Source organism: Bos grunniens, chromosome 16 (genome assembly GCF_055505025.1).
Source record: "Bos grunniens cultivar Pamir isolate PY7600 chromosome 16, Bosgru_T2T1.0, whole genome shotgun sequence".
Classification (NCBI taxonomy): domain Eukaryota; kingdom Metazoa; phylum Chordata; class Mammalia; order Artiodactyla; family Bovidae; genus Bos; species Bos grunniens.
Genome location: NC_141180.1, coordinates 14,696,325 through 14,909,466, shown reverse-complemented (window position 1 = coordinate 14,909,466; position 213,142 = coordinate 14,696,325). Strand labels below are relative to the sequence as shown.

The 213,142-nt window shown below is 38.0% G+C and overlaps 4 protein-coding genes and 1 long non-coding RNA gene across 75 annotated transcripts; 2 read left to right on the top strand and 3 right to left on the bottom strand.

Annotated features, from left to right (window-relative positions):
* Positions 1-5,012: 5,012 nt before the first annotated feature.
* TRMT1L (tRNA methyltransferase 1L) lies at positions 5,013-39,661 on the bottom strand. 19 transcript variants are annotated; one of them, XR_015143136.1, is made up of 17 exons: positions 39,170-39,661; positions 37,648-37,788; positions 34,784-34,894; positions 33,026-33,139; positions 29,594-29,658; positions 27,592-27,721; positions 26,078-26,201; positions 25,516-25,595; positions 20,975-21,224; positions 20,363-20,575; positions 18,702-18,892; positions 18,525-18,586; positions 11,443-11,521; positions 9,362-9,522; positions 8,665-8,727; positions 6,314-6,440; positions 5,013-6,216 (listed from the first exon to the last, which is right to left on the bottom strand). XR_015143136.1 is itself a non-coding variant. In XM_086343381.1 (16 exons), the coding sequence occupies exons 1-16, from the start codon at positions 39,420-39,422 to the stop codon at positions 5,964-5,966; spliced, it is 2,355 nt and encodes a 784-aa protein (XP_086199507.1). In that variant the 5' UTR covers positions 39,423-39,661; the 3' UTR covers positions 5,013-5,963. The 19 variants fall into 19 exon arrangements, 16 of the variants coding, with proteins under 16 accessions (XP_086199507.1, XP_086199519.1, XP_086199515.1 ...); XR_015143139.1 differs by lacking the exon at positions 37,648-37,788; XM_086343381.1 differs by lacking the exon at positions 18,525-18,586.
* Positions 39,662-39,744: 83 nt separating this feature from the next.
* On the top strand, positions 39,745-147,465 carry SWT1 (SWT1 RNA endoribonuclease homolog). Of its 48 annotated transcripts, none has more exons than XR_015143131.1 (20): positions 39,768-40,099; positions 47,210-47,293; positions 49,319-49,402; positions 56,473-56,531; positions 59,094-59,829; positions 63,723-63,782; positions 65,147-65,291; positions 66,205-66,306; positions 66,689-66,844; positions 75,535-75,628; positions 80,839-80,899; positions 83,270-83,415; positions 84,895-85,058; positions 86,201-86,339; positions 91,908-92,056; positions 95,620-95,807; positions 110,060-110,191; positions 135,829-135,895; positions 140,692-140,756; positions 146,477-147,465. XR_015143131.1 is itself a non-coding variant. In XM_086343356.1 (20 exons), the coding sequence occupies exons 3-20, from the start codon at positions 47,219-47,221 to the stop codon at positions 146,604-146,606; spliced, it is 2,676 nt and encodes an 891-aa protein (XP_086199482.1). In that variant the 5' UTR covers positions 39,965-40,099; positions 40,484-40,829; positions 47,210-47,218; the 3' UTR covers positions 146,607-147,465. The 48 variants fall into 48 exon arrangements, 28 of the variants coding, with proteins under 28 accessions (XP_086199486.1, XP_086199485.1, XP_086199483.1 ...); XR_015143116.1 differs by lacking the exon at positions 80,839-80,899 and adding an exon at positions 125,393-125,529 and having other exon boundaries at positions 66,689-66,877; XR_015143114.1 differs by lacking the exon at positions 80,839-80,899 and adding an exon at positions 112,119-112,232 and having other exon boundaries at positions 66,689-66,877.
* Positions 147,466-152,280: 4,815 nt separating this feature from the next.
* On the bottom strand, positions 152,281-173,403 carry IVNS1ABP (influenza virus NS1A binding protein). 5 transcript variants are annotated; one of them, XM_086343398.1, is made up of 15 exons: positions 173,105-173,403; positions 165,911-166,133; positions 164,819-164,947; positions 164,428-164,597; positions 164,227-164,302; positions 162,706-162,879; positions 162,256-162,381; positions 160,788-160,895; positions 156,590-156,719; positions 156,136-156,360; positions 155,569-155,690; positions 155,348-155,474; positions 155,121-155,252; positions 154,823-154,996; positions 152,281-153,690 (listed from the first exon to the last, which is right to left on the bottom strand). In XM_086343398.1, exons 3-15 carry the CDS (start codon positions 164,927-164,929, stop codon positions 153,437-153,439), a joined length of 1,929 nt encoding a protein of 642 aa, XP_086199524.1. In that variant the 5' UTR covers positions 164,930-164,947; positions 165,911-166,133; positions 173,105-173,403; the 3' UTR covers positions 152,281-153,436. The 5 variants fall into 5 exon arrangements, with proteins under 5 accessions (XP_086199524.1, XP_086199525.1, XP_086199526.1 ...); XM_086343399.1 differs by lacking the exon at positions 173,105-173,403 and adding an exon at positions 170,197-170,373; XM_086343400.1 differs by lacking the exon at positions 164,428-164,597.
* Positions 172,279-179,265, top strand: LOC147356203 (uncharacterized). 2 transcript variants are annotated; one of them, XM_086343405.1, is made up of 3 exons: positions 172,279-173,638; positions 175,085-175,172; positions 175,933-179,265. In XM_086343405.1, the coding sequence occupies exon 1, from the start codon at positions 172,733-172,735 to the stop codon at positions 173,117-173,119; it is 387 nt and encodes a 128-aa protein (XP_086199531.1). In that variant the 5' UTR covers positions 172,279-172,732; the 3' UTR covers positions 173,120-173,638; positions 175,085-175,172; positions 175,933-179,265. The 2 variants fall into 2 exon arrangements, 1 of the variants encoding a protein (XP_086199531.1); XR_015143141.1 differs by having other exon boundaries at positions 173,628-174,355.
* On the bottom strand, positions 174,012-174,952 carry LOC147356204 (uncharacterized). The gene is made up of 2 exons (XR_015143142.1): positions 174,816-174,952; positions 174,012-174,267 (listed from the first exon to the last, which is right to left on the bottom strand). It is a non-coding gene; the product is annotated as an uncharacterized LOC147356204 (long non-coding RNA).
* Positions 179,266-213,142: the final 33,877 nt, after the last annotated feature.

Below are 213,142 nucleotides of genomic sequence, written 5' to 3'. Positions count from 1 at the left end.
AAACTGCATGTTGAAGTGTTGAAGGCATAGCCCAATAGTTTCAAAGAGCACTTCTTCAAGATTGGGAGAGTTAACTGTTTAAAGGCATTAAAGAACATTGCTGTCCAATCATTAGCTGACCTCTAAGCTAACAAAATGGAGAAAGAAATGGCAACCCACTCCAGTTTTCTTGCCTGGAGAATTTCACGAACAGAGGAGCCTGGCAGGCTTTTGTCCTTGGGGTCGCAGAGTTGGACACAACTGAGCAAATATCATTCACATTTAAGCTAGCAAAACAGAATATAATGGTCACACACAGCAAAAAAATGCAGACTTTACAGAGTCAGTCCAAGAAGTTCTAACGCAGCAAAACCTGAGGAGGGGAAGGGATTCCTTGTTCAGCGTTGGCATGTTATATTATTTTAAATGTTTAGTTCTCAACAAAAATTTACAAGACTTGGAAAGAAAGTGTCTGGGACAAAGCCCAGGTGTTGAAGTTTTTAAGTAAAATTTTGTTAGCCTTTAAAAGCTTGTTCAGAGAACTAGAAGAAACCATGTCTTAAAAGCTAAATTTGAGAATAATCTTTCTCCAAATAGAGAATAACAATAAAGATAAATTATGATAAAAGAAGCAAATAGAAATCCTGATTGGAAAACTGTAACAGGTGAAATAAATTGAGTAGGGTCCCTCAAAAGCAGATTTGAACTGCTAGAAATATTCAACAAATTTGAACAGAGGTATTACTTGAGAGTAGCCTAATCAGAAAAAAAGGAATAGAAACATAGTATTGTAAATCAGCTATATTGTAATATGAAATAAATTTAAAGGAATAAAGGGGGAAAACTACAGAGATCTCTGGGACACTATCAAGTATAATAACATAATGGAGGTCCTAGAAGGAGAGAAGGGGTTACAGTATATTTGGAGAAATAATTGCCCCAAACTTCAGAATTTACAGAAAAGAATATGCACATCTGAGAAGCCTAACTACTGCTAAATAAGACTGGGTTTGAGAAACAGCAAGATAAAAGTGATCACATATGAGGACTCTCTAATAAGATTAACAGCTTGCTTCTCATAGGAAAGTCATGGAGGCCCAGAGGCTTTGCAAGAAAAAGTCAACCTAGAATTCTATATGCAGCAAAATTACTCCTCAAAAATGAAAGAAATTAAGATGGTCACACATAAAAACAGAGCAAATTTGTCAGTAGCAGACCTGCCTACCCTATAGGAAATACTGAAGAATCCTTCAGGAAGAAATGAAAGGACGTTAGATAGTAAGTTGAATCCACATAAATAGTAGCACTGGTAAAGTTAACTGCGTAATGAAACATGAAGCACGGTAGGGACTTTTCGATTGTCCAGTGGCTAAGACTCCATGTTCCCAATGCAGGGGGCCCAGGTTTGATCACTACTCAAGGTTGATTTCCCTTAAGATTGACTGGTTTGAGCTCCTTGCTGTCCAAGGGACTCTCAAGAGCCTTCTCCAGCACCACAGTTTGAAAACATTAATTCTTCCGTCTCTGCCTGCCTTATGGCCCAGCTCTCACATCCATACATGACTGCTGGAAAGACCTCATAGCCTTGACTATACAGATCTTTGTCGGCAAAGTGATGTCTTTGTTTTGTAACACACGGTCTACGTTTGTCATAGCTTTTCTGCCAAGAGGCAATCTTCTAATTTCATGGCTTCAGTCACCATCTGCGATGATTTTAGAGCCTAAGAGGAAATCTGTCACTGCTTTCTTTCCCTTCTATTTGCAATGAAGTGATGGGACTGGATGCCATGATGTTAGTTTTTTTTAATATTGAGTATTAAGCCAGCTTTTTCACTCTCCTCCTTCACCCACCCTTATTAAGAGGCTGTTTAGTTCCTCTTTGCTTTCTGCCGTTACAGTAAAATCCCCATTCATGGATCACTGCCTTGTCATGGTGAAATTATAGCTATTGATGTTTATATTTACAAAGCACATCTTAAAAACCTAATCTTCTACCTTGAAAATCTATTGCCATTAATTTCTGATAGGTGTGTACTTACTGCCGTTTTATTACTTGTTTTGGGCTTATTTTGTGGTTCTTCCCTGTCCCTTTTGTTTCTTCCATTGTGGTTTGACAGTTTTCCTTTGTGGTGTATTTGTGGTCCATCCTTGTTTTTGTGTATCTATTGTAGGTGTTTGGTTACCGTGGGGTTCCACGGTTCTGTATTGATTTGTTTTAAACAGATAGTCCTTTAGGTTCAAACACATTCTGAAAGGATCTATGTTTTTACTACCTTTTCCTCTACTTGGTATTTCTTGTTATATTTTACATCTTCGTGTTTATTCCTTTACTAAAGTGAACGTCACTCAGTCATGTCCGACTCTTTGTGACCCCATGGACTGTAGCCTGCCAGGCTCTTTTGTCCATGGAATTCTCCAGGCCAGTGTACTGGAGTGGGTAGCCTCTCCCTTCTCTAGGGGATCTTCCTAACCCAGGCACTGAACCCGGGTCTCCCACATTGCAGGTGGATTTTTTACCATCTGAGCCACTAGGGAAGCCACCCAAAATCTTTGCCTTCCCACACCAGGAGTCAAACCCAGGCCACCTGGGTGAAAACCAGGAATCCTAACCATTAGACCATATGGAAGAGGACAATTCCCTTAGTAATTACAGTTATAATTGATTTATAAATTTTTTGTCTTTTAACCTTTGTACTAGCATATTTGAGTGGTTGATACTTGGCTTTTACTACATATTTGCCTTTACTAGTGGGATTGTCCTTTCCTATAGTTTCTTGTTAGGTCCTTTTCTTTTCCTCTTACAGAAGAACCTTTAACATTTTCTTCTAGGGTTGGCTTGGTATTGAGGAACACTTTCCATTTTTGCTTATCTGAGTTCTTTATCTTGCCTTCAATTCTAAATGATAATCTTGCTGGGTAGAGTATCCTAGGTTGCATGTTTTTCCCTTTCATCACTTTGAGCCATAAGTTCATTAAATACATTTTTGACCCCCATCTCTCTTCTGGGACCCCTATAATGTGAATGTTGATACACGTTACCCCAGAGATCACTAGAAGTGTGATCTTAACATTAAAAACATTTTTCTCTTTGTTGTGTGACTGGGTAATTTCCATTGTTCTGTCTTCCAGGTTACTTATGTGTTCTGTGTCACCCAGTGTGCTGGTCATTCTTTCTAGTGCTTGTTATTTCAGTTATTGTGTTCAGTTTTGACTGGTTCTCTTTTATATTTTCTAGTTCCTTTAAAACTTTATCACTGTATTCATCTAGTCCTTTTCCTAGTTCAGGTAGCATTCTCATTACTAATGCTTTGAATTCTTTTACCTGGTAAATATTTCATTAGTTCCCCCACCCTAACCATTTTCTCTTGCTCTTTGAACTGAAATTCCTCTGTCATCTTATTTGGCTTATTTTTCTCTGTCCCTATGCAATCAGGTGAAACAGTTCTCTCTGGCATCCTTGAAGGAGTCCTTGAGTGGGAGTATCCTGTGTAGTCTGCGTGTTCTTTGGTGGGAGAGCTGGATCGGACATGAACACGGGTCACACCTTTCTTCAGAGGAGCGAGCTGGCAGCTGTCACTCGGTGGGAGGCGGGGTTGGAGGTGGAGGTGCTGGAGGCGGTGTGATGCAGGGCTTCCCCTCCTCTCAGTTGCCCGCAGGGTTGGGGTCAGGTCTCATGCTGCTGGAGCAGAAGCCCCGAGGGTCAGGTCCAGGCTGGCTCAGGTAGCTTTCAGTGTGTGCTCTTGTTCCTCCCAGCACTCAGCTTCACACCAGCGGGGAGCAGTGCTGGGGCAAGAGGTGCACGGTGGGTATTAGGCGAAGGCTGAGGTGACCTTCCTGACTGTCTCTGCTGTGCCATCACTGGAAACGGCTGCTCCCCACCTTGCTAAGACAGCACGTAGGGTTTGAGCTGCCTTTAGCATCTCATAGCCAACTGAGCTTTTTCCACGCTTGTGGCAACCCTTGCTTCACGGTGAATCTGCAGTGCAAGGCCCGCAGTGCTGGAGCATCTGCTCAGCTCAGGCTGGGGGCAGTGGGGGGTACACGAGAGCGGTCATGGGCAATGTCAGCAGTCTGTGAGGTTTCCATTTCAATCGCCCTTTCCACCCAGCTGTGAGGCCATGTGAGTATCCAAGTGCTCGTCATGAGTGGAGTACAGCCTTCCCAGAGCCCTCCTGTTAGTCTCACTGGTCTTCCAACCCACCAAGGGCCTCATCTTCCCTTTGTTGGACCCCAGGCTGAGGTACCCAATGTGTGGCTTGAACCACTCGCCCTCCAGGGAGGGTAGTCTCCCTTTTCCTCCAAGTTCCCTCCCAGGGTCACAGGTCCCTACCTGATTGCCTGTTTTTCCTTACCTGTTTCTGTGTGGACCTTTTATACAGCCTTGGTTGTACATCTGACAGGTTCTAGTTAGTTTTCAGTGAGAATTGTTCAACATGTAGATGTATTTTTTATATGTTTGTAGGGGGAGGTGGGTTCTATATCCTCCTATTCCTTCACCTTATTTCCTCTCCCCGTACACATGTATTTTAAATAATCAGATGGTCCAAGTGCTGGTTTGTCTCATGGATTTATAGAAACTTTTCTTAACTATACAAAAAAATAACAACTTTTATTTCTTTTCGTGTTCGTGAATTAACTGGCAAGAATAATAAAGGTTTTCTTTTAATGGTCATAGAAACTAAACATGTACTTCATCTATTCCTTTATTTTACTAAAATGCCATTAATTGGAGATAAGAAAAAGCATCCTGCTAAGATTATGCTGTAATAACACAAAGAATTTTTCTTTTATTTCTTCTAAATTAATACTCTTAGGTTGATGCAGCCCCAACTCCCTGAATTTCTGTGTATGTCATGGGAGTGGTTTTTTTTACATGATATATTAAACCTTTCAGTCATTTCTCTTCCTCCATTTCCCAAGCTTAATACTTGTAAAAAAAAGTTAGTTTTTCTAAGAAACACTTAGGTAAATGTGCATTAAATCCTTGAAACAAAAATCTAAATTTTTGGTATATGTTTTCATAGAAACTCATATTCGGATGAAGCAAGAACCATATTTATTAATGGAAACAAGATTTTTTTTTTTCAACTAATTTTTGTAGTCATGTTAGCCTGGGCTACTTGTGCAAAAAATTAGCACATACACAAACCAAAAAAACAAGCAAAACAAACAAACAAAAAACACCCCAAAAAGCAAGAAAATCCTCACTTCATAAATTCATAAGGTGACAAGTTTTACTCCTGAGAGGTAGCATAACCAAGCAAATGAATATTGTACGTGCATTAACTGAGGCACTTGAGATCACCCAGTTTGTTTAATTCATAACAAAATCTCTCCTCATGCTTGTAAACAATTATATTAGAACAGTAGTCTCAATTTATTTTAACAAAATCTTAAAGTGTAATCATCTGGACTTTAAACTTACAAGAAAATGTATTTCTATCTCTGATAAGTATTTAGTTGGAGAAATAAGATTTCTTGAAATTGGGAATATATTTTATCTTGTATTTGTGAAATAATACATTAGTAATCAGAAAGGACACTATTCCCCCTATTTAGGGTCACTTTAATAAAAGGATTCTGGATTCATCTTACACATTACAAACAGAAAAGATAAATATCGTGAATCACTTTAAGTAGAGCTGAGATTAAGTAATGTGTTATTTTCATAACATATAAAATTCCAAACAGTCTGCATGTGAAAATTTTCTGAGTTATTAAACAGTAGGGTGATCTCAGTCACAAACTTGGCTTCATATGAAATGTTTTCATTCAAATTTTAAGCTTTCTTTAAAATAAGAAAAACTTGGAAAGCATAGCTCCCAAACCAGCTAAATTAGAAACTGCTAATTTTCTGAATGAAAAGAGCACTGTTTTTTATTTTTACACAACTGAATTGAAAGAATAGAAAAAGCACTACAGTTGTTACAGAGAATAATAATTGTGGCCATCAACACAGACATCTGAGAAACTTTCCTTTACATTTACCATCTTCTGCAACCACCTGCTTCTGCTTTGTCATTCACTGACATTTCAACCCTGTCGGCTACTGTGTCTTCAGATGCTGGTTGGACATGGCCCTCTGACTGTCCTCCGGTGTAAGTAGGGGTGCTGTACTTCAAAAGGATGGATTTAAACTGCATTAGAGGTGCATCTGTACGAACTCCCATTGGGTCAAAATGAGTTCGGCTTACTCGAAAGCCTGCTTGAGAAAGATAGCACAAAAACTTTTTTAACCTGCAACAAGGAAAGGCAAAAATGAGGTTCTTGTTTTAACTCATAATGTCATTAAAATAGTAAATATATACACTTTGTCATTCACTGTCTGTCTTACTTTGGCATATTCATTCCTTTAATGCTGTGTCTGTGGATGTTGTAATAAAAGGGAGGATGTTCAGTATTGACATCAGTCTTTTGCCTCTTGACTAAATTTGCAGTTGTTTCATTACTTTTTCTCTTTCCTGAAACGTACAGATATTAACACAGAAAGTTAGCATTCTCTTAAAAATCACAAGCCAGATACTTGAATAACTACATACTATCTCTTCAAGTCTAAATTCTTTGACACAACCTTTTGACCTATATATCCAATCTTAATTCTTACAATAACATAGCTTTTATTGTAATATTTATATTTTCACTATCCTTTACTCATGTAATTTTACTGTTTAACTGTTTGCTGAATCAGAACTTCTTTCTACCTTCTTCAGTTGTAAGCCTCAAGCCTACCTCCATCTTCTGTAGAAAGCCATTTTTGAAATCTGGGCCAGTCATTCCACAGATTTCACTACTCTCAACACTACTCTGAGTTTGATTAAGTTCTGTCATTATATGTTTTCTTGTTTCATGTATTTAGGTCTTTATAATGTGTATAAATCCTTCCCAAATTATATTCTAAGTTCCTGGAGAATAAGGTCCTTTATTTCTATAGTTGTATTCTCTACTGAATGCCAATAGAATTGACCCTTGTGAACAATGCGGTTTTAAATTGTGTGGGTCTACTTCAACATGGATATTTTTCAACAGGGAGAAACTACAGTAACACATGGTCCACAGTTTGTTGAATCTGTGGATGAAGGACTGACTTTAAGTTACACATGGATTAATCCCAGGGCTGTTCAAGAGTCAACTGTGTTTGATATACAGTAGTCTTCATTGAACACAAAACGAACACAAAGTCAGTCTCAGCGGCTTGCATATAGGAATTTATGAGTACACTGTATGATCTCATTGCCTACTTTTTACCACAGTACTTAGCCTTTACATTTTCAGTGAAAGGAAGCTAACAAGTTTCTAGCAGTTATCCCTTGAAAAATCACAAAAGGAAGACAACTGAGATATTCAAGTTATCATATGGAGATTTTTTTCTGAATGTTCAACATGGATGTTATTATGGCCAAATTTAAAATTTTCATGAACATTCACTTAAGCAAAAATATTCAGAAGACAAATTTGATGCATGAAAATGAATGATAAACTGCATTCAAAGATAAATATTGTTGAAGTATTGACTCATGGCTTCCCCCATTAAATCAGATAATTAAAACCTGATTATACTGTCACATTAAATCTAAGAAGGCACATGTACCCCAAGAGTTAGGAAAGGCTGAGACTAAAAATCCAATACCTTCCAATTACTATCATCAGCAGTATATAGATTTCTTTTGCCTGATATTTTCTATCATGTAAGATTTTATATGTTGTTATACTAGTTTAGAACAATCATAATTTTAGAGCTATAAAAGAATCCATAGAGATTAGTCTAACTCCCTTAATTTATACATGAGAAAGGCTCAGAGATTTTAAATATCTTCAAAACTTATGTTTTTACCTTATTCTAAAAAGGTTTTATGACAACTCTTAAAGGTGGGGGACCTGGCTAAGGTTATGTAACAAATGACACAAAGAAGTAGGGTGATACTTGTAAATTTAATGTATTTTACAGGATACTGGAATGCCTTTCTCTTCCCTCCAACAGAGAAATTAAGGAGAATAAATCATTTTTAAGTGATTTGAATCCTAACAAATTGGTTGAAGATGCTAAATGAACATGACTTGGGAACAGTATGTAGTTATTAAACCATAAGCTATTAGCAGGAGTTGAAATTTTCTTCTCTTTGAAAATCAACACTAAAATGCTCAGCAACTAATACAAAATTACAGCTTGTAAGTATAGTCCTTGGTTCTTTCAATCTCAGCACTGTTTTTGCCTGTATACAAAACAGATTTAGAATCTAACATTGCCTTCTAAAAACCTTAGACATTAAGCACCACCATTACAAATCTTAACATCCTTTGATATGAATTTACAATGCCTAATACAAGTATATTTTAAAGTATATACCCACCTCAAATTATAAGAAAGGCTATGTAATAAAATTCTTATGGCCAGAGTATAGGGTCTTCTGGTTAATCAGTGACATTTCTTTTAACATCTTGTATAGCTCTTGCAAGGGGATCACCATATACCAGAGATGTGAACAAAATACATATTGATAGAAGTTTTGAACTATGCAAATGCCAGATAAATAAGGTCTACTGTAATTTGGTTGCTGGTATAATAAGATGAAAATGAATTTGAAGTAGGCTACCAAAGCAATCTCTTCTCTTCCAGTTACCCTGCTGCTACGTGCTCTTACACAGATGCGTTCATACACAGATGCGTTCATACACACGCACACGTACCTTGTGCGCTGTGACTATCTGTTGTGGTATCGTCTGTAGTTTTAATAAATACACCGCATTCTTCTAAAATTAGAACAAATGGAAACAAAATATTTTACAGGGTGATATTAAGCAACAATTTGAAGTTTACATAAAAGCTTACTAAATCTATGCACTGCTTTTATGAATATATGATTCTGTGACCAAAACAGGTTCCAAGAATTCATTTTTTGACACTCTATGATACCTAACAGGCCCACCCTTCTATCAGTAGCTAGATAAAACTACACAAGCCTATTTATACTAAAGAGAAAACAAAGTAGAAAAAACTTAACTTTTCTGAGTGGTAAGTGTAAACCTAGCTTACATGGCTCAACGGATATTACAAAATTTTTGGCCACACTATTCTCAGAATGACCTAAAGTTTCTCTTTCCAGAAAGCAAATACAGGGTGATAAAATCAGAACAGACTTTTAGTTCTTTCAATCTACTAAAGTTTAAAAAATACATCTATAAAACAAAATCATCATTCCTTTCAGGCCCCTAATATAAACTTGAAGAAAACAATGCAATTAAAAAAAAAAGCTAACTGGATTACTGATGAGACTCATTACAGAGAATTTACTTAAAGCATACTACTTATATTGCTTTTAATTATAACATTAAAGATGTATTTTTGATAAACAATTTGTAACCTAGTAAATTAGTGTTAAGTCACCTTGCTTGTTGAGATTTGAAGGTGCATGAACTGAAAACTGAGGAGTACACTCTGACTCAAAGATTAATGTCTTTATTAGGGTCTGAATGTCATCTAAACCATGGTGAAGAGATTCAGACAGCATTCTTTTGAGGAATCCAGTATTGAAAAGGGAACTTGACCTGAAAAAAAGAATATAGAATTAGATTCAAGAAGTGTTTTCTTTAATAAAATAAGTCTTCGTAATTAAACAATGACTAAGTAATTTGCCTACTTTATCATGTCAATTCTCTAAGCTAGTGGGATTAGTAAAGGAAATTTCATTCACAATAGGTCAATTTATTGAGCCCTCATAAGGTGTATAGTCCTGTCGTACATAGAGGTGTAAGATAGAGTGAAGTATAAAATTCACTGTTTACCCTATGAAAGCCTATAAATGTAGACAGAATCTAGACTGGGACACACAGTAATGCAGAGGTTTTCACAATGCATATTCCTATCAGTAACAGTAATCCTTAGTTCCAGGGCATACGTGGCGGGGCAGGGTGACATCCATAAGAATTACATGTGCTGGTAGTGATGCAGTTAAAAAGTGGCCCAGGGCTCAGTTTCCCATTTAATTTGAGCCACAAGTATAATGGACAGAATATGAATTCCAGGTCAGACAAACCTTTCCACCACTTACTAGCTATGTAATCTTGAGTAACTATTGTTTTGAGTCTCACATTCCTTATCATAATATGGAAAATAAAACTTCTCACAGACTTACAGGAATTAAATGAGATAATACACCTACAATCCCTAGTACAAGGTATATCCTCAAGAAACAGTAGCTATTACTAGGGTAAGCAAATATATATGAAAGGATATGTGATTTTAAGTGTCAAACAAGTGACCAGTGTAAGATTTTACTAAAAGACAATTCAAAGATTATTTTGGATTTAAGCACTGAGGAGTGACACTTCAAAAAGGATGCAGAATTTGAACTAGAGGAAGGGAAGGGAGAAGAGACTAAATGAGCGTAAAGACATGAACAATGGCTTTAAGTGAGAAAACCTTAAGTTACTGTTTAGAACTCAGTCTTGGAGGTAAAAAAAAAAATGAGTTCTGGTTCTGTTCTGTGTGTGCGACTAACTAAATCCTGAGGGATCAGTTTTATCCAACACTTAAAATACACTGTGCCATCATTTTCTCATCTGGTAAAATGAGGGAGGAGTTGGGCTAGGAGATCTTTCTGGATCTAGCAACCTGTTACTCTGAACTTCCCCAGTTCCAAGAGTGGGTAGGGTCAACATACTGCAGGTGATTGAGAGAACTAGAAGGTAAGGCTGGCCAGGTCATTCTTAATCTAAAAGTATTTACTTGAAGATAAAATAATGGGCATCAGCACAAATATGTTTACCATTAAGTTAATTTTTAGACTTAGTAATGACTAAACCTTGGCCTTATAAAGTAATGAGGCTGGAGTTTGCCATGATTGTTATTACAATGCTATTAGCAATCTCAAATTTCTCCAAGAATCTCTAGTAACAAATAGCTTATGGGAAGGATTGTGAGTAAAAGCAATTCAACTTTCAAACATGAAAAACATAACTAGTTACCAAGGATGCAAAAAGCACCCACATACATTAAATATTTGCAGCTCTGTCACATATAAACAGCTTTACCTAATACAAAAGCAGACATTCACTTTAACATGCCCTTCTTCCTTAAAATTAATTCCTCAAAGAACTTTTACATTAGTTGACTGGTCTATAAAAAGTTATAGTGATCACTTTAAAATCATACCCTAGTTCTATAATTATCAGCTGAAAAAAGCCTCATCCTTACTACGCATGAATGAATTATTTAGTTTGCAGATCAGCTTGGCTTCTCTTTAATCCGACTGCATCTTAACTCTGTCACAAACTTTTAAGAATAATGGTATAGAAAAATGTGAAAAGAAAACACCTCAGGTTCATAAGGGAAAAGAATTATAATTATTTACCTATATTTTTTTAAAAATTGAAACTAAATTTGTCTTCTACCACAGTAATCAAAAGTCAGCAATCAGATCAATACATGCATAAACTCTGAATACATTACTATGCTTAGGCACATACCATAGAGGTCCAAGTTCTATTGCTGTCTTTCCAGGCATGCTTCCATGACAATTACAGGGTAGCTGTCTATATGGGTTTTCTGTGAAAAGGTAATAAAAAGAAATCAAAGGAGAAATAACAATGTAAACAGTAGTAATTGTTATATAAGTAATAATTTGCAGCTACAATACACTGAGGATCTACTATGTGCCAGGTATTGTGCATTTATATGCATTAAAAAAAATTTAATCCTTAAAACTCTCTGAAGCAGGTATTAAGATCTCAGTTATGTAGATCAGATGATTAAAGCTTAAAAAAGATAGAAATCCATGTCAAAATTAGAGGCATGGTTTTAAGTCACTATACTACCTGAAATAATTTCAGCAGGAGAAAGTCTTATAAATTCTACAAGCTATCCATATTTTAAAATCAACTGATTGGGGTATAATTTACATGCAGTAAAATGTATACATTTTATGTGAAAAGGTTGATGAGCTTTAATAAATGTACATACCCATATAACCAACATCCATCAAAATAAAGGCATTTCCCATAAGTTAACTCTTCTGTAATTGGGAAGAGAAAATGAATTACTCTATTCCCTAGGCTTGATGCATATTCAGTCCCAGACATGTAGGCTAGAAGAAACTAATTCAGTTTAAAGAGCAATGAGGGCCCTGATGTAATCAGAATATGACTGGGGAGATACAAGACCTAGTCTTAGTTTCCAAAATGGCATGATATTCTACCATGGACTTTCCTGTTCACTTAAGACTCAGAATGAAGTGAAGTGAAGTGAAGTCGCTCAGTCGTGTCCGACTCTTTGCGACCGCATGGACTGTAGCCTACCAGGCTCCTCATCCATGGGATTTTCCAGGTAAGAGTACTGGAGTGGGTTGCCATTTCCTATAGTCATTTTAAATCAGATTTTCTCCAACTGAGTTCCCCCAGGCCATTTCTGGGTTGATCATTCACTTTCTTGGAATGGCCTGATCTGATCAATGGGCCCTAGATATATCCAGAACTCAGGATTACGGTAGTAGGGACATGGGTCTATAGCTTCTTGCTATCTGATATCACTGTCATTTAATGCAGTTAAGTGGCATAATTCACAGTTGTATATATACTTAACGGCCTCCTTCATTGTTTGTTCCTAGGTCTACCTTTCAGCCTTAAAAGGTGTGGTTATCATTGACGTTAGCTTTGTTGAGAATGATGCTGCTCAAATGCTGTACAAATATATTCAAGACATCTTCCCTGAAACCATTAAATAATTAAATTACATGTACTACAGGCAGAATTACCCAAAGTAAGGTGATTTATATTTATGGTTCTGTCAGTTGTACCAACTTACCGCAGGCAGCACACAAATATTTGTCAGTTTGTTTCCTGATGTATTTTGCAAAATGATCCCATCATATAAACCTGTGTCTTTTTTGAAGACCCTTGCCTAAGATTTCTTAGTGCCTGATGAGCATCAGCATCTTCAGGGATCAGGGTTATCATTTCAAGTTACGAAGTAGAAAAAAATGAAGGTATGAAGAAAGAACTACTATATCTATGTCATTGGTAAATAGGCCACGAAGGTAATTCCAGATGAGGAATTCAAACTATTTAGAGACTTTAAATGAAATGGACTGAACACATACTTTAATCTCTTCTGTTTCTTAAAGCATTATTAAGATGAGAACAAAGGAATAAAATTCAAACCCCAAAGATAAATAAAATGTGAGAAGAGATAACAAGATGATGAGAAATGTCAATAAAATTTTAGAAGTGGGAAGCAGATACACAAAGGGGTAACTGATTTAGCAGGTCAGAGAAAGCTAAAGCCCGAGCCTGAAACGGGTAGACAGGCTACCAATAAACAGCAAGCCCACTGGCATTGTGGGGCCTGAAAAGGCTTGAGAATGAAAGTACTGACTTTGAAGATGGAAATAGGGTAGTAATGTGGGGGGAAAAAAAAAAGACTTCATTTAAACATTTTAAGACTTGTAGATCTTCTCTAAGATCAACAGTTAGGCTTCTGTGTCTTCTCCATCCAAAAGAGGAAGTTAATCTTGGGTGAGGCTGAACCACAGGGGATCTGGAACCAGGGGTGTTAGTCACAGTTAAGAGTGAGGAGGCATATGAAAAGAAAGGGACTAAGTAAAAGTCTGTACAAATGCTAAGACCTGCCAGTCTCCTTCCCCAACATGGTTCCTAGAAAGCTGATAAAAGACTGCAAGATTCCTCTGCATAAGTATTTACCAATCCAGGAGAAAAAACACACATACAGATTGGCTGACTGTCTTTTGGGAGTTCTTGTAATGAAAAGGCAGACTGCCTTCTCATTACAGTAAAATCTTATCAGTTTATAAGCCCTGCCCCAAGAACTCCAATATAACTGTCAGCATGGAAAACTAAGACTACTAGACATTTGAGATACACTATGACAAGAACAGAATTGCAAACCAGAAATAATTAGGAAAGAATAACTAACAAAATAATAGCAACAATACAAAAATAAGCAAAATGAAAAACCTATCCTCCCCTAAATATAAAATATACCCAACTACAGTCAATAGTATCATAGAGGTAAGATTAGATTTCACATCTCTGAGACAAGAATAGGATACTATTAAAAAGGGAACAATAAAAATATGAAATAACTCTTGGAAATGAACGAAGTATGACAAATTTAAGCAGGAAAGTTGGAAAAATAAAACTCAAGGAAATTTATAAAGAAGAACTAAATGCTAAGAAATAAATAGAGATGTAAAAAAAATTAGAGGGTTAATCCAGCAGATCCATCATATAACTAAAATGAGTTCTAGGAAGACAGAACAGAAATAATTTGAGAGAAAAAAATTATCAAAGAGAAAATAGAAAAAATTTATCAAAACTGAAAAACTCAGGTTTAAGGGCTCACAGACTGCAGCACAATGAATTAAAAAAGATGAATTCATAAACATCCTGAAGTTATTTTAGAATAGTGGGTTAAGAAGAGAGATTTTAAGAGCACTCAGAGAAAAAAACACAAAGGACTATTCCTAAGAACAGCAGCAAACTTGTCAATATTGAAGGTTAAAAGACAAAGGAATAACATCTTAAACATTCTGAGGAAAAACAACTTCTAACCTAGACTTCTATATTTACCCCTGCAATCCTTCTAAGGAAATCCTAAGGGAAAAAGTGTAGCTTCAAAAGGAGAAAGTGAAGAAGGAAAGGTCAAAATACATAAGATTTAAGATATAGGAAGTACATCACAAGGAGAAAGCCAAAGAAAATTTCCATTATGAGTCTAAAAGGAAGACCCAGGGCAACAGCTTTTGGCAGACTTAGAAACAAACAACCCAAACCAGAGGAGGAGGACTGTCTCCAGCGGAATTAAATGAAACCCAAAGGTTGTTTTTAACAAAAATCACAGAAGCACTAAACTGTATTATGGATTTTGAAAAGTATATACACACCCAAAAGGTGACAAATATATAGTAATGATTAATTCGAGTAATTGAAGAGGTGTATAAAAAAGTTATTACAGCACTGTAACTGGTTCCTCTCTGTGGAGCAGCCTTCTAAGAAAGGCAGCAATGATCCCTGTATCCTGGTGTTCATACCCTTCTCTAATCTCCACCTCTTGAAGGCGAGATCACTGGATCTGTAGACTCATATCTAGTGACTAGAATATAGCAATATTCTCTTTTTCTCTCTCCCTTTCTCTCTCTGGTTCTTTCTGATGAAGTGAGCTGCTATTCTGTGAAGAAGACTACTTGACAATGAACTGAGAACACCTCTTAGCAGCCAACAAGTGCTCAGGTCTTCAGTCTAACAACCTACATCCAGGTCATAACCATGTGAATGAGCTTGTAAACAGGTCCTTCCCCAGTCAGGCCTTGATGACTGCAGCCCCAGCCAATACCTTGACGGCCGCCTTGTGAGCGACCCTTAGCTAGTGGACCCAGCTGAGCTATGCCCGGATTCTTGACTCAAGAGAAACTGAGATGATAATGTCTTAAGCCACCAAGTTTTGAGGTAATTTGTTACACACAGATAGATAACTAATACAACTTGTAAACAAAGTTTTTATATTTATAAAAATATGAACACGGAATACTGATTAAGCCAACACTGGAGAGGAGAAGTACATGCATGTGACTGAGCTGGTCTGAGATTCTGAATAGTTGTCTTCATGAAAGGAAGTTATAGGCAATATAACTTAGAAATAGGGAAGACATCAAACATTAGAGACTTTAAACATTAGAAGAAACAGCTGTAAGATTTTTATTAATAGTTGGTTACTTTAGGGAGTGGGGCAGATATCATTACTAATAAGTTGCAGAACTATTTGATTTTTTAAATTATATACTACATATTGATAAAAAGTTCTAAGTGATCTGACTTTTTGGAAAGAAACACTCATTTATACTCCGTAAGTCCTATATGATTACAACAATGCAGAAAACAATTCATATTGCTTAATAGTAATTCATTAAGTCAAAAATCCTTTAAAATGTTAGATTAAAAAAACATTCTAGTGACAGATTCCATAAAATATCAGTTATATGTGGAATCTAAAACACGGCACAAATGAACCTATCTACAAAACAAGCAGACTCACGGACACTGAGCCCTGTGGCAGGAGAGGGGTGGATGGGAGTCTGGGTTAGGACACATAAACTACTGCATTTAGAATGGATGGAAAACAAGGTCCTACTGCTTAGCACAAGGAACTATATCAAGTCTCCCGGGATAAACCACAATGGAAAAGAAGATGAAAAAGAGTGTATATACATGTATAACTGAGCCACTTTGCTGTACAACAGAAATTAACACAACAGTGTAAATCAAACATTCTTCAATTTTTAAAACAATTCAAAAAAAACCCACGGTAGTAACAATCCAAAATTATAAAGCGACATGAAGGACTCCTGAAAGAGAAGGAAAGATGTTAAGTTTTTACAGATTCAGGATCAAATGTGAGCAGAGTGTATTTGAGTTTAATTACTCAATGATATTGTAAAACACTTATGGTGAGAAATGAAAGGATAAAAATCTCCATTTAAGAACTGGTTCATAATTTTAAAGGTAGGAATACACCATCAGTAACACGGGTACGAGGTAAAAAGAAACACTGAGGTGTTTTTTTTTTCTAATTGAGGTGAAACTCACATTAGTGATATCCTTTTAAACACTGAAGATGTGTATTATTTCTTACATAAAAGAAAATTAAATTAGGAAAAAATAGAAAAGAAACCACAGGGCACTATACCATTTATCTAGGAGGACCAAAACTTTCCCAAGTTTCATCAAAGATATTTATGAAATTTATATTTTAAAAAGCCAAGTGGATTCTATAACCTTTCTGACTCTGTCGCATTTAAACCAAGATCAGGATGGTGGACTGGGCATTTAGAGTTGGCTTCTCTTATTCCAAATCTTTAGAAATGACAGAAAAATTTATTTTTGTGAATAATTCCTAAATACTGCTAGAAAATAAGAAGAGAAGTCATCATACGTCCCAATCATTCAGTACTTGCTGAAAGCTTGTAAGCTGAGAGAGAGCACTACTGGAAGAAAACCATCCTGGAGGGAGTAGGTATTAAAGGCAGAAATAGCCTAGGGGCTACATGAACCTAAAAAGCAAAGACGAATGCTACTAGAGTAGCTCTAGGACAACTGTTAGAGGGACTGGTTAGAAAACTGTACTTGAAAAAGCTGATTACTCCTTTAATCCATGATTAGCAGGTTACAGAAGGTATCTGTATCCAGTTTGAAGTGATAAAGGTTTAGGTTGGAGAAGCAAAATAGTGCCCCAAATTTGATTAAAAAAAAAAAAAAAATTACCTCTGGGCCTAAGAAGCTCTGAATTCCAAGGAGGATGAACACAAAGAGACTCACTCAGACATATTATAACCAAACTGCTGAAAGCTGCAAAAAGAATCTTGAAAGCACCAAGTATCAAGTACAAGGGAACAACAATACAACTAACTTTTAATCAGAAATAATAGAAGCCAAAAGGCACTGTAATGATACAGTCAAAGTGCTGATTGGTACTTTGACTGATAAATGATAGGTATCTCAGCTTCATGCACAAATCCGAAGGCACCAGAGAGAACTCAAACAAAGGAATATGACAGCATGCCCTCCATTCCTACTATCGATTAACGCTAACAGAAGTACCTGGACAGAAGAAAAGCATGGTGGGTTCTGAGGAAGCGTCAAAACCACATCTCCTTAATTCAATGTGGTCAAGATAAACTACCAACTGGTTTATTTATTTATCTTTCATTAAGCAAAAAAAGGATCCAGTGTCAGAACACTCTGAAAATAGAGCTCTGAGAAGTGACTGCCTTAACAGATATTAAACAACACTAAAAGGAGTAGAAGTGAATGAATGCATGAACATCCAACCACTGGAACAGAATAGAAATTCTAAAAACAAATTCAAATCTATGTGGGATTTTAGTATAAGGTAAATATGGTATTCTCAAATAAGTGGACAAGAGGTGACCTAGTCAATAAAACAACCTTCTCTGAATAATTTAGGATTGCAAAGCTTTTCCCAACTACAGACAAAATGCAGAGTACATTAAGCGTCTGAATAACTTTACAACAGAAACAATGAAGAATGTCTGCATGAAAGAATAAAAGATGCAAACACAAGTGACAAAATGAGAAAAAATATCTACAACTATCGTATCATACCCCGAGGGTTAAATTCTACTATATAAAGAGTTCTTAAAAATCCACATTTCAAAAGTGCTAGGAAGCTAACAGAAAACAACGGGCAACTGTTTCTATGTCCCAGAAAAGCAAATTAGAAACAGCCTGATGAGGGCACATGCCACATCTTTTTCCTATTCCCCAGGCCTGGCATATAGTAGAGGCTCAATAAATATTTACTGGATGAGTTTTACAACTGATGGGTTCTATATTCAGTCAGAAACATGACCATTATTTTTATAAAATTAATGATTTGAAACATCCCAAACAAAGAAGTAATCTGACTTAATGTTCCTAAAATTAGTGACAGTGGAAACTAAGTTATTTCTAGGCGTTTTGACAGGAGGCATGGCTAGAGAGCATAAATTATAATGAGTAAATGACTTTAATGAACTCACACGAATGTCTTGTCTGTTGATGAAAGGAAATCCAGTATAGGAAATAAAGTTAGCACTGTAATCTTTAAAATCAAAGGACAACAATATGTATAAATTAGGGATGTGATAAATGCTTATTTATTGGAGGCTTACACATAAATTCAACACAATATTCAGTCAAAAGAAACTTGCATTTACCTTCTACCATATTACCATCCTTCTGAAAAATTCTCTCTTCACACCACTGACAATGGATTAGGTACTGAATCTTCTTGGCTGTCTCATCTGCAGAAGTTGGCCCCCTCAAAACTCTCACAACAACCAACACAAAATGTTCCAGAGCCACTGCAAATAGTACTTCTATGCCTTTGTTACATCGGGCTGCAGCTCTGGAAAAAAATTTTTTAAGTTGTTTTGAGAGCTTATCATTTTCCTTTGCTTGGCATTATATTGACCTTATATTAACTTGGACAGTACATATACTATGGAAGGGTTATGGGAAAATAAGAAAAATTTAACTCTTTGTAGCAGTGGTTTTAAAAGATATATAAAAAAGTGGCTATAAAAGATACATACTATACACTATAACTTTTACACAAACTGAAACACAGGGAATTATAGGGTGCTTGGCAGGCTTTTGGTAATTACACATGTTCCTTTATGATATCTTCTCAATATTCTTTGGTTTCTAATGTCACTTTGTTTCTTGTCATCACAACCATCTTTCTTTCTAAAATTTTTACCTACTTTTTTCTATAAAAGCTTCTTCCAAACAATATATGCTTACTGAGTACTAAATACATGCAGGGAAGTATGCTAGCTGCTGACCAGCTGGTAAAAAATGAATAAGCAAAGTCCTTGCCAGTATTACGTTTATATACTTTTGTATTAAATTCTACTTGATACACCATGTATGTACTCAGTTTTCCCTCTTCAGTTGTACACTAACTTAGTCTGTATGTACTGCTTTGAATTTGCTGTTACATTATAAACATTTTAAAGTATGTACAGAGGAGGCCGCTGGTAGCTGTTCCCAGAGCCTAGGAACCTGGTCTTAGGGGGCGCCTAGGGAGGCGAATATAAAAAAATAAAAAAATAAAAAATAAAGTATGTACAGTAGGTCCTTGGCATGTACCAAGTGAACATCAGAGGTTTTAGTTATTTAGGAATAATCCTGAAGGTCTATGAAGTCTAATAATCTGTATTTTTGCTGAGGTAAGGATTTCAGTCTAAATGCTGTGAAACTGGTGCTGGCGTTAGTGACAGCGCCGGCTGTAATGATCTGTAATCTTAATATTCATTGACATTGTATTATTACTATTCTTCGAGCATAACTTTATGCATAAAATGGGTGCTCAAAGTCTTCCTTTCTTCAATTGTTTAGAAAGTCTAATGAGAAACAGAACTTTTTGTTTTTACAGGTGAGATCATTTCACAGAATCAAATTTATAAGCCATCATTTTTTTCAAACTATATAAATAAAGAAGATAAGATGAAATGGACATTAAATAATGATCATTTCTAAATCTAAGATCAATTTTTGCTTTCCCTTTTTGTGGTGCTACCATCCTATATCTACTCTGTTTGTTGAAACAAAATGATTTGAAGTTAACTTTCATTTTTTCTTTCTTACTACTTTATTTAAATAACATTTTAAAGTGGAGAGCAAACTATTTTAGGCACAAGCTTTTAAATAAAATTCTAACATACAACATAAGATTTCCAAAAAAATCAAGATCACATATACAAAATACAGAATCTGTATTTTGTGCATATTTTGAAGAATGAAATAAGCACTTCTTGCAATATTATTTCTTTCTATCATATACTCAGACATACAAAGGTTGGCCATTTGGTACCTTGCCACTGCAGCTACAACAATTCTTGCAGCTAGCTCCTTGTAATATTCAGTTCGGACAATATTACAGCCGTAGTGACGCCGGGCAACGTGTTGTGCCTTGGCATATAAAGAACTGATATCTGTAGAAGTCACTGACACTATGCCAAGGTTTCTTATATTTCTGAATGCTGAATCAAGATAGTTCACAGATGTTCCAAAAGGATCTAGGTGTCTAAAATCAGAAAGAATATGGACATATTTAAAATCATATTAGTAATCAAAATCATACCATTGCCATATTTCTAATGATAAAGTTCCATGGATTCAAAAGTACTTCATAAATCTATTTTAAAAACATTAACTATGTTTTTAAAGTAAGCAATAAAAGGATCTTATGATATCTTAAACACGTGAAAATAAAACCTGCTTAGAGAAAAGTTATCATGCCCAGGCATATTACTTCAAATGCTAGAAAATGCTCCTATGGCATTCCTTAAGCCGATGCCAAAATATTGTATTAATTTAAATAAACAATGACAAACTACCTTAATTTTTAACGGCCCCCTCTCTACCCCACCTCCCTTCAAATCCAAGTCAGTTTAGAAAGTGACAGAAAAAATTTTTCACTTACATGAAATCAAAAGATCTCAAATGCATTAGTACATTGGCATCCATTTTGGTCACCTTAATATTACCAAGGTTTTCCTCTCCTTCTTCCAGAATATCTTCCCTTTCTTCCTTTTCCTTACTGTCCACAACCACTTTCAATTTGTTTAAATGGCAGTTCTCCTGAATCAACGTCACAGAGTTTTCATTCAAATCATTAATTGTAACCTTGACTGCATTTCCAAGATGTTTTGCCCATTGTAATCCCATTATCCCTTAGGAGAAATTGGAAGAAAAATGGGTTTTTAAATTATAAAGAATAAAAACTGTAATAAAAATAAAGAATATAATTTTGTAAGTAACAGAAATAAATGTTTCAAAATCTTAGTATTTTCAAAAGTAATTCTTATTCTACTTTCTCACTGAAATGCCTCTTAAGAAGATTTACCACAAGAAAATGTATCCTGCAGATTTCCATTAATAATTCTTAAAAAACTGTTCTATAATCCATGTTCAAATAAAATACCTATGTATATTCTTTATTTGGGGTTTAATAGGATATTTTTTTCCTTTCTTCTTACAACGGAATACTTTTTTTTCAAACAAAATCTTACAGAGAAATCCAATATACAATATGAGTAAGAGTGGGGTTTCTCTACTTGAAAAGAAGTTGAGAAGCTGGAATTCATCCTGCTGAAGCTTACTCTAATACATGAAAATAAGAAAACTTTCGTGGATGAATGCTTTTCAAATACTGCACCACAGCATCACTGTGAGTGAAAAACAACTCTGTATGTGTAAGCAAATGATCAAGAGGAATTGAGACCAAGAGGGCCCTCTCACAGGTTTTCTATCCCTGTTGGATTTGAGTCATAAGGGACATTCACTGCAAAATGGGAGATGGTGACACCAGCCTAGCCAATACGAAGTAGAAAACCCCCAATTTACTGGAAGTACTGACCATATGCATACATGTGACTCATTAATGTAAAAAATTAACACCTACTATGTGCCATTTACATTTATTTTCCTATTCTTAAGATAAGCTTGTGAAATAAGTTCTAATATCTATATTTTAGAGATGGGGAAACAAGCAAAATGACTGCTACGAGCTTTATTTAAGTTTACAAAGGCAGATAAAAAGAAAAGGTCTTCCTAAACAATAATTTTAATGTTTCAGGTAAAAAAAAGAGGAGTAGTTCATTGCAGTATTATTTATAAGAGCCAAGACATGGACACAACTGAAGTATCCATCGATGGATGAATGAATAAAGAACATGTGGTATACATATACCCAACAGAATACTATTCGGCCATAAACAGAAGGCAGTCCTGCCATTTCAGACAACACAGACGGACCTTGAAAGTACTACACTAAGTAATATAAGTCAGAGAAAGACAAATACCATATGATTTAAATCAAACATGGAATCTAAAAAAAACACCCAAACGACAGAAATGGAGATCATATTTGAGGCTGCCAGAGGAGGAGACTGGAGGCGTGGGAGAATTGAGTGAATGTGGTCAAAGGGGACAAACTTGCAGTTATAACAGAAAGATGTTCTGGGGATAAAATGTACAGCAGGGAAATTACAGTTAACAATACTATTTATTTGAAACTGACTAAGCGAGCAGATCTCATCAGAAAGGGGAAAAAAAATCTATAACCATGTGAAGAGATGGATTTAAACTTTTTTGATCATTTTACAATACATGCATATAGCTAATCATTATATTGTATACCTAAAGCATATACAATGTTATATATGTTGACTATATCTCAACAAAACTAGAGGGGGGAAAAAAGAAAATGACTCCACTGTTAAGAGACATATATAGTATCCAGTGTAGGTATGCTGCTGCATGCTAAGTCACTTCAGTCATGTCTGACTCCATGAGACTCTGTGGACTGTAGCCCACTAGGCTCCTCTGTCCATGGGATTTTCCAGGCAAGAATACTGGAGTGGGTTCAAATCTCTCCTCCAAGGGATCTTCCTGACCCAGGAATTGAACCCACGTCTCTTATGTCTCTTGCACTGGCAGGTGTGTTCTTTACCACTAAAGCCACCTGGGATAGACATTTAATAAACATTATTGAATGTAAAACACAAGGGTGGGGGAAGACTGTGTGAGGGAAAATGGTGGGAAATAAATCTGAAAAAGTAGACTGTGATCAGACTATGAAGGATATTAAATTGCAATCTGAGAAGCTGAACTCTAGGCAATTAAGATGCATGACTTTTTTGACTGAAAAATAACATGATCAATTCAGTGTTTGAGAGCAAAAGCTGTTTAGCAACAGCATGCAAGACAGATATAATAGCTAAAAATCACTCTATTGGCAGATATGGAATGAAAAAGAGTATGAGTCACGATACAAATGAAAACTTAGAACCGTTCCATAGTTGAGTGTGGGGATAGTGGTGGGAAAAGGAGTAATAAAAAAATGATTCATATTTAAAATCTGACTGGCTCAGAGGATATGATCACCTTAGAATCATTACTTCATCACTTTTACCCTTTCTACACTGAGACATTACTAATGATGATGATAGTAGTAGTAGTAATAATATAATAATGATGATACTGAATACTTTTATAGCATTTGCTATATACCAGATACTGTTCTAATTTCTTTACATGTATTAATTTCCTTAATCTTTACATTATTTTAAGGTAGGTACCTTCTTTTGGATAGATAAAGCAAATTAAAGCATAATTCCCTGGGGTTAGACCGCTGGCATGTTATAAAGCTGGGGTTTGAATGCAGTCAGTCTGACTCCACAGTCCATGCTTCCAGCCACTACTTCTCTCTGAGGTGAGGAACTTACGCCGAACTAGGTCGTGCTTTCATTCTATTGGTACAAACTTCCCAAGAATACACTCCTATAACTTTTATAGGATAGGGTACAAGTGGCTTTTCAGAAATTTTCTACATTTTCCAATCTTTTCTATACTGTTATGTCCTTTTGGGAAAAATGTTCTCAGTCTTTAAAATTTCACCATAATATCTCATTGCCTAATACGTAGGCAATGTTTACTGCAACACAGACACACACACACACACACACACACACACACAAATCAACCAAACACCAAGTGCTTACTGACTGCTGCAAACAAGTATTCTTGCAAAAAAAAAAAAAAAAAATCCTGTCTGAATATGACCAAACCTGAACATCCAACTACCAATATACAGAAATAGAGGAATATCTTATATGAACCATGATGATACAATCAGCAAAAATCTAGGCTGTGGGAAACTCTACAGGACAAATGACCTCTTATATCAACAAATTATCACACATACACACAAAATGATGAAAAGAAATACAGATTAAAAAGGGACTTGAGACCTATCAAACAACTGAAATATATAGTTTTTGGATTCTGACTTAAATTTTTTAAAAATTTGAAATAATTAGGTCTATCTAAACATTTGATGACATTAAAGAATTATTCTTAATTTTTTAGGTGTGATATGGTATATGGGTTTTAATTTTGAAAAGTCCTTATCTTTTACAGGCTTGCCTCACAGCTCAGTTGGTAAACAATCCACCTACAATGCAGGAGACCCCAGTTTGATTCCTGGGTCGGGAAGATCCACTGGAGAAGGGATAGGTTACCCACTCCAGTATTCTTGGGCTTCCCTTATGGCTCAGCTGGTAAAGAATCTGCCCACAATGCAGGAGACCTGGGTTCTACCCCTGGGTTGGGAAGATCCCATGGAGAAGGGTAAGGCTACCCACTCCATTATTCTGGCCTGGAGAATTCCATGGACTCAGTCCATGGGGTCGCAAAGAGTTGAACATAACTGAGCAACTTTCACTTCACTATGCTTTACAGATCCCATGGAAATATTTACAGATGAAATGACATATCTGTTATTTGCTTCAAAATAAAGGAGACAGAGTACAGGGCAATGAGTTATAAAGGAAAGTGCACAGGAATACAGATAGAAGACTGAGTGATGGATATAAAGGAATTCACTTATTATACACTCTAGTTTTGTATATATTTGAAAATTTTCCACAATAAAAAATTTGCCTTGCATTTTTTTAATATAAAAATACTTTGCTTGATGTGATATCCATATACATTTCCTAAGAAAAGATACTGTACAGGAAGTTCAGCAAGCATGCACAAACTTCCAATTATAAGATAAATAAGTACTAGGGATGAAACGTACAACATGATGATTAAATATAGGTAATAGTTGTATAGAGGAAAGTTAAGAGGATAAATTCTAAGAGTTCTCATCACAAGGAGAAACTTTTTTTTCTTCTTACTTATCTATAAGAGATGATGGATGTTAGCTGAACCTATTGTATATGTAAATCAAACCATCATGCTCTACATCTTAATTAAACTTGTACACCCATACAGTAATGTATGCCAATTCTTTCTCAATAAAACTGGGGAAAAAAATCTCTTAAGGTTCACATGATATAAACAAACCCTTAGTTCTCAAAGTGGCTAAACAACAACAAGGAAAAAATAAAGGGAAAGAAAAGATACTGTACAGATTTGATAAAGTGAGGTTCCAAAAAAAGCTTCATCACTTACCAGTTGCTCCAAAGGCATCTAGACATTCCAAAGGTTTTCGCTCCTTAGCCAGAGCAGCCAGTGTACAGAATATCAGCTGCCTAGAAGAAGGAAAATAATCTGAAATAATTTTACTGTACCATGGTTTCATCATTGTGGATTTTAAGAACAGTGAGAAAGTGTTCCTATTTACTGTGCAAACTACTTTGAAAAGAGACCTAATAACATATTCCTTACTTAATAGTAGAAGAACTAAAAACCTGTGAAATTAAACTATTAGTCAAATTGTGTTCTATTAACAAGTATTTACTATGAACAATGATTTTATAAATAAAACTTGGCACAGGCCCATCAGTCTGTTCCTTTAATTTTATATAAAGTTAGACCTACTTTACTCCGAGAAAAAAATTGGTTTGGCAGAAAAATAAAACAATCGTTCTGAGAAAATGCAAAATAAATGATTTTCATTCCATACCTACTTTTCAATTTCAATATATTAGAACAAGAAGATTAAGAGAAGGTACATTTGTAACGAATTGAAGCATCTGAAGCATTCCATAACTCTTTTTTAAATTTATCTTACCGATTCAGTTTCATTTTGGGATTAAAATAAGAATCTGTTTTCTGAGGTACAGTATAGTTAGGACAAACTTGTACATCTGTGTCTGCCTCTTTCAAAATTTCTTTAGGTGGTTTAGCAGCAGAAGCTAAAATTAAAAAAAAAAAGATTTCCAGTGAAATAGAAAATAATTATAAATATCAAGAACATAAAAAATAACCTTCCTTTATAATAGTTTCACGTTAATGAAATCAGTTGAGTAGATGTCAAAAAAAAAAATCACCCAAAATTGATCTACATAGCCCTGTCTATGGAAAAGAGCAGCATTCCATTAAGTATTTGGTGAATTAAAGTTTATCAGCTTAAAATCTTAACTGTCTAGCACATCAATGTATCTGTACACCTAATTAAGGACAGTTACCCTAAGACTGTGCCAAATCCTAAAATAACCTTTACTCATCAAACACTATATTGTGTTTATAGAGGCTGGTTGCTAAACACATATTTTATTATGGTTTAAATGTTAGAAAATTAACCTGTGTGGTAACATTCCATTAGCTAGCATGGATGACTAAGAGTCACTCTATTTCCTGAACATGCTTGACTTCAGAATATTTTTGTGATTTTAAATCACAAATTATATTCCAACAGCTGTAAGCTAATGTATAAAACAATTATTCTACTTTTAATATACATTAGAATCATTCTCCTATAAACTCAAATGAAATATTGATATATTTGTGTGAATATATTTTAATTATTTAAGAAAGGAGAAAGAATAATATGTGGAGGGGAATAACTGAGATTATTTATGTTTGGATTTCTTGATCAAATTACAATCAGAATGTTAACTGAGAACCATATTTCTCTTTCTACAATGCCACATAAAAGTAATCTTTCCTACTGTTATGTTATATATCTTTCTGTACTCACCTAAGTGTCAAGTCACATATCTCACAAGATAAGCCTTTCTCAAACCAGGTTCTGTGAGAAAATTAAGCCCTTCAAATAATTATTTCACTACTTTTTTCAATACTTAAAAGAAAGGTCCAGAGTACCATTCTAGATGTATTCATTACATATAATGGATGCCTTAGGGCAGAAGGGCTTAATTCTTGAGAAGGAACAACCTCACTATTAATAAGCTACTAATAACTTGATCTCACTCAGGACTATAAATAATCTTTATATATCACTCTGCCTCCTTTTTCCAGTGTTTTTCAACAACAAGTCTAAGATAGTTACTGGTACAGGAGCCATCAGTAATAAAATCCTATTATCTTTCATTAGGATATCTACATTTACTGGGCATCAGCTGCTTTTTTCTACTCATGTATTAAATACATCTGTTAAATTGAGACCAGTTTATACTGTTGGGAGTCTCACAGAAAAAAAAAACAAAACACTGGATGGATTAGCAGTTAACTAAATGATTTGGTTAAGTCACAGTATTCTATCTGTCTGATGTCTAAAAATAATAATTAGACCACTGTTTAAGGATCTACTTATTAACATGTTAATGAGATTGCTCAACTCACCAGCAATATACCTGGATTTAGTCTCTCCTTTGTTCACATGGCGCCTGACATGTCCTAGCATATCTGTCCTTCTGGTGATTGTTGCTGAACAAATGATACAATGATAATGGGCGCCCATTTTACTGGATATCTATCAAACAGAGTATTTAATTTAAATACATAAAAAACTTACTAAGACAATGAAATAAAAGTTTATTTAAGGTTGTGAATTTAAGTATGTTAGAAGATAGTATTCATTTTGCCATGTGACTCTGAAAGGATCTTTATTTCCTTACCTATATTTACATCTGCTTTTTAATGTTACAATAGGTCACAAGTTTGTTAGTTTTTTCCCATTCATTCTAATCAACAAATAACTACTCTTATCTTCTATAAGCAACACTTATAAATGGTACGATATAGCAGCAGTGTGTTGGCAGACATATAACTGGCTCTCCGGGAAAATACGGCCCTCATTTGTAGTGTCTGCAGGTCTGTGATCTAAACACTCTACCATAGCCAATGTCAAGCTCCACATGTGACATTTCAAGCTACCCATGTGACATCACTGAATGTGAATTAGGGAAGAGATGTGCAGTATCACAGCAGAGAACACTGCCACCATGCAGACACAGTACATACATATAAATGACACACGAGCACAGATATAAAATAACTGGGAAGTAGTGAGTTGTTGAGTATTCATTACTTTTGTTTTTAATATAATTTATTTACTTTTAAGTTCACATTTTTAAATTTTTGATGATGGCCACATTTAACAACCGGCTCTCCAGATTTCTGGAAATCTGAGCTAGTGCTGCTGCTGCTGTTGCTGCTGCTGCTAAGTCGCTTCAGTCGTGTCCGACTCTGTGGGACCCCATAGGCTCCTCCGTCCCTGGGATTCTCCAGGCAAGAACACTGGAGTGGGTTGCCATTTCCTTCTCCAATGCATGAAAGTGAAAAGTGAAAGTGAAGTCGCTCAGTCGTGTCCGACTCTTAGCGACCCCATGGACTGCAGCCTACCAGGCTCCTCCGTCCATGGGATTCTCCAGGCAAGAGTACTGGAGTGGGGTGCCATTGCCTTCTCTGGAGCTAGTGCTAGCACACTCCTAAGTGTTAAAGACATAATAAAAAGTCTATTTTTTCAAGCAAAAAGTTCTCACTTTTTAGTTTCTTATTTAGTTAAGAACAAGAAGACTTCCAATAGCTCTTCCCTGCTTATGATGCCTTCTTACTCTTTACTCGCGATCACAGGGCAAGGACAGAACAGTCAAGAACATTCCACAATTTATGGCATTGTGATTATCATACTCAAAATATCTTAGATAGGGTTAATGGGCCAAGCATTATCCTGACAAAGTATACTTAAGAATGTTTTTCTCCCCCAATACTTTACTTTTTTTGTGTGGCCTAAAAGGAAAATTTACTAATAATGATTTATTAAGCTAATATGCATTCAGGATAGTGTCACTATAAAATATTTTATAATTTGTATTCCCCAAAGGTTAAATGTATCCTAATACAAACACATGTACTTTTTAAAGTTACTGAGGTTTCAGTAGTGTCTTCATTCTGTCCTTTGACAAATTAAGAGGAAGAGCATAGGGAGGATGAGTATGAATCAACACGTATTAAGACCCTTGCTAAACCACAGAAATTAAAAGTTATTATTCTATGACCAAAATTTATTTGGAAAGAAAAGTGCTTTCTACTTAAATTCTCCATTTCAAAATTAGTATGTGGGTTAATTTTCCTTTCGAACATATGATAGCAGGTGATCTGACTGAAATTAAAAACTATAAAATGAAAAGTTCAATACAGCAACAATTTTCATACATTTCTTATTTTTCCTACTATGGTAATCTGAAAGCCCTTGAAAACAAAATCTTAAAGTAAATCTCATTGCTGAATATACACATTTTAGTCTTAAAACAAGTAAAAGTCTAAAAGCAAGTAGTCTAAAAGCAAGTACTTCCTTTAGAGATAGCTAAATCTAAAAACAACAAATCTAACATGTGATTACCTGTTCTCCAATAATGTTTGGTTTCACCGGTCGACAAGGTAAGTGACAGATGCACATCCGGTAACCTAGAAGGAAGAACTGCTGCTTGTCTTATCACTGCTCGTCAAAAGTTCAATTATTATTAAAATTACTACCAAATTTATAAGAATAATGGGGATTATTCTTATATCTGTAGTGTCATAATTTATCTGAATGAGACTAACTTAGTTTTATGCATTTGTTATATATGACACGGTATAAAAACATACACAAGAGATCTAGGTTCAGAATCTGGTTGTTCCAAAAACATCTGTTATTTTGCATTAGTCATGTAGCTTCTTTGGGACTCAGTTTTCTCATCTACTTTTTGCCATCTTGACTTTTTCTCAACTTCATCTTCTTGCCTTATGCTGCATTTACTATTACACAGCCTCTTCTTCATCAATGATATGGCACTTAGTTCTCTTTGCGTACTTCCTACTTAATCTTTACAGATCCTCTTCCCTCTCTCATACTCTAAAATGTAGATTTTCTGTATGATGGATCTGCTACATAAATTTTTTCTCACTTCCTGACTAACTTGAATGCCTTTCATGATTGCGACTATCTCCCCTATGAGAAGGAATTCCAAATTATAGTTCTATTATCAATTCATTCCTGAGGGCCAGATCTCTACTTCCAATCGCCTACTCAAGACATGTGAGTGATTATTTCAAAACCTATTGTCAAGGACTTCCCTGCTGATGCAAAGGATAAGAATCTGCCTGCGAAGGCAAGGGAAACGGGTTCAATCCCTGGCCCAGTAAGATTTCACATGCTGCGGAGCAACTAAGTCTGTGCACTACAATTCTTAGCCTGAGCTCTAGAGCCCAGGTGCCGCAACTCCTGAAGCCCATGCTTCTAGACCCTGGGCTCCACAACGAGAGACGGCACGGAACGGCACCAAGAAGCCCACACGTTGCAAAAAAGAGTGGCCCTGAGCACAGCAATGAAGACCCAGTGTAACCAAAAAACATTAAAAAACAAAACAAAACCTACTGTCAAGGACTAAACTTTTCACTTGACTCTTGAACCAGGTTTCTTTTTTTACTTTTTTAATGAATAATAAAGCCTTCCAGTTACTCCTAACTCAAAAACTGTAAACTTATCTCTAACTTCCTTCTTCTCATACTTCTAGTTCAGTTCACTTTACATCCAATCATTTTTCTTAGCTGTGTATCCTGAAGTGTCTTAGGACCCAGACCTTGGACCATTTCCTTTGTACCTATATGTACTCTTAAGGTCGTTTCATCCAGACTTTCAGCTTTAAATACCATCTGTATTCTGACAACTCCCAAATATGTATCTCTAGCCCAAACCTTTGCAGATTTATGTGCCCTCCAGGCTCCCTCCACTAGATGAATCTCAACATCCGTATGGCTAAATCTGAAGACATGTTCTTCTTTCTCACGTCTAATGCAGTCTTCTCCAGTTAGGTAAGGCATTCTTATTTTGTCCTTCATCTCATTTCTATTCCTTCAGCAGATCTTATTCAACATATTTGCCAACTACTTTGAAGCCTGTTCACAAAGACAAAAGCTATCATATTCCCCATCTACCAGATCACCATCATGTGAAAGAACGCAACAGCCTAAAGAACATGACAGTAAAGAATACCATGAACCATCAAACAGAAGGGAATAACCTGGAGGCGAGAGACCAGAGATTAAACAATGGCTTATATAAAGCAATTACTTCATTACCTTTGTAATTAAAATGAGATCGTTTTTGTTAAGAAGTCAATATGGTTTACTACACATTCTCATAAATAATTAAACATAAGATACTATGGCTTCTGAATTAGTCTCTAATTCACTTTTTCTCTAAGTAACTAGTGACAACCTTTTACCAATACTATAAGAAAATAGTTCTGCCTTCTTTTTGGAGTGTCTTATAATGACTGTTTCATTTAGTCTGGTTGAAACTCCAGATAACCACATTTCACAGTCAGTGTACTTGCATAATCATATACAAATTTAAGTATGTACATGTTTAGGGTTTTTTGGGGGGAGGGGAGTATTTTTGTTTTTATCATATATATTGCTATTTTCGGGCTTCCCTAGTGGCTCAGACGGTAAAGCATCTGTCTGCAATGCAGGAGACCCGGGTTCGAGCCCTAGGTTGGGAAGATCCCCTGGAGAAGGAAGTGGCAGCCCACTCCAGTATTCTTGCCTGGAGAATCCCATGGACCGTGGAGCCTGGTAGGCTACCATCCATGGGGTCGTAAACAGTCGGACACGACTGAGCGGCTTCACTTTCACTACTATTTTCATAGTTTACCATGAAAATCCTTCCAAGCAAGCTAATATAGATCTAATACACTCTTCTCAATGGCTGCATAATATTTCATGGTCCGTATGTACCATAATTTATTCAATCATCTTTGATTTTTAGTTCCAAGTTTTTGTTTCTAAGCACATGATGCAATGAACATTCTTGTACATCTTTGTCTATTGCTTCCTTTACTCTTAGCAGAGGGAGTGCCTGGAGGAAAAATATTTTAAATTTTTTAAATGTTGCCAAATTTCTTTCTAAAAAAAGGCTGTAATATATCATCCATTGGAGAAGGAAATGGCAACCCACTCCAGTATTCTTGCCTGGGAAATCCCATGGACTGAGGAGCCTGGCGGGCTACAGTCCATGGGGTCACAAAGAGTCGGACATGCCTGAGTAACTAAACACATATAATCCATAATTCACTACCTCAGAATCTAACAATAACTCTCCCTAGGAAGTCTTTTAACTTGGTAAAATCGTGCTTTTTGTCCTTCAACTTCATTCTTCATTTGAATCCTCTTGTTAAACTTACTCCCTCAAATTGTGCCGTTTTGGTCACTGTTGTAACTTTTTTTTCCCCTCATTTCCATTTATCAAGAGTAGAGAAAGGCTCTGAGTTTGAATATTTATCTTATATCTCACGACTGTTCCAAAAACTCTCATTAACTCTGTTCATTTTTAAGTCAGCAGCAGGGAAAAAAAGAGATGTTATCTTCTCTTTTCCAATATTCATACCAATTATTTTCTTGTTTTATTTTTATTATACCTTCAAAACTATTACTGGAGTTAATATTAATCGTAGTTAATTAAAAACTGTAGTTGTTCTAATAAAAAAAGGAAAAGTAAAACTTATGAAAACATGGTTCATTAAGTAATGTGGGCCTTCAGGGCCAAGCCAAGTACCCAACACAGAACAGATACTTAATAGTTTGTCAAACTAAACTACTGGTGTCATAAATATCTACTGCCTAGAGAACTATGTGGTCCTTTATTAATAAATACATTAAAAGAGGAGCATTATATCCTTCATAATTTTAAACTGAAGATACTTGATTATGTTGTCAGTAAAATTCCAAAACTAGTACAAAATCGTGAATTTCATTTACATCACTTTTTAGTAAGTACAAAAATACAAACCTTCAAATTCGACGGAGACTTTCCAGTGTAAATTCTGAAGGTGACGATGAAGCTTGTGACTATTACAAGCTCTGAATTTCTCCTTGGGGCACAATGGACAAGCCTGTTTGTTTCCTGTTAATGAAAAAAGAACCAATAAAGCAGAGAATATACCAGCTCTTCATGCTTAAATTTGCCTACAAAAGAAGTTAACAGGGGACCCTTTCTCATCCTTGCCTCTCAAAACACACACACACACACACATTCCTCAGATAACATCTTTCTTAATATTTATTAAGGTGAAGTCATTCTTGCCTCAGCAGGTACTTAACAATAATTGTTTTAGGACACTGTCAGTGACTGATTTTTATCCTAAAACTCTCCTCTCTGTGGCGAGCTGATATCCCTGTTACCACTGGGTATGGAGAAGATGAGGAAATGATAAACTACATGATATCCCCCCAGGCAAAATGCCTTCCAGAAAGAATGTCGTTCTGCACTTTGGGCAGGGGAAAAGGCAGGAGTTGTCACACTTACAGAGGGATAGGAGCTAGACAGACAAAAGTATCAGCTCTGGTATTCTACTCTAGCAGCAACAAAAACAGTTAACATGTGGAATTAAAAAAATGAAAGAAGGAAGGGGCAGATTGGATGCAATACTCTGTATCCTATTACAGTGGCTTTGGGCTTCCCTGGTGGCTTAGATGGTGAAGAATCCACCTGCAATGTGGGAGTTGTGGGTTTGATCCCTGGGTCGGGAAGATTCCCTGGAGGAGGGCCTGGCAACCCATTTCAATATTCTTGCCTGAAGAATCCCCTGGACAGAGGAGCCTGGCAGGCTCCAGTCCATGGGGTCACAAAAGGTCAGACATGACTGACTAAGCACACGGCACACATCCTACTACTGAATTTGTTAAATTCTTCCTTCTTCATTAACATATTATTAAAAAGATTATGGATCATCAAAACAGAAGTTTGATTTAATTAGAAATGTAATGTATCTTAATAATAACTTTAATAGTACTAAAAATAAATCTCAAATCCAGGTTTAAATCAATAAAATATACAGAAACAGTAACTCAATTTTTAAAAAATTTATTTGACTATACCAGGGTGTTTTTGTTTTGATCATCCTGTGTGGCATGTGGGATCTTAGTTCCCTGACCAGGAATCCAACCCATGCCTCCCTGCATTAGAAACACAAAGTCTTAGCCACTGGACCACCAGGTAAGTCCCAATAACTCAATTTTTAATCCAGCAAATATCTTTCACATATAGCACATAGCAAGTATAAGACAATTTTTAAAATATACTCTCTACTTCAAAAAACCATGAGGAGATCTTGAGGATGGAATCCAAGCACTAAGGATGATAAAGTAGAACGACAGGAGCTCAGGGCACTAACAACACTGTGAAACTCTGTACCAGCTCTACTTTGCCAGTCTTGAGATTTCTTTCTTGTGACAGAATAAAAGCCTCCATACGATTTTTTGGATTTCTGTTACTCATAGTAAAACGTTCATTCCTAACAAAGCCCTTATATATCCATGACACTGTAATTTCCTTGAGGGGTTGTGAAATAACTTACCTCACAGTGCCCTTACATATAGAAGGGTACCATTTCCTAAGTTAAAAAACATTATCTTACTTCTGCCCTAGCTTGGAGGAAATAAACAAGTTCATGCTTACCAAAATTTTCATGAGTAGAAAGATGACAAATCATTAGAAACTGACCAAAAAAAACAAAAAAAAACAGAAACCCTCCAAAGATGGAAATACCTGCATCAAGATTATCTGAGTTCAGTGAATTGGCAGAGTCACAATCCCCTTCAGTTACGAAAGCTAACTTCTCTAAATCAGCAAGCTGCCTTTGAATTGAGATGTGTCTCTCTGAAAGGAAAGTTTAAGAGTTAGGAAATTATGCTTTAACAATATGTATTCCATCTTCAATTTCATTTTATCACGTCACACAGAATTTTACACTTTCATTTCCTATAGCACAGTGCCTTAGTACCTAGGCAGAAAACTCAGTTTGTAAATGACAAGTGTGTCTCAGAAGTCAAAGAGTTGCCACTGCATAACCTCACAGCTTTCAAATTTTATCTTATTATTCAATATAGTTTTACAGAAAATGTTTCTAGTCTGTATAAAACACTGAAGCCAGGTTTCCTGTTTTCAAAGAACTTTCAATCGGGTGAGAGATAAACATGTTAATTACTAACTGTAACACCAGGCAAGATGAATGAAGACTTAAGGGTAAAGGTAATATGATGTGGGTTTACAGAGGAATAACTCATTCCAACAACTGCCTCTAAGAAGCCTTCACTGAAGTGGTGTTTGACCAAGACTTAAGGTATAAACAGGTTTTCAGTAAGTAGAGATTTGGTGTCTGGCCTTATAAACTGAAATAACCTTGTAACTGAAATAAACAAAGGCATGTGGTGTAAAAATATATAGCCACTTCCCCACCACTCCTGGCTGGAAAGTAGTACGTTTGGGGGATAGAGCTGGTAGAAAGATAATGCAGCCAAAAATGTAGTACAGATCATGGGAGGCATAAATTTTATATGTTAGTTTGAACTATACTCTTTAGGTAATGTTAAATCTTTTCAGATTTTTGAGTAAATAAATGATATGATTTGAATGCATTTCAGAATCTGTAGTTGTAGTACCAAAGATCAATAATTGAGGTGAGAAATTAGTAATGGAAAGGTACTAGAAAACAGAAGGTAAAGAAAAGCAGCAGAGGACTTGGGATGTGAAAGGGTGAAGATTAAAGAACAATTGAGATTTTGATACAAGTACTATTAACCAATAAAAAGGAAGAGGAAAACAGTTTTGGCAGAAAGGAAGAGGAAGGAGAATGGGAATTCAGTTTTTACACAGTGTGTTTGATTACTGCTGGAATTAGGTACGCAAGTCCAGTAGGCAGTTGAATTGTAGTGGAAGGTCAGGAGGGATGCTGAATAGATACAACTCATAAATACGCATGTTAGGTGAAACTAAGAGCATCAGTAAGAAAGCCTAGGGGGAAATGTTTTGAAACTGAGGATAAAAAAGCCAAAACTCAGTCCCAATAACACATTTTCAGGTTATTCAAATATTACACATTCTTCAAATTACATATTTGTAAATTTTGGAATAAATGAATAAATCATTCCAAAATATATTTAACATATTCTTGATTAGTAGCATGTGGAATGCATTCCCCAATGCCGCTTAATCCACCACTGATTAACAAAAATGGATACAATTTTGAAGTGAGGTGTGGAGGGATAGGAGACGTTGAGGAAAAGGAATCAAGAGGGTAGCTTCAAAAAGAAAAAATGGTATAGAGAATCAAGATAATGCAGAAGCCAGGAAAGAAGGGACTGTAAAAGAGTAGTGCTTAACAGTAAATATCACAAATAGTTGTAGAGATCAAGAAAAGACTACTGGATTTAGTATTTAGTAAGTTTCTGGAGACCTTTAAGAAGGTTCAGTGAGGCGTTTTTAGAGTACAAATAGAACTGGAAAGAGAAATGAAGTACAGAAAATCAGCATAGATTACTTTTTTCAAGAAATCTGCTAGTATTTAAAAAAAAAAAGAGAGATGGGATTTTAACTTGCTTCTTTAAGGATGGAGAGACCTGAATATTGTAGCCCTATGGAAAGAAATGTTAACAAAGTAGAATTCTAAAAAAAACAAAAAAACAAAAAAAACAAAGTAGAATTCTGAATATATGACTCAGAGATGGTAACTGATAGGAAAAGATTTCCAATGAGTTAGGAGTCAATGCGATAAACCACAAGGCTTAATATTACATAATTAGATTATATAATTTCTCCACACTGCTGTCTTCCTGCCTATTCTCTCCAAGCTTCACTCCCAGTTGCTTTGTTTCTCTTCTATATAATCTACATTCTTGTTTGTCTCATCTACAAATAAGCAGTAAGAAGCCAAGGGCTATGTTAAATGCCTAGTGCAGTAACCTGCACACAGCAGGCACTGGTTTAAAAAAAAAAAAAATCATTAGTCTTTTTGGGTGCAGTAGCACACTGAGTCAAAATTTTGGAATTCAATTCAGCCCTATCAGACATTCCTGTTAAAATTTATTAAAATATATTTTACCTAATTCCAAAATGAGAAACACAAACAGCAACAAATGCTATTGGTTAATTTCTTATATCAGGTATTGTTCAAATGACTTACAATGAGGCACTTTCTATAAACAGATAAACTGTTTTCCCATTTGATGAAAACTTTTAATTACTGGCCCAGACAGTAAGATTCAGGCAATGAATCTGTACATTCATTACATATGTACAAACCAACCTATTTAATTTGAAATCACTGGCTTCCATACTTCAAAGATCTGTGTGTGTCAAACAAGATACATAGTACTACTAACGACGTGTTTATTGCAATCATTCTAACTACTAAGTAGTACAGAGTAAGTGAAAGGGGCCCAGTAAGTTAGAAAACTGAAAATCCTGTAGTCCACTACTGAAGAAAACTCTAAAGATCTGTCTAAAGATTCATGAAAACGCCTAAGCACATCTCTAAAGTCCCTTTCTGGTTCAAGACAGTAGATACCAATCTGTACTTAAAATCACTCGATCTTTTTGTAACTCGCTAATAATCTAGAAGTCAATAGGCAAACCTCTTATTAAATCAGATGATTCCAAGATGCTAGGCGGTTCTTTTAAAACTTCTTTTTCTTCCTCAATTTTCAATTCTACTTCAGATATGCCATCTTCATCTTGCCTATATGAGACTGATTTCAAAGGGCTAACTAGACCATCTAAAAATAATTTTTAAAATGTGATTAATATGTTTCTAATGCATTTCCAATTTCTTAATCACTATTTGTTCCAGAAATGCATTTTCAGGTTTTTCAAACATCACACATTCTTTAAATACTCATAAATTCTGGAATATCTGAATAAATCTTCCCAAACTATGTTTAACATATTCATGATGGTAGGGAGATGGAGAAAGCATACATCCCCTAAAGCTGCTCAAGCACATAAAAAGACCATATCTAGAGGTGAGTTTTAGGAGGATATCTTACTCTGGAGTTTATCTGCTCTTCCCCCATTGCAGTTTCGGAAGAAACAATTGGCCTTATTTAGCACTTAACTAGCTTTGATCTTCCGGGATGAGGAGAGGCCCACCTGAGGCATTCTGACCTTGGTCTTTTCTGTGATCCACCCTACTCCTTAGCAATCTGTATGTTGTTTAAAAATTGCAGAAATAATTCTATTAGATTATAACTACTGAAATGTGTTTTTTTTTTACACATTAACCTCAAAACTGGCTTAGAAGTAGGAAAGACAACAAATTAAGATTTTTGTTGTTGTTATGATTCAGAAAAAGCATAAAGGTCAATCTGGGGACAAAATTTTTAAAGAAAAGTTTCTCAGAGCTTACGTTTAAAAATGTTCAGACGATTCTTGATAAAGTGTTACTTATCAATCTTTTAAATTCTTTTATGGCCTAATAAACCATCACTTATAAAACATGCAAGCACAATTAATACAGGCTATTAATTTTCGACAGCCGACTTGGAGAAACGTACAAAACTCAATGCGTATTTACGTCTGAGGGAAAACATCTATAATTTAGTCACTCTATCTTAAACTACTCGTCAGCCCCAAATTCTTTTTGGAGGCAAGCTGCTAAAGAAAAAATGAGAAAAACCCCATCTCGTGTCTATTTCTAGACATAAAACCTAATTGACAGCAACGGTTTCTAAATCTTGGCAGTTAGCACCTACTACAGTAAACTCGGTTACTCTATCATATTTTAAAGGACACAGGGAAATATGGCAGACAGGGCTGAGAGGGAAACTACCAAATGAGGTGTAACTTCTAATTTCTGTACCAGAAAAAGACCTCCTTTAAAGAAGACGTCCACGATCCCATTATTTCCTTCCACCTGCAGCACCACTGGCCTCCACAGATCCTTCCCTGTGAGATCCCCGAGGTTTGTGGAGATGCCGTCCCCCACCCTGTACCCGTTTTTACCGCTATACGGGTCCCTCGTTCCTCCCCCCATTTCGCTAAAACTGCCTTTTCCCCCGTAAAAACCATTCCAGTGAAGAAGGGCCTCCCCTACTCCCCAGCAAGGCGCACTTTCTTGCTTCTCCTGCGGCAGAAAGATCTGGGCCTCCCTGCACTTACTGCTTTCAGCCTCATCAGGGGCAGAGGCTAGGGACGGGGACAGGGCCGAAGCCTGGGCCAGGGCAGGGGCTGGGACTGGAGCCGAGGCCGGAGTCGGAGCCGAGGCCGGGGCCGGGGTCGAGGCCGAGACCGGAGCCGAATCCGGGGCCGGCGCTGGGACCCGAGCCGAGTCCGGGGTCGGGGTCGGGACCGGGACCTGGACCACCTCCTCCTTCTCCTGGGGCAGCAGCTCCTCCTCCGCCATATTCTCCATAGTTACCGCCTCCTTGCCAGGCCCGCCCGGGGACCAGCAGGGGCTCACTGCGGAGTGAGAGAAATGGCGTGAAAGCCCAGAGGGCCGGATCCGAGAAGTGGGGAAGCAAATGGGGAGGGCGAGATGCGTGCAACAGACAAAAGATGAAGAATCAGTGACCAAATCCAGTCAGCAGAAAAATTAAAAGCCACAGGCAGCAATTCGCGGTCCCGTCCGCTTCCTTTTCCCCGAGGCGTTACGACGACAGCCCCGCCTGCGCAGGAGCATGCTGGGGGATGGCGTCCAATGAGGTCAGAGAGTTCCGTTTCCACCGTGCGTCTCCGTTCTAGCCGTCAACCACCGAACGCAATCAAAACTACAATACCCAGAGTGCACCGCGCCGCTCGGGGCGGAGCGGGGCGGGGGGGTGGTGCCAAGGGCTTGGAGGAAGTAAATGCAAAGCTAAACAAACGTTCCTGGAACATCCCATGGACAGAGGAGCCTGGTAGGCTACAGTCCATGGGGTCGCAAAGAGTCGGACACGACTGAGCGCCTTCACTTCACTTCAAACAAATGCTCCGGAGCGTTCGAGCGCCAGCTACCTTCCGAGCGCAGAACTACATTTCCCAGCGGGCGTCGCGCTCGGGGTCCCTTTCTCAGGGTTTGGGCGTCCCAAATCGCAACCGGCGCGGCCTCTGGTAAGTAACGTAGGGAAGCCGAGGGGTTAGTTGACGTTTCGGTGGGTACTCTCCATGCCTCACTCCGGGACCGAAAGGGGGCAGCCGGCGGGACGGACGGAGGATTCGGGGGCCTCTCGAGCCTGGGCGGGGCGACTCTGTGGGCGGACCCGGGGTTGAGCCTGCTCTGTGAAGGGTGTGGTTCTGGCCCGGCTCTGCCTTCCGGGCAGCCTCTCGCCACGGGTTGGGTGCAGTGTGTTTCTAACCGAGTCCGCGGGATTAGGCGGTTTCTGGGCCGCTTGTCAGTTAGGTGGACTTCCAGATGGCGGTCTGCTCTTCAGATCACACCATGATCTGAACACTCTTTTCCTTTTAATTTTGTTTTAACCTACGTATTCCCAATAGCAGCGCCGCGCTGTGGCTGTAAGATTCCTGTGGATGGTGAATTGCTGGGGCCCAGGAGTGGGGAGAAGAGCCTATGCTTACATTTAGGCTTTTAATATCCAAGGCTCCTGAATGTGTGGAGCTTCAGGGCACTTGACTGATGCGATTCAGATTCCTCAAGGCGTCTGTTAAGTTTCCAGGCCTCCGTACTTCTCTTTACTCTCCGAGCCTGCTTGAGTTTAAGGCGCGCTCCTTCAAGGCCACTGCGGGAGTCAAGAGGAATGCCTTGTTTTCTGACTGCTCTGCCTACACTGGTCCGAATTTTACAGGAAGCAGGAAGGGAGAGGGAGTCTTCTTTTAGTCTCAGGTATTCGCACTTCCCGTTCGGTTTTCCTAGTTAATAAAAGTGATACTTAATAGTTTTCTTCTTGGTCTGTTTATTTTCTATTTGTTTTCAGTACCCAGGGGAGAGCGAGTGTGCTTTTTTTGGCATTTCGAAACTCAAAACAGGAATGTGGTCCTCCCTCCCAGAACTTAGAAAGTATATGTGGAGGGGTTTCCCCCTCCTCTCCTCCCCAGTTAAACAATTTATCCCATGGAAGTTTTTGTGAATTGTGATTCTAAAGCCCTCTTAGTGGCCCCATCCACAAGTTTTAACTAGTATTCCTGGATGTATATACTGCCTCACTGGTCTTAACAGTTAATTAAAAATGAGAAAATAACATTATAGTTTGCAGGCATGAGTAGTGGATATTTATGCATCATCTAGGAACCAGTGATGTTTTAATTTGTGAAAGAATGGATGGTTAATTGAAAGCTTGATTTAGGATGTCAATTTCATTAATACCAGTTGAAAACCAGAAGATGAAAAGGGCTAGATTTTTAGTCTGTGTATTCTGTGGAATTTTAATCAGAATTCCCAAGCATGGTCCCTGCTCTTGAGCCATCCTAAAGAAGGCATCTTCAAAGTTTGAAAAATTATATTGAGTATATTACTCATCTATTGCTGCGTAAGTTCTTCAAAACTTTATGGCTTAAGACAACCAAATACACTTCTTACCCCACAGTAGATATGAGTCAGGAATTCAGAAATGGCTTTCTGGGTGTATCTGCCTTAGGGTCTCTCATCACATTGCAGTGAGATACTTGCAAGGGATGCTGCCTAGTGGATGCTTGATTAAGGCTGCAGGATCAGCTTCAAGGGTGGCCAACTCACACGCCTATAAGTCCATTCATTTTTGGCAAAAGGTTTCAGCTCTTCCTTGGTGGGCTTTTCCTAGGGTTACTTGAATGTCTTCATGATATGGTGGCTGGCTTTTCCTAGGGTGAACAATTCAAGACAGAGAAAGGCAGAAGCCACAGTGTGTTATTTGACCTGGCCACATATTATATAAATATATCCTGTTGGTTGCACAGGTCATCTCTACTTATTGTGAGAGGAAACTTCATAAGAGACGGTGGCAGCAGAGATCAGGAGCCAATTGGGAAGCAGGCCAGCACAGGAAATCTCCACTCATTTAGTTTATATTTTGATTTCCATAAAATTGGTATGAATGGTACACTAATATAATTTGTCACAGTACATATGTAGGTGTTTTTCTTTTGATAGTCTACTCTCTGCAGTATTTTTTTTTTTCTGATTTGTCTTATGGATAATAGATTCAAATTGGTTTTGTGTATATGTGTGTGTGTGTGTGTGTGTATTCAAAGCACAACATGAAAGGGTTTAAATTGTAAAAGGTAAAAAAACCAACCCATTGCTTTAAGCAATTTATTTCATGGAAGTTATTGTTTTTCCTTATACCTTTCTCCCCATGGAATGGGATCCTTGGAACAAGAAAGAAAAATGAAGATTATTCCTGTAATCTGGAAGCTCAACTGTGAATTTAATTATTGCCATGAATTATCTTAAAAGGCAAAATTTCTGGATAATTTAGAATCTGTCATTAGAAGTATATGTTGCCTGTTTTATTAATTTTTATTATTATTAGATTTCTGGTTTCAGTATTTTCTTTGTTCCATATTCTTCAAAACATTCTACAAGTTTGATTTAGTGTAATTGATCATTCTTTTATAGAACTTCACTTACTGTGATCATGTTTGACCAGGAGTACTTGTAATTGCTTGGTTTCTAGTCTTTGTTATGTTCTTAGCATCAGTACTTATCACTCTGTCTGTGTGTGTGTTGTGTGTGTGTGTTAGTTGTTCAGTCATGTCTGACTCTTTGCGACCCCATGGACTGTAGCCTGCCAGACTCCTCTTTCCATGGGATTATCAGGCAAGAATACTAGAGTGAGTTGCCATTCCCTCTCCAGGGGATCCTCCTGACCTAGGGATCGAACTCTGGTCTCCTGCATCGCAGGCTCGTTCTTTACCGTCTCTGTGTCACATGGAAGTCCTATACATATCACTAGCAGCAATAAACTCTCCTTTGGACTTTGCTTGTGAACCCCTTTATATCTTCTTGCCCCAGCAAATCTGGTGATGTTCCCAATCTCTGGCCTCTGTGTTCCAGTACAGGATGATTATATATATTATCTTTAAAGTGTTTATGACCATTGGGGATGACTGTGTGCAGGTTTCTTTCTTTCTGTCAGTAACAGCAGTATAGACTTGATCCAGACCCAGGCTGGAAAAGGGAGACTGGGATAAGAAATGGACAGAGGGACTGCAATGAGCAAGAGTTGAAAGTGACTCAGAATGAACAATCACTATTCTGGGAAAGAAAAATTCACCTACTCATTTACTCAGAGGGCATTTATGAACACCTCCTAAATTTTCGATACAGTGTACTCTTCAAGAAGCTCAGGGTCTAGCAGAAAGACAATTGCTGAAGCCAGTATTTTTTTACACTCTACTATGTACTATCTGACAGAATGTGGTCCACTGGAGAAGGGAATGGCAAACCACTTCAGTATTCTTGCCTTGAGAACCCCATGAACAGTATGAAAAGGCAAAATGATAGGATACTGAAAGAGGAACTCCCCAGGTCAGCAGGTGCCCAATATGCTACTGGAGATCAGTGGAGAAATAACTCCAGAAAGAATGAAGAGATGGAGCCAAAACAAAAACAATACCCAGCTGTGGATGTGACTGGTGATGGAAGCAAGGTCCGATGCCGTAAAGAGCAATATTGATAGGAACCTGGAATGTTAGGTCCATGAATCAAAGCAAATTGGAAGTGGTCAAACAGGAGATGGCAAGAGTGAACATTGACGTTCTAGGAATCAGTGAACTAAAATGGACTGGAATGAGTGAATTTAACTCAGATGACCATTATATATACTACTGCAGGCAGGAATCCCTTAGAAGAAATGGAGTAGCCATCATGGTCAACAAAAGAGTCTGAAATGCAGTACTTGGATGCAATCTCAAAAACGACAGAATGATCTCTGTTTGCTTCCAAGGCAAACCATTCAATATCACAGTAATCCAAGTCTATGCCCCAACCAGTAATGCTGAAGAAGCTGAAGTTGAACGGTTCTCTGAAGACCTACAAGACCTTTTAGAACTAACACCCAAAAAAGAAGTCCTTTTCATTATAGGGGACTAGAATACAAAAGCAGGAAGTCAAGAAACACCTGGAGTAACAGGCAAATTTGGCCTTGGAATATGGAATGAAGCAGGGCAAAGGCTAATAGAATTTTGCCAAGAGAACGCACTGGTCATAGCAAACACCCTCTTCCAACAACACAAGAGAAGACTCTGCACATGGACATCATCAGATGGTCAACACCGAAATTAGGTTGATTATATTCTTTGCAGTCAAAGATGGAGAAGCTCTATACAGTCAGCAAAAACAAGACCAGGAGCTGACTGTGGCTCAGATCATGAGCTCCTTATTGCGAAATTCAGACTTAAATTGAAGAAAGTAGGGAAAACCACTAGACCATTCAGGTATGACCTAAATCAAATCCCTTATGATTATACAGTGGAAGTGAGAAATAGATTTAAGGGACTAGATCTGATATAGTGCCTGATGAACTATGGATGGAGGTTCGTGACATTGTACAGGAGACAGGGATCAAGACCATCCCCATGGAAAAGAAATGGGAAAAAGCAAAATGGCTGTCTGGGGAGGCCTTACAAATAGCTGTGAAAAGAAGGAAAGCAAAAAGCAGAGGAGAAAAGGAAAGATATAAGCATCTGAATGCAGAGTTCCAAAGAATAGCAAGAAGAGATAAGAAAGCCTTCCTCAGTGATCAACGCAAAGAAATAGAGGAAAACAACAGAATGGGGAAGACTAGAGATCTCTTCAAGAAAATTAGAGATATCAAGGGAATATTTCATGCAAAGATGTGCTTGATAAAGGACAGAAATGGTATGGACCTAACAGAAGCAGAAGATATTAAGAAGAGGTGGCAGGAATACACAGAAGAACTGTACAAAAAAGATCTTTATGACCAAGATAATCATGATGGTGTGATCACTGACCTAGAACCAGACATCCTGGAATGCGAAGTCAAGTGGGCCTTAGAAAGCATCACTACGAACAAAGCTAGTGGAGGTAATGGAATTCCAGTTGAGCTATTTCAAATCCTGAAAGATGATACTGTGAAAGTTCTGCACTCAATATACCAGCAAATTTGGAAAACTCAGCAGTGGCCACAGGACTGGAAATGGTCAGTTTTCATTCCAATCCCAAAGAAAGGCACTGCCAAAGAATGCTCAAACTACCCCACAATTGCACTCATCTCACACGCTAGTAAAGTAATGCTCAAAATTCTCCAAGCCAGGCTTCAGCAATACATGAACCGTGAACTTCCAGATGTTCAAGCTGGTTTTAGAAAAGGCAGAGGAACCAGAGATCAAATTGCCAACATCCGCTGGATCATCGAAAGAGCAAGAGAGTTCCAGAAAAACATCTATTTCTGTTTTATTGACTATGCCAAAGAGAAGGCAATGGCACCCCACTCCAGTACTCTTGCCTGGAAAATCCCATGGATAGAGGAGCCTGGTAGGCTGTAGTCCATGGGGTCGCTAAGAGTCGGACACGACTGAGCGACTTCCTTTCACTTTTCACTTTCATGCATTGGAGAAGGAAATGGCAGCCCGCTCCAGTGTTCTTCCCTGGAGAATCCCAGGGACGGGGGAGCCTGGTGGGCTTCCGTCTATGGGGTCGCACAGAATCGGACATGACTGAAGTGACTTAGCAATAGCAGCAAAGCCTTTGACTGTGTGGGTCACAATAAACTGTGGAAAATTCTGAAAGAGATGGGAATACCAGACCCTGACCTGCCTCTTGAGAAACCTATATGCAGGTCAGGAAGCAACAGTTAGAACTGGACATGGAACAACAGACTGGTTCCAAATAGGAAAAGGAGTATGTCAAGGCTGTATATTGTCACCCTGCTTATTTAACTTCTATGCAGAGTACATCATGAGAAACGCTGGGCTGGAAGAATCACAAGCTGGAATCAAGATTGCCGGGAGAAATATCAATAACCTCAGCTATGCAGATGACACCACCCTTATGACAGAAAGTGAAGAGAAACTAAAGAGCCTCTTGATGAAAGTGAAAGAGGAGAGTGAAATAATTGGCTTAAAGCTCAACATTCAGAAAACGAAGATCATGGCATCTGGTCCCATCGCTTCATGGGGAATAGATGGGGAAACCATGTCAGACTTTATTTTTGGGGGGCTCCAAAATCACTGCAGATGGTGACTGAAGCCATGAAATTAAAAGACGCTTACTCCTTCGAAGAAAAGTTATGATCAACCTAGATCTAGCAGAGACATTACTTTGCCAACAAAGGTCCGTCTAGTCAAGCCTATGGTTTTTCCAGTAGTCATGTATGGATGTGAGAGTTGGACTGTGAAGAAAGCTGAGCGCCGAAGAATTGATGCTTTTGAACTGTGGTGTTGGAGAAGACTCTTGAGAGTCCCTTGGACTGCAAGGAGATCCAACCAGTCCATTCTAAAGGAGATGAGCCCTGGGTGTTCTTTGGAAGGACTGATGCTAAAGCTGAAACTCCAGTCCTTTGGCCACCTCATGCGCAGAGTTGACTCATTGGAAAAGACTCTGATGCTGGGAGGGATTGGGGGCAGGAGGAAAAGGGGACGACAGAGGATGAGTGGCTAGATGGCATCACCGACTCAATGGACATGAGTCTGAGTGAACTCCAGGAGTTGGTGACGGACTGGGAGGCCTGGCATCCTGTGATTCATGGGTTTGTGAAGAGTTGGACGTGACTGAACTGAACTGAACTGTGTACTATCTTGTACAAGGTGCTTTTACATCCATAGTTTCATTTAAGTTTTTAAAAAACCCTCTTGGATGAGTTATCTCTATTTTACACATAGTGGAACTAGGACTCAAAAAATGTACGTGTTTTGCCCGACATCTCACTCAGTGAGAGATGGAGCGTATGTTGAGAAAATGAAGATTTAGTGACTAATTGGTTTTGAGGTGTGGTTGGGGCAAAATATAATAGTCCTGCAGGCAATTGAAAATGGGAATGTGACGCTAGAGAGAGAAGTTTGCCTTAAAGGCATACTTTTGAGAGTCTTTCTTAAAAGGTGACCATCCCCACACTGATGGAAGGAAACAGGTCATGAGGCAGAATATAAGTAAAGTGGAACAATGAGACAATCCTATCATGTTGAGAATGGGTAAAATACAAAAATTATTTTTATAAAGCTCCAATCTTTAAGAAACTGAAAAAAGTATGATTTCTAATGTTTTTGTTGTAGCAATGGTTAAAAAAAAAACCCACACACATAATGTGTTTTTGATGTTTCTTTTAGCTTTGCAAAATGTCCAACAAAGAATCTTGTGAAAAAAAGGAGACGTCTCGGAGAAAAGGCACCACCCCATCATCCAATATTGAAGTAAGAATTTTGACTTATTGACCTAAAGATACCCTGTTTTGCAGTTTTATTTTTGTGTGATGAAAAAAATATACCTCAGTGTTAAAACAAGTTATGTAAATATTTTGTTCTTCTGACCGAGAGTCATTTGTTTTTCTTTTCCTTCATTATTTTATTTATTCCTCTCAACTCTATGAGGTAGGTACTATTATTATCCCAATTATACAAATGAAGAAACTGAGGCTTGGCAGCATCCTTTTTGGCTCTTTCTCCTCTTAAACTGTACTCTCGCAAGTGCCCAGCCTCAGTGTTCTCAATGTGGTAAATTGCAGTTACATTCTTTAAGTTGCTTGGACCAAAACCCTGGGCATCATGCTCTGCCTGCATCCCATCTATCAGCAAATTCTGTCAGCTGAGTGTGACTCCCACTCCCACTGCTATCACCATGATCCAGGCAGACAGCTTGCTTTCTACCTTTGCCTTCTTGTGCTCTCACCATAACAGGCACAGTGATCCTATTAAAATGTTAAATCATGTCACTCTTCTGCTCAATATTTTCTAGTGATTTTCCACTTCAGAGAAAAAGTTAATGTCTTTTGCTGGGACAGAAAACACATTACTGTCACTATCTCATCTCCATCTCATTCTCCCTTTGCTTTCTGCACTCCTTGGCTTCCTTATTGCTGCTCCAGTAAGCCAGGCACATTCCTGCTTTGTGCTTGCTGTTACTCCCTTTAACTTTCCCTAGCTACTCACAGGGTTTGTTCCTTCATTTCATTAGGTCTCCATTCAGGTGTCAAATTACCGGTGGGGACCCATTTTGACTACTTTGTTTAAAATTGCACCAGCCTCACCCTTGCCTCCCAGCCCTTCCTGACCCCTTTTTCTGCTTTATTATTATTATTTTTTTAATAGCATCATCTGATACACTAAATATATTACTTAACTTATTTGTAAGTTAAACCTGCAATAGGTGTAACCTGTATGACAGCAGGGACTTTTATTTTTTTTTCACTAATCTGTTCTCACTGTCTAGAAAAGTGTCTTTGATACACGGTAAGTACTTGAAATACGTTTCTCCTGGGTCTGTTGAATTCAGGAGCCACTGAAAAAATAACTGGGTATATGGTTTTGCTTTGTAGAAGACTAAGTATCACTATGGTAGTACCATTTCCCAATGTCCTTATGTGAGCTGTCTGCAACTTTCTGCTATATTACCTCTATCCCAAGTGAAAGTGAAAAAGTAAAAGTGTTAGTCACTCAGTCACGTCCAACTCTTACAACTCCATGGACTGTAGCCCACCAGCCTCCTCTGTCCGTGGAATTCTCCAGGCAAGAATACTGGAGTTGGTAGCCATTCCGTTCTTCAAGGGATCTTCCTGACTCAGGAATTGAACCCAGGTCTCCTGCATTGCAAGCAGATTCTTTAACATGTGAGCCACCAGAGAAGCCCACTTCTATCCCATCTCATTCCTAATTCAAGACCACTTAGATCTTCTGATTTCTAGTTAAGTCTCCTTTCCTCTTACCAATGTTTGTATGCCTTTAAACATTGTTCCCGGACTTCCCTGGTGGTATGGTGAATAAGAACCCAACTACCAATGGAGGGGACACGGTTCTGATCCCTGGTCCGGGAAGATTCCACATGCCAAAGAGCAACTAAGCCTGTAAGCCGCAGCTACTGAGCCCAACTTGCTCCAGAGCCTGAGAGCCATAACTGCTGCCTGTGCAGCACAACTGCTGAGCCTAGGTGTTGCAGCTACTGAAGCCCTCGCACCTAGAGCTTTTTCTCTGTAACAAGAGAAGCCACTGCAGTGAGAAGGCTCTCCTACCACAACTAGAGAATAGTCCCTGCTCTCTGCAACTAGAGAAAGCCTGTGCACAGCAACAAAGACCCAATACAGCTAAATAAATAAATATTGTTCTCTTCTGAAACTTATTATTAATGCAGAAGGAATCTTGATTTACAACGACATTGATAAAAGAATGCTGTCTTACACTGTGCTTTATTTTGTGCTTTTCTTTTTTTCCAAATGACATTCTTAGGATAAGAGAGAGAAAAAAGCATCAGTAAGTTCTCCTTGTTCAACTTGCTCTGTAAGATCAGTGTCATCAGAGAAGAGAAAACTAGTGAGTATTTAGATACTGTAACTAACTCTAAAAATTATGTTAAAGTTTTAATGTACAATTGAAAGCTTTATGATATAAACTCCCCTACTACTTTTCCATTAATTTTTTCTTGATATTATACGTGCTTTTTGATAGCCGATAGATGGAAAAGCAGCTTTTCCCTGCTGCTCACCGAAAAGCATTTATCAAATTCTTCCTTTGTGCTAATAGATCCTATCATGTGGGATTAGACAACGTAAATATAAATTTAGACAATTTTTAAGTCTTTTCCTGTATGTGGTTAAATTTGTCTTTACAATTTCATTTTGAAGTCACCAGGGCAGAGATAGTGTTTGCATTTTCAGATTCAGAAATTGAGATCCAGAAAGTTAAGTGACTTGTGAAAGGACACAAAATTGTTTGCAGCAACAAAGTGAAGTCCAGATTTTTTTCCACTGTCTGCCAAATAATATGGAACAGTGACAGCAGACTAAACACATCAACCTGGTACATGGATGGTTGCGAAGTGCTCACCACATTCAAGGGAAGAGTTAGGCGTATATGAAGATTGCTGCACAGTTGTTGTAGGTAATAAGAGAAAATAGTTGTGTGCCGGGAGCCACCCGGGAGATCCCACCCATGACAAGGTCATGTGGAAGAGCCATGACAAGCAAGGCAGATCATGGCTCGAGGGACCCCCTGAATCTGCTTCAGCATCTACCCCAAAACTAGAATCTGTCTACTGTTTATTATATTATGCCTTTCACCAACTCTTCTGACATTAACAGGGGGCTATCGCCGACCACCTTTCTCTGGAAAAAGTCAGCTTAGAGCTTTAGTTAATAAGTCTCCTGGGCATGAAAGGAATATTTCTATTTTAACCCCTCTGATGGCTTTCTAGCTTGCCTGACAGGTTTATCCATATTCTTGCAATTAACACACATGATTGTTCACAACTCCCCAACCTTGAAAGGCATGGGAAGCCAAAACATTCTAAAAGTCCTAATGAGCATAGAGTCCTTTAAGGGATGAAAAATTATTAGAATAGATAGTACTGGTAAAGGGCTTCATTATTGGGCCAATGCTTGCTGCCAAGTGCCCATATCCCTTATCCATTGTGCACCTGGGAGTGCGTTGGTTAACATAGTTGGAATGTAAAGAAAACAAGTAACAGCCTTGGAATTAACCACATCAGACCTTTGAGCTAATTGGTTCTTTCTTTGTTGTAACTTACTGCACCTTTGCTCCCTGAGAATGTAACTCTGTTTAGCACTTTCTGAGGCTGACATAGATTAGAAATGTAAAGAAAAAACACTTCAAGGGAAAATAAGTTTTTTGGTTGAGCAGGCTTTATCAAAAAAGAGTCATAAAATGTCCACAGGCCTCCAAGGCTAGAAGATAATGTACACAACATTGTTTATGGGAAAGGTATGCATAAAAAATCCTGGTTTTATGTAGTGTTTCGGCTGACTCTGTATGACTTCATCTTTCATTTCCCTCTGTGTACAAGTCAAGGTATAAAAGTTCCTTTTGAAAATAAAGTTATGGGCCTCGCTCACCGAAGCTTGGTCTCCCCATGTCGTTCTTTTCTCTCCTTTTCTCTCTCTGTTCTTCTTTCAGGATGACTCCTTGGGGCACAGGAGCTTTATTGGCTTTCTGTGTTAATCAAGGAAGATCAAGCCTCTGATCTCTCCGCTTTGCTATCCTTATTGCCTAAGCCATCATCCTGAGGGTACCCCTGGATCCTGCTGGGGCTGGACCCCGGCAGTTGTGAAAGTTCCATGAATGCAGATTTGGGTTTTTAAGAGTTTGTTTTCACATAATGGAACTGCTGTTGCAATTCTTGCTGTATTAACCTTCTTAAAACACTGATTTCATCATATTTCTCCTCTGTTGAAAAATCTTCACTTAGTTTTTTAGTTTACCATTTGGGCTTCCCTGGTGGCTCAGCTGGTAAGAATCCGCCTGCAATGCGGGAGACCTGAGTTCGATCCCTGGTTTGGGATGATCCCCTGGAGAAGGGAATACCTACCCACTCCAGTATTCTGGCTTGGAGAATTCCATGGACTGTATAGTCCATGGGGTCAGAAAGAGTCAGGACCCTTTTAAATTTGGTCATACCTTAAGTATCCAGTTTTCATTTTTCTTCTTTCTCAAAACAGCCCTTCTAGGTAGGCTAGTTTATTTTCTCTCTGCTGAATTTATACCAGTCGTCTCCAGCTTCTTAGAATGCCTAAGCATTTTTAATGGAGAATGCCTTTTTCTTTTATGCATTTATCTTTATTCAATATATGCTCAACCTTTAGCATATTTTTGGCCTACTTTTTTTCCTTGGAACATCCCAACTTTGGGGTTTCGATCTTTTAAACTCTTTTACAACTTAATGTTTATTGTTCTGCTTTATTTTATTGTTTATTGTATATATCCTTGTACTTCTTTCTACTTTTTCCCTTTGCTTTACTCTGAGCTCTTTAGGACAGGGACTGCTTTACTCTGAGTTCTTTAGGACAGGGACTATATCCTCTTTCTCTGTTATTTTTATTGTCTGTAGCCCTCTGCCCCTAGAGAGACAGGGTGGTAGAATAGAAAGGGTAGAGAAATCTGGTTTCAGATCATGGCTCTGCGACTAACTTGCTCTGTAACGTTGAGAATATTTTGCTCTATTTGAGCCTTGGGTACTTTGTCTGTAAAATGAGATACTAATAATATCTGTCTCATGAGATTATTGCAAGGATTAAGAAAATTATTGTGTCAACCTGATACCAACCAGGGTTGTTGGCCTGCCCATAGTCAACAGAAAGTGATCAGATGTCAGATAAGAAGTTCAGGTAAGATTTCAATGGGGTGCCTGCTACAGCCGGGAGAGGGAGAACAAGGAACAGTTCCTTTGCTTTCTCAGTCACTGAGGTGGGAGCTGCCTTGTTTCTTTTTTAAATTTATTTTTTAAAAATTAGAGTAAAATTGCTTTACAATGTTGTATTAGTTTCTGCTGTATAACAACGTGAATCAGGTATATGTATACATATATCCCCTCCCTCTTGAGCCTCCCTCCCACCCCACCCCAGTCCCACTCCTCTAGGTCATCATAGAGCATGGAGTTGAGTTCCCTGTAGTATATAGCAACCTCCCACTAGATATCTGTTTTACATATGGTTCAGTTCAATTCAGTTCAGTCGCTCAATCGTGTCCCACTCTTAGTTATCCCATGGACTTCAGCATGCCAGGCCTCCCTGTCTATCACTAAGTCCCAGAGTTTATTCAGACTCATGTCCATTGAGTCGGTAATGCCATCCAACCATCTCGTCCTCTGTCGTCCCCTTCTCCTCCTGCCCTCAATTTTTCCCAGCATCATGGTCTTTTCATATGAGTCAGCTCTTCGCATCAGGTGGCCAAAGTATTGGAGCTTCAGCTTCAACATCAGTCCTTCCAATAAACATTCAGGACTGATTTCCTTTAGGATGGACTGATTGGATCTCCTTGCAGTCCAAGGGACTCTCAAGAGTCTTCTCCAACACCACAGTTCAAAAGCATCAATTCTTTGGCGCTCAGCTTTCCTTATAGTACAACTCTCACATCCATACATGACCACTGGAAAAACCATAGCCTTGACTAGATAGACCTTTGTTGGCAAAGTGATGTCTCTGCTTTTGAATATGCTGTCTAGGTTGGTCATAACTTTTCTTCCAAGGAGTAAGCGTCTTTTAATTTCATGGCTGCAGTCACCAACTGCAGTGATTTTGGAGCCCAGAAAAATAAAGTCAGCCACTGTTTCCACTGTTGCCCCATCTATTTGCCACGAAGTGATAGGACTGGATGCCATGATCTTCGTTTTCTGAATGTTGAGCTTTAAGCCAACTTTTTCACTCTCCTCTTTCACTTTCATCAAGAGGCTCTTTAGTTCTTCTTCACTTTCATATATATATATCAGTGTTACTCTCTAAGTGTGCCCCACCCTGTCCTTCTCCCACAATGTCCTTAAGTCCGTGCTCTGCCGTCTGCATCCTTTTCCTACCCTACAGATGGGTTCATCAGTACCATTTTTCTAGATTCCATATATATGCGTTGGTGTACGATATTTGTTTTTCTCTTTCTGGTTTACTTTATTACGTTTGACAGACTCTAGGTTCACCCACATCACTGCATATGACTCAGTCTAGTTCCTTTTTATGGCTGAGTAATATTCCATTGTGTATATATACCACATCTTCTTTATCTATTCATCTGTTGATGGACATCTAGGTTGCTTTTATGTCCTCGCTATTGTAAATGGTGCTGTGCTGTGCTTAGTTGCTCAGTCCTGTCTGACTTTTTGCGACCTCATGGACTGTAGCCCACCAGGCTCCTCTGTCCATGGGGATTCTCCAGGTGAGAATGCTAGAGTTGGTAGCAGTTGTTTTGGGTTTACTTTTGTGGGTCATCTTCTTCTCTTTTGTTTCTTGCCTAGAGAATTTCCATTAGCACCTTTTGTAGGCTGGCTTTGTTTAGTCCCTAAGTTGAGTCCAACTCTGTGACCCCATGCACTGTAGCCTACCAGGCTCCACTGTCCATGGAATTTCCCAGGCAAGAATACTGGAGTAGATTGCCATTTCCTTCTCCAGGGCATCTTCCTGACCCAGGGATTGAACCTGCATCTCTTGCATTGGCAGGCAGATTCTTTACCACTGAGCCAAGGACGCTAACTTAAATCAGAAGGCTAAAATCCTTGAGTAAGTAAGGCTGGCTTGGTGGTGCTGAATTCTCTTAGCTTTTGGTTGTCTGTGTTTAACTTCTCCATCAAATCTGAATGAAATCCTTGCTGGCTGTAATCTTGGTTATAGATTTTTCTCTTTCATCACTATAACTGTTTCCTGCCACTTTGACCTGGCCTGCAGAGTTTCTGCTGAAAAATCAACTGAGAGATTGATTCCCTTATGGGAATTCCCTTGTATGTTATTTTTTGCTGTTTTTAATTTTTTTTCTTTGTATTTGATTTTTGTTAGTGTGATTAGTATGTGTCTTGGTGTGTTTCTCCTAGGGTTTATCCTGCAGAGGTCTCTCTGTACTTCCCAGACTTGGGTGGCTATATCCTTTCCCATGTTAGGAAAGTTTCTGACTATAATCTCTTTGAATATTTTCTCAGACCATTTCTTTTCCCTCCTTCTTCTAGGACTCAGTATTTTGAATGTTAGTGTATTTAGTGTTGTTGCAGAGTTCTCTGGGTCTGTCTTTAATTTTTTTCAATCTTTTTTTTTTTTTAATCCTGTTCCTTGGCTGTTATTTCCACATTCTGTCTTCCATTTCACTTTTTCATTCTTCTGCCTTAGTTATTCTGCTATTGATTCCTTCTAGTGTATTTTTCATTTCGGTTATTATGTTCATCTCTGTTTATTCTTTAGTTCTTCTAAGTCTTTGTTAAACATTTCTTGTATTTTCTTGATCAGTGCCTCCATTCTGTTTCTGAGTTTTGGAATCATTTTTACTATCATAAATTTTTTTTCAGGTAAGTTGTCTATTTCCTCTTCATTTGTTTGGTCTTGTAGGTTTTTATTGTGCTTGTTTATTTCTAACTTGGGTTTTTGTCATCACATATTTTTGATGGGTGGGACTGTGCTTCTGTCTTCCTAGTTGTTTGCTCTGAGATTTGGGTTTCCCTGGTGGCTCAGAGGTAAATAATCTGCCTACAATGGAAGGGACCCAGGTTTGATCTCTGGGTTGGGAAGATCCCTGAAGAAAGGAATGGCTACCCACTCCGGTATTCTTGTCTGAAGAATCCAATGAAGTCTGGCGGGCTACAGTCCATGGAGTCACAAAGAGTCGGACATGACTGAGCGACTTTCATTTCACTTCCAGCACTGGAGTTTGCAGGCAGTTAGGTAGAGCTACCTCTTGGTGTTGAGATGTGGACTTCCAAGAGACTTTATATTAATATAAACTCCTTACCCCTACAAGAGACGCAAATTAATATTCCCTGGAGTCTGTGGTTCTCTATTAGAACCGCCAGGTTCAGCCCTCCTACCATAGGAGCTCAGGCCCATCCTCTGGGCCATGAACTGAGATCCTACAAGCCACAAAGCCACACAGAGTAACAACAACAGCAACAAAAAGTGAAATTTTAAAAACTAACACATATATTAGGAAAAAATAAAGATAGAAGTAAAACAACCACTGGAAGCTAAAACATAACTGCAATAGGAAAAAAAAGAGAAAAGAGAACAAAAGCTGGAAAAAGTCTTGGCTGTTGAAGGGCAGGGCTTAGGTGGGGGTGGGCCCTATGTTCAGGGCCCATGCTGCAGATAAAGGCCCTGGGTGGGGATGGGGTGCAGGTTGCCTAAGCTCAGCCTGGCCTGGAGGGGCTCTGGAATCCTCAGAGTACAGAGGATCAGGCCCCTGGCTTCAGCAGGCTTCCCAGGGTCGAGTAGGTTCCAGGTACATTCCCCTGATCTTCTGACCTCCGAGGGTCTCTTCCCTGATGATTCCCTTGAGGTAAGTGTGCCTCTCAAGGCCTGGGAACTGCTCTCCCTGAGCTGCTCCTCAGGGGAATCGGTCCTGTCCAGCCTCTGCCCCTTCCCCCTCGCTCCCCACTATATTCTACCCCATTGCTCGGAGGTTCCTCCTGTCCACCTGGGTGTCATGGTCACCACCAGCATCTGGTAAGTGCACTATTTGTGGCACCTTCTCTCTCTGCCATCTTGGCTCTAGCTGGTTATATGGGGTGAAGTTAGGGGTGTGCACAGACTTAGGGCTGGAAGGGTGAGGTGTTTTTCCCACCTTTCTGGTGGTAGGGACTGCCGGAGGCATGCTTAGTACCCTGCTTTTTGCTCCTGGCTCCTCATGAGTAGCAGTTTTTCGGTCTTTTTGTGTCTTTTGTCCATAATTTGCCCCACCTGAGCATGCACACAATTATTTTTAGTCTCATATAGTTTCTTTGTATTTTGTTGCTGGAGAAGAGGCCTGTCCAGGTGCAAGTGTTGCAGCAGTTACAGTAAAGGGTCCCAGGTCCCAGGCTGTCTCTAACATATTCACTAACATATAGGTATGGAAAAATACTGTCTCCCAATCTCTTTCCTCAGTTCACAATTTATATTTCCTAAGTAATACCTTTTTTCTTTCAGAAATCAGATCTTGCAGATATTCTGTACTGTAATATGAAAAGAAGACAAGAACTGAAAAGGTAAATTTTCCCTTTTTCTTGGTATATTTTTTAGCTTTGAATTGTGAGACTGAATATTTAGATTTGCAGAATCCTTTATTTTGTTTAGTACTGTTTTGTAGTCGCATATTTATAGCTAAATCACAGATATGATTTTCTTAATATTTGTATAAATTTAAGAAAAAGTTGAGTGAAATAAAAAAATCTTATCAGAATTCTATACTATGTAAATACTACTTTCAACAAAAATGTTACTTTGCATCTCAAATAATTTGATTTTGACACACCCTTACAAGATACATAACTTCATTACATACAGTAATAGAAGAGGTTATGAGGCTGATTTAATCATTTTGGATAAATTATCTTTGCATATTACCCATGAAGAGAATATGTATCTTATTGAATTGATATGGCTCTAAAACCATGTTAATTTAACAGATTGTGGCTACAACTAGAGAACTTGGGAAATAGTAGGAATAATTAAAGGTATTATAATGCTGAGTTTTCATTATTTAATGACCATATGGACCATGGTATATAGATTGCTATGAAATATGCCACACAGGACTGTTGTGAAGAACAAATAGGAATTTTAAAATACTCAGAAAACTAGAGGGTCCTATTAAAATTTTCTTTCATTTGTTGTTTTCCTGATTTTTCTTTACTACAGTTAATATCTTATATGATATACTAATAAGTGCCAAACAGGGTCCTATTTAAGTTTTGTCTTATTGCTATTTATTAACAGGTAAATAAAGATAGGCAATCTTGTTGTAGAAAGAGCAAAGAAAATAAAACCAAGTGAAGACTCAGGTGAAACACCTATGGAAACTCTGAGATGTTTATAGTTTGCTCTTGCCATAATGAATTCTTTGAGAAGTCACTTATTTACGGTCTCTTTGTCCCCTGCTGGACGATAAATTAATGAGGGGTAAAGACTATACTTGATGTGTCCTCCACTGCCTCCCAGTGTCCAGCAGGATGACAGGCACTTAAAAGGCATTCAGGGGTTTACTGATATAAATTAATAGATTGTGGCTCATCAAATTTTTTCCCCTTTCTTTCTGACTACAGAGTAATATCTAGTTTTGTTGTGCAGGAAAATATTATCACCTCTAGCTATTGTTGCTTCTAGCATTCTAGTATGTTTTTTTCTGCCTTGTTTACTATGCTTATTTAAACTGTTGAGATGATCTTATATATACAGATTTATGCCATGCTTGTTTTCTGCTTAATAGTATATCAGTATATTTTGTATGTCTTTGAAAATTTTGCATAAACATCCTTTGAAATGACTATGATAGTTTATTGTATTCAGTAGAATGACATGTTTCTTAGTCATTTCCAAAATTTTAGCATTTACCTTGTACCTGACTTTTTGCTCTTACAGATAATCCTGAATTGAATATCTTATTATTTTTAGTCTATTTTTAGCTTTTTTCTCCTTAGATTTCTAAAGTGGGAATTACTAAGAAGTTAAAAGATAACATTTTTAGAATTCTTAATTATATCATCAAATTCCTTTGTGGAACTGTTATATCATTTTGCATTTCCACTGGCAACATATGAGAGGGTCCATTTAACAACCTCTTGCCAGTATTTAGTGTTATTTAACAATCTTGACTAATTTGATAGAAGAAAATGGTACATCGCAATTAGCACATCTGTGCTAGGGAAGTCAAACATTTCTCCCAAAAATGTCTATTAACCATTTCCTTTTTCTACTTCATTGGTTTTCTGTTCATGTCTTTTTCTAGAGCCTTAGTACTTTTTGATGAGATTTTTATTTACGAAGGCTAATAAGCTGTCACATTTGTAGCATATGCCATTTCCCAGTTCTTTTAGTTTTATTACTTTTTAATATACTACTGTAGTCATTTACGGGGAAGGCAATGGCAACCCACTCCAGTACTCTTGCCTGGAAAATCCCATGAATGGAGGAGGCTGGTGGGCTGCAGTTCATGGGGTCGCTGCAAGTCAGACACAACTGAGCGACTTCACTTTCACTTTTCCCTTTCATGCATTGGAGAAGGAAATGGCAACCCACTCCAGTGTTCTTGCCTGGAGAATCCCAGGGATGGGGGAGCCTGGTGGGCTGCCGTCTATGGGGTCGCACAGGGTCGGACGCGACTGAAGCGACTTAGCAGCAGCAGCAGCAGCAGTAGTCATTTACATTTACTGTTTCCCTTTGTGATATTTTTCCCATTGCTATTAAGTTTAAGAAGTTCTTTATTAAGAAATCTGATAAATGTTCCCTTTTTATTCTATGGTTTTTAAGTATTTAATATGAAGTATAGCAGTTATAGAAATAATTATTTTACACTTGAATGTTTAATCTGTTTGGGATTAAATCATCTGATGTTATATAAAGCTGTAAATTTTTTTTTTCCAAATAACCAGTTATTCCAACACCATTTATTGAGTAATCCTTTCTCCTTTATTAATAATGTAGTTATTTTCTACTTTTAATGACATTCATATCAGGCCAGTTCTTTCATTTCCTAACTAAAATGATACAGTGCAATATTATATATTATGTTTAATTTTAATGCCTACCTAATTTTCTGTGCTACTTTACAGACTGAATGTAGAAACTGACCCTCCAAGAAAGAGACCAAAAATTGATTCTTCATCCCAAGGACTTGTTACACTCCAGGAAACATCATATTCAAATAATAATCAGATTATTTCACAGAGTCCTTCTTCAAATGGAACTAAGAAAGATATAAGTAAATGTGTAGATTTTCAAGTTAAAGATATTAAATTGGCAAATGTTAAGAGTAAGCTGGACCATGGAATTAAAAACTTTAGCTGTCCTAAGGTGGCCAAAGATGTGAAACCAAAAGCTGAAGGCCAGACAAGTGGGAAAAAAAGCCCTCATTTACTTGCTCAGAGGGAGAAGATGAAGGAATTCAAGAAAGAAAGGTCCAATAAATTTAGAGACAGTTCTGAAAAATGTGCTTCGGAGAAATGCAAGAGAATCCAACTTTCTCAGGATTGTAATTCCAGCAAGATAATTAAGGAACCCTTTGAATCTAGGAGAAGGATTAATTTCAAAATCCTGGTAAAATCCCGCAATACCCTCCAAAATCTTGTACAAGAAAATGTGTTCAGTTCAGGTTCTAACAGGTTAAAGACTAAACAGGAGAAAAAAGAATGTCCAGAAGGCACTCAGTTTTCATTAAAGTTTACAAGGCACAGAAGTGAATATTTATTTTCAGATTCCACATATAAGCAGACTGTTCATGAGTGGGAAGGAGCATATCATGAGCATCAAGAAATTAATGATATAAGTTCTGGTGAAAACCTAACCCAGGTAAGGTAGTGCAAAATGAATACAGACCTTAGTAAAGAGTTCAAATATAGTTAGGTTTGAGTTGTTTCTGTTATAGATAATGATCGTAAAAGGCAGATTCTGTTTAGTCAGGAAGATATGTTGGTTCTTTTATTTTACTCTGTAAATTCCAACTTCCTTAAGAAACTATCCTGGCAACTCTCAGGGACCCAAAATAGAAGGGATTGTGTAAAAATACAGAAGAAGCAGTTATAGATAGTCCTACCAGAGAAGTACTATGACAGTTTTCTCTAACTCCAGGTACGACAGTTCCAGGGTTAGTATTCCAAATAGCTGCTCCTTTAACAAATTATTCTTTTGGGTGCCCTGTATGCCAGGTACCACAATCACAGTCATCATTTTCAAAGACTTTCTTATATGAGGAGGTACAGAAACAGCCACCTCGAGTCTGACAAATACTTAATCACCTTATATGGGAACACATAGCAGGGGATTAACATGGCCTTGGATGGATTAATTCAGTAAGATTTACTGGAGGGGATAACATGTAAACTGAGAACTAAAGACTGAATAGGAGTTATTCAGGTGAAGACAAGGTGGAGTGAGATGGGAGAAGCAGGAATGTTCCAGATAGAGGGAACTATGTATACAGAGATCTAGGCTAGAAAGCTTGGCACATCTATTTTTGCTTCTAAATTATGCAGTAAATCAGCATTTGTGGACTAATTTGAAAACCTAATTCTGATAGCCTTGTTTCTATGGCAAATAAAATTATTTATCTTTAGGAGAACTTTTAGAACTTTGGAACTTTAGAAGCTCTGAAATTTAGAGACTGCTTATAAACAGCAGTGGTGGAGCTTACCTCTTTTTAGGAATCAAGATTATAGAGTGTTATATAAGATACTTCCTTTGAAAAATGGAGGGATTGTAACCAAGGGGGCCAGAAGAGCTTGAGAAAGAGTACTCTTTTTCACTGAACTTGAAGGGGTCCAAAGAAGGAAAGAATTGAGTTTGTTCTTTTTATTGCTTTCTTAAAGAAAAGTTTCCATTTTCTTCTTGTGCTGTATAACCAATTCTCTAGAGTAGAATGCAAGAAAGGAATCTGAGTTTTCCAGTATGTTCACTGAACATCTTTGTATCATTGTTTGGTATTCCCCTGGTGCTGTATATCTAAGGAACAGTATGAGATGTACCTTACACACTTTTTTGCTCTCTGTTTAGAATTATTACAAAAACCAAATGAGGTACATAGCATGAATATAAGTTGTAGGGGAAGCAATTTTTGCATGATTACTTTTCAATTATTGGAATTAAAACTCTTTATATTCCTTTGATAGAAGTCTTATCTGACTGAAAGTCATTTAGACACAGGAGAAGCAAGTAAATATTGTTCTTATCTTGAATATGTTATCGTTAACATTATTAGTGACAGTAGCTAATCATTTCAATATTATATTTGTTTTCCTCATAAATTCCTCAATGGATAATTGTCTTCCTGAAATAATGAGTTTACAAAGAAGTAATTGTGTTTTTTTTGTATTCAGTGATCCTGTTATGCTTTCCTAGAAGAAAGTGACTTCTTTTTTTCCCTAGGCTTATAGTTCTTTGTTACCTTTTTCAGTCTGCATTCTCCCCTCACCATTGTGAACTAATGTTCTAGAGATTTATTGTTTATAGGCCACTTTTATAAATGGTATCCCACTTAATTCTTATGAGTCTCTGGGGTAGAAATTCATCAGTTTATCTAAATGTTAATTAAAGGTACCTATTATGTATTAGGCATTTAGAGTTTGAATAAGACGCTTTTACCCTCAAGAAGTTCCCAGAGAGGTAAATGTTCAGATACAGTGAAGAAAATATTAACGCCTTGGGAATTTGGCTGGTGTTAGTATAAATTTGGAAGTGAGTTAAAGAAGGACTCATTAAGATATTCTTAAAAGATTCTCTTAAGCTTGGAGATTCTTAAGCTTGGTGTTGAAAAGCGTGTAGAGCAAAGAATGGAAGTGTTGTCCTGCCGGGGAAATGATCCGTTGTGTAGTGGCCCAGAGTTGTGAAATGGCATGGACGAGCATACGTGAGCACTTACACTGTTCAGTTTGACTTGAGATGTGTTGAGAATCTATATGAGAGGAAGTTGGAGAGGAAGCCAGGGTCTAGGCAATGGATTCTTTTATCTCTTCTGGGAAAGACTGTTTTTCATGTTGTAGATAGGACAGAGCCACTGAATAATCAGGTTTTTAGTTTGGAATCACTCCAGCAAATAAAGCCATTTATACCATCATTGGTGTTACTCCCTTTTGTCATCTCCAGGGAAGGCTTTATCCCAATCCATGGACTTAATAAAACATGGAAGGGGGAAGGCAAAGTTAAATGCCCTCTAAGACCTTCTTTTATAATAAGGATTTGAAGTTGATAGAAAGTTTTTTGAAATCACTAAAAGTGACTTGTCAAAGAGAGTGAAGGGTAGTAGTGATCCAAGTAAAAGAATGAAAAGACTTTGAATGTCAGAAGTTGCAGGAAGTTCTATAATAATCTCTAGCTTGGTTGGCACTCCTTAGCTGAAGAGACTCTAAAGTTCTAGTGAGATTTGAAGTCAGGTGGAGAAAGCATTATAGAACCCAGGGTCATGGGAGAGTACGGCTGTAATGGGCCTACGTGTGTGATGTGCGTGGTATTGTATTGTGTGAAGATTGATACTGGAAAGTTAGGGTAGAAGCTCAATTCCCAAAGCAACATAGGATATACTTTTTTAAAGAGAGTCTGCAGTTTATATCCAGCTTCTTATAAAATACATGTGTGTTTGGTGTTATCGTGGAGAATTCTTAGAAGATGATTTGGTTTAGTAGAGGCTTAGTCAAGTTCCTTGTCACCTGTATGTAGGATTGGGTAAGTCTCAGCCGCTCACCTGAAGTGCCAGGGAAAAACTGAAATTAGAGAGATCAGTCTTTGCTGGGAGACAAAAAATAAAACACCCATACATTTTCAGTCTTTCCCGCCCTCAGCCATATACTAATCTTCAAGTTTCTTTTGTTGTTTTGTCATGTCACTTTTAGAAATGGTTTGTTTACTCATGGATGAAAATTTCCCACCACCAAGGCCCAGTATTCTTTTTATCTTTGCCATGGTTACTTCTGTTTCTTAAGGTGGCATGTTTTGTTCTTAGAATATGAGTATTTTTAGGGAGGCATGTATATGAATGAGTCAATCTTAAAGAATTTCTACTATGTTTCATGACTTAATAGAAGGAAACTTTTCTATTCTAGGGACAGTTTTTCATCTGGGGCAGTTTTGCCTCTTAGTGGGTATTTGGCAACTGATTTGATGGAGATTTTTTTTTTTTCAGTTCATTGTTTTTCTTTTTATTGCATTTATTGAAGTATGTACCCCCAAACAACATAGCTTACTGGGATGTAAACTGAAATATAGATAATTTTCTCTTCAACTCCATTTACATCAAATTCTGTCTCTGTTATAACACTGAAATTGCTTGGGCAAAGGGATGGAGACATTTTTGATTGTCAAGGATGGGAGGGAGGTAGGTATCTAGTGAGTAAAGGGAAGAGATACTTCTAAACATCCTACAGTGCAGAGAACAACCCCAAATGCTTTGTGTTTTATTTAAAGAAGACTTTAAAACCATGTTGATTGCTTTTTATTTGTGACAGTGATACTTTGGTGTCTTCTGGATCAGTGCCCCTTGATAGAAGAAAGGTTTCTCACCTCTGCTCTAAAGTTAGATTCTGCTTTAATTTCTTTACATTATAATACATTAGGGAACTACCCTGAAGTGAGAAGAGTATTAACCCCACAAACGAAGAATCATCTGATCCCGAATGTCAGTAGTGCCATAGCTGAAAAACCTTATTCTAGGTGTATGCTTCTTAACTAATTAATAAAATTACTTTTCATTTCAGAGTTTTGAAGCACCATGTTCTTCAGTGTCACTTGAAAGTATTCAAGATACAGATCAAGAGGTTACTGATATATTTGTTTACTGTCAATATTTTTAATGACATTAAGACAGGGGATTTCTATTTTAATAAAAAATAATGACGATAAAAACTTTTATAGTATGAAAATAACACTGATGTCTGTACTTAATTCAGTATATAAGTATTTATGAAGTCCTGAAAAATTCTTTGGAAAAGTATTTCCATTTATTCAATCACCTTTTGGCCTTTTTTTTCTAATAAGCTAATTTGTTTTGAATAAAAAGTGTGGAGCCTACGCTCACAATATTAATTTTAATTTAATGTTATGTTTTTGCATGCTTATGCCTCAGCTTGCCAAAATACAGTATAATATTAATATTTTTGCCTCATTTTTCTAATTAGCAATAAGATGAAAGTGTTCAGTGAAAATGAAAACACATACATATTTATTTTTTGCCTGTTGCTTCATTTCTCAGCTAGAATCTTCTGGTCAAACCTAATAGAAGTATTGCAAGTAATTTTATGTTCCCTGCTTCTAAATTAAAATTAGATTCACAGAACACTTTGGGTTTTTCTATTTAAAGGAAACTTTAAAACCATGTTGATTGCTTTTTATTTGTGACAGTCAGTTATATTTTTATGTCTTCTGGGTCTGTGCCCCTTGATAGAAAAAAGATTTTTCACCTCTGCTCTAAAATTAGGCTATACTTTAATTTCTTTACATTATAATACATCAGGGAACTACTTCCCTGAAATGAAGAGTATAAAGATCTGGATTTCAGTTTCTGATAGTTAATTAACAATCTTAGAAATTAGGAAGAGTGCTGATCATCCAGACAAAAACATACTTGGCTCTTAAAGTACTTTGAAGTGAGAATGGAAATGAGAATTAACTTATTTCAGAGAATTAACTTATTATCTCTTATGTATTAGACCCTATGTGAGGTTTTTCATGTTATTTCACTTAATCCTTACAAAAAGTATTAAAAGGATACAAATATTTACCATTCCTATTGTGCAGATAAACTGAGACCCATGGTGGTTAAATAATTCGCCTAAGGCTGTAGTAAGAAAAAGAGAAGAGCCATTTTATTTTTTTTTAAAGAGCTTAAAAAATTTTTTTTTGACTATGGTTGATTTGCAATGTTATGTTAGTTTCAGGTGTATAGCAAAGTTGATTTAGTTATAGATATACATATATCTTCTATTTCAAATTCTTTTCCTGTAAACCTTGTAAATGTTTATAAATCTGTGGGGTTTTTTTACCATGTGGCTTCCATATTTTTGTAAAATTTTTGCTTTCCACAGACTATCTCATATTAAGTGAATTAAGAATTAATTGCTTTCTTATTAATCTGAAGAGAAAATAATTCAAAATATTGTTTTGCGGGTCTTTTGCAATTTAGATGCAGATAGTAGAAGAGCTTCATGCTGCTCGTGTGGGAAAAAGCATGGATTTACCTGTGGTTCCACCTTCAGGAGAGTTAATGAGTATGGAAATTGACGTGGTAGAAGATGATATACATTCCTCTGCTGGTATACCCTTTATGTGTATGACTGTGTTTGCGATCTCCTGTGTTTTCTCAATGTTCAATTTTTATAATATTTAGGTGAAAGTGTTCAAATGTGCTCATTTGAAATAATAAAATATGCTATATTTCTTTCAGCTATAGGAATCAGGTCTAAGATTTGTGTTATCATTTGCTTTATGTATCTCACATTATTGGGCAGTTAGAAATATTTTCTTTCTTTTTTTTTGCCTAAGGACAGTAATCAGAATTATGAGTAGTCTGTTATTCTTGCTCTTAATCATAAATTTTAACAGTTTCAAGTTTGTAAAACACTGATCAGAAACAATGCAGTTTTCTCAAAGGTATTCATGAATTTCTTACTTATATAGTAAAACTGTGATTATTCTTACTCCTGGGAGAAGAAAATGATAGATAACCCTCCAGAGTATGCTAGTATACAGTTTTGAATGGCATTTATAAAAATAGGAACGCTGCTACATTATGTTCATGTTGCACTTCCCAATTTATTGTTTATCTGTGAATCAGTTCACCTGTTCCTAATATGACCCTAAGAAGTAATAATACTAGTATTATTAGTTTTCTTTCTTTTATACATATTTATCTTTTCAGTGTTATTGCACAATATGTTAAGATTAGCTTATCATTCCTAACTGGATAAGTACCAGTGATAGAGTACAGGGTTCAACAACGTAATTACTGCTGTCATAAGTTAGTTTATGATTTAAAAATCTACCCAAAAGTAATATGCAATATTCTACTGGTGGGTAATTAAACATTGATTACTGTTCTTTCTCTTAAGAATTGGAGTAAATGTGTTTTTGTTGTTTAAAGGATTGCCTTAAGAATGCTATCAGAGTTCTATGATAACAAAGTTTTATTTATTATACAAGTGTGTTACAAATGTCAATTCTCACTTTGCTTTTTTCCCCTAGCAAATGCTGCTTCAGACAAAAAGCTTCTAATTGTTATTGACACAAATATTCTGATGAATCATCTCAAATTTGTTAGACTTTTAAAGACAAGAGAAATCCCAGGTATTTATAAAACATACTGACTGATTCTGATTTTCTTATTTAACATTGCTGTGAATTTTTTACTCCCCATAAACTTACTTTTGTTTGGATATGTTGTTAAGCACAAGCGTGCACAGCATAATCAGCTTAAGTAAAAAGGGGAATAAAAAAGAGCCTTTACTGGTTAATCTAGCTTCTAAACTTATTCTTCTTTGATCTCCTGTAGTATTTATTTTTGTAATGTTCTTTTGACATTTGTATCTGTTTTAAGTTCCTATTTTTATGTATTATCTCTTCATTTAGATTGTGAATTTCTTTAAAACTTTTAATTCTCCTACAGCAGGTCAATTTAGTAGCTTAATACATATTTGTTGACTTATAAGAAATCTTTTTATTTTTTTAGGCTTTGACAGTCTTGTGTTAATAATTCCCTGGGTGGTTGTACAAGAGCTGGATCGTATGAAGGCAGGAAAATTACTGAAACATGCCCAGCACAAAGCTATACCTGCAGTTCATTTCATCAATGACAGTCTCAGAAATCAAGATAGAAAGCTATGGGGTCAGTCAATACAACTTGCATCTCAAAAACTTTGTAAGTGTTGTTCTCTCAGGGTGTTCCCTGATTAAGATTTGTTTGGATGCTGACTCATTATTGCAGGGAAACGGTGCAAAACTTAAAACAATACTATAAGTATTGCATTATGAAATGGCAGGACATGGTGATGTTTTGGACTGTTCTATTAGGCTTGTTTTGGAGGTCTTTGATATTTTCTGTTTCTCCTAGACCTTATTGGGAAGGTCTGTGATTTCACAGATAGTGACTATATAGTTCTGTATGCATAGCTGTCAGTATTACAATACTTGAATCTTTTTTTAAAATACCTTGCTGAGTGATGAGGCCCATAAGTGATCTGTGTTTCTAATCATCTGCGTGCTCAGTTGCTTCAGTTGTGTCTGACTCTGTGCGACCCTGTGAAACTGTAGCCTGCCGTGGGATTCTCCAGGCAAGAATACTGGAGTGAGTTGCCATGCCCTCCTCCAGGGATCTTCCCCACCCAGGAATTGAACCTGTGTCTCCTACCTTGCAAGTGGATTCGTTTAATTGCTGAACTACCAGGGAAGCCCCTAATCACCACTACATGCAGTTAATATAATACAGAGATAGGTCTTGTTTTCCTCTGGTTTGTCAGAACCTATAATAAGGAAGTTTTTTTATAATCAATTCAGTTCAGTCACCCAGTCGTGTCTGACTCTTTGCGACCCCATGAATTGCAGCACGCCAGGCCTCCCTGTCCATCACCAACTCCTGGAGTTCACTCAAACTCACGTCCATTGAGTTGGTGATGCCATCCAGCCACTCATCCTCTGTCGTCCCCTTTTCCTCCTGCCCCCAATCCCTCCCAGCATCAGGGTTTTTTCCAGTGAGTCAACTCTTCACATGAGGTGGCCAAAGGACTGGAGTTTCAGCTTTAGCATCATTCCTTCCAAAGACCACCCAGGACTGATCTCCTTTAGAATGGACAGGTTGGATCTCCTTGCAGTCCATGGGACTCTCAAGAGTCTTCTCCAACACCACAGTTCAAAAGCATCAAGTCTTCGGTGCTCAGCTTTCTTCACAGTCCAACTCTCACATCCATACATAACTACTGGAAAAACCATAGTCTTGCCTAGACAGACCTTTGTTGGCAAAGTAATGTCTCTGCTTTTGAATATGCTATCTAGGTTGGTCATAACTTTCCTTCCAAGGAGTAAGCGTCTTTTAATTTCATGGCTGCAGTCACCATCTGCAGAGATTTTGGAGCCCCCAAAAATAAAGTCTGACACTGTTTCCACTGTTTCCCCATCTATTTCCCATGAAGTGATGGGACCGGATGCCATGATCTTTGTTTTCTGAATGTTGAGCTTTAAGCCAACGTTTTCACTCTCCTCTTTCACCTTCATCAAGAGGCTTTTTAGTTCCTCTTCACTTTCTGCCATAAGGGTGGTGTCATCTGCACATCTGAGGTTATTGATATTTCTCCCGGCAATCTTGATTCCAGCTTGTGTGTCTTCCAGCCCAGCGTTTCTCATGATGTACTCTGCATAGAAGTTAAATAAGCAGGGTGATTTTTTATAATAGAGATCTATAGATTTTCTCTTGATTTGTTTCCATATTAGTTTGTTGGGTTTTTTTTTTTTTAGACATTTAAAAATTAGTCTTAGAACGAAAGTGTGTTCTTCATGTTTTGTGTAACTATTTGGTAAAAAAAAAATCTTTGTAAAGCAATATAGTTGCCTCTGAAGAGTTTATATTTACATTTAGAGGATATATTTCATTCTTTAAAAACTTGTTTATTCCCAACTCAGAATTATTTGTTTATGTAGATGTGTTTTATTTTAAATATCATGAATTTATGTTGTTTGCAAGATGAGTCTAATTATCATATTAATCCTGAGAAGGCTTTTGGCACAGCTGTTTAGTCCTACATCTTTGAAGAAAAAGGGCCTCTACAATTAATTCCCTTATTTATTCCCTTTACAAATAATTATTAGCTCTTAGTATATTCCAGTACAATGCTTATGCATTTTGAGTAGGAACGTCATGTGAAGTTTAAGAGCTTTTAAAGGAAACCACTAAAAAAAAATCATTTATTAGAGTTAAGAAAATACTAAAATATTTTAACACATTATATTAAATTGAATGTTTTACTTTTTTTTTTTTTTTACTTTCTATTATGAAAAACTTCAAATATAGAAGTAGGTAGAATAATACTATGAATCCCTGTGTGCTTTTCACTCATTTTCAATGATTCTCAACATTTTGGCGACAATTTCTTTCATTCCTTTTCTCTCATTTCCTTTTCACCTTTTCTCCTAACTCCTGAAACTCCTGTTGTACTTTGGTATATAGTGCTAACAGATGGGACTTTTTTTTTGCCTTTTTTTTTTTTTTTAATTTTATTTTATTTTTAAACTTTACATAATTGTATTAGTTTTGCCAAATATCAAAATGAATCTGCCACAGGTATACATGTGTTTCCCATCCTGAGCCCTCCTCCCTCCTCCCTCCCCATACCATCCCTCTGGGTCGCAGATAGGACTTTTTAAAAAAACAACCACACTATAACAAAACCTCTGTCTAAACCATCATTTCAGTAAACCTCCAATCCTTAAGAAGAGGTGAGAATTTTTTTTACTCGTAGTTTTTTTCCTTGTTAGTTGATAAAAATTACATTTTAGTGTATAATTGTATAGATGATGATAGTAATAGACAACACTGGTATGGCCGTTATTCTCCAGACCCTTTTCTAAGTGCTTTACAGCTAATATCTCATTCAAAACTTAGGGTACTTGTGGACCATATTCTTATTAGACCTATTCTGCTGATGAGGAAATTGAGACATAGAGATGTTAAGAACTTGTCCTAGATGGAATATCTATTCCTTCAATAGATTGAGTTTGAGACTTATTTTAGAAGAACTAATAGATATTTTGGCCACATTTATTATTTATAGATACTTGATATGTGTCTTTTGACTTTTTAATTTTTATGTGCTTCTTTTGATGCTTTTACTTCTTCAGTCTATGCTTTTAGGATTATTAAGGAGGATAAATCATAGTAGTGGTCTCAAACTTCTGTGCTGCTTCAGTTTCTGGGCCTTCCTGGAAAGCCATACTTCCCTTTAATGCTTCAGTTTGATACTATCTGGTCTTAATTTTGCTAAATTGTGCTTTTAGTTACAAGGTTGTAGATTAGTCTTTATAGATTATTTGTGTAATTGTCTTTGTCAGATAAATCCTTTATATATCATTGTTATCTGTCAAAGTGATTGTTTGAAACATTGTTTATATAAAATCTAATGCACTTAATATATTTATTCTGTTGATAATGATTTTATGATCTCCTTTAGAAATATCCTTAGTCATTTTTATCATAGTAAAATTATATTTTACATTCTAATGATGAATTGAAACTTATAAAAAATTTAATTCAGGATTTTTGAATAAAATTAAAATACTTGTTTGAAGAAAAGCAAGAACAAAACAGTCTTTAATTATGCTTTGCATCTGTCGAGTACATTTGCCACTAACTCTAATAATTGCATATATAGATGTATTATTTTGTTTTATGTAATCATTGAGTATTATAACTGTATTTTTTTTAGACAGGAATTTTCCATCAAAAAAAGAAAAATGCCACAAATTGAATGAAAATAGTCTATGTTATTAATAAATAGACTTAGTTGAACATAATTTTAGTGTTGTCCTTACTCTTTTCAAAATTGTACTTATTTAATATAGTATGCATTACGATGAGAATAGGATTTGAAATCTGATTGACCTGAGTTTTTTGAGCTGACCTGGAGAAAGTTAAACGTGAGGAAACTGAGTAAATAAAATGGGGGGAAATGACCCCTGGCTGAAAATATGGTCTGAAGATTGGTTGAGCTAATTGTATTAAAGTGCTTAATGGTTTAATGTTTGGAATAAGTGGTAAGTCTTGTGAGTCCTCTTACATGAGAAAGTTATACAGATGGTTTAGAAAAACTAAATTTCCCTAATGGACAAAGATTATTAATAGGTAATTCACAAAAGAAGAAATACATCTAGTCAGCCTTTTTTGTTCAAGGTAAATATTTTCCTGTTTACTGTTTTAAATATTGTTAACTGCTTATGTGTAAAACTTTTTAGTTTATATTTTTTGCATTTTCCCTTTTTATTTTTGTTGTTCCTAAATTTAGAATGATACTTCTTCCCAGCACTTGATAGGAACACAGCACTCAGTGCATAGGGAATATGAATTAGTAACTTTTCAGAGAGCAATTTATCAGTGTTTATACAAAGCCTACGGAGATGATTTGTCTTTCTTGCAATTATTCTAAAGAAATAATCAGAGATCAGTGATTTATATAATTAGTGTTCATCACAGCATGATTTATACAGCGAAAAATTTGAAACAGTCTTGACAGTTGGAGATGTTACATATAATCCTGTAGCCAAATGAGAGAATACTAATTTTGAAAAATGTTATCATGTGATATTAAACAGAATAATATTTAAAAGAATATAAACTACAATCCTAAATTTCTTAGATTAATTCAGGCAAAGAAAGACAAATATCATGTGTCACTTACATATGTAAGCTAAAAAGTAATACCAAAAACCATCCAGAAATTTGTCTCACAGTTCTGAAGACTGGAAGTCTAGAATCAGGGTGTTAGCAGGATTATTTCCTTCTGACATCTATCAGAGAAACATCTGTTCCAGACTGCCTTCTTGGCTTGTAAATGGCCATTTTCTCCTTATTGCTCTTCATATCCTCTTCTCTCTACTCATGTCTGGTTCCAGATTTCCCCTGTTTAGTTAGAATATCAGTCCTATTGGGTTAGTTCAGTTCAGTCGCTCAGTGTGTCCAACTCTTTGTGACCCCATGAACCACAGCACGCCAGGCCTCCCTGTCCATCACCAACTCCCGGAGACCACCCAGACCCATGTCCGTTGAGTCAGTGATGCCATCCAACCATCTCATCCTTTGTTGTCCCCTTCTCCTCCTGCTCTCAATCTTTCCCAGCATCAGGGTCCTTTCAAATGAATCAGCTCTTCTCATCAGGTGGCCAAAGTATTGGAGTTTCAGCTTCAACAGCAGTCCTTCCAATGAACACCCGGGACTGATCTCCTTTAGGATGGACTTGTTGGATCTCCTTGCAGTCCAAAGGACTCTCAAGAGTCTTCTCCAACACCACAGTTCAAAAGCATCAATTCTTCGGCACTCAGCTTTCTTTATAGTCCAACTCTCACATCCATACATGACCACTGGAAAAACCATAGCCTTGACTAGATGGACCTTTGTTAGCAAAGTAATGTTTCTGCTTTTTAATATGCTGTCTAGGTTGGTCATAATGTTCCTTCCAAGGAGTAAGTGTCTTTTAATTTCAAGGCTGCAATCACCATCTGTGCTGATTTTGGAGCCCAGAAAAATAAAGTCAGCCACTGTTACCACATCTGTTTGCCATGAAGTGATGGGACCGGATGCCATGATCCTTGTTTTCTGACTGTTGAGCTTTAAGCCAACGTTTTCACTCTCCTCTTTCACTTTCATCAAGAGGCTCTCTAGTTCTTCTTCACTTTCTGCCATAAGGGTGGTGTCATCTGCATATCTGAGGTTATTGATATTTCTCCTGGCAATCTTGATTCCAGCTTGTGCTTCCTCCAGCCCAGCATTTCTCATGATGTACTCTGCATCAGTTCAGTTCAGTTCAGTCGCTCAGTCGTGTCCGATTCTGCGACCCCATGAATCGCAGCACACCAGGCCTCCCTGTCCATCACCAACTTCCGGAGTTCACTCAAACTTACGTCTGTCGAGTTGGTGATGCCATCCAGCCATCTCATCCTCTGTCGTCCCCTTCTCCTCCTGCCCCCAATCCCTACTCTGCATATATAAGTTAAATAAGCAGGGTGACAGTATGCAGCCTTGATGTTCTCCTTTTCCTATTTGGAACCAGTCTGTTGTTCCATGTCCAGTTCTAACTGTTGCTTCCTGACCTGCATACAGATTTCTCAAGAGGCAGGTCAAGTGGTCTGGTATTCCCGTCTCTTTCAGAATTTTCCACAGTTTATTGTTATCCATGCAGTCAAAGGCTTTGGCATAGTCAGTAAAGCAGAAATAGATGTTTTTCTGGAACTCTCTTGCTTTTTCAGTGCTCCAGCGGATGTTGGCAATTTGATCTCTGGTTCCTCTGCCTTTTCTAAAAACAGCTTGAACAATTGGAAGTTCACGGTTCATGTATTGCTGAAGCCTGGCTTGGAGAATTTTAAGCATCACTTTACTAGCATGTGAGATGAGTGCAATTGTGGGGTAGTTTGAGCATTCTTTGGCATTGCCTTTCTTTGGGATTGGAATGAAAACTGACATTTTCCAGTCCTGTGGCCACTGCTGAGTTTTCCTAATTTGCTGGTATATTGAGTGCAGCACTTTCACAGCATCATCTTTCAGGATTTGAAATAGCTCAACTGGAATTCCATCACCTCCACTAGCTTTGTTCGTAGTGATGCTTTCTAAGGCCCACTTGGATGTCTGGCTCTAGGTGAGTGATCACACCATCGTAATTATCTGGGTTGTGAAGATCTTTTTTGTACACTTCTGTGTATTCTTGCCACGTCTTCTTAATATCTTCTGCTTCTGTTAGGTCTCTACCATTTCTGTCCTTTTTTGAGCCCATCTTTGCATGAAATGTTCCCTTGGTATCTCTAATTTTCTTGAAGAGATCTTTAGTCTTTCCCGTTCCCTTGTTTTCCTCTGTTTCTTTGCGTTGATCGCTGACACTAATGAACTCATTTTAACTTGCAAAACACCAAAAATAGGATTTAAAAGAGTATAGATTACAATCCCAAGTTCCTTAGATTGTGCATATATACTTAGAGATATATTGAGCTGATGAAATTATGAGATATTTTAGTTTTCTTTATATTTTCGGAATTTTTCAGATTTTCTATAATTATTTATTTTTATTTTTAGGTAAAAATAAGGTTATCTGATACCTGCTACACCAGACATTTGTTCCATCATTTTTATATTTTCTTTTATTACATTTTTGTTGAATCATTACTTGCAGGATATTTGTATTAGACACTGTTCTAACTGTTGAGGCTGCAGCAGTGAATGAGACATACAAAGCCCGCTGTTGAGAAACTTTAATTCTATTACTATGCTAAATATCATATTAACTGTAATTTATACAGTTAAGCAATTTGCCCATTATTGCATGTCCAGTAAGTGGGAAAGCAAGAATTCAAACCCAGGTTATCTGGTTCCAGTGTCTTTGTTCATTTTTGAACAGTTCCTGAGCAAGTACTCAAAAATATTTGTTGGTAAAAATATTTATGAATATTCTTATAATTTTAGGTATACCTTCTGGGCCTGTGTATTCTAGAAAAAAGTGACAGAACAAGTAATCATGAACTTTGATACCTTTAGAGCAGTGTACTTACTGTATGCTCTAAACCTCCTTTGATTGGTCAAATTGAGTTGCTAAAGTTAACCACTGATTTTGAGCTGCCCATTTTGCATTATTGTGATATTTACTTTGTGAGCTAAAAGCAGGAAAATTGGCTGTTGTAATGTATGTCTGTCTGGCTTACTGGTTGTCTGATTAAAGAACTGAATCATATGTCTCTCAGGTTCATGCTATGAGATCAGTTGAGTTTTGTCTAGACTTCGCCAAGAGATCATGAGGCCCCAAAGAGTTTGTCTTTTGACAAGCATAGGGACCTGGTGCAGCTTAGACCTTAGAAAAATGTTTATTGCGTGTGTGAATGAGTTTTCGAATTTGAAAGTTTAGAGGAATCAGTAATATAGGCTAAAAGTTGAGGGGAGAAAAAGGTTATAATCTGGGAAAAAAGTTAAGGCTCACTGGGCAGCATGTCTTGACTTTTAGTGTGTAAGAGACTTGCCAAGGGCTTAAATCAGTCTTTGGATCCAGGCTTCAAAGATTCTTATCCATAAATGGGTCTGGGGTGTGGTGCTTCTTTCTATATTATTAATAAGTACCCCAGGGATTTCTGAGGCAGGTAGTGTAAGGACTTATAAAAATGATATCTTTAGTCCTCTTTCTACATATTACATTCTTTTCATACACACACATACACAAACACAACTTATTACATGCTTTAAGACTTGGAGAATACCAGAGGATACTATATCAGCTACATACTAACATTTGTTAGAAATTACTTTTTGTATTCTCTTCCTAGTGCCCATGTTGTCTTCTTCTGTACATCTCTCTCTAAATGTTATTGCTTAGAGGTTAAGAAAAAGCAGACACATGAAATTGGTTCTGTTGCTGGTAGAACAATTGCTGGTTATTTTACTGACCTCTTTTAAGTTAATATGAAACAAGATATAATCATATAATTTGCTTAAAATCTCTTAAGTGACTGAACTGAGACTAGAATTCATAGCTTTTGGTTTCTAGTATGGCATTTTAACCTACTGATCACATTTCTTTCCTTTGGGTTTATTAATAGGCATATTCTCTTCTGTTTTAGTAAACTATCAATTTAATAAACTATCAGTTAATTAAACCCATAAATATATGAATTCTAGATCCAGAATTTTCAGGTCATTGTTTTTGTTGTGTTTTATCTTCCTCCTCTTATTTAAAAAGTTTTCTTTGTTTTAGATGATTCAATTTGTAAATATGGCCTAAATTGTTTATACAGTTCCCAGATTTTGAGTGTGCTTATTGATTGTTGCTTTTGCTGAATTCGCAGATGGATTGAGTGATGAGAACAATGATGATCGTGTATTAAAATGCTGTCTTCAGTACCAAGAACTATTCCCTTGTTCTCTTGTTATTTTGTGCACGTGAGTTTCATATTCATTTTACTTTTTTTTAAAATAGCAATTTCTATTAAAGAATTTTTAAAAATCATACTGTAATGACCATACCAAGGATCAAAAACATATATAATATTCTAAATCTCCCAGTAAATATATTCAGTTATATCTCACATTCTTATAATGTGCAAACTCTAGAGGAATGAGATTTGAATCTCATGAAGTTTCATTTCAACTTAAGTTATATGATATTCAGAAAACTTTTGAAAAAGCAAGGGAGAGTCAATTTAATATCCCAGTAAAATAGTTAGAAATGAAAATCTACATTTTGGTTATGAGGCAGGAGGGTTAATTAATTTATTTGTTGGGAAAGGCTAATGTATGTTGCAGTTATATCCTGAGTGCCTGTAACAGAGTTAGAGTTGAAATTCTGGGTCTACCACTTACCAGCTTTGTGACCTTGGAAAGCTGCTTAATGTTTCTTTATGTGTTTCCTTATGTGTGAAGCATAGGGAGAATAATAATACCTGCATTTATGAGGATATTGTGAGTATTTAATCAGAAAAAGTATGCATATTTGACTTGGAAGAGTGCCTCATACATAAAATTATCTCAGTAAGAGTTTTTCCTCCTTCTCCTGTCCTCATTCCATTCCATTCCTCCATTCCCAACTAATGTATTAATAAGTTAGTTCTAAGGTAAATGTAGCAAATTTCATTTGCCAAATTGTATTTATCATGTATGAGAAAAGGCTCTATAGGAACTGATAAGAGCAATTTTAATTTGTAGTTTTAGTCTGAATTGTATTCACTTCAGAATGGGGTTTTTAGAGTTTCATGATCATGCCAAAATTCTCTGAAATGAAGTGATTATGGAAATGAATAGCTCTTAGATTTTTCTTGTAAGAGGCTTGCCAATTATCATTTTACTGTGTTCAAAGATAAAGTTATTTTTTTTTTATTTTAAAAGAAACAGATTTCTATCTCTACCTTCATGTGTCCTATTAATCTAGGACATAATATATCATCCTGGAGTTTGTTGAAGGCTGAAATAGATTTAGTAATATGTTAATCGTTTTGAATTTGAGATAAGCTGAAATTGAGAGAGAATTGTTATTTTTTTGTTCCACTTAGAATGAAAATTAAATTGGTGAGATTTAATCAATTCTCCATTATTTCTGCAGTCACTGTTCTGGAATGAACAGATGTTAACAGTTTTTAATGAAATGAAAGTTTGTGGTCAAACTTTTACCTCTGGCATTGTCATGTTCCAGACAAGCCTTTTTTGTTTTTTCCGTTAAGTGTGATAATCATACTTACTGTGTAAGTCAGACATACTTAATGTGAGGATATATTTTTACTACTTTAAGGGATGATGAGATGATTAACATTAATATTAATAATGGCAGTGATAGGAGAAACCATCTATAAATACTACATACTGTATCTCATTCTAAGTGCTTTACTCACATTTTTAATCTTAAGTATGTACCAGCAACGTCCAGTTAGTATTTCCAGTCCACATCTCTCTTCTAAACTCTAGACTAATATATTCATCTACTTATTTGATATCTGTTTGGATGTCTCATAGACATCTGAAACCTGCCGTCTCCAAAAATGAACTCCTAATCTTTCCTTCTAAACTGTTCTCCATTTGAATAATAAAAGGCCGTCTTCTACCCATTTTGCTAAAGCCAGAAACCTTGGAGACATTTTTTATTTCTGCCTTTCCTTTATTATCTTTAGTCAGGCAAATAGCAGGTCTTGTGTGGTCTTCTTTTCTTTACTGACTCTGCCACCATCCTATGTCAAGTGATGTTATTTTTCCTCTTCCTTTTCTTCTCTAAGATCCATTATGCTCTCTACTTCCATATTCTCCTTCATTTATTTTTCAAAAAAATAATAATGGTATTTTTAACTTTTAAAAAGTTTTGTTATGAAGAATTTCAACAACATTCAAAGTGAAGAAGAGTTAATAAACGCCTAAGTACCCAGCTACAGTAATTATCAAGTTTCTACAATTCTGCTGCTAAGTCACGTCAGTCGTGTCCAACTCTGTGCAACCCCATAGACGGCAGCCCACCAGGCTCCGCCATCCCTGGGATTCTCCAGGCAAGAACACTGGAGTGGGTTGCCATTTCCTTCTCCAGTGCATGAAAGTGAAAAGTGAAAGTGAAGTCGCTTAGTCATGTCCAACTCAGTGACCCCATGGACTGAAGCCTACCAGGCTCCTCCATCCATGGGATTTTCCAGGCAAGAGTACTGGAGTGGGGTACCATTGCCTTCTCCAGTTCTATTACCTTATTATTTCCATCTACTCCCTGTCTTACGATATGATACAGTTCTTTTTATATTGAGGGAAGCTGTATAATGTTAAAAGGCCCAAATCTTAACTACACAGTGTGACAATGGATACTCTGGTTGTAGCTCCACATCCCTCTTGATACATAGAACACTTCCATTATCCCAGAAAATGTGCTTATGCCCGTTTTGTGCCCTTTTTCTAGTTTCTTAAGGTGGAAGCTAAGATAATTTATTTGAGACTTCTGTAAATTTCCCTTTAAGCACTGCCTTAGCTGCTTTTCACAAATTTTGATACATTTTTTTAAATTCAATTTAATATGCTTTATAATTTGAATTCCTGGTGGTCCGGTCTAGTGGTTAAGACTCAGTGCTTTCCCTGTTGGGGCTGGGGTTTGATCCCTTGTAGGGGAGCTAATCCTGCAAGCCATGGTGCAGCCAAAAAATAAATTAAAGAAAATAATGTTTTATAATTTCCCTCATGATTTCCTTTTGACCCACAGGTTTTTTTAGATATTTGGTGCAGTTAACTCCAAATATTTGCAAATTTTCCATTATCTTCTTGTTATTGATTATACTTCAATTCTGTTATATGACTTGAGAACATAATTTATATGATTTCTGTCCCTTTAAATTTGTTAAACGTGGTTTTATGCCCATGAATAAAATCTTGGTGAATGTTTTATGTGCTCTTAAGAAGAATTTATTCTGCTCTTGTGGGTCGAGTATTCTATAAATTTCATATAGGCCAAGTTTGTTGATAGTGTTGTTTAGGTCTTCTGTAACCTTAGTATTAATAATCTGTCTACTTATTTTATGATTACTGAGAGAAGAGTCTTAAATTTCCCAACTGTAATTTACTGGTTTGTTTGCTTCTCCTTTCCATTCTGTTTGTTTTACTTCATGAATTATGAAGCTCTGTTGTCAGAGGCATACACATTTAGGATAGTCGTCTTGGAGAATTGACACCTTTCTCACTATCTAATCATTGTCTTTGTTCCTGATAATATTCCTGATTCTGAAGTTTCCTTTGTTTAATATTAATATTACTATTCCAGTGTTGTTTGCTTTGTATTTATAATATATATATTTTTCATCCATTTACTTTTAACCTATCTATATCTTTATATAAAGTATTTTGTAGATAGCATATAATTGATACTTTCCTTTTTTCCATTCTGACAATTTCTGTCTGATGAATTTCTACTATTCACATTTAATTGTTTGGATCAGAATCTACCATTTTGCTAATTATTTTTTATTTATTCAGGTATTCTTTTCTTCCTTTTCCTCCCCCCACCCCCCTTGGATTAACTATGGTGCCATTTTATCTCCATTATTGACTTTGTACCTTTTTGAAAAAAACTTTATAATGGTTGCCTTAGTGTTTATAATATACATCTTTACTTGATCAAAGTCTGTCTTTAAATAACACTATGTTGCTTCATGTGTAGTGTAAGTATTTTAATGTGCTTTGAATTTCTCCCCCCATCCATTTTGCTATCATTATTACATATTTTACTTTTACAGAAACAATAGCACAGTACTTTGTAATGTTTTTGCTTCACTCATTTGTCATTTAAAGGAATTAAAAATAAGAAAGTGAATGTTTTTACCTTGCATTCCATTTTTAGCATTCTTTATTTCTTTTTCTGAATCCAAGTTTCTGTCTGGTGCCAGATTTCTGGTCATATTCCTTTTGCCTAAACAACTTTGACATGTGTGAGTATGTTGGCAGTGAATTTTCTGGTTTTGTTTGTCTGATAGTGTGTTTATTTCTCATTTATTTCTGAAGTATGTTTTTACTGGATATGCAATTCTTGGTTGATTTGTTTTTTCTGTTTCTTTGAGTATTTTAAAGGTATCACTGCATTTTCTTCTAACTTGTTTGATTTCTGATGAGAAGTCTGCTGTAAATATTTTCTTCCTCTGTGTGTAATGTTCTTTTGGTCTTTTTTTTCCCCCTCTCATTGCTTTCAAGATTTTTTGTCTTTTTTTTTTTTTTTTTTTAGTAGTTTGTTTTTAGCATTCTTTAGCAGATATACCCACACCAGTGTTCTTGCCTGGAGAATCCCAGGGATGGGGGAGCATGGTGGGCTACCATCTGTGGGGTTGCACAGAGTTGGACACGACTGAAGCGACTTAGCAGCAGCAGCAGATGTACCACATGTTTGTGTGTATGTTTGTGATCCAAGCATGCATGCTCAGTTGCTCAGACATGTCCAACCCCTCGTGACACCGTGGATTGTAGCCTGCCTGGTTCCTCTGTCCATGGGATTTTCCAGGCAAGAATACTGGAGTGAGTTGCCATTTCCTCCTCCAGGGTATCTTCCCAACCCAGGGGTTGAACCTGTGTCTCCTGCATTGACACGTGGATTCTTTACCACTGAGCCACCTGGGAAACCTGTATGCTTGTGGTAGAGGAGAGGAAATTATCCTGCTTGATGTTCTCTGAGCTTCTTGGATCTGTGGTTTGGTGTTCATTTTTTAGTTTTGGAAAATTCTCAGCCATTATCTCTTTAAATATTTAATATTCCTTCTGCCCCATTCCCTCTTTTCTCCTTCTGGTATTACAGAATTATTAATACATTGTAGTAGTCAGCCTCCAAGATGATTCCAGTGATTCCTTGCCTCTTGGTATCTTTTTGTTTTTGTTTCTTGGCTGCACTGTACCACTTGCAGGATCTTAGTTACCCAGTCAGGAATCAAACCCAGGCCCTCTGCAATGGAAGTGCAGAGTCCTCACCACTGGACCACCAGGGGATTCCTGTTCCTCTTAGTATTAATTCCCTTGTGTTAATTCTCCTACGTTGTACCAGGGTTGATCGTCTGTGTGACAGATAGCATGCATCAGAAGTGATGGTATGTCACTTCTAAGATTAGTTTATGAAAGATTGGCACTTCCTTTTTGGGCAAACTCTTGTTTCTTTCTCTTAGATCAGTTGTTCTGGGGAAGCAAACTCCATGCTGTGAATAGCTCTGTGGAGATGCCCATGTGGTAAGAAACTGAAGCTGCAAGCCAAAAGCCAGTGAAGGGCTAAGCCCTACCAATAGCTACATGAATGAGCACCAGTTAAATCATGAGGTGACACTGGGGAAAATCTCAACTTTGTGAGATACCCTGAGCCAGAATCTTTCAGTCAAGCTGCTCACAGATTCCTCACTTTTAGAAACTGTGTGAGATAATAAATGTTTTTTTCACACTACTAAGTTTTGGGGATAAAGAGTTACACACCCAATAGACAACTAATACATGCCTATATATTTGACTATTTGATATTGTCCAACAGCTCTTATATATATATTTTTTTTTTAACATTTTTTTCTCTTTTGTTTCAGTTTGGATAATTTATTTTGACCTGTCTTAATGTTTGGTCTTTCCTCACCTGTGTTGAGTCTACTGAGGAGCTTGTTGAAGGCATTTTTAATTTCTGTCTGGTTTTACATGCTGTTCACCTTTTCTGTTGGGCTTCCCAGGTGGCACTAATGGTAAAGAACCCGCATGCCAAAGCAAGAGCTGCAAGAGATGTGGGTTCGATCCCTGGGTGGGGAAGATCCCTTGAAGAAGGGCTTGGCAACCTGCTCCTGTATTCTTGCCTGGAGAGTCCCATGGACAGAGGAGCCTGGTGGGCTACAGTGCGTAAGGTGACAAAGAGTCGGACACGACTGAAGAGACTTAGCACGCATGCATTCACCTTTTCCATTAGAGCCTTTAACACAATCTAAATTCTTTAAAATTTCCTGTCAGATAGCTTCAATGTCTGTGTCATATTTGAATCTGGTTCTATTGATTGCCATGTCTCTTGGAAGTATATTGCTTTTTTTCTGGGTTGAATTTATATGCAGATTTTAAGACTCAACTCTGTGATTTCCTCCCTTCTTCAGTTTCCCCTTAACTGTCCATATGTTTTGGCCCGCGGTACCTAACATTGCCTTCTGATATTTTAAGCCGCAAAGGCTCTGACTTTCTGCCCGAAAGCATTGATGAGTTGGGGAATGCCCTCAGGCAAAAAGATAGAAAAGTGTGCTCTTAACCTTTGCAGTGTCTGTGTCTTGAGTGTACATTCCCCTCCACCTTCTACCTTCATTTTATTGCTCTTTAGTGCCTTCAAATAGATTTTGCCTTTTTTGTTGTTTTTGGTCTAGATTTTCTAATTCTGTCTATGGGAAGTTAGTCTGACCAAGCTTTTTTGTCATTAACAGAAGCTGGAAGCCTGCTAGTCTCAAGAACAACAGTTTGGTAAACACAGATCTGCTGTCAGTTCTGCACTGAAGCCCTTAAATCTCTTTCCATTTATTAATGTTCTTGACTTTCTCTGTAGGCATGTAAACTGGTCTTATCCACTATTTCTAATCATCCTGGCTTCTTACAGCATATAGCAAATTCACATTTGTCTTCAGTCATCAGTTCAGTTGCTCAGTCGTGTCCGACTCTTTGCGACCCCATGAACCGCAGCACGCCAGGCCTCCCTGTCCATCACCAACTCCCGGAGTCCACCCAAACCCATGTCCATTGAGTCGGTGATGCTATCCAACCATCTCATCCTCTGTCGTCCCCTTCTCCTCCTGCCCTCAATCTTTCCCAGCATCAGGGTCTTTTCCAGTGAGTCAGCTCTTCGCATCAGGTGGCCAAAGTATTGGAGTTTCAGCTTCAACATCAGTCCTTCCAGTGAACACCCAGGACTGATCTCCTTTAGGATGAACTGGTTGGATCTCCTTGCAGTCCAAGGGACCCAACACCACAGTTCAAAAACATCAATTCTTCGGTGCTCAGCTTTCTTCACATCCATACATGACCACTGGAAAAACCATAGCCTTGACTAGACGGACCTTTGTTGGCAAAGTAATATCTCTGCTTTTCAATATACTATCTAGGTTGGTCATAACTGTCCTAAGGAGTAAGTGTCTTTTAATTTCATGGCTGCAATCACCATCTGCAGTGATTTTGGAGCCCCCAAAAAATAAAGTCTGACACTGTTTCCACTGTTTCCCCATCTATTTACTTAATAGACAAGTTACTTAACCTTTTTATACTTCAGTTTCTTATGTGTGAAATGGGGATAAAAATTAGTACCGCTCCTACCTAAGAAGTTTGTTGTGAGAATTAAATGGATTGATATATATAAAGTGCTTAGCATAGTCCCTGATACCAGGAAAACATTCAATATGTAGCAATAATAATTATTCTCAAAAGCTAAGATGATATGCCTCTAGTGTATGATAATTTATCTTCTACATTAAAAAAATTATCCTTTGTTAATATATGTACTGAGAATCACCAACCTCTGATTAGATTCCATGTGATTTTAGTTGCCATATGATTTGTCTTATAAAAAATAAAATATTTTTTCCTCCTAATCCAACCTAGGGATGATAGAAATTTAAGAAACAAAGGCCTAATAAGTGGTGTGAAGTCACTCAGTAAAGAAGAATTGAGTGCAGAGTTATTAAACTTATCTCTGAACACAGATGTATGTCATCAGCCTTGTATATCTAAACAACAATTGAAAGCAGGTAGTATTCTTACTACAAATAATTAGAAGTAAATCTTATTTTGTGTACTAAGAATATTGACAACAGTTGGAATTAATAGTAGATATTTATTTTGTACATTTAAAGAAACATTGTTTGGAATATTTGCTGGCACATAAATGGTAGAAATGAACGAATATTATAATGGTGATCCAAGAAAAAGCATACATTATTGCCTTCTATATATACTGTTACAAATTAATTTGTAGTTTTGTCTGTACACTCATATACATTTTTATATATTTGTAATCACCATGTGAATCCTATTTTTTTCCTTCACAGAGGATACCTTTTAAATTAATAGTAGCTATAAGAAATATCCATTTGAGGTTGAGAAAATAGTTTATTCTTAAAATCACTTTCATATTCATAACTTTCTATTAACATAGTAAAACAGTAATAGAGAGACTTGAAGGACTCTAGTGGTAATGTTTTTAAATTTAAACTAATATACACATTATTTAAAAACATATCTCACCATTTCCTTCTGAGGGAAAAATAATTATTGAAGTTTTTAATAGCATATGCATATGCTTCATATATTCATTTGAATATATGCTACTTGTTTGGTGCTTATTTGACCTTTTTGGTAATAAAATTTCCTTTGTCATAATATTCTAAATGGCCTTTAGAGGCAGTTACAGAATATTCTACTTTATAGTTTTTCAAGGGAAATATGCTTTTGATTTGCTCATTGTATTACTGACATTTAAAATTTTTACTTCATATTCATAGAGGTAATCCCCTTAATATTTTGAATTTTGCCATAAAAAATTGCTGTTGTTTGCAGGTGTCAAAATAGTAATTATAATGAAATAATATAAATGAAAATAATCAAAACTAGTATTAGAAGGTGAAGGTGTATAGGTAGTTAAGTCAGAGATTCTAGTCTTTTCAAGACAATTTATTGATGTGAGTTATGTTTATGATTTTTGAAAGTAAACACATTTTGATCCATAGGTCTTGGTTTTCTATTATAAATATTAAGAGATGCAAAGAATTGTTTTAGTTTTTAATTTTTTTAAATAATGAAAGGTTAAAATATACACATTTCTCAATTTTTTTTTCCTTTCACATTTCTATTTTAGTAAAAACATTTCATTGCCTTTTGTCAAAAAGATAAAGCATTTACTAATGTAATATGTTATTGCATCTAAAAACAGCTATACTAAATATTTCTAAATACTCTTTATTTATTTGTTTTGGCCATGCCACGTGGCTTGCAAGAGTTCCCCAAACAGCGATTGAACCAGGGCCAGGGCAAGTGAAAGCCTGGATCCTAACCAGTAGCCCACCAGTGAACTCCCCTAAATCTTGTTTTAAAAATATTCATTAGTTCTCTAGATTCAAATACTAATTATATCCATTAAATATTTATTATTTATGAACAAATACTAATTATATATGTAAAATATTTACTATTAATGTCCTAAATAAAGCTTGCAACTATTTGTTTTGAAGAAACAACACCTTTGGAGGAGAGCTATGAGGAACAATCTACAAACTCTGGACTACCCCTTCTACTTGAAAACATTGTATCTGATCTCGAAATATCTCTTGGAACAGCTTTATCTTCCATATTAGAAACAGAAATGAAAATTGCTTTTGGAAACCTTTGGATGGAGGTGATTATTTGAATGCTTAGTTAAAGGTTTCTTTTTTATTGCTAAAGATTTGTTGCCTTATTTTAAGAGATACTATTTGTATAAAATATATGTTTTATTGTAATAATTGATATCACATTAATATTTTTCTTGAAGTTTTTGGAATAACTTTAAAAACTAACTGATGGACATTTCCTAAAGATTAGGACTATTTTTTATCATTCATTTTTTCAGTGAACAAATATTTATTGGGTGTCTACCATCTGTTAGACACATTTCCTCCATGGAGCTTAAATTGAAAGAAAATGTCTCATTTTTAATTTATTTGAGTCAAAATGTCTATATTGTGGCTTATGTGATATAAGTTTGAGAATCAGAGTGTAAATTTGGTATTAGTAAAATATTTTGAATTTTCTTTAGATTCACACCTCTTCTGTAATAAGTAAACATCACATTTGGAAATAGTGGCCTTCTTAGTTTAATGTTTGTTTGCTATTCACATTTATCATTAGGAGAAAGTTTATTCCCTATCAATTGTATCTATCCCAGATATTCAGTGAGATTCTAATGTTTGTCAGTGTGGCTTGATTATACTATAAAGTGTTAAACCAAGATGTTGAAGAATGATCAGATTCTAGGAAGGTTGACGTAAATTAGATTTCATAATAGAGTCTGATAAAGTGATTGCATATGAATGATTGAAGAAAGGATGTAATGACATCTTGTAGTACTTAATGATGAGTTTTCTTTATAAACATGTCTTTATAGGAGTGTAGCGAGTGTCAGTTATAGTTGAAAATTCTTTTCTGTATAGATGTTTTTCTCTAGTTTTAGGAAATTAGATTGATTTTGTTGTAGAAATGACCATGTTGAAAGGTAGATGACAACTTTTGCTGACTAGAACTAGTTTTTCTGATTAAAACTGTGCTTTCTTTTGGCACACATAGTTTCTGAAACTATAAATATTACTACTAATGTGAATTTTATAAAAGCAGTTTTCAGTGAAATAGGCATTTTAAGACTGTGACTGGCTTTTAATAAAACATCTTTTAGTTTAAGAAGAATTCAATTATGTTTTGCCTAGAAATCTATGTAGGAATTCCTAAATAGGTACTTTAAAATAATAGAATAATGAGTACATCAGTAATGCTGTTTTTCTCTAGATGCTGTACGTGAAACCTCCATGGACTCTAATACATTTATTACAGTGCTTTAGAAAACATTGGTTGGCTGTATTTGGATTAGTTATGGAAAAGAACTTGCTCTTAACCATTGAGAGTCTATATGAAAATGTCCGTAAAGGTATGAATCTTTCATTTTGTCTTTGGTAGTGTTGTATTAAAGTCAGAATAATAGATATATCCCATGGAATGTGAAGATGAATTAATAAAAAATTTTTCAATTAGTTCTTAACCATTTACACTTTTAATTTCTTAAGAAAATTTATGGCAGCTAGATGAATGGATGGAGTTCATAGAGATTGTGACTGTTCATAGTATCATTTTTGATGTTCAAATAGTTAATCAAGATTTCTACTTAAAATACATGGTTAAGGAATAGGAATCCTTTGGCTTTGGTGCATAATGAACTTTAGAACCACAAGAGACTAGAATCAACCACTTAGTTGGTAGTTCTTAAACTGTATCACACAGAACCTTCTTGAAGTGCTTCTGGAGTTGCCAGAGATTAGGGGTGGAAAGATTGATGGGGAGCCTGATAATAGTGTGCCTTTGGCCTTCAACCCCAACTTTAGCCATTCAGCTTTCTTTTATTTATGTAGAGAGATTCCGTGTGTGATTAAAAAAGAAAGAGTTTTTCTGCCAGGAAGCAAAAGATGTGAAAAGCACTGATATAATGGTGGGCTACAGTTTCAGTTCAGTTCAGTCACTCAGTCGTGTCCGACTCTGCGACCCCATGGACTGCAGCACGCCAGGCCTCCCTGTCCATCACCAACTCCCGGAGTCTACCCAAACTCATGTCCATTGAGTCAGTGATGCCATCCAACCATCTCATCCTCTGTCATCCCCTTCTCCACCTGCCCTTAATCTTTCCCAGCATCAGGGTCTTTTCAAATGAGTTAGCTCTTCACATCAGGTGGCCAAAGTATTGGAGTTTCAGCTTCAACAGCAGTCCTTCCAATAAACATCCAGGACTGATCTCCTTTAGGGTGGACTGGTTGGATCTCCTTGCAGTCCAAGGGACTCTCAAGAGTCTTCTCCAACACCACAGTTCAAAAGCATCAATTCTTCAGTGCTCAGCTTTCTTTAGATATAAGTCCAACTCTCACATCCATACATGACTACTGGAAAAACCATAGCCTTGACTAGACAGACCTTTGTTGGCAAAGTAATGTCTCTGCTTTTGAATATGCTATTTAGGTTGGTCATAACTTTCCTTCCAAGGAGTAAACATCTTCTAATTTCATGGCTGCAGTCACCATCTGCAGTGATTTTGGAGCCTAAAAAAATAAAGTCAGCCACTGTTTCCACTGTTTCCCCATCTATTTGTCATGAAGTGATGGGACCAGGTGCCATGATCTTACTTTTCTGAAACTTGAGCTTTAAGCCAACTTTTTCCATTCTCCTCTTTCACTTTCATCAAGAGGCTCTTTAGTTCTTCTTCACTTTCTGCCATAAGGGTGGTATCATCTGCATAGCTGAGGTTATTGATATTTCTCCTGGCAGTCTTGATTCCAGCTTGTGCTTCCTCCAGCCCAGCGTTTCTCATGATGTACTCTGCATATAAGTTAAATAAGCAGGGTGACAATATACAGCCTTGACATACTCCTTTTCCTATTTGGAACCAGTCTGTTGTTCCATGTCCAGTTCTAACTGTTGCTTCCTGACCTGCATATAGGTTTCTCAAGAGGCAGGTCAGGTGGTCTGGTGTTCCCATCTCTTTCAGAATTTTCCACAGTTTATTGTGATCCGCACAGTCAAAGGCTTTGGCATAGTCAGTAAAGCAGAAACAGATGTCTTTCTGGAACTCTCTTCCTTTTTCAATGATCCAGCGGATGTTGGCAATCTGATCTCTGGTTCTTCTGCCTTTTCTAAAACCACCTTGAACATCTGGAAGTTCGTGGTTCACATATTGCTGAAGCCTGGCTTGGAGAATTTTGAGCATTATTTTGCTAGCTTGTTTATGCGCTACAGTTTATGGGGTTGCAAAAGAGTCCAACATGACTTAGCGACTAAATAAATATTATTAAAGTCTGTGTTTTATCATTAAGGAAACTAGATTTGAGAGAGTAAGTGATTTGTCCAGAGTGAACAGCTCCATTTCTTTTGCTGTACCTTTAAAAAGGAAGGTATAAACCATTATTAGGATGTTCAGTTAGTTCTTGACTTTTCTCAAACTCCTTATGAAGTGATCTATTTTATGTATTAGTTATATCCTGTCTACTTTTTAAAAACAACTGAGTATAGATGGGCCTTTAAAGGACCACCTGAGTACAAGAGAGTTTAAGTTAGGCTTAAATGTATGGATGTGAGAGTTGGACTGTGAAGAAGGCTGAGCGCCGAAGAATTGATGCTTTTGAACTGTGGTGTTGGAGAAGACTCTTGAGAGTCCCATGGACTGCAAGGAGATCCAACCAGTCCATTCTGAAGGAGATCAGCCCTGGGATTTCTTTGGAAGGAATGATGCTGAAGCTGAAACTCCAGTACTTTGGCCACCTCATGCGAAGAGTTGACTTGTTGGAAAAAACTCTGATGCTGGGAGGGATTGAGGGCAGGAGGAGAAGGGAACGACAGAGGATGAGATGGCTGGGTAGCATCACTGACTCGATGGACTTGAGTCTCAGTGAACTCTGGGAGTTGGTGATGGACAGGGAGGCCTGGCGTGCTGCAATTCTCGGGGTCGCAAAGAGTCAGACACGACTAAGCAACTGATCTGATTTGATCTGAAAGGTACAAGAGCCAGGTAGTGAAGAAGAACCAAAGAGATATTTTTACTATAAGACATATGCAAACAATTATTGCAGTACTTGAACACAGATTTTAGCACTAAGTTTCCTAACAGCTAAGATAAAACAAAAACATTCTATGCCAAATATACCACTTCTCTTTTCCCCTGAAGTGTAAACTCTGAAAATGTTTTATATCTTTATAAATTTCCCCAGGGAACTTAAAGTTCCTAATCAATACTTTATGACATATATGTAGTAGATGTTGCATGAATATTTTTTTTTTAAGTTACTGATTTTTAAAATAAAAATACACTTTCCAGGCCTTGACCTTTAACTAGAAAATATTTATTAGGGGTATTATTATTAAGGAATGACATATTGGACATGTCTTCAAAGCATTTTAAAAGATAACATGGAAACAGTGTTCATATCTTTTACTAGGGACATAATTTTGTTGCTTTTGTCAAAAGAGGAAGTCCATAAACCATGTGTGATCTTAAGTAAGACTTGGTTTCAAAAATGGGATATCCAGTTGCCGTCTTCCATTTGTCTGTTTTCCAGGGCTGGGCAGTTTTTTTGCGCTTATATGGAACTTAGAGATAGCCGTCAGTAGTTCTATTTTTCTCTAATGACAAGAGAAGTGAAGAGATATGACCGCTCCTTTTGTTAAAAACTCATTTGTAGGATTATTGTGTAATCATAATTTATTGATTTTTGATCTAGAAGAATCCAATGCCTAATGTTTACTGACTTGTGAATGATATGTAATAGAATTATAAAAATGCCTTCTGCTCTAAAATAATTTTGAATTAGAAAAAATTACTGGTAATTCTGTTTATGATCTTTTAATACTGTCTGCAGCTGTTGAATTATATGTGTGTTTAACTTACTATATCAAGCATGTCACTTTAGATCAATTCATAGAAAATTATGTAGAAAATGAGTAGTAGCTTTTTCTGACTTCGTTGTCTGTATTAATTTTAACCTAAATACTTATTGACCTTATATAGACATTAAATTATTTCAGCCTTGTAGATTTTTTTATGCTTTGTCTGAGTACTGAATTGATCATTGACATTATACTTTTGCCTTAATCTTTAGTAAAGAATTCTTTTAAGATGAAATAAAATGATTAATTCAAGGATTTCAGTCCTGTCAAACAGACTACACTGGAGAAGCACCATTAAAAGAAGTTGTGCCCAACTGCCTCCTCTGAGGATATTTACCTCCTTTCTGTCCTCTGTAGCATCTCTTATCTCTAATTTTCCCACAGGAATTTGAACTAGTCTTTGATTTTAAAAATAACTGAAAGTGTTTAGTAAGGAGATGCACTGTTTGCTTAATAAAAGGGTAGCCAGAAACTTGGCTGTAACCATCACATTAGATCAGAATTTCAGAATATTGAGTAATTAATTACGAAAATCCACTTTTTATTTTCATTTAACCTTTCAGTATTTCACAAGCAAATATTTGTTATGTAAGTTATACAGAAAAACTATTTTTCTTAACTCATAGTGCCAGTGTTTCAGAATAAAATAGAATTTCTGAAGCTGTGAACCTAAAAGAAAACAAAGCAAACACATTGCACTGTGGTTATTTTAAATGCCTTTGAAAACTGTTATGCAGTATTCTATCTTAATAATAGAGATAATTTTTTCTATTCTGAATTTTGGTAACATTAGAAAGCTGTTTAACTTCATTGTTCATAACTTTGAATCTTTGAAATTATTGTCACCATTTCTCCTAATTGGTTTGAGAATTTAATGTAAGCAAGTTTAGTTCCTTGAGACAAAAATGTTACATCTTTAAATTATTACCTGTAGATTAACTCACTTTGCTAATTTAAGGGGGAAAATTTCTATTAGCTTCTTTTGCCCATAGCTCACTGTTAACCCAAGTTGTTTATTTTTCGCTGAAATTGTATTGTGTCCAAGAGAACACATTTTCAGTAAATCTGGTATTTTATTTCATGTGATGGGATTTGAAGATAAATCACTACATGATAACTGAGTTGATTATGAAAGGTACTATATATAATTTAAGTGCTTCCCACCAAAATGTGACACTGTGATGTCTCAAGAGTAATCTGTATACAAACAACCTCAGTTTTGAAAATTTGTAGTTTAACTCAGATTTGTTTGGTGATTATCTCTTCTGAAGAGTATAACATTATTTCATTTTACTGTTAATTTTTAAAAATTGAACTATAATTGGAGTATAGTTGATTTACAATGTCATCTTAGTTTCTGGTATACAGCATAATGATTCAGATACATATATATGCATATTCTTTACATTGTGGTTTATTGAAGGGTATTGAATATAGTTCCCTATGCTATACAGTAGGGCCTTGTTATTTGTCTATTTTGTATGTAGTAACTTGTGCATTTCACTTTTACTTTGAAGTTGACCATTTTGAGGGAAATTTTGGAATCTGAATATAGTCTCAGTATCCATAGGAAATTGGTTCCAGGACCCCTGAGGATAGCAGAATTCTCCATGCTCAAATCCCTTGTATAAAATGGCATAGTATTTGTATATAACTTACACATATTTTCCTATATACGATGAATCATCTCTAGATTAGTTGTAATACCTAATACAATGTAAATGTTCTGTAAATAGGTGCCAGTGCACAACAAATTCATCTTTTGCTATTTGGAACATTATAGAACTTTTTCCCCAAAATACTTTTGATCTATAGTTGATGGAAACTGTACATGTGAAAACTTACGGATATGGAAGGCCAGCTTCACAGAATGCCAGAATCAACTCCAAGAACTTTGTCTAAAACTAAGTCTCATTATGGCTTTTTACACCAGAGAAATAAATTAGGAGCCTGTAGATGTAAATGTGTACTCTCTTTAAATTTCTTAATTATTATTAGATTGATTTTCCAAAAGCATTTTTGTGTTGTATACTCATTCTTACGTATTTTTTCCTTCTTAATTTTGTGTTACCAGCTAAGAAAGCAGTGGATTTTACAACAGTGAAATTCCTGCTTCAGGATTCTGAAAGTTTGCTACATGCTTTCAGTACAAGGTCAAATTATGATGGTATTCTTCCACAGGCCTTTGCTCAAGTAAACAAACTACTCCAAACATTTGCAGAGGTAAGATACCTTTAGGATGCCATTTAGAGTAATCATATATGTTATAAGAATGTATTTATCAGACAAACAGTAAATAAGAAATTTAACTTACTCTAACATACTAAAAGCATTAAGTAAATATTAAGTGAATTGAATGGAGACTAAACAATCCTTATTACAAGTTATAAAATACTCATAATCCTATGGAGGCAGTGTCACAGCAGTTGTTGGGATTTCATATTGTTTCATTTATGAATAGAAGAGAATGATGCATTGTTGCCTGACTGCTCATTTTTCAGTGCTCCTGACCAGTGGATCACAGCCTGCATCAAAATACTTCAAAAATTTTTTTAAGCATGCAGATGCCATACCCCTTACTGAGTAAAATTTCTGTCAGTGGTGCCCAGAAGTGTTTTTGTTCTTGATTCATATTTTATTAATCAGGAAATTAATATTGACATAATCCAATTATCTAACCTACAGACTGTATTCAAACTTTGCCCGTTGAACACCTACCAATTTTTTAACAGGTCTCCTCATGGGATTCTTATGCAGTCTGCCTACCACTGATGCCTTTTTGCCCCTTTAAAATAACTATGTGAGTTTTGTCCTTAGTAATACTGTATTTCTAGAGTCTTCTGATTTCAAATCTATAAAATTCAGGTCATTTTATATGCCTGAAACAGTTCAAAAAACTCAGCATCACAATTACATTGTTAAATATCAATGATACTTTCATCTAATGTATATATATATATATATATATATATATATATATATATATACACGTGTGTGTATGTGTGTGTCATATTTTTTCCTTTGAGCTATTGAATTGGCCAGGTTTTCCTCTGTGGTTTTTTTTTCTGGTAACATAGGCCCCGGTACCTATGAAGTAATGAAAGGATTAGATGATACTAAACTTAGTCATAGTTACTGAGGAAAGAATTTAATTTGCTTAAGACTAAAAGAAGCATCTTTTTGATAAACTAACAGGAAATATATGTTATTTCTTGAGGAAAGAATTGATTTAAGGGGTGGATAATCTTTTGGGTTAAGATGACCAAAACATTGGTACTTATTCTTTTAAATGACAAGTGTGACTTTTAGAATCTTCAGTAGGGAAGAATGGACCTGGGAATTTAGGAGTTACAGCTTGACTATTTTAATTAAATTGTGTAGGGAAGAGCACATTATCCTTTCTCTCACAGAACTGAGCCCTAAAACCCCATCTTTAGTGAAACAACCATGGTGAACAAGATGGAAAGTTTAGGATACTTAGAATCTTAGCAGCCTTTGAATTAAAATTATTGAGACTAAAAAAATTAGGAATGATTGAGTTAAAAATAATAGCAAGATTCTTTACAGTTGGAAACCTAGCCATGGGAGTTTTCTCCCATGAAAAGTTTGATATTAAAATCTAGTGGTGTTTGTCGCATAATTGTATGCCTGTTATATGTTGCCCACTTGTAAACATATTGGCCTGTTATTTAGTAAGTTATTTATTCTTGGATCTTGATTTTCTAGTTGTCACATTAGCAAGAGATTCAAGAAGACAAAGGACAAAAAATCTAGTATTCTCTTTAGTGCTTTTCCCTCAACATTAAGCATTAGTCTGATTGTTTGAAACAACTTGTGTTTTTTCCACAATTAGAGCTTTCAAGTATTGCTTTATTTTCGTGTTTGAAACAATTCATTGTCTAAGTCAGCCAAGAACATTGTGATTTAGCTTGGGCTTTTAAAATGCACTTTCAATAGCAGTTATTTTGTAGAGTACATGTGATTTATGACCTGAATACTTAGTTATGTGTCACTAACTTGAACAATGAAAAGAAAGAGATTACCTCCAGGAATAGAATATCTAAGTATAGTAACTGTAAAAAAAAAAAAAAAATCCCCCTTATCTTAATTTACCAAGTGTAGAAAATCAGGAAAAGAGGAATATTCATTATTCATTTGATTCTGAGAAACCAAAATGGAAAGTTAAGTGATGTCATTTTCCAGATTTTATATAAATGGGGTAGAGGGAAGGATATATATTTTTTCTCTTGTGAACCTTTTAACATCATAAAAAAAAAAGACTTGCCCTTCCAGAATGATAGACTATTTAAAATAAGTCTTTTTAATAAACTTTAGACTTACGTGCCTCAGACTTCCCATCCTGACTAGTTGTGTTTTTAATTTCTGGTTATTTAACCTCTCAAAGCCTTAATCCCTTCTTCTATAAGAAAGAGTATAATAATCTCTGCCTTAGAACTGTCATGAGAATTAAATTAATACTTGTAGAGCCTAGGAAATGGCAACCCACTCCAGTGTTCTTGCCTGGAGAATCCCAGGGACGGGGGTAACCCTGGTGGGCTGCTGTCTATGTGGTTGCACAGAGTCGGACACAACTGAAGCGACTTAGCAGAGCAGAGAGCACATAGTAAGTGCTATGTAAGTGTTTGATAAAGCAGCCTATTTGTATGTTGCATACACTTCTGTTTGAAAGCTGAGAAAAAGCATTATGTGATGATTAAACACATTTATCTCAAAACAAAATTCATATTTCTGTTCATGTATATTTATTAAGTTCATAATTAATGTAAACAGGCAGTTTTCTTCCTTCCTGAAAAGAAATAAAAGGGTAATATTTACCTTTATGAGCTGGAGAGAGAATATAACCACATTCATATATACTTATTCATATATACTTCATTCACTTATACTAAAGGTCAGATTCTGTTCATGTCTCTTCCCAGCTGTGTGACCTTGCATAACTTATTTATCCTTTCTTTGCCTCAATAAAATGTAGATAATCATAGTATCTCCTTCACAGAGTAATTGTGAGGATTAAATGAGCTACACAGATATAAAGTTCTTAGAAAATTCCTATACATAAGAAGTGCTCAGTAACTATCAACTGTTGTTACAGTTTTGGAAATTTCCATTTTTTTTACATTTGATAAGCATGAAGCTAATGTTTAAAATCATACTTTTATCAACAAAGGAAACCTAGAGAAATGGAGTGATTTTATTTAAGTTCACAAAGATGTTATAGTCAAGCCAAGTCAACAAACTCAATAAACTCATAGTTAAAAACTTTTTTTTTGCATTCTATCATATGTATTTTTCACCTAAGTTAATATTTTTACCCAGGGTGATTTTTTTAAAGAAAATATCACTTGAATCAATGGTATTGCTTTTTTACACTGTTTAGAAATATGCTCAGATCTGTTCTTAAATATTTTTAATTGGTCATGCTATTTACTATACCATGTCCTTCCATCAACTACCAAACTTCTTAAAAGAGCAGTATATACCATTGTTCCCATTTCTTTGCTCACTTATTTCTTAATCCCTTACAAGTAGAATTCTACTTCTATACTCTGTAATAAATACATTGGAAATACTGTTTCATATAAATGAAAAAGAAAAAAATTTTTAGCTCTGATTCTATTTTGGTAATATTCTGTACATAATCAAGGACAAAGAATAAATAGCACTTCCAAGAAAGGCAGAACATTTGTAATCTACAATTGGCATTCTTTCTCTCTCACTTACTAGTGAAGGACTTGCTGCATATTATGTAATTCTTATTTCCCCAGGGCAAGGCAAAACTTAAGCAAAATTCTTCAAAAAATACACCGGGTAAAAGCCAGGAAGATAATTCTCTGATGAAATCTGATAACCAAGAAATCACCGTTTTCTCCAGTTCTTATCCTCCCCAACCCAGCAGGCATCAAGAAATCTGGTCTGTCCTAGAGAATGTTTGGATTACACTGTATCAAAACAGGTACTAAATTAACAAGAATTTTTGAGTTTCAGGGTTTTCCATTATTGCTAGTGTTCATTAAATAGTGTTTGGGTTGTGAATTTTTTTTTTTTTAACTACAAAGTGTCTTAGTTTTTTTAAAATTCTGTTTGTTTATTCACTTTTGGTTGTGCTGGGTCTTTGTTGCTACTTGGGCTTTTCTGCAGTTGGGACGAGCAGGGCTTACTCTAGTTGCGATGGACAGGCTTCTCATTGCTTCTTTTTTTGCAGAGCACAGGATGTGGGGTGCATGGGCTTCCATAGTTGTGGCTCCCAGGCTCTGGAGCACAGGCTCAATAGTTGTGGTGCATGGGCTTAGTTGCTCCGCGGCATGTGGGATTCTCCTGGATCAAGGATGGAACCTGTGTCTCCTGCATTGGGAAGTGGGTTCTTTACTACTGAGCCACCAGGGAAGCCCTGGTTTGTGCCTTTAGCAATATAGTTTGTACTAGATTATCTTATGAGGCCCTTTTGTCAAATTATACCTTAGAGGTAGTGCTGCTTAAATAGGGGCTCAGAATTATCTGGAGAGGGTAAAAAATATATATGGTTAGGTTCTCTTGTTAGAAATTCTATTTCAGTAGCACATGGCTTCCATGGTGGCTCAGCTGGTAAAGAATCCACCTGCAATGTGTGAGACCTGGATTCAGTCCCTGGGTTGGAAAGATGCCCTGTAGAAGGGACAGTTACCCACTCCAGTATTCTGGCCTAGAGAATTCCATGGACAGGGGGAGTCTGGCAGGCTATAGTCCATGAGTCACAGAGTCAGACAAGTCTAAGCAACTTGCACTTCACTTCAGGACTGAAGCTGAACTAGTGCTTCTGCCTAGTGATTCAGATGTGGAACTTTGATGAGAATCATTGCCAGATACGTCAGATCGTTTGCCAACATGTCAAAACCAATGACTAGTCACCAGGAGTGGCTAAAGAAATTAGCAGGATCCAAAGGCTTCTAAGAAATAAGATGCAAAATAATGTAAAGAAAACATCGGTCTGGATTAGGAAAAATTCATGTAAAAATTTTTTTATAGATAAATACTTAAGTGGAGTAATACTTTTGTTACTTTCATACACATATTCTTAGTAAAATGAAAAGATAGAGACCATTTGTGAGTAGGTCTTTAAATAGGTTGCTAGAGTAACTTAAAAAATAATCGAAAACAACTGATTTTAAAGTAGGCCAACACTCCCTTCCATAATTTTCCTCAAGCCCATAGTCTTTATATAACTAATATGTTGATCATACTGTATGCCTTGAAATATGATTTTGGTTTGAGAGCCCATTTTTTTTATTTTGGATTAAGAGCCTCTATCCATTCTAGTTGTTTACAAGAGCAGTAAAGTGGTCTTAGCACTCCATTTAAACATCTGTTCTCATTCAATTATAGATTTAGGACTGATTTTTAGTCCTTGACTACAATTAAAAGTTTTTTCAAACAAATTATAGTCTTTTATACTAAAGAAATAACTATATCTGACATGTGAGGTAAAGAAAACAATATTTAAAATTTTGTAATCTCATATAAAGCAAAGATTTTGTTTGTCCAGTCTTAATGTATTTTTAATGTTGTGGCTTATCGTATATTCTTGTTAGCAGAATGTTGTATATACCAGACAGAGATAATCACTTTGAAACTGAAATAGTTTAAACAATAGTTCAGTTCAGTTGAGTCATTCAGTCATGTCTGACTCTTTGCGACCCCATGGACTACAGCACACAAGGCTTCCCTGTCCATCACCAACTCCCAAAGCCTGCTCAGACTCATGTCTATCAAGTCAGTGATGCCATCTAACCATCTCATCCTCTGTCGTCCCCTTCTCCTCCTGCCTTCAATCTTTCCCAGCATCAGGGTCATTTCCAATGGGTTAGTTTTTGGAAACTAACCTTAAATGCTGGAGTTTCAGCTTCAGGATCTGTCTTTCCAATGGATATGCAAGACTGATTTTCTTTAGGATTAACTGGTTGGATCTCCTTGCAGTCCAAGGGACTCTCAAAAGAGTCTTCTCCAATACCACAGTTCAAAAGCATCAATTCTTTGGTGCTCAGCTTTTTTTATGGTCCAACTCTCACATCCATACAGAACTATTGAAAATACTATAGCCTTAACTAGACGGACCCTTGAGGGCAAAGTAATGTCTCTGCTTTTTAATATGCTGTCTAGATTGGTCATAGCCTTTCTTCCAAGGAGCAAGTGTCTTTTAATTTCATGGCTGCAGTCACTATCTGCAGTGATTTTGGAGCCCCAATAAAATAAAAGTCTGTCACTGTTTCCATTGTTTCCCTATTTGCCATGAAGTGATGGTACTGGATGCCATGATCTTAGTTTTCTGAATGTTGAGCTTTAAGCCAACTTTTTCATTCTCCTCTTTCACTTTCATCAAGAGGCTTTTTAGTTCCTCTTCACTTTCTGCCATAAGGGTGGTGTCATCTGCATATCTGAGGTTACTGATATTTCTCCCGGCAATCTTGATTCCAGCTTGTGCTTCATTCAGCCCAGCATTTCACTTGATATACTCTGCAATTAGCAGGGTGACAATATGCAACCTTGATGTATACCTTTCCCGATTTGGAACCAGTCTGTTGTTCCATGTCCAGTTCTAATTTTTGCTTCTTGACCTGCATACAGATTTCTCAGGAGGCAGGTCAGGTGGTCTGGTATTCCCAACTCTTTCAGAATTTTCCATAGTTTATTGTGATCTACACAGTCAAAGGCTTTGGTATAGTCAATAAAGCAGAAATAGATGTTTTTCTGGAATTCTCTTGCTTTTTTGGATGATCTAGCAGATGCTAGGAATTTGATCTCTGCTTCCTCTGCCTTTTTTAAATCTAGCTTGAACGTCTGGAGGTTCTCGGTTCACATATTGTTGAAGCCTGGCTTGGGGAATTTTGAGCATTACTTTTCTTGTGTGTGAGATGAGTACAACCGTGCAGTAGTTTGAGCATTTGTTGGCATTGCCTTTCTTTGGGATTGGGATGAAAACTGACCTTTCCCAGTCCCATGGCCACTGCTGAGTTTCCCAAATTTGCTGGCATATTGAGTGCGCACTTTCACAGCATCATCTTTTAGGATTTGAAATAGCTCAGATGGAATTCCATCACCTCCACTAGCTTTGTTCATTGTGATGCTTCCTAAGGTCCACTTGACTTGTGCTCCAGGATATCTGGCTCTAGGTTAGTGATCACACCATCGTGGTTATGTGTGTCATCAAGATCTTTTTTGTATAGTTCTGTGTATTCTTGCCACCACGTCTTAATATCTTCTGCTTCTGTTAGGTCCATACCATTTCTGTCCTTTATTGTGCCCATCTTTGCATGAAATGTTCCCTTGGTGTCACTAATTTTCTTGAAGTGATCTCTAATCTTTTCCATTCTATTGTTTTCCTCTATCTCTCTGCATTGATCACTGAGGAAGGCTTTCTTTTCTCTCTGTGCTATTATTTGGAACTCTGTATTCAAATAGGTATATGTTTCCTTTTCTCCTTTGCCTTTCACTAAGCGAAAGAATATTAAAGCAAAAACAATATTTAAGGGGGCGGTCCTAAGATGGCGGAGGAATAGGACAGGGAGACCACTTTCTCCCCCACAAATTCATCAAAAGAAGATTTGAACACTGAGTAAATTCCACTAAACAACTTCTGAATGCTGGCAGAGGACATCAGGCACCCAGAAAAGCAGCCCATTGTCTTCGAAAGGAGGTAAGAAAAAATATAAAAGATAAAAAGAGAGACAAAAGAGGTAGGGACGGAGATCCGTCCCGGGAATGGAGTCTTAAAAAACAGAGAAGTTTCCAAACACCAGGAAACACTCTCACTGGAGAGTCTGTGGCGAGCCTTGGAACCTCAGAGGGCAACATAACTGGGAGGAAAAATAAATAAATAAATAATTAAAACCCACAGATTACGTGCCCAACGGTAACCCCTGCGGGGAGCGAGCTCCGCCCCTGGCAGTGGAGAAGCATCACAGAGGCCCGCATCCACCACTAGCAAGTGGGGGATGGGCAGGGAGGTGAGGGTGCATTGCTTAGAGTAAGGACCAGGCCTGAATGCCCTGAGGGCAATCTGAGGGAACTAACTTGAGATAGCAAAGCAGACTGTGGGCTAGCTATCCTGGGAAAAGCCCTAACCTAAGACACCGCCAGGCCTGCTCACAGAACAAAGAACTGAGCAGAGCTAGCCGGTTGCGGACCTGCCCATCCCTCACCAGAGACAGGCAGGCAAGAGCAGCCAGAGCCAGAAGGGGGCAATTGCGGCCCCAGAGAGGCATCATCTACCAAACTGCAAGCAGGCTTTGTTGCTAACCAAGACTTCTTGGGATTCGGAACCATTGTCATCTGCCAGGAGGGTCGCAGCCAGAGATCAGCTCGCTAGAAGAGAGACACAGCACACCTGAGAAGGTGCGCTGATTATACACCCAGAAAACTGAGTGGCAGGGATGAGGGTGGCAATAAGTCGCAGCGACCACGTTCGCCAAGCACCTAGTCACCTGAGCTGCTTGGACATGGAAAGGGCACAAAATGCAAGCCCAACCGAGTCTGCGCCTTTGTGGAGTACCTGAGTACCTGAACCTGAGCGCTTAGACCTGGGAAGTGCATACAACCCAGGGCCAGCCTCAGACAGTTCCCAGCAGAGCAACCTAGAGCCTAAGCAGTGTAGACAGGGAAAGCACACATGCCGTGAGTGGGGCAAACCCAGTGTGGCTGAGACACTGCAAGCACATGCCAGTGTTATTTGTTTGCAGTGTTCCTCCCTCCCGACAGCACGACTGAACAAGTGAGACTTAAAAAATGTCTACCACTGCCCCCTTGTGTCAGGGTGGAAATTAGGCAGTGAAGAGGCCAGCAAACAGAAGCTAAAACAGAGGGAACCGCCTTGGAAGTGACAGGTACAATAGATTAAAACCCTGTAGTTAGCACTGACTATATAGGAAGGGGCCCATAGATCTTGAGAAGTATAAGCCCAATCAAGGAACTATCTGAAAGTGAACTGACCCCACACTGTCCACAACACTACCAGAGAAAGTCCTAGATATATTTTTACTATTAAATTAAAAAAAATTTTTTTTTAATTTTCATTTTTATAACCTATTACTTTGTAAAAAAAAAAAAAACAACCCTATTTTTAAAAGCAAACTTCATATATATATTTTATAATTTTTGTGACTTTGTTTTTTCTTTAATATTGTATTTTTGAGAATCCAACCTGTACTCTAGATTTTTAATGTTTGCTTTTTAGTATTTGTTATCAATTTTGTACCTTTAAGAACTCAATCTTCAGTACCCATTTTTACTTGGGAGCGAGATTACTGGCTTGACTGCTCTCTCCCACTTTGGACTCTCCTTTTTCTCCACCAAGTCGCCTCTGTCTCCTCCCTCCCGCTTCTCTTCTCTACCCAAGTCTGTGAATCTCATTGTGTGTTCTGGACTGTGGAGAACACTTAGGGAACTGATTACTGGCTGGATCTGTCTCTCTCCTTTTGATTCCCCACCCCCCTTTATCCTCCTGGCCACCTCTGTCTCCTTCCTCCCTCTTCTCTTCTCTGTATAACTGCGTGAACATCTCTGAGCGGTCCAGACTGTGGAAAGCACATAGGGAAGTGATTACTGACTAGCTTGCTCCCTCCTCTTTTGATTCCCCCTCTTCTCCTCCTGGTCACCTCTATCTCCCTCCTCCCACTTCTCTTCTCCACGTAACTCTGTGAACCTCTCTGGGTGTCCCTCACTGTAGAGAAACTTTTCATCTTTAACCTAGATGTTTTATCATCGGTGCTGTATAGATGGAGAGGTCTTGAGGCTATTGTAAGAATAAGACTGAAAACCAGAGGCAGGAGGCTTAAGTCTAAATCCTGAGAACACCAGAGAACTCCTGACTCCAGGGAACATTAATTGATTGGAGCTCAACAAACGCCTCCATACCTACACTGAAACCAAGCACCACCCAGGGGCCAACAAGTTCCAGAACAAGACATACCATGCAAATTCTCCAGCAACACAGGAACATAGCCCTGAGCTTCAATACACAAGTTTCCCAAAGTCACATCAAACCCACTGACATCTCATAATGCATTACTGGACACTTCATTGCACTCCAGAGAGAAAAAATCCAGCTCCACCCACAGAACACTGACACAAACTTCCCTAACCAGGAAACCTTGACAAGCCACCCATCCAACCCCACCCACAGCGAGGAAACTCCACAATAAAGAGAATTCCACAAACTGCCAGAATACGGAAAGGCCACCCCAAACACAGCAATATAAACAAGATGAAAAGGCAGAGAAATACCCAGCAGGTAAAGGAACAGGATAAATGCCCACCAAACCAAACAAAAGAGGAAGAGATAGGGAATCTACCTGATAAAGAATTCCGAATAATTATAGTGAAAATGATCCAAAATCTTGGAAACAAAATGGAGTTACAGATAAATAGCCTGAGACAAGGATTGAGAAGATGCAAGAAAGGTTTAACAAGGGCCTAGAAGAAATAAAAAAGAGTCAATATATAAGGAATAATGCAATAAATGAGATCAAAAACACTCTGGAGGGAACCAACAGTAGAATAAGAGGCAGAAGATAGGATAAGTGAGGTAGAAGATAGAATGGTAGAAATAAATGAAACAGAGAGGAAAAAAATGAATTAAAAGAAATGAGGACAATCTTAGAGACCTCTGGGACAATGTTAAATGCTCCAACATTCGAATCATAGGAGTCCCAGAAGAAGAAGACAAAAAGAAAGACTATGAGAAAATACTTGAGGAGATAATAGTTGAAAACTTCCCTAAAATGGGGAAGGAAATAATCACCCAAGTCCAAGAAAGCCAGAGAGTCCCAAACAGGATAAACCCAAGGCGAAACACCCCAAGACACGTATTAATCAAATTAACAAAGATCAAACACAGAGAACAAATATTAAAACAGCAAGGGAAAAACAACAAATAACACACAAGGGGATTCCCATAAGTATAACAGCTGATGTTTCAATAGAAACTCTTCAGGCCAGGAGGGAATGGCAGGACGTACTTAAAGTGATGAGAGAAAATAACCTACAGCCCAGATAACTGTACCCAGCTAGGATCTCATTCAAATATGAAAGAGAAATCAAAAGCTTTACAGACAAGCAAAAGATGAGAGAATTCAGCACCACCAAACCAGCTCTCCAACAAATGCTAAAGGATCTTCTCTAGATAGGAAGCACAGAAAGGGTGTATAAACTCGAACCCAAAACAATAAAGTAAATGGCAGCGGGATCATACTTATCAATAATTACCTTAAATGTAAATGGGTTGAATGCCCCAACCAAAAGACAAAGACTGGCTGAATGGATAAGACCCTCTACAAGAGACCCACCTTGAAACAAGGAACACATACAGACTGAAAGTGAAGGGCCGGAAAAAAATATTCCATGCAAATAAAGACCAAAAGAAAGCAGGAGTAGCAATACTCTATCAGATAAAATAGACTTTAAAACAAAGGCTGTGAGAAGAGACAAAGATGGACACTACATAATGATCAAAGGATCAATCCAAGAAGAAGATATAACAATCATAAATATATATGCACCCAACATAAGAGCACCACAATATGTAAGACAAATGTTAACAAGTATGAGAGGGGAAATTAATAATTACACAATAATAGTGGGAGACTTTAATACCCTACTCACACCTATGAATAGATCAACTAAGCAGAAAATTAACAAGGAAACACAACCTTTAAATGATACAGTAGACCAGTTAGACCTAATTGATAACTATAGGACATTTCACCCCAAAACGATGAATTTCACCTTTTTCTCAAGCGCACATGGAACCTTCTCCAGGATAGATCACATCCTGGGCCATAAATCTAGCCTTGGTAAATTCAAAAAAACTGAAATCATTCCAAGCATCTTTTCTGACCCCAGTACAGTAAGATTAGATCTCAATTACAGGAGAAACACTATTAAAAATTCCAACATATGGAGGCTGAACAACACACTGCTGAAGAACCAACAAATCACAGAAGAAATCAAAAAAGAAATCAAAATATGCATAGAAACGAATGAAAATGAAAACAACCCAAAACCTGGGGGACACTGTAAAAGTAGTGCTAAGGGGAAGGTTCATAGCAATATAGGCATACCTCAAGAAACAAGAAAAAAGTCAAATAAACAACCTAACTCTACACCTAAAGCAACTAGAAAAGGAAGAAATGAAGAACCCCATGGTTAGTAGAAGGAAAGAAATCTTAAAAACTAGGGCAGAAATAAATGCAAAAGAAACAAAAGAGACCATAGCAAAAATCAACAAAGCCAAAAGCTTGTTCTTTGAGAAGATAAATAAAATTGTCAGACCATTAGCCAGACTCATCAAGAAACAAAGGGAGAAAAATCAAATCAGTAAAATTAGAAATGAAAATGGAGAGATCACAACAGACAACACAGAAATACAAAGGATCATAAGAGATTATTATCAGCAACTATATACCAATAAAATGGACAACTTGGAAGAAATGGACAAACTCTTAGAAAAGCACAACTTTCCAAAACTGAACCAGGAAGAAATAGAGAATCTTAACAGACCCATCACAAGCACAGAAATTGAAACTGTAATCAAAATCTTCTAGCAAACAAAAGCCCAGGTCCAGATGGCTTCACAGCTGAATTCTACCAAAAATTTAGAGAAGAGCTAACACCTATCCTACTCAAACTCTTCCAGAAAATTGCAGAGGAAGGTAAACTTCCAAACTCATTCTATGAGGCCACCATCACCCTAATACCAAAACCTGACAAAGATCCCACAAAAAAAGAAAATTACAGGCCAATATCATTGATGAACATAGATGCAAAAATTCTTAACAAAATTCTAGCAAACAGAATCCAACAACACATTAAAAAGATCATACAGCATGACCAAGTGGGCTTTATCCCAGGGATGCAAGAATTCTTCAATATCGGCAAATCAATCAATGTAATATACCACATTAACAAATTGAAAAATAAAAACCTTATGATTATCTCAACAGATGCAGAGAAAACCTTTGACAAAATTCAACATCCATTTATGATAAAAACCCTCCAGAAAGCAAGAATAGAAGGAACATACCTTAACATAATAAAAGCTATATATGACAAACCCACAGCAAACATTATCCTCAATGGTGAAAAATTGAAAGCATTTCCCCTAAAGTCAGGAACAAGACAAGGGTGCCCACTGTCACCACTACTATTCAACATAGTTTTGGAAGTTTTGGCCACAGCAGTCAGAGCAGAAAAAGAAATAAAAGGAATCCAAATTGGAAAAGAAGAAGTAAAACTCTCACTGTTTGCAGATGACATGATCCTCTACATAGAAAACCCTAAAGACTCTACCAGAAAATTACTAGAGCTAATCAATGAATATAGTAAAGTTGCAGGATATAAAATCAACACACAGAAATCCCTTGCATTCCTATACACTAATAATGAAAAAATACAAGAGAAATTAAGGAAACAATTCCATTCATCATTGCAACAAAAAGAATAAAATTCCTAGGAATATGTCTACTTAAAGAAACAAAAGACCTATATATAGAAAACGATAGAACACTGGTGAAAGAAAGAGGACACTAATATATGGAGAAATATACCATATTCATGGATCGGAAGAATCAATATAGTGAAAATGAGTATACTACCCAAAGCAATCTATAGATTCAGTGCAATCCCTATTAAGCTACCAACGGTATTTTTCACAGAGCTAGAACAAATAATTTCACAATTTGTATGGAAACACAGAAATCTTGAATAGCCAAAGCAATCTTGATAAAGAAGAGTGGAACTGGAGGAATCAACCTGCCTGACTTCAGGCTCTACTACAAAGTCACAGTCATCAAGACAGTATGATACTGGCACAAAGACAGAAATATAGATCAATGGAACAAAATAGACAGCCCAGAGATAAATCCACGCACCTATGGATACCTTATCTTTGACAAAGGAGGCAAGAATATACAATGGAGAAAAGACAATCTCTTTAGCAAGTGGTGCTGGGAAAACTGGTCAACCACTTGTAAAAGAATGAAACTAGACCACTTTCTAACACCATACACAAAAATAAACTCAAAATGGATTAAAGATCTATTTGTAAGACCAGAAACTATAAAACTCCTAGAGGAGAACATAGGCAAAACACTCTCTGACATAAATCACAGCAGGATCCTCTATGACCCACCTCCCAGAATATTGGAAATAAAAGCAAAAATAAACAAATGGGACCTAATTAAAATTAAAGGCTTCTGCACAATAAAGGAAACTATAAGCAAGGTGAAAAGACAGCCTTCAGAATGGGAGAAAATAATAGCAAATGAAGCAACTGACAAACAACTAATCTCAAAAATATACAAGCAACTCCTGCAGCTCAATTCCAGAAAAATAAATGACCCAATCAAAAAATGGGCCAAAGAACTGAACAGACATTTCTCCAAAGAAGACATACAAATGGCTAACAAACACATGAAAAGATGCTCAACATCACTCATTATCAGAGAAATGCAAATCAAAACCACAATGAGGTACCATTTCACTCCAGTCAGAATGGCTGCTATCCAAAAGTCTACAAGCAATAAATGCTGGAGAGGGTGTGGAGAAAAGGGAACCCTCATACACTGTTGGTAGTACAGCCACTATGGAGAACAGTGTGGAGATTCCTTAAAAAACTGGAAATAGAACTGCCTTATGATCCAGCAATCCCACTGCTGGGCATACACACCAAGGAAACCAGAGTTGAAAGAGACACTTGTACCCCAATGTTCATCGCAGCACTGTTTATAACAGCCAGGACATGGAAGCCACCTAGATGTCCATCAGCAGATGAATGGATAAGAAAGCTGTGGTACATATACACAATGGAGTATTACTCAACCATTAAAAAAATACATTTGAATCAGTTCTAATGAAGTGGATGAAACTGGAGCCTATTATACAGAGTGAAGTAAGCCAGGAAGAAAAACACCAATATAGTGTAATAGCACCTATATATGGAATTTAGAACGATAATAACGATAATTCTCCAAGCCAGGCTTCAGCAATATGTGAACCGTGAACTTCCAGATGTTCAAGCTGGTTTTAGAAAAGGCAGAGGAACCAGAGATCAGATTGCCAACATCCGCTGGATCATTGAAAAAGCAAGAGAGTTCCAGAAAAACATCTATTTCTGCTTTATTGACTATACCAAAAGCTTTGACTGTGTGGATCAAAATAAACTGTGAAAAATTCTGAAAGACATGGGAATACCAGACCACCTGACCTGCCTCTTGAGAAACCTATATGCAGGTCAGGAAGCAACAGTTAGAACTGGACATGGAACAACAGGCTGGTTCCAAATAGGAAAAGGAGTACCTCAAGGCTGTATATTGTCACCCTGCTTATTTAACTTATATGCGGAGTACATCATGAGAAACACTGGGCTGGAGGAAGCACAAGCTGGAATCAAGATTACCAGGAGAAATATCAATAACCTCAGATATGCAGATGACACCACCCTTATGGCAGAAATTGAAGAGGAACTAAAAAGCCTGTTGATGAAAGTGAAAAAGGAGAGTGAAAAAGTTGGCTTAAAGCTCAACATTCAGAAAACGAGGATCATGGCATCTGGTCCCATCACTTCATGGGAAATAGATGGGGAAACAGTGGAAACAGTGTCAGACTTTTTTTGAGGGGGGGCTCCAAAATCACTGCAGATGGTGACTGCAACCATGAAATTAAAAGATGCTTACTCCTTGGAAGAAAAGTTATGACCAATCTAGATAGCGTATTGAAAAATAAAGACATTACTTTGCCAACAAAGGTCCGTCTAGTCAAGGCTATGGTTTTTCCAGTAGTTATGTATGGATGTGAGAGTTGGACTGTGAAGAAAGCTGAGCACTTCAGAATTGATGCTTTTAAACTGTGGTGTTGGAGAAGACTCTTGAGAGTCCCTTGGACTGCAAGGAGGTCCAGCCAGTCCATTCTGAAGGAGATCAGCCCTGGGTGTTCTTTGGAAGGAATGATGCTAAAGCTGAAACTCCAGTACTTTGGCCACCTCATGCGAAGAGTTGGCTCATTGGAAAAGACTCTGATGCTGGGAGGGATTGAGGGCAGGAGAAAAGGGGACGACAGAGGATGAGATGGCTGGATGGCATCACCGACTCGATATATGTGAGTTTAAGTGAACTCCTGGAGTTGGTGATCGACAGGGAGGCCTGGCATGCCACAATTCATGGGGTCGCAAAGAGTCGGACACGACTGAGCAACTGAACTGAACGATAACCCTGTATGCGAGACAGCAAAAGAGAGACAGATGTATAGAACAGTCTTCTGGACTCTGTGGCATTGGGTGAGGGTGGGATGATTTGGGAGAATGGCATTGAAACATGTATATTATCATATATGAAACAGATCACCAGTCCAGGTTTGATGCATGATACAGGGTGCTCAGGCTGGTGCGCTGGGATGACCCAGAGGGATGGGATGGGGAGGGAGGTAGGAGGGGGGTTCAGGAATAAATACAATATTTAAGATATTTTAATCTTTCTTTTATTTAGAAAATATTTGAATACTTTATGTGGTTTACAAGTGACCTGTAATATACATGCGTTTGTGTTGGATGTTACAGAGCTCTTGTTAATTTCTGGATAATACACTTTATATTATAGTCCCTCAGTAAGTGAAAAATGCTTGTAATTACTTTATCATTGTATAGTTTTTAAACTACTTCATTGTTTGCTGTGCCTGATTGTGTACCAGAGTCACTGTAGAACCAGAGTCACTTCTCAACATATTCATGTTTGAGCCTTTCACATAGAGATGTTTATTTGAAAATCTGGTGGACCATGCACTATTTTTCATATAAAACTACTCTGAGTACTAGTCACTAAGTCGTGTCTGACTCTTTGCAGCCCTTTGGACTGTAGCCTGCTAGGCTCTTCAGTCCATGGGTTTCCCAGACAATAATATTGGAGTGGATTGCCATTTCCTCCTCCAGGGGATCTTCGTGACTCAGGGATCAAACCCTTGTCTCCTGCTTGGCAGGAAGATTCTTTACCACTGAGCCACCTGGGAAGTCCTAGAGCACTTATGCACAACCTTAAGAGGCTGGGATTAGGTTATATAAGGAAAGGATAAACAACATGGTCCTACTATATTGCACAGTGAACTATTGTTTAGTATCTTATGATAAATCTTAATGGAAAAGAATATTAAAAAAGAATGTACATATATATGTATAACTGGATCACTTTGCTGTACAGCAGAAATGGACACAACATTCTAAATTAACTATGCTTCAATAAAAATATTGAAAAATAAAATGACGGAAATTTATTGAGTCACAGTCTGAAGACAAGAAAGTCTGAAATCCAGGTGTCTGCAGAGTTGGTTCTTTTAGGAGGTTCTGAGGGAGAATCTATTCCATGACTGTCTCCAGCTTCTAGTAGCTGCCAGCCGTATTTGTAGATATATCACTCCAGGCCAGTCTCTACCTTTGTCTTCACATAGGGTAGTGTCTACCCTAACCCAGCATGACCTCATTTTAACTTAACTTACATATGCAAAAATCATGTTTTAAATAAGGTCACATTCTGAGGTTGTGGGTGAACATGAATTTGGGGGTGGGCAGTGTTCAACCCATACAGCATATGTTTTGAGTTTTTATATGGTTGTTTTTATGTTATATGAGTACATTTTGTTTACCTTAATTTTTCTGTTTCATAGATGGCATAAGCATCATCTTAACAGTAATTTGGTATTTCATCAGGTTGCTAATTTACTACTTAATACTTTTTAAAAATATTGTTGGACATTGAGGTGGTTATTAATTGTGCCTGTTTCTAAAATTGAAATTATCAGAACAAAGTGTATGAACATTTATAACATCCAGTTTCAGCAAAGTCTAAATCTGATGTGTGATTTTTTTTTCTTCATCCTTGTATATGGGAGTACGGTCATTACTTACATACTGACTTGAATATGGATTGATAGCATTACTTCCCTTCTATCTCTTATGGTCTCTTAGAGTGAAACATTCTTCACAGTTTTTACAGTATTACTTTCCATTAGACCTATATAGTTGTTGACCCCTATTCTTTGCATGAATGGATGTCTGGACATTTATTTCTCATTTAAACTGATGAACATTATGAGCTGTAAGTTATACACATTATTTTATACATTAGAAGTCAAAATACTTGAATTACAGTAAATTTGCGTGTGTACCTATGAGCATTTTTTTTCTTTCTATTTTAGCATGGATGTGTTTCAAAGGTTGGATTCAAATTCAACTCTGACGTCTTCAAAGATAGCATCATTTGAAGAAGCATTTGTATATCTTCAAAAGTTAATGGCAGCTGTTAAAGATATTCTGGAAGGAATTCAGAGGTAAATACTACTTAATTTCAAGATTTCATTTATTTCTTACTTTACTCTTTCTTTTAGGCTTATTGGCTTTATCAGAGTTGCTGGGAGTCTTCCGGCAAGTTTCATAAACTAGTAGTTCTTAGATTGAACTCGTCTCCCTCTGTTGCAGAGAATGCCTACTTCAGTTGATCATCTGGACCACAAAAATGTATCTACTTTTTTCTTTTCTAGAAAAAAATTGGCTAGATTGTAGGCTTCATAAGGAACTTTTCTTTACTGCATAACTGTAGCTCCAAGAATAGTGCCTGACACATAATGTTCAGTTCAGTTCAGTTTCTCAGTCATGTCTGACTCTTTGCAACCCCATGGACTTCTGCTCACCAGGCTTTCCTGTCCATCACCAACATCCGGAGCTTGCTCAACCTCATGTCCATCGAGTCGGTGATACTATCCAACCACCTCATCCTCTGTCATCCCCTTCTCCTCCTGCTTTCGATCTTCCCCAGGATCAGGGTCTTTTCTAATGAGTCAGTTCTTTGCATCAGGTGGCCAAAGTATTGAAGTTTCAGCTTCAGCATCAGTCCTGCCAATGAATATTTAGGACTGATTTCCTTTAGGATGAACTGGTTGGATCTCCTTGCAATTCAAGGGACTGTTAAGAGTCTTCACCAGTACATAATGGGCACTCAGTAATTACGTGTTGAATGTGTGTGAGTGCTCAGTCGCTCAGTTGTGTTGACTCTTTTCAACCCCTTGTACTGTACACCAGGCTCCTTTGTCCATGGAATTTTCCAGGCAAAGAATACTGGCGTGGTTTGCCATTTCCTCCTCCAGAATAAAAAGTAGTATATGTTAAGGTAATTATCACTGCCCTTTAAAAGAAAAAACATGCTAATGTTTGTTAATATGGTTGATTTCATCCAATACAGTCTCACAGTACTGCAAACTGAGGATGTTTGAGGAGCAACTTAGTCTTTTGGTGCTTTGAGACTTGATTTGTATGTGATTATTAAATATTTATGAAGTATATAGAAAACATAGTTCTAGAAAGGTATAGAATTGACCATGCCATCTTTGTAGTATAAAGTCAGATGTTTTCTTTTGTGGCATTAAAGGAGAATACTTGCAGTTATTTTTTTTTTATATGCCAAAATTGTTTGATCTGAATTAGACATACAGCTTGCTCTGAGAAGAATGCTGTTCTTTACCAATTAAAAAACAAAACCAAAAGCTGATGTGATTTTAACAAGTCAAAGTTTTAAAAACTTGGATTTTTAAAACAATAGCAATTTTTGATTTTGCTTATTTCTTTTTAAGAGTTTTTGGAAACATCATCTCATTAATGTGCAAAGCATTTGTACCTCTTTTTGGATCACTTGGCTAATATAATTCTTAGAATGAAAGGTTACCAAAGCTTTTTGCTACTCTTAAGTTACTAATGACTGAAGGGACAGATCCCAAGTTAAATATCATCTCTAAGTGCACATAGGTTTTTTTTTTTTTTTTAATTTAAGGCAATATTACCTAAAAGTAGCTCTATGAAGAAGAAATACTCAGTTCTGATTTTAGCTGTGTAAAAGGTGTTTCACATGCTACACTGCATAAAAGCCATGCTTGACGTATTATCTTTTCTATAGAAAGTAGAGATATTAATCTGACTTCAATTACTCAACAAATGTTTGTTGAGCACCACCTGTGCTTGGCATCATGTTAGGCTCTGGGGAATCAAAGATAAATGAGAAGCAATCTCTGACTCCAATGAGCTTGCAGAAATAGTGCTAACAGTCACATTAAAACAGATAGTTACAATAGAGAGTTACTAATATTTTAATAGGAGCACAGGCAGTGGAGGGAGGGAGGGTTTGGCAAAAGATGAGACTGGATGGGGGTTGGAGGGAAATGTCTTTTCCGCTTCATAAAGCAGTTTCCACTTTATCCTGTTGGCTAGTATTTCACACATCCAGAGCTGTTCTGTGCCACGAGAGACGTGTTTATAGTCCAAAAAGCTATGGAAATTCTGGGGACTATATTACCCACTGAGAAAATCACTATACATCCTTTGGTAAGTTTTATAGACTTTGCTGTAGAGACCCTTCTTAATTTTAGAAGCTTTAAACATATTGTCCCCTGGACCCCACCCCAGAGATTCTGATTCTGAGGGTGTGCCTGGCTATCACAATTTAAAAAATTTCTCCAAGTGATTCTAATGTGTAGGCAGGTGTTGAGGACCACTAGCCAGTTGCTTAACCACTTGTTGTCAGAGTGTGGACACAGAACCAACCTCATCATAGCCACCTGGAACTTGTTAAAAGTGCAGATTCTCAAACCCTGCCCTGCCTACTGAATTGAAAACTCTGGGGGTTGGGCCTAGTGGTCTGTGTCCTGATTCTGTGCACACTAAAGGTTGAGCACCAATGGGCCTAAATGGTGCTCAGCCCTAGTGGCCAATTACAATCACCTGGGAGCTTAAAAAAAGAAAAAAAGGCCAGGCACTAACCCTAAACCTATTCCATCTGAATCGCTAGGAGTGGGACCTGTGTGTAAGCATTTTTGTTCACTCCCGTGGTGATTCTTATGTGCAGTCATGTTTGAGAAGGTGTAGCGTGTACAGCTTTCAAAAACCGTATCTAAAGAAATAAACACTAGAATTTTAAAGCTGGTTAAGTTTTGTTACTCTTTCCTCTAAGTGTACATACCTCCAGGAATAAGGAAGTATTGGTTGCTCTGCTGGTTTTCAGCATGTGACCTGGGATAAATTGTCTTGAGCCTCAGTCTCTGTCTATAAAAGAAGCATAGCAATGCCTTCCTAGAGCTTTTCATTAAGTTACTGTGCTTCAAAAATTGGGTATTGGTATAACTAATGAAGCCAGTGATTCTCTGCTTATTAAAGCAGAGTTCTAGATCCTATCTCAGACTACTGAAATCACTTCAATATCTGTAGATATTTTGTAGAGAAGACAAGTTGTATTTTTAACAAACTTTCCAAGAGATTTATATGCAATTGGTACAGGAACACATTTAAAAAAATTAATCCAACCTCCTGTAGTAAGTATATCAGAACTTCTTGAGCTACCAGCAGAGGGCATTATGAATAAAAAGTTTGCCGGTTTAATTATTCATTAATCAACAGAAACTACTGAAATTGCAAGGTTTTTTTTAACTGTAAGACAATGGACATTTGAATCAAAGTGTATTAAAAGTTAATAATTATATTGTTTTGTCAAGTGTTATGTGGTCTTAAAATCTTTTAAAGTAAGTTCAGTGTAAACATTGAAAAATACACTCAAATTTGTAATGACTACAAATTCATTAGCATTTTGGATGCTTGCTAAAATGAAATAGTTTCTTTTTTTGAGCTATATGCTCAGTGAATGTATGTCAGCTCTGTTTCTTTTTATTGTGCTCTGCTAAGTCACTTCAGTTGTGTCCAACTCTTTGCAACCCTGTATGAACCCTATAGCCTGCCAGGCTTCTCTGTCCATGGGATTCTCCAGGCAAGAATAGTGGACTGGGTTGCCATTTCCTACTCCAGGGGATCTTCTTGATCCAGAGATTGAACTCACATCTCTTATTAGAGCAGATCATTTATGGTGTTATTTTAGGAACTGGTAATAAATAACCTGTTAATCAAGTCCTTCAGTTAAAGAAGTGAATGAAAATGTGTTTGTTGAACTGAGTTTGTAGCTGCCTTCACTAATGTCATCTACCCTAGCTAAGCTACTGTTTCTTTTCTTAGAGTAACTCATGCCTTCTTCACATGATGTATGTGAAAATCTTTTTAAACTGTAACATATTTATAAGTGTTAGTTTTTATTTTTTCTTTAAAGCTGAGATGTTTAATTTGAAATATTTAACTGTATAATTTAATTTTGATAGAATTCGAAGCATCATTATGGTGAGTTAAGATTGAAAATATTGGTGTTAGCAGTTGTCCACACAATTATATAGTCGGGTGCAGAATACCTAATTTGGTAAAAGTTGAAGGAATGGGAATATTGCTGATTTCTGCACTTTATGCACACTTTTTTCTTGTGTACGAGAGTGAACTTAGCTAACTTATTTGGTTTAGAAATTGCTTCTTTCTTATCTTTCCTTTTATATGTTTATAGGGTTAATTTCAGCACTTTTGTTAATATTTTCTTATATAAACACTAGTGAATCAGTCAATATTCTTTCCATATAGACAAAAGTGTTGTAAGATTTATTTTTTAGGTCAGTACTATCTAGTCTCATTTTATAGTTTAGTGAATTTATGTCTAGATTGGTCAAGTCATTCTCAAGATAACAAAAACCTTTTGCTGAGGATATGAAAATTACAAAGCTTCACTTGGAGTGAAAAATTAATTAGAGTCATATGGCAAATACTAGAACTAAGAAAACTTCTACTTATACATTAATAAAAAAACATTACATGTCCTGTGCTTAAATCGACACCTCTACAAAGTTAAGTAAACCAGTCATGTAATGCAAATCTGAGGCATACTATAAATGTGTGCAGCTTCAACCTGAAAGATAATACTCAAAACAACAATGAATGTGTGTTTTTGTGTTTGTGAAGTAGGTGGTGATCTGCTTAGTTTAGAAGCTGAGAGGACAGGGGGAGAGTGAAGCTAGGAAATTGTAATCGACCTGGATTTTTAATCATATAATCTACCTTATTTATAAAAAAGGTTGAAATTATTAAAAAGGAAAAAAAACCCAACTGTAGCCTTTGAATTCAAAACTATAACTAGATCATGCTCGTGTGAATATTCATTTTATCACTTGATTTAATATGTAAAATTCTGTATTTCTGTGTCAATTTCATGAACTCTGGATTTCTAGCTCATGTATCTATGGATGAAGTGGTTGAAATAATGAATGTTTTCTCAGTCTCATATTTGGAGTCTTTTGGGAGAGAGTTATAAATAACTTGGCACTTTCTGCAGAGGGAATTTTTTTCTGTGACGGGGTATCCAAAGTTTAATTAATTTTTATCTCTTAAGCTTAGATTTTTTTTTTAGCTGTCATATTTGATTTGGTGATTTTTAAATATAGACTGAGTACCAAATGGTGCCTTGGACATAATCTTATCTTGTATGGGCATTCATTTGTGATCATAGAATATGATTTTGGAAAAGGAGACTTCTGCTTGAATTTAGAAAAGGAAGATGATTAATTTTTATCATCTTCAAATGCTTAATAATCTTCAAAACCTTTGTAACATCCATTACATTCCTGTGGCTTTGGTTTGAAATACTTTATAGAGCTGGTTTTCCAAAACAATTAAAATCCAGTCACAAAGCTTGAGGTTGTGTGTGTGTTATTTACATATATATTTTCTTATTAAGTCTCAAAAGAAATAATTTTCCTATTACTCTCTTACCCCATTTTAACATAAGAACAAAACATACACTGATATAGCCATGCATAATTCCAGGGATAAAGAATCCTACAATTACAGCAGTTTTTTATATCTATCAGAGGAGGAAATGGCAACCCACTCCAGTATTCTTGCCTGGAGAATCCCATGGACAGAGGAGCCTGGTGGGCTACAGTTCATGGGGTTGCAAAGAGTTGAATACGACTGAGTGAGTAACACTTTATATCTATCAATCCTACTAATTGATAATGATAGTAGCTTCAAAGAGTATGGAGTTGTATTTGAGAGAAAATTTTATTAACTTAATATTATCTGTTTTGATAGCCAACCTGAGATTTTAGAAAGGTTATTTAGAAAAGATTCTTCATTTGATACAAAGATAACATTCTTTAGGCTGTTTTATAGGTTAAGTTAATTGCTGAAACAAAAGTTTATTGAAAGATGTGGAAAATAAAGACCTAAAAATTAGTGACTTTTCAGCATCTCAACTCATTGCTGTGGGCAAGATGATCAGTTCAGTCCAATTCAGTCAGTCAGTCGTGTCCAACTCTTTGCGACCCCATAGACTATAGTTCAGTTCAATTCAGTTGCTCAGTTGTGTCTGACTCTTTGTGATCCCATGGACTGCAGCATGTCAGGCCTCCCTGTCCATCACCAACTTCCAGAGTTTACTCAAACTCATGTCTATTGAGTCAGTGACGCCATCCAACCACCTTATCCTCTGTCGTCCTCTTCTCCTCCCACCTACAATCTTTCTCAGCATCAGGGTCTTTTCAAATGAGTCAGATCTTCACATCAGGTGGCCAAAATATTGGAGTTTCAGCTTCAACATCAGTCCTTCCAATGAATATTCAGGACTGATTTCCTTTAGGTTTGATTGGTTGGATCTCCTTGCAGTCCAAGGGACTCTCAAGAGTCTTCTCCAACACCACAGTTCAAAAGCATCAATTCTTTGGCACTCAGCTCTCTTTATAGTCCAACTCTCACATCCGTACATGATTACTGGAAAAATCATAGCTTTGACTAAATGGACCTTTGTTAGCAAAGTAATGTCTCTGCTTTTTAATATTCTGTCTAGATTGTTCATAGCTTTTCTTCCAAGGAGCAAGCATCTTTTAATTTCATGGCTGCAGTCACCATCTGCGGTGATTTTGGAGCCCAGAAACATAATGTCTGTCACGGTTTCCATCGTTTCTCCATCTATTTGCCATGAAGTGATAGGACTGAATACCATAATCTCCATTTTTTGAATGTTGAGTTTTAAGCCAGCTTTTTCACTCTCCTCTTTCATTTTCACCAAGAGGCTCTTTAGTTCATCTTTCCTTTCTGCTATAAGGGTGGTGTCATCTGCATATCTGAGGTTATTGGTATTTCTCCTGGCAGTCTCAATTCCAGCTTGTGCTTCATCCAGCCTGGCATTTCACATGATGTACTCTGCATATAAGTTAAATAAGCAAGGTGACAATATACAGTCTTGACATACTCCTTTCCCAATTTGGAACCAGTCCATTGTTCCATGTTTGGTTCTGTTACTTCTTGACCTGCATACAGACTTCTCAGGAGGCAGGTAAGGTGATCTGTTACTCCCATCTTTTGAAGAATTTTCAACAGTTTGTTGTGATCCACATCGTCAAAAGCTTTAGAGTCGTCAGTGAAGCAGAAGTAGATGTTTTTCTGGAATCCTCTTGCTTTTTCTATGATCCAGCGGATGTTGGCAATTTAATCTCTGGTTCCTCTGCCTCTTCTAAATCCAGCTTGAACATCTGGAAGTTTACAGTTCACATACTGTTGAAGTCTAGCTTTGAGTATTTTCAGCATTACTTTGCTAGCGTGTGAGATGAGTGCAATTGCGCAGTAGTTTGAACATTCTTTGGCATTGCTGTTCTTTGGGATTGGAATGAAAACTGACCTTTTCCAGTTCTGTGGCCACTGCTGAGTTTTCCAAATTTGCTGGCATATTGAGTGCAGCACTTTACAGCATCAACTTTTAGGATTTGAAGTAGTTCAGCTGGGATTCCATCACCTTCACTAGCTTTGTTCGTCCTGATGCTTCCTAAGGTCCACTTGACTTCACATTCCAGGATATCTGGCTCTAGGTGAATGATCACACCATTGTGATTATCTGGGTCATCAAGATCTTTTTTGTATAGTTCTTCTGTGTATTCTTGGCACCTCTTCTTAATATCTTCTGCTTCTGATAGGTCCATACCATTTCTGTACTTTATTGTGCCCATCTTTGCGTGAAATGTTCCCGTGGTATCACTCATTTTCTTGAAGAGATCTCTAGTCTTTCTTATTTTATTGTTTTCCTCTATTTCTTTGCACTGATCTCTGAGGAAGGCTTTCTTATCTCTCCTTGCTATTCTTTGGAACTCTGCATTCAAATGGGTATATCTTTCCTTTTCTCCTTTGACATTCACTTCTCTTCTTTTCATAGCTATTTGTAAGGCCTCCTCAGACAGCCATTTTGCCTTTTTGCGTCTCTTTTTCTTGGGGATGGTCTTGATTACAGTCTCCTGTACAATGTTACAAACCTCCGTCCATCGTTCTCCAGGCACTCTGTCAGTCAGATCTAATCCCTTGAATCTATTTGTCACTTCCACTGTATAATTGTAAGGGATTTGATTTAGGTTATACCTGAATGGTCTAGTGGTTTTCCCTACTTTCTTCAATTTAAGTCTGAATTTGGCAGTACGGAGTTCATAATCTGAGCCACAGTCAGCTCCTGGTCTTGTTTTTGCTGAATGTATAGAGCTTCTCCATATTTGGCTGCAGAGAATATAATCAATCTGATCTCAGTATTGGGCATCTGGTGATGTCCATGTGTGGAGTCATCTCTTGTGTTGCTGGAAGAGGGTGTTTGCTATAACCAATGCGTTCCTTTGGCAAGATGATCAGCTGTTGATAAAAAAATTTTTCCTTATGTAGAGTGGAGCGGTTTATCCAAGTTTAGGTCTGACCTACTTTTTTGAGGCTTGGCCTTTGCGTGTGTGTGTGTGGCACGTTTAGGTGCTCAGTCGCGTCTGACTGCAGCCCCATGGACTGTAGCCCGCCTGGCTCCTCTGTCCATGGGTTTTCCAGGCAAGAATACTGGAGTGGGTTGCCTTTCCTCCTCCAAGGGATCTTCCCAACCCAGGGATCGATCCAACATTTCCTGCTTCTCCTGCATTGGCAGACGGATTCTTTACCACTGAGCTACCTGGCCTTAGATAATTAGACTTCACCTCCCGTCCTCCATTAGAGTTTCCACAACTCCCCAGATATCAATGCACCTCTTTATCAAATTTTTCATGTACCCCATGTCCTGTCCGTCACCAAGTGTATCAGTCAGTATATGAGAAAATAATACATCTTTTATTTTAAAATGAATGGCTTTAGTGGCTTCACCCTCCATGCCATCATTTTGCACTTAACTTTCACAGTTTATTTCATATTCAGCTCCCTAATTTTGACACTTTTAGGGCAGGAAATTTACTTACTTTTGTTTGTTTGTTTGTTTTACTTTCCTATATCTAGATCTATACCTGTATCACACATGAATGTGAAAGTTAAAGTTAAGTTGCTCAGTCGTGTCCAACTCTTTACGACCCCGTGGACTGTAGCCCACCAGGTTCCTCTGTCCATGGGATTCTCCAGGCAAGAATATTGGAGTGGGTTGCCATTTTCTTCTCCAGGGGATCTTCCCGACCCAGGGATCGAACCCAGGTCTCCCACATTAGAGGCAGACGCTTTAACCTCTGAGCATGGTAGATAGTAAAAAACAAAAAACATGGGGGAGCTGTCAAATAACTGAGTGAGTATAGTCTGTCTGATGGAGGGCAACTTCTTTTAGGGCTAAATGGTTCTGATAGTACTACATTATGACATTAGATGAATAGATAATGTAGAGTATCCATAAAGATACAGAAGAGAGAGTACAAGCTAAGAAATGGGTAAAGAATAAAATCAGGAGGAAGGAGAAAGACTGGACAAACATATTGAGGAGATAAAAATGGTAATTATGTCTAGAACAGATGATGGAACCTCCAATAATTTGCCCAAATTGCTTTTTGGGATCCTATGTTATCATTAATTGATTAATTCTAATTTCTCTGTATCAGCTGTCTAAATTAGGTTTAGTAGAAGGAAAGATGAGATCTAATGGGAATGACTGAGACTTAAGGAATATAAGCACACTTTTCCTATATAAGAAGACATGTCTTATATAAAATAAAAAGAGTAAAAGCTTTTTGTGGTATCTCTATTATAGTTTGATAAACTTTAACATAACATACCAAATGTATAGTAAAATTTATATTAAATTAGCTGACAAAATATGTGGTATCCACGTAGCAGTTCAGTTCAGTCGCTCAGTCGTGTCTGACTCTTTCAACTCCATGTACCACAGCACGCCAGGCCTCCCTGTCCATCACCAACTCCCAGAGTTTACCCGAACTCATGTCCATTGAGTCATTGATGCCATCCAACCATCTCATCCTCTGTCATCCCCTTCTCCTCCTGCCTTCAGTCTTTCCGAACATCAGGGTCTTTTCAAACGAGTCAGCTCTTTGCATCAGATGGCCAAAATATGGAGTTTCAGCTTTAACATCAGTCCTTCCAGTGAACACCCAGGACCAATTTCCCTTAGGATGGACTGGTTGGATCTCCTTGCAGTCCATGGGACTCTCAAGAGTCTTCTCCAACACCACACAGTTCAAAAGCATCAATTCTTCTGCGCTTAGCCCTCTTTATGGTCCAACTCTCACATCCATACATGACCACTGGAAAAACCATAGCCTTGACTAGACGGACCTTTGTTGACAAAATAACGTCTCTGCTTTTTAATATGCTATCTAAGTTGGTCATAGCTTTTCTTCCAAGGAGTAAGCATCTTTTAATTTCATGGCTGCAGTCACCATCTGCAGTGATTTTGGAGCCCAAAAAAATAAAGTCAGCCAGTTTCCCCGTCTATTTGCCATGAAGTGATGGGACCAGATGCCATGATCTTCGTTTTCTGAATGTTGAGCTTTAAGCCAACTTTTTCACTCTCCTCTTTCACTTTCATCAAGAGGCTCTTTAATTCTTCTTTGCTTTCTGCCATATCTGAGGTTATTGATATTTCTCCCGGCAGTCTTAATTCCAGCTCATGTTTCTTCCAGCCCAGCATTTCTCATGATGTACTCTGCATAAAAGTTGAATAAGCAGAGTGACAATATACAGCCTTGACGTACTCCTTTTCCTATTTGGAACCAGTCTTTTGTTCCATGTCCATCCACATATCAGTCTGACTCAATTATCCAGCACCAGCTGATATTTATTTAACCTTTCTCTTTAATGCTATTGAAGGTAATAGATCATCCATGACTTATGTTTTAAAATAACTAATTTCATTTTAAATATCTGAAGCTCTTATGTGTGCTTCCTAGCATTTGTAATTCAAGAATAGGCAATAAGGACCTTTATTTTTATCCTAAATATCAGCGTTGTAATGCCAGTTATTCCTGTTACCCCTAAAGCATTTCTCGGTGTTAATGTTCTTTTGTTTTAGTCAATAAAATCCAGTTCTATTAACAGTGATGAAGCTATATATTTCCCATTACAAACTTTTTGATCACACCAGAATCAAATAGTCAAATATAAAGGAAGATGACTTCTTGGAGATAAATAATTTGTTTATAGAGTTGTTTTCATTTAAAATCAATACTTTAACATTTTCCTTTTGTTTTATAACTGGTTATTTCTACCTAATGACTTACTGATCTGATATTTACTGAAAATTCCCTGCTATCAAGTCTTCTAAGAAGTGCTAAAACTACCAACCACTCCAGTTTTCAGAGAAGCAGATGGGATAAATGACTGACTAAATCAGTGGGATTAAATATAAGTAGAATAAAGGAAATGGTGGGGTTTAGGGGGAATCAAAGGTACTCAGTAAGGGAGATCATAATAATTTTAACTTAAGTAGTAAGTGTATAGTGAATGTATGGATAAAGGCAGATGATCAGTTCTAATTCCTCGTTATAAAGTTGTACAAAAGGTTTAAAGTTAGAGTGTACCCTAGACTCTAGGATTAGTCTCAATCTATTTTGAGAAATATCCACTTGTGCCTCTAAAGAACTTTTAACACTGTACTCGGCCAAACCATCTACCCATTGTGAGAGGTGATGCAATCAGTAAAACTGTTTCCAGTAATATAAGAGGTTGAGTCCAACTCAGGACAATGTTTTTTACATAGAAGATAATAAATATTTACTATACATTGGAAACCCCTGGAATTATGTTACATTCTGATGGTCCAGTCCTTGTGAATAAGGCATAAATCTTCAAGAATCAACATATACTTACCTGTAATAATAATGTAACTGGAACTATAAGTTGTAAATTTTCCAATTAATATTTATTTTTTGCTAACATTAAGCTAGATTAGTTTTTGACAATCACATAGCTATATATTTTCCCCAACTTAATTGTTGAGCTAAAATAAATAGTCATCAAAAATATATTTTTATATTAAAGATTGTATTTTATACATATTTTATTTAAACTTTTGATAACTAGATGAAGAAGTGTGAGTACTGTTGTACACCATTGGAGTATGTGCATGCATGCATGCTAAGTCAACTTCAGTCATGTCCGAGTCTTTGTGACCCTATGGACTGTAGCCTGCCAGGCTTTTCTGTCCGTGGGATTCTCCAGGCAAGAATACTGGAATGGGTTACCATGCCCTCCTTCAGAGACTCTTCCCGACAGAGATCAAACCCACATATTGGCAGGCGGGCCTGATAAGCCCCACATTGGAGTACAAGGTAGTATCTTCTGTAGAAGGATTTGCATTCATTTATCAGGGTGACTCTATCCTAGAAAAAGTGAAATATACTTTTTAGGAGGTTACTAGGAGAAGGCAGTGGCAACCCACTCCAGTACTCTTGCCTGGAAAATCCCGTGGACGGAGTGGGCTGCAGTCCATGGGGTCGCTAAGAGTCGAACACGACTGAGCAACTTCACTTTACTTTTCACTTTCATGCATTGGAGAAGGAAATGGCAGCCCACTCCAGTGTTCTTGCCTGCAGAATCCCAGGGACGGGGGAGCCTGGTGGGCAGCCATCTATGGGGTCGCACAGAGTCGGACACGACTGAAGCGCCTTAGCAGCAGTAGCAGCAGCAGGAGGTTACTAGATCTGAGTTAATACTAATCCCTGCTGCTGCTGCTGTCACTTTGTTTTAGTGACAGGAAAGTCTGGAGAAGAGATGTGTAATGGGCACATAGAGGTATGATGGGCATAGAGTATCAGAGTATTTGTGTCCCGTGTGAATGCTCATCAGAGGCTACCTACTGCAGAGGAGACTGTCAGTAATCAAATGGACAAGACCAGCTGTCCTGTGGATATCAATCAGCCTTTTCACCTACCCACCCGAGTATTTGGTCAGTGAGCTGATATGCAAAGGGACAGTGGCAGCCTGGGCTCTCAACAACTTGAGCTCAAATGTGGGACTTCTTCTCATTAAGGCTGCTCTGGCTACTACCACTGTTGAGAGCCCAAATTTCCAACAGAAGAGGCAAATTTCAAACAGAAGAGGCATCCTAAAAGGCACTATTCCCTAAGGGATCATCAAACCACAGTGGCAGTGATGATCCCTTCCATCATGAAGGCGGCAGTGATTTGTCTTCACTGGAATAGACACTTCTTTAAAATATGGAATTAACTTCTCTCACTGCGGTATTTCGAGAAGGCAATAGCAACCCACACCAGGACTCTTGCCTGGAAAATCCCATGGATGGAGGAGCCTGATAGGCTGCAGTCCATGGGTCGCTGAGTCGGACACGGCTGAGCGACTTCACTTTCACTTTTCACTTTCATGCATTGGAGAAGGAAATGGCAACCCACTCCAGTGTTCTTGCCTAGAGAATCCCAGGGACGGGGGAGCCTGGTGAGCTGCCGTCTGTGGGGTTGCACAGAGTCAGACACGACTGAAGTGACAGCACCAGCAGCAGCAGCACTGCAGTATTTGTATCTGCAACTCCATCTGTTGATTTAAGGAATTTCTTGGCCACTGTCTTGATAGCCAGTACAAAACTAAGAAACTAGTTTTTCAGCAAAAGAGGTACAGCTCTGGCTACATGGAATTCACTGACTTTATCATATACTAATCTAAGGAACTAGCTTGGTAAACACTGTAAAAGACTTATTTCACATACGAGTTGTAACCTATGAAGTTAGGGTGCTGTCCTAGCTAATGTATGAAACAAAGAGAGACAAATAGCTATGTATGGTGCCATTTCTCCCTTAGAATATGTAGATCCAAGAATAAAGGGAAATAAGTGGTGCTGGTTTCTCCACTATTAAACTGAGTAACTCTTCTTCTGGTAACAAAATACTGTTTCAGGCATTGCTCAGTAAGGAAAACAGGAGCCACTTTAGCCATTTCAAACAAAATTTAATATACACAGTTTAATTTCAGTGCTATTGGAAGGACTAGAAGAGCAAAGGAGAGAAAATGGGAATATCTGGCGAAGGAAAAAAGGATTTTTAATGTTTCGAAATTTCCTGTATCGTGGTGTGCCTCTGTACCATAGGACCATCATACTACATGATTGCTATTGGTGTTTGTTTGTTTGTTTTTGGCCATGCCTTGTGGCATGAGGGATCTCAGTTGGCCGGCCAGGGACTAAACCCATGCTCCCTGCAGTGGAAACATGGAGTTCTAAACACTGGACTGCCAGGGAAGTCCTGTGATTACTATCCTTATTTTCAAAAATTCAACAGTTCCTCCAGATTGTTTGGAAATAATTGTAAAAGATTACAAGAAGTAGATGTGATCCTATAAAGTAGTTTGTATGTAGAAACATTCTTCAGTCCAGTGTGTTCCATTCAATTAAGGTGTATTTGTTATGCTTCCTTTACATATATAGGCTCAGGGCCTAATGTGGAAGTAACCATCTGTCCTCAAACAAAGCAAAGAAAGTCTAACTTATTTTCAGAACCTTTAATCAGGAATTAAATTTCTTTCATAAGTGTGTAATTTTTAAAGAAGTTGCAGACATATTTTATTATAACCTAGGCCAATCCAGTTTTCATACCTATGTATTTTCAACTTTCTACTGAAAAGTCACTTAAAATAGAATTCCATGTTCAGAAATTTAATTGCAAGTTCTTCAACTTCGGTACTTCTGTACCTAGACAGAATGACTCATTAGGAAGGGCCCATTGTTTATACACCTATCCCTTGTGGATTTCTATATTCCACCTCAGGTCTATGTCTTACCTCGTCTCTGGAGTGGTCAGTTCCTGCTGTGATGATCATATCTGTCTATACCAACAGAGGTACTAATCTCTTCTCATGCTGAGATATGGAAAATATTCTCTCTTGATTCAACTGAGATACCATTGGACTTTACAGGAGGAACCTTCACTCTAAAGCTAATGAATGTATGACTAAGCAAAAAGAAAAAAGTGGCAAAACCAACCAAAAGATTAGCTTAAAAGAAATTCCGTACTTTGCTGTTTTATCTAGTTGATGGTTATTTCCCTTACCTCAGCCTTCATTTCTAGGTCCATTATTTCTAAATCCTAAAACTTACTGGCTTACAGAATAGCAGTCAATTACGTATTTTGTCTGATGGTTTTAGGGCTTGACTAGACACATGAGGGCAGTTCTTACTTGAGATCTCTTGTGTGGTTGTGGTCAAACAGCATATGGAGTCATCTCTAAAGCTGTCTGATGCTGGCTATCAGCTAGAACACGAACATGTAGCATCTCCATGTAGGCTCAGCTTCCTCCCAAACAGAAGGTTGGTTTCCAAGATCATCCCAAAATATCAGGTGGTCGGTATATTGCTTTTAATGACATTGCCTCAAATTATGTCATCTTTGTTGTCACAGACCTGCCTAGATGGATGGGGCACCGCCATAGACCCTACCTATTGATGGAAGAGAAATGTCAATGTTAATATTATAAGAAGAAACATAAGGGATGAAGCAAAATTTTCAGCAGTTCTTTTACCAAAGATCTGTTAGTGGTAAATGCTCTCATTCTGACTGAAAGTGTTGTTTTGCTTTCATTATTGATTGCTGTTTAACTGTGTGTAGGTTGTAGGTTGACAGTTATTTTCCCTAGGCACTTTGAAAATATAATTTCATTATCTTTTATCATCTTGAAAATAGGTTGTCAGCTGTCAGTGGAAGGGTTTTTAAGAAGCTGTTACCTTATCTGCTCTTCTGTAAGATAAGCTCAAGAACTTGTTAGTCTGTTATAACAGTTTCTGTTATAACCTATGGGTTCAGGGAGGGTTTCACTATCACAGCCACTTTATACTTTGGAAAGTAGGATTACAGGGATAATGTCATTGCCTAAGGTCATATGGTTTATACTTAGCAGAATGACCTATTGAAATTGGTCTTGGTCTAGAGAACTCACTTCTAAATACCCTAAACTTTCTGACTGAAAAATTTAAAGTTAATTATATTCAAGAGATATTTTTTTAGTTGGTTTCATAGAACTTTAGAAAATTTCTAAATTTAATTGAAAAGAACGTTGGTACTTCCCTGATGGTCCAGTGGTTAAGACTCAGTTCTCCCAAAGCACGGGGCCCCAATTCGAACCCTGGCGAGGGAACCAAGATCATATATGCCTCACAGGGTGGCCTAAAAAAGAATATTAAATAACCGACAAAAGTACAAAATATCTTTGCCTTAGAATTCAATTCATTTTCTTCTTCTGTTTTTCTAAACTTACCTTTTTCTACCTTTTATTTTTCTGAGAGGAGAATGAGTCTGCTTGGTTGAAATGAGTATCCCCAAAAGATTTTATTGGTAGATGGTCTTGTCCCAAGAGACAGTTTTTAACAAATGAAACAACTGGGGTAATAAAAGCAGGAAAGAAAACTGTCTGAGGTGATACTGCCGACAGACAGCATCACATAATTTGGAAGAGTGAAGACCTGTCTTAAAGCTTGAATAAAAATTTCCGTCTTATGGACCAGACTAGGTCAAGGTGAACTTAGCATCCATGTACTAATACGTGGGGCTTCCCTGGTGCTCAGACAGTGAAGAATCTGCCTGCCAGTGCAGGAGATCAAGGAAACCTGGGTTCGATCCTTGGGTCTAAAAGATCCCTAGAGAAGGAAATGGCTTGCCACTCCAGTATTCTTGCCTGGAGAATTCCATGGACAGAGGAGCCTGGTGGGCTATAGTCCATGGGGTCCCAAAGAGTTGGACATGACTGAGCAACTAACACACACACATACATACACACACACACACACACACACACACACACACACACAGACCCAACACATTGGGTCATTCATAGAGAAAAAAATAGGTAAACTGGTTGTTTTGATGCATTTAAAAATAAATAATTTGCTTAAGTCTTTTACTTTGTAATGGATTGATTGTGTATCTTAGAAATGCCTTAGAATTTACAAAGCATACTTGGATTGGAAATAGTATTTCTAAGATTGAGAGGAGAAAGGAAAACAATGACTGTTTATTTTAGAGGATGAGTACACATCGTACCTTAGGTAGTACCAGAGGGATAATAGAGATATATGAAACTATCTTTAAGCCCAAGGGGCAAATGTGACACTAGAAATTTGAGGTGAACACCCACAAGAAAGAAGCCTGGGACACACTGGAAATTAGTAGAGAACAAAGGATAAAGGAAGAAACAGGATGAGAAGATCTAAGACATTTTTCTTTAAACAGTGTTAGAGTGCTTATGCTTTTTTAATTTGGCTAGTGCCTGTGTAGCCAGCATGGATTAACCCAGGTTAATATGCAGATCTGTAAAAGCAGACTGAAGGTGAATTACCAGAAAGACTGAAAAGTTTAAGAGACTTGGCAGCACTGGGAATTCCCTGGTGGTTCAGTGGTTAGGACTCAGCACTTGCACTGCCACAATCCAGGTTTGATCCCTGGTAGGGGAACTTATATTCTTGGAGCCATTTGGTACAGCCAAATTAAAAGAAAAAAGAAAAAGAAGAAAGGAGTTTCAAAAGAGAAGGAATCTTTAATAGTGTCATGTTTTACCAAGAGGCCAAAAAAAAAACTGTCCATTAGATTGAGCAACATAGAAGTCATTGGTGAATTTGTTGGTGTTAATTTCATAAAAGTGTGGGGGCAGATGTTAATTATCAGTCGACCAAGGGGACTTTGAGATGAAGACTAGAAACAGCAGAAGGACATCGTGTAACTGTAGATCACAAAGCCAAGGGAAGAGATTGTGTTTGAAATTTCCTTGAGAAAACAATGGGTCAAGTGAATATAAAAGTTAGATAATGTCAGTATAAATGTTTCTTAGATAATATGTGAAAAGATAAAGCCATTCATAATAAATAAACTCAGAGTTACAGCAAAAAAAGGTAATTTTGTAATAATAATACATGAAGTATTCTTAACCCTTTCACTACAGTAATTCTTAAATCTCCCGGTTTCTCAGAAAGGCCTTTTTGCTAAGGTTTCCCTTCTTAAAAGTAAAATCATACAGTTTTTGTCCTTTTGTGACAGGCTTATTTCACTTAATGCAGTGTTTTCAAAGTTCATCCATGTTGGTCGCCTGTGTCAGAATTTCCTTTTTAAAGCTCAGTAAGTGTTAGTCACTCAGTCGTGTCCGACTCTTTGCAACCCCATGGACTGTAGCCCACGAGGCTGCTCCATCATGGAGTTCTCCAGGCAAGAATACTGGAGTGGATAGCCATTCCCTCCTCCAGGGGATCCTCCTGACGCCCAGGAATAGAGCCCGGGTCTCCTGCGTTGCAGGCAGATTCTTTACTGTCTGAGCACGAGGAAAGTGTATATACCACATTTTGTTTATCCATTGATTTTTTAAAATTTTATTTATTTTAATTGGAGGTTAATTATTGTACAGTATTGTGATGGTTTTGCCATACATCAACATGAATCAGCCACAGGTATACATATGTCCCTTCATCCTGGATCCCCCTCCCACCTCCCTCCCCACCCCATCCCTCTGGGTTGTCCCAGAGCATTGACTTTGGGTGCCCTGCTTCTTGCATCAAACTTGACACTGGTCATCTCTTTTACATATGGTAATGCACGTGTTTGATGAACACTTAGGTTGCTTCTGCTCTTTGGCCCTTATGAGTATTACTGCTGTGAACGTGAACATACAGATATCTCTGTGAATCCCTGCTTTTGATTCTTTTGGAGGTATATCCAGAAGTTGAATTGCTGGATTATGTGGTAATTCTATTTTTAATTTTGTTGAGGAACCACATACTGTTTTCCATAGCAGTTACACCATTTTACATTCTCACCAGTGGTGCACTAGGGTTCCATTTTCTCCACATCCTCATCAGTTCTTGTTATTTTATGTTTTTTTTTATTTTTTTAATAGTCATCAATCCTAATGAGTATGAGGTGTTATCTTGTGATTTGGTTTGCCTTCTTTTCATAAAAAGTCTAATGCATTTTAAAAGCTCTTTCAATCTTGATTAGTTAAATGTATGTATCACAAGAGTTTTTTTACTCTTCAAATTTTTTCCTCAGAATTATTCTAAATAAAACATTTCTCTCATATTTTTGATCTGTTATAAACAATTTCTTTATTATAGGGAGATGTGCTTATAATAAGGCAGTAGTAAAATTGTGTCACAGCCCTGATTGCATATATTGAAATCTTCCAGCAGTAAATGATGGAACCTCAGTCTTAGGTTTCTTTCACTCTTGGCTCTTATCTTGGCTCTACTCCTTCCTTTTGATCTAGAGAGATCTTATTTGCCATGTTACAGTGGAAAGATAAGTACCTGGTAATGAGGTGGGATTAATCAGCTAGGAAATAACATTCATAAGGTATTAGGAGTAACTATGATTGTTATACAGATTTAACTGCAGTATCTGGTCTTATAGTGGGCATCATACTCTTCAAAGACTTAGTTGTGAAGACTTAGTTAAGCGGTCTCAGCACTAAGTAGAAGAGGAATGAGCTAGTTTGTCACACTTCTGGCCCCTCGTAGTGTGTTGTTCGTGCTAAGCCTAGAACCGGCCCCCAGCAGCACCGTCTCAAGGAGTAAGGTTACTTTTTAGCAGGAAATACAATGCCATGAAGCAAAGCAAATAAAGTAGTTATTTTGCAATAAACTACTCAGAGAATTCCACATCAGTCTCACATTCTGGGAAGTGGTGCATCTTGCTTCTAATCTTGAGATCTGTGGCTCCTCAAAGCTGAGCCAACAGTATTTAGGATGTCAGCTGTGTTCATTTGCTAGGGCTGCCATAAGGAAATAGTACAGACTTGGGTAGCATAAACAACTGAAATTTGCTTCCTTATAGTTTTGGAGGCTGAATCAAGCAATGCTGGCTGGGTTAGTGTCCTCAGAGGCCTCTTTCCTTGTCTTGCAAATGACTCTAAAGGAAAAACAGAACATAATTTATTTTGTTTAAATTTGTTTAAGTTGTTTAACTTTATTTATTTATTTTTTACCATTTTTAACTACATATGGTGTTCTTTTAAAATCTGAGACTGATGTATATCTCCCACTTACATAGCTGATTCCACCAAATTAACTATAGAAAACATGATTTTAATTTTGCTTGTAGTAAAGGACTCCAAAATACATACTCTTTTAAGATCCAAGACTTTTTTCCCCTGGTGAGTATGTCCTCATTGTTGATTTGATAAATTTTCACTCTGTTTATCAGTGATACTGCTTAAATTCATCAGCAGCAAAATTCAGTTTGCATGTCTCTGTATCAAAATAAGAGGAACATGGCTGGAGCTAGAGATTATCATACTAAGTGAAGTAAGTCAGACAGATAAAGGCAACTATTTTGAAGAAAAAGAACAGAGCTCAAGGGTCAAAATGATCTGAAGTTGAATCCTTGTTCCATCCATTTACTAACTCTGTCACCTAGACAGGTTAATTAACCTTTTTATATTTGTTTCCTAATCTAGAAAATGGAGTTAATAATAGTTGCTTTGTTAAATTGCAGAAATTAAAGGAGATAGCATTTGTTCCCTTTCTGGCACTGGTTAGATGCTCAGTAGTGTCCTCAGTAATAATGTTGATTCACAGTAAAAAATAAGCCTTAAGTTGGTTCTTAGCTTTGGAGAATGTACAATGAGTTTTTAAAATAATGCTATAAACAAACATTTTTACTTTGTTTTAATTAACTTTTTTATTGTGGTAAAATACACATAGCATTACCATTTTTAAGTGTTCTTAAAAATGTATTAGGGCTTCCCTGGTGGCTCAGTGGTAAGCAATCTGCCTACAGTGCAGGAAATGACGGTTCAATACCTGGGTGGAGAAGATCCCCTGGAAATGGAAATGGCAACCCACTCCAGTAATCTTTCTTGGGAAATCCCATGGACAGAGAAGCCTGGCGGGCTACAGTCCGTGGGGTCGCAAAGTGTTAGACACAACTGAGTGCACATGTGCATAAAAATGTGTTAATGGAGTATTAAATATATTCATATTGTTGTGTAACCATCACCACATCCATAACCTAACTCTTTTCATCTTGTATAATTGAAACTCTGTTTCCATTAAATATAGTAACTTCTCCTTCTTCCTCCCAGCCCTTGGCAGCACCTGATTCCTGTCTATAATTTTGATTGCTCTAGGTATATACACAAAAGAATTGAAAATAATGTCTTGTTATCAAGCAAAGGGCTTGCTGCCCAAATTTGCATATAAGCCAATACTATGGCACCAGCTTTTGAGAAGAGAAAGGGCTTTATTGTGAGGTTTAACTGGCAAGGAAACAAGGAGGCATGGCTCTCAATTCTGTCTCTTCATTCTGGGGTTTGGTGGAATGCTCACGAGTTAGAAGAGGGTTGGTTTGCAGAAGCCCTGGAGGGGCAGGTATCCAAGGCAGGGCTTTGGAGCCTGTCCATTTGTGGTGAGATTAGGTTCAGCAGCTTCAGAACCAGATCTTCCTGCACCATGGACCCTGTACTTTTGACAGGGTTCTGGTCACATCTGGCCCTTTCATTCCGGGGAGGGGGGAAACTTTGGTTCTGGGTGTTACTTGAGGTCAAATTTTTCTCTTCTGAGCGTGCTTTGGCTGCATGACTTGTGGTTTTGTTCTGTTTGTCTCTGAAAAACAACTCAGTATCTTGTTAGAAACAGGATAGGGCCAGTTTGGGCTGGTTCTGCGATTATAGTCTCAAAGAGATATTTACATACCTATGCTCATACCAGTGTAAGTAATTCTTGTCCATAAATAGATAAGCAAAATGAGGTATGTACATACAATGGAATATTATTTAGCCTTAAAAAGGAAGGAAATTCTGACGGATGCTACAACATGGATAAACCCTGAGTGGCATGGAGAAGGAAATGGCAACCCACTCCAGTGTTCTTGCCTGGAGAATCCCAGGGACGGGGGAGCCTGGTGGGCTGACGTCTATGGGGTCACACAGAGTCGGACACGACTGAAGTGACTTAGCAGCAGCAGCAGCATGGATGAACAGTGAGCTGAGTAAAATAAGTCATATAATTACATTTTAAGCTTATTTTTAATGTTCTTCAAACATGAAAAACTATTTAGAATATTATATTAATGTTAAACTGCCTTGCTAGCAAGGAACATAATTTATTCAGTTCTGTGGGATGTAAGTTATGATTTATAAATATCCATGAATATGCTGTGTCTTCTTTTGAATTTCTAGAGTTAGATATTAAACTTGACTATTCTAGACTTATTTCCCCACTCCTGAGTCTGATGCTTTACTTTTTCTATCTAGGAGGAAAGTTTTATTTGAATTTTTAAAATCCTTATTTAAAAATTAGTCCATTTTAATACGTTATTTGATTTTTAATTTTAGTCAGATTATTTTATTAACTTATTAAAATTTTTGAGTGGCATACTCTTTTTTTTTTTCTTTAATGAGATGGGTAGATATTTATCTAATATTGGATGAGATGGAAATGAAGTTTGTTTAATTCAGATTAACATGCTGCTTGCTTAATGTTAATTGCTCATCGATGGAGAACTCAAAGTGCTTATGTGGTTAAGAGAACTTCTAGTGAATGTTGGTTCTGCTACTGACTTCCTTTGTGGCTTTGAGAAAGATCTAACAACTACAAAGATTTAGCGTTGGAATGTACACAAAATAGTTTGCCAGAAGCATTTGATAAAAGGCAACTTAACTGGGTGGCGATTTTAAAAGACTATTTCATTTGACTTGATAAAATCACTTAATGCAAGTTGTAAGGGTTATCCTTTTTTATTAGTGGATAAAAACATGGGGTCCAGAGTCAAACTAACAAAGATTTAGGTACCTACCACCACTCTGTAGTCTTGGGCAAGTGTTTTACAACCCTAAACCTTGGTTTCTGTATCTGAAAACTGGTTTTCATAGCAGGTAATATTTATTTACATGTGCCAGGAATTCTGCGAAACATTTTAATTTTAGACACATTATTTTATTTGCTTCATATAATAACCTTATTCAGTAAATGCTACTTTCTCCTCATTTCACAGATGAGGAGCTGGGGTATAGAAAAGTAGGTAGCGTGGTTAACTTGGTTTGTAAATAATCTTCGAGCTACAGATTAAATCCTGCTTCAATCTGTTCCCCAATTCTGATTCCAAAATTCTAAAGTAAAATTTTGTGATTATAACAACTTGAGGATAGGCAGCCATGTCTTCTAATTTTTTTATATCACATAGCTCTTAGTATCATATACATTTGAGAGTATAGTATACATTTGATATGTATTTATTGATTGTTAGGAATTTCTCTTAGAAAACATGTAGATATATTTATAAAAAAAATAATGGCCACTTTCTCTAAGGGCTAGTTCTTTCTATTATTCTTTTTAAAAGTTGCCACTGAAGGGTATTTTAGGACTTTCATTCTAAGACTCTTTTGTCTTCATGCTGGTATTTTTTAAAAACAAATAAGAAAGCTATAGAGAAGGCTGACCTCTCAAGAATTTTTGTGTGGGGAATTACTTAAGGCATAAAAGTCCATAAACCATTTTTATCCATTTCATTTTTTTGTGTATTTTCAACAAACTGTACTTCCAGTTAGTAAAAGATGGCAATTTTTGTTTATACCAGGCCAAATTCCATTCTCATAAACTCAGAGTTCATTGGCCTTATTAAAGTCTAAAAGCCCTAATTGAGTATATTTTAATAAAGATTATCTACTCAATTTGGGGCTGTTTACCTCAGAACATTTTTTAAGAGTAGCATTTAAGAGTAGTAGGTTTCATAACAAATCCTACAACGTATATCCTTGTTTTTAAAAATAGCATTATAATTTTATTCTGATTATATCAATAATATATCTGTGAATGATGCTGACATCCCAGTAACCCTTTCCTCGTTAGAAGGTAATTCTGTGTTATTTTGTCAAATAGTTGAGTATTTAAGTTTGTACAATGTAGATCATTGTACATTTCAGTAAATTTATTTATAAAATCATTGAATTATTAAAGTGAGTGAATTTTATGGTATGTAAACTGTACCTCAGTAAAACTGTTAAAAAATATAACCATGCCAGGAGTTGACAATTTTTTCAGTTTTTTGCTAATTGGAAAACTAGGATGATGTAATTATTTTCTTTATTTCTTCTTTATTTCTATTTTCTTTCATACTGTGGCTATGGTTTGTTGCTATAGATAAATAACTGATTTACCTAAAACTAATTTTTTTATAAAGTATTTCAGGACAGAGAAATGTTTACTTTATTCTCTGGCAAAGAGCATACTTTCTTTTCTAATATAAGCTTGAAATTTATAAGACTCTTAGAAAACATGTTGTTTCATTTATTTTTTTAACTCTTTTATGGACAGTTTGGATTATTTCCAAAGTTATAAAAAAGAATGGGTGTAAATTACTCCACGTTGCTGATTGTTTGTTTACACTAGTTACAAAATTGGAACACATTATTTTTTCCATTGCTTTTGTAAAACATTGGTTTAACTTATCTATATAGCTTTGTTCTCATTTTAAAAAACAAAGTACTTATGGACCCTTTCCAATGTATTTATTGTCTGCTTTTTCTTTCTTTTGGGTTTTGATATTATTTATATTTTAAAATTAACTTGTTAGGAGAGTAACTTTTTCCGTGCAACTTATTTTTAGGAAGATGTTTGTATGTTCTTAAAGATATTCTGCGTGTGTCTTCTCCAAAGGAGTATGATCCATTTTAAAATTTTACTATATCCTGAAAAATTATTTTATGAAAGCGATCTTGCAAGTCTAATAAGGGCCAACTTTTTAAGATCTAATTAAGATGTTATTGAGATCAGTTAACTAATATTTGACAACATCAAGCATTGGTGAGGATGTGAAGGCCAAGAGACATTGTTGTAATTAAAAGGCACTTGGAATTTAAGAATTAATTGGGGTGGCTTGATTTCTCATTAGTTAAATCATCGTGTACTTATTCTGTGGCTTGAAACTATTAGACATTAGATGATGATAATGGTTGTCATTGTTACTCTTTTATATGTACCAATATATAGTGCTTGCTGTGTTATCAGACACTGTCATCAAGACTTTACTTATAGTAACTTGTTTAATTCTCACTATGATCCTATGAAGTAAAGACTACTACTTTCCTTGTTTAACAGATAAGGAAAATAAGTCACACAGAACTCACTCAAAAACACAGATCCCCAGGTAGACATTGCTCTTAACCACTTTACCATAATATGAGGACTGCTTTCCTTTTCTTTTTTAAAAGAAATAAAAGATTGTTCATCTTGAAAGAATTAAAAAGTACTTAGTGTAAAAAAATGAGAATTAATACTTTACTGCTAGAAGGATGAGTGTTATTTCCAGTGACTGACAGAGTCTGATTACTGATGCTTTTTCATAGACTGCTAAGCAGTTAGTTCAGACAGTATTATTTGAATTTACTCATATAATCTTTATTAGTATTTTTTAATGTGTATGGTAGTTTATATCACTTGTCTATTTGCATTGGTTGCATTTTTTTGTGGGAAATCTTTATCTGTTGCTTAAAAGATAAGGAGTATAAATATACTTCACATCCCATCTAACTTTTGAAAAATCTGTATCACTGTAACTCAAAATATGAACTGTAATTTCACATAAGAATGCTAATAGTTGTTGATTAATTGATGACATATTAATATAAGTAAATAAAAATATTATAATTGATATTTGTTGAAGTAAGCACATGGTTTATAACTTTAGTTGATAAATAGAACCCAACAAAAGGTTGTAAACATTTTAATAAGCTTATTATACATACTGAGAATAAAGTCTCTCTCTCAGTATAAATATGTTTTGGGAGAAAAGTTCAAGCTATTGTTTTGTTTTTTTCTTAAATCAATTCATTCCCCCTCCTTTGTTTATATTTTATTTTTTAGGATTTTGGCCCCCAACAGTAATTATCAGGATATTGAGACCCTCTATAACTTCCTAATCAAGTATGAGGTAGGAAAAATATTTTTAAATGTTTATCATATTTCCATTATAATCAAGTTTTAATATAAACAAACAGAGGTGTTCTAAAATGGAATGCTATTTAATTGCTGTTTACTTTAAATTCTTAAATGCCACCAAAGTTTGCCCCCGACATTCATTTTTTGTGTTTCATTCTCTTAAGTGAGCACATGTAGTAGAGACCTATACTAAGACAACACGGAGCTGTTTCCCATCAGGGACGCTGTTGGTGTGCTGGATAGGGCATTTCTGTGTTGTGTGGAACGTTGCAGGATGCTTCAACATCTCTGATCCTCAGATACTAAACGCCAGTACTCTCTCAGTCATTGTGACAACCAAAAATACCCTCCCACCGCACCCAACTCATATACCCAGATGGCCCCTAAGGAGGACGAACCACCTCCGGTTGAGCACCACTGATTACTGAAAAGGAAAGCTATAATTTAGTTTTCTCCATAGCAGCAGCATAGACCCTGGAATTAAAGCTCTGATGAGGCTCCAGTGTGTTTTGTAAATTAATCTTCGTGCTTTTCTTATCCTTGTTGATCCAAGGAAAGTATTCTGTTGATCTTCAGTTTTGTTTGCCTAAAGTTCTTTGCCCATGTGCGCATATATTCTTTCCTTTTTGAGGGTGTGTGTGTTTAATTTTTAAAACACTCTAAATATAGGAATGTGACATATATTCACGTGTCACTTTTCTTGTGAAGTTGAACATCTTTATATGTGTTTCTTTGCTTTTATTCCTGATTAGCTCTTCAACTTTTTTTTTCTTAATTTAAAAAATTTTTACATGTTTCAATGCCATTCTCCCAAATCTTCCCACCCTCTCCCTCTCCCACAGAGTCCATAAGACTGTTCCATACATCAGTGTCTCTTTTGCTGTCTCGTACACAGGGTTATTGTTATCAAAACTAATACAATTATGTAAAGTTTAAAAACAAAATAAAATTTAAAAAAAAATTTTTTTTTAGTTTGGCTCTGCTGGGTCTTTGTTGAAGTGCAAGGGCTTTCTCTAGTTGTGGTGCCCCGGCTTCTCATTGTGGTGGCTTCTCTTGTTACAGAGCATGGGCTGTAGAGCACAGGCTCCGTAGTTGAGGCTCATGGGCTTAGTTGCTCCGAAGCATGTGGAATCTTCCTGGAGCAGGGATCAAACCCGTGTACCCTGCATTGGTGGGTGATTCTTAACCACTGGAACACCAAGGAAGTCCTCTGTAACTTTTTTATGCCACATCTTACATTAAGAACCTAGTGTTGAAGAACACAGACTCTGAAGTCAAACTAGTCATGTTCAAATGTTGGTTCTGCTGCCAGTTAAGAGTATAATCTTAGAAGAGTTATCTGATTGTCCTTGTCTCAGTTGCCCCATCTTAAAATGAGAATAACATAAGTAGATAAACTACAGCTATTCATTAAATAAGACTAAATAACTTAATATATATAAAGTGCTCCAAACAGTACCAGGCACAAAGTAAGTGTTCAGTAAGTGTTACTTCTCTTATTTAAGGAACGAATGGTGTTTATATGTACCTTTTAAAAGTTACCCTTAATATGTTCAGTTCAGTTGCTCAGTTGTGTCCATCTCTGTGGCCCCATGGACTGCAGCACGCTAGGCTTTGCTATCCATCAACTCCCGGAGCTTACTCAAACTCATGACCATTGAGTCGGTGATGCCATCCAACCATCTCATCCTCTGTCATCCCCTTCTCCTTCTGCCTTCAGTCTTTTCCAGTATCAGGGTCTTTTCCAAGGAGTCAGTTCTTCACGTCAGGTGGCCGAAGTATTGGACTTTCAGTTTCCAGCATCAGTCCTTCCAATGAATAAATATTCAGGACTGATTTCCTTTAGGATTGACTGGTTGGATCTCCTTGCAGTCCTAGGGACTCTCAAGAGTCTTCTCCAACACCACAGTTCTTAATGCTGTATAACCACTTTATGTGATTATTAAGATAATTTCCTCTTTTGAGATGACTTGATGAAATAATTATTTCATCATGCTTTCTGAATTTCAGTCCAATAAAAATTTATTTGGAGAAACAATTGGACAATTTTAAAATCACATCCTGGAAAAATCTGATATATAGGTCTTCTGGGGGTTTAGTACTTTCTATTGCTGAGAGCATTGGGAGAAAATACCCAATTTGTTATTTATAAGAATATGTGGATCTGAGTCCCAGATTTTTAAAGTTATTTCTATTAGCTGAACTTCGTCCCCAATACCAATTATTACATTGGATGTATTTGTCTCATAAACAGTGATAGGGACAATCTAAATTTTTTAAGATGTTTGACTGTTACTATACTTAAACCTTTGCTTTGATTTTTTTAAGAATTAAGAATAATATGACCATTTCTCATATTTGGCACTCACTGTTAACACTACAACTAAGAGTTAATGATACCAATTCCATTTTACAATCATAACTCTTAATGTTTACTGACAGGGGTATCTTTTAGTTATTTGTTTTCTGGGAATTAAAATTATACACTTAAGCACAGAAATGATACTTAATAGTGTAATTTAAAACTTCCAAATATGACTAATTTAAAATATCTTGTATCAAAACTCAGGAAGGTAGTGAAATGATATATTTCAGGCTAGAACTGTGATGTATGTCATGAATCTGTGTTTTAGGTTTCCTTTAGTAGTAGGTTCACTGCCTACTTTAGAAGTCATCTACTACAACCCGGAGTCACATCATCCCAGCCATGTTCTGGGATAAGGGTCTAAATAGATATGGGTGATTGTTTTCAAAACTACAGATAAATCAGATAGTTTGTTTTTTTTTTTTCCCTAAAAATCTACTAGTGGCTTCAAGAACTTGTTTGTATTTATATTATGTCAAGTTCAAAATCAGTTCTTCAGCTGATTTTTCTCAACAGTTGGTAGAGAATAGATTATTCTTTTTATCTTATGATCAAAGATCTGCAGTGTTGACTGTTGACATTTGCTGGCCTAAGTCTGGATACATTTATAGGTCCCAGCATGTTGGGGCAATAGTGAAAATATCAAAGACCCTTGAGATCATCAGGGCAGAACATGTAGAAAAATAGGAATCGAACTGGTTGATAAGTTAACTCTAAATGTATATCTTAAAACATTTTTAGAAGATTATTTTAATAAAAATTATAAAGTACCTAAAAATCATGATAAATAATATACCACTTTCTTAAATCATTAAATATAATAGTAAATATTATGCATAATTAAATAACATTTTCAGCAAAAATTGAGGATTATATATATTTCAAATTTATATTTAAAAACTATGTGTTTTTAACTTTTAGTGAATGGAACATTTTCTATACAGATATGTTGAATTTGTTATAAAAATACTGAAAGAAGCTCATGGAACTTTTGCAAATAAGCAATACCCTAAACTCTACAGGAGACTTTCATGATATAAATCTTTAAAGTAGTGTTAAGTCAATGTAGGAACAAAAATTTTTCCTCATCAAAAATGCATATGCTAATAATAAAGTAAGTATTTTTAAAAGTAAAGTGAATAGAAGATAGTTTCATTTAGTTTCCCTTCACTAATTCAGAATTTCTAGAAAGTTAGACACTATGTTATTTCTTGAGTAATCTGGGGCTAAGGGCTAAGTCGCTTCAGTCATGTCTGACTCTTTGCGACCCTATGGACTATAGCCCCCCTCAGGCGCCTCTGTCCATGGGATTTTCCAGGCAAGAATACTGGAGTGGGTAGCCATTTCCTTCTCCAGGGGGTCTTCCTGACCGAAGGATTGAACACCTGTCTCTTGTGTCTCCTGCATTGGCAGACGGGTTCTTTATCACTAGTGCCATCTGGGAAGCCCCCTTGAGTAATCTGTTAAAAAGAATTTCCTTCTACAAATTTCCAGATTCTTCCTTGCAACATAAATAAAATATTGCCTAAATCAGTGGTAAGCCTCAAGAAATATAGGATTCCTTCACTGTGTTCTCCACATGTGCCACAAAAAGTTTTTGTATGATGAAGGACTTTTATTTTTACAGTATTATAAATTATGAATAATAGATATTTATAAACTGAAACATAGTCATTTAAATATGTAGACGTTGATAGTCGGAAAAACATATTTCTTTAGAAAATGTCTATAAATCATCCATTTCCCAAAACAGATTTTTCCACACAGTTTATTACCTTAGTGTTTAAAGTTATTCAGAAATAGCTTCCAGAAGGGTCACCCGTAGTATTCAAATGTTGTTAGAGTTGACTACTTAACTGTTTCTTTCAGCTTGAATTAATTCTAATGTTCATGAAATGAACAAGATGTGGCTGATTCTGCTTACAACAGCCTACCTGTATGACCCAGATCTACTTTAGCTTTAGGTATAGGTATTAAATGTTAACAATTTATATACTTTTCCCAGAAAATAAATATTGAATAAGTATATTAGGGTTAGGCTAATTGATGCATGAAATCTGCTGATAAGAGCCAGTAATAGTAGAATTTAGTGTTGCATATATTATACACATTTTTTTTCTGTCCATTTGATCTCTAAAGTGATCATCTGCTTTCTTGGGAGTCCCACAAATCCCAGGACCATCTCACTTCTTCTGGTTCTGTTAACAGATTAAGTTGTAACAATAGGACTAATATTTTTACACATAGTTCAGTGTTACGTGTTATGTTCACTGAACTTCTAATTGTTATTATTTAGTCCTTTTTTATGCAAAAGCAAAAACTTGACATTCTCCTCCTTCAGAATATGAGCCATTCTAATTGTGCTCTCACCTTTCATTTGACTTAATATGCATTTTTAATAGCTATATTTTGATTCTTTTCAGGTAAATAAAAATGTCAAATTTACTGCCCAGGAACTTTATGATTGTGTTTCACAGGCTGAGTATCGGTAAGTCATATATGTATGTATAGTCATATATATTGGAGAAGGCAGTCGCACCCCACTCCAGTACTCTTGCCTGGAAAATCCCATGGACGGAGGAGCCTAGTAGGCTGCAGTCCATGGGGTCGCTAAGGGTTGGACACGACTGAGCAACTTCACTTTGACTTTTCACTTTCATGCATTGGAGAAGGAAATGGCAACCCACTCCAGCATTCTTGCCTAGAGAGTCCCAGGGATGGGGGAGCCTGGTGGGCTGCTGTCTATGGGGTCACACAGAGTCGGACACGACTGAAGTGACTTAGCAGCAGCAGCAGTCATATATATATGTATGTAGATATATCAGAGTGACCTGCTCTTGCCATGTATAGCACTAACTTGGTGGTGGTGAAGGATTGTTTGTATGTCTTCACTATACTGTGTTTTTTTTTTAGCTTTTATAAATATGAAATAGTTCATACATATAAAAAAACTGTCATATAAAAAAACTGTGTGTGTATATATGTATGCACATAGCAAGTTTAATTTTTAAAGTAAATTCTCAAGTTTAGGGATGTCAAGGCTCTTTTATATTTTTCAAAAATATTGAAGACCCACCCCTAAGAGCTTTTGCTTATGTGGGTTTTATCTATCTATATAGAAATTAGAATTGAGAAATTTCTAATATTTATTCATTTAAATAGGCTGTGCACAGTTTTCTCTGTTCATCTGGCATTTTCCACTAATGAAATCATATATAAGAAAATAGGAAATTTTTGTTGTGCTCAAATTGTTTTTTAATATATCAATGCTGTTACAATAAATTGTGTTCAAAACAAGAACTTTAGCAGAACTGACTGTATTCTCATTACTGTGTAATATGCCAGTGTATCACTTCACCAGTTTATTTGCCATTTATAATTTGCAGATATATTTGTGTAGCTACAGAATTGTATGAGTGGACACAATGACAGAGTTAACTATCAAGGTGGTTCTACTGGTAAAACTCTAGATTCATAAATATGTTTGATGATATCAAGACACTAGAACTGGTACTCATACACGAATGTTACCAGGCAGCATAACTGAAAATTCACTCATTCACTTGATTAAAATAAGTTTTCTAAGAAAATCTGAAGTCAGTTAGGCATGCATCATCTGTTATAGCTGAGGATGAAAATGATTTTTTACCCTGATCTTCAGACTACCAGTTAATCAGTTATGTTCTTATTTATGGGCTTCCGTGGTGGCTCAGCGGTAAAGAATCCATCAGCCGTTGTAGGAGACATGGGTTCAATCCCTGGGTTGGGAAAATCCCCTGGAGAAGGAAATGGCAAACTACTCCAGTATTCTTGCCTGGAGAATTCCATGGACAGAGGAGCCTGGTGGGCTACAAGTCCATGGGATCACAAAAGAGTCAGACATGACTCAGCAGCTAAACAACAATCAACAACTCTTACTTATAGATTGTTACAGATAATCTACGTTTAAAGGTTTGTATACTTGAGATTTGGATTAAAAATATAATGTCTTCCAGTCTTGGTGATATTTTTGAAGGTGTATAAAGCTCCGTATATAACTTGGAGGGCAGAGTCCCTTACAGGATGGTTCCATTCAAATGTCTAAAATTATTTTGACTTCAGCTTACTGTTTAAATATTTGGGAAGTTTTTTTGGTTTGTGTTGGAGAGGGAAAGGATGCAAGTGTCAAACTTAAATGTTCAAAGTTAAAGTAGTAGTACCTATTTTTCTTTATTTTCTTTGCCCTTACAATGCCAAGAATTTGAACTATGATATTAATTAATAAGCTCCCTCTTATATCCTGAAAGGATGATTTTAAAGAGAAATCCAATATGTCTAATGTCTTGAATGCATTGGAAAATGGCAGTTGCTGTTCAAGTGGGCTTTTAAAGTTAATAGCTTTTAGATTTGTTACTCTGTTGTTTTTTAAAATTATTTGCTATATTTTCAGTGAATGGTACCTCCCATATGAACCTCTGCTATACTCCACAGCTCAGTTTTCAAGTAAGTTGCCAGAAGACAGAGGTTCTTTTTGTTTCAGTAGTTCATACTAGACGCAGAGCCAAATGCAATAGTAGCAAAGCTTCCCTGTGACTCCGAAGTGAAAACGCAAGAATGATTTAACTTCACTATATTAAGAAAAACAATTACTTAGAATGTCTGACTTTGGTAATCTTTGTTTTTGATTTGTGACGTGTTGTGAAGGAAGAGGCTGTTGGTGTGTCAACATCAAATTTATTGCAATAGGGAAGAAATTCAGTAGCTCAAGAAGAAAACTATTTTATAGGTTCTGATAAGGCAGGTAATTAAGGTTTCTCATTGAAAGTGGCTTGGACCAAAATTTGAATTCCATGACACAGCAGAGCCTTGGTGTTCCTGTGTACACATCAGTTAGTGTTTTCTCTCTTCTGTAGTTTGTAGATTCTTTGTCCTAGCTTTCGCTCTTGCCAGTGGGGTCTGAGCACTGCTTACCCTGCACAGATGAGGAGTTTGCTCAGAAAATCCAGGATGGTAAATTAATAAGATTATCAAATAAATTACTAAATAAATATCTTGTGTGATATCCTCTATTGATACATATATGAAAAATAAGTTAGGAATAGTGTTTAATTCACTTTGCTTGACCTATAAATTCTTGACAGAATGTTCTGGCATGTTTACAAGACAAGTCCCTAAGGTCATTTTTCCTGTGTGAAATGCACATTGGTTTGTGACATTAGCTCCTTCAAGTACCTGGTATATCCAAATAATATGCTGCCTAAGGCATGAGTATCAGGAACAACTTTGTTTTCCTTATGGCAAGAGCTTTCCGGAATTACTGCTTTCTGAACGCCAGGGATCAGCTCTGTGGTAGTATCACATTAGAGCTCTGGTTCTCTGAAGTGTGGTTCCTGGAGCTGAGTGTTAGCACCATCTGGGAACTTGCAAGAAATGCACTCTAAGACTCTAGCCCAGACTTTCTGAGTTATATGTACTACATTGTATTCCATTTTCCCTTTACTTGAGATGCACATTGCAAGTATTTAGAAACATTAAGAGAGCTGTAAAACAATATCCATTGTACTCTTTTTCTTGTACCTAGAAAGGATTTTGGAAAAAGTATTGGAGGTAGGGCACTTCAATTCACTACTGCCATGCCACTTTGACAAAATTAGCTATGGAAATGAATCAGAACTGCTGCAGTTATTGTTTATTGATTTGATCAAATTTCTGCTTATTTTGACCCATCTGAGATTTGGTCAAAGTTAATTTCAGACTCATGATAGGATGATTTAGAAAATCAGTGGCAGTTCTGTAGAAATTTCATGAACAGTACAGAATTGCAGAACTAGAAGCAATCTCCAGCCTTTAGCTTTGTTCCAGAAAGGATTAGGAGTTGGGATTGTTTAGTTTGGCAAAGAAATAGGACCACCTGTAAGGGACATAAAATATCTGTACTCTTGGAGGAAACAGGGATAACAACTTCTTGTTTTGTTTTAATTTAGGCAAACAGCTTATAGATTTTTTTTTTTTTAAGCCCAGTGTAAAGAAAGAACTTTCTAGCAATTAAGAGATATCAGAATAGGTATTAGGCTTTCTCTCAGTTGTAAATGTCTCATCAGCGAGAGGTGGAAGCTAAGGTGAGAGAAGTCATTGGAGATGCTACAGAACAGTAGGCAAAGGTGTTAAGCAGTGTCTAATATTCTGCTGTTCTGCTTCTAATCCACTGAGGAAAGGACTCAAAAGTCCTATCATCATAGTCTGGTATTAGCCAAACACACATGATGCTGTGTTTGGTCGATACTAGAAAAACATTTGATACTTTCCTCAGCATCAATGACAACTTGATGCAGGAAGCAAAATCTGTAGGTGATAATCCATCGTCAGAATGCTGCCTCACACAAATAAAGAAACTACATGCCACCAGGATGAAAGAGGGCATAGGGCTCACCTCTTAACTAGGAGAGGGGGGGAAAAGAGAAGGAAGAAAGAAGAAGAGACGCCGAAATAGATGGTAAGTCTAGTTACTAAAAGAGTTTTTTTCCACATGTAGAGTAAGTAATCAAGAACAGGAATAGGGACCTACCCTTTTTATTTCACTTTTAAGTTTATAGGAAAACATTTTACATCTCTCTATTTTGGATCTCTTAGAGTCTTCCTAAAATCATTTTCTGAGTAGTTGTAAAGAACTGGCAAGAACATAACACTGATTTTAAGCACTCTAAATGTAGGAAATAGGTCTAGAGTAACAGAGTCAAAAGTCAGGTTTCAATCAGCCTCACTGCACGTTTTCAGGAAGTGAGGCCTCTCCAAAATATAGTGTATTTAGTATACTTTGCTGCCACTGTTAGCTCATCCTATCCCTTCAGTTCTGACTCACTTCTTTTCCCTTTGTGCCCTGCATCAGGGGATCCAGGCGTGGGGGAGGAGGGGTAGTGTGCAAAGGTAGCTAGGAGTCCTTCCCAATACCCTGGAGGTGGCTCAGAGCAATCTTAGAAACCAAAGACGTAACAGCAGTCTGCATGCTGCTTAGTTGCTCAGTTGTGTCTGACTCTTTGTGGCCATTTGGACAGACTCCTCTGTCCATGGGATTTTTCAGGCAAGAATACTGGAGTGGATTGCCATTTCCTCCTCCAGGGGATCTTCCCAACCCAGGGATCGAACCTGCATCTTCTGAGTCTTCTGCCTTCAGGCAGAATGTTTACCCACTGAGCCACTGGGGGCTTCCCAATAACCATGTAACTTTCATAATAAAAATAACTGCTGTTTTCTGACGCAGTACTGGATACTGGGTATTCTTTGTGAACTTATGCAGATGACCTCTCAGTAGATTTAAATAGGTTTTCAGGGGATTTGAACTCTTGACACCATGTGTAATGGGTTGGTGCTCTAACTGATGACTCAGCGATCCCACAGTTAATAGGCGTCCTGTCAGCTTTTGAGATTCAGCTAAGCTTAATGTTAGATACAGTTGTGAGTAGTTGGGGCAAATATCAGGCATTTGCGACCTCCTTTCTCACTTCTGGTTTAGAGTAGTTAACTAGTATTCATCTGTTAATGGCTAGGTGATCGATTCTCCTTAAGAGTCGAAGCTGCCAACTTCCTGTTCCTGTCCAGTGTCTGTTCCTGTCCTCTTAGAACCCACTAGTCTTGCTGTCCTTTAACTCCCAAACCAAATAAAACAAAAATATGTGATCTACTCTACAGTGTTCTTATTGGCAGCAGGTCTTCCTTGGAAACCATTATTCATGATTTCAGTAATATCCCCGAGATCATCTCCATGATAACTATCTAACAATTGCATTACTAAGTTGTTTATCCTGCCACGTTGTTTGGTTCATTGGAAGGACTGATGCTGAAGCTGAAACTCCAATACTTTGGCTGGCCACCTGATGTGAAGAACAGACTCATTGGAAAAGACCCTGATGCTGGGAAAGATTGAAGGTGGGAGGAGAAGGGGATGACAGAGGATGAGATGGCTGGATGGCATCACTGACTCAATGGACATGAGTTTGAGTAAACTCCAGGAGTTGGTGATGGACAGGGAGGCCTGGCATGCTGCAGTCCATGGGGTTGCAAAGAGTCGGACACAACTGAGCGACTGAACTGAAGAAACCATTTCTCTAGGCATTTTTACTCTCAAATATCAAATAATATATTCCCAATCCCAGTGTTCTCCTTTTGTAGTGCGATTTTTTCTTTTATCTTGCTGACTGTCTTGTAGTCACGTAACTTTTCTTTATCCTCTAGGGAAAAGTTAACCATTGGATGCCGCCAACTGACTGAGATGGAATATACCATGCAGCAGTGCAATGCCTCTGTCTATATGGAGGCCAGAAACAGGGGATGGTGTGAAGACATGCTCGACGATAGGACCTAAGTGCCGATTTGTAACTTAGAAGGAACTGAATTTGTCTTCAGGAACAACAGAGTACTTTTCAACCTTTTGTGCCAAACCTGAGAAACTTGCAAGAAATCTCATAGGTATAAAAAGATGATTGCCTAATACTGACAATCTCATTGAGCTTCTGTTGCATCCATTGTGGAATAAATCGTGGACTCAACTCTTCAGAAGTTGACCTTACCTCCCTACCTCTACTCCTAATACTGAGCCAACGTGACTAATGAAAGGAGAGCCGTCTTTTTGGACATCTTAGGGCAAGAGCCACTGTGGCATCTGAGGAAGGCCAGGGACACAGCATTAGCATCTCCCTCAACCCCAAATATGGGCCGGTGACCAGATACTTTCAAACCTCAAGAAAGAATTAGGACATGACCATGCTCATCATATTCCACAAGAGAAATCTTACCCTGGGCTGTTTTCTGATCAGACTGTCTTCCATGTAGACCGGGTGAAGTAATCACATCCCTTTAACTTCCTCCAAGGTAAGGGAAGTAGAATTTTTACTTCAGCTCCACCTTGCTACAGTAGCCTCTTCTCTTCCCTGGGCTTCAGGGAAGAAGCTCTTCAGGAAGCTTCCAACGGGAAGAACAGGGAGACCCCTCTACTCAGTTTTCAGATGTGAAGCAGCGTGGATTTATGGGATCAGGTGGCAGTGGCTGATGTTTGCCCCTAGCTAAACCAAGTGTTTAATTGACTTATTTCGTTATACCGGAAGTTGGAAATCCTTGTTTACCAAAGTATAGTATGCTGTTGTTAATACATTTGAGAAAATCTGATTTAGTATTCTATTATAAATGTTAATTTATTTTTTAAAGCAATAAATTATTTTTAGTGATTTTGCTTTTCATGTTCCAAATTTTGTTTCTGAACTATGTACAGGTATGACTATAAAAGTGACCCTCTGATAGAAGAGAATTAGGTGGAGTGCTCACTACCAGGAAGAAGGATCTGATGAGCTTTGTTTGCATAGAAAGCCACACCTCCTCCCAGGAGCTCAAAGTGCCCTCAGGGAAATGAGCCCTTGTAGAAGGAGAAGCTTCCAAAGTACCTCTGCTGTCTGCCTTTTTCCTTTTCCTTCCTCAGGAGCCAAGAAAGCATCCCCTCCCTTAACAAAAGAGCTTTCATCAGATTTTTCTTCCTCAACTACTTCTAGTTATTACTGGTTTTTACTCTGTTTGGGGTTTGTTGTTTTTTTTGTTTCTTTTTTTTTTGGCGGTGCCTCGCAGTTTGCAGGATCTTAGTTCCCCAACCAGGATTAAACCCAGGGTCATGGCAGGGAAAGCACCCAGAGCGAACCGTGGACTCCGTGGGACTCCCTGCTCTGCTTCATTACCTCCCTTTTTCCCTTTTATCTTTTTAATATGTTATACTTCTTAGGAAATTTTTCACTCTGGTCATGACTTATTTCACCCTATACATGTGGATTTTAATTTTATCCTAGTCTTTGTGTCTTTCACTTTCTGCATTGTCAGTTTTCAACCTTTTTATTTAAATATTTATTATAAGGTATAAGTGTTTTCTTCTTTCTAGTCTTATTTTTTCTCTTTGGCTACATTCTTTAAAACATTTTTAGTGTTTGTTTCTTTGAAATGTCAGATCTTTCTTTTTTGTTGCCTTTTCCTGATTTTAAACTTTCTGCTTTTTTTCCCTACTAGTCCATTGCAGGAGTTGAGGGCTTCCTTTCCTCCTGTTCCCTACTCTTTTTTTTTTCTTAGTCTCCTCTCTGGATTGGAGTAATTAGTTGACGTAATGATCATTTAAGCACTCCCTTGCACAGAACATAAATTTGTTTTGATAGGAGATTATCAGATCTTTAGAACTTCAGGTTTTAAAATCTCCATTCAGTATGGATAGCTATTGTGTTTGAGGGGACTGATGAAGAAAATCCCATGAGGGGAAGAGCTCTTTGCATAATGCCTTGCCTTAGTGAGGAGCTGTGATAACTTTCTGATACGCAATACCCAAGGATAGAGTTCATGGAACCATTTTACACCAGCCTTTCCTAGCTTACTTCCACAAGATCGTCTTATTTCCTTCTAGGAAGGACCTGGTTTGAATCCTCTGGTTTGCAGCTGCCATAGCTCTTCCAGCATTCTGAGCCAAAGAAAAGTTGGCTCAAGAACGTTTGTGTCCTACTGGGTCTTCTTGTTAGGACCTACAGTGGGCAATTGGAACTGGTGGAACCTCTCAGGTGGGTTCATTTCACTTTCCTATCATTGTCTTTGCCTGTCATCAAAGACAGGGGACACAAGACCAACCTGAAACTTTATTTCCTTGATCTTTTGGCCATCATCTTGAAAATAGAAGTCCTTTCACCCTTCCAAGGTTGACCCACGATTATTTAGTGTCTTGGTCTCCCTTAGACCTCCCTGGTGGCTCAGATGGTAAAGCATCTGCCTACAGTGCGGGAGACCCAGGTTCGATCCCTGGGTTGGGAAGATCCTCTGGAGAAGGAAATGGCACCCCACTCCAGTACTCTTGCCTGGAAAACCCCATGGACGGAGGAGCCTGGTAGGCTACAGTCCATGAAGTCACAAAGAATTGAAGACAACTGAGTGACTTCACTTTCTTACAGTTCATATTCCTGATGTGACATCTCCTCAAGTTCACCTACCTTTTGGAGCCTTTTAGCTCCTACTGACTCATCCCATGAGCTGGAATGAATTTACCTTTTTTTCTAAGAGGGAATGTATCTCACTATTAATGAACTGCATCTTCCACCGAGGGATGCTGCCACACGTACTCCTTTTCTGACTCAGATCGGATCGGATCGGACTGACAGCCCATTCTCCATCCAGTTGCTGGATCCTTAGGCTATGTGGCCAAAAAAAAAAAAAAAAACCCACTCCAGGGAAAACAAGCAGCTGCATGAGCGTGAGCAGAATCTATAGCTGTGAACCAAGAAAGGAAGGTGGTAAGACATTCAGATCTCAGGTACCACCAAGGCTCAGTATTCCTAACTGCGATCTAAACTGAGTCTCCTAGCCTGTGCAACTCGATGGTAGATGAATGGTTGTAGGCAAAACTACATTAATTTGAGACATAACCCTTGCATGGCCAGAGAGAATGAATGGTTCCCTGATGTGATTTCTAGTCAGGTAAAATAATACTAACATGTCCTAGCCTTTTTTAAAAAGCCTTTTCTTTTAAAGGTTTGGTTAAGCTAGAAAGACAGACCCTTTCCAAGTGTACAATTTTTAGTTCTGTCAGACACCATCACACAGCAGCTCACATATGAGTTTCAATCGCTCCTTAAAATTCCCTGGTGCCTTTTTGTAGCCAACTCCCATCCCCACCTCAGGAAGCCACTGATGTCTCCTGTCCATGTAGTTCTTTTCCAGAATGCTCTGTAAATAGAGGCTTTTCACTTAGCATGAGGCTTCTGACGATCCACTCGTGTTTTATCTTGTTTTTATTCCTTAGTATTTCATTGTATGGATGTACCCTTCTATCCATTCAACTGGAAGGATATTTGAGTTTTCAGATTTTGGTGATTATGAATAAAGCTATTATATTCATACACAGGTTTCTCTAAGAACATGTTTTCATTTCACTTGGATAAATACTTAGGAATAGGGCTACTGTCTTAGAATATTTAACTATTAAGAAACTGTCAAACTTCCTAAAGTGTATCATTTTGCTTTTTATTTTCCTAATGATCAATGATAGTAAGCACATTTTCATGTTATTATTAGATTCCATTTATCAGTGTCTTTTTCCAAACCTTTTGCAGGATGTTTCAGTTTGTCTCTTAAATTTTTCTGACTCATTAAAATTTGGTATTCTGTGTTCATCTTTTTCTAAGCTAAAATTATATTAGTCCCATTATTCTCTCTGAGCAAATGTTTTGCCATCTATTCAGACATATGCCCTTTTTAGATTCTTGTATTCCTACAAGATATCAACCCTAGACATACCCAGCTTAATAACTGAACTTTGCTTCTCAACCTTATTTGAACCCCCAATAGAGTACTGAGCTTCTAACAGAAGCCTATTTTGTTAGCTATTGTGCTAGTAAAAGAAGCCATGAGCACGTCCCTCTCTGTATATACTATACTTACTGTTCAGTTTATCGTTGTTAGTCTTTGACTCTTGAGAAACTTCTGGTCTTTTATGAAGCAAACTGGTACTTCACAGTTATTTAACCTTCAGATGATTTATTCAGTGGGTCTCCTGCTAACAGGCCCAAATTTGTGGCCTGGCCTTACTAAGTATATGAGATTCATATATTGGTATTTCCTTGTTTTCTCAGTGAGAGACTCTTCAAATTTTTTGAAACAAAGCAAGATACAAAAAATACTAATACTATGGAGACTCTTTTCTGTGACTCACAGTCTTCTAACTGTAACTGTGGAGATGCAGTAATGTCCTATATGTCTCCTTTGCCTACTCTCTCAAAATTTTACAGGGTTTTTACAGATTATAGGGTATACTTGTCATTCAGTCACTAAGTCGTGTCTGACTGATTGTGACCCCATGGACTGCAGCATGCCAGGCCTCCCTGTCCCTCGCTAGCAAGGATTCTTGTACTAATCATATTTCCAAATTATCCTCCCTAAAATATGATTATGTAAGGAATTCTACATGTTGAAAATGGTAAAATATGTAAGACCATACTTAGAGGCCAAATATCAAAGCCCTATCCTTGAAAATCACAATAAAAGAAAATTCATACTTGAGTATAATCAATTGTTTTGTTAATTCAAACAGGTATTTTATAGTTTTTGCTACTGTTTTAAGAATCGGGTATGTTTCATGCATTATTACGACTGAGAATGGTTATTAACCAATATTTTTAAACTACTCTGAAACCCACATTGGCAAAAAACAAAAACAAATTCTTTAACTTATACTTAAGCTATGCCATTTTCTCCTTCTCTTAAAAAAAAAACAAAAAACAAAAAAAAACCTTTTAAGTGCAGATAAACAGGAACAACTGTTCAATGAGCACTTTTTTTTCCCCTTTATGGAAACTTCTTATATTCAAAATATACTTAAAGAACATAATTTTAGCTACCAGTGGCATCAATGGTAATATGATAAAACTTTGACCAAAATATTCCCACATATTATTTGCATTAAGCATGTTACCTAGGAATTGAGAAGTGATTTCAAGGATATCATAGTGACTCCCTCCAGTAAAATTTTATTTCCTTGTGCTAAATAAATAAAACATACACAGAACCTTATTAAAAAGTCCGATTCAAATCTGCCAACCTAGTTTCAGTCTGGAATGAAACTAGTGATAGTCAGGAACTACAGAGCCACCAGGCAAACTGATTTCCTTTCTTGGTGGTTCTTTGTGGAACAGAGGAGTGAACTAAGGTGTCAAAGCACCAGTGGAACACTTGGGGAAAAAACTAATTTTCTTCTTAACCCAACTTAAGACACTGGATAGTCATATGGTCCCAGGTGGCTCATGAGATTCCCATGTGCCTCTTTGCCTTCTCAGAGAAAAGCAAAAAATAAACAAAAAAACCCCCCAAACAACAGTCCTTATTTCAGATGTAAGATACCAGGTAAGTATTTTCCCACAAATAACTTAAGCTCATTGTTACTGGGAAAAAAATTTTAAAAATCACCCCCCAAAACTTTTAGTAATGAAAAAGAATACAAACAACTTTTGGAGAATAATCCCATGGTGCAAGGATTTCCTGCAAAGTACCTTTAATACGTTTGCATCAACAGCAAGCATTAGGATGTTCTAATTTTGGCACCGTAAGTTACATGTGTAGCATTACACAATACCAAGTCACCACTCCAACCAGTATTTATCCGAATGAATAGACAAACTGAACAACGACAGAGTTCTGATAAGGCTGCATTCATAAACCCAGTACAGTTTAAGGTAATTTTTTCCCCACAATCAAGGACTGCTATTTTAGGATTGTTTTGTTAATGATAAAAAATAGGAATTATTTAGAAGATAAAATACTTCACTGTTCTTTACTGTTATATATAATATTGAGTGTTTTGCTATATAAAATACACCCCCAAGAAGTCAAAGTATTTAAAAACAGTGTATCAAATAAAAATCACAGCCATGTTACTGTTCAGCAACCCCATTCAAATAAACATTGGTATTGCATTCTCGAAAAAAAAAAAACCTGTAGCTAAGGCAAAAGTTCTGAAGTTTGTATTCTGTGAGTATAAAACACCTCACTGCATACTTTTAAGACTGCCACTCTGCTTCAGTAATTTGAACCTGCGACATGTTAACTTCAACAGGTAAAGAAAGTACTCTGCTAAGAATACAAAAAGTTATAAAAAGGCAATCATAAAAGATTAAACCTTGGTAGGCATGTAAGCTTCCTTTTAATAAAAACAAAAATAGTCACTGTCATCTAGTTAAATAAGTCTCTTTGTTGTAGAGTGTTCCAGTTACTGAAAAAGGGCCCTTGAAAAAACCCAACTGCCTATATCTTACCCTACCCCTCTTGCCCCATAATACACATTTGAGGAGAAAGAGTCATTTAATGTGCAAACTGGCAAAACAAATGTGGAGGAGAGGGGACTTCTTGAAATGACGTTCCCAATCAATTCTTGGTTTATTCTTTTACAATATCAACTTCCAAAAAGTAACCAAAGTAGTCCTAAAAATACACAAAACAGACCTTCATCTTTGCATTCCTTTCCCAATAAACACGAAAAGTATGTACAGCATGTTTAATAATATGCAATATGCAAAAGCTTTGTGTTGCTGTTAGCAACATCTATACCCACCCACCCTCCTTATTCACAAAGTGTACCTCTACTAAACACAATTACATCACTAAGCCTGTTAGTTTGAAAGGGTCTTCAATTTGTTAAAACTGGAAAATCTTGGTATAGGGGCTCCACTCATTTGACTCAAGGTTATAGACTTCCACCGTATTCAGAAATTCATTGCCATCAAATCCTCCCACTGCAAAAATTGTGTTCCCTACAGTTGTAATCCCAGCATTGCTCCGTGGTGAAGTCATGTTTCCCATCATCTTCCACTCATTTCTAGTTGGATCATACATCTCCACACAACTGATGGCATGAGAACCATCAAAGCCACCACCTACAAACAGTTTTCCTGAGAGAGAAGAGACAAGGTTAATCTGGAGAGGCTAAGAAAGAAACCCTTAAATCTGTCTTTTGCTAAAATCAGTGGTTCTCGGTAGAAAAGCCCGTTCATCCTAACTAAATGTGGCAAGCATTCCCTAGAAGCTGGGAATACAATGGAATAAAATTGATAAAAGCCCATTTGCACATGTAAGTCAGGCAATTTAAAGGAAGTGTAATTCTCACAACAGTTCTATGAGGTGGTTTCTATTACTGTCATATCACAGATGAAGAAATGAAGAACCCAGAAGTTAGACAACTTGCCTAGAGTGCACTGGAAAGTTTTCTATTAATCCAGTGCACAAGAATGAAGATTACAGGAAAGAAGGCTTAAATAACTGAACATTTTCTAGACCTTTCCAACTATATAAAATGGTTTTGCTACAGAAATTTATTCTTGGAAACAGGCAATGAAATGAACTATTTTCAAATATACATAGGCAGTTAAATTGTTAAATTATTTTCAAATAAAATGTTAGCATTAAATATTCTCTGTAGCTTAGGAAAAAACTTTTTTGGGGATTCTCAAAATCCTTATTTTCTCATCTGATTGTCACTTAGCCTACCTGTGTCCATGTACTTATGAAAGAATTGACAAGGCTCCCAAGGCCCAAGGCTGCAGGCCAGTGGGCTACTTACTGGTGTGCCTCCACACTTAGGCTCTTACCAGTAGAGCCACAAGCTTTGTTCCAAAATAAATATGTAAATCAATAAAATGGAAGCGAAAAGAAAGCTGTCTATATAAAATGATTTGGAAAGACTTGTTTTGCTTTCAATTCGGCATGGAGTAAACTAGATGATTTGTATTTCCTTTGTTTTACAAATTCTTGCTCTAAAGAAACAAACTCAAACTCCAAGATAATGCATCAGGAGTATGATTTATGGAAGAAGGTGAATATATTTATGCTATATACCCAGTACCGAGTCTCTGATTATTAGAAACTTCTAAAAGACAAACCACCAACCTTCACTGTGTCAGAAACGATGGCTGCTTCTGAACTCTTAATTACAACAGTGCATAGTTATTACTGACATTCTCTTGGAATTTTAAAACAAACTCTTGCCACTACCCATTCCTCAACTTTCCAAATCCCAACACTCACCGTCAAGAACAGCCACTCCAGCTCCTCGCCTAGCCACGTTCATGGATGCAATTAAAGTCCAGGTGTTGTTTTCAGGGTTGTAACGCTCTACTGTGTTCAGACAATTCCAAGACTCTGCGCCTCCAATTATGTACAAATAACCACCAAGCTCACAGACTGCAGACTGGTGTCTACCTGTAAGATCAAGTCAAACCAAAACTATTACTGTATCTCCCCAAAACTGTAAGTGTGCACTGCACATACCGCTGACTCAGAGGTCTTACAAAAAAAAATACTTAAAAAAAGAAAATCAACTTACGAATGTTAAGAGGTGCACAGCTCGTCCATGACTTTGTTATAGGATCAAATACATCACAGTTTTTCAGTCCTTTTTGACCATATGGATCTGATCCACCAACGATGTATAATTTCCCATTCAGAGCACACACTCCTACGTGAGTATAAAGTAAGGTTAAAAATGGATAACTTAATCATCATGCTTAAGTACAGTTTAAGTATTTGATTATCTCAGCAGGAAAGTATTACCTGCATTACAGCGGTTAGTTCTCAATTCTGGAACAGGAGTCCAGTCATCCATGTTTGGATCGTACATCTCTCCGCAACTCAGGTCATCTGAGTGACCATTTGATCCACCGACCACATAGAGCTGGCCCTAAGCCAAAGCGAGAGATGAGCACTTCTGCCATTGTGAAGTTAGCAGAAATGCTAAATGTGGGCTGCTGCTTCCTGCAAAATAATATACTTACCATGAGTACGGCCATTTGAAATCGTGCTCTTGGTGTCCTCATGGGAGCAAGAAAGGACCAATGATCTGTGTGTGGATCATAGCATTCAACTGTTCGAAGACACTCCTCTCGGTTATAGCCACCTGGTATAAGAACCACAAACAGTTATGTTTAAAATATTAAACTGGCCCAGGGTTTCTGGTCTAGAATGTTTCAAGTAATCTGTACAAAATGAGGTAAAGAATTTTCATCCACAAACTTAATAAGGCCCCATTTTAACTAAGTGCTTGTTAGAGCTGAATGACAAAATTATCAGTATAGGTAAACTGCTTTATCTTGGCTTGAAAATTAGGACACAACTACTTACTTTATAGTTTTTAAGGAATTAGAGACAGACATTAACTTGAAGATGAGGCGCTACAACAGTAGTGACTCTGTCATCTTAGAATGTGGTCAAGTGGAATGCCACAGAAGGCATATTAAACCTTGTCTTCCAAAATTTGCACGTCATTAGCAAGCGTAAACATTTGCTTAAGAGACTTAGCCAGTTAAAGCTTTTGGCTAAGTCACTCATCCTTCTGTTCTTACCTGCAGCTATGAGTTTGCCATTCATCTCTGCTGTCCCCAGACCAGATCGTGCATACTGCATAGGAGACATGGGCTTCTCTATGAGCTCATCTGGGTGCATCTCAAAACTTAAACTTTTAATGAGTTTTGGAGTACTTGTTGGTGAGCTCTGTGGGCTGTTTCGCCCATGAAGGAAAATGACACAGAAAATACCGTCCAGTACAGCCAGGCACAAGTAAGTGTTATCTGTAAGCACAAGAGTTCTGTGTTTTTAAAGATGCAATTTTTATTACTTTCGGTTGCTGTGGTGATCCTGCATTGGACTCCAGACTCCAGACAGGGATGACCTGTTACTCTTTTCCAAATTTAGTTGCTTCTGAATTTTTTCCTCGATCAACTTGATATGGTTCTAACTTAAAACTCCTTCTTAAAAAGAAATAAACCAAAGGCAATCTGACAAGTGTAATACACTTACTTGAAGTCTTCTCCGAAGCAACGATTTTCCACTCATGCTTAGGGCTTTGTATTGTAGCATTTGGAGAAGACAGACATCCAATGGAACTGCTACTTATCTGCTTATGGCCATTCTCACGTGGTGGCTTTTTCTGCAAAATCAAAAGGCAGCTACAGAAACCTAGCCAAAGACCATACCTGGTGTACCTTTGCTCCTGAGCTAGTCCACAACACTGAAAAAACACTTCGTACCCTTCACTTACGCATGACATTTACAGCACACCTAGACTGAACGCAAACCAACACTTTCTGGCTGACACGTTGTCACTGGCCTTGTTCCACCTCCACTTGACAAGGAAACAACTGTACCTACCCTGATCAAGAAAAGGCTCAAGTTCAACAATGAAAAAAACATTGCAGATCAAGTAGAAAAGTACTCAAGGGAAGAACAAAAGGAACCTCCTCCCTCATAATCCACATAAATAAGTATAGAACCTCCCGAAATATGTTATAAATCTAAAATAGCAAGAATTAACTAAAAGAATACATTTAACTATCTCCATGAAACTGCTAAACTTAACTAAATCATATGTACTGGTATCATCCTTCATACAATGTTAGCAAAAGTGAGCAGACATATCCATCCAATCTCTGAAAGTTATTTTATAGGAAAAAAGTGGCAACTACAAGAAACATTTACAACTGTATTTCTTTAGGATTGCCCTAAAGATATTATAGAGTGTTTTTTTAGACAAGTAAAAGTATGAGTCGTTCAGTTGTGTCCGACTCTTTGTGACCCCATGGACTGTAGCCCGCCAGGCTCCTCTGTCCATGGAATTTTCCAGCAAGAATACTGGAGTGGGTTGCCATTCCCTTCTCCAGGGGATCTTCCGACCCAGGATTTGAACCCAGGTCTCCCACATTACAGGCAGATTCTTTACCATCTGAGCTACCAGGGAAGCCGAGACAAGTTAAAACAACATCAAAACACAAAAGTAAAAAATGGTACTCAGATATTAATAAAGTAGTAACACTAACAGAATCAAACACTCATAAAGGAATACACAGGAACATAGAAGAGGGAGAAACGGGCAAAGCTGCAAATTTCCAAATGACTGTGATTACACTGTGCCCTCGTGTACGAATTCCCTTTGATGGTTTTCTTCCAATTTCTTGAGCCCTAAATACGTCTAAGGAATATGATCACAAGGCATCGGAAGAATCAAGACTACCCTGGCAGGAAGTGTCTGCTGAATGAACAGGTACCACCTTCAATACCTGGCCAAGTTTGCTCCTCTATTTTGGTCCCCAGGGCCAAAGCCACATGGGTAGGTAGGATCTCTAAAGGAAATTTCTCTTTAGAGTGGAAGAAGAAGGACATGTGACAATAGAGAAAAAGATTCTGGTAGCTACTTGAAGCTGGGAAAAAACTATCAAGTTTGGTGTGGGCAATTCAGCAAATGTGGTTGCAGTACAGAGGCTATTTTGAGAGAAGACAGAGAATGTATCATGGTAATGGTTTTTATCAAATTCCATTTACACATTATGTACCCAGGTATTATTGGGTACTTTATTCACATCATCTTTTTTAATTCAGGAAGGGCAATACACTTATCCATCTGATAGACAAAAATACTGAAAATCAGAAGATATACAATGCCTAAGGCAATAAAACAATAAAAATAAAAATTAGGAATTCTGAGTATAAAGCCACTCTTTTATACTATGATAGTCTTGTTTGTATCCTCTGCTAATAGCAGTTACAAGGTACATAAAACCCTATCCCAATCTGTGGGAAAAAGGAAGCCAAAGTAACACAAGATGATGATGGCTTTTACTGCAGTTAAGAAAACTGTTCTAATGTACGGCTTTGAGAGAAAAATCAATGAGAAAGAAAAAAGCATGGTAACAAGGATGACTACTTAGTGTTATTAACTACAAGCCTTATACAGAAATGCTGGTCAACTCCAGACATTTTCAAACCTAATTCTTTGCTTTATCTTCAAACTTTCCCATATCAACTCTTCCCATCAGCACACCCATTGGCCTACACTTTGCCTCTGAACTCCCCTCCCCAGGGGGGTGGTCCCTGGTGGCTTTTCCAGCCACCATCACTTCTCAAGCTAATCTTAACCTTCGTAACTTTTGGGAAATTACAACCACTAAAGGTTACAGAGTGGCTGCCTTAAAACCAGTGTAGATGAGAAACCCCTGACCTTTTTACATCCCCTCTGAGTATGATTTAACATAGTCAACAATTCAGTCTTTCAGACTTTTTTCTCCTATGTTAGCTAGCTTGAACACCACTCTGAGGCTAATGGCTACTTCTCGACCTCACTTCCTATTTCTAAAGCCTAGTGTCTCCTCTTCCTTCTTACTTCATTATCTCTATTCATGGCACGTCCTTTGAATGAGTCACACTTGTCAGGATCCTGCTCACCCTCAAATTCTTCCTTTTCCTTGATTTTCCCAAACAGTTACTAAGGACCTTTGCAACTAGAAACATCTAGTCTACCCTTTTCCCTTCTCCTCAAATCAAGGCTCATCATCTTTTTTTTTTTTTTAACCTGAACCACTACTACTGCTTGTAATAGTCTACAGAGTGGTCTCACAAGCTTTCCTCTATCCTCTGCACCTGGTCATAAAAAATAGAAGGATTTGATGCTTTTAGTAAGTAAAAGACAAACAACCACACCCTCCCCCTCACCAAAATCAGTTGGAATTCCACAACCCAGAGAATGCCACCTACCAGTTCACTGTCTAAAATACGACTAATGGACTTACAGATCTCGGCAGTATGGAAACAACCATAATTTGACCAGTCCCCCTGCTGCTGGACCGTTGCCCAGTTTTTCACTATTATTAAAGTTGTGAAATGTGTTTGTTCAGTTCACTCTACTCCCTTGTCTAAAATTCTTTGAAAGCCCCCCACTACTTGTAGAATAAAGTATGAAGCCCCAATCAGACTATATTTACCGACTTTTCCAGTTGTGAGACCTGCAACTCCAAGAGAATCTCCTTGTCCAGGTATCCTTTGCTACCTGACACGCCTCTATCTGCAAACTCTTCTATATCCTTAGACTGCTCAAATGTTGCCTCCACTGTGAAATTTCCCTGGTTTTTCCTCTCTTGTTCCACCCTCCCTGAATGTCTTTTGTAGGTAATGCTTATTAGTCTGTTCTGATTTACCTCCTCCTGTAAGGTCCTGGAAGCAGAAACTGTTTCTTACACGTTTGGGGGCCCTCTTAGGTAACATCATGGCCTTCTACTTAGTAGGCATTCAACCACTGCCTGATCAAAGAGTACTTTAAAAAAAAAAAAGTCAACCTATGATGTTTGGAGACAAGGGGAAAGATAGCCTCAACGTTCAGAATGCACAAATTTACACCCAAAAACTTCTGTGAAAATAAAAATGTCCAGCCACTACTGACACAGAACACCTAATAACATCACCATATAGGTTGTTTTCTGAGTCTACCATTTACCTTTTAATTACTAAAGGGAAACATCCATTAATTTGGGTCAACTCAGCCTACTTTATAGTTCACCCCTCACAAATACAATGCTAAGCTAAAGGCCAAACAAAAACAATACATACTCTATAACCATTTACATAAATTTCAAGCATGGGCAAACTAAGGTAATGTTCAGAAGTTCAGATAATGGCTCCCCCTGGGGTAGCGTAGGGCAAGTGACTGGGAAGCAGGCAACAGGAAGGCTTACAGAACGCTTGAAATCTTCTCTTCTTCATCCAATAAGTTTTTAAACCAAGGGGTTTACCATGTGACACTTATGATCTGTACACTTTTCTCTGTTATTTGCCCATAAACGAAAAAAGTTTGTACCTGGATTTATAAAACTTAGGTTTAACAGTCATTCCTCTGACAACTATTTTTTATGGTCCAACCAAAAAACCAAAGCATTTCTATGTTGCTTCATCTTATTGGCCCTTTTTCTTACTATTTGAAAATCCTATTTGATCGAGACACACACACAAAATTTAAATGGGGTTTCCTAGTTTGCTGTGCTAATTTCTTTTTATGTGGCAAAAGTGGTAGTAATGCTAAGAAAGATAGGCTGGTTTTTCTCCCGCAAATGTTTCTGTCCAGTTATACCAATGATGTTCTTTCACTTTCCTTTATTAAAGGAAAATTTCAGTAGACTATAAAATGCTCTAATCAAACTTTAACCTGAGGTTACCTCAGATGTGCATTGTGTACCTGCACAAACTGAATGTGGTCATCATCACTGCCAAACACCTCAGCCTGTCCATCTAGTAGGTTCCCATCAAGCAGCTTGTGATCAGCTGAGTAGTACAAGGTTTGAACCTGCAAAACAGCAACAGAACACCCATGTGGCTACTGTCTCCATGGCTACTCCACTAGTATGCAGATCACACCACGCCTCACGGCAACCTCCAGTGTGCTTCTTGGATTCTTGACATCTTACTCTGGCAGGATCCCCAAAGTAAAGAAAACATGTCATGGTGGTAAAAATAAAAATAAAAAAAAGCAAAAAATAAGATACAGAATCTTCTAATACTGGCTGAAGAATCCTTGGCTTGGCTGGCTTGAAAGAAATCTTCATTTTTTTTCATAGCTTCCATGATACAGCATTAAGAAAAAAAAAGGGACCAGTACAATATATACACTCTTAAAGAATGTACATATTTACAGTAAAGCACTAAATATGGTTTACACCTTCGAAGATAAGTGGCCTAATATGTATGAACATATTTCTGTCCTGCAGGCGAAGAAACAACACAAATGCAAGAGTTCCGACGACCTCCGCAGCTGCCTCCCTGCCTCCCTTAACGATGCAAACACATGGTTAATGCATCTGGTTTTCAAGGGGGAACCAGACAGAATTTAAAGATCACCTCTTCACCTTTTTAGAGTATAATGATAACCGCGTTTCTAAAGGCCTAACCGGTTTGGTAATAAGCCTTTCGTGTATCTGAAAGGCTTAAGTGGAGGGATAAACTCAAGGTCAACTCCACTGTTTCACCTGCATGTTTAATTCCCATCATTTCTCCGTCGATTTTTCCTTGTGTATTTTTTAAAAAGTAGCCCAAGTTAAGTGAGTGACTCTATGTATGAACAACACCATTGAAAGACACAAAGCTTTAAAGATAAGAATCCTGTAAAGGAGTAAACACCATTAAATCATCATCGTTCTCTGCCCACAGCGGATTTTTCTTAGGAGAACTGGGGCAGGACTGCTGCTTCTTTACGTGTCAATACACTTGAGGATTCTTCTTGTTTCTTCAGTCTTGGGTATCCTAGTTTTGTTAATAAACCTATGGGGAGATAAATCAATGGGGAGGAACAACCATTAGAAGCTTTTACCTACTTGTCAAATTTAAAGCAAAAACCTGTGAAGAAAAATTAAGAATCTACAGAAAATTTCAGTACCACCTCCCATGTCTAAAGCAAATTACATGCTACTTTAAAGAAAGTTAACAGCACATAATAAGCAAAGAAATAAAAAAAAGAAAAGCAGAAGACCAAACTGAACAGTTCATTCAGCTCACCTGGACACCCCCCCTGTTTCTCAGCTTAGGGGTACCTATAGCAAAATTTAAATTCTTTAGGGTCATTGTTATAAAATAAAAGTGACAGGGAATCCTTCATGTTATAGCAAAAGTATTTTTAGTAACTGTTGAGTCCCATTTACTTTAAAACTAACCTCCTCCATCAGCTCTTCCAGACTGTCTCCATTCTCCCAGATGCTACGCTGCACCCAGTTGATTACCTTTGTGTACAGTTTGCCATTACTGGGCAAGCAAACAGTATCTTCAAGCATTACTTCCAGCTAGAGTGGGGAAAAACAGACACAGATCAGTGTCGAGGCTCTTAATTCTCTACTTCATAACAAAGTGGTCACAGATGCCCATTACACTCCATACATTTATTCTAATTTATAAGAATTATAAACCAGTAGCCAAAGAAAGAAAAGTAAACAAACAGGTAGGAAGAAACCTTTACACGGCTAAAAATAACATCACTTCAATGGACTGTCATTTTCATAATCGTTACTCACTTGCTTGAAACATGAACAAAGATTACATTCTTGGAACTAAATAGTTATATCTCTTTATAGATTTACCTTCACATCTTTAATCTTTATATATTTTACCTTTAGCCGTGGAAGTTTAAGAAACTCTTCCTCTTCTGAAATTTGTAACAAATGTTCCTGAATGTAAGCATCAACCTTATTCAACAAACGTGAGTCTCCCATACAACTTGCAAAATTTCGGTAAGAGATGCAGCTGGTAACATCCATTCTAGATAGTAAATAATCACCACAAACCTTGGGGAAAAAAATACAAAGTGTCAACATTTACACACACTTTATTTAACAAATATTTAATATTCCTTGTAAGTACTATGAGACAATATAAAAATTAATCAACAAAACTCACTGCCTTAATAGAACAAGTTAAACTGTAGGAAGAATGAAGTGAAGTGAAAGTCAATCAGTCATGTCTGACTCGTAGTGACCCCATGGACTGTAGCCTGCCAAGATCCTCTGTCCATGCAATCCTTCAAACCAGAAAACTAGTGTAGGTAGCTGTTCCCTTCTCCAGGGGATCTTCCCAACCCAGGGATCGAACCCAGGTCTCCCACATTGCAGGTGTATTTTTTACTGTCTGAGCTACCAAGGATACATGTATATAAACAATAACATCAAAGAAGAACATACAAATACATAAGTTGTTTAAAATGCAACAAATTGAAATGCTATGAAAATGTACATGAAATGTTCAGAGAAGTATCTCCCACTAGAATGACAGACAAGGCTTCATAAAGGAAATTATCTGAACTGGCCTCTAGAGGGGAAATGATGTTGAATGCAGATAGGTACTAGGCAAGATGCTGCAACAGTTTAGTTTGGCTAGAACAAAAGATAAGAAAATCAGGAAATATTTTGGAGGAATAGCAATTAAATCAGGGAGAACCTGGAATGCTAACCTGAAGGACATGTGCTATAAGCACAGAAGGGTTTTTAAGCAGAATGACATGAGGAGGGGAACAGGAAAACTTCTTCCTAAGGGGCCAGATGGTAAGCAGCTTAGGCTTGTGGGCCTTACTTTCTCACAACTATTCCACTCTGTCACTGCAGGCAGAAAGTAGCCATAGACCACCTGCAGTGGAGAGCTCTGTTACAATAAAACTTTAAAAAACTAGGCAGCTGGCTTAAGGCTTGCAGTTTACTGACCCCTACACTACAGGATTAAAAGCTTTTTTCTTCTATAAATTATTAATGCCACTTCTCAGTGGCATTAAATTCTAGAAAAAAAACTTCTAAAGAAGAACTGAGAAATGTAGAAGAATCAAGAATTAAGGGTATGAATTATATGACTGAGAACTATCAAGACTGTTTTAATTCATGTTATCAGAGACTGACATGGATACCCCACCAGAGAAGGCTACTGAAAGAGCAAGACTGTAGCTTGAATTATCTAAGAGGAAGTGTGACCGTTACTATAGCTAAACAGTTAAAATTATATACATACTCACATCTCTAGGGAGGAAAAGGGGTCATTTTCAAGTTCTTGAGACCAACAGATGTCTTATGACAAATTATACAAACTAATTATATAAAGTAAGACCCCCTAGTAACATTACTCCTTGTATATTACTTCTGTTACTCTACCTGCTTTACACGGTCCATCTTCAGCTTTTTTGCTGCAGAATAAACATCTTTGACTAATTCCTTATCAGCTTTCAACCTATTGGAAAAAAAAGGTTCTATATCATTTATCATACCATGGCCTTAAAACACAGATTCTTAAATAAATTTAGAGGGACTTGGAATTTCATTTCCTAGTTATATGATGTACTTCAGAGAACTTACTGAGCAGTGTAGGCATAATTCAACAAGACTTCAACAGCTTCCGGATTGAGATCATCAAACTTAACATGAGAAACTCGGTGAGGATCACTGTCACTATTAAAGATTTCAAATAAATAGGGACTGCAGCAGGCCAGGACTGCTCTGTGTGCTAACATCTCATGGCCACAGACCTGCAACATCAGGCATTAAAATTAGAAGCACTGTGGACTATGTATTTCTCTAACTAATTACTACATCGTATCCTTCATCTTATGTTTCTAGGTAAATCATTGTCTTTTAAATTTATTTCATTAAATGCCTCTTATGAGAAAGAAAATAAGTCAATCCAGGAACATACGGTTTTCAGTAATGAAAGATCAGTTCTGTAAGTTTCCAATTAAGTTTTAAATACCTGAAGTCGAACATCACAGAACTGCCCACTTTTCCTCAGGGCATTCAATTTGGCAACAGAAGATTCAATGAAATTTTCATCTTCGAACATTAAATATCCATTGGGAATCATTTTTCCTTTTAAATTTAGCTAAAGGGCAGAAATAAAGCCAAGTTATTTTTACTTATAAATGGTGATTTTTATAACATTTTGAAAAGTAATACAGTATCTTTAATTTTCAAATTCCATCCTATCAACAATACATAAAAATTTATCACACAAGAACGTTGCTAAAACAACGCTGGCACTGAATGTCCAAGCCTTTGTACCCCTATACTTTGGTCCTAAGTCTTTTTAGGAATTCGTACAGTAGTGGTATGATATCCTAGCAATTTTGGCCAGGTTTCTATTAGTACACACACTGTGAAGGGGAAGAAAATGGAAACCAAGCCCTCCCCAAATCCATACAACAAGCAACTGAAAAGTCTGGAAGGATGTGAAGTGGTCATTACATACAGATTCCTTGGACTGGGGCTACAGTCACTCCTTTACTCACAAATGAGAAAAACTGATATAAGACTAACTTAAATTCTGTTCCCTTTGCTCTACTCAATATTCTATGATAACCCATAGGAGAAAAGAATCTAAAAAAGAAAATGTATGTGTATGTATAACTGAATCACTTTGCTGTACACCTGAAACTAACAACATTGTAAACTGACTATACGCCAATAAAATTAAAATAGTTTAAAAAATTCTGTTCCCTTTCCATGTTTCATTTATTCTAAACTACTTGTCTCATAACAATACATGTTAGAAATGTATGTTCTTTAAAAAATTTTTTTCATTTCACTTTTTCCTGTGAACAAATGGATTAATGGCTACACAAAATACATCATCAAAAAGTGGTAAAAGAAGGGTTCAGTTTGAAGTAAGTGATTTATTTAAATTCAAAACAGTTTACAGAAAAGAAAACAATAGAAAAAAAGTTTTTTTTCTACAAATACTATTGACTTCTCCGCCTTTTAAAAAAATTATGAAAGGATGCTGGTGTACTTGGCACAGTCTTTAGGAAAAAAAAATGTGTGCACTGACCACTGAATATTCACTTACCTGCTATACTGGTGAGAACTGTTATTTCTGGGATGCTTTAAATAATCCACGGACAAAGGAAACTCAGCACTTCGGCGAAGTATGAAGACAGGTGGTTGAAGTGAAGGCAGAGGAGTCTTAAGCTCTAATGGTGATTCCAAAACTATCAGGCTTGAAAATGATGTAATCAAGTCCTTTAAAGCTATAGACACGAATTTCTTCTGTGATAATCATGCATCATAATCTGTAATAATGAAAATTTTTGGATATTCAGAATGATCAAAGAATGTAATTGATCTAGGCAGATCATGCTAAGTCCTGATCTTAAAGACATTTCAAGGTAAATGGCACAATACAGAATATAATACAAATGTAACTATACATAAATATTTTCATTTAACTTGCAACCACTTGGGATTGAAAAACAAACCAAAACTCTCCCCAGAGGGCAGGAGCTAGTAACTTATCAGTTAAGTGAGATATACAAGAACAAATGTAAATATTGGTTAATTCTAATATTTGTTACTGTGAGATTCTAATTAATACACAAACACGTGATCCGTCTGCTTTCACCAACCAGCAGTAACCTTCATTGTTTCCAGACGTGTACACAATGTTCCACTCAAACCAGATACTCTGTTTCCCAAACATGCTCTGCGTACTTCCTCATCTCTGTACCTTTGTTCAAGTTTTATTTTCTTGGAATACCCTTAACACAGCCTCTGCAGATGACATCTTACCTTCATAGAGCCCCCACCAGATCCCCCCAGCTGAGAACATAGTTTCTCTCCATCCTCCACATACTGCACCCTCTCTGAAAGTATGTTTGTGTGATCTTCCAGCTGGTCTATTCTGGGCTGTGTACCTGCTTATCTTCCATGATTCAAGGTCCCTTGAAAGCAGAGCCTCTGTCTTGTTTATCTTTGTATCCTTCCCACCACCTCCCGACGCGCCGCCGCCCCCCCCTCCCCCTCCCCTGGCCCAAAGCAAGTAGCCTAGAAACCTGTATAAAGATAAGTAATTTGTTGAAACAAACTAAATAAACAAAATGGAAAATATTAATGTCTGTGCTTTATGTGATCATTTTTTCTCATATACAGTAATAAACTACCAACAGAAAGTTATAGTTCAAATCAAATCTGCAAGGAAATCACACTCAATCCTCCTACCTTCTCTTTCCCCCTTATTTTCACACCATTAAATAAAGTGTCAAAGTCCGCTGGTTCTTATTTTTTTAATTACCTGAAGAAGTGAAGTGAAGTCGCTCAGTTGTGTCCAACTCTTTGCGACCCCATGGACTGTAGCCTACCAGGCTTCTCAGTCCATGGGCTTTTCCAGGCAAGAGTACTAGAGTGGGTTGCCATCTCCTTCTCCAGGGGATCTTCCTGACCCAGGGATAGAACCCGGGTCTCTGGCATTGTAGTCAGATGCTTTACCCTCTGAGCCACCAGGGAAGCTAATTACCTGAACTGCTTTTATACCAGTGTCTAATTCTGCAAACCAGAACTAAATAAATTATTTGAAAGATGTGCATATTTTTAAAAATGGAAATCTTAAAATTACCTGGATTCTTATATATCAATCAAACCCACAACTCAAACAATTATGTTAATATGAATGGTCTATTACCCCAGAACCCACTTAAAGGCTAATCCAGTTCTATTTCAACAAATTACCATATTAAGTTCAACAGTAGCACAACCTGAATCCTGTATGCCTTCACTGGTTTCTCCATAGCTTAGATTTTATCTCAAAGAAACCTGAGTATTCGGACCTCAGTTGGGACTGTTGTCAATGCTTATACCTGCAATGAAACTATTTCATACCATCGTGTAATACTGATTTCCTCTGCTGTTCACTTGCATCTAGATTAGTTAATTCAGCTCTTCTTAATTCTATGTACAGAGAGAACGCACTATCTAAAAGAAACCTTAAACATTTCCAGCCAAGACCTAGCCCAAGTTAGGAAAATCTATGCAAGGGTGAAAGGGAGGAACCTTTCTATGCAAGTTATGTTAGAAATGATGTAAGTGTATGCCCTCTCAGAAACAAAACACAAATGGAGATTTGTTAGTATTTTAAGCCTTGACTGGTTTTATTCAGTATTTCTTTGTAAACTAACCTTGATTTAATCAAGAATAAAAAAAAACGGCATCTATACACAAACACTTGCTTTATTGCACTTCACCGTAGTGTATTTTGGGCTTCCCTTGTAGCTCAGATGGTAAAGAATCTGCCTATAATGCAGGAGGCTGGGGTTTGACTCCTGGGTTGGAAGATCTCCTGGAGGCGGGCATAGCAACCCACTTCAGTATTCTTGCCTGGAGACTCCATGGACAGAAAAGCCTGGTGGGCTACAGTGCATGGGGTTGCAAAGAGTCGGACACGACTGAGTGACTAAACCACCAAAGTACTGTACTTGACAAACACTGCTCCCCCTCACCCCCCGCCAACCCCTCCAAATTGAAGGTTTGTGGCAACCCTGCATTGTCAGACGATGGTCAGCATTTTTCAGCAATAAAGTATTTTTAAATTAAGGTATATAAGTTGTTTTTAAAGATAATGCTTTGGATACTTAACAGACCCAAGTATCCTATAAACATAACTCTTATATGCACTGAGAAACCAAAAAACTCATGTGACTGCTTTATCACAGTGCTGTGCAATCACACTCACAGGATCTCTGAGGGTATATTTGATAGTGTCAAAGTTCTACCTAAAATTCATCTTGGAAAACAACAACAGAAACCCAGATGGTTAAAAATCACTTTAGTCCTTTGGGAGAAAATAGCTCAGTTGGTAAAGAATCCGCCTGGTATGTGAGACACCCCAATTCAATTCCGGGGTTGGGAAGATCCCCTGGAGAAAGGAAAGGCTACCCACTCCAGTGTTCTTGGGCTTCCCTTGTGACTCAGCTGGTAAAGAATCTGCGTGCAATGCAGGAGATCCCGGTTTGATTCCTGGGTTGGGAAGATCCACTGGAGAAGAGATAGACTACCCACTCCAGTATTCTGGCCTAGAGAGTTCCATGGCCGAGTCTATAGGGTTGCAAAGAGTCAGACATGGCTGAGCAACTTTCACGTCACTGGAGAAAATCTGGAGCAACTCTTGCCATGCACATTTGTACAATGTTATTAGTTCTGCAATAGAGCACCTATTTAGTCGTTGAGTCATGGCCGACTCTTTGCAACCCCACAGACTGTAGCCTGCCAGGTTCTTCTTCTGTCCAGAGGGTTTTCCAGGCAAGAATACTGGAGTAGGTTGCTATTCCCTCCTCCAGGAGATATTCCCAACCCATGGATCAAACCCAGGTCTCCCACATTGCATGTGGGTTCTTTATCATGAGCCACCAGGGTAGTACTAGGTGATTTTCTAGTAAAGCAAAGTCTCAATATGAACCTCATCTCTTTGATGTCTGCTGATTAGTACAGCCCTACTTGATTTCAAAGGCTAATTCAAGTTCACTTGACATTTAAATTAATGCAATAAACTTAATTACTGTGGCCTCACTGTGTGCCCCTTCTTTCACCCACCCCCAAACTGGAGGAGGTCACATCAACTTCTGCCTGCAAAAAACCATGTCTTTCAAAGTTCACATTCACTCTCACTGAAGTCAGCATGGGCAAACCAAGTTTTAAGCCTTTCCACAAATTCACAGATCTTCATCTGGTCTATGAAACTCGATGGAACAAACATGTGGGGAGAAGGGGAGAATTTTTTTTTAATATATTTGAAAAGCCAAGGCAAAAGCTCCAACATCCCAGGCTTATAGAAAAGTATAAAATTTAGAATTTTATTTGATATTTAAAAAATACATTTGACAAATCCACTTTTAAAATGAAAACTGAAGTCAAGTACAATATATTCTGGTAAATACACTGCAGTTTCTTAATGTGGTCAGTGCAAGGAAAGAGAGACAGACAACTCATACATAAATAATTCAACTGCTTTAGTAAAACCCAGGAGTTCACATGTTACCAAAGCTCCCCCAAAGATTAGCTTAACCCAAATACAATTCAGTAAGTCTTATCAAAGAGAAGTTTAAAAAAAAAAAGCCATAGATCTCCCTCAACATTCTTGGGCTTTCAGTAAGAATAAGATAAAATGTTATCATCAAACTTTTAAAGCATCCTAAAAAAACCTCAAGGCAAATTACAAGCTTATTTAAGCTTCAAGGCAATCTTTTGAGGGTAGCCAACTTCAAGAACAGACTTTAGAATACAAAGAAAATCTACAAATCTTTTTAAAACTACAAGTTATAGATTCCCAATATCTGAAATGATCCATCTATATACACCAAAACTCACCAGACTCACTCACCCACTCCATGCCATTAACCTCGTTGTTCTGTAGTTCTTACATCCCACATACACTTATGGCTCCAAACAGATGGCAGACAGTTTGGAATGCGATGTTCATGACACAACAGAGCTAACTCCATTCCCCAGCCTCGCACACTCCACGGACCAATCAGAAAGACAGACAAGCCAAGCAGTGAAAACAGTTCACACAAAAGGGGGAAAAGATGGGAAAGCACAAATATTCCAGAAACTGCAACAATGTCTGTTTCAACAGACTGCAGTTTGCAGGATGCATATGGTAAATAGTAGGAGAGGAAGTAAGAGATCAATATTAAGATGATTTAGACAGAGCAGAATTTTTAGCACAGAGGCACAAGATACTAGCAGAAACGTGGAGGTGGTCTAGAGGAATGGGTAAAAAACATGGAAATTATTATACCCTTGCTTATCCTACCAAGGCAACTGATATTTTAGAGAAGATATTTGGCATTATTATAAAACTCAATATCAAACTTAGAACTCAAAAAGTGTAACAGACATTTTTAGTTTACTGCATGCTTAAAGTCGGGAAGGAAAAGAGGAATTTGCTTTGGGATATTTATACAGCTGATGCACCTGTTGGGCATCCAGGTTGATGCCAAAAGTAAGGATAGTGAGGTGTAGGTTTCGAAATCATTTACAAGGTGGTAATTAAAATTTCTACTTAAAGGTGGCAGAGGATGAGATGGTTAGATAGTGTCACTGACTCAATGGACATGAGTCTGAGCAAACTCCAGGAGATAGTGAAGGACAGGGAAGCCTGGCATGCTGCAGTCCATGGAGTCGCAGAGTCAGACAAGACTTAGCGACTCAAGAGCAACAACAAATTAAAGTTCACCAGTGAATATAAGAATGTATTTTCTGTGATTCTGACAGAAAACAGAAATCACTCCCTTATTCGTTAATTCTTCCATTTACACTCCCAAGCACAAGGTAGGGGGATTCCCAACCTTCTTGTAGATTTGAGTATACGACCATAATGTTGAAAAGTCAATGAAATGATTTTTAGGAGTACTTCGTCTAAATGAATGATTAAGACAGTTCCCCAACAGAAAAACATTTTACAATAAAAAACCGGAACACTTATTTGCAAAATATATTCAACTGCCACCTAAAACATTCTTCAAGCAAGAAAAAACAAAACCCCACTCCAAAGGAAGTAGCAAAAAGACACTAATTTAAAACCCAAACCTGGAATGCTGTTTTGAGGGCAAGAGGTGGAAAAACAGAACTACAAGTTAAGATAAATTAAGAAATTAATATGTATTAATTAATGACAGAGATTTCAAATATTAGGAAAATACAGAGGAAAATCATTCTGGGTCTCTTTTAGGTCAGGGATGCTAGTTCAGTTTTCTCTCTCACTACAAATTACAGACATTTGACAAGTAGCCTGCCAGCTGGTATTAAATTATGGTATTCTCAACCCAATTCTAAATAGTGTACGCCTCACCTTCTGATACACAAATAATGACTGCTCCTTCAGCATCTTTCAGAAGTTTCAGCATGATTATGCCTAAAGCTGTTCATCAATATTTTCTTTTCCTTAACCGCCAGTGCTAGAATAATTGAAAGAAAATACTGTCTCAGCCTAGTCCCTGCTACACTTGAACTGTTTAGAGTAGTACTAAGCTTGCCGAGTTGTTATTTACTAGTGGACAGAAGGTCACCACACACACAGTCCTCAAAGAACAGCTTGATGCCAGGGTGTTCCAGCCCTCCATCACTGACAACAGATACTGGGTAACAAAATAAATCCTTTAATCGGCCTCTGATTTCTACGATTTCTACTTACTAGTTTTTGAAACGGCAGCGGGCTCAAACAATAGATCTAATTTGTATTGGGGGAAAAGTAAAATTTCTGAAGTATTTGTGGTTCAAGTTTCCCTAGGGCTAACCCTCAATCTGATCCTACTGCCTGATAGTTTCTTACCATCATGAGCTTACAACCAGAGTCGCTACGCAAAATGCGCAGAAGGACGGAAAAAGAACAAACCTCTCTGCTGATTTTTTTGGGCGGGGGGAGGGGGGAAGGGGGGTGGTGCGGGGGTGCGGCGGGGATGGGAAACAAAGCGGCGAGGGCCCGAGTGGCTGCCCGGAGAGCCCTGCAGTCCCAGGCCTTCATCCTTGCGCGGCCCGGCAGGAGACCACTCCGAAGGCCAGGAGGCAAGGCGCCCAGCGTCTGCACACCCCCGCCCGGGATTGGCCCGGCCCGCAGTCATTCAGCGCCGACACGTCAGGGCAGCAGCTCCCTCCCTCCTCCCGCCCCCTTCTCCCCGCGCTTGGCAAGAAAAGCGGGCAACGTGGAGCGGGAACAAAGGACCCCGCGGCCCACGGCGATCGGGAGCGCGGTGCCACCCTACCCCAGACCCGGGAGCACCGACTGGGCCCTGGGCAGGCTCCCCTCCCACAGTCGCCGGGTCCTGCGAGGGCTCAGGAGAGAATCCAGACCCCGGGCAGACACCCCCCCCACACACACTAGGCGGGGTTCCTGACAGCAGAAATGGAGATTCCCGCGCCCTCCTTCCGGAAGGTCTTGACCCAGCCCCCCCGAGGACCCCCTCAACCCAAAACTTCTCGTCCCTCCCGCTCTGCTTCTTCGGCCGCAGCGCTATCCGAGGCGGCCCGCCACCCGCCTTTGGCCGCTGACGCGACCGGACAACCACGGCAGCGCCTGGAGCGCGGGGTCCGCGCGGCGCCGGCTCCTCGTCCACAGAGAGCAGCGACTGCGGCGACTTGCCGACTCCTGCACCCCGGGGATCCCGCACCGCTCCGCGCCTCCCACCCTCAAACCCCAGCCGCCCGCTCCATGCGCCAGCTCGGAGTCAGCCTGCCCTTCCTCCCCCGCCTCGTCAGTGGGACCAGCGCAGATTACCTGGTTCATCTCTAAAGAGATGAAAAAACTCATCTCTGGAGCTTCAGCGGGGAGCAGGAGGAAGCGGGCGGGAATCGGCCCAACCGAAAGCGCCTCGAGGCCGCGAAGGAGGGAGTGACCGAGCGAGGAGGGGAAGAGCGCACAGCTCCTCGGAGTCTGTGAGGCCGGGAGCGCACCGGGAAGTCGCCTAGACCTGCTCGCTCGCTCGCTCGCTGGCACAGCCGCGCTGGAACCGCAGGCGGCGAAACTCTGCACAGCAGCCCCGAGCGACCGCCCTCCACGCGCGTCCCGGAGACACTGCCGCCGCGGCGGCCCGCGCGCGCCGCACCCCCGTAGCACGTCACCACGTGCACCGCCTTCGCCGCGGTCTCCGCAGCCGCCAACGCCTCCCCGACGCTTCCGGCTGGAGAGCCGGCAAATGACCGGCGAGCGCAGCAATATCGCCCTCGAGGCCCCGCCCACCTATGGCCCCGCCCCCGCCGCCCCGCCCTTCTCCCCAGCCCTGTGCGGTTCCGTCCTGCGCAGCTCAACTAGGTCAGCGCAAGGTGATCCCTGAGAGAGGGGGGGTGCTTCGGCCGCGCTGCCTTCCTTATCGCGCCGTCCGCCCTCCTTTCCCTCACCCCGGCACCCTCTCTTCGCCCCTTCAGACAGTACGGGAACTGGTTGCCTCCAGGCGCCCTCACCTGTTCTGCAGTCCCTGGAGGCACAATAGCTTGACAGATGAGACATGGGAGATTAGGTTTTTTCGGCGTCAAATGTCCTTACAGGCAACCGCCCTAGACCGGAGCTGGCCGCAATGGACCTAAGAGTCTGTAGCAGCCAGTCTGCCGTCACCTTTGTGGGTGGTGGTGTGCGGGGAGAGAGCGTGGTGATTGTGAGGAACAACAGAAGCTCGCTGACAAAGAGGGGCGAGAGGATTCAGTCACTTTTGAGAAAACCATTGGAGAGGTCAGGGAAGACATAGTATTGTATCAGCGTTGCTGTGGAAATCTGTTTACATCTGCTTTTCGTTCCCGAGATCTTTTTTTGTCCGAGTGCAGCTCTCCTCTCAGAGACACTGAGTCAGTTCTTTGCTGGACTTGCCCTCTTGGAGAAAGAGAGTAACCTTGAGAACAGATAGCAGCCTTATTTCCACCGCCCCATCTTGCCCCCAGAAGGCGAACCTGTTAAGGGGAAGGGAGACACTTAAGACACTTGACAGCAACTTCATGTGACTCTGAAGGGCACACTGGAAAGTTTCCTAGATTGAAGGTGAGGGGATTTTGTGAGGTAAACTTGTTTAAGAGTTTGGCAAAGGCTTCCAGGTTAATGTGTTAGCTTATCCTGATTTGGCCAGGGCACTTAAGCCATCTACGCCTAACCTTGTTTGTATCTGATCCCTGAGCTTAGAGGATATTTCTAGGAGCTCTTCGTCATCAGTCATCACTTCCTACTACTCTTTATCATTAACTATTTCATGTACGCTTATGGGAGCAGAAAAATGTAGGGGCCTTTCATCTGCAATAGAAGCTTTACAACTTTTATTCTAAAATATTGAAGCAAGGAGACTTTTGTTTCCAATTCAATTGTGGGTGGAAACGAGGACCTAAGATATCTATTAGTATGGTTCTAGAGGAGAAAAAGACTGACATTTGCCACTGGGCTCTTGTTTTTGTCTTCAGATAATTGACAGAAGTGTTCACTTTTATTGCAAATGAAACAGAGTACGTACCTTTTACCTTCTTTTAATACCATAGACTTCATCCTTCCAGAGAGAATGAACTGCCCACTTCAAGTAGGCACATGACTCTGTGGCCTGCTGTACACATGGTCCCTCTTGCTGTACTCTTAACAGTGCCTTTGTGACCTGAAACAGTCAACACTTTCTTAAAGCTACAGCATGATCAGTCAATGCGTTTTTGCCTCATGTGGAATTTCACATTTGTGTAGTACCTTCTGTATGAATAATGACATAATTTATGCATTCCTTTTGTCCTCCAGGCAACTCCAGATTTAAACCTATCTATCCAATTACTGTATAAACCAGATGAAAATTTAACAGTGGAACACCGTGGGCAATTTCAGCCTGGTAAAGTAACCAATTATAAGATTTCACTCAATATTTTCATTACACAAGACATATTTTAACAGTGTTTAATATAAAGGAAAACTATTGACTTCTATTTTATGTCATGCACTGAGAACGATAAATTAGGAATTGGTGCCTACCTGCAATCTTTCTATTTTCCTCTCTGATCCTGCTTTAAATGTTATGCTTGTGTTTTGTTCCTTATGTGTTAGTTTGTTAGGGCTTCTATAACAAAGTACCACAAGCTGAATGCTTAAGCAACAGAAATTTATTGTCTCACAGTCTGTACTTCTAAAGTCACAGTGTTTGTAGGGTCCTAGTTCCCCTGTAGGCACCTGAGAAGGATCTGTTCCAAGCCCTTCTCCTGGCTTCTGGTAATTCCTTGATTTGTGGCAAAAGAGCTCCAGTCTTTGCATGGCCTTTCCCCCATGTGCCTGTCTCTATGTCCAAATGTCCTCTTTTTATAAGGATTAGAGGCCCACCCTAACCTGATATGGCCTCATCTTAACTAAGTCACCATTTCCCAATCAGATCATACTTTGAGATATTGAAGTTTAGGTCTTTAACACAAATTTTGGAGGGGACATAATTCAACTCATACCACTTCAGTTCAGCGTTTCTCCAGATTTGGTCCACATGCACCACATTTATCAAAATAACCTAGATGTTTTATTAGAAATGCAGGTTCCTAAGCTTTACCCTAAGCAAGTGATTCTCAAAGGCCAGGAATGATTTTTTTTTTTTTTTTTTTTGCCTCCAGGGGACATTTGGCAGTGTCTGGAAACGGGACAGGAGAGAGGTATCTGATATCCAACAGACTCAGAATGCTGCTAAACACCCTGCAATGCACAGGACAGTCCACCACAACAAGAAAACGATCCCACTCCAAATGTTAATAAAGCCTGGGCCTCCCAGGTCACAGCGGTAAAGAATCCACCTGCCAGTGCAGGAGACATAAAAATACAGGTTCAGTCCCTGGGTCAGGTAGATCCTCTGGAGGAGGAAATGACAACCCACTCCAGTATTATTGCCTGGAAAATTCCATGGACAGAGGAACCTGGTAGGCTACACTCCCTGAGGTAACAGAGATTTGGCCACGACTGATCACCACCAAGAAGCTATATCCTAAAACTGCTAAACCAGACTCTCTGGGATAGAGGCCTGGAAGTCAACATTTGACAAGCATCTCAGCTACTTTTACCCACACGAAAGTTTGAGAAGCACTTCAGATACAAAATCCTTTTCTTGGAATATATATACATGCTCCATTTTGTTCCAGATAGTAGTTACCTCTCTTATTTATTAGCCATGCTAATTATAAGATGTTAATCTAACTAAATATGACAACTTAGCAATTGCCTGAATTTCTGAGTCTTACTGTAACATTCATTTTAGATTGGAAAGCTGTTTGTATTTTAAAATTTCTGTTCCATATTACATTATTTTGGATCAGCTATCAACATTTTCTAGATGCCCTTTGTCTAATCAAAATTGTTTTGAACAGAAAACTATTGCTAGTCTCTGGCTTGGCAAAGCAGTGCTTTGTCTGCTCCAGTCCACTGGTTTTTCCAGTAGCCAGAGTGACTGACTTGTCTATTTCATGTATTTCTCTCATCCCTTGAAGTAATGCTGCTCTCCTCTCACATTTTTTCTCTTCTTTACTTTTGGCATTTGAAAATATTTTTAGGGTATATTAGTGGTGTCTTAAGAGCAGAAGCAAGAAAATGGTAGTGTCATAAAAGCCACCAGAAGCACAAGGGAAAATCTTAAAACTTCCATTAAAAAAGGTCATTGGAAATTATTATGTGTTTCAGTGTATAACAAATTGAGAACTTGCCTCTCTAAAAAACTGTTTTAAGTATTCTGTTTTAGAGAATGCTTAGTTGCTCAGTCATGTCCATTCTTTGAGAACCTTTGGACTGTAGCCTACCAGGCTCCTCTGTTCATGGGATTTTTCAGGCAAGAAATATACGTGTGTGTGTGTGTGTGTGAAATATATATAATCCAGAGATTATAAAATCAAAATAATTTGGCTCTGCATTATCCTTATTGACCATTACATTATCCAAGCTGTTTTGCTAATGACCTTTTACTAGTTTTCTGAAGTCATCCCTGGTAAAATTTTGAGAACAACTCTAGCCTCCTGTTCCAACAACCAGAATCCCTGAATAGTTTCTTTCTCTTTCAACAGTTTCTTAGGAATTAAAACCTCTCATGTCATTCAAACATATTTTCTGTGACATTATATGATCTTTAAGCCTGCTTACCTCTTTGGACTGTGTGGCCAACAATCGTATGTTCAACTCTTAAATTACAAAGTGCAACCTAAGCTTTAGACTTCTCTGGTGACTCAGATGGTAAAGGGTCTGCCTACAATGCGGGAGACCCAGGTTTGATCCCTGGGTCAGAAAGATCCCCTGGAGAAGGAAATGGCAACCCACTCCAGTATTCTTGCCTGGAAAATCCCATGGATGGAGGAACCTGGTAGGCTACAGTGCATGGGGTCGAAAAGAGTCAGACATGACTGAGCAACTTCACAAGCTTTCTAAAAGTCTTCATTCAAAAAATCTTAAAAAAAAAAAAAAAACGAGATTGCTGAAAATAAGCAAGGTGTAGAGTAAGCAGCCTTTATACTGAGTTTTTAATACAAATGTTAAAATCAAATGTATAAACAAAAAAGTGTTTATAACTTTTGGTTGGTAACAAAAAGCAAAATCAACAAAAAAAGTTGGTAACATAGAGCAAAATCTGTACAGTTTGATCCAGAAGATCTTTTGTTGTGTTTGCATCCAAAACTTGACACCTGATGGCTGAAAGTCATACAACACAGTTTTCAGCTGGACTAGCCAGCCAGCTGTTGCCAGTGTAAGCTGATCACTTAACACATGAAGTTAAGAGGCTTCTACAAAAAAAAAAAAAAAAAAAAAGCCAGGAAGGATAGAGAAGTGAGGATATAACATCAGTTCTACCCTTTTCTATCATGTTTTCTACCTTCTGGAGACCAGAGTGAAGTACAATGAGAAAATGATGGAATTTTACAAAATTCTTGTGAACTAGGCTTTCTAAATTACTGAAGAGTCATAAAGTTGTTATCTAAAAATTCCTCCCCCAAGAGTAATTCCTCGTAGCCGTGCTTCAAAATTGGCACCCTAGCAAACAGAATGAACAGATAAAGTGAAATGTTATCTTTCCCAATCATCTCTAATGTCCTGCTATAGAGGAAAATATGAGGGAAAAGAGATGATGGCAACATAATCCACCAATGGCCTCAAAGGTCACCATGCCTGATACTGAGTGAAGTAAATGAGAGTATTCTTGCCTGGAGAATTCCATGGACAGAGTAGCCTGGTGGGCTACAGTCCATGGCATCGCAGAGTGGGACATGACTGAGCATTGGACACACACAAATCAGAGAAACAGAAACATTGTATTATATCCTTTATAGGCAGACTCTAAAAAGACATGATACAAATGAACTTATTTACAGAATAGAAACAGACTTACCAACTAAGAGAAGGAATTTACTGTTGCCAGAGTGGGGAAGAATGGAGGGAAGGGGTAGTTAGGGAGTTTGAGATGGACATGTACACACTGCTGTATTTAAAATGGATAACCAACAAGGACCTACTGTATAGCACAGAGAACTCTGCTCAATGTTATGTGGCAGCCTGGATGGGAGGGGAGTTTTAGAGAGAATGGATACATGTATATGTGTGGCCCAGTTGCTGCTGCTACCTGAAACTATAGCAACATTGTTAATTAGCTATGAAGTGAAGTGAAAGTCAGCTCAGTCCTGTTTGACTTTTGCAACCCCATGGATTGTAGCCCGCCAGGCCCCTCTGTCCATTGGGATTCTCCAAGCAAGAATACTGGTTCAGTTCAGTTCGGTTCAGTCACTCAGGTGTGTCCGACTCTTTGCGACCCCATGAATCGCAGCACACCAGTGGGTTGCTATTCCTTTCTCCAGGGGATCTTCCCGACCCAGGGATGGAACCCAGATCTCTGGCATTGCTGGCAGATTCTTTACCATCTTGAGCCACCATGGAGGCCCAAAACTCCAATATAAAATAAAAAGTTTAAAAAGAAAAGGTCACCCTGCCTCTGAGATACCCTTTCTCTTCAAAGTTTCTCTCTCAATAGCTTACTCCCACCAATCCTTCAAGACCCAATCAGCACTTTGTCACTTCCAAGAAGTAGGCTTGTATAAATGAAAGAGTACTGGACTTGAAGGCCGAGGTCCAAAATCTTGGCCTTGTTGCTTAATTATTTAACGAAAATCTCTTGTCTTCTCGGCGACTCTGTTTTCTAATCTTCAAAATAGGAATTAATACTTGCCTTACAGAATTTTCTATACTTAGTACATGGAGGGTGATGAGTAAATCTTTATTTCTTTATTTGAAGGCCTCCTCCAATTACTCCAACATACTTCTGTCCCATTTCTCTGAACCCTGGCACATCATTTATAAAATTCACTTGTCTCTTAATCTACCTTCAGTACTTTGATGCTTGTAGGGCTGAGAGGTGAGTGGTTTGAAGCATATTAGCAACCCAGACCATAGGCATCTCTTAATTTTCTAGAAAGTGTGGAGCAAAAAAATCAGGATTAATTTTGTTATAGCAAAAAATAATTTTATATAAAAAATCTGAGCAACAGCTATATACTGACGCTTAAGGTGGCTGTTCCTCTGCCCTCGGCCACCTTGAAGTGTTGGGTGAATGAGTGTCTAAACCACAGGTGCCTCTTGTGCTTCTTTCTGTCAGACTGATGTTTCCATAGTGAACGTAAGTGGTAGAGGAAGCTGGAGAGATGGAGGACTCGGGGAATAAGAAAGGAAGCGGTTATGAAGGCATATCACAAGCCAGAGAGGGTAAAGGCACCTCGGATGACAGACAAGGACAGTGGATCTCCTTGGCTAATTACCTTTCTCCTTCTCAAAGAGGTCTCCATTGTGCAGAAGGGAATGTAGGATTCTCAACTCCTTTCACTTAGAAAAGTGTGTGAACAAACATCCTAAGTACTGCTCTGTCTGTCTTCCATGTGCAAGTGTCCTTATGTAGCTGTTTCTCAGATTTTTTTTCTGTAAAATTATTCTTCACCGTAACAAAATGAATCCTAAGTTTTTGTTCTGCATTTCCTAGAAAGCTAAAAGAAGCCTATGATTTGAAATGATGGGGGTCAAGGTTCTTCCCTTTATGTATCTACACCGTGACGCAAGATGTGGCCTTAGCAAGTCTCACTGCTCGTGTTGCTTTTCGGCCACATTGAACGCCTCCCTTCCATGAAACACCATGCCTTTTGGATGTACTCTGGCACTGACTGCAGCACTCTTTTGTTGTTGTTTAGCCTCTAAGTCATGTCCAACTCTGTGACCATAAGGACTGTGGACTCCCAGACGCCTATGTCCATGGGATTTCCCAGGTGAGAATATTAGAGTGGGTTGCCATTTCCTACTCCAGGGTATCTTCCTGACCCAGGGATCATTAATTTCTACTCATCCTCCAAACTTTGGTGTTGAGCTGAAGAACTCACTTCTGCTATGCAGCTTTCCTGGATGGGCCTGGGCTGGGCTGCAGTCCCTCCTATGAGCTCACACAGTGCCCTGGGACATCTCCCCTCTTTGTAACATTAATTGCATGAGTAATGACAGAGGATGAGCCGGGTGGATGGCATCACTGACTCAATGGACATGAGTTTGAGCAAACTCGGTGAGATGGTAAAGGACAGGGAAGCCTGGCATGCTACAGTCCATAGGGTCTCAAAGAGCTGGAAATGACTGAGGGACTGAACAACAACTATGCAAGTATCAGTCGTCTGCATCCCCTCTGCACGTTGCACTCTGGGAGGACAGATGCCGTCCTGTTCATCGTCACATCGTCACTACCTGCCCTGAGGCCAGGCACATAGAGATCCTCAAAACACATCACTGCAACAAGCAAAGGAGGGAATGATATGCATTCATTGTTATTGCCTTGAGCTTTAAAAATGTGAAGATGTACAAGACAAGTTGGCTTTTGCCTGAGTTTTTGTAGTGTGTTGATTAATTTGTTTTAGCTTTAAAATTCTAACCTAAAGTAATATGTAATCTTCACAAAGCTTGTAGGTAATTCTCTTTTGTATGTGCATGCTAAGTCGCTTCAGTCGTATCCGATTCTTTGCGACCCTATGGACCACAGCCCTCCAGGCTCCTCTGTTCATGGGATTCTCCAGGCAAGGATACTGGAGTGAGTTGCCATGCCATCCTCCAGGGGATCTTCCCGACCCAGGAATCAAACCCATGTTTCCTGTGTCTCCTGCATTGCAGGTGGATTCTTTACTGCTGAGCCACCTGGGAAACCCACTTGTCTGTCACTTTTCCGAAAAATCTATCAGCAGGGCCATTGCAAGCCTTTGGTGTGACTTTATTTACCTACTTGTTATGGCCTACATGTCAACAGCAAGTCAGACACACAAATTTTTAACAGATCGAATCATTTCATTTTCCAGAAGGTAATGTATCCACCATTTTGATATCACTTAAGGGAGGGCCTCATTATTCTAATATTGCACTTACAGGAAGTCTCTCCTATACTGTGGAGCCTGTTTCTGGGTTTCTTAAGCTCATCCATTGCATCACAAGCTTCTTGCTTGCTTGTTTGGATTTTCAATGCTACATATGGTTCCAGGCACAGAGCTGACGCTTGAGGGAATTCTGGAATAGCAGTTTTGAGTGTTATAGGGACATACAGTCACTTCTCATTTTACTTACTTCTCACAGAAGTCTCAAGAAAATTTATCATCATTATCTTATGTATAAGGAAATGGGAATTTAGAGATGTTAGGATTCTTGCCTGAAGTCATGTTACTTGAATGGTGGTGCCAGGAGTTTAATCCAGGAGAGTCTGATCTGAGGCCACCCCTGTTTTTACCACCACACCCTGCCTTTCAGTACATGTTTGCTAAATCAGTTTAGTACTAATTTCCATAGGAGACAAATAAATAGTTGATGCATCTAGAAGGGTGAACAGAGGATATTGATAGGTTATGTAACTAAACTTTTGTCTTTAGTGTCAGTGAAATTAACCATTAAGGATAATCAGAAGCGCAATATAACCAGTATGTAGAGCTGTGAACACACCACTTTGGCAGGCAGATCTAAGAAACAGAAGAACTCTTCTTGATAAACAACATCAACTTAACTTCATGAACAGGTCTCTAAGTGAAACAAGGTGAGGCAGAGATGGCTGGTTGCCTATGCGGTCCGTACGTTTTCCTTTTCCTCCTTAGAAACACAATACTAAAGGCCACAGTTCCTAGTCTCCCTTGCAGCTAGATATGGTAAGCTTGAAATACTATGTGAGAACGTCATAAAATTGTTCTTCAAAGGAAAAAAGAGGACCCTTTTGCCTTTTCTTTTCCTGCTAACTAGGATGCAGATGTGATGGGTTGAAGTTAAGTAGCCATTTTGGATCATGAGGTGATGGGCTAAGGATGACCAGAACAGTGTGCCAGAGGAAGTCTAGGGTATGATGACCTTTGAGCTGTCATCTTGATCTGGCCTGCCAAACTCTAGATCTCCTCTATGTGAAAGCATAACAAACTTTCATTTTGTTTAAGCCAAACATGGAAGTGGAAAAAGCCAGTTTAGTGATTTCTGTCATTTGCACAAGTGTCCCTCCTCCGGTTTGTCATTCTGTTTCTGTCCAGTTTTATTTCATCTTACAATACTGCAGTTGTTTATATTTCCTAGAACCTGCACTGCATGTTTGAAACTAGCAAGCAGCAAACACCATTTCTTTGTCATAGACTGGTTATTGGTACTATCTAACAAGTTCACACTAAGTCCTTTGTAGGTGACTCTGATTAAAGGTCAGGAGACCACATGTAAGCTCTACAAATAACCTCAAGTTTTGAATTTTATGATTTAAAAGGTTAGGCCCCACCTCAGCTTTCTCTTATCTGACCATTGATCTAATACCACATCATTTTTATTTTTCCAAATGGTATATTATCCCACTTGATGGTTCACTGCAGATGTCTACTGAATTTATGCATAATAACATGTAAAACATTCTGCTGTATACAATGAGTTCACAGATGAATCATAAAGGTTTTGTTCTTTAAGAAGAAAGTAATCAGTTGATTGAATGGAGATAAACTCCGTGGGGGTACAAATAGGGAATGGATTTATTTTCTCTAACCTTCAAACATTTCCCTGGTGGTCCAGTGGCTAAGACTTTGTGCTCCCAGTGCAGGGGGCCTGGGTTTTGATCCCTGGCCGGGGAACTAAAATCCACAAGCTACAACTAAGACTCAGTGCAGCTAAATAAATAAAGAAATAACCTTCAAACATGGATTTTCTCATTACAAATAACTTCAGATAGTCCCTATAGTTTTTTAGTCACTTAGGGTATTTAAGGCTTACTTTCAGGTATTAAAAGACAATACAGTTTAGTCTAACTTAAAACCTTACATCTAATTCTCTAACCCAGTTGCATCTAATCTCACATGTAATTCACAGTTTCCCATGGCCTACCCCACTCCCAGCCCAGACCTGATCCAAGGCTCAGGCATCCACAGTGGGCATGAGCCGTGAGGTGTGATCTTTTTATCACGCTGTCTTTACTCTCTACCCATTAAGTACAGAGTAATCTCAGCCTATTGTAATCTCTGTCCTTGTTTCCTGCCATGTGCCCTCTTCAGGCCCATTGGCCTCCTTTCCATCCCTATTAAACATGTTTCTGCCAAGGGCCTCTGAGTTTCCTGTTTCTCTGCTTCACTCTTCCCCCAGCCATCTGCATGGCTTGCTCCACGACTCTCAGGCCTTTTCTCAAATGTCTGCTTATCAGTGAGGCAGCCCTGACTCCTCTATCCCACACCTATCACTTCCCTACTCTGCTTTGCATTTCTCATCTCACCATCTGATAAATTCCACTTCCACTGGGAAGTGAGGTGCCTGTCTCTTCTCCTGCAGACACCTCCCATCTTTATGAGGCAGGGCAGGAGATCGAGTACCTGTCTCTGAGTATGAGAAGAGGAGGAAGAAAAGCCAGAACACTGTCTCCTTTGAATTTCTGTTCTCCTTGACTTTCTTCAACCAACTTTCACAATTTGGTCTTGTCATTTAGAAGCCGGAAGTGAGAGTTTCCTAGATACTGGATCGATCTGTCTTTTTTTACTGAGTCTGCATGGATGTGGCAGGCACTCTCTTTAGAATGCAGCGGCAGTTGTCTCATTATTCTCAGCTTTGGGGCTTCAGCTCAAGTACAGAGATGAAAAGTAAAACTTCATTCAATGTGCTGTTAACTAAAACCTTCTCACAATCTAATGTGTAGTGATTGCCACAAAGAGAACGTTTGAATTTGAGGTAATCATTGTGATATGAGTAGATGCCTCCATGGATTCAGGATGTTCGATTTTTTGGAAATAGGAACCTAGGTGTTTGCACATTTTGGAAGCAATTACAACTGGTTATACAGTGACATTGCCCCTGGATCCAGCCCTGCCTGGACTTTTTATATGAGTCAGTTATTTTCCTTTTTTTTCCTCATAAGCCAGGTGACTTGGCTTTTCATCACTTGCCACCCAGCAGTCCTGGCTGTCACCATGCCATCTCTTGCCTTAAACTGCTGCCTGTGTGTTGTCATCAGAGTCGCTACACTCCTGGCATATTTTCTCAAGCTGCACTTTTCCTTTTCCCAGGGACTACTGATAATTGAAAGGATTTATTAAGGTCCCACTCTGGGATTCTCCTGGCCTCTGAGCACAATAGAAGAAATATTGTCAGTAACTATTTTGACAAATCCAGTAGTGTTATGTTTGGATGCATAGTTGTGTTTGCAATTCTGAATGCTATTGCTCTACATATGGCTGAAGAAAATATTTTCTTATTGATTTTCCATAATAATCCAACATAGTAGGCTCGTATTCTTTGTAATTATCATTTGCATTAGTTAGTCTTTAGGTGAAGTATTCAAACATCTTTAAGTTATTAATCTTTTGTATTCAAATGTTATATGAGGGCTTCCCTGGGGGCTCAATGGTAAAGAATCCACCTGTAATGCAGGAGATGTAGGTTCTATCCCTGGGTCAGGAAGATCCCCTAAAAAAGGAAATGTCAACCCACTTCAGTATTCTTGCCTGCGAAATCCCATGGGTGGAGAAGCTACAGACCATGGAGTCACAAAAGAGTTGGACACAACTTAGTATCTAAACAACAATGAGTTATATACCTAACTCCAAAGGTACTAAAATCCATTAAGGAACCTAAAGTCCTTTAACATTCATTCATTCTCCCTAGTGCCAGAGACATATTCCTCTAATAAAGAGACTTATAAAGTAATATATAACACAGTCAATGTGGTTTACATCTTTGAGAAGTTTTAGCAGTGCTACTGTTGGGAGAATTAATTTTCTGAAAGAAATCTGAAATTATTCAGAGTGTGAGAAAATCAGGGTGTGATTTTATACACCCACCAAAGTTCTAACTTTAATTTCCTGTTCTTGGTATGAAAATAAAATGTTTATGAGAAGAAATACCAAAAACTTAGAGGGAATTTGAAATCAAATTTATCGTAGATTCACCCAAAAGAAAGAACTTTGAGCTCCAGATAACATAAACTACTATACAGGGTTTGGTTATGCTTCCTTCTTCTGATAGGGATGTGGAAACAATAGATGCCTAAAAAAGAAAAAAAAAAAAGGAAAATACTAGGGGGTAGGATTGGTAAAATAAGACCCAGTACCTTTTTACTGTAAAAGAAAAGCTGATCTCAAATTCTTATGTCTGCTTGTTTATAAATTAATTCATTACACAAATGTTTATTACAAGTTTACTACATACCAGACGCTATGGTGAGTTTTCATCCTACAAGTTCAGCTCAGTTCAGTCGATCAGTCGTGTCCAACTCTTTGTGACCCCATGAATTGCAGCACGCCAGGCCTCCCTGTCCATCACCAGCTCCCGGATTTCACTCAGACTCACATCCATTGAGTCGGTGATGCCCTCCAGCCATCTCATCCTCTGTCGTCCCCTTCTCCTCCTGCCCCCAATCCCTCCCAGCATCAGAGTCTTTTCCAGTGAGTCAACTCTTTGCATGAGGTGGCCAAAGTACTGGAGTTTCAGCTTTAGCATCATTCCTTCCAAAGAACACCCAGAGCTGATCTCCTTTAGGATGGACTGGTTGGATCTCCTTGCAGTCAAAGGGACTCTCAAGAGTCTTCTCCAACACCACAGTTCAAAAGCATCAATTCTTTGGCACTCAGCTTTCTTCAGAGTCCAACTCTCACATCCATACATGACCACTGGAAAAACCATAGCCTTGACTAGATGGACCTTTGTTGGCAAAGTAATGTCTCTGCTTTTGAATATGCTATCTAGGTTGCAAGTTAGACAGATCATGAAATAGATGACGATAGTCATCTGTGATGATGGTGAGGGAATGAGGGAGTTCCTGTGGGACTCTGGAATAAGAGCAGGTGAGCCGGTGAAGGCAGTGACCAGAGAAACCTCATGAGATGTAGTTTGACCTGAGACTTGAAGCCTGAGTATGAGTTTACCTGGTGGCTAGGGAAGGGTGTTTTAGAAAACACATGCAAACTAAAGTGTGTCTGAGGATTCCCAGGTAGGTTATGATGGAGGGTGTGTAAGATGGGAGAGGCCTGAACAATGAAACAAAGGTGGATGTCTTGTTATTCTTTAGGGTTTGGAATTGTCTTAAAGGCCCTGGGGAGTGGCCAAGGGATGTTAATCTAGGGAGGAACATTACCATGTTTGCATTTTAAAAGGCTTTGTGGAGGGTTTTCCTAAGGAGAAAGCTAATGAGCTCCCCATACCTACAAGAGAGAGAATAAGAGGGGAAAAGCTGAGATGAATGGATTGAATCCTCACAAGAAAGAGTTCGATCAGACAGAGAACTTGACCCTGTAGATGATTAGACAGATGTTGTGAAGACCTGAAGATCTTTTATAAAGCATGGTCATCTTTCACATTTTATTTTTTAGTTTTTACATTTTTTATGTATATGTTTTTGGCCACACTGCACAGCATGTGGGATCTTAGTTCCCCAACCAGGGTGGGAACCTGTGCCCCTGGCAGTGGAAGCAGAGTCTTAACCACTGAATTCTCTACATTTTAAAATGTGTCTGGTTGAGGCAAGATGTTAGATATGCTGAGATTTCCTAAAATATGTTCTTTAGAAGAGTTGCTGATAGATGTTTCATGAACAGAAAACAGAATTTTAGTGCTTTCCGAAAGTTTGGCTTGGTCACACTTGAAGAGGCCTATCTAATTACTGTGGGACTTTTACAGCCTTTAACATGCTATGCCTTGTGTCTTTGACTGGGACTTGGATTCAGGGTTTCCAAACTTTATTGATCACAGGACCTCTATGATCTTCTCTTCCAAAGAGCACACTTGGTAAAATACTGAACCAGATACATTTGATTCTGTTACTAAGATTTTCCCCTGAGGTTCTGAAATCTTAAAAAGTATTTAAGACCTGGAATTACTTTTCCAGAGTGTTTATCCATTACAAATGAGTGATCTTACAGTTGTCAAGCAAGTCTGTCAAAATTGAATAATAACTAGTCAATGACTACTTTTTAGATTCCTTATTTTATGATATAATTGGATAAAATATGAACATAACTAGAATCCTAAGGGCCAACTTAGACAATTCAGGAAACCAAAAATATACTCATTTCAAATAATTAAAAGAAGATGGGGATAAGCTGTCCCTTATCCCTCTATATGAAGATATTCTCTGATAATTTAAAACTCAGAAAGGGAGTTAGAATTCTAATGTGCAGTTTAAACAAAGAGAGATGGAATTTTGGAGTCATCTACAGAATGATGTGCTTCCCTGGTGGCTCAGTGGTAAAAGAATCCACCTGCAATGCAGGAGACACGAGTTCGTTCCCTGAGTCGAGAAGATTCTCTGTAGAAGGAAAAGGCAACCCACTCCAGTTTTCTTGCCTGGGAGGAGCCTTGTGGGCTGTAGTCTGAGGGATTGCAAAGGAATTGGACATGACTTAGTGACTAAATAACAACAACAACAGAACGTTTCCATTGGGAATGTGACATTAGGTTGGCAGGCATGAGATTAGGGATATTCAAAAATACGTCTGAAAAATAGATATTCTAGTGATGTAATCTAATCCTTGAATTGCAAATAGACTTTAACTTAGATGTCAATTCCAATTAGTTGCAGTGTTGTTTGAAGTGTTAGGTTCTGAAGAGTTGAGAGTCTCCATGTAGTTGGATAAACATGGTGACTGATGAGCAGTATATGCCTTGTGTGGGGAAAGAGAGAGTGAGGCTCCCCATCCTTGCAGTTGCCATTCCCCTTTGAAGTCATACTTGGAGGTGTTAGGTAGGTAGAATAGAGAAAAGAAGTCCAAAATGGCGGTGGCTAAAAGACAAGGAAGGTGTGAGGACCACAGTGAAGACTTCAGGCAGAACAAACAGAACAAACAGCACTCCTGGCTGAGCCCAATTTGCATAGGGCAGGCCCAGGTGGAGGGAAAAAAACATAAAAGGAGGAGCCAAAGCACTTTCTCATGGACTCTCTCTCCCGTGTGCGTGCGCTCCTTTCTCTCTCTCTCTGTCTCTCTCTCTCTCTCTCTCTCTCTCACTCTCACTCTCCTGCTATCTTCTAAATAAAAATGGAGCTGTAACACTGATTTGCCTAAGAGCTGTAGCACGGTTTGTCCAAGACCCGAGAGCTGTGACGCGCCGAGGGCTTTAATGTCCGTCGCTCCAAATCTTTGTTGTGATGAGACAAAGAACCGAGGAACATACACTCACATGACAGAGGTATGTAAGTCATAAAGTGTTCTGGTGAGGTGGATTGGGTAAGAAACAACTATTTGAGACATTTAGGTTATTTAAAAATGATTTAGAAGATCTTGTCAGGTCACTCAAAATGTACTCGACCTAGGTTAGAAAAGAGAACTTTGCGGAAATGCAGTACAACAATGGACCCCCGTAGAAAGGAGTCCTTGACAAGGAAGTTCAAATCTCTTTCAGCACATAAAGTGTAAGGACTCAAATTTAGTATAGTGTCAATATGAGAATTTCTGTTGGAGCCTACGTGATTAGTCTTTTCTGTGAGTACATTGAGTTCATATTCATTATTATCTTTTGCCAAGCAAGACTAAATCCGTCACAAAATTCTCAATATAAAGAACTTTCTTTCCTTTAGCAAATGAGGCCTCTGTTTTCCATAGGGATCCCAGAGTCCCTGCAATGGACAACACTGTCAAAAGGAAGGAGACTTCCCTGGGAATAGATAGGGAAAACAGTAGTATGTCCTTGTTGATTGTGCAGTCCCGGCAAATCCTGGCCCAGTCTCCCATGGTGGGGGGCCCTCGGCCTGTTGGCGGACAAGCTGCCGCCCAAGTAGAGTGACGCACCCCGTGAGTCAGGGCCACTTGCAACTTCACACCCGGCTTCCTGCCCAAATCCCTGCCGATTCTGTTTCTTAGCCAAATGACATCAAGAACAACTTGAGGAAAATATAAAGAAAGTTATGCCCTTTTGAGACAGTTTATTTCCAATAGTGTCTAGCCTGTGGCTTAAATTCTGGACTTGAAATTAGGAAAACAGAGTACAGATTAGACAAAGTCAGAAATGGAAATTTCTCTGTGCCATTCCCATCTTGAACAGGCACTGCCGCAGAACTCTGATGATTCAGTTTCCCTGGGTCTCAGTGTCCTCATATTCTCAATTGGGATGAGAAGAAGCCTGGAGGTGGAGACAGTGAAGAAAGCAATTTTCATATTTCATAAATTCTAGATAATTTATCTAAAGAATTCCCTGCTTTCTCCAGACAACAGCCAATCCCATCATGAGATCAGCAGTGAGATGACCCCACAAACTGGATGGAATAGAGGGAACCCCCACCACCCCACCCCTCCCAGTGGCTGCAGGAAATCTCCAAGGTTTGTCAAACAAGTGATTTGAAACTTCTGTGATCTCTCTGGCTACATTATGGTTTCAGATATTGCCAGTGCCTGTGGCTCTTGAGATGGGTATCATCATGAGTTGGTACCTCATTCCGCACTGTATCATAGTCCACTTTACAACACTGCCCACAGAGGTCTGGATCATGTGGCCCCAGGTGACTATTTACTGGTGCTACTGCAGGTGTCCTTTCCCTAGGAATAGATAGACATTTCTGAGAATCAGGCTGTAAACAATCCAATTGCATTCAAAGTCACCTTTTTCCTTAGGAAGACTTGTGTACAGGGTTGTGTATAGACTGGCATAGGCTTCCCAGGTGGCTCAGTGGTAAAAATCCTCCTGCCAATGACTTGGGTTCGATCCCTGGGTTGGGAAGATCCCCTGGAGAAAGGAATGGCAACCCACTCCAGTATTCTTGCCTGGAAGATTCCATGGACAGAGGAGCCTGGTGGGCTACAGTCCACGGGGTCGCAGAGTTGGACACGACTGAGTGAGTGAGCACACACTTGCACATAGATTGGCATACCACTTCTTTTGTGATTGTTGTTGTTCAGTCGCTAAGTCATGTCCGACTCTTTGGAAAACTCAGCAGTAGCCACAGGACTGCAAAAGATAATTTTCATTCCAATCCCAAAGAAAGGCAATGCTAAAGAATGTTCAAACTCTCATACAAAATCAGGCTACTTTGTTCAGATATTGTTCATTATAAGGTGAGAGAACAAAATATCTGACCAAAGTAGCCTGACTTTTTTTGTCAAGAGAAGGCTGACTTCATTTTCATTTTTTGTTGCAATGAAGGTGCGTCCCAGGTGGCACTAGTGGTAAGGAACCTCCTTGCCAAGACAGGAAACATAAGAGATGTGGGTTCAATCCCTGGGTTAGGAAGATCCCCTGGAGAAGGAAATGGCAACCCACTCCAGTACTCTTGCCTGGAAAATCCCATGGGGTCGCAAAGAGTTGGACATGACTGAAGCAACTTAGCACATTGCAATTAAGTGTGCTTAGATGCATGTCTGTGCAATGTGACTCCTTAATTCAAGTTGAGGTTAAGTCGAGAGAGAAGGCTTGGAGCCTTCTAGTGTCTTTCTTCCCTTTGTTCTGTCTCTCCAGAAATCTGTGGACCACAGGTGTTTACCCCTGGAGCAGACACACCAAGGTTATATGCCCAGTGAGGCTTTGCTTTCAATTTCTTTTGTAAAGTGGTTGAAGGGTCTCTGGTTGGGAAAGAGAATGTGGGAAAACAACCGACAACCAAGGGCCAGGCCGCTGCAGCGTTCTCTTCAGTAAACCGGGGTTATAAGAGGACACATGGGAGCTCAGGATTTGAACACTGATTCTGTTCAAACAATCCCTGTCTAGGAACCCCTCTAAAGTCTTTATACGTGTACAGATATGTACACACACACACAATTACGTGATGGGCACCCTGGTTGAAGACCACTGCCTTAACTCCCCATATTCACCCCAACTGGAAAATCTGGTTGCTCTTCTAAACTGAGTACTGCAAGTTTGTTGACTGTTTGCAATGTACCAGTCAACTTAGTTACCAAAGTTTATCTTCCTGAAAACCTTGCCATGGGTAATTAATTGTGCCATCCAAAGTCATGTAGCAATAGACTCAGGAACCAGACTGAGCTTCTCTTAGTGCTTCCTTCCTCCCCCAACTGCCCTGAAGTCATTCTTATTAAACAAGACTTGGTCTGCTGAGTATTTGAATTAAGGGAAGGATTAAAAAGGAATCCTCGACCTCTGTAGACTATTTCTGATCAAAGTCCTCATATTCCACCAGCCCCCAGGTAATGTCTGGTCACCTGGTTTTGCCTTCAGCAAGAATCCTGTTTAGCCAGAACCCATTATATTTGCTCTTAGTACTTTTTCATTCACCAATCCTCCCCCACCCCCACCCCCACCCCCACTCTGTTCCTTAGCTTTTCCTTGTGATTCGAGCCCATCTCTCTTCCCTACTTAAAAAAAAAAAAAAAACTTTAATTTTTTAGTAGTAGCCCTCCTTGAATAAAGTCTTCTTTACTGTCTTTAAAGAGGGTCAAGAATAAATTTTAACACTTCAGTAGGGCTTTAGATAACCTTTTGAAGCAGTCTGATTTACTTAGAGAATTCTACATAATAATATGGGCTGGTAAAGAGCCCTCCTGCCAGTGCAGGAGACACAAAAGACATGAGTTTGATCCCTGGGTCAGGAAGATCCTCTGGAGAAGAAAATGTATTAATTAGATATTATAATTCATAAAAAAATGACTTGTTAATCCATAGAACAGGTTTCTAAGGTCTTTTTGAAATTTACCAAGTAGTAATATAAAAGATTCAACAGCTCTTAGTTTTTATTGAAAAAAAAAGATAAACTATCTCCAAATTACTCCTAAATATTATAAAAATAATTTCCCTTTAAAAATAACTGGCCAAGAATCCAGAAGAAGCTCTTTTCCCCCCCAGACTTTAAATTTTTTATTTTGTATTGGGGTATAGTCAATTAACAATGTTGTGGTAGGTTTAGGTGAACAGGGAAGGGACTCAGCCACACATATGTGTATCCATTCTCCACTAAACCCCCCTCCCATCCAGGTGGCACATAACATTGAGCAGAGTTCCATGTACTATACAATAGGTCCTTGTTGGTTATCCATTTTAAATATCACACTGTGTACATGTTCATCCCAAACTCCCTAACTGTCGCTTCCCCTACCCCAAAGCAACCATAAGTTTGTTTTCCAAATCTGCGAGTCTTTTCTGTTTTGTAAGTTTGTTTGTATCATTTCTTTTTAGATTCCGCATATAAGGGATGTCATACGATATTTCTCCTCTGCCTGACTTCACTCAGTACCACACCTCGAGAGGTCCATCCATGTTGCTGCAAATGGCATTACTTCATTCTTTTTAATGGCTGAGTAATAGCCTGTTGTGTATATGTACCGCATCTTCCTTTCCATTTGCCTGTCGCTGGGCATGTAGGTTGCTTCTGTGTCTCGGCTGTTGTAAACAGTGCTGCGGTGAATGTTGGAGTGCATGTATCCTTTTGGATCATGTTTCAGAAAAACCTTTCAGACTCTCCCTACTTTTTGCTTTTATTTTCTCTTTTATCAGTTATTTTATTTGTTTAACTTTGGCCGTAAGAAATCTGTTTTTACTTTGAAATTAAAGACACTCATTTTTGTCTTTGAATTTTTTAACAATATAGTTATGTAGAAGTATAGCTTATTTTTGATGTCTCAGGCTAACTTGACAATTTATAGTTTTTTGTTAATTAACAATGATTAGTTTTACTGCCTCTATCCTGTTGGATACAAAAGCAATAGTACCTAATTATAGTCTAGTTTCCCCCTTTTAAAATTCTTGTTTATTTTTTTTCTAACCAAAAATTGAGATATAACTCACATAGGCATAACCATTTTAAAGTGTACAATCAGTAGCTTTTGGCACACTAACTTTCTTTCAAGATAGCCACCGCTTTTTTTCTTTTTAGTTTTTTTGGCCACACTGAGCAGCACATTGGATTTTAGTTCCCGGACCAGGGATCAAACCCACATCCCCTGTGCTGGAAGCACAGAAGTCTTAACTATTGGACCACCAGGGAAGTCCAGGGTCACCTGTTTAAAGCACAGACTTCTACCCTGGTTCTTCCAGTTTACATATGAATGGCTTTTCTGTTCTTGAAGCACAGAGCCCAGCATGGTGCCAGGCAATTTACTGGTCCTCAACAGACATTTGTTGAGTGAATAAAAGAACTGAAATGTCTGCCTTTGGTTACTGAGCTACTCTTGAGCAAGCTCAGAAATTTAAAGCGTTGAAAGATTTCAACATCCCCTTGAACATAATGATTCGCTGCTGTCGATTCTTCATCTTGACCCCTTTTTGTGAGCCCCACTGGCAAACAGAGTACAGACAAAGGTTACTACCCTCACTAAAGTTACATGCAAATCTGGGTGTTGAAAATGTCCACAGTAAAATGGTGGCTGTCACTCACATTTCTTTAGTCATATTTCTGTTACATACCTCTTTACAGGTTTAAAAAATTTTCTTTGCCATTATAGATGTATCTCATCATGGAACTTGGGCCTGCAAAACACCAAGCAGCTTTCAGCGTGGAGTCTGCCAATCCACTTTGAGAGTGTGTATGTGTGTATGCAACTGCTTGCTCCTTCCTCTCCCAGGACCCCTCCCAGAAGTCAGAGCCTGTGGACAATGGGGTCTTCAGTGTTTGCTGAAGACAGATCAAAGCCATGGAATTCAGTTTATAGTGTATAATGGATGAGGCAGACAGGTGCCCTGAAAGAAGAAAATATTTTGTGTTTTGAAATAGTTTCGAAGTGTTGGATTTATTTTTATTTTGTTTTCATTGGTTTATTTTTAAAAGCCAAATCATGAGTCTATATGGAAAATGTGTGTGGTTTAAAAAACACTTCCTGAAAGAAATCAGCAATAGGGACTTTCAGTTTTCATTTTCATGTCAAGTTCAACACAGTAAACATGTTCTATTGAAGCGAAGATGCACATAGAGCTTTCTTCCCACAATTACGTCCCTTTAGGACAGCCTGGCTCAGCGTTAAGGAATCTGCCGGGAGATGTGGGCTCGATCCTTAGGTTGGGAAGGTCCCCTGGAGAAGGAAAAGGCAACCCACTCCAGTATTATTGCCTGGGAAATCCCATAAACTGAGGAGCCTGGCAGACTACAGTACATGGGGTTGCTAAGAGTTGGACACTGAGCAGCTGAGCGCATACATGGCACAGCTGGGTGTTAGCTCTTAACTCCCTCTCTAGGGGTAAGTGTTCTATGAGATCCTGCAGCACCTAGCCGAGTCACAGCAGAAGGTGGGACCCTCATGAATTAGAGCACACAGGTACATATCCTGACCCTGAGGGAGGAGTACCTCTATAGGAAATCGTTAAAGCTTCTAATTAATTCAAATTAATTGATTTAATTTTACAGTTTAAAAATTGCATTTATAATCCACCTGCCAATGCAGGAGATACAGGAGACCCAGATTTGATTTCTGGGTCCAGAAGATCCCCTGGAGGAGGAAATGGCAACCGAGTCCAGTATTCCTGCCTGGGAAATCCCATGGACAGAGGAACCTGGTGGTCCATGGGGTCGCAAAAGAGTTGGACACAACTTAGTGACCGAGCACACATACTAATCAAGCAAAGAATCCTTTGTGAAACACTGATTTTCGGGCTACCTCACCTCTTGCCTCTTGGATTGTTGTCATTGTATCCTAACTGGTGTATCTACCTCTGTTCTCAGGGTGCTTGAATACAAATTAGAATGGCCAGATAAAATACAGAGTGCCAAGTTAAATGTGAATTCCAGACAAACGGAAGGAATTCTTAGTCTAGGTTCGTCCCCAAATATTTGGTACATTTTGCCTCCAAATATTACATGGGATGACTGTAACATATGATGGAATGACATCATGAAATCTTTTAAAAATTCTATTAGTACTGACTGTGGCATATGATGGAATGATTTAAAATGAAATTTTTAAAAAATTCTTTCCATCTGTCAGTGCTGACTGCTTCAGATCTCAGCACCCAGCCTCATCATGTGCTCTTCCCTGCTTTATATTAATTTATTTTGCGTATTTATTTTCCTTATTATCTATATCTTTCCACTAGGAGGTAAGACTTTTGGTGATAGGGAATTTTTTCACAACTAAGTTCCGAGCATCTACAATAGTGCTTGGTAGGTGCTCAACACATTTATTTGCTGACTAAATGAAAAAGTGAAAGTGTTTGTCACTCAGTTGTGTCTGGCTCTTTGTGACCCCATGGACTGTAGCCCACCAGGCTCCTCTGTCCATTCTCCAGGCAAGAATATTAGAGAGGGTTTCCATTCCCTTCTCCAGGGGATCTTCCCAACCCAGGGATCCAACCCCAGGTCTCCTACATTGTAGGAAGATTCTTTACTGTCTGAGCCACCAGGAAATCCCATACATCCTGTATATCCACATTCACACCCCATTGTCTTACAGGAGAAGATGCACATTCTGTTCATCAGTGTACCAACCGTATTACCTGGAGCACAATAGAGATTCAAAAAGTGATTTTTGAATCACTTCAAAAGTGATAGCAATGGAGAAGGAATAATGTGTATTGCTTTAAAATTGATTTTGTTTGTATTCATCAAGTTTATAACCCTGACATTACCATTCTATACAAGAAAAATGACCATTGTATTCACTTGTTTACTGGAACAAATGTTAGGCTTACATTGTTTGCAAACACTAAAAAATTGGAGGGGCCTGTTATGTGGGAGCATTGTGGGAAAAGAATTTTGTTGGTTTCAGAGTAGTGACTTTGCTGCACACAGTCCGCCTTTTTGCTTTCATCATAATCAGATAGAAGGTTGGCGCACAGTACCTGATTGAAAACCTTTAGGACCAGCTATATTCAAGATTCAGACTTTCCATCCCAGGTTTTATTAATAGAAGGTAGAATGTGCTTCCTTACTGATTACATACTCAGCAGACTCAGGCAGACTTGACCAACCATGTCAATACTTCTGCAGAGAGATGTCTGGATAGTCATGCGGGGTAGGAGACAGACAATGAACAGCCCACATAGGTTCTGTTCAGGTTTCTCTACAAAAATGACTTTGATGCCAAAAGCATGGAAAAAGTTGGTGTTTTTCTGCCTTGGAGGTGTTATTATTGCTGGATGGTAATTCTCATGTTTGTATGACCCCAAGGACTGCTGGCTCAGGAAAGTTCCCCTTTCTGTTCTGAGTTCCAACTCCAGTGACAGAACAAATGATACATGCTTCTAATTGAATGGCAATTCAGTGTCACCCAGTAAACCAGTCATTTAATTCTGAATGATTTAATCTATATTGTTGTTTAGTTGTTAAGCTGTGTCTGACTCTTTTGCAACTCCGTGGACTGTATTCTGCTGGGCTCCTCTGTCCATGGGATTTTCCAGGCAAGAATACTGGATTGGGTTGCCATTTCCTCCTCCAGGGGATCTTTCTGACCCAGGGATCAAACCTGTGTCTTCTGCATGGGCAGATGGATTCTTTACCACAGAGCCACCAGGGAAGATGATTTATTCTATAAATACAAATAATTCAAGCAAATAGATGCAATAAAGAAAATGTCCTTTTATATTCAATATCCCAGAAACATGGCTAAAGAACATGGTTACATCATTAGTTGTTCAGAAATCAGGGTTTTCATTTAGTTGCTTCTAATTTGAAATCCTTAAGGCAGAGATTCTTAAAGTTTAGTGTTCAGGCTCTATAGCAGGAGTCGGCAAATTTTTTCCATAAAGGGTCAGATAGTAGTAGATACTTTCGACTTTGTGCGTTGCATATCTTCTCTGTATGTGAGTGTGTTATTTTTCATACCTCTGCCCCACCAACTCCATTTTCTGCCCAGAGAAAACTGCCTGACCCTGAAATTGTCAACACGTTAGGATAAAACTGTCAAAGAAAAATCCTGTTGTCATTTGAATTTATAAAATGTTTTGTAGGAGTTACCCTTGATCACACAACCACTTTTCTCACTTTCATGGATGATAATGAAATCATTTGTTGCTGGTGAGAAAACAGCTTCTCAACGTAAAGGCACTCCTTGAAAGAGGTTCATCTCCAGAGGGAGATGGCCCGCATGAAGACAGTGCGGGCAGCGAGGGGCTGGGTGATGTCAAGCCTGCCTCCTGCATTCCAGATGACCTTCTCTAGGACACTGTTTAGGTATCCTCTGTTGGACCCATAACATCTAACTAAACAAACAAAATTCTGATTTTTTTTCACTTATTAAAAGTTAACTGCTAGCTTGGGATATTTGTGTTAAAGGGAAGTTTTAAAAATAAAAAATATTTCCGTTAAAGAAGTTAAATGTTACTCAGGAACAATAGCTAACATTGTTCCATCTGCTGTTTTAAAGCACTTTACATCAGTTCTTTAGGGTAATCCTCACCACAACCCTGTAAAACACGCATTGTTAGAAAACTAAGTCTTAGAGCAAATGACTTGACCAAGGTTGCCTAGACAGTGTCAGAACTGAGCTTCTAACCCAGATCTACAAAGTCAGCCTTATACTCTAGAATGTTATAGATATGGCCTTGTAAATATATCTAAAATTTTTTGTGTGAGAAGAGCAAAGTCCTGCTGCTTATGTCTTGATGTCTTTTTTCTTTTTATATTAATTTTAATTGGAGTATAATTGCTTTACAGTGTTTTGTTAGTTTCTACTACAGCAAAAGCCTTGATGTCTTTTGTAGATCATTTTATGAGAAAAATTTAAGAATTGGTTTTGCATGTAGTGCAATTGATGCCATTCATTTTGTCTAAGGAATGATGGATGACATAACTTTTTCTTTTTTTAGGGACACTGGCTCTTTTCTTTATAGCATAATCTTCTAGCAGATTTTTGCTGACTTTTCTCACATGTGGTTTTTAAAAAATTAACTTGAATTTTGTCACAAAGGTGCTTTTTCTAAGAGAAAGTTAAAACCCTTCTGATCATTTTTCCCATCCTAAGCCTTTAAGACAGTTGTAAGAAGGTTTGAAGCTTCCTTAATATGCATGAAAGGCAGTAAGGAAGTAGAAGGGGAAGGGAAGTCACTCAGTCGTGTCCGACTCTTTGCGACCTCATGGACTGTAGCTTAACAGGCTCCTCTGCCCATGGGATTTTCCAGGCAAGAATACTGGAGTGGGTTGCCATTCCCTTCTCCAGAAGGAAATAGAAAATAGTTGTTAATTTAGTACCTATGGTATGACTAGTAGTCTTTTCTCAGTCCCAGGTGGCACTAGTGATAAAAAACCCACCTGCCAATGCAGGAGAGGTTAAAAGACTTGGGTTTGATCACTGGGTCAGGAAGATCCCCGGGAGGAGGGCATGGCAACACATTCCAGTGTTCCTACCTGGAGAACCCCATGGACAGGCGCCTGGGGGGGTGGCCATGGAGTCACAAGACTCCATGACTAAAGCGACTTAGCAAAGGCTTTACATTTCTTATTCTCTAGGTTTTCTGTATCTAAAGTAGAGAAGACACATTAGTCCTAATTATTTTAAGCTCATTGAAATCTTTGAGAGTCTGTATTTTATCATTAGTGCATGGGCTAAAGCCTATTTTTCTCATTCTAGAACTAAAGACTGGCTGACCCTAGAATAGAAAAGTAATAAACATCCCTATGGAGACTTTCCCCTGGGAGAGGAGGTAAGAGGCTACATCATAAAGGTAATACAGAAATAAATACCCTGTTGGAGAAAGTGATGAAAGAGAAAGAAAGATCAGCTCTGTTCCTTTTGCCTTTTGTGCCTAATACAGGGGACTCCAGGTATCAAACCCAGCAGAAGGTATTCTCTAGCCAGACCTCCTTTTGCAGAGACAAATGGCTTAAGTTTTGCTGCTGATTTCTACTTCTTGATTTATCAATTCTGGGCAATATGTACTGACTTCTTGCTGTAAAGGATGAGAAGAATTCTTGTAGAAACTTCTATCTAAATTAATGTGTTTTGTCTCCTGATATTTGTAACCTCTAGTATTATATTCAGTTTTAGTGGTTGCCTTTAATGACTAGACAATATAGTTGACTTCTGTTTTCAGACTGGCTTTTAGATGTACCTGTTGACTGCTTTCCTAGGAAAGTTGAGGAAATTAGCAAAGGTATTCATTTTCTACTTTTTCCCTCCAAATTTTCCTTAGTTACATTTTTATTTTTATATGGCTGTGGTTTACATTAATAACATGTTTCATTGTCTGCTGGCATGTCTATCAGCTCCTGATTACCCTCAGGATAAAGTCCAAATTCTGTCCTATAGTGAATAAAGTCTTTACTCACCTGGCCCCCATCCTATCTCATCTGAGTACAGGAGTTCTCACCATCCTCAAGGCAACATAGGTTTTTATATCTCTGGGACTTTGCACATGTTATTGACTCTAACTTGGAAACTCCAACTGCTTTTCTTTCTGACAAATTTCTGCTCATGCTTCAAGACCCAGCTCCCATGGACCCTTTCTTAGAAGCCTTCCTGCTTCCCATTTTCTGGAGTGGTCAATCCTATGGGTCTCTGTAGCTCTCTTCAGCCCCATTCCAGCACTTTGATATTAATCTGGGATTTTGGGTTCATGCATCTGCTTTCTCTTCTTGAATATATGAACGTTAGTTTTGTGTATTCCATTTCTATGTCTCTGGTATCCAGGGTGGTTTTCTCACACAGAATGAATTAATACACAGAAAAGAAAAAGGTTTAACCCTAAAACAAATACATTTGGGATATTTCTGCTTTCCTAAATCAGTTTTGGAAGAAGGCAATGGCACCCCACTCCAGTACTCTTGCCTGGAAAATCCCATGGACTGAGGAACCTGGTGGGCTGCAGTCCATGAGGTCGCTAAGAGTCAGGCATGACTGAGAGACTTCACTTTCACTTTCATGCATTGGAGAAGGAAATGGCAACCCACTCCAGTGTTCTTGCCTGGAGAATCCCAGGGACAGGGGAGCCTGCTGGGCTGCCGTCTATGGGGCTGCGCAGAGTCGGACATGACTGGAGTGACTTAGCAAATCAGTTTTATTCAGCAAAGTGGTCCTTTCCTGATCTGGTTTGTATTTTTCCTTATTTGAAAATCTTATCTACCTCCCTGGAGTGGGAATAATTGAAGGAGAAAATAATTTCTGCCTGTATTGCTGATAAATACTGATCTTTGCTACACTGAGTTCAAAAGTGAGGAAGGACAAGAGAAACATGCATCAGAACATGGCTTTTCATCAGCATATACCATTTTAGAAATTGAATGGCAGAACAGAGGGAGGGTAATATTACTTTGAAAGAGTGTTTATTATCAAGGGCTGTAAATAAAAATAATTTGTCTTTCATCCTTACTTTTTTTTTCTTATATTAATACTAAGTCAAGTGAAAAAAATCATTAAATGTACATATGAGAAGAGAATCAATTCCCAGAAGTGTTATTTATTAATAACAACTCCTTAGAAACTACTACAACTCTATGATCTGTTTTGAGTAAACACAGCATGTGGCCACAGGTTCAGTTGAATTGGCACAATTTCAGTTCTTTGTTGACTAGAATCAGCTCACTGATTCTCATCTCTTGTTAGATTTTTGTTATGCTCTTAACTCCTACTGACATAAAATTGATTAAAGCCAATGGTGAAAATATGCTAATGAATTAAGCACCTAGATATACTTATAGTTCTGTATGTCCAGAAACAATATGTTTTTTTTTTTTTTAGAGGAAGGTATTTATTTAAGCAGTACATGAACATACACCAGTGAATATAAAACTTGTAAAAGGAAGAAGTGAAGTGTGAAGACCTGGAGCTTTACTGCCTGAGTTCAAACTCTGGCTCTCTCTTGCTTTCTGTATGCATAACTTTGAGCAAGTTACAGAACTTCTCAGAGAAGGAAATGGCAACCCACTCCAGTACTCTTGCCTGGAGAATCCCAGGGACGGGGAAGCCTGGTGGGCTGCCGTCTACGGGGTCGCACAGAGTCGGACACGACTGAAGCGACTTAGCAGCAGCAGTAGCAGCATACAACTTCTCTGAGATTCTTCTGTTATCTGTCAAATGGAAAATGCTAATGTGACTTAACACATATGACCTTCGAACAGTCTAGCACTTCATAAACGCACAGCAACTACTAGTAATTTTTATTTTTGTTTGAAAGAATACAGAAGAAAAAGCAAACAGTCATTTCCCTATGGTGGTCACTACTAACCACTTGGGGTGTGTCCTCCCAGGGCATTAAATGTGTAGTTATAACCAAGAAAATAGTGTTGCACGAGGAGTGTGAGTGCTACGTTAACAATGACTCGGTTCAACAAAACCCAAGTATGTACTTCACCGAGAGTTTTTCTAAGGAAATTTACTGCAGAAGCCTAGTTTCTTTCTATATTACTTGCTGATTTTTCAGTAATGAGGAATATGCTAGAAGGTAATACAAGGCGATATAGTTCACAGATCAAATGTATGCACTGTCATTATGAACTCATTTTTCATGACAAACATTCTGGGCAAACAGACAAACTGTGAGTCTGGGTCTCTCTTTAACTTCATATGTATGTATATAATATGTTAAAAATTGGCCTTCTATGATGTCTGTTTCTGCTCATTGAGAGGAAAGCTGTTGCTTAGCAACCAGTTGTTTCTGCTTGACTGATGTGTAAAATGGAAAGCTGTGCAAATCAGAAGGCAAATAACTGTGTCTATTAGGAGTGAAGAGTTACTGGTTTTAGCAACTAAGTTGGCTCCCAACTTAGTTTATATTTCTTTGTGTAGAAAAGATGAAATATGAGATAGAAGCTGTATCATGGTATTTACTAATTATTTTTAGAGAACACATTAGTATATATGAAAAAGGAATATTTGAAGACTATTAAAAATTACCTACATTTTGAAGTATATGGTTAAAATTTCAGAAAGATAATATTTATATCAGAACAAAAAGGGAGAAAACTAGAACCCATACACTGAATTCTCAAGTTATAGCCAACAAAAAACTGTGTTAATATCCTGTGAAACTGTGAAACATGATTTTACATATATTTTCTTCATTCATTTAGGCTTTAAACAAAAATTATTCACTAGGAAAAGAGAGGTTAGGTCATGTGGTGATAAGATATTCTGTGGCAAGGAGAGTACCTTGGCTGCTGCTAACAAAAACTGACCCTGGCCAAGTGAAACTAAAGAGTATTTATTGAAGCAAAGTGGTGGTACTGGTGGTGCTCAGAACTGATGTAGTATTGGAGAGCAGGACTTGAAAACAGGTTGGGAACTCCAGAAAACTTCCTGTGATCTGAACCATTGCTGTTTCCTTTGTCTCTCAAGTTTCAAAAGCCCGGGGGTGGGGTTGTGAGGGTGGAGGTGGTGAGCAGCTGCCTGGTTGACTCTTCACTCCACCTGCTCCTTGGCTGAGATGGCTGGGTGGGATGGAGACAGGGAAGGGTCTGGTCTTCTCAACTTCCTTGGAGGTGTACATCTGGATTTATGGGATGGATCACTGCTCAGTGGTTTTTTTTCCCAAAAGGAAATCTGGGTGCTGTTGGGAAGAAAGAAATGGATACTAAAGACGTATATGTAGATGGATACACACACACACACACACACACACACACACACACACACACATATTTAGTGTAAGACTTACAGTGAGTGTCTTGAATCTTAACTAAACTCATCTGTGACAAACTGCTTCTTTCTTTTCATGTTCCTTACCTCTAAAGTGGATATAGAAATATAATACTTTATGTGTTTACTAGGTAAAATAAAATTTATTGTTTAGCTGGTGGTATCTAGATCATTTTGCAGAGGTGCTATGTAAAAGTAAAGTTATAATTTATAAAAACTGAGTGTTTGCATATCTTTATCTGCAACTTATATAGAGTTAAATTTTATAATTTAAGTTCTTTATTCATCTTTATAAAATCTGTGAACATCAAGAAAGAAATCTGTGTAATCATAAAGTCTACATAATCATGAAGGTTAAGAAAGATATAAAATTAAACCAAAGTCATTGAGTCTAACTTTTTTTATACAGTGTGGAAGCAAGTCAAAAAGGCAAGAAGCCAAGTGATTCTTTGTACATAACTGGGTTTTTGACCTAAAGAAATAGTTCATTAGATAGTGAAAGAGTTCATCCATAGTTCTGTGGCAGCATATTTTGGCTCTCATTTACTTGACTGTCAACACATTGTCCTTTAACCTAAAAAGTCTCTGTTACTATTTGAATCTGCCACTTGGACTATTTCAGCAGTGATCAGTGAAAATAAATGACCAAGTTCTCCAAATCTTCACTCTGTATTAGGCTACTAGGTCAGCTCCTGAAACAAAGGTCAAAATAACAGTCACAAACAAGATAGAAGTTTCTTTCTCACAGAATAGTCAAATTTAAATAGACTATGGCTCATTAGGTAGTTTAATGCTGCAAGGGGTAACACTTTTTCTATCTAGTTGCTCCGCCACCCTCAACATGAAGTTTCCATCTGGTGGTCTAATATGACTGCTCCCATAGCTACTACATGTCTGCTTTCCAACCAGTGGAAAGTGGAGAAGGGTAGAGGGTAGGGCATACATCCCTCCAGCTTACTTGTATTGTCCAGAACCTATCACATGACCACACTTAGCTGCAAGAAAAGTGGGCAGCATAGCTCTTAGTTGGGTGACTAACTTCTATTTTTATGGAGTGGTAAAGTGGAAGTTTTCTGCCATACCATCTCATGACAAACTCATTACTGCCTTGTGCTAAAACAGAAAATGTCTATATTAAAAAATAACGGTAGCAACCCAAATGTCTATCCAAAGAAATAAACCCTGGAGCAAATTAAGTAATACTGTAAAGTAATGAGTAAAATTCCTATAGTGTGCATCCTCTACATACAAATTAAATTGTTGTCTTTCAAACTATCAGTTAATATATATTGTATTACAGAAGTAATTAACCTACTGGGACCCCCGAGTTCTGATATCCTCAGAAGGTGGGTGATTAAGGGCACCTTTAAGTGTAATTCTGCTACTTTCAGGCTCCTTGTATCATTGGCATGTTGCTGAAATCCTATACAAGTTTTCCAAATGATTCTCAGAGAACTATGTGGCCTTATAATGAAACCCTTAAAAATATACATTCCCTTTGACTCAGGAATTTTACTTTTGGGAGTTTGTCCTAAAGAGAACAATGAGGGTGCAGAAGAAGATTCGTCTATAAGGATATTTATTGCAAATTTTTTTGTTGTAGAGAAAATTAGAAATAACCTAAATGTCCTCAGAAAGGGACATATATCATATCCATACAAGAGAATAACAGGCTGCCTTCAGAAATGATAGATGGAGAAATTTATTTAATGATATGAAAAGTTGCTCACACATATCGTTAAATGAAATATACAGATTAGAACACAGTATACACAGTCTTATCCAAAGTTTATAAATTAAAACTATAAATCTTCAAGAAGCCACACCAAAATATGAAAAGTGATTACATGTTTCTGGGTGGTGGTACTAGAGGTCATTATTGTTTTATTCTTTCTGCCTCTTTGTAGTTTTGAAATTAGGAAAGAAAAGAACACTTATCATTTGTATAATCACAGGGTTTTTGTTTTTGTTTTTAACACAGGAAGAAATGAAAAGCTGTGTTCTCTTAACTCCAAGCCAGATTGAGAATGGTGTGGGAAGACAAAGGTTCTCCCAGCCTGACCTCCAGGGAGACTTTTACTCTGGAGACAGTCCTTCCCTAAAGCCTCTATGAAAGTTTCATCACCCGGGCAGCAGTCACATTTACCACAGACAGGGTCAGATTTTAGATGACCCTGATACTAAGAGCATGGATAGTGCTCTATAAGTAATGAAAGAGGCTGTAGGTTTTTAAGGAGTGATAAGGATAATTTCTCTTGGTCTTTCATTCCTGGTCCCTGAGCACAAAATCCAGTTATCTTTGACACCACCCCTTCCATCCAATATTTGGCCATATCCTGACAATTTACTTCCACAGATCTGCACTCTAGGGAATCATAAATATTTCCCTTTTCTTTACCAGCTGAGCCACCAGGGAAGCAAATGAACCGCCTGCAATGCGGAAGACCTGGGTTCGATCCCTGGGTTGGGATGATCCCCTGGAGAAGGGAAGGGCTACCCACTTCAGTATTCTGGCCTAAAGAATTCCATGGACTGTATAGTCCATGGGGTTTCAAAAAGCTGGACACGACTGAACAACTTTCCCTTCACTTTTCACTTTCAAAGGAAAAGGATGTTTTTCTTCCATCAGTCCATCTCAAGATTTTGTATATTAATAGATGCTTGGAAAACCATTGTGAAATGAATACAAGAATGACCAGGTGGATAAGATAATAAAGAAAAGGGAAATGTTTATGATGCCCTAAAGTACAGATCTGTGGAAGTAAATTGACAGGATATGGCCAAAGATTGGATGGAAGAGGTGTGGTGTCAAAGATAATTCTGGATTTTGTGCTCATGGACCAGGAATGAAAGACCAAGAGAAATTGGAAGTTAGAAAGATTAGCTTTTAGTTTTGAAATGTAATATTAATTTTTAGATGATGGTGTGTGCTGTGCTTAGTCACTCAGTATCAGGCTCTTTGCAACCCCATGGACTGTAGCTGCCAGGCTCCTCTGTCCATGGGATTCTCCAGGCAAGAATACTGGAGTGCGTTGCCATGTCCTCCTCCAGGGGATCTTCCCCACCCAGAGATTGAATCCAGGTCTCCCACATTGCAGGTGGATTCTTTACCGTCTGAGCCACCAGGGAAGCCCATGAATATTGAAACTAAATGTTGGCAGTCCATGAATAATGAGACATCTAACATAAAGTTGGAAGTGAGAGTTTGGAAATCCAGAAAGAGATCAGAGATATTTATAGAGAATTAATAATTATGCATAGGATGGTTGAAGTTTGGGGGCAGGTGCTTAGGAAGAAGAATTAAGAGCATTAAACTGACCTACCTTTGGGAGGAATGAGCACAAAAGACAGCTGGGAAAGCAAGCAGAGACTGACTATGAGGAGGGAACTTCTGCTCAAGCTTCACATGCTGGAGTTGGCTCCCCTCAGGTGATTCCACATCTTATTCACACTCTATTGCCAAACTCTTCCATAGTGAACTGAAAATTAAGTGCTAATGGGGAAAATTTCAAACATATCCAAAAAAATGAAAATATAAAAAATGTGATGTACTGATTACCCTCTGTATCAGTCAGTGCTCAAAAAGTTAAGCAGAACTACTAAGACATGTGTGAACGTGAGTATGTGTGTCTAAATACACATTATGTGTGTGTGCTTGTACATATGCAATTGTTCCTTTGTGGAACCTGGTTTATCAGTTGCTGTAAGACTGTTCCCCTTGATTGATTGCTGGAATTTGAACTGCACAGAGCAGGTGATCGCAAGGGAAAGATGAGTCCAAAGTGGGAGAGAGTAAGAACCTGCTGGAGTTGGAAACTTCGAGGACAGGCTGCAACTCATCTTGCCTAGGACCTTGGTTTGTTGTGTCCAACAGAAGTCAGGGCCCTTCAACATAGAGCTCCACACCTTGCTGTGGAGTTGGAGAGGCTCAAGGAAGTTCTAGGAGTAGGCGGTACAGTTTTAGGCCATGCCAGGGTGGTGCACCGATAGAGAAAGACAATATGCTTGGCCATAAAAGTGGCTGTAGCTTTACTTTCAGTCCCCAAATTCCAAACAAGAATGTCTCTTATGGCCCACCCTAACCAGAAACATAGAGGAATGGAATTCTGAAACGTGTAGGCCAGTCTGGTCAAGTTATCACATTGCAAAGCCACTGTACCTAATTTCAACCATTTTTATCCCGCGGCAAGGCTTGTTTCATCTATTCCTCCATGTGCTTCCTGTCCCCTATCTTCTTTTTTTTTTTTCTTTTGGAAAAAAATCCTAGGCAGCATATAATTTTATCTTCTAACCATGTTGTACTTTAAAAGTTCAGATTTTTTTTGTCTCACTGTATGAGCCTCTTGAGGAAAGAATCCTTACCTTATTTAACTTACACTTCATATATATAGGTATCTTATAAATACTTATTGACTGAATGATTTATGATTTTTTTATGTGACAGAGTAGAAGACTAGAAAGAGCTGATATTTTAAGGCAATCTTTGTCCTGAGGAGCTCAGTTCAAGAGTTGCCACTCCCTAATGTTTTCAAGTCCTTTCTCTCATGGCTCTAGGTAGAAATACCCACTCCTCCTTTGTCCCCACTGGTGTGTTGTGTATATACTTCTACCACAGTGCCCATACATTTTATTTTTAATGCATTAACATGTCTTTCCCCTTCCATTAGCTTTTTAAATGACAGACCTGGGCTATTTGACCTTTCTGGGCTTTATCTTTTTAAACTATCAAAAGTGAAACTAATAATATTGGCCTCCCTCATCAAGATTCCTGTGAAAATTTCTCCTGAAAAGTTGAACTCTTCTCTTTTAATTGTTCTACTATTATGTATAACAATGAGTTATACATAATTTTCCATTATACCTAGTACCTTCAAGGACAGTACATGGTCTAATATACACAGAGGGTTAGAAATTCTCATCAGGACAATGGAGGTTCTACTTTTCTTACAAGAGTTATTAAAGGATTACGTGTCCTTCTACCATTCACATAGGCTGTTAGTCAGGACTCTTGACTACAAGAGACAGAATCTAACTTGAAGCAGTGTCAGCAAAAATGGCAACCATATTAGCTCATATAATGTAACTGCCAGGAAGGCAGGAACCACAGACTGTGAAAGTCTCTTACTTGGAAGAAATGTTCAAAGGGGTTTGGGAAGCTGCAAAGAATCTAGCTGGGATCTATAGGCATGAGTTAAAATCATATGTTGGAGGCCCTTGAGTGCCAGGCTGAGGAGTATGCACTAATACATTCTATACTTTCTCTTGCTGAAACCAATGGGAGCGTCAAATGAGTCCATGGAAGAACAATTTTGTTCTCTGGAAATGTCTAACTACAGAGCTCTAATACAGAGAATAAAGCACAGCAGACTCTATAAGAGAAAGAGGTGTCAGTTGCACTGTTTCTGTCAACGTATCCAATGTTAGAATGTGCCTAGTTTAGTTCAATCACTTAGTCGTGTCCGACTCTTTGCAATCCCATGGACTGCAAAACGCCAGGCCTCCCTGTCTATCAACAACTCCCGGAGCTTGCTCAAACTCATGTCCATAGAGTTGGTGATGCCATCCAACCATCTCATCCTCTGTTGTCCCCTTCTCTTCCTGCCTTCAATCTTTCCCAGCATCAGGGTCTTTTCCCAGTATTGGAGTTTCAGCTTCAACATCAGTCCTTCCAATGAATATTCAGGACTGATTTCCTTTAGGATGGACTGGTTGAATCTCCTTGCAGTTCAAGGGACTCTCAAGAGTCTTCTCCAATACCACAGTTCAAAAATATCAGTTCTTCAGTGCTCAGCTTTCTTTATAGAATGTGCACAAAAGACATACAAAAAGTTGACAACAAAAATGGGAAAATTAAACGTGAATATAATTTTTAAAGCATTGGATAACATAAGTTAGTGATTCTCAAAGTGTGAGCTTCAGACAAGCAGCATCAGCACTACCTGGGCATCTGTTAATAGTTCAAAAACCTGGACCCCACTCTAGACTTACTGAATCAGAAACTCTGGGAGTGGGTCCCAGTACTTTGTTTTAACAAACTTCCCTGGTGATTCTGGTGACTGGTAAAGGTTGAGAACAACTGTGTGGTAGGCTAAAAATGACACCCAAAGATATTTATGTTCTAATCTCTGGAAGGGCTTCCCAGGTGGCTCTAGTGGTAAAGAATCCACCTGCCGATGCAGGAGTTGCAAGAGATGACAGTTCAATCCCTGGGTCAGGAAGATTCCCTGGAGAAAAAAATGGCAGCCCACTCCAGTATTCTTGCCTGTAAAATCCCATAGGCAGAGGAGCCTTGCGTAGTACAGTCCATGAGGTCACAAAGAATCAGACAGGACAGAGCACACAATGCTATAATCTCTGGAAGCCAAAAGAGAAGAAATTTGACCATGGAGGCAGAGATCCAAGTGATGCAGCCTTGAGCCAGGGAATGCTGACAACTACACAGAAGCTGGAGTGAGCAAGGAATGGATTCTCCCCCAGAGCCTGTGGAAGGAGTGCAGAGTGGCCTGGCCAATACCTTAATTTCAGTTTAATGAAACTGATTTCAGATGTCCGTTCTCTAAGACTGTTGTTTTAATTAATAAAGTTTGTGGTAATTTGTTAGAGCAGTCATAGGAAACTAATAAACACTGAAATAAAGAAAGAAGACTTATAGGCTAAAGTACCTAAAAATTCATTAGATTCTTATGATAAAAATATGCTTGATATTATTTAAACAACTCTAAAAGTAGTCTTTTGTATTAAATAAATTTGCTGCACCTAAAAGCATTTTCCTAACAGTTTAGTAGAATGTTAGAGTGTAATAATTTTCATAATGTTAGCATCAAAGATGGCTTTTATTTACCTTGATTTTCCTATGATAGCTAATCCTGCAGGAAATGAAACAAATATTGTTGGTTAGAAGAAAAAAAACAAGAGACACTTTGCTTATAGGTAAGATTTGCATAGGTTAGAGAGCTGTCATACAGCTTCCTTTATGGATAAGAAAGTGCTTTTGGAGAATAACAGTGGCATTTACTTATAGGAAAATGCTTCATAATAATTATGAGAGGACTTTTAATCTATAATCTATGCTACTTCATAAAATATTCAAGTTCTTTTTAAGATCTGGAACATCTTAATACTTATAATAATTTGTCTTGTGCACAGTGCTTCTCAGATCACTTTCAAATATATATATTCACAATCCTTACAACTACTACATGAGCAGAGTAGGTGTTTTTATTTTTCTTATTTTACAGATTTAAAAAATGATTCTTAGAAAAGTTAAATAACTGGCCCAAGGTTACAAAAAAAGTAGATATTAGATTTGAAAATTAGAACCTACCCAAATCTGCTGAATGCATCATTTCCTTAGCTGCCCTCTAGAAGGTGTATTAATGTTTGTGGTTAATTACGCAATGGATAATTACACTGAGCTTCAGAGGTCCTGTGATCTGTTTAATTTAACCCCAGAGGTAGTTGCTGAGCATCTATTGCATGTCTTAATCTGTGCTAGTTACTGTGAGGAACACAAAGAAAGGGCCAGACAGGGTCCTTGCACTCAAGTGAATTTCCATCACTATTAGGGAGGAAATGTCTATGTAAATGAAATGAATAAGTAGAAGAAATGAACTGTAAAAAAAAAGTAGAAGAAATGAAGAATGAAAAGAATAAAATCAAATGCCACAATCTGGGTGACTCCATACAAAAGAAAAAAAAAAAAAAACTTTGAAGAAAGATCTGATTCAGAGCATTCTAGGTGGCAAAGGGTGTGTTTGTGTGTGGCAGGGAGAATGAACAAAAGTGTAGAGGCTGAAACAGCTGCAACCTACAGAGAGAGAGGGATCAGCTGAACTTCTAGAAGCACCATGGATATGTCCTAAGGAACAGGAGCTGGGCTTCTTGGTGCCCCTGGTCTCAGACAATTAAACAGCAGTGAAAACCTCTAATATTTCCAGTGAACACTGTATCCTTGCAAAGTAAGGGAGAAGCACACAACTTGAAAATCCTCCCATTCTGTCCAGTTTTTCTATGCCAGACCTATGGACACCGCTCCCAAGAACTTACAGCTCTGTCTCTGCCTGTGTTTTCCGAGAATCCTAGTTGTATGTGTGTGCGTGTGTGTGTGTGTGCATGCTCATCTGTGTGTGTAGGAGTGTGTAAATATAGTGTTTGAACACCTGTCATAAAGTCCTTTTTAGGAAAAGAGGTATGTTTGTTAGGAAAATGTTTTGAGAGTGCATGGTGAGGACTCTGTTTGCAAGGAAACAGGGAAATCAAAGCAGTATTTACATAATAAAGTGGCAGGAATTTGGGAGAAGGGCTTACCTAGAGAAAGAGGGGAGGTTATGGCCAGAAGAGACCAGAGCTTGAGGAAAAGGACAATGGGTAAGAAAGAAATTTCTGGGGCCGGGATGGTTGAAAGGCTTTTAAGAACAGGGATCTTTAATTTTTCCTTTTTTTGTAAATATTTTTACTTTTAGGCTCCCCCACCCCTCCACCCCCGCTCCACCGGTGGCTCAAATGATAGAAGAATTTACCTGCAATGCAGGAGACCCAGGATCAATCCCTGGACTGGGAAGATTCCCTGGAGAAGGAAATGGCAACCCACTCCAGTATTTTTGCCTGAAAATTCCTATGGACAGAGCAGCCTAGCAGGCTACAGTCCATGGAGTTGTAAAAGAATTGGACACAACTTAGCGACTAAACAACAAGAACAATAATACCCATTGTACCACATCTTCTTATTTTTGTTACTTCCATGTAAATTTTCTCCATTGCCTTGTCTCTTCCATAAAAGTAGTTAACACCCAGAACTTTGAGTCAGTGGTATTTAGGGAAGTACATAAAGTGAGGTGTATGTACATAAAGTACATAAAGTGAGGCAGGAAGCAGGGCCATGTGCAACAGGGGGCAACAGCAATGGTCGTTCTCGTGTACCGGCAAGGTAATCATAGACCAAACTAAGTTAAAGCCATAGGTGACAAGGAAAAATCTAGGTACATTGTCTTCCTCCCCTCCAATCCCTGATTAAAGTCAGAAGGACATTGAGTTTTCCATTTCATGTAGCCTGGGGTTCTAGCCAATTTCATTTGAATAATCTAGGACATGGTGACCCCTGCATGTACCTGGGCCTCACCAGCTTGTGGTCAGTCACTCACAGTGACATTTCAGTCTCTGCTTCACTGGACTCCTCTGTCACCACAGAAAGGCCTTTCTGTTTGCTGAAAATCGCCAGCTCCTGGAGGAGGAGGTAGAGTTAGATTGGCTGAGGATAGAGTCTCCAGAGAGTGACTCAGGTTTGGCTTCTCCTGGCACAAGAGCCTATTTTCTGTTTACCAGGGGATTAATCATGGTTTCCAAATTGGTCCATCAGGACGCCGGCAGGACTGGTGAAAAAAAAAAAAAAACAAAACGCAGAGGTGCTGGGTTTGGGGTTTTTCCATGCCCTGGTCAGCGATGTTCAGCAAGAAGAGGAAAAGATGTGATTCCTCCTTTAGAGTCTTGTAATAAATTATCAAGTGCTCTGTAACTCATCTGATTCTGATCCTTGTCCCTGTGTAAACACAGATTTATAGCAGCTAAGGTGAGATGCCTCTGTTCTTTCTTTTTTGATCAGCAGAAGAGGGAATTCAGTGTTTGATTAGCCAGGTGTGGTGGGTATTTGATTTAATTGGATGCAACATCTATTTAATGTATAACCAGCATGTGCTAAGGTACAGAAACCTAAATTTGATATTTACAAGATAATCAGGAAGGACTTGGAAATAGGTAGAAAATAAATAAGTAAATAAATAAATAAATGTTTTTTAGTCCTCAAAATAGAGGTTTGAGCTTTTTTGCTGGATTCATTACAGCCCTGATAGGATATACATTATCCAATATAATCATATACAAGCAATGAATCAACACAATATCTTTTTTAACTTGTCAGTGGTATCATAGAGAA

Bases quoted from the DNA above. Each gene is read 5' to 3' on its own strand.
- TRMT1L (XM_086343381.1), bottom strand. From the start codon at position 39,422: ATGGAGAATATGGCGGAGGAGGAGCTGCTGCCCCAGGAGAAGGAGGAG. The intron at 21,225-25,515 runs GTAAGTGATGAA...ATTTCTCCTAAG, and splicing joins AGATGCCTTTGGAGCAACTG to GGATAATGGGATTACAATGG. The intron at 20,576-20,974 runs GTAAGTGAAAAA...TTCTGATTTTAG, and splicing joins TTGAGATCTTTTGATTTCAT to ACACCTAGATCCTTTTGGAA.
- SWT1 (XM_086343349.1), top strand. From the start codon at position 47,219: ATGTCCAACAAAGAATCTTGTGAAAAAAAGGAGACGTCTCGGAGAAAA. The intron at 47,294-49,318 runs GTAAGAATTTTG...TGACATTCTTAG, and splicing joins CCCCATCATCCAATATTGAA to GATAAGAGAGAGAAAAAAGC. The intron at 66,307-66,688 runs GTATTTATAAAA...TTATTTTTTTAG, and splicing joins AAAGACAAGAGAAATCCCAG to GCTTTGACAGTCTTGTGTTA.
- IVNS1ABP (XM_086343398.1), bottom strand. From the start codon at position 164,929: ATGATTCCCAATGGATATTTAATGTTCGAAGATGAAAATTTCATTGAA. The intron at 162,382-162,705 runs GTAAAATATATA...TCCCCACTCTAG, and splicing joins TTAAACTTCCACGGCTAAAG to CTGGAAGTAATGCTTGAAGA. The intron at 154,997-155,120 runs GTAAGTTGATTT...TTGATCTTACAG, and splicing joins CTGTGCACCTCTTAACATTC to GTAGACACCAGTCTGCAGTC.
- LOC147356203 (XM_086343405.1), top strand. From the start codon at position 172,733: ATGGAGATTCCCGCGCCCTCCTTCCGGAAGGTCTTGACCCAGCCCCCC.